The sequence below is a fragment of the Ahaetulla prasina genome, chromosome 1, assembly GCF_028640845.1.
Source record: "Ahaetulla prasina isolate Xishuangbanna chromosome 1, ASM2864084v1, whole genome shotgun sequence".
Classification (NCBI taxonomy): Eukaryota; Metazoa; Chordata; class Lepidosauria; order Squamata; family Colubridae; genus Ahaetulla; species Ahaetulla prasina.
This window is the reverse complement of record NC_080539.1, coordinates 197,949,762-198,162,924: the sequence shown is the minus strand read 5'-3', so window position 1 is coordinate 198,162,924 and position 213,163 is coordinate 197,949,762. Positions and strand designations below refer to the sequence as shown.

General features: G+C 38.6%; 3 protein-coding genes across 7 annotated transcripts; 2 read left to right on the top strand and 1 right to left on the bottom strand.

The window, feature by feature from the left end:
• Positions 1-2,508: 2,508 nt before the first annotated feature.
• On the top strand, positions 2,509-115,342 carry NBEAL1 (neurobeachin like 1). Of its 4 annotated transcripts, none has more exons than XM_058186949.1 (56): positions 2,509-2,631; positions 3,366-3,891; positions 21,609-21,700; positions 26,547-26,708; positions 27,535-27,616; positions 28,666-28,793; positions 29,819-29,901; positions 37,883-37,968; positions 39,508-39,814; positions 42,088-42,194; positions 45,516-45,602; positions 47,900-47,983; positions 49,855-49,953; positions 50,703-51,283; positions 53,255-53,387; positions 56,000-56,119; positions 58,369-58,672; positions 59,563-59,648; positions 60,910-60,999; positions 61,840-62,008; positions 62,429-62,562; positions 63,196-63,355; positions 64,654-64,756; positions 66,131-66,287; positions 68,654-68,812; positions 69,446-69,605; positions 69,795-69,883; positions 72,065-72,619; positions 73,372-73,547; positions 77,080-77,233; positions 78,659-78,787; positions 79,951-80,256; positions 80,336-80,485; positions 82,277-82,434; positions 83,035-83,159; positions 84,438-84,564; positions 85,442-85,590; positions 86,747-86,880; positions 87,468-87,569; positions 88,107-88,202; positions 88,301-88,425; positions 89,214-89,354; positions 90,162-90,292; positions 90,890-90,999; positions 92,092-92,209; positions 94,282-94,379; positions 94,620-94,736; positions 97,846-97,935; positions 98,715-98,824; positions 99,787-99,959; positions 101,878-101,972; positions 103,395-103,511; positions 104,170-104,331; positions 105,583-105,731; positions 108,113-108,248; positions 110,045-115,342. In XM_058186949.1, the coding sequence occupies exons 2-56, from the start codon at positions 3,841-3,843 to the stop codon at positions 110,144-110,146; spliced, it is 8,148 nt and encodes a 2,715-aa protein (XP_058042932.1). In that variant the 5' UTR covers positions 2,509-2,631; positions 3,366-3,840; the 3' UTR covers positions 110,147-115,342. The 4 variants fall into 4 exon arrangements, with proteins under 4 accessions (XP_058042932.1, XP_058042915.1, XP_058042906.1 ...); XM_058186932.1 differs by lacking the exon at positions 45,516-45,602 and adding an exon at positions 7,388-7,564; XM_058186923.1 differs by lacking the exon at positions 45,516-45,602.
• A 4,075-nt stretch (positions 115,343-119,417) lies between these two features.
• On the bottom strand, positions 119,418-132,493 carry LOC131200318 (alpha-aspartyl dipeptidase-like). The gene is made up of 8 exons (XM_058186962.1): positions 132,260-132,493; positions 130,125-130,213; positions 127,902-127,976; positions 126,147-126,226; positions 122,464-122,637; positions 121,831-121,890; positions 120,366-120,448; positions 119,418-119,685 (listed from the first exon to the last, which is right to left on the bottom strand). The coding sequence occupies exons 1-8, from the start codon at positions 132,358-132,360 to the stop codon at positions 119,610-119,612; spliced, it is 738 nt and encodes a 245-aa protein (XP_058042945.1). The 5' UTR covers positions 132,361-132,493; the 3' UTR covers positions 119,418-119,609.
• Positions 132,494-132,622: 129 nt separating this feature from the next.
• On the top strand, positions 132,623-169,662 carry LOC131200295 (cytochrome P450 20A1). 2 transcript variants are annotated; one of them, XM_058186959.1, is made up of 13 exons: positions 132,623-132,838; positions 135,178-135,227; positions 136,255-136,421; positions 153,191-153,336; positions 156,495-156,662; positions 158,309-158,387; positions 158,896-159,011; positions 160,957-161,011; positions 162,556-162,676; positions 163,847-163,958; positions 165,484-165,548; positions 166,955-167,044; positions 167,454-169,662. In XM_058186959.1, exons 1-13 carry the CDS (start codon positions 132,767-132,769, stop codon positions 167,614-167,616), a joined length of 1,404 nt encoding a protein of 467 aa, XP_058042942.1. In that variant the 5' UTR covers positions 132,623-132,766; the 3' UTR covers positions 167,617-169,662. The 2 variants fall into 2 exon arrangements, with proteins under 2 accessions (XP_058042942.1, XP_058042943.1); XM_058186960.1 differs by lacking the exon at positions 166,955-167,044.
• The last annotated feature ends 43,501 nt before the right edge of the window (positions 169,663-213,163 follow it).

Sequence of the window (213,163 nt, the reverse complement as noted above, 5' to 3'; positions counted from 1 at the left end):
TTGCATTTGTCGATGACCTTTGGAGGACTTGGGATGGGGGTGGCATATCCATCCTGGCATCTGTGAATCTCCCAGCAGCTTTTGATACCATTGACCTGGAAGTTTGCTGATCACCTCTGAGGAGTGGGAGTGGGGGCATTGTTTTGTTATGGTTCTCCCCCTTTTTTCCTGATTGATGTTGATCAGAGTTAGTGGGGAATAAGAGCTGCCTCAGGACTCAAATCTCTCTTCCCTTCTATATAATAGCTATTTGAAACTACTGGGAGAGGTCAGTCACTGGTATTGTTCTTGGTGTCATCAGTGTTGAAAGGAAAATCCATCTGGTTCAGTTCCAAGCTGGGAGAAAGATGCTGGAAACAACATAGAGACTGATTGGAAAGAAGGTCCATTTATTGATGAACAGAACCACCAAGGTTTGTGGTTCTGGTGGAGCTGACAAAATGTAGTTGAGAGTGGGTGGGTTTTTATACCTTTGGGCTTTGTATTTGAGCTTCCTGTTCCTGTGCAAGAACATGTCCTTTAATATTCTATTGGCTGTTATCAGATTCCTATGGGGTCATGGCTGAAAATTTGCAAATTCTAGGTGCTTGTCTGAGCTAATCCTCTCAACCTTTTTAGCTTGCCTAATTGCTTATTTGGAGTTTCCTGTCTGACCCAGTTTTTCTGAGCAGATTCCCAAATTTGCATTTCTAAAAGCTGGCCTCCTCAGTTTCTGCTTGGGGGCAGGGAAACTAGGGCTGGTTTCTGCCTCCCTTAAGATTTGTTTCCATTTCTCCTTTAGGGGAAATATTCCCCTAAATATTTCATTCTTCGGGGGGGGGGGGGTGAAGGGCTTTCCACAATTGTATGATAGGCTGTTGGGGAGCAGGTCTATGTGAACTCACAGCTCCTGCTGGAAAATAGGTAGCAGTCATGGCCAGAGGACCTTTTGCACAAATCCATCTTGTGTGCCAAGTGCATCCATGACAAAGCAATAAAAATATCAAATAATAATTACATTACACATAGTTTATATTGTTTTCCAAGTAAATGTTTTTAGAAACTACAGATAGTTTTAGAAGTAATAAAAGCTAGTTAACTATTACATATTGTCACACTGAGTCACAAAGAACTACCTTGTGTTGGTACTTTATCTCCACTTGGCAAAGGGCAATAAATGGTAACTGAAAATAGAAGACATATTCTTGAGTTTTTTTCCCATGTTAACAGTTTTTTGTAACATAACATAAAATGAGAAGTGTAGTGGCGACTCGTATAAGTAGAGACGACTCCTATAAAGGGGTTATGGTAGTTTAGGATCCCCACCCTAACTCTGAAAGGTATAGTATATTGCATAGGTTTGTCATTATTTTGAATTTGAATTCAAATCTGACCAATATAAGCAGGGATGTGGTATCATTAATTTTTATTGGATTCATTTAAGCATTGCTTGGGAAAGCAATTAAAACATCTCAATGTATTTACTTAGATCAAAAATTATCTGGAGGTATAAAACAGTAAGGTGGCCAAGTCTGCAAGGCATTCCTTAGTTATTTGGTACAGTATAGTGCTAACAGGAGAGCTTACTAGTATTTAAATAGGATTTCTCCATTCTGCATAATTATAAGTAAAGATAATCCTTGAGTAATGTGTAAAATAATAAAGGCGGGATACTAAATAATAAAACAAGCACCTATAATTACTATATCTCTATGTATGTCTAGCCAACTGTCCCACTACCCAAAATAACTTATTGAAAAAAATAATCTTGCTTTGCAGCTGATCAGCTGTAGGACACCACTTCAGCTAGAACAGGAGTCTCCAGCCTTGACAACTTTAAGACTTGTGGACTTCAACTTCACTTCACTTCACTTCAATCTTGATTGCAGAAAATATGACTTTTGTAACAGAGTTGTTAACGCTTGGAACACACTACCTGACTCTGGTCTCTTCTCAAACTCCCAAAAGCTTTAACCAAAAACTGTCTACCATTGACCTCACCCCATTCCTAAGAGGACTATAAGGGCGTGCATAAGTGCACAAAAGTGCATGCTGTTCCTGTCCTATTGTTTTCTTTCATTATATATATATGTGCTTGTATATAATGTTGTGACAAAAAAAAAAGTTGCCAAGGTTGGAGACCCCTGAGCTATGCCACTCAGCGCTGAATAAACTAAGCAAATGTGAATAGGGCGGCGTCCGTAGGGCGCTGCTCCTCCTTGCTCCTCCCTCCGTGCTCATTCAGATCCTAAGATCCAAGACATTTAAATAGTTGTTCATTTCCTCTCGTCTTCCATTCTGGGAAAATAGGAAGGCTAGAACACGAACGCCCCTGCAGCAAGAAAAAGTTCCTGCGAACTCGGAAGCGCTGGGGTGGGGGAAAGTGGGGAAACTCAAATGCCAGGAAGGAAGATGGCTACCGGCTCTTCCGATGACACCATCATCCTGCGCCTGCAAAGGGAGTGGGCGGGTGTGGTGAGGAGCAAAGCGGGCGGGGCAGCCAAGGAAGCGCTGGAATGTGGGCGGGGCGGCGAAGCGGGCGATGTGGCTTCCTATTTGCCAGCAGCCGCAGCAGCCGACTCCTCCGTCGGGGCTGAATCGGACTGTGGCAGGCGAAGCCTCTCTCCGGGGAATCTCCTCCCGAGGTCCCCGGTAAGTTACTTCGGGGGCTCGCCGAGGAGGCTAGTGCGGAGCGATGGGGACGGGGAGGCAAAGCATGGAAATGGGTCCCGGAGGCTGGGAGGGTCGAGGAACCGGGAAGGAGGGAATCTCGCTCTTGATGCTGCACCGCAGGGTTGGCGGTGGGGCTCGCCTGGGCGGGGAGGAGCCGAGGGCTCGGAGCGAGAAGGGAACACGAAGGAGAGGAAAATCTATCGCCGACCCTGGAGTAAAACTTGCCAGGGCAAATGAAAAAAGCGGTGGCGAGGGTGGGTTGGGTCGAGAGGAGGCATTTTTAGTAAGAGGGGGTGAAAATCCGGAGGGTAAACATTGGAAACCGGAACGCTAGATTGGCTTTCCGATTATTTACTTTTGGAAGAGTGTGAGGAATTACATTTGTGTCTACAGAGGAGGGTACCCTATTTGCAATCAGGGTACCATCTCATTTTGTTCATCAATGCTTGATGCTTAAAGGGGAGACCCTTTCTTTGAAGTTTAGTATTCAGCATTAAAAAGAAAGCATTAGAGACACGGTGTGGAAGTACTGAGCCTTACGTGGGAAAAAAAGATTATTGCAAGGTGTTTTTGATTTGCATCTTTCCTGAAAGAAATAAAGCAAGTCAACACTCATATAATTTAATTAGGATAGCAGTTTGAGTGATTGAAATTGGGTTTATATTTCCAAATGCATGATTTTTTAATGACAGTCTTTCTTTTCTTTTTGGCAGGTATCCCATCATGCTGTTTGCCTTATTGGAGAATTAAAAAGACATCTTCTGTTATTGCTAACATCTACTAAGTATCCCAGGATATCACAATTGAAAAGATGATGAGGACCTAAAATTAAATGGGATTATACTGACATTTAATCAAGCCACAAGAACATTCCTTGGAGTCTCTTGGAGTCATGGTTCTTATAATATATTTATGAGTTGAAGAATTTTCCTTTATTTTTTTGCATATTCTGTATCCATCAACAAGCTTAATTTCATTTGGAAAAGGACAGATTTTCCAAAGTGCCATTAATGAAAAGGAAAGGGGAAATTGTCACACTTTATTATTTAAACTGTGCAGTGGCATCAGAAACTAATTCTGTTCTTCTTTGATTGAGTCCATGAACTAAAGCCAATAGTTTAAACTGAAACAGAGAATGTTTGGATCCTGATTAGAGGATACTTCCAACCAAATAAGAGGGAGTGTAGGATGGCATCCAGGGAGAGGCTTTATGAACTTTGGATGCTCTACTGTAATAAGGTAACTTTTTTTAAAAAAATGTACATTTGTTGCAGTTGTTTTCTAGATGCTGAATAGCTAAGGCTACAATAGAGATGCTGCATAATATAATGATAAAATATTTTCAGAGTGTATTTTCCAGTATCATGAATTAACCACCAATAATTCAGTTCTGTTTCACAGATTATAATTGTTTCTGTTTATTCAGATTGTAAAGTGTGAAGGTAATAAATATGCAGGCCATACCATCATGCTTGCCATAGGCCTTGTATTAGTAATTTCTTGTAGATGCGTTGGCAAACTTAGACATGTTTTTGCACAAATAATTCTTAGGCTTGTGTAAATTTGATGGGTGATGTTGAAAAAGATTTAAACTGAAGAAATAGCTGCCTACTAACAAAATAATATATGAACATCAACATAATTTTATGCACCATCACATCTTTCTAGAAATTATCCTTAGTTTTGTTATGTAGTACATTTATTTTATCTTCCTTGACTTTAGTTTTGTAACTATTGCAATTTCTTCAACAGCTTTATTGTACAGAACTTATGACATTTGTGTGCTCATTATTATGTAGCAAAAAGAAAGCTGCAGAAATGCTTCTTTGAACAAAGATTTATTGTTGAATTTTTAGTTTTTGGTGCCTAAGCTGGCAAGCTTTTCAAATATAAATACCCTGTTGTTTGACAAAGCTTATGAGCAGGTACTTATTAACATCATGTTAAAAAAAATTCTGATAAAATAGAAGCAATTTCTAACTTTTTTACCCTAAGAATTTTAATCACTTCTGTTTTCAAGTGGTGCATTATTTTTACATATAAATATTTTCTGATAATAATTTACTGGCTTTCAAATAGGAAAGTTTAATTAAATACATATTTTATCCTTTTTTAAGATAGCTGTTTTATGGAAAAAGTATCTGAAAAAGTTTATCTGGGATCTAAACATGGTAACTGAGATTATCTGCTCTGTGATGGGAGAAGAATAGCCCATTGCAGAAGACAACCTTGAAGGATTCCTAAATTTCATAACTAAAACTCAGGATGGATAACTCTTCATGATCAATGCTCAGAGTCACCTGAACTGCAAGATAGGTGGCAAGTAAATTTGATAAATAAACAAGGTGGTAATTCTAGTGACAAAAAGCATCCAGTTTTTTTCAGAAATTACTTCTTTTGAGATGCACCAAAATATTGTGTGGTTCATCCTATCTGCTTTTACAAAGCTAGTTACAGTGATTATGTATGTGGTATATAGATCTAAGAGAATGACAGTGAACTGTATATAGCTTTTTTAATGCAAGAATGGACACGAGCCAGTTCCTTCTTACTGTACCTTTGTAGGTTGCAATATGTTCCAAGATTATTTTAAGATATCAGAAAGACAATTACTCTCTATCTACTATTACTGACTTCATATATTGATGTGGTTATTTGATTTGAAGCAATGTGTATATTTGCTCATTGTAGCTTATTAGCTTGGTTTAAGGTTTAGTATATCTTTCTATATCTTTAGTATAACTTTCATGGTTTATTCAGTTAATGATAGCTTTGCAATGATGCATGACATTCTTTGGTTCCTTTTCCACTTAGTACTGGCATCTCCCTATATGATTATTAATTTAATTTTAGTTTTAAATAATAGTTAAATTCATAACTATTGCTGACAAGTATTGCTAAATCAGCCTCTGAATTTTCTTATTGGAATGGTCTCTTGTTTTGGATCTACAAGTTTCACATTTTCTAACAATGCAAGGAATGTGAGAGCAGTTACTTGAGGAAGGCTAAGTAAGTACAAAGCTGATATTGAAGATATGTTTACAGCATTAGAGAAACAATTGTATGAGTTTTTGTCATAAATAGTAGAAATAATTTATTTATTTATTTATTTATTATTTTATTTATTTTTCAGATTTATATACCGCCCTATCTCCCTAGGGACTCAGGGCGGTTCACAGGCAATTAAAAACAAACATATAAATACAATTTAAAATCGGACATAAAAAACTTATTCAATAGCCAGATTGATAAAAACAATATAAATACTAAGAACCCCATTAAAACCAATAAATTGTTTTTATCTGTTTTTCATTTTTAATCTGTTTTTCATATCAAAGCCTAATATAAAATGCTTTCAAATCACATGACTACCTTCCCCATCTTGATAAACCAGCATTCTGAAGAATTCAGGCTTGCATGAATTTCTGTTGCCAGCAAGTATTGATTGAACAAATCAGAGCTCTTTCTGTTGGTTATTTACTGTGATATGTAAACTAATTTCCCAGCTTGTCTCTCAGATAAACTAGGAATTGGAAGCCAAGAACAAATCTTGAATTTCTGTCTTTCAGCCAGTAACGTGTTGAAATAAATCAATGATAGAGCTTTAATGGTTTGTTCCACTGCCCTCATTGTAGGAGAGGCCAGATAGGTATACCAGTAGACCTTGATGAACAGTAGCTATAACTGGAAGAATCTGGCTTACCGTGACATGCTACTGCATTCCATGGATTGTATAATAACTAAGTTAATAATGGCTGCTAGATCTCAGTTGCAGACTGTTAGATGGCAACAAAGAGATATGGAAAATTATGGCACTTTGCTCCTGTTTTGTAATCATGCAGAGTTTTATATCCTAAAGCTATGGGCTGTGAATCTAAGACTTATAGATTTATTTTAAATATAGTAAACTATGAAACCAAACAAAAATTTTAAGTACCCAAGTCAATATAAAGGCTTTTTCCTAGTGCTAAAATTACCATGTCCCACAGACTAAATACCAGTATATAGCAGTTAAAATTTGAGAGGTTTGCAAAATCCGTCTCCACATTTTTTCAACTTCAAACTATTAGAACTTTGACCAGAGTGAATTTTGGATTTCTGTAGAAAATTTAAATATTTTTTTTTCTTCTTTATATCAAATTGGTAATTTGGCACATTACATGAATACTTTATTCCTTTTCAAGATGTTTCTTTAAATATCTTCCTATAATATCTTCCTGTTAAAAAGTAGTTGAAGAAAAAATTGGTCTGTCAAGAAAATATCCTGCAGAAAGGAGGAAAAAAATCTTTTAAAGGTTGGCAGAAGTTCCTCTAGCCCAGTGTATTTTCCTATTGGCAACTTCAAAAGTCTTCTAATTCTTCAATTCAGTCATTGTTGTGCCAAAAAAACAGTAATGAGAACATACTTTCTCTCACTTCAGCATGTTTTTGGGTGATGCTATGAAAATAATATAAATCACTTATTGGAAAAAGGCTCTAGAATCAATATATGTTGCTGATAACAGTTAAAAGTTTTTGATTGAGAAAATACTTGACTAGTTATGGATTTATAAACAAAAGCCATTGATTGGTCTATATTGTAATTATCAGTTTAAAGATCCTGAAAAATTTTAGTTCCTCATAGTCATTTCCATTTATTGAATATCTGCCAAATTCAGTGGTCCCTGTCCTGTGTCACTATAAGTTATTAGCTGAAGCATCAATGGAACAGAGTCACCTTTCCGTTCCCTCTCAGATTTTTACTCCACTCTTCGTGTGCATTTCAAGACTTGGATCCATGATTATGGAATTGTCTCCAGCTCTCTATACCTTTGGATACATTTAAGAAAGCATTGAAAACTTGCTTATTAAATAAAGCCGGCTGATTGATGGAAGTCGTTGTGAGCAGATCCTGAGAATGGCAATGAGAAAAGTTAAGTGACAGGACTGTTTTGTTGTAAATCTGATTAGTAAATATAGATTTCAAGGATAAAATGCTTTCAAATCACATGACGATCTTCCCCATCATGATAAACAGCATGATAAACCACGTTAAGATTATATAGTTGTATAAATGTTCTTTTTTACTCTATCTATAAATATGGAACAGTGTTTGTTGATTTCATTTCTTTTATGTAATTTTAAGGTTTGCTAATTTTTATTTGTAAAATTTAGTGTTCTTGAAACCAAGATGTTTGTGTTTGGGTATAAATCAAATCTCAGGTTCTTATTTTGCACCCAAGTACACCCGTAGGATGTTTGCTTTCTATTGTTGAGAGCCTCATTTAGTTCTCCATGTGAGCTAGTGAAGTTATTGGATTTTTATGTATTTGGAAAAACCATATGACAGCTGTGTGATAATTTTAGAAAGCTATTTTTTTTCCCTTAGAAATGGTTTAATAAAATCTATACTAGGTAAAGGGTTGTTTTTCAGAAAATGTTTAAAAGACTGATATATTACAACATATTAAAACATTTTTAGAATTTAAAATTTCAAAACACTTTCCTTGAAAGTATTTAAAGAATACTTTAAATACATAGATCTCTCTCCTTAAAAGCTATTGAACCAGCAACTTTAATGTCCTGAAATGTTCCCAGAGTAATTTAAAAGCCTTTGTAGGCATAGGTCAATAGACAGCTGTTGTGCTACAAATACTTTTGTCAGTGAAATTGTGGTTAGAGCTTTGGAATGGAAGCAAATAAGGTTCTTTGGCAAAGAAATTACTAGATATAATTCATCCTAATTGCATTTTAGGTCAGTGTATCTGGCAGAGAAGGGAGAGAACAACTCTTTGGGAAAGACTTATGGGTGCTGCTGAATGCCATGGGTGTAGAGCCATTGGCACAATTTGCTGTACAACAACATAAAAACATTTTTTACCAAAAATTTCATAAACTGATCTCTGCTTTAATTGCATTTTATTTTATTTTTTGCAGTATTTAGTGTCATTTCTTTCTGCCGTATCTAATCCTTTTGCAAAGGCAGGATGGGGAGAGGGAAATGGGTTATATTTTAATCTGAAATCAAAACTATGTAGTCTAGTCATTCTACTCTGAAACTTATGATGGATTTGAAGCCTTAACTGTTGTGGAAAATGGAGTGTGTTGTTTATTTTGATTCCAGAATTGACCTTGTCACAACCATATGCCAAATTTCTATAATTGATCATCCATTCATCCTTATAATTCTACTAAAATGAAATATTTGGTTCTCCCAATAGTCAGAAGAGCTATTCACTTTTCAGTATTTTGGAATTATTCTTATTGTAAAGAATAAAAGTAAAAGCTCTAGTGATGGCAATTATTTGACACTTTGACTTGATTTCCTAGGTCTGGGCTATGTAAATGCTTTTTCATTGATTGATGAGCTGAGTCTTTGTTTTATGACACTTGTTGTGAAAAACTAGAAAGATATTTGCCTCTGTAAAGATTACTGTTTAGTAGAAACCTATTATTTTGAAGTTTGAATAATTTTTTTCTCATATTTTGGGTGAACTCTTACTCAGAAAAGTTTATATTTGAATATCTGGATTTAAATATTTAAAAAATGGTAAACATTCTACTTAGAATCATGTACTGTATATACTTCTGAATTAATTAATACTATTATACAACTCCCTTAAATAGTATTATTATTATAGTATTATTATTATTATTATTATAGTATTATTAATAGTATTAATAGTATTATTAAAAGCCAAGAAATTTGGATGAAGCCAAATTTGTGGTTTTTGTTATAACCAAACAATGGTTACAAAAAAATCAGGATTGAACTAAGTGGGGAGTACCCAACAGATGAAGAATTCTTAATTACTAAATATTATTTGGCATTCTGTCTGCACAAATATATAGGAACATTATCAGATAGGTCAAGTGTTTTCACATTTTTTTCTTAGTTATACAATCCATAGTTTTCATTGTAACAAGGGACAGTAAGGGACAATCCATGTGTTACACAAAGCCAGAAAGCTGATTTTTCAACAGATGTGATAAACTGAGAGCCATCTGTTGCTTGATTAGTTCTTAACATGATGTCTAAAAAGGGGATTCTACCATTGTCTGCCTGGAGAAAGCTGGAGCTCAAAACCAAAAAATAATAATTTTTTCTTCTTCTTTGCAATATTCTATGTTTGCACATTAGGCTAAGTTTTGAATTCTCATAGGTGTGTTTTCACAAAATCATTCTGCTTGCTTAGTTTATGATTTTTTTTTTGTCAGGGTTCCAAAATACCCCCAACGAAAAAAAACCTCCAAGGCTTGAAGTTCCTCAAAGTTCCGTTTTATTAGAGATGTCATATTGGCAAATCTGGGAAAACCTGAATCTGAAAGCTTCCATATTTTCCCCAAAGCAAAGTCCAAGTCCCTTCCTACATACATTTAATATCAGCCCCATTATAAGCCTTGCCATTTTTTTATAGTGGTCAAGTGTCTGTCACCAAGTAGTCTGTGGTTCTGGTAATGGATTTCTTGTAGAACAACTGCAACAGTCACCCGATTGTTTAGGAATTTTCCTCCCACCAAAATTCCTTCAGAAAGTGAAAGAGATATGCTCAGTCATGTCATCCACAACCCTTCTCACCCATTTGCTGTAGCAAAGAGAGCTGTCCAAAGGTAGAAGAGGTAAGAGGAAGATGCAGGGATTCAGACGCAGATGATTGGAAAAGTCTGTCCTTGTAATTGAATCCTCAGAATAATTGATCCCAGCTGATGCTTCACTTGGGTACTCCTCAGTATTCTTTCTTAGGAATTCTATAAACATTAAATCACTTCAACATTCTTCTGTTGTTGTTTGATGATCTTTGTCAGGCATGACTATGAGCTCTCATGACAAAGACATGCATTCATCGCCATGAAAATTTAATGTATAACAGTTGGCCTTGCACAATTAATTGATTAGGGTTTTTTTTCCCCTTTGGTTCAGTCATGTCTGATTCTTCAAGACTGCTTGGAAAGTCAATTAGTTTTCTTGGCAAAGTTATTCTGAAATGTCTATGGAGATTGTCAATCATCCGGGTCATGGTTGTCCCAAAGGTGCTTTTTCCAAAAGGCAACTGGACTTTCTTGGTTTTTTCTTTGAAAAGGTTTTGCTTCTCATCCAAGAAGCTTCTTCAGTTCTGACTGACTGGTGGGGAATGAAAGGTTTTATATTATTTGCAGTCATCTGATCATTAGCAGTATGAGGGTTAGCACTCTGAGAATTGTTGAGGCCACTCGGGTTTATCTGTATTCTCAGGGTCACCTGAATCAGAGTGTAAATGATTGGGACTGCTGAAACAACTGCATTGTAAACAGGAGATAGGTGGTGTCTTATCCCTCCTCCAATTTTAATATAGATGGCCTCTTTGACTCCTCTTTCAAACCAGTGGTTCTCTCTGTCCAGAATATGAACTTTGCTATGTTCAAAAGAGTGAGTCTTGTTTTCCAGATGCAGATGAACTGCTGAATCCTGTCCTCATGAGTTTGTTCTGTGTTGTGCCATGTGTTTGCGTGGTGGTTGTTTTGGTCTGCACAATGTGGTATATGCATTGCATATACCACATTGCTCTGTTTGTGCCTGGGTATTTGTATTTCTGGGCTTAAAAGTGTGCATGTATGTTGTGTTGGTTAAAAATCCATTATTCAAAAGTGCCACTGCCTCCTGCCTAGGGCTAGTGAAGTGATTGGCCTAAGGCAGTGCTTCTCAATTATTTTCTGTCATGCCCCCCTAGGAAGAAGAAAACATTTTTCGCGCCCCCCGCGCGACTGTAAATACAGGGCTTAGCTTGTTATGACAGTGTTTGCCGAGGTCAAACGCGCCCCCCTTTACGGAGCCTCGCGCCCCCCCTGGGGGGCGCGCCCCACTATTTGAGAAGCACTGGCCTAAGGTCACCCAACTGGCTGTGTGGCTAAGCCAGGACTAGACCTCATGGTCTCCCGGTTTATACAAAATAATACATTGAGGATGGGGAAAATTGTACTTAAGAAGGTATAAATTTAAATTAAAAAGCTTCAGGATAACTGAGAGCTTTTTAAAAAAGATAATCTAAAGTGAAATTATACATACTTAGATACCTTAGATAGATATAGATACTTAGTCAGGATAAAGTTAAGTACTTTTCTAAGTAAATAAATACAAAATATCTTTGAAGATATGTTTTAAAGTTTCCATTAGCTGAAAACTAATTCTTCTGTAATAGCATAAGAGCTGCTACTTCTTGGAAGGTAGAATTGCTTCATATTGCTTTTAGCAAATTGTACAGTCTTAATTTTCCCTCATCCTAATCTCGGGAGCCACTTGCTAGTGATACTTTCATGAGGCTGTAATTTTTGTATAGATAGCTCAAAGGGGAAAAAACCCTTAAAAACATGGATAGTTGTTTTTGAGAAGAGGGAGACCAAGTTGTCTTAGACTCAAGTTACTATGAAATTACAGAAATAATATCTGCATGAACTACAAGAAATCTACACTTGACTATAGAAAACAAACTTTCTTTCTCTTGGTAGAGAAAGTAGATTCAGTACATTGGATGTAAACTACATCTATTGCACATAATTATCTATAAGCAGAAACAAATGAGGTCTAATTCATAATTAATTTTTCCTCTTTCAATGAATGGGGCGTATGCTGAGTACGCTTAAACAGAGTTGATCCTTTCTTTATCTCTGGAGAAGCCTATACCAGCAGCCTGATACTTTAGTGTCTCATACTAAAATACATTTCTTTAGAAAGCTTTAGAACAATTTAATTGGATTGAAATGTCTGGGAAAGTATTCTTAAAATTACTTCTTCATTACATAATATCTGAGAACTGAGTTGGAACTTAAACTTGATTCTCCTCTGCTGTTGCTAATCACATAGGTTCAAGTGAAACATGAGAATTTAATGTGGGGATTATCAAAGATGGAAACTTTTACATGCTGAATCAAGAACTACATGGAATGCAACTCTGTCCAATATATTGGAATAGGGTTACAGTTCCAATACATGAAATATATAAATTTTTGAATAAACACTGACTTTTGAAACAGTGATTAGAAATTATTATCTACTATTTTAAAACATGGCTAGAATATGATTAGTGACTAATGTAATGATTGGTGGAGTTACGATGCAAAATGGTTTATTTCTGATTTGAGAAGTGACAGATCTTTCCTCTTAGAGAGTGGAATGTTGTACTGAAAATAGCCACCGGCTGATCCAGTTTTTGTTTATAGCAGCCAGCACTTCCTGATAGGAAAATAAACTGTGCTGAACTTCGCTCTTCAAATTGTATCATCAAGTCTGGTTGAAGCTCAATTGATACTATGGGTGATTCTTCAAAATTTTGGGAAATATAGATCTTAAAAGCCAGTTAAAGTAACTGGTGGTCTTCCCCATCCTTCTTTGGTATGGCAAGGGAGATGAATTACTTTATCTGGCAGATTTCACAAGATCATCCAAATTAATGACAGGAATCAGTTTTTTAAAGCGTCAGACAAATTAAAGGCAGGAATTTGTATTTCTACCGTAGTAGAGGGGAGAAGAGAGAACCATTAGGACAACTTTGGGATTTGGCTTTGGATAACCAAAAATCTTGGTTAGCATGGCATATTGTTCATGCAAAATAAATCTCTTGCTAAGGCCATTGAAGGCACCTTTTTCTCACATTTAACTTTTGCTTTCTAAAACTTTTGTTTCTGATGGAAAACAAATTGTCTAGAGATCATTAATTGTATTGCAGATATCTCGTTTGCACATTTTGTTTCCTTTTCAAGTCAGAATAAAACTAGGAGTTGTGGTTTCCTGTTTTGGGTAATTTCCAGATATAGCTAGTTGCCTTTATCTCTGAAATCCAAAAAGACAGTAAGTTGGATATAAGTAAGACCAAGACTCCATTAAAATCTCTCAGCAGAATCTATGTCTTATATGGGACATGACATGATTGGCTTGAATTGCTTGAGGAGAGTGTTGAGTGAGTTGTCAGACTAGAGTTTTGTCTGTTTAGTGCTAGCAAATCATACAAATATATTAAGAGCAGTAGATATCAGGCAGTAGAAGATGCTTCTCATGTATGTATTCTCCTAGGAAATTTTATATTCAAAATTAGTTTCACTGTCACAAAATGGTTGCTTAGTGACAAGTCACTTCAATAAATCACAGAACAGAGAACAAAGAAGCAGATTGGTTTGCTCATATCTTACCTTTGGTCTTTCCTTAACTCACTCACTGGCAATCCTCCAGGCTACCCAAGATGTCAATATAAAAATTATAAGGAAGTGTTTTTTATTTTCATCTTATTTCATTTTTGTTCTGTTCAAGTATTTTACATTTTACGCAATGGATTCTCATATTAGTACTGGGGAGACAGGTTACTGGGGAGGTTGAATGCCACCACATGTTTACTGGACACGTGCCCCTCCTGGTTGGTACTGGCCACGCAGGAGGTGACACGAGGCTGGCTCCAGGGGATTACGAATGCTTCTTTGTTGGAGGGGATCTTTCCGGCTGCCTTGAAAGAGGCGGTGGTGAGGCCTCTCCTCAAGAAGCCTTCCCTGGACCCAGCTGTATTAGGTAAATATCGTCCGGTCTCCAAACTTCGCTTTGTGGTGAAGGTTGTAGAGAGTGTGGTGGCATGTCAGTTACCCTGGTACCTGGATGAAACTGTCTATCTAGACCCGTTCCAGTCTGGCTTTCGGCCCGGATACAGCACAGAGACGGCTTTGGTCGCGTTGGTTGATGATCTCTGGAGGGCCAGGGATAGGGGTTATTCCTCTGCCCTGGTCCTATTAGACCTCTCAGTGGCTTTTGATACCATCGACCATGGTATCCTGCTGCACCAATTGGAGGGATTGGGAGTGGGAGGCACTGTTTATCGGTGGTTCTCCTCCTATCTCTCTGATCGGTCGCAAACGGTGTTGACGGGAGGGCAGAGGTCGACCCCGAGGCGCCTCACTTGTGGGGTACCGCAGGGGTCGATTCTCTCGCCCCTCCTGTTCAACATCTATATGAAGCCGCTGGGTGAGATCATCAGTGGTTTCGGTGTGAGGTACCAACTGTACGCTGATGATACTCAGCTGTACTTTTCCACACTGGGCCACCCCAACGAAGCTATGGAAGTGCTGTCCCGGTGTCTGGAGGTCGTAAGGGTCTGGATGGGGAGAAACAGACTCAAGCTCAATCCCTCCAAGACAGAGTGGCTGTGGATGCCGGCACCCCGGTACAGACAGCCGCAGCTGCGGCTGACTGTTGGGGGCGAGTCATTGGCCCCAATGGAGAGGGTGCGCAACTTGGGCGTTCTCCTGGATGGACGGCTGTCTTTTGAAGACCATTTGACGGCCGTCTCCAGGAGAGCTTTTTACCAGGTTCGCCTGGTTCACAAGTTGCGCCCCTTTCTAGACTGGGATGGCCTATGCACGGTCACTTATGCTCTCGTGACATCTCGTTTGGATTACTGCAATGCTCTCTACATGGGGCTCCCCTTGAAGAGCACCCGGAGGCTCCAGTTGGTCCAGAATGCGGCTGCACGGGTGATAGAGGGAGCCCCTAGTGGCTCCCATGTGACACCTCTCCTGCGCAGACTGCACTGGCTACCTGTGGCCTTTCGGGTGCGCTTCAAGGTTTTGGTAACTATCTTCAAAGCGCTCCATGGCATAGGGCCGGGTTACCTACGGGACCGTCTGCTGCCACCGATTGCCTCCCACCGACCCGTGCGCTCTCACAGGGAGGGACTCCTCAGGGTGCCGTCAGCCAGGCAGTGCCGACTGGCAACACCCAGGGGAAGGGCCTTCTCTGTGGGGGCTCCCACCCTCTGGAACGAACTTCCCCCAGGACTTCGCCAACTTCCTGACGTTCGAACCTTTCGCCGCGAGCTTAAGACACATCTATTTATTTGCGCAGGACTGGACTAGAATTTTAAATTTTAAATTTGCTTTTAACGGGGTTTTATTATTTTTATCGCAATTTTTTAATATTCGGCCTTATTTAATAAGTTTTTTAATTGGTGTTTTATTTTGTATTTATATGTATGTTTTTATTAGGCTGTAAACCGCCCTGAGTCCCCTGGGAGATAGGGCGGTATAAAAATGCGATTAAATAAATAAATAAATAAATAATAAATACTTTGTGGTAAAGCTCTTCTAGGATTTTATTTCTGGCTAAAGCCGTGTGGAAATGCCTTAAATAAATTGTATGTAGTTAGAATTGTGGGCTAAGATCATTTTTAAAAGCAACTAGATAAATTCATGATCATAACATCTGATAGAAACCACAACCATATTTCACAAATCATGATGCCATCATCCAAGCCACATGGATTATGCATCTTGCTATTTGTCGTTTGTTATCATGACACAAACTATATACATATAGTATATATGCATAATCCATATCATTTGTGCAATAAAGTCATGTTGGGTGTGACACAGCTTCTCTCACCAGCATCCATGTTCATGGGCCATGTATTTGTCTCCTTATAATTAAATATATACAGGAAACCAGTGAACTGAATGTTGGAATAATCCAACATTGTCTTGGTTTCTTGCTGTGTATGTGTGCTAAAAATTCATTTGGGCACCATTGATCAAAGAATGATGAATGACAAATGCTTTTGGTTTGATTTAGTAGGATAACTTTTTCCTAGTATTTCTGAAATTGTTTCAAGTATTAGAAAACTCTCTTGAAAACCAGAACATTGAAGAAGTCATTCTGACTCCAGAGACAAGCTTCTACAAGATTACTCCAAATCCAAAGGCAAAGCTAGATTTTAAGTCCATTTAAAATAACCTCATAAAAATACAGGTAGTCCTTGACTTACAACAGTTCATTTAGTGACTGTTTGAAGTTACAGTGGCACGGAAAAAAGTGACTTATCACCATTTTTCACACAACCATTACAGCATCCCCATGGTCACATGATCAAAATTTGGCCACTTGGCAAATGACTCATATTTATGATGGTTGCAACATTGGGAGGGGTCATATGATCCCCTTTTGTGACTCAAAAGTGCTTTTTCAAAAGGCAACTGGACTTTTTCCTTATGGAAGAACAAATTTCATCTGATGAAGTTTCTTGGATAAGAAACAAAACATTTTGTTTTTCCTCGAGGAAAAAAGTCTAGTTGTCTCTTGAAAAAGCACCTTTGAGACAAGTATGACCTGGATGACTGAGAATCTCTGCAGACATCCCTTTTTGGGACCTTCTGACAAGCAAAGTCAATGGGAAAGCCAGATTCACATAACAGTTGTGTTGACTTAACATTGTTTCATTCAACAACTGTGGCAAGAAATGTCGTATAAAATGGGATAAACCCATTTAATAAATGTTTCACTTAGCAACAGAAATTTTGTGTTCCATTGTGGTCATAACTCAAGGACTATCTATATACTTTTTCTTTAGATATGATAAGCCTACTTTTGAAAAGTTATTTTTGCTGGTCTATGATCATAATAAAGACCTGATTGATGGATTAGTCATTGACAAAATGAGACTCTCTGGTGACACTCCCTGGGCGGGCCCTGACATTAGGCAAAGAAAAAAAATGCTTACCTCATTTGGCTGTGATCATTGATACGGCTGTGTTTGCCAGAGAGTATGCTCTAGATTCCCTAAATTACAGTAGTTGTCTCTTCTGATGTGGTAGGGGTTGATTTACTCGGCCTGCCACTCTGTTTCTTTACAAGGAAAGTGGAAGTGTTTTCAGTTCAGTGGCAAAATGGCTTATCCCTAGAGCAGGGGTGTAAAACTCGTGATGTCACAGTGGTGTCGTGTGACGTATTGGGACTCCCTCCCTTTGCGAAACCGGGCATGGGCGTGGCCTGCACAAGGTGCATTTGGCCCATGGGCTGTGAGTTCCCATGAACTATTTTTACTGAGTTTTCCTTGTTTCTTGACTTCCAGTATTCAACTTTTGTGGAGTTTCTGAAAACTAGCAAGAGTTTTACAACTATCAAAGATGCAGTTAATTCAGTGGCAGTATTAATGGCCGCCTAGCGACTCTCTTCCTTTTCTACCTGGCATTGCTTGTGTCATAAAACCAACAGTTTTAATCAATACAAAACTAAACAAAGACCACTTGTACTAGTAGGTCATTTTGGGGGCATTGAAATAGGAGCCCCAATCATCTTGCCTGCAACTTATTCTGTATAGGAATTTATGTGGGCAGCCTAGAGACTATTCTGTTCAGCTAATAAATGAAGCCCTGCATGGAAGTATGTATGTATTTATTTGTCCATTTGTTAGATTTATACACTATTTTTCTCCAAAGAGTACAAGGCAGTGTAGATGCAACTCCCTCCTACAATGTTTCTCCACAGCAACTCCACAACCTGTGTTCTTCTGTATTCCCAATTCTACAGGAACATTTGCCACAAGTTGATTACATCTCTTTTATTTAAATTTCTGAGGCACTATCTGTTAAGATGAATCTATTTCTGTGTATTAAAATTAAAATTAAAATAGCACTTAGACTTATATACCGCTTCATAGTGCTTTACAGCCCTCTTTAAGCGGTCTACAGAGTCAGCATATTGCACCCCTCAATCTGGTACCTCATTTTACCAACCTCAGAAGGATGGAAGGCTGAGTCAATCTTGAGCCTGGTGAGATTCGATTTTACCAAACTGCTGGCAGCTGGTGATCAGCAGAAGTAATCTGCAGTACTGCACTCTAACCAATGAGCCACCATGGCTCATAAAATAAAAAATAAATAAATATATTTATGTGTAAGCTTTGCTAATGGTTGCTAATTTTGTTATGAGATTGTTTTGTGTTGTTCATTTATTGATTGTATTTTTATTAGTCAATGATTGAAATAAAATTCTGTCTCTCTGTCTTTAGCAACTTCTTTGGGTGGGGGGTGCAGGTTGAATGGAAAAATAATCCTCCAGTCAGGTGAGAACTGGAATCTGAGTCTCCTTGTTATGAAACAAATGTCCTACCTTTAAGGTGATTTCAACAATAAAAACATACAGAGCGTTCCACATTATATCTGTGGAAAAGTATATTTACAGTAAGTAATAAAACACAGAAGGGATTTACAGGTAGCTTCCCTCTCTATTTATGCTCATCAAATTCCTTCCTGTTTTTAGCTGTCCATATATGCCCCAGAGACATATCTGAAACAGTTGTTTCTGAATGTGCTTTTGAGACACAAATTGTAGTTTGCTCAAAGTTTAATTCAGTTTAAAGATAAAGGTGAACTGTGGTTTCCTTGAGTCCTCAGCCTTTGAATTACCTCTTTTTTGGCTCAAAGGGAAGACTGAGCAATACGATTTCATGCTACTATGGTTTAATTTGTTGTTGGAAAGCAGAGCTGTATTTCTCTTTTAAACATGATTGTTGTATTGATTCAATTATTATTTGAGGGATTTTGTTTTTATTTTACTGACATGCCCTGTTTTTCATATGATGCTATTATATTTTGGGATTGTAATGAATTGTTTTAACTTGTGTTTTACTTGTTTTTGATTGTTGTAAAGAATGATGGTGATGATTATATATTTTTAAATTTGTTTGGCTACTGAATTAGGAGGTTTTACTTTATGAAAGGTGATATACCTTGATTATAGTTGGTACTAGCAAATCTGTTTAAAACCCTGCATATTGAATAATTCTAAGAAAAGCATCAAGGAAAAAAAATCCACCTATCAATTGATTGTTAAAATATTTTGAAATGATTGATAATTTTTTTACATTTGTTCCGTCGAGTTTGTTTCTGCTTTACCTAAACAAGGTCTTTTAGCATTATATCTTGTTAAGTTTGCTCAAAGTTAACCAAACATTTGTACTTGTCATGCTTGTCATTGCTTCTTCAACATTAATTTGTTGATAATAGTAACCAGAAGATTTAATGACAAATACTTGCATTTTAGATTGTAAATTTCTTGGGGCATCTATCATTTTGCGTTTTATAAAGTGCCCTTGTATACAGATGGCACTATATAAATAGATGTGGGTGTGTTCTGCCTGAATGAAAAAAAACCCTGTAGTAGTAAAATATGATGCCAATTATTCCCTGCCTTCTGGTAAATTAGAAGTAAATAGATTGTTGCAAAAACAGCACTTATTCATTGCCTTTCAATAGAGAATAGAACAATTTAAAAAATGGTCTTGCCTACTTTTTTTCCTTCTGTTCACTTGTGTCTGGAGCTGCTTGGACAAGTCCCTGCAGTTTTCTTGGCAAGCTTTTTCAGAAATGGTTTGCCATTGTCTGTTTTCTAGGGCTAAGAGAGAGTGACTGACCCAAGGTCACTGGCATTGTGCCTAAGGCGGGACTAGAACTCAATCCTTGATTTCTAGGTTGACTCAGCCTTCTATCCTTCTGAGGACGGTAAAATGAGGACCCAAATAGTTGGAGGTAATATGCTGACTCTGTAAACTGCTTAGAGATGCTGTAAAAGCACTATGAAGCAGTATTTGAGTCTAAGTGATACTGCTACTGTTATTGCTATTCTAGCTTGATGTCTTAATCAGTAGCCCAAACTGGCTTTCTCCTGACTGCTTACTATGATGTTAAAATAATTCAATGCCCTTTTAACTGGAGCAACATAAATAATTTTGGAGCTACATAATAAAGAATCGAACAACTAAACCTCCTAGTTGTTTCCTTTAAATGGAGAGGTTTGTGATGTCAAAGCCAAGAAAACTTATAGCAAAAATAAGACAGCAGCGTAATCACTTGCATCATTGGCTTTTCTTGTGAGAGGACATTGTAATCTAGGCAACTTTCTAGCTCTCTGAGTTGGCATGTTCTTTATTGCCACGTTTGTGTATATACTGATTTGTCATCTGGGAAAGACAGAAATGTTTTAAAAATATCACACGAGTCTTGTGATGGATGCCTATTTACTCTGGAACTGAATCACCCTCCTAGTCTGATTTTTCAAGATATATTTTTGCCTTGGAATGAAGCTTTAATGGCTTCTCATGTTCCTGATTTTGGGAAAGATTCTTTATTTCCATGGATACTGAAAGTGTGTCCACTTTTTATCACTAGTTAAATTCCCCAACAGGAAAAAAAATCACTGTGTTACCATGTTTAAGGAATGTTTTTTTCCTTTCATGTTGTAAGATGTTTAGATGCTGGTGCCAAGGTGTGCAGAAGAAGGATTTTATAGCAAGTGACTCTCAGAAGCTCTCTAGAAAAGATAAATGTGGTTATATTTACAAAATATATCTGATATTGAAAGTTGGAATTGCAAAATCTGTATTGATTTTCATGAACTGCTTATCCAGTTAATTGCAATAATAAGCAGAAGAAAATTATTGTAGAGATGAAACCCAATGGCTTAAGAATGTGCTGTAATTTTTTAATAAACTAGTTGTGTAATGCCTTGATAAGCATGATCCAATATTGAAGGATATCTTAAACCTATAGTTATTTACACTTATTTGATTTAGATTTCACACTACAAGGTTTGATCATAATTTATTAGGCAAACTACAGTTCGCTCTTCACACTAGCTACTGACTTAGTGCAGACTGCAGAAGCTAAGTTTGTATAACATATAAAGCCGGATTGAAACACATCACATTGTTGCTGGATTTATTTTATGAAGCAGATCAAATCATTAATCCATCTCACTCAGTATGTTGCTGGCTGTAGCTCTCTGATATCCAAGTCTTTTCCAATTACCTTTTTGTAAGCTGCTTTAAGTGATAGGTATAAAACCTGTGTCTTTTTAATGTACACACCCTACCACTGATACCTGTGTCTTTCTCTTTACTCTTCATGTCTTGTTTAAATGATTGGTTGGACCAGGTTTTTCTCAATTTAGTAAATAGCTTCTCCTTTTCCATTCAGTTGGGTAAAACATAAAGTTTCTTTTAAATTGAGCTGGATTTATGAGTTCATGAACATATACTATCTGAATTGATGATTAAATGAGAAACATCTAAATTAGTCATGTCAGAAGTACGGAAAGAATATACCGGAGCAAGTAAGGTACAAAAACATGTTCAAATATTTCTGGGATTAAAAAAAAATTTCAATATATTAAACCAGTCTGTTTTTCTTCACAGAAAGATCCAGACTACTTGAAGCTATGGTTGGACAGTTTTGTTTCTAGCTATGAGCAGTTTCTGGATGTGGACTTTGAAAAACTGCCCACTCGGTAGGTTGAAATAGATCTTATTTGATCTGATCTATAACATGGCTAAATAGATATAAAAATATTTGTGATAATACTTTTATCAAGTATTGTATGCATACTGTAATGAAAGCACAAATCAGAGTGAAGAATTCAGCACATCTTTTTATCTGATGGTCAACTCTTAAATCCTGATAAAATGTATAAAATCTATAATGTCTCCACATTTTGTGCTTCTTTAATTTTTCCCTCACCATTTAATGCTCATACTGGAAAATGCAAGCTATTCTAATCTTAACTCTATTATCTCTTTAAATCATATTTTATATTAACTTCTCTTGAAGAACTCAAAATGTGCCTCCACACACATACACATATAAACACACCATGATATAAATGGATTAGATTTGCAAGGTGGTGGATTAGTATCATGATTGAATTGTACATAGATACATTGCCATATGTACAAAAGGGGTAGAGCTTTTACCATGACCATGAGCACACCATCTTGTGGATATTGACTCCTCCCTTCATGGACGGTCATGCACACATGCAAATCTAAAATGTAAAGCAGCAGTAAATGGAACAATGCTGCCAAAATTTAAATCTTAGCTGCTGATTTTTCTGTGCAGAAGACCTGCAGGAGAGCAAGGCTTTCTGTTGGTTGCCAAATTTAGTTGGGGGAGGGGTTGCACATGTGCATCAATATACTATCCCCAGATTTGAATATACAAATGATAGCTCATGGCCCCCTGTGTGTTGATCCTGATACACACAAAATGCACAAACATCACATAGCCTGAAGACCTAAGCTGTTATTCTCCTCCAAAATATATTTGGAACTTGACACACAAAAGTTCCAGTCCGTTTCATCTCATACCTTACAGGTCAACAGAAGGCAAAATGATCAAAATCAGCAATGCCCCAAGGTAAAGTTGTGGTATTAATCAACTTTATTTTACATTAGGATATTCTTCCTTTGTTCCACACTGGTATTTCTTGTCCTAGCTTACATTTTTCAAAAAATGGGCTTTGAGTTGTTAAATTATAGAGTCAAGTAAACATTCTTGTTTGCTCTAAACCAGGAAATGACCTTGGAATGTGCTTTTTGAATGTACTTACTTAGCCTTAGATAATGCATTCTCTTAGCAGAATGAATTCTTTGTGTGCTTGTTCAAAGGTCAGTCCCTGTGGTCTCTAGTGGAGCTTATTCATTGGTAAAGACATGGAGTTGTATGGCAGTTTGGACAGAAGTCTGGTCCCTAGTAGAGTGATCAGGAATGTCCTCAAATGATCACAACAGTAGTCCAGCTACACAAGGAGTGTCTTAGACCATGAAGTCTCAATTCTAAAATTACCAGTTTACATCACTGAATATCAGGGTGTAGAATAATAGCCTGATAATCATGGATGGATTTTCATTGTTTGACTCAAGTTTGACTCAAGTGAAAACAGGATATTGAATGTAGAGTGAAGATTAGTAACATTTTGCTGAGGGAACTCCCTCTAGCAGCGCAACCAAAAGAAGGTAAATTCTTTGAATCAACTTTAGATATTTTTTATTTATTTATTTATTTTTCAAATTTATATACCGCCCTATCTCCCTAAGGACTCAGGGCGGTTCACAGGCAGTTAAAATACATATAAATACAGATTAAAAAACAACAATTAAAAAACTTATTCTATTGCCGAATTTAAAAAACAATATAAATAATAAAAAAACCCTTAAAACCAATAACTTTAAAATCTAATCCAGTCCCGCGCAGATGAATAAGTGCGTTTTAAGCTCGCGACGAAAGGTTCGGAGGTCCGGAAGTTGACGAAGTCCTGGAGGGAGTTCGTTCCAGAGGGTGGGAGCCCCCACAGAGAAGGCCCTTCCCCTGGGTGTCGCCAGACGGCACTGCCTAGCTGACGGCACCCTGAGGAGTCCCTCTCTGTGAGAGCGCACGGGTCGGTGAGAGGTATTCGGTAGCAGTAGGCGGTCCCGTAAATAGCCCGGCCCTATGCCATGGAGCGCTTTAAAGATTGAACTGAACAGAACATTTAGTGGATCCTTACTTACAATCTCCTAGTCACAGAATTCTTCAGTTGAACCACAATACTAATTTTAACATATTCTTAAAGCAATAGTAATTTTGAAGACCTAAAAATCAGTTTGGATGTTTACTGTATGGTTGAAATATTTTTGAATAAGCTTGCATCGTTTTGTCATTTTTTAACTAATAACTGATACCTAGTTTTTAGGTATCAGCATAACAAAATATTAAAAGGGAGAATATATGCAAGGTGTAGATCTGATTAGCAGCAGTGTTGTTAAGTGTTCAGTATAAAATCTAGAGTTTTTCTGTGATGTTATTGACAGGATTGAATTTACTGATCTATAAGAGAAAATATCTAGGGAGGTAAAGGTGACGATGGTTATGATATAAAATTGCTTCTCTCAAATACTGTATTTTATGGGATGTATGTTTTCAATTAATATGCTACCATTTTAGTATTCAATTATACTGACAATGATATATTTTGGAATATACCACCCCGTATCGGTGATGCATTTTATAATAGTGGTAAAATACTGAATTTAAAAATAGATTTGAAATGGAAGATGTGGATTGCTAAAAATGGTTGTGTATTTTTTAAAAATAATACTAGGTGCCTGGTAAGCTTTTTTTTTGTGTGTGTATAATAGGTGCAATTTTTTATAAAGGCAAATGGAGTGTTATCAAATAAATAAGTTGCATAGAAGAGAATTACTGGACTTGGGTAATAATATGTGTATGAAGGATTTAGAAATTATAGTTGACCACATAATGGATGATAATGGGTGAGCTGTGTGAATGAATTGGGTAAAGGCAATTTTAGGCTTCATCAATAGAAGTAGAGTTCCCAAAATATGGAAAGCAATGGTTCCAGTATATTCTTCATTGGTCAGACCTCCACCTTAAGTCACTATGTCTAATTTAAAGCACCACACTTTAATATTTAAAGAAACTGAAACAAGTGGAAGGAAAAACAAGGAGGTACAGAAGGAACTGTTGATCCTTGAGAAAAGATGACTGGGAGGATATTGCAGCACTTGTTAAGCAACTGAAAGAATGTAACAGAGAAGAAGATCCTGTTCCGTTTTCATCCTGGAATGCAGGATGTGGAACAATCTTAAATTACAGAAGATTCCAGTTGAAGAAACTTTCTAATACCGGTAGTAAGAGTAATTCAACAGGGGAACCAGCTATTAAAGGAGACAATGAACAGTAGGCAAGGTTAAGTAGGGGCTAGACAGCTGCCCATCAAAAATATTTTGAGTTGGGAGACTGTCCTAGGAAGGGACAGGACTGAGTGGCTCAATGGTTCCCTTGTAGTTCTAGGATTCTGTGAGATTTTTCTTGGCCGTTACATTTGAAAAGCATAGGATGAAGCCGGTTGACTTAAGGGCACTCTGTCTTCTAGACATTCTCCTAATATCTTTTTCTCGCCCAATTTTTTTCTCAAGGTAGCTCAACAAACAAGGTTGTGTTATATAACAGGAAAAATGTTATTCACTGGGAAGGTGCAGGCTTATAAGAATGTATAGACTAAAATCGTTCATGGTGCTTTGCTTCTCTTTTGAGGAAAAGCCAAGCTCTCTATATTACAATCAGTCTTTTGGCAGCTGTGCTGGTGCAACATGAAAGATTAATCTCCTCTCCTCCTTTGTATGTTCCAAAGTTCCTTTGGCATGTTGTTTTATTTATATCTGAAAAGGTAAAACCTTCCTATCTGGTGCAAATCTGTTTGCTTTACTGCAGGGGAGAGTTTTTATATTGGGAAGTAAATAAGAATATGTCAAGTTCTTTTTTCTAATTACTATGTTAAACAGTAGCGTGCCAGCTATTAAGGTTACTCTAATAATAGAGATGTTTTATCTCAATTTCGGAATCTGATTCCATATAAAATGATCATAGAAAAGCAGTAATCCACAGCAAGCTTTTTGTTTAGAGGTTAGCTAATCACGAGGAATCTAGTGTTATACTTTAATTGCTCTGAATTACCATGTAGGTGTGGAGTCATTCGGGAAAACATTGAGGAAAATCTTGAGAGGAATAATAGAAGATCTATGCAATAGTGGAAGAATTTCTGTAATTATTTTCTGTAATTATTTATTTATCTGCAATCCTCAATGTATTTCTAGTCATCAAATGTGCTTAAGTATTATTATTATTATTATTATTATTATTATTATTATTATTATTATTATTATTATTATTATTATTATTATTATTATTATTATGTATACCACTGTTAGGAATATGACAGGTGGTTTAGATTGAGAAACTGGAACTTTTTGTCAAGGAATATTAAAATAAATATCTACAATACTGTTAAAAAAATCAAGCACCTGGTCTGGAGGAATAAACTGGAATTCTGACAAAAAATCCCCCCTCTATCCCCTGCTAAGTTGTACAAGTTCTCTGCTTTTCTCTTTGATTGGATTTCCAAAACCAGAATATGACGTTTAAAAACATACCATTGTTAACACCAGCCTGAATTCACAGTTCTTCAGAGTCTCAGCTTAATTCTAGGGGGTCAATCAAGTCTTTACTTTGAATGAGGTTGGACTTGGGTTCTATGCTTTACTTTGGTTTGGCTTTGGTTTTAGCTTTTCTCATAAAGCATAGAAAGGTGGGAACCATCTTCCCTTCAGCGGGAAAGCTGTTGCTTGATGAGGAGGTTGCCACTAAGGTCATATTCTGAACCCCAACTTTTTTTAAGCTCTTGAGAGACCTTGTCATGCAAGGAAGATTGTACCTGGAGAAAATAGTGTCATAGCTAAGAAGGTCCAAAGCTACAATTATGTCAATGACTGCTGTTTTTTGCCTTGGCTTTATTTTAGGGTGGATGACATTCCCCCTGGAATATCTCTGCTTCCTGATAACATTCTTCAGGTTTTGAGACTCCAGCTGCTGCACTGTGTCCAGAAATTATCAGAAGGGTTGGAGGAGCCACAACAAGCACTGACACTTCTCCTAGTCAAGTTTTTCATCATTCTTTGCCGGTATCTTTTTTCACCTAATTATCTTTTCAAAATACAAGGAGTGTCAAGAAAGAGAACTCTGAGATATCCTATTTCCATTACTTTTCCTTTGATTTTTTGCTTACTGATTCCGAGTGTACCTGCTCAATCTCCTCTTTTTCTGTATTCTTTCCATTTTTTTTTTCCTCCTGTCTATCTTTTTTTCTCTCTTGGAAGTATAACATCAAATTAGTCTGGGAGTTACAACTTTGGCTATACCTATGGTAACTGAATTTACATTATCAAAATTGCTATGCTTTTATCTGGTTTGTATATTTGTTGTTTTGTTTTTATATTGTGAACTCCCCACGTTGATGAGAGCCTGGCTGTGTCCAATCAAAATAAATATTTTAAAAATCATGTTCAGTCATGATTTGATTTATCTGTGGGTTGTTGAAAAGGCATAATTGGAACCATCTCATATTAACTCATGTTTAGCCATAAGTTGCTTTCAAAGCTAGGATGATATATCATTCTAAGCCAGAAGTAACCATATTATAGTTTGCATAATATGTGGCTTCAGCTATTGAAAATATAACTGGTCATTCTGATATTTGCTATATCAAGTCTAAGCTTACATATTATCATTGTCCAGATCTATATACTTTGCTACTCTAGATTTTTTGAGACTATACTACAAAAAAAAAAAAGTGAGATTTTAAAACATGTTGCACCTCATACTTGGCATTTTGGGATATTTAAACGTTTGTGTAAGAATAATTTTGGAAATCTCTGTAGATATTCCTCTCCATCAGTCCTCTTCAATCATACAGTTGCTTCACCTCTTACGTGTTTCGTTCTGTTTCAGAAATTTAGATAATGTGGAAGAGATTGGGACTTGTTCCTATATTAACCATGTGATTACAATGACCACACTCTACATTCAGCAGGTAAGTGAATATGCAATGGCCAGAAGGATGACCACAATCTTTATTAGAACTCTAAAGGGGTTAAGCAGTGGTAGCAAACTGAGGCTAAAGTTGATCCTCAGAATAGTCTGTTCACTTGGAAACCAAATATTAAAACTGAAGGCAGCAATGATGTATATTTAGATATAGACAGGATATGTGTTTCTACAATCATTGCTATGTTTCCTTTTTGTTCTAATTTTGTGCTTTCCTTTTTCACTACCTTCAGGGTTGGGATTTTGGAAAGGGAAGAGAGAAGTATGTTTACTATTCTAAACTAAGCCAAAAAGCATTATTTCAGCATTTTATTTTTTATTTTTGTTGAGGGGCATGATGTCAGGGAGTCATTGGGACTTCATTATGCAATGTCTGTATTTTGGTTATGATTTGTTAGATTAATTCTTGTTAGAACTTCAGGGAAAAAAGGTGAAATATGAATCAAATAATAATGATTATTTGGCCAGCACATTGTGTGTGAGGACTGTAGAACTTGAACATATTTTTATAACTGCCACAGATGTTGTTCTTATACTTTGGTATGCCAGTTAGTTAATTGATGAGCTCTTGGAGTTTATTGTTAGACTGAAAAGAGCCTTTGCAGCCACATACATCTCAACAGCCTGTGAATCAACTGACTGGCTGGCTGGCAGGGAACTCAGTGAGGTGGAGGTAGCCTAAATGTGTCATTATCCTCCTTTTGGTGTGTGCTCCACCGGGTCATGACTAATGCAGCCCTTAGGATCAAAACATTTGTCTGATTGTGTTATACCTAAAAACAGAAAAGCAAAACAAGTAGGATTAAAAACCTCTTAATTCTTATATATGTTCATAGTCATCATATGCCATGGGTTGGTTTACATATAATTTGTGGTTTGTTTGAACTAGGTTTGCTAAACAAGCAACACGTATACATTTATTCAAAGGTAGCAAACTGAGAAAGTACAAAATGTTTTTAATTCAAGCCATTAAAATGTTTGTAAAACATAAAGTGTTTTACACTACGATGAAAAACTTATTTGTTACTTCTTTAGCTAAAGACTAAAACAAAAGAGAAAGAAGTGGCAGATCAAACATCTATAGAAGAGTTTGTGCGACATGCGCTGGCTTTTTGTGAAAGTCTTTATGATCCCTATAGGAATTGGAGGCAAAGAATTGCAGGGTATGTGAGAATATTATATTAACACTCTGTTCTTGTTATTTTAATCTCTTTAAAGTAAAGATGCAAAATCTGTAATCCCACAAAATGTAATGCTAAATAACAAATATATTGATTAGACAAGAGGATTGGGGCCTCATGTAATCCTGCCTGTCAAATTGTCTACACTTGTGATATGCTACCTTAAGCCTTAAGTATAAGCCTGCCAGTCAGATGCATTAGGACCCTTCTGTATCACCCACCTTAGGAGAGACTGAATGAGAGGTTTATGCTATTAAGTTAATAGTTTATGCTATTAAGGAGATTAGATGGACCTCATCTTTCTTTAAATTTGAACAGATTATATCATAAAATACTCAAATTTCTATCTGATGCTATACTCAGATATTCAGACTGGAAAATAATTGTTACCTGTTTTGGAATAAGACAGTATGTTAAAACAATAAATTAGAACAATGTTTTAATTCTGGCTTCTTTTAAAATGTTTAAAATGGCAAAAGGGAGTACTAATCATAAAATTGCAGCAAAAGGCAGAGTATAAATCAAATCAAAGAAATCAACTAAAAAAATCCTTGTATGTATTGCTCACATCCTGAAGATTCCATAGGAAAAGACTTCTTTTGGATCTGGGCTTTTTAAACGGAGATGTACTCATACAGGTATCATTCGTAGCTATAGGACTTTGTGTAATAATTTTTTATCATCCGGAAGAAGCCATCACTTCTAGAAGATGGAAAGATCAGTCAAGCCCATTGTTTTTGTAAACAATGTTTCTCTTCAGACCATATAAATCTTTATGTAAATAAGATCAGATATATTTATAAAAGTTGCACATTTCCTTAAAGTTTATGTTTTTTGGCTTGATGCAGAAATAAAAACAACCCAAGGGGTATTTTAAGAATGTCATTTGAAATAAACGTTATACAGTATCAATGTATTATTAATGAACCTATGTTTTGGTATAACTAAAATGTGTTTTGAAGCTTTATTATAAATTAATATGATTTCTCTCTCTCAATATATTGAAGGCGTATTCTGAGCACAGTTGAAAAAAGTAGACAAAAATACAAACCAGCTTTACTCACAGTGGAATTTGTCCCTTTCTTTTACCGTGAGTACTTTATTATAATTTCCTACCATTCAGAATTGTTTTAAAGTGAGAATCTTTCAGAAATAAGATTTGTTCCATAGTTTTCCATTTGCAGGTGTAGGGTCCTGGCGCTCTTTGAGCTTGGTTTACCTCAGAGAGCACCAAGGACCCTGCTGTTCAACCCTGAGCTACAAGTATTCTCTTCTATCAGTAATTTATAAATGATAAGTAATTAAGCAATTTATTATTGACCCAGGTGCATTCTGGATAATAAAGATGCATTTTCAATGCTACAGCATTGTCCTGGGATGTGTGTGATAGAAAGTGACTTGCCCAAGCCTCCTCCACTCCTGGTGGGTCCTGGGATACATCACAGCACCCATCCATCTGTATGTGATATCATTTTTTGAGAGCTCACAAGAGGTGTCCCAGAAACCTATCTGCATATGAATCATAAATGTCGTGTGTCTTTTATTTTCCCTCTTAATGGATCTGTCATGAGTCACAGATTTGCAATTGGCTTAATTGCTCTTTTTTTAATTAAAACACCTTAGATCTGAAATAGGTTCTACCAGGAACAGTGGTTTTTTATGAAGTGTGAAGACGACTCATCATCTAAAACTCAGAACCCAGTGTAGTGGTCCTTTAAACATTGTGGAAAATGTTGCAAAAATGACTGTCACAAGTTATTGGCACAGTAATAACAGCACTTTTTGAAAGTAATTGAGTATGCTACATTTCTTCCTTTGAAATCAAGTCTGAAATGTAAGATCCATACATTTCTGGGGGCAAAACCTGTAATCCCTGTTGAAATTGGGATGTAGTTTACAAAAGGCAAAAAAATATGATTTTTATTTTTATTATTTATGAGTTAAATCCCTTTTCAGTGTTAATGTGGATCTCCCTATGCTGTTTAACTTGCACAGTTAAGCTCTTGAATGCTCTTTTTGTTTCAAAACTTGTTTGCATTCGATTACACCTTTCTCTTGAAGATTAAATAGTGACTTTTTAATAGTGCAGGCTTCTGCCATTACTGGGAACTTCTCAGGATGCTAATTCCAAAAAAAATAATCTGTAGTAGTTTTGGCAGCAGTTAGGTTATGGGTCAAGCTATTGCTATGGAAACAATTCCCAGGTTAATGTTTATTACTAAGCAAAAATTCTTTAGGTCAGTTGTAATTGCCTTCTATGAGGTAAGGTTTAAGTTTAGATACATTATAATGATTTTTTCAGTGGCAATTTAAGTCAACATCCAGTTTGGCCATTAAACATTAGCCTTCCCAAAAATAATATGGGCAGCTATCTATGACAACTTAGACATTTCATTATGTTAAACATATTTTATTTAAATATCTAAAAGCTGTGTAACCCTTTGAATGGTTTTATCCCTTTGTTTGACACCCTGCTGATTTTGAACCACAACTTCCACAATCCCTGGCCATTGAGCAGGGTGGCCGGGTCTGTTGGGATTCCAAAGCATGTGAATGATACCATTTTGAATTAAGCATGTGGAGTCTTTTGCTTTGGTTCCAGACTAACTGAACCTTTCAGTGTGAATTTAAAACTAGACAGTCTTAGCTACAATTAGGAGAGAAAGACCTCTCTAATTTATAATGGTGGCCTGGTAAACACGATTTAGTTACATTTTACTAAACTATGGTTAAAAGTGACTTCTTGTGTGAGAGAGTAGACCTGAAGCTCACGGCACCTCATTTTTATATTTCATTTAGCATTGAGAAAAGTGGGCCAATATCTTACAAGATTAATCTGAATATTAGTTAGTTAAAGTACTTTTAATATTTAACACAATCTTATTTTTCAAACTTATTTATATTTTATTTATTTATTTATAGTTTAATTTCTATACCGCCCTTCTCCCGAAGGACTCAGGGCGGTTTACAGCCTTTTTAAAAACACAAATAGTACATAATATAAATAACAAATTTAAAACAAATTTAAAACAAAATATTAAATAGGCCTAATTTAACTAAAACAGTCATAGACCGACATAAAAACCCTTAAAATTTAAAATTTTAATTAAAATGCACTCAGGCTAGTCCCGCACGATTAAATAGTAAGGTCTTCAGTTACCGCTTGAAGGTTCGGAGATCGGGGAGTTGGCGTAACCCTGGAGGTAACTCGTTCCAAAGGGCCGGTGCTGCCACAGAGAAGGCTCTCCCCCTGGGGGCCGCCAACAGACATTGTTTGGTCGACGGCACCCTGAGCAGGCCCGCTCTGTGGGAGCGCACAGGTCGTTGGGAGGCCAGACGGTCTCGTAAATAGCCCGGTCCTAAGCCATGGAGCGCTTTGAAGGTGGTCACTAACACCTTGAATTGCACCCGGAAGGCTACCGGCAGCCAGTGCAGGCCACACAGGATAGGTGTTATATGGGAGCAACGTGGTGCTCCCTCTATTACCCACGCAGCCGCATTCTGGACTAGCTGGAGCCTCCTGGTGCTCTTCAAGGGGAGCCCCATGTAGAGAGCATAGCAATAGTCCAGGCGAGAAGTAATGAGGGCGTGAGTGACCGTGTGCAAGGAGTCCCGGTCAAGGAAGGGGCGCAACTGGCGGATCAGGCAAACCTGATAAAATGCTCCCCTGGCGACGGCCGTCAAATGTTCTTCTAAAGACAGCCGATCGTCCAGGAGAACGCCTAAGTTGCGCACTCTTCCCCTGGGGGCCAATACTTCACCCCCAACAGTCAGCGAAGGTGTAAGCTGACTGTACCGGGACGCCGGAACCCACAGCCACTCTGTCTTGGTGGGGTTGAGTTGGAGCCTCTTCCTCCCCATCCAGACCTGCACGGCTCCAAGACACCGGGCCAGTACCTCGACCGCTTCGTTGGGGTGGTTCGGTGTGGAAATGTACAGCTGAGTATCGTCAGCATACAGATGATAATCCACCCCGAAACCACGGATAACCTCACCCAGCGGCTTCATGTAGATGTTGAACAGGAGAGGCGAGAGAACCTACCCCTGAGGCACCCCACAAGTGAGGCACCTAGGAGTCGATCTCTGCCCCCCTGCCAACACCGTCTGCGAACGGTCAGAGAGATAGGATGAGAACCACCGATAAATGGTGCCCCCCACCCCCAATCCCTCCAACCGCCACAGCAGGATACCATGGTCGATGGTATCAAAAGCCGCCGAGAGGTCTAACAGGACCAGGACAGAGGAACATCCCCTATCCCGAGCCCTCCAGAGGTCATCCACCAAATCGACCAAAGCCGTCTCAGTACTGTATCCAGGTCTGAAGCCGGACTGGAACGGATCTAGAAAGACAGATTCCTCCAGGTGCTGGGGAAGCTGATATGCCACCACACTCTCAACAACCTTCGCCAAAAAGCGAAGGTTGGAGACTGGACGATAGTTCGCCAAGATCTGAGGAACAGTGGCCTCCCTCGGCTCTAGATCTTCCTTAATTACAACCGCCACCCCTCCACCCCTACCCTGGGCCCTCGGCTGATGGAATGCTCGGAAACCTGGGGGGCACAGTTCAACGAGGGGCACCCCCCCCTCTGGCCCCAACCAGGTCTCCGTAATGCCCATAAGGTCCGCGGACTCCCCTTGAATAAGATCGCAGATCAAGGGGGCCTTATTTGCCACGGACCGGGCATTACATAACATCAACCGAAGATCCAGGCTCTGAGGATCACGGCCGCCCGAGGAACGGGTAGGGACTAGGGGGCCGGAGCACGTGATCGCTTTCAAACATCGCGCACGTGCTCCCCAAACTCGATATTTGCCACTGTGGCAGTTGAGACCCCCAGACTTATAGTTATGGGGGATTTCAACTTACCATCAGCTGGCTTATCATCGACTGCAGCTCGGGAGTTCCAGGCTTCCATGACGGCCTTGGACCTGATTCGAGTAAATGATGGCCCTACGCACATGGGGGGAGGCACGCTGGATCTGATTTATATCTCTGGTCAGTGGTTAAATGATCTGATACTAGACGATTTAGTAACAGAACCAATGTCATGGTCCGATCATTTTCTCCTTCGCCTAGACTTCCGAACCGCCACCCACCATCGCAGGGAGACGGAGCCTATACGTTGGTTCCGTCCCAGGCGCCTGATGGACCCGGAGAGGTTCCTGACGGAGCTTGGGCCATTCCCTGAGGATCTGGCCCACGGCACGACTGAGGAACTAGTTGCGGCCTGGGAACAGGCCGCGGCCGGGGCCTTGGACCGTGTCGTGCCTTTGCGGCCTCTGACCCGCGAGATCTCGTCCGGCCCTTGGTTCTCCGAGGGGCTGAGGGAGATGAAACGCCGGAGAAGACGCCTAGAGAGCACTTGGAGGTCCAGTCGTTCCGAAGCTGATCGGACACTAGTTAGGTCCTATTCTAGGACCTACCTAGTGGCAATGAGGGAGGCGAGGCGTTCCTACGCCTCCACCCTCATTGCGTCGGCAGATAACCGCCCGGCCGCCCTGTTTCGGGTGACCCGCTCCCTCCTTTATCAGGAGTGCGGGATGACCCTTTACAGGGACGTGCCGAGGAGTTTAGTGGTTATCTATACGACAAAATCGCTCAGCTCCGGGATGGTCTGGACCGAAATTGGGATGATCCAAGCGAGGGAGAGGAGGCACGTCTTGTCGACTCTGTTTGGGATGAGTTTGACCTTGTGGCTCCCGAGGACGTGGACAGGTTGTTGGGGAGGCTCCGCGCCACTACATGTTTATTGGATCCGTGTCCTTCCTGGCTGGTGCTGGCCACTCAGGAGGTGACACGAGGCTGGCTCCAGAGGATCATAAATGCTTCTTTGTTGGAAGGGGTTTTCCCTGCCGTCTTGAAAGAGGCGGTGGTGAGACCCCTCCTTAAGAAGCCCTCTTTGGACCCAGCTATTTTGGGAAATTATCGGCCAGTCTCCAACCTTCGCTTTGTTGCAAAGGTTGTAGAGAGTGCTGTGGCGCGTCAGTTACCCCAATACCTGGAAGAATCCGTCTATCTGGACCCGTTCCAGTCCGGCTTCCGACCCGGCTACAGCACGGAGACAGCTTTGGTCGCATTGGTGGATGATCTCTGGAGGGCCAGGGACAGGGGTTATTCCTCTGCCCTGGTCCTATTAGACCTCTCAGCGGCTTTTGATACCATCGACCATGGTATCTGCTGCGCCGGCTGGGGGATTGGGAGTGGAGGCACCGCTTATCGGTGGTTTTCCTCCTATCTCTCCGACCTGTCGCAGACGGTGTTGACAGGGGGGCAGAGGTCGACCGCGAGGGCCCTCACTTGTGGGGTGCCGCAGGGGTCGATTCTCTCGCCCCTTCTGTTCAACATCTACATGAAGCCGTTGGGTGAGATCATCAGTGGCTTTGGGGTGAAGTACCATCACGCTGATGACACTCAGCTGTACTTCTCCACCCCAGGTCACCCCAATGAAGTTGTTGAAGTGCTGTCCCGGTGTTTGGAAGCCGTACGGGTCTGGATGGGGAGAAACAGGCTCAAGCTCAATCCCTCCAAGACGGAGTGGCTGTGGATGCCGGCATCTCGATTCAGTCAGCTGCAGTTGCAGCTGACTGTTGGAGGCGAGTTATTGGCCCCAAAGGATAGGGTGCGCAACTTAGGTGTCCTCCTGGATGAGCGGCTGTCGTTTGAAGACCATTTGACGGCCGTCTCCAGGGGGGCCTTCCACCAGGTCCGCCTGGTTCGGCAGTTGCGCCCCTTCCTTGATCGGGATGCCTTGTGCACAGTCACTCATGCACTCGTTACCTCTCGCTTGGATTATTGTAATGCTCTCTACATGGGGCTCTCCTTAAGGTGCACTCGAAGGCTTCAGCTAGTCCAGAATGCAGCTGCGCGGGTGATAGAGGGAGAGTCGCGTACCTCCCACATAACACCTCTCCTGCGCAGACTGCACTGGCTACCTGTGGCTTTTCGGGTGCACTTTAAGGTTTTGGTTATGACCTTTAAAGCGCTCCATGGCTTAGGGCCTGGGTATTTACGGGACCGCCTACTGTTACCATATGCCTCCCACCGACCCGTACGCTCTCACAGAGAGGGACTTCTCAGGGTGCCGTCCGCCAAGCAATGTCGGCTGGCGGCCCCCAGGGGAAGGTCCTTCTCTGTGGGGGCTCCCACACTCTGGAACGAACTTCCCCCGGGTTTACGCCAAATACCTGACCTTTGGACCTTTCGCCGCGAACTGAAGACGCATCTTTTTATTCGCGCGGGGCTGGCTTAAATTTTATGGATTTTATAGTTTTTATTATTAATTTTAAACGGGGTTTTAATTTCTATATATTTTAAATTTTTAGGCAAATTATAATAAGGTTTTTAATGTTGTATTTTATAGAATATTGTCTTGTCTGTTTTTATTTGCCTGTACACCGCCCTGAGTCCTTCGGGAGAAGGGCGGTATAAAAATCAAATAAATGAAATGAAATGAAAATATAGCTGGATCCAGGGAAGGCTTCTTGAGGAGGGGCCTCACCACCGCCTCTTTCAAGGCGGTGGGGAAAAAGCCCCCCAACAAAGAAGCGTTGGTAACTCCCAGGAGCCAGCCTCGTGTCACCTCCCGTGTGGCCAGTACCAACCAGGAGGGACACGGGTCCAATAAACATGTGGTGGGATTCAGCCTGCTCAACAACCTGTCCATGTCATCAGGAGTCACAGGATCAAACTCAGCCCAGGTAATATCCACAAGACTCGTCCCCGCCATCTCGCCCGGATCTATCCAATCAGCATCCAGTCCATCCTGGATCCGAGCGATTTTATCGGACAGATACTGTACAAAATCCTCAGCACGTCCCTGCAAGGGGTCCTCCCGAGCTTCCTGCAAGAGCAGGGAGCGGGTTGCCCTAAACAGGGTAGCTGGGCGATTATCTGCCGATGCAATAAGAGCAGAGAAATAATTATGTTTCGCCGTTCTTAAATCCACTAGATAGGTCTGAATATGTGACCTAACTAATGTTCGGTGGGATTCGGTGCGGCTCCAGACACTCTCTAGGCGTCTTTTCCGGTGCTTCATCTCTCTCAGCTCCTCATTATACCAAGGAGCTGGTCGAGTTCGGCACCGGGTCAGAGGCTGCAAAGGCACGACGCGGTCCAAAGCCCCGGCGGTCGCCTCCTCCCAGGCGGCCACCAGTTCTTTGGCCGAGCCGTGGGCTAATTCCCCAGGAAACAGCCCAAGCTCCGTCAGAAACCTCTCTGGGTCCATCAGGCGCCTGGGACAGAACCAACAATAGGCTCCGTCTCCCTGCGGTGGGGTGCAGTGGTTCGAAAGTCTAGCTGAAAGAGTAAATGATCTGACTATGACAAGGGTTTAACAGTTAATTCCCCTAAATTCAAATCATTAAGCCACTGTCCCGAGACAAAAATCAGGTCCAGAGTGTTACCCCTAGTGTGGGTGGGACCATTAACTACCTGGGTCAGGTCCAAGGCCGCCATGTAAGCCATGAACTCCCGAAATGTCGTTGATGATTCGCCCACTGATGGTAGGTTGAAATCCCCCATAACCATGAGTCTGGGGGTCTCAACCGCCGTCCCGGCTATCATCTCCAACAGCTCGGGCAGGGCTGCTGCCACGCAGCAAGGAGCCAGGTACGTAACCAGCATGCCCACCTGTATCCCACGGCCCCACTTTACCAGAAGGGTTTCACAACCGGCTATCTGCGGGACAGTGACCTCCCTCGGTTCTAGGTCCTCGTGTATAACAACCGCTACCCCCCCACCCCTACCCTGGGCCCTCGGCTGATGGAATGCCCGGAAACCTGGTGGGCACATTATTTGGTATAGTCAAGGTGCATTTCACTGTTTGATTAAAAAAACCATATTTTGTGTAAAGCTGCCACTAGAATGAGCAGGAATCTCTCTTGCAGGACGAGATAGCCAAGCTCAACCTTCTTTCTTAGGTTTTCGGTTGTGCCTGCTTTGCCCAGTTAGGGAGGATTGGATTCCCCTGGCTGCAGTGTAGGATGAAAGACTGCAATCTGTAATTCCTTCTCTGGTAGTGATTTTTGTGAGCTGAAAGTTCATACACAAGGAATTTGTTCTTTGTTTTCAGAGTGTTTTCAAGAAAGTGAACATCTCAAAGAGAGCCTCAAATGTTGTCTGTTACATCTCTTTGGAGCTATTGTGGCTGGTGGGCAGGTGAGAAGATGTTAATATCCTTTTCTTAATCATTGGGATGTGGGATTTATATCTTTATTGCATCATCACTTTGTGGCTTGTGTTTTATGACACTTTCTAAAAGTGAAGAACTTGGAGTAGAAAAAAGCTAGTTATGACAAGGTGGAGTGTAATTGTTGTTTTATGGGACAGGCTGTAGTTCAGAGGTAAAATGCACTCATGCTCCTTTAATATCTTGAGAAAAATCCTTTCCAATGGAGTCAGAACTGAGCAAAGAAGGTGAACAAAATGTTCGAACATGCTGTGATTGAACTCTGTGGTCAAAATCCCATTTGCTAATTGCTTAAAATAATAAAAGAGATTCTGTATCAGTCTGTCATTCAATACTTGAGCACTACATTTTTGTTTCCTGCTGCCTGAATTTATGACAGAGCAGCTGAAACTATTCTAAAAGAAAAGTAAGAAAAATCATAGATATATTGTATGTATGCTAGAATTCAAAGATGTTTTGGTTTAAAATCATATTTTTAATCTTATTTTCTCATCAGGACTCAGTTTAACATTAAAGCAATGCTAAAGATGTTCTAGTAGTGAAACTGACTCTTTTCCATTTTTCTTATGCAATCTGATTCCATCCAGTTGCAAAGATGTATAATTAATGAAAATCCGTTATAAATAGCTTGTCCTAAAAGATGGTTAGGCTGAGACAATCTCTTAAATAAATAAAATAGTTTTATTTTAAATAAAATAAAATAAAAGAGACAATCTCTTAAGTAAATAAAAAGAGAAAGAACATATTGCTTTTTCCTGAGATTGGTGAGCATAATATACTGAAAGTAGCAAAGTAGTGTAAAGATATGTGCAATTTTATTCTAAGAATTTTTCTACAAGAATAGACTGAAAATGTAACATTTCTGGACAATACTTATTATAGTGGAAAGCATTTCAGCTATGGGAACATGGGAAACTGACTTTATATTGGGCTACACTAGTTAGGCAGTCTACGTGTGTTTTATTTTCTTTAACTATCTGAATTTCCAAGATGTCTCATGAGAAAGCTTTCTTCTGACCCTTAGTGCTTGTGTGTGTGAGAGAGAGAGAGGGAGAGAGGGAGGGAGGGAGAATGTGAGCTATGGTACCACATGGCTCAGTAGGTACATGGAACTTTGGGAGTCTTTTGTGAGTTTTTTCTTTCTTTTGTGATTGTATTTTTTTTTTAACAGTTAAGATACTATGCAATTTTTGCTTCATTTCCTACCCACAAGTAGCAAAACATTGCCTCTGCTTGGCAGTTATTACCAAATTTTGATGCCATTGAAATTCTAGGCAATCTGAGCATGTTGAATGGTTAGGGTGAAACACGAAACACATCTTCAGTAAGTTGTTATGTGATTCCACTATCAAAGGAAAAAGGACTTTCGTATCCAAGCACAGGATTAACTTGTTCTTTTTGTCCAAGTCACATTATTTCAAACTTGTTTCATGTGCCTACCTATACTTCTTAAAAAGGAATTGTTCCTGATTATTTTGATAGTGAAGAAGTTTTATTATTAACTTTAGAGAAATGCTCTTCAAGCCATCTCTCCTGCCACCATGGAAGTCTTGATGCGTGTCCTGGCAGATTGTGATATGTGGGATAACAGAGACCCAGATGAAGTGAGCAGGAAGGCCGAGCTGACGTTGAAGTGCCTGACAGAAGTGGTACACATTCTTCTCACTAGTAGTTCGGACCAGCGGCAAGTGGAAACCAGCACCATACTGGAGAACTATTTCAAGCTGCTGAACTCGGATCATGAGGCTTTGCCGAACTCAAGAAGGTCCCGTCAGTGGGAAAGCAGGTTCATTGCACTGCAGATTCAAATGCTGAGTGAGTAACAGGATCCTTTGGGGAAGAGAAAGGCAGGAAAGCTTTTGAAATAAAAGTGCTTTGAATATAAATAAAACAAGCAACATTTAGCAGCTGAAATGTCCATAGCTACAATAGAATGACAGTTCTTCAGTAATCAGTGCAGTAAATTATTTCTCTGATTTTCAGGGGGCATGCCGTCTACAAGGACATGTAGACCTTTGCACACAGTTTTCTTTTTTTTTAACTAGGTGAACAATTAAAGTAGAAACTTCTTAAAATTATTTTGTCTGGGCAGGAATTAGAAGCTAGGATTATAAACTAGGGTTTGTCCTTGCTTTATGATTTCTGGCTTATTAGGGAATATCAACCCAGGGTCCTGTTTTAAATGACATACTAGAAAAATTGGTCCTGGGTTGTTAAGAGAAATCACTAGTGAGAGGAAACAAGTGGTGTGTTCAAGGATGTTAGCACACTACAGTGCTGACTGACCATGCCAATGTAGCAAGTATCTCTTTCATGAGCTTCAGCTAATGCTCCTGACTGAAGAGTGAGTGCAATTTCTATCTGTTTAAATAATTTCAGTGTGGACTAAATATCCCTAGAGCGGCTTATTAGAATTGCAAGAATTGTAATCAGCTAAGTATTCCACATTCTTTGTCCAGTTCACTCAGAAGAGGCAGATAGAACACCTATTCCCTAGGCCAGGGATGTCAAACTGGATTTCTTTGAGGACCGAATCACATCGTAGTTCTCCTCTGTAGGCCAGCTGGGGGGTAGATGGGACGGACGCCTCCTGCAGCACTCTGCCGGCCAAAATGGGGGGAGTGGGGGGGGCTGTGGGAGGCCTCCCGCGGCCCGTTTTTGGCCAGCAGAATGCTGCTGGAGGCTGGGAAGGCCTAAAATGGGGGCTGTGGGAGGCCTCCACGCAGCCCGTTTTTGGCTGCCAGAGTGGTGCAGGAGGCCATGGAAGCCAAAAATGAGCTGTGGGGGAGGGCTGCATGCAGCCCATTTTGGATGGTAGAGGCACCGGTCCTTTGATATTTCCAGGCCAGCCCCGTGGGCCGGATTTATGCACCCCGCTGGCCGGATCTGGCCTGCGGGCCTTGAGTTTGACACCCATTCTCTAGGCAGAAAGATTTCCCACAGGCATTTAACAATTATTTGACAGGCTGGCTTAAGGATTTCAACGAATTGTATTCTTGCACTTCTTTAAAGCAGTGATATTGAGAAGGCAGCTTCAGTTGATGGCTATTTCCTTTTCCTTGGCGTGATTTTCTGGATAAAGAAAGTTCAGGAGAATGAGTGTCCTTCAACTACATCTTTCTGGCTTCTCTTCTATTTGTATTGGCCCGAAATTGCATTACATCTGTTGTTAGAGCATTAACAAGGAATCCCAGATACTTAACAGTTTCCTTCTACTTCTTCTGGACTTGTCCCTAATAAGCTTTAGTCTGGTTCTGCTGTTTATCCAGACTGACTTTCTAGAGATCTCAAAGGAGAGAGATACAAGCTTCTATCATACATATTGTTGTTTAGATTTCTGGCCTTGAAATCTAAAAAATGTACAATATACATAAGGACGTCACTGCGTGTGTGAGGTAATTTGACATGAGAGAAAATGACATGTCCAGAATCATCCAATGAACTTCAGGTTCAAGTATAAGACTGTCATTTCTAGGCTACAAAATCTGTATTACTATAGATTGATACAGAAACTGGAAAAAAAATTATTTGCATAATAATTTTCTTTCATTAACCCTAAGGAGGTTTGAAATTGACTTTCCCTGTGACCAGTTTAACTCTATACTACTACTTCTAAATAATAAAAAATAGATAAATGTTTTTTTTAAAAAGGCAGATGGTTTGACGCTGTATGCTGTTGTGAATCAGTTATATTTTTTTTAATTAATTGCATTGTTAGTAAACCTGTTTTAAAAGTACAATTCCATACTGGGGGTAGGAAGAATTGTATCTTCCTTCCTTCCTTTCATATAAATTCATATGCTTACATATGAAATATTACTCCTACATAAATTAGCTATTGCCTTTATGTCCCAATTTGGCTTCTTTGAGCCATCTAATTGTCCAATGTAAGAGATGAAGATATATCTTTCTGATCCATTAGAGTTTTTTCTAAATAGTAACATAATTTTAATGGTAAAAAAGTATTTCCTCCTGTTTCTTTTTTATTTTGATAACAAATTATTTTGGGAAGGAGGGAGACTAAAGCAATGTAATTATTTTAAGATATGATTCTTTCCTCTTTGATTTTTAGTTTTTCTCTTTTTAAGATGCAATCACTGCTATGTTGGACTGCGCAGATCGGCCAGTTCTACAAGCCATTTTCCTTAATAGTAACTGCTTTGAGCATCTTATTCGACTGCTGCAGAATTGCAAGGTAAACGAAAGATTGTAAGAAATTTATTCATAATCTTTTGGGCATGAATTTGATTACAGTTTTAACAGAACCATTTCAGTTATATTCTAGGAGAAAACCTGATTTTTTATTAAGTTTCGTTCAAAGAGTGGAGCCAGCTTACTTCTATGGTGACCTAGTTTTTAATAGTTTTTCAGAGGAGTGTCTTGTCCTTATAGCACCAGTAGCAGGGAAGAGTATGAATAGTAAAGTCTTCTCACAAAGGATTCCTTCCTTATATATCCTTTTTATTTAACTGCAGCACTATATGAATTGAGAAAACCTTAGAATTGCACAAGTTGTAGTGGGAATTATATAGGTTGAAGGCCAATTCATCTAGAAGTCATCCAGTTGGACAAAACATGGATAATGGTGACATGGGTATTAATATTGAAGAAAAGAAGAAAGAAGAAGAGTACTAATAGGATTTCCTGTCTGAAAACCTGGAGCAGCACTGATGGATAATGAAGGCCATTCAAATATCTTACAATTAGAGGACTAGGGTTGTGCAGTATTTCAGATTTGAAGAGGAAAAAGTGCTAAGTGCCCTGGCGCCCACGTTGCTCTATAGGCAGCTCCTTAAATGAAGTGCAACTTTTCCTGGAATCATACTATAGCCATGGAAGATAGCTATGCAATTCCAGGAAAAGATCCAGCCGCTTTATGGAATTACGGACAAATGCTGCAGAAGCACATTCAAATACATGCTAATGGTTGACACAGGGAGGGAAAAGTGACTTGTATCAAGAGATTGTTAATTTGTCCCCCACATTATGTGGAAAGATTGATGATCAAGTACCATACCTATTTCTGCATAGTTCAGACAAATGGCATCATTTTTGTGGAAATTGGGACCAAATTTTCAACCCATTAGGGGAGCAATATGTTTGTTGAACTTAAATTCCAGAGGATCTTCTGAAATGGAGAGTTGAAGATGCAATTTGGTCTTTCTAATAAATTAGGAATTTCAGCTCTTTTGTCATCTTAAATTGTTCTCATTCAATAGGACTTCTGGGCAGACATGAAAAACTCTGGACTTAGTTCTATTTTGTGAAGGCAAAAATTCTGTTTGCCTTCACAATATAGTCACTCCTGATATGCAATCCATTATCTATCATGAAATGAAAACCATAATTTATTTCAGCATTTTATTAACAATATTATTTTTGCAGTGTTTATGAACTTGTTCAATCTAATGCAGCGAACTGAATTTAACATTAGAAATAATCAGATAATGCACCCCTATAATTAGCTCCCTTGTGGTTTAGGATTTTACTTCAAAAGTCTTTGTTAGATATGTGTTTTGCTGCACAATTGCGTATACCATATATAGGGGACTGGGTGAGCATCTTATAGGTTAGTCATGTCCATGTTCATATCCATGTTGCATTCTGCACATGAGTAAGGGAATGGGGTGATTAATCAATCTTCATAACCAATGTTGCGTGGCAGCCTGGTACTAGGTTTTTGTGTATAGTGCCTATTGATTACATCCGTCCAAACCTGACCCATACCAGTGCACCTAATTTCTCAGTCATTCCAGAGAATCTAAATATGTCATAAAAATCATGCAGGTCATTTTACCAAAGCTTGCTGGTTTTGAGACAAAATTACCTAACACCCTTCCCTTTTCATCTATGGCTAGTACTTACCTAATATCTTCCCTTAACTAGGTTATGAAATTAAAAAGTAACAAGGAATTGCAAATTTTCAGCAGGAGGAAACTTTAAATATGTATTAGCTGTAAGTACACTGTAAACCTTAATTATGGTTAAGATCGCTAGAGGTGTAAAAATAATCTGTCAGAAAGAAAAGCTGTTGGAGAAAACCATTCTATCGACCATCTTTGCTGAAAACAATGACAATATTTTCTATTGACCTACTGAATTTAGATACAGGACTTACCGTATATACTCGAATATAAGCCGATCCGAGTATAAGCCGAGGTCCCCAATTTTACCCCAAAAAACTGGGGTAAACTGGGGACTCGAGTATAAGCCGAGGGAGGGAAATGAGGCAGCTACCGGTCAGGGAAAGCCTCCCTCCCTCAGCCGAGAAGGCTGGCGGCTCCCCCGCCCCGCCCTCTCACTGCACCGGCAGGGCTTCCCCGCGCTAATGCAAAAGCCCGCCAAGTTTGCACCATCTGGTATAATGTGAAAAAAAGAAGAAAAAAAAAACCTCGAGTATAAGCCGTATATACTCGAGTATAAGCCGAGGGGACGTTTTTCAGCACAAAAAACGTGCTGAAAAACTCGGCTTATACTCGAGTATATACGGTACTTGCAAGTTTGTTATTAATAACGTATATTGCTTGGAGGAGAAATGCCAGATTTTGGCACTTTTCTTTTCTATCTCAATGGATCCTTTAGGACTGCCATCTCACATTTGATTTTGCTGTGAGCTCATTTGGAAAAGAGCAACAATCCTAGAATTATTTGTTTTGTGCAAAGAGAACCCTTACAGTACTTGCTATAAGTATTCTGGTAATTTGTAGGGGTGCACACAACATGTAAGTTATGTTTTGTTTTAAGATTATGTTAAACATGCATTTTGAAATATATTTCAAGTTGGCTGGATTCTGACAAAAGAAAACTGGAAGGGATTGATATATTTCAACCACGGGGACAGTAGGAACTTGGAACAAACTTTCTCCTCCATTAATTTTCATCCTGGTGCCATAAAAGTGTTGGACCGATCTAGGGTTTTATTTCAATGAAGATTTCTTTTACTTGTTTTTAAAAAATGCTGAGCTAATCTCACTAACATTCTTTCAGGTAGCAACTAATCTCTCCTTAAGGTTAAAAAAAAGTCAGCCAGGCAGGCAAAATCAGTTAACAGATTTGCTGTGCCTTCAGTTCATAGCCTACCTCTCAGGCACAGTGCCATTAAGTCAGCAACCCTTTGTCCCCTGGCAACTGTGTTTTCCATATACCATTAATTTGATGTGGAGAGAAGTCCCTGGCATTTATTCTCCAATTTTGGATTGTCTAGATGTGTTAGACTACATCTCCCCTTTCTCATTACATGCTGATTGGGGATGATGAAGTTTGTTGCCCAATGCATCTAGGCCATTGCATTTCAAATCTGGCAACTTTAAGATACATGGATTTCAACTCTCAAAATTCCTCAGCCACCACACTGCCTGGAGAATTCTGGGAACTGAAGTCCATACAACTTAAAGTTGCCAAATTCGAAATACACAGATATTGAGGTTAAGGAAAGCTATGAACTTATTACACTGGCTGTGGTGAGCTAACTAACACTTCTGTTACCATTATTCTTATCTCCCATTTTATCTCCCAGCTATTTTTAAATGCTAACAATAAGGTGGCAGACAAGAATGAGAAAGACCATGCCAACAAATTGCTGGCAGAAATGAATCAGGAACAGGTATCTCCTGCAAGTTCCATTCTGTTCTTAGCTGAAGTCAAGGTTCCCATGGCAGGTGGTTATGAACTGTTTCCTGGACTTCACTTTGAAAGAACTAGATGAGTTTTGACTTATTCACATGCAGTATTCACATGATATTTATTATTTTAGTTAACCCAAAACCCATGTTTTAAATCTAAATTAATTGTGCTTCGAGATAAGAGGTATCTAATCCATGTAATAATCCATGTCTTTTTTCTAAAACTGAGAAAAGTGAAGTCCAAGAATGGAATTCAAATTTGAAAACAATCAACTGGGTGATTCTTGTTTTTATTTTTTTACCTGTCCCTGCTTTCTTGACTCTCCCCTCCCCCCTTCCTTTTCATCTGTCTGTCTGTGCACTCTGGTGTAACAAGCTTGTGGGGCTTTCTGGTATCTCTGGAATTTGATTTGAAATCTTTATTCTATTGCCAAAAGATCAGAATTCATATTTCAATGGACAGTCTGAATCTGAGAGGGGAGATGTAATTGATGGATTTATTTTTTAATGTTTCCTTTATGAAGAACTGAACAATGTCAGTTATTTCTTTTTTTTTTTTTTGCTTCTTTTAAAAAAAGTTCTAGAGGCCTTAATATAAGAAGTTTGCATATAGTTAAAAGTTAATGTAAACTATGCAACTATCCAATTCTTTTAAATGTAATAGCAGTCAAGCATAATAGCCACAGTAGTTAGAATGCAGTATTGCAGGCTACTTCTGTTGCCTGCTGGCTGCCTGCAATTTGGCAGTTCAAATCTCACCAGGCTCAAGGCTGACAGCCTTCGGAGGTGAGGATCCAAATTGTTGAGGGCAATATGCTGACTCTGTAAACCGCTTAGAGAGGGCTGTAAAAGCACAGTATTTATTTATTTATTTATTTATTTATTACATTTTTATACCGCCCTTCTCCCGAAGGACTCAGGGCAGTGTACAGCCAGAATAAAAACAAAATATATACAATTTAAAACAACATTTAAAAAGAGCAAATTTTAAAGGCTGATTATTAAAATTTAGATTTAAAAATTTGAAAATATTAAGAATACCCAATTAAAATTCAACACTAATTATGCCAGTCCCACTTTAATAAATAAATATGTTTTGAGCTCACGACGGAAGGTCCGAAGATCAGGCACTTGACGCAGGCCAGGGGGAAGTTCGTTCCAGAGCGTCATTGCCCCCACAGAGAAGGCCCTACTCCTGGGGGCCGCCAGCCAACACTGTTTGGCGGACGGCACCCTGAGGAGACCCTCTCTGTGAGAGCGTACGGGTCGGTGGGAGGCAAAGGGTAATAGCAGGCGGTCTTGTAAGTACCCGGGTCCTAAGCCATGGAGCGCTTTAAAGATAGTTACCAAAATCTTGAAGCGCACCCGAAAGACCACAGGAAGCCAGTGCAAGCTACGGAGCAGCGATGTCACGTGGGAGCCACGAACGGCTCCTGTTACTACTCGCGCAGCCGCATTCTGGACTAACTGCAGCCTCCGGGTGCACCTCAAGGGCAGCCCCATGTAGAGAGCATTGCAATAATCCAGCCAAGACGTAACCAGAGCGTGAGTGACCGTGCATAAGGCATCCCGGTCAAGGAAGGGAGTAAAGCGGTATATAAGTCTTATTGCTGTTGCTATAATATATTTTTGCATAAAAGTTAATTTTAATGTATTATATATATATAATTTATTTATTGTTCAGGCTCACAAATTAACCAACTGATTTGAATGGCAATATACTTTATTTTAAATATATTTTAAATAGTAAAACTGTCCACCAATAAGATAAAGAAATCAAAAGACTTATGGTTCTTTTGAAAGGAAAGTACTGTGATATCTCTTGTGAGGCATGGGCTATGAAGTGAAGATACAATTGAAGTAAGGAATTAATTTATGCACACTTTAATACTACCCCAACTATCCACTAAGACCAAATTGTTTCTCACCAACATGTGTGACAAAATTTGCTTGATAAGAAGCTCCAAAGATTTTTATTTTTCATACCACCCTTCTGAGGTTGTCCATTTAAAACATGAGGAAAAACTGTCAGTCAGATTGTCTTAAATGAGTACATGTGAAGGGTTTTCTTCTCCTTGAAATGGCTTCCCTTCTCTTATCTCTTCTTGCTTACAGGTTGTGGTGTTATAAAATCCAATTCTTTTTCTGGGTTGTTGATTGGGAAGCATGCCAAGGAACATTTTTTCTTCATTGTGGCACAAGAAGGGTGGGGTGTGCCCATTGGAGTGTCAAATTTGTCCTTATATGCCTAATACATGGTATCTTTTTTGGTTTTTAGGTATTCCAGGGACAGCTGGACTGTTTGGCAGTATCAGCTATTCAGGCTCTCACAGCAGTGATGCACAGCTCTCCAGCTGCCAAGGTCAGCATGGCTTCCTCAGAGCAGTTGGAATTCTTGTCTTTGGATAGCTCTTTTATTGTACTTGCTGAAATGATGAGGACTAACAGTAGTCATATTATAGTTTGAAACAAATTACAGAAAGTGCAGCCAGTACAGTGAGGCAATGCTACTCAGGCAGATTTCACCATTTAGCAAAATGAAGAGGACTAGACTGGATGGTGGGTGTGGTAATTTTTAAATTACCCAAGAAGTATTTTAAGAAATCCAGCCCCTCAAGAAAATATCTAGGTTATAACTTTTCATCTTAATATAATAATATACAAATGTCAGGCTCTGATTTGTTTTATTCTTATATGGTAGCCGAGCATCTAAAAATTATGTTCTTCGCCTGTTCTTCACCTGTGGTGTCACTGTATGTCAGTGTTTTGCTTCACTGTCTTATTCTGCCACAGGATATTTACAATTCAACTGATTGTCACTAGATCTTTTCTGGCAGTCTCCCATCTTTCAGATAGCTTTTGCCTATCACAGCCTTCATCTTGGCTAGATAGAATGTGCTATTTACTGTTCTAAAAAGTCAACTCAATGGCATTTTTCTGCAGAATATCTCTGTTTTTGCCCACTGAAAAAAGCTGAATCAATTGCCCATATCTATCTATCTTTCTTTTTTATTTATTTATTTATTTATTTATTTATTTATTTATTTATTTTGTCACAACATCATATAAAAAGATTATATAGTATATAAACATATATATGAGTAAATATTAGGAGGTATAAGCATATATATATATAGGAAGAAGAAAAGAAAAACAATAGGACAGGAACGGTAGGCACGTTTGTGCGCTTATGCACACCCCTTATACTACTCTTTTATACTCTCTTTTATACTACTCTTTTATACTCTCTTTTATACTACTCTTTTATACTCTCTTGAGAACAAAGACCTGATCTCTCTTTTCTTGGCAATATGTGGTGGAAACTAGGAACATAACATCCTTGCTTACCATCACTTAGTGGATAACTCAGCAACAACTGAGTTGACTCAGCCTTCCATCCTTTATAAGGTAGGTAAAATGAGGACCCAGATTGTTGGGGGGGCAATAAGTTGACTTTGTAAAAATATACAAATAGAATGAGACTATTGCCTTATACACTGTAAGCCGCCCTGAGTCTTCGGAGAAGGGCGGGGTATAAATGTAAACAAAAAAAAAAAAAAAAACCAACTTTCAGAGACCTAGTAAAAATGTTCCCAACTCCAATTGTACTGCAGCTCAGCTTTCCAACCCCTATATAGAATCTGATTATTTTACTGTATTTATCTGGGGGTAATTCTTGACTATGTCAGCCCTTTAGTTATTATAATGAGTGTTTGAATATCTCAATAGCTTTTTTATATAGCAAAGCACAATCATATTCATTTAACAAGTAAATATTTTTGCCATTTGTATTCTTTTGAACCTCTACTCCTGTAATCTGGTTTTTAAACTTTTTCCTTTGTTCCATGCAACTTGCTTAGTCATTTTCTATCCTATTTGTATTTTTCATCTCTGAAAACATTTGTCAAGAAAATACATTCGACTTTGGCTATTGACCATAGTAAAAGTACTACTGTACTAACATATTAACTACTGGGGCTAAATTTGATTTTATATTGATTACTAAGAAAAAGCAAGTTGATTGAATTTTTATTCCAAATATATTAGAATTCACTTAAAATTATGATAGGCTGACAAAGTTGCAAAAAGGCATATATGGGAGCACATATATAAAGTATGCCTGGTTATGCTAGTAGAATTTGAATTGATCTTTATAAATCTTTATTATTTGTTATGATAAACATTGCCTTTCTTCGCTATATGCTGCTAATATATACTGATTTTACTCTTTAGGAAGTGTTCAAGGAACGAATTGGTTACGCCCATATATTTGAAGTTCTAAAATCTATGGGTCAGCCTTCACAAGAACTGCTTGAAGAACTTCTGAATATGGTGTGGTATTTTTCTTGTTTTGAATATCATTTAAGTATCATTTAACTAATATCTATGTTAAATTATTGCAGTCAAAACAACAGAGAATCTTCTGCCTCTTTAAAGGTTAACAAGATTTATTTTTTATACCCTCCAAATCATGTTGAAAAGTTGCTTGAGATATAACCTACGGTTTGCATACACACACACAGAGGAGTAAATTAAAACGATAACATTAGTTTGCTTTGCTGACTCATAATGCATACAAGATAGAAAAAGGACTTAGTTGTGTCTCTTATCTTAGTTACAGTTTGGATTTGCATAAGAGTGTCCCTAATCTGTATTTAATTTCAGTTCTTTTTTTCTGTTTGATGACTTTTATGAATTCATAAAAGTATGTACTTATGTGTAAACATCCGTACTTTACAGTATATGCTTAGGCATGCGTAAGTGTTCTGCTCATTCAGGGCTCTTGTTAACAGTCCAATATTCCATATTATCTAAATCTCTCTTTATTGCAGCAGATAAAAAAATTAAAAGGTATCATTTTAAAGGCTTACCAATACTTACCAATAGTCTGCTTTGGCAGACTAATTCCAGAGAGCTGGACAATCCAATAATAGAGATCTGACAAAGCTCAGCAAAAATTATTGAGAAAAATCAGTATATCTTTGAGGGGCCACAAGATTCCTTATTGTAGTCTGTCTTAAAAAATATTGTTCCTACGTATATCAAGTGCTTGCAGTAATCTTTAATTTGCTTTTCACCAGGCGGTTGAAGGTGACCATGCATCAGTTGGGATGTTGGGCATAAACAATGTTCAGCCTTTGTTGCTGCTAATCCAATGGCTTCCAGAGCTGGAATCGCATGATCTCCAAATCTTCATTTCAAATTTGCTGAAGCGGATTTGCTGCATTAACAGGCAGAGTCGTGCAATTTGCGTCAACACAAACATGGTCATCCGTATCATTGAAACACTCCACAAGCACCCTCAACTTCATGGAGCTTGTGCTGAGAACCTGATTGCTCTCTTGGGTTCTTTGGGGAGCCTGTCAATGAGCTCTGAAGAACTGCATCAGCTGATTCAGCTGTTAAGGACTGAAGACTCAAAGCTGGCTCATCCTTATGTCGTTCCTGTAATGCGTGCAATTCTTACAATGGCTCGAAAACAAAGCTTGGACAACGCCTTGCAGTATTTTGACTTGTCCCATAGCATGGCAGGCATAGCAGTGCCGGCTATTCACAAGTGGCCAGGTTCTGCATTTGCTTTCAATGCATGGCTTTGCCTGGATCAACATCAAATGATTCCAGATGCTACCAGCAAGGGTGGCAAGAGGAAGCAACTTTACAGGTATGGCTTCCTAAGTGGCCTGAATGATGAGTATATTTTTTGATCTTACTAATTTTCTACGTGTATTCTACACTGCATTGCCCTGATCAAATATTATTGTTGTTCGAAACAAAGAAAGCTAGCATGTTTCAAAGGATGTCCCAAATAGCATACTCTGTAGTTACCAAAATCAGGAGTTTCTAATGAATTCTTAATTAGTTTTCTAAGACCCCAAAAGTATAATGGTAATTGCACGGGCTCAGGGGCTAGGACTTTGAGCTTGTTGATCGAAAGGTCGGCAGCTTAGCGGTTCGAATCCCTAGTGCTGCTGTGTAACGGGGCGAGCTCCCGTTACTTATCCCAGCTTCTGCCAACCTAGCAGTTTCGAAAGCACATAAAAATGCAAGTAGAAAAAATAGGGACCACCTTTGGTGGGAAGGTAACAGCATTCCATGCGCCTTTGGCGTTGAGTCGTGACGGCCACATGACCATGGAGACGTCTTTGGACAGCGCTGGCTTTTCGGCTTTGAAACGGAGATGAGCACTGCCCCCTAGAGTCGGCAATGACTAGCACGTATGTGCAAGGGGAACCTTTACCTTTACCTTTTAATAATAAAAGTAAAAATAAGGGCAACTTCAATATATAAAAATGACTTGCCCATACAGTGGATTAAAAGCATAATAAAAAAACTAAACAACTCTAAATATGGAAATAATAGTGCATTGAGGAAACACATAGAAAAATACAATCCCAAAAACCATTCAAATGGAATAAAAAAATTGGCCTGGGGTAATTAAAAAAATAATACAGGAACATTGGCTAGGAGAAGAAATTGAGTTTTCATTTGTATTTTTTAACAGTTGTATCAATAAACAATTGGGGGTGACATTACTTAGAAAATATTTCTGAGTTATTTAAACCTACATTATATACAAAGATATGAGGATATATACGAATATATACAGATATATGTACTTCTACATATATACGTATGTACTGTCCAGTTTTGATTAAATTGTCAAGAGGACATATTTATGTTCAGTGGAATATTGTTTATAATAGAATGTTTGGAATTTAATATAGCATTACTGGAGATGAGTACCACCTACTAAAGTGGGTTCATAATTTACTATATATTTATGTATTTTAAAGGTGCTTTAAAGCCGGGGTCTCTAACCTTGGCAACTTCAAGCCTGGAGGACTTCAACTCCAGTAAAGCTTTGCTGGCTGGAGTATTTTGGGAGTTGAAGTCCTCCAGCTTAAACTGCCAAGGTTAAAGACCCCTGCTTTAAACCCACTCAGTTTCTGTGCCTAAAAATAAAATATTTTATAAAGAGAAATTATAGTGGCACCTAAGGATGGAATTATAAAAATGTTGCCTGCAGGAAATTTAGAGGAAGCAGACAGTGGGGTCACTTTCAGAAGAAGCTGGGTGTGTAGTAAGGTAGGAGCTCTGACAAACTGTTCCATAGCATGGTATCAGTGATGTGAATAGTTGTGACAGAACCTCCCTCCACCCCCAAATGTTAAGTGTGACTATCTGAGCATAAAGATGCCCTATTCGCTAAATCAGGCTTAAAGAATTGTTGATCATTGGACTTAGATTTGGTTATAGGGTGCGGAGGGCTGTGAGAGGGATGTTCAGAGCTCTCCTTCCTTGCCAACACCATTATTGCTTTGTTAAGTGAGTTATGAATCTATGCATTTGTTTCTGAATCTGTGGATGATTGCCTTTCCACATTTTGCCTCTGGTGCTGCTGGTGTTCTGCCTTCAGCTCCAGAAGAATCTGGTTTCTGAGAGCTTGCCTGCTCAAAAATTTAATTCTCGGGCTCAAAAAAGGTTCCACCCCTGATGTTAATTAGTAAGTGTTTTTTTACTGTACCAAAGATCCAGGATGGGTCTGGAAATTATGTGTGTATGCGTACATTAATAGGTTTTGTGTGTATAGTTCACAACATTCCATGTCTTAAATCTTGTTTTTTCTCTATAGCTTTTTTACAACTAGTGGGATGGGATTTGAAGCATTCATTACATATTCTGGAATGCTAGTAATTGCTGTATGTACAAAGAAGGAGTATGCTACTGTGATGCTATCAGACCATTGCTTCTATGATTCTCTTTGGGTAAGAGCGGATGTTTTGAGTTTTGTTCAGCTATAAAAGAGGGACTCAATGGATGGGTTAGGTCAGGGGTGTCAAACTGGGGCCCCACGGGCCAGATGCATCACACACTGGCCATACCCACCTGTGTTTTAGCAAAGGGGGAAAATGTCGTGATACGTCATATGAGGACAAGGTGACAATGCAGATTTGACACCCCTGGGTTAGGTGCTATTAGCATGGTTTAGACCAGGTTGTCAAACTCTATTTCATTGAAAGCTGCATCAGGGTTGTATTTGACCTTGGGCTGGATGGGCATAGCCAGGGTGGGTGTGGCCAGCTCAACATTGCTCGTGTCAGGGGCCCTCGTGGTGGCTCGAGCACTCGCATCCCTCCTGAGCTCTGTTTTTGCTGGCAGAGGGTTGCAGGAGACCGTCAGAGCTGAAAACTGAGCTTGAGAAGGCCTGTTTTAACTGGCATCGGCACTGCAGGCTGGTCCTTCATTTCCAAGGCAGCCCTGCGGGCCAGATCTAAGCACCCTATGGGCCAGATCTGGTCCCTGGACCTTGAGTTTGACACCCCTGATTTAGACTATTTCTCTAAAATGAAATGCAGATAATCATTTTTCCTGCCCTCTTAATTCCTGTTTTGTCTTTTCCCCCTCTTCTTTTCTTGGATCATTGTACTAAGCTTAGAAGTCTTCATTTAAGAATAACTTCCCTTAGCATCCAGACTGTCATACCTTCCCAGTTTAGATGCAATAAAAATGCACTATCTGAAATGCAAATTGAATGAGACTAGGATTGACTGATTAGTTAATTACTTAATTAATGGGTCATTTCTCAAGGAAGAGAAGGGTGGCATGCACAGATGCAGTGCTCCTGACTGTTTTTGCTTATTAAACCAAAATATGATGATCTACATGCAACCTTTTCATTGTCTTCTCTGCCTATCACACGTCTAGCCCAAATAATCATAGTACATGATTCATAAATCATTATTCTGACTGGCATTAATCTTGATTTAAATGAGCCTGGGAAACATTTTTTGCAGAACATAGCTTTAATCTGAAATGTGCAGTGGTTCTTTGTGGTGGCTCATGTTCATTTAACCTAAGATTATCAATATAAACAACCAGGAGAAAGAGATGCTTAAGGGATTTTGTGCAGGGCAAGGATGCAAGATGAGTGCAATGAGGGTTAAGTTACAGAATTCCTGCCCAGTCAGCTTAGCCTGGGAAATGATGCATCTTTACAATAGCTCAGAATAAAATAAGGGACTATCTGGCAGTCTGTTTTTTGCCCTCGAGTATTTGTTCTGCAGTTTTGCAGAATACTCTTATGTACTCTCAAAATTTTCTCTCCTGCCAGTTTCAATTTTAGCCATTTTTACCAATCTAAACAACAATGTTCCCATTGCTGACACTTTTACCTTCCTTCTTTCCTCCCAGTTCCCATCTTCATTGTCAACTCTATGATTGGGGTATTCCCCAACATGCTGGGGATTTGAAAATCAGAGTAGTAGCATGATTACTGAATTTCCTTTGTGAAGTTTGGCAGTGATTGAGTAAATGTTCCTTGATATAAAACAGTGATAGTCAACCAGGTCCCTACCGCCCACTAGTAGGCGTTCCAGCTTTCATGGTGGGTGGTAGGGGTTTTGTCCGGTACTGAAACACTTTCCTTTTTTTTAATTTAATTGACTTTTTAAATAATTTTCATAGCATTATTTAAAAACATTTTCATTAGATTTTCATAAAATTCCCCATGACAGTTTAAATTTCTGCTATTTACGGGACCGCCTACTGCTACCAAATACCTCCCACCGACCCGTGCGCTCTCACAGAGAGGGACTCCTCAGGGTGCCATCAGCTAGGCAGTGCCGTCTGGCGACACCCAGGGGAAGGGCCTTCTCTGTGGGGGCTCCCACCCTCTGGAACGAACTCCCTCCAGGACTTCGTCAACTTCCGGACCTCCGAACCTTTCGTCGCGAGCTTAAAACATACTTATTCATCTGCGCGGGACTGGATTAGATTTTAAAGTTATGGGTTTTAAGGGATTTTTATTATTTATACTATTTTAAATTTGGGCAATAGAATAAGTTTTTTAATTGTTGTTTTTAATCTGTACTTATATGTATTTTAACTGCCTGTGAACCGCCCTGAGTCCTTAGGGAGATAGGGCGGTATATAAATTTGAAAAAATAAATAAATAAATAAATAAATAAATTTCTGAAAATATACTATTGCCCACGTATAAGTTTAGTTCACATTACGTAAGTGAAACTAAATGGCGCTGTAGTGCGACTGCAAACAAAAGAGCCTCATCCCAGAATAGCTTGCGCATTCCCCCCCCACACCACCCAGCTGTAACAGACAAGCAGAGCTGGAAGCCAGTGGGGCCCCCCCCCAAACCCAATTCATGATGCGTGAGAGGCATGCGCAGACGATGATACATGGCACATTACTGTGGAACCGGTGGGCGGTTAGAAAATTTTACTACTAACAGAGATACAAAAGTGGGCGGTAGGTATAAAAAGGTTGACTACCCCTGATGTAAAAGAACAACATCAATTAGCCACTTGTAACTGTTCCATAGACATGATGATGATTCTTTGCTTAAATAATTTTTCAACAGCACAATATATGCATTGTTCACATGCCTGGGAAAAGGCCCTTTGGTCAAAGCCTTGTCTATATTTATGTAAATGGACAACAGAAAGTCTCAGCACCACTTAGATTTCCTGCCCTGAATGAAGTAAGTCTCTTTTTTGTTATTATTTGTATTTCTCCATTTCCTTAGAGCAGTGCTTCTCAAATAGTGGGGCGCGCCCCCCGGGGGGGCGCGAGGCTCCGTAAAGGGGGGCGCGTTTGACCTTGGCAAACACTGTCATAACAAGCTAAGCCCCGTATTTACAGTCGCGCGAGGGGCGCGAAAAATGTTTTTTTCTTCTTAGGGGGGCATGACAGAAAATAATTGAGAAGCACTGCCTTAGAGGCTTTTGCTGATGTATCACCATCTATCTGAACTTGCCACCTAGTCTTTGTCCAGCTAACAAAATGAGCTAATTTGACATGTGCATGTCACCTCAAAGTAGGATGACCTCCTACATTCCAGAATGATCACCAGTTTCTATGTGAACTGAACAGGGACAAGCTCTGTATGCCACAATGTCAGTCCTTCAGTATTTCTAGCCTCAGTGAAGGTAGAATCTTAATGTTTGAGACCCTGCATTGTTGTCTGCTAAGGCAGTATGTTACCTTCTCTTAAGTTTCTTAAACTTATGAATTTGCCAGGTTTGGTTTGCCAAGTTAATTTTTTCCCCATGCTTTAAGTTTTCATTGAAATACATATGCATGATTCTCCAAATTGTTTATATTCTTTTCAGTTTTGTCTACCAGAGAAATATATTTTATAATTTTTTGAAATATAATATGTTTCATGAAATATTTCACGAACATGGGGGGTTTGTATAGGTTTATCAATAATATACTTTTTCTTGGTAATATATATTGCAAATTTGGAAAAGTAAGTGTCAAATGATAAATTTTATTTTTTGTTTTGTTCAAAACTCCAAAATTGAGTAAAATCTCATTCAAAGGTAAATTCTATCTTTTTATGGTAGAGTTCTCTGTGTATGTGAATATCCTTGGTAGAAACTCCTATTTTCAGCTATTTTATCATCTGAGAAGTGACAGAAGGCAACTGAACCCAGGAACCTGTTGGTCAAAGCCTGTTGGCTAAGGTAGCTTCACTGAAATCCCCTTGATAGATCTGGGTATATAGGCTAATCTTTTCTTCTTTTTAAAAATTATTGACCAATTTATATTTTCAAATTAGCAGTAACCTCAGCAAACATCTCTTCTAGACACTGAGCCAAATTTCTTAATGTTTTCTCTAGAATTCTTGATAGACATTTATTTGGGGATATACAACTCATGTTTAAGTTGGGTAATATTTTTCTCCATGATCAGTTCTTCCCTTCTTCTGTGACCTATTTCCATATTAATGAGAAACAAATAAACAAACAAACAACTCATTTTCCAAATAAAATGACCCAAATTTTAAATTTAGCAGCAGACATCTAAAATGTAATATGGCAGAAATGTAGTTTGCAACCAAAACAGCTGTTTTTAAACACTGCCAGAAGGAAACAGATGGGATCAAACAGCTGTTTTGGACTGAAATGAAATACGTTATACTAATGTTTTGAAGAAATATCTGGGACAGTGTATCTATAAGTATAATGAATTCTTCTCTGCTTCCCCATCCACTTCACATACAGTGTTTACGTCAGTGTGGTCCTAATAAAGGATGAAGTATAAAAAGTGATGAGACTTTACAGTAAATGAGCATATTTATCAGAGAAAAGGTGTCATATGTAGCATAAAATGAGGGGGAAATTAATTTCCAAAACAGTGAAAATATCCATCCATCCATCCTATTTATGTAGCTCTCACAAAATGTGATTCTGGGTAGCATAAAATTAAAAACAAATCATAAAATGAACAAATTAAAAACATCCCACAATTTAAAGACATCAATATTATTATTAAAAGTCTAGAAGAGAGCATATTCAGTATAGCTGACATTGTAGCCACCTCAATAATTCACCATTTCTTGAGATTACCAAACCTATTGACACAACCATGTTTTGAGGGACATCAGAATGGGGCAAGTCTCATCTCAGGAGGAATGATATCCCACAGAGTGGGACATTTAAAGAAGCACCTTAAAATTACAGCTATCTCCCAATCAGGGGCAGGCATATTGTGGCTCCTAGAGTCCTTTTTTAGGTACCTAAAACCCTGTTGCCCATATTGTATATATGTGTGCTTATACAGACAACCCTTTTGCCAGTGAGACAAAAAGACTCTGGGTACATACGTATATTATCTTCTTTTAAACTCATTCTCTAGATTATATTGGCCACGTTAAATCTGAATGTGTCTAATCTGATTTTAATTGTTCATCTCTTTTTTTCCACTGGGGAAAAAATTCTCTAGCCGTTTACTTCTTGCTGCATTGGTTCAGCTGGTCAGAGAACAACTCTTCCTCCACCATCGCAAATCCCGGACCCACCTTTTTCATCCCCAATTATACCCCCGCGGACCTCATTTGGGGGGATCCTTGGACCAGGCAGCTGGAGTGGCCTGCTGGGGAAACCAGAACTTATCACCAAGCTGATCTCCGCAGGAACTCAAGATAGTGAGTGGGGCTGCCCCACTTCTCTGGAAGGCCAGCTTGGCTCTGTTATTATATTCCATGAAGCCTTACAGCTATCTCACATCAAAGCCTTATATTTGACAGGTGAGCAATTTCAGTGGGAGATTACTTTTTCCATGCTGTTGTTTATCTCTTTGTTTCTCTGATCTGACCATTGCATTTCATAACTATTTCACATACAGTTGTTGGGTTTGTTTGCTTTTTGCCTTTTATGAAAAAAAACTTGACTTGATCCTCCTGTGTTGTGTTCTGCTTTCTCACTACTTTATGGACTTAACCACCCACACAATATAATGCGTATGTTCTAGTGTTCATTTTACAAATCCTCCTTCAATTTCTTGTTAAAAGGGAACCCTGGATAATACTACCAATCCGTATCTGACTCACATCTGTGAAAATATTGGGCTTAAACACAGTAAAAGCTTGCAAAGAATATTCATGTGTCTCAGGCTGAATTGTAGAAGCATGAAGTATATGTTGTATTGTTGAGTATTATGACTGCAATAATTCTATTTTATTCCAAAAATAAGTATAAAGTAGTGATGAAGTTCCCCTCCCTTGGGGGATGTTTTTAATTTTTTTTGAAGATTAAAATGAGTGATTGCTAAAAATATTACGTGTTGATCTAATCTACCACTGATTTTCTCTGTTCGGCTGAGAATTATGGGAGTTCAGTACAGCTACAAAATTCCAGGTTATGAAATGCTAAATCTAAGCAACATGTAACTTGTCTTTTAAGATAAGTATGACCTTAGAAAGAAATGAAATTCCCCATTTAGGTCAGAAAACAAATTTGAAATGTTACCTAGAAATAGAAGCATTCACTCACCTTTCTGTTGCCTGTGTGAATTGGTCTGCTGCTTTTAGTGTGGAGAGACAGGTTCAAACTTAATTTATTTGAAACAAGAGGGAATGTAATTAAAAATGTGACTACAAATGTAAATTCTTCAGTGTCTGTTTTCTGTATGTTGAAGGTCCAAATTGTTTAACTCCTTGGAAGTCCCAAGAATCTGAACTGGCAGATTTGCCCAGCAAAATACTTCTTCACTATGCTCCTAAGGTAGCATTTAACATATTTTTCATCTATCTCGTAAATGTGATTTAGCATTAGAAGTAGGGAAACTGGAGGAAGGTCATTTAACCTCCAGCTATTTGCCGTGCTAACCAAGCAAAAAGTCCTCTCTTCTGAAGTAGAATGCCAGTTGCCAAGAATGAATGAAGGTTCTTTCCTACTTTGTGGCATTTCAAATACTTTCAAATTTTTTTCAAATACTTCGAATTTTAAGCCTATTCATCCGCTATAAAAATATTGTGAAAAGCTTCATGCAGATCATCAACTACAGTATATTTTTCAGATTTAGTTAAGTACCCTGTTGCTTTTAAATAGAATATGTACAATGAACACTGCCTTTTAAGCATAAAAAAACAAAGGCATTCTTCAAAAGGAGTAGTAGGCGCGGTGAACATGGGGTGGAGATTGCTTAACAATGTCTTCTAGCAGATTTGAAGCAAGTCAATCAGTTTGGGATTGAATGTACTAGGGCATTACTCTGTACTCCCTCTTTACTGGGATAAGTATCTACCTAGCAGTCACAGATGTGTAAATGCCTGGCAAGTGTATAATTGCTGAATTAGGAGCAAAACTTTTCTTTCTTTCTTTCTTTCTTTCTTTCTTTCTTTCTTTCTTTCTTTCTTCCTTCCTTCCTTCCTTCCTTCCTTCCTTCCTTCCTTCCTTCCTTCCTTCCTTTCTTTTTTTCTTTCTCAGTCACCTATCACACAGGATGTGACTCTGGGTAGCCTACAATTAAAACAAACCATAAAGTGAGCAATCTTAACATCATCCACAATTAAAAAACAATATTATTATTCAAAGATTATAAGAGAGTGTATTCAATGTTGCAGACAGAGTAACTACCTCATCAGTTCCCTGTTCCTTGAGATCCCCAACCCTGTCGACAACCACCACTTTTTGAGGAAAGGCTACAAAGGATGAGATCGGTGTCACTTCAGGAGGAAAGATATTCCACAGGGCAGGCACCAGGGCAGAAAAGACCTATCTCCTGTCCCTCATCAGATGGAACTTTTTAATAGATGGGAACTGCAACATACCTCTTCTGCCAGATCTTATGGGACAGGCAGATAAAATCAGAAATAATAACTCATGGTTATGGTAGCACATAGAAAGTATTGCTGGTTCATGAGGTTTTTTGGGGAGGAGTTGTTTTTCATTGGGTTTCATATAAAAAAGAGTGCAAAAGATAAGCTCTGGTCTGCTTTATGAATGTGTTATAGCCCATTTCTTTTTCTTTTTCAATGGATAGGCCTGCAGAAGCCCTATCTGTCTTGACCTTTCTGCAAATCTTTTACATGGGAGGTTAACAGGGAACAAAATAGTGAACTGGGACATCAAGGTGAGCATTTCCAGTGATTTAATGCTAAAAGCTGTGTTGCTTTATATGACCTGGATGAAAGCAATGTTATGAGAAATTTCCATATCATACCGTGACAATGCATGGCATTAGGAACTGATTTCTCATTTCATTTTTATTTGGAGGTGAGGGGAATTATATATAAAAAAAGGGTTGAACATGACAAAAGCTAAATATAAAGTTGCATATGTTCCAGAATGATTTGATAGGGGTAGATTTCTGCTTAATAGTGATAGTTCCAGATGATAAAAGAAGTTCCTTCTGCAGACAGATGGACTTTAGATTCATCTCTGTAGTTCTGTAGAATGTTAGTCATGGCTGATATCTTTGGCTAAATCACTGAAAAGTGAGTTCAGACCCCCTTTTCTTAAAGTATTTGTACAGAACTGGGATTTTTGTTCCATATCTTGAAAAAAAATTAAAAATTGGATCTTTCTAGCTGAAACTTGAGAATCTGGATTAGCTAACTGCTCCCCTGAGAAGTTGAGCTAAATGCAGCAGCTCGTTATTGATTGATCTGGAACCATTTGTAGTCTTTTGTGGATCTTTATTTTCTCCTATGAAAATGCATTAAAAGGTGTGTTTATCTGCGTTGATGCCATGCATTGATTTTTTTTCCTGAAAAAATGGCTCATTTTTTCCCCTAAAATCCAAACTTCTCTAGGACCTACTACAGATATTTCTGACACATCAATTGTTCCGTGGTGTTCTAATACTTTTATGCAGTATAACATGTCTTTAAAAAGCCTTTCCTGTTGTTGGTTTCAGACTGGTGATTATTTCTTCTCCCTTTGTTTCCCTCACCCTGTTGTATTTCTAAAGGATATGATCAACTGCATAGGTGGATTAAATATTCTGTTCCCATTATTGGAGCAGATCAGTTACCTTGATGGACAGTTTTCTGAGAGGCCAGAGGTAGAAGCTCTGCCCCATGAATTGTTGACACCTGTTGAAGGAGATTGGGTTGTATTAACCTCCACCAAAGCTTCAGGTAAATCAGGGGTGAAATCCAGAAGGTTCGGACAGGTTCTGGAGAACGAGTAGCAGAAATTTTGAGCAGTTCGGAGAACCGGCAAATACCACCTCTGGCTGGCCCCAGAGTGGGGTGGGAATGGAGATTTTGCAATATTCTTCCCCCAGAAGTGGGGAGGGAATGAGGATTTTGCCGTATCCTTCCCCTGCCATGCCCACCAAGCCATAACATGCCCACTAAGCCACGCCCACAGAACCGGTAATAAAAAAATTTTGGATTTCACCACTGAGGTAAAGGACATAATTAGCCTTTTCCATCATTTCAAAGAGAGCAGTAGACCAAGCAGAGATGCATTCCCTGGTTTTAATATCTTTTTTCATTAGGTGATAGCTCTACTTTTTTTGCCCTTGAGCTAAAGTCTGCATTCCATTTTTACAGAGGCTCGTTTGGAGAAGAACATCATTGCAACCTTCATCTTGATGCTAAAGCATTTTATTCAAAGGCATCCAATCAACCAAGATAATCTTATTCACACTCATGGGGTTGCAACGTTAGGAGTCCTTTTGCAAAAGGTATCCCAAGCTGCAAAATAATTTGAATACTGTATATTGTGAGCTTTTGTTTGAATATCAAGCCCAAGTTTCCATCTGTGAGATTGGAAAGTTATAATTGCTTTAAATTACCATTTTGTGGGGCAAATTTTGATCTGAAGTTTGAAATACTTTTAGAGGTTCATCTAGTTTTTTGTAAGCCTTTTGTTTTAGGAATAACAAAAATGCTCAGAGAAAAAAAAAAAGATAATGAAGATACTTTGTTTCAGGCTATATTGGATGGACCTTCCAAATATCTTATTTGGGTAATTTGTCTATTCTTCATTGTGTTACAAATGTATCTACAGTACATAGATAGTTTGGGGCTGGATGATAATCTCTTTTTGCTTACTTTACTCCCACTCAGGTTGTGCATAACATTGTTAGATTGATGCTTGAAGGCCAGCAGGGGAAGGTGGGAGGTTGTCAGGAAGAACTTTGCTGGGGGAGGACAACTATTACAAACATTTCTGCTGAAAACTCGGCAGACTTTTCTCACAAATGAACAAGCAAACAATAAAAAATCTTTGACAACAGCCTATTGTTTGAAATATAGAAATCACTCCATTTGGTTGTTTTCTTCTTAATAAACAATGTAGTCCCTCCTTTTTAAAGGTGCCCAGCAGATTCATGGATGTGAATGTACTAATGGCAGTCCAGTTATTGATAGAACAGGTCTCTGTGGCAAAAAATGTCCAGCTTTTGCAGCAAATGCATCAGCACCTACTTTTTGACTTCAGCATATGGAACCGTGGGGACTTCCCATTCCGAATTGGTGAGCTTGTAAATGTTGTAACGGTTATGATTTTACTTAGTGTTATATCCTGTTTATTGATTATATAAGCACTCAAGGAAACACAACACAACAATACCATCAGTACAATTGAAATCAAAAGGAATATAGTTTTACTAGACAACCCATGGCCCATTGGGTCATCTTTCAGAAGTATTTTCTTACCTAAACAAAACAAACAAACAAACGAACAAACCAGAATGAGCATCGCTGGGTAAAAAAAGTAGTGGGTGTAAGAGTGACTTCTGATTTCCTGCCAGCTTCCCCATTGACTTTGGTAGCAGGGAGTATCAGAAATTACAATCAGCTAAACATTGTGATAGTGCAGTGGCCACAACTTTGTGAGTACAACTGAGATCAAGATCCTTGAAATTTCAGTTACAGGGGAGTAATGAGTCTTGAATTTTGTATGCACTCTTTAAGTTAGCCAATTTGAGGCACCTTATTCAAAACCTTTTGTGCAATGATGTACTTTTTGGCTAATTGAAAATTACAAGCAGACAAACAGGAGATTTATAGTAGTATATGGATAGATATTCTTAAAGTGGACACTGAAACATAAAATGCTTTGATTGTAATGGCCTCTACCTAGTTCTAAAGTAATATAATTAGACTGGCATGTTACAGACTGAATCCAATGAAAAGGGGATGAAGGCAAGATTTTTTATTTCACCCCATTGCTGCTGAGCTACAAATAGGGAGCTACATATCATTTAACCCTTGAGTATTTTGCCTTCCTTTTCTTGAACAAGAGTAAAGCAATAGAATCTGTGCCATCTCCCACTGGATTATATGGAATGAAAAGGCCTTTTCTGGATTTAGATCAGGCTTCCTTGGGCAGCAAGTAGGAAGAAAATAAAAGCTGATAATTGCCTCTAAAAGATGTCATGCTCTGTGAACACAACTCATGCTTTTAGGCTCTTAGCTGTACTTACTTTAAACCATGGCTTAAACTGTTCTTCTAACCAGCTTTCACTTTGACTTTGCTTGTTGGAAGTCCCCTGGGGACGTCACAAATGGTGATCACGTGACCCTGGAATGCTGCAACTGTTGTAAATACATATAGGTTGCCAAGTGTCCAAATTTTAGTTGTATGACGTGAGGGCGCTATGATGGTTATAAGTGCAAGGGCTGGTCATATGTTGCTTTTTTAAGCACCATTATAACTATGAATGGTTGTTAAACAAGCGGTTCTAAGTTGAGAACTATCTGTATCTAATCAATGATCCATACAATTTACAAGTGTAGCTAATATAACTCTGTTCTAATTTCCTTTTTAGGCCATATCCAATACCTTTCCACAATTATCAAAGATAGCAGAAGGCTCTTCCGGAAAAAATATGGTGTGCAGTTTTTGTTGGATACTCTGAGAATTTATTATGGGTATGGAATCTTGTATTCCTTTTTTGACTTGGGCTTTGCTTTTCAAAGTCTTTTTCTACATGCTGGAAACTCTTTGAATATTTGAAAGACACCATATAAATATTGAGTTGCTGTAATAGTTGCATATTATGATTAGTAATATTGTGATTTTTGCATCCTTTCACTGTCCATTTACTCTGTGGGACTTTTCCAAAGAAAATTGCAAAGAGTACAGGACACTGTTTGTATCTTTTCAGGGAGGAGCCTAATCTTTTTCTAATTCCTTATTCTGCATTCATAATTGATGCAACTCATTATGATATTATATGGGGGAACAAAGTGCCTTCAAGTGCATAAATGCATACCAATTCCAAATTGTCTGAGGATGTATCTAGTTAGTAGGTGTCCAGAATTTCTTGCTTTTGTGTAAAATTGAAATTCTGATATAAATAGAATTTAAAATAGTTGATATCTGCTGCTCTCATCTGGGAACTGCAGCTGGCAAGTATCTGTAACATTACAGCAGTTGTGTTCTTCTGTAATTGGATATAGGATGGATGTACTGGAATGTCGTATATTGAATTCACACGTTGCACTAAGCTATGATTTACTTCATTGTGGTTTTAACTGTAGTTTATTGAATAAACCACAATTATCTAGGTTCAGTTGCATAAGCAATGGCTTAAAAATGCCTTAAGAGATCCACACAGTAAACTAGGTTGAAACTATGTAAACTGCATTGTAGCTTAACCATTATGAATGCCCCCTCCCAACTGATTGGATATCCTGGCATATGTTAAATCTTGTCACGTGTTCTAAATGATCGCCAGTTAAGAAAACACTGACATCTAGCATTTCTTCAAGGAGCAACAAACCTGTGAGGTAGGTGCAGCCAGAGCAGCATTGGCCTAAATTCTTCCAGCAAGTTCATGGCTTAGTATGAACTAGTTTACCTAAGGTTTCATAATAATCTTTTCTTGGAAGAGTATCCCATTTAGGATTTTTTGTTTTGTTGAACTGTATTTTATTTTGAAAATAAAATAAACAACCTCTCTCCAAATGCTGACAATAAACAAATGTTCAATTTAAAATCATACTATAGCATTCATATTAAAAATATGTTTAAATGGAAAAAGTAAAATACATCCAAGCAAGGGCTTTATAAAAGATTACTTTCCCCCATGTCTTTATTTTTATGCCTTTTAAAGCTCTTACATTTGAAATCCATGTATTTACTCATTTTGCTGTCAGTCTGGAAATCAACCCTGAAATTCTGTCCTGACGACATCAGTGTAATGGATACAAGTACTTAAGGAACAAGAGAGAATGGCTTGTGAAAAGAAGTACATTAGAACTGATTTCTGTGTTTCAATTGACAATCCTTGTTTCTGTTAGAAACCACTCCAGGGACAGTGACTTGCTTCCAGATGATCTTAGAACAATCAGGACATCTCTGTATGGTTTAATCAAATACTTCTTGACCAAAGGTGGGACACACGTGGAAGTCCAAAGCGTCATGGGATACATAGCAGCCACTGGTGATGAGGAGCAGGTAACTTTCTATGTCTCTGCTCTTCATCCCATCTTCCCTCTTTTGCTGTAATTGTCCATAACGATGGAAGGAGGCATCACCATCGATAAAACAGGTGCAATGAATAAGGGGATAGCCAGAATCATTGAAGGTGCATGTATTTCACAGATTAACCAACCTCCCTCAATTCCTCTCTCCACTGCACAGGGATAGTATTGTGAGGGTGCAGTGTTTGCACATATTTGTCTGGTATGCCAATTGTACCCTTTCCTGGACCACGAGGCCTTGATCACAATCACTCATACCTTGGTCATTTCCCATTTGCATCTATTTATTTATTTGTCAAATTTTGGAACCGCCGATCTCATTCTCTGAGTGACTATAACTTCCAGTGGGATGCACAATAATAATAATAATAATAATAATAATAATAATAATAATAATAATAATAATAATAATAATAATAATAATAATAATATAATTTTTATACCGCCCTTCTCCCGAAGGACTCAGGGCGGTGAACAGGCAAAATAAAAACAACAATCAAATATATACAATAGAATAAAATATTAATTAAAAAACTTATTTAAGTTAGCCCAATCTAAAAATACTTTTAAAATCCCAAAACTTAATTTAAAAATTTAAAACCCTAAAAACACCTAAAATTCTATGCCAGTACAATGCAGCGGAGTGTATAATGATGGGTAAACCCTTAGGTTTACCCAGGTTAGATGTCTGTTGCATGAGCTGCAGTGGCTTCTGGTTTCCTTCTGAGAGAAATTCAAGGGGCTGTTTGTTGTTTTTGAGGCTTTATATGGCACAGGGCCAGATGATCTGTGGGACTGCATCTCCTTAAGAACATCAACCCTCCTACCAGTTTTGATAGGGCGGGCACACTCCTGATCCCTTCCCTTAAATATTGCCGTTTTGTGGAATCTAGGAAGCATGCCTTTTCCATAGAAGCTCCTGCCCTAAGGGTCACCCTTTCCCCTGAAGTTTGGAAGACACCAGCCTTCTAGCCTTTCCCAAAAACTCTTTAAGACCTGGCTTTTCCCCCAGGCATTGAGATAGAGTGAGATTGATGAGAGCATGGTAGGTGCACTGTTTGTAAAAGTTTATTATGTTCCCAGGTTTTTATTATTTGTGGTTTTAATCGATAGGTGCATATATTAATTGTATAATGATGCTATTTTAGATGTTGCTCTGGAGCTACCCAAATTTTGGTTTAAGATGGGTGACTATATAAACGTGATAAATAAATAAATAAATGCATAAATAAATACTGCAGCACATAACATAGTGAAGGTGTGATGTTTGCTGTTCATAAGTTCTTAAATGTAGATCCAAAACTCATTTTGCTCAATTCTTTTCTCAGCATCCAGAGTTCTGTTGTTCCTTTCTTGCGGTAATTTAAAGAATTAGACTAAGGTCACCTCTAAAACCAACATTTGTTAACAAATTACTTACTATCTCCACAAACTAGATCCATGGCTGCTGTGTCTAGTCTGGATCTTTCCTTTTCCTTCACAGAAGTTGCCCTGTTGGGAGAAGCAATAAGATTGCTTGGTGAGGATGTCTTGCTGTGGCTGGAATGCTCAAATATCAGAAACTCCTACCAAAAAAGTTGAAATCTATCCTGTATCATCATCATCAGTTTTCTGGGTGTATTGTAGTCATTTCTTGAAGGTTGCGTAATCTGTTTATTTTGTGGAAATCCACTAAGATTTCAGGAGCCCATTTCTTATACGCCAGGTGGTTGTTAGAAAGTTGCAAGAATAAGTTGGTTTTGGGCGTGGGTGTGGGTGTGCGCGTATGTCTGTCTTCTTTTCTCCATCTCTTTTTCTTTTATGCTTCAGTTTTTAGGCTGTGAGTCTAAGGAGAGGTCTTTTCTTTTTATTGATTGATTTAAAAACTGCTCTGAAAACCTTTCCAGATAATAATGTAATAGGTTACAACAGAATAGAAGTTTTCACGCAAAACATTGTTGGGAAGGCTATGGGGTTATGCGAGGCTCCTCAAACGTTAACAAAATCCATCACTTTTTCTTGTGCTTTTTAAAATCATTTGACCAGTCATGTATTTCCTTACCTCCTGTTCTTGCAGATCTCTTTATCTCTGCTACAAGCATCTGTATAGATGAGATTCAAAGTTCAGTTATATTCTGAAAAAATGACTTGTGTCTGAATAACTGGGGCAACTTGTAACAGGAGTTGTTTCTGTTTGCATTTTTAAACATACCTGTATTTTCAGGTATGTTTAAAAATGCAGCTATTGTTGCATTTCAGGTGACTAACGTTGTTTGAATGATACTGAATGTCAGGAATGACTTGCATTCTAGATTCATAGATGATGATCTGTACGTGCCTTTTTTCTCTTTTCCCCCCAAGCTCTGTGGGATTCTAGATATGCTCTTCAGCCTGCTTAACACCTGCCCAACCAGAGACCAGCTTTTCTTATTGCTTTTTGAGCCAGGAAATGCAGACATCCTTTATGCTCTTCTACTGAATCAGAGGTATTCTGATAGACTACGAGAACTTGTGTTCAAGGTAATTTTGTTTTACATGTCTCCTAAAGTAATTGATAATATTAGCAAGGTTGTGCATTTTTATATAAAACATGGGTTTTTTAAAAGAAGAAACAAGGCATAACTCCTCTTTCAAATTACTTTGCATTAAGTTTAGGGAATTGACAAAACCTTTTTCTTCTGGGACATATTTGGAAGGTGGATACAATATAGAGAGATGTCGATGTGTCTTAAGTAGCTGAGGTCCATGAGGTCAGGCAAGAAAGCTTAATCTGACTTCCATATGAGATTTGTGTTTCTTCATCTCATTTTCTGACAAAATCACACACAAATCTAGTTCAGTTTTGTAATTTGCAGGTTCTTTTTCCTACGTAGACATCATTTGTTATAATGATGAGCATCTTTTGGGCTATAATTATGGAAACTATTATTTTGTGCTGTGTGATGTAACTTCTAGAAATCAGCAGGCAAATAATTAAAAAAAAAGTTAAAGAACAGAGTTGCTTTTTCTATGAAAAGTCCATTTGAATTCTGTTTTTTCACTGAGGTCTTGCTTGCAGGTGGACCTTGCTTGAGGTATACAAGCTACATAGGGACTGCAGAATTTTTAATTTGTCTGCAGCTGAGAAGTTCATGTTTTTTGTTGTTGTTGCAGATTGCAGAGCAAATGCTGAAATGTACTAAAGTTTATGAACGGAGCAAACAACGTATGAAGCTCAGAGAAGTTGGCTATTCTGGACTGGGTCTGCTCCTGAATGAATCTCCACTTAGCACTTCTCTTATGAAGAACCTTTTCAACCAAATTCTGCATGCTGGTACTCAAATGTTTATTAGCTTTTCCACACAGCATATGTCCAGTATAAGTGCCTTAAACTGCAAATAGCACAAATGTGGTTAGCTAGCAAAATAGCAAACGTATATTGATAGCCATATTTTTGTACTTTTATGGCATTTTGATAGAAATGAATTTCTTTATTGTTGTAACATGTTTCTTTACTCTACAGATCCATTTGTGAATTGCAAGGACTTTTTAGCTGTGGTGCACCTGGCTCACCGAGCAGATCTCAACGTAAGAGTGGCTGCCTGTCGAAAGGTTAGTCTCCTTGTGGGGAGGGCACATTAATACTAAATAGTGGTTAGCCTATTAATAGTCTGGAAAATAATTGTGGACATTAGGATTTCTTCAGAACATTGCTCTTGTGGAGGTAGCTGCAGAGGATAAGATGCAAGTTCATCCATCTCTCTTAAATAATATGTCTATCTTCAATAATATTCCTAATGATGGCGCACCCTGAGAGAAATTGGCATCTAATGGCTAGTGAGACAGCTAGTACTATCAAAGTCAGAAGAAGACAGTTTGCAAACCTATTATCAGAACATGGGATAGATGGGAACTCTTCTTCCTGTCTAAAATCAGGCCAGCCTTGGCAGTCACTGGCTTTCTTTCTTAACAATTTTCATAGTTGTTGCAGTAAGATCTGCGCTGTTGAATGCTAATCCTACCTTTATATCTGTAGAGAGGGAGATGGCTTTGAGGAAATAGGTAAGAACTGCTGTTATATAAACAAAGAGGGCTGAAACAGTCCTTAAATCCTGGGAAACATATTGAGGCAGACTGGTTCAGACTGAATCTCTGGATTCACAGGGATATAAGAGGGATGGTAGGAAAACCACAATCTGGCATGCAAGAGTCTGTTACCAGAGCTTCTGTCAATAAAATATAGTTTTAGTTTTCTTGTGCAGTTGGTTTTTCTGGTGTGGCCTGTTCATAGGGCTGACAACATCTGGTTCCCTTCATCTATTTTTCACAGCACAATAAAGGTAGTCTGAGATGAGCATTTTTCAGTGGGTTTCTCTGTTGGTTTTGTATCTTTGGCATTCAATGCTTTCATTTTTATGATGTCTGTGCAGCCAGTATACAATAACATATACCGTATATACTCGAATATAAGCCGATCCGAGTATAAGCCGAGGTCCCCAATTTTACCCCAAAAACTGGGGTAAACTGGGGACTCGAGTATAAGCCGAGGGTGGGAAATGAGGCACCTACCGGTTGGGGAAACCCTCCCTCCCTCAGCTGAGAAGGCTGGCGGCTCCCCCGCCCCGCCCTCTCACTGCACCGGCAGGGCTTCAGTCCGGTAAAATGTGAAAAAAAGAAAAAAAAAAAAACTCGAGTATAAGCCGTATATACTCGAGTATAAGCCGAGGGGCTTAAAAAAAAAACAAACTTGAGTATAAGCCGTATAGACCCGAGTATAAGCCGAGGGGACGTTTTTCAGCACAAAAAATGTGCTGAAAAACTCGGCTTATACTCGAGTATATACGGTATTGAAATTAAATTTACTACTTTCAAAAGGACAAATGTGGGCATTGCTTAGGACTTAAATAATATTGGGATGGATCCTATAATTGGACCTCTTCTTCATGCCTCTCTGATCCCCTAATCTTTTGCTAAGGACATATCTTCATAAAGCAGCCTCCATCTTGGTCTTATTCTGATCCAAACTCTGATTCACCTGGAGAAGGAGGTCTCTAATTATCCTGCTACAAGACCTCACCCTCCCTTCTGGCCATGGGGCTCTGTGCTTCTATGGCCATTTCTGCTTTGACTGCTGGAGAAAAAGCCATACTAGCAACCAGAGTTCTTCCTTTCTTCCTTCCGTCCTTCCTTCCTTCCTTCCTTCCTTCCTTCCTTCCTTCCTTCCTCCCTCCCTCCCTCCCTCCCTCCCTCCCTCTCTCCCTCCCTGAGGGAGGAATAGCAACTTAGAAAGCATTCTATGGTTTTGCTCTTCGTACTGGTAGCATTTGCTTCTCCCTTCACCCTCACCAGGCAATCCCTATGTCCTTCTCCAACAGATGCAGGTCCTAGCTACCCTGGTTCATCTTCCTTTTATTGCGCTTTCCTTAATTTCTGGAGATCCTTTTCTTAAGAAGCTGTAGAAAGCATGCTGCTGGGAATATGGGGAAAAGCTCTGCAAAGAGCTCTAACCAAACTGATATAAAGTTAATAACAATCCATGCCCTATTCATCTAAATGGGGCTTTTCTAAAATGGTTGTCTTTAGCTTAGTGCTTACAATGTAAATTATATGCTTATTTAACGCTTCCCTGGCTAATAAGTTAGCCTTAGTTTATAAGTCTTTAACCGAAAGAATGAAAGTAGGTCTATAAGAAACTGAGAAAGTTATTTTATTTTATTTCATTCAGGAAACAAAAATAAATCTAAAACACAAAGCTTTTACTATGTATTGTATTTGAATCCATGTTTTCGGTAGCTTTTGCAAATCCTACATTCCCAACAAGATTCAGCACAACAGATTTCTCAGCAACTTGGATGGCAGGAGACATTGACTCGACTGTTCCTGAAAGAGCACGCTGATGTCAAGAATGGTGTGAGGGATACCAAAAGCGACTCTACTAAAGGAGATGACAAGCGTGCTTCTGCCAAAGACCATCAGCAGTGTCGTACTTCCAAGGCCGATGGGGAAGATGGTGCCAGTTTTGCGTCTGTCAATGGTTCTTGTGATCAGTGGAGCTTAGAAGATGGCAAATCTGTGACAGTGATTGAGGATACATCTGTGGAGGAGATGTCCTTTAGGCCTGAGGACCAGGAGGACTTGTGGCAGAAGAATCCGCATTTAAGCTTAGACCTCTCAAGTGTTGATTCTTATGAACTAGGTGACAGTGGGAGCCAGATGGCTGATAGTCTTCCCAGCACCCCTTCTCCCATTGAGAATACAAAGACATTTTCTGGACAGCTTGACAAGGAGCCAAATGCTGCAGAGGACCTGGTATTCGCTGCTGATCTTTCCTTATTTGAAATTCATGAGGTACATGGCTAAAGTTACCCTTGCTGGGTTGTTCTGATTTTTTTTAAAAATAACATGAAACAGTAAGAATTCAGTGAGACATCCCCAGCATATGTAAATACACACTTGATGCTACTGCTTTTTCCCCAAGTCTGACTGTTATCTCCATCTCGATTGCTTGAGAGTGTAAGCAGACTAGTTGTTAACCATTTTCCAGATGTGCATCTCTTGGAAGAGCCATAAATCCTCTTTTCTCCTGATACTTCAGAAATGCTTTGGTTGGAGCATTATGGTTTTTAATTTTAATTATATTTGATTGATAGATGCCATCCAAGGTTACTTTGTATAAGGTGACATATACATTTTCAGCAAATCAATATGAATGAGCGAGCGAATGAATGAATGAATGAATGAGATGCATCTTTCTTAGAACTGTCCATGCAAATTGCTCTGGGTTATTTATTTTCTTATTTTTATTTTCTTGCACTTTTGCACCTATTTTTAGGCCGCCTTTTTCAGTGTGTTTCCTTTTCTTCCTTTTAAAAAATAGTGTAAGATACGATTATATAGTTTTCTATAGTTTTCATCAGTCAAAAAAGCTGCCTATTTTCATTTTAGAAGCTGTAATACCAGCAGTTTTTAATATAAATTGTGAATCTTTTTTATGAAGTGGAATTGATCTGCTCTTTCTCAGTAAAATTACTTAGAAATGCTTACTAAAATGCTTTTCAAAAATACTGTAATCTTCTAAAATGGATGTCTGCTTTTACTAGGCATGCGAAGAAGATCTCCTTCAGCTTCTGACAGATATTTTGCTCTGTGTGATGTGGAAAGGCATCGAGAGATCAGATGATGCAGCTTGGATTGAGAAGGGTCAGGTTTTTTCTGCGCTTACCAAATTGGGCATCTCTAATGAATTACTACGACCATCAGATGAGATTAAACTCAAGTAGGTCAAATTTTTAGCTTTTCAAAATTTGTTTTTTGGAAAGAAAAAAGTGATAATGGAAAGCAGGAAAGAGGAATGATACATTGGACCTGAAGTTCATTAATGTGATCTGAATTAATAGTGTAAACACCACATACAGTATAAAGTTATTATTATTTTTTTAATAAAAAGTTTTATTTTAACATTCATATCCAATAACATATTTAATGTACCATCATATACAATTAATCGGACCTGCCCGGTCACCACCCCCTTCCTTTAACTCTCTTCCCTTCTCTACCTTCTTCTACTTTCCATGACCCTCCTCCCCTTCTCTTATCTACAACCTCTCCTCCTTCCTCCCTACTCCTTTCTTCTCCCTCTTTTATCCCTCTTCCTTTCCTCTTCCTCCTCTTCTCTTTCCTACCTCCTTCTCTCTTCTACTTCCTTCCTTCCCATCATACTGAAATGGTAGCCAGGCAGCTCCGATCTTACATTGATTATACATCTTCAATCATCTCTGTACATTAACCATCAATCCATTTTCTACCTCATCCCCCTCCCTCCTTCCCTCCTCCCCCACCCCCGGGACTTCCCAGAACCAAATACAAGGTATAAAACTAACAGTCAAAAATTAAAATACAACACAAATCATAATCCATAGTCACTCCTTAAAACCTCGACTCCCCCATCTCAGAAATTTCCAATTGAGTTCGTATTTCTTCTTCATTAAAGTACATAGTTTTTAATATCCAACCTTCATCAATCAGTACCAAAACAACGTTCCATCTTCCAATATTCACCAAGGATTCTTCTGAAATGTCTTTCTTCCTTAAGCAGTCTCTCAAGAATAGTTCATATTTCCAACTTCATTTCTTAAATTTTACTGTCCAACCTCCAAAGATAAACAATAATCCATCTTTTCATATCTTTGGTATCATTTACATACATCAAATCAGATTACAAATATTATTGTTAATCCTATATTATCCCCACAATATATCAATTGTAATAATTAAAATTTTCACTTTACCTTACTAATTATAACATTATTAAAATTACACCTATAACTTATCCAAAATATATCAGTTATAACAATTAAATTCTAGTTAACCATATAACAACTTTACATCCATCTCTCAAATATAATATTTAATCCAAATTAAATTTTACTATCTATCCTCCAAAATTAAACAATATTCCATCTTCCTATTCCTTTATACCTCAAATATATCAAATAGTACCCCTAAAATTACACATTTATATCCAAAATAAATCATTTACAAAAATTAACCATAATCATATATAATAAAATTAAACATTCTCACTCCCCTTATCTTCTATCTTACACATTTTCCACCATCTATTCACCATTCAACTTAACATCTATCGATAAATGGTTCCCAATCTTTAATACATTAGTGTAGAAATCTTATGCTTTAAAAACTGTATTAAGAAAATACTTTCTTCCTTTATAATTCACTGTTAAGCCAGCTGGAATCTCCCATCTAAAATATATCTGATGTTTCTTAAGCTCATCCACTAAAAAGGCAAATTCTTTTCTCTTTCTTAACATTTTAGGAGGAATTTCCTTCATCATTATTATATCTTGTCCTAGTATTTGAAATTTATTTTTATAAAATGCTTGCAAAATTCCATACCTAATCTTCTTATTTGTAAAATAAATAACCACATCTCTCGGTAAACACTTCTGCCTTGCCAACCAAGAATTAACACGATAAATTTTTTCAATATTAACTTCAAAATCTTCTGGTTCCACTCCATCTATCTGAGCAAAGGCCTGAATAAAAATCTCTTTCAAATTTTCTTCCTTACATTCTTTTAATCCTCTCACCCTTATAGCATATTCCATTAATTTATATTGTAATATAACCCTTTCTTCATCTGCCCTATCTACCTTAACCTGAATATCGTCTATTTTATTTTCTAAATTCAAATTAATTTGAACTTCATCTATTTTCCTTTGCAAATCTAAATTAATTTGGTTAATTTCTTCCAGTCTTTCCTCTGTTTGAATACTAGATAGCAATAATGGGTTAATTGATTCCTTTAATTTTTTCATCTCCCTCCTCTGTTCTTCCACCATATCTTTAAAATCCAATATTTCTTTCTCCATTTCATCAAATTTTTGATCTATTTCTGAAAGATGAACCTCCATAGCAAAGGTAAGTGGAACCCACCCCTGCCTCAAATGACATTTTGAGCCCTGAGTCCTCTACAAGATGGTCCAAATATTCAGAGATTGAATATTTTCCCCTTTGTGAGAAGAGTCCAATGTACGTGTGCAAAATAATTATACGTATACTAACTGCATTTAAGTTCATCAGAAACTAGCTTCTTGTGTTTTCACAAATCAGACATTTTAGACCCAGAAACTGAGTGAATATTTATTTTGCTTGCTTCCTCCCATTTCCTATTTAAAGGCATGCTAACACAAAAGCTTCTTTAATTTTTGTGTTATATTTAACAAATACAGAATTTCAGACATGGCAATAATATCAGGAGCAAAATGTACAAATAGGCATTTATATAACTTAAAGATCAGACTGCCAGTAAGCATTTTGAGGTAATCAAACTCAGTTTATAGTTCTACAGAAGTTTCAAAAAGTTTAAAGAGTTCCACCCCTTTTCTGATTTATCATCAGAAATAGATGTTTGAATCTAAAGCTGTCAAAGGGCTTCAGAGCAACTGTGGGCATACATTCCAGGAATGTCTGCTAGGCCTTCTCTCCCTAAAGGAGCTACACATTTTTCTTCTAGAAAACAGGCATTTGAGTTAAGGAGGTGCTGACAGGAGAGGAGAGGCAGCTTCTGTAAACAGTTTAGTTTTGCTGGACCCCCTTTCCTCTATCAGCCCATGCCAGTTCTTCTCATTTGGAGATTCACCAGAATATGATAATTCACTTTTTAGGGTGTGCAAGGCAAAAATGGAATGGGTAAAAATCGATTTATGTATTTATTTTTGTATTAAATTTATTGGTCATCCACCTTACTGTGTAGCTACTCTGGGCGGCTTAGAACAATAGAATAAAAATTATAAAACATGTAAATATAACAATAAAACATAATGAAAGTTCAGCAATATGAATTAAAAGATGGGCAGGGAAGGAGCCGGAGGCATGGGGTGAGATGGGGGTCTGCTGTTTGTCTAATAGCCACCTCCAGTGTGGTATTCTCGTATTGGGTCACAAGGGCAACTGGCAGAGCCAGGTCTTTCAGGCTCGTATAAAAAGGCAGGAGGATAGGGGCTTTTTGGCTCGACAAAAGCAGTCCATTAAAACAATTGGACTTTCCTCTGGGAACTCTTCTGTTTGACAATCCAGAGTGATTGATTTGAAAATTAAGATAGAACATAACTTTGTGTAACAACAAATAACTAGACTATTTCACAGAATATAATTTGTTGGTTGCTGTGACAAAAGCTAGATAATAACATTGTTGGGTTTAGCTCTGTTTTCCTGCTGCCTTTCCATCAGTAATTAAAATTCACAAAAGTTGCTTATTTTGTGCCACCTCTTTCTCTATAACTTAGTTTGCTAGAGAAGATGCTGGAGTGGGCAGTCACTGACACAAGAGAAGCCAAATCCCTCCCAGTGCATGCTGAAAATGCTTTCCGGCTCTTGTTCATCGTTCAGGATTTCCTGCAAGCAGAAGGTCTCGTGAATTCAAGACTCTGGACAGAAAAGGTCAGTATGAAACTATAGAAAAAGCTTTGGAAAGATGCCAATTATCAGGGGCCATTGCTTAGTACGTTTTCATCCTCTTTGAAAATACAAGAAATTGATTTGAAAGGCTACGTTTAAATCTACATGGATTTATCTTCAAATATTATTGGAGTATTTAGTAAATTTTCTAAGAATAATTTTTCCAAATTTAATTTTTAAGTGTAAGTTTTAAAAACTTAAGGATTCATCAAGAAATACATTTTAAGGTTGAATCAAAGATTTTGTGAGGAAGAAATTATACACCGATAACAAATGTTGCTGTTTGGCAATTTCTATTCTCAGCTTGACATTTACCTTAAAATTACAAAGCTTCTGTGAAATGAACAGTTGAATTATTTCACCAATATACTTTTCCCAGTTTTCCCCACTCCCTCCTTTTAGGTGACAGGGTTGTTCATAAGTAGACCTGACTATACTAGTTACGATCTGTGTCTGCAAGTCAGTCTTGATTTGTTGCGATTATCCAGACAAATCCATGCCACTTTCTTGGCAACATTTTTGGAAGTGATTTTACTGTTGCCTCCTTCTTAGTGGTAAGAGCTATTGACCCCAAAGTCACCCAATGATTTTCCATTATGGATAGCGGGGATTATTGGCCATCTCAGTCCCTGCCCAACAATACTGTACTCACTGCTTTATCACATTGGCTTCAGACACGACACCATGTGACTCTTCACCTTCAAAAGTTTATCCAGATGTGGAAAAAAATAAGGATCACTTTTCTGTAAGGTAAAGGTAAAGGTTCCCCTCGCACATACGTGCTAGTCGTTGCCGATTCTAGGGGGCGGTGCTCATCTCCATTTCAAAACCGAAGAGCCAGTGCCATCCGAAGACATCTCTGTGGTCATGTGGCCGGCATGACTCAACGCCAAAGGCGCACGGAACGCTGTTACCTTCCCACCAAAGGTGGTCCCTATTTTTTCTACTTGCATTTTTATGTGCTTTCGAAACTGTAGGTTGGCAGAAGCTGGAACAAGTAACGGGAGCTCACCCCGTTATACGGCAGCACTAGGGATTTGAACCGCTGAGCTGCCGACCTTTCGATCGACAAGCTCAACATCCTAGCCCCTGAGCCACCGTGTCCCCTCACTTTTCTCTAGCAAGGGTTTAACCAAAAAAAAAAATTGCTAACTCTTCTAAACATCAACAAATGATAGTAAAATCTATCAAAATACTCCCATTGTCAAATAATCAAACTCAGGTCATTCTAATTCTATAGTAGTTTTCCTCAATCATTAGATAGTTTTAATAGTGAGAGAATAGAAACATTTTAAAATAACATAATTGAACATTATACCTTCTTGTGTCATGGGCCGTGCATACAATGTTCCTCAGTTGACATTCTGAACTTTTTTTGGTCTTAATTCTGGATTTAATTCTGCGTAGCTTTTGGAAGAACTGGTGACGCTCATGGATACTTTGTCAATCTGGTACTCTTCTGCCCCAGAAAATGTGAAGCTGTATCAAGTACAGATCCAGCTGCTTCTTGGATTCATTGGACAAGATAATTTACAGGTGTGTTACATTATTGAAGGTTTCTGTGCACAAATATGGTAAAAATTGATTTTCTTTTGGAAAAAAATATGTTCTGGCAAATTTGGCGCTTGAACATCCTTACTTTACTTCTCTCCCCTCCCCCCACTTAATACACAAATAAAAGAGAACTTTGGTATTTGGATGGATTTAAAGTATAATTGATCAATATATAAATGTATGAGAATGTCTAAATACAATCTAGGAAAAAAATATCAGCTTCTGCTTTTTCTGATTAGAATATGTCATTGTACAAACCATGGTCCCCTTCTTTTGTTTAGGCCACTGATTTATTTCAAATGATAAATGTCCTTTATATTAATTCTAACAACCCGGGGAGAAATTGTGAACCCAAGCTTCATCATAGTATTTTCTTCATAGTAAATCATAGTTTATCATTAGTTTAAAATGTCTTTTTTTAGCCTAACTTCCTCATAGAGATATTGAAAGGATTCAGGAAGAAGCTGTATATATTTCCGAGACTTTTCGGAAGAAGGCTTGAATATAAATATTAATAAACAATCAATGCATTGTATGTTGAGAATATGCTAATAATGAATATATAATTAGGATGCACTAATAAATGCTTTTGATATATCTTAATTTTATTGAGTTGTGCTTTCATGGTTATCATAACAACAATTAATAAGACCTGAACCAACTAAAAGTCCAACTAAATATTTGGGAGCCCTGTGTGCAGTGCCTTGAGTTATAAAGAGGAAAGGCAAATGTAGGTTTTCCCCTTATGGAATAATATGCTTCCTGCTCTACTTAATTTATCTTGGGACAATGATATCAAATGAGAACCAGCAAACTGCAAAACAAAGCATCAGCTTGAAATACTACCTGAAGTTTCAGTAATACCTCTAGAGCACAGTAATGCTTTTGGAAAGCCTTCAACACAGTGCCTGGTATGTTTTCTATTAAGTGAGTGTTTTGGGATTGGCTATGGCTATCATCAAAAGCACTTCATGATAGTCCCTATAGTATGCTCTCAAAATTTCAAATGTGCCCCTGGACCCCAAAGTGTATGGGATTTGAAGAGATGCAAGTAGAGAATTGAAATACCTTTTGGGGAAAAAGTATAACTTAAATTATCTGTATTGGTCGAGTATTATTTTTCTTCCCGTTTGCCCCTGCTCCAGGTTTGTGCAATGGCTGCAGCCAAGCTTAACACCCTCCTTCAGACCAAAGTACTTGACCACCAAGCAGAATCCTGTTACCTGCTGGGAAAACTGGAAGGCATCCTGAGCAGATCAATCCAAGAAAAGACTGAAACTTACTCCTTCTTGATCCCTCTAGTTCGAACTCTTATTTCCAAAATATATGACCTTCTGTTCATGAACTTGCACTTGCCTTCCTTGCCTTCTACTAATGGAAGCCCTTCCTTTTTTGAGGATTTCCAGGACTATTGCAGAACTGATGAATGGAAAGCTTACATTGCTAAATATGTAAGTTATGATTTCTTAAAATGTTTTTTCTCTCCAAAAAGAAGAGCGTGTGTTAATCTTCTTATCCTTCATGAACTAGATTATCCCTAATATGAAGCAGTACGAGCTCAGCATTTTCAGTGATGGCCATGAACATATGGCACTGTATTGGAAGGATTGCTTTGAGGCACTAATGGTCAACATCCATAAACGGGAACGAGAAAGAGGAGAAAGCAAGCTCAGATTTCAGGTAAAATCTGAGTGACTGTCTCAGGAGTTTGCCTGAGCAAGAAAATCATGCGAGGATTAACATGACCAAAATTGAGTCTAGAACATATGTTACTAAGTGGTAAATTTTTAAATTGAGTTTTGCCCCGTTTTATGATTTTTCTTGCCACATTTGTTAAGTGAATCATTGTAGTTTTAAATTAATAACATGGTTGTTAAGTGAATGAGGCTTCTTCATTGTCTTTGCTTGTTAGAAAGTCACAATATATGATCACATGACCCTGGGACACGGTAATTGTCATATATATGAAGCAGTTGTCAAGCATCTGAATGTAAATCACATGACCATGGGGATGTAGCCGTCAGCAGTGAAAAAATGGTCATAAGTATTTTTTTGTGTGCCGTTGTAACTTCAAACAGACACTAAATGAACTGTTTTAAGTCAAGGACTACCTGTATTTTGAGACTGGGTTCTGTAGGACATAATAATAATAATAATAATAATAATAATAATAATAATAATAATAATAATAATAATAATAATAATAATAATAATAATTATTATTATTATTATTATTATTATTATTATTATTATTATTATTATTATTATTATTATTATTTAATTTTTACACCACCCTTCTCCCGAAGGACTCAGGGCAGTGAACAGGCAGATAAAATAATACAATACCAACCTGCCTTCCATTGAGGACCTGTATACTGCACGAATCAAGAAGAGGGCCGTGAAAATATTTGCAGATCCCTCGCATCCTGGACATAAACTGTTTCAACTCCTACCCTCAAAACGACGCTATAGAGCACTGCACACCAGAACAACTAGACACAAGAACAGTTTTTTCCCGAAGGCCATCACTCTGCTAAACAAATAATTCCCTCAACACTGTCAGACTATTTACTGAATCTGCACTACTATTAATCGTCTCATAGTTCCCATCACCAATCTCTTTCCACTTATGACTGTATGACTATAACTTGTTGCTGGCAATCCTTATGATTTATATTGATATATTGATCATCAATTGTGTTGTAAATGTTGTACCTTGATGAACGTATCTTTTCTTTTATGTACACTGAGAGCATATGCACCAAGACAAATTCCTTGTGTGTCCAATCACACTTGGCCAATAAAATTCTATTCTATTCTATTCTATTCTATTCTATTCTATTCTATTCTATTCTATTCTATTCTATTCTATTCTATTCTATTCTATTCTAATATATTACAATAAAAATACTCTTTAAAAAACTTATTCAATATGGCCTAAATTTAAAATACAATACAAAATATAAAATAAACCCCAATAAAATCCATATTTAAAAACCCTATTTAAGCCAGTCCTGCTCGGAAGAATAGATACGTCTTCAGCTCACGGCGAAAGGTCCGGAGGTCAGGAAGTTGTCAAAGTCCTGGGGGAAGCTCATTCCAGAGGGTAGGTGCCCCCACAGAGAAGGACATGGTGTCAACCATTTCTCTTTCATCAATATTGTATCTTTGACAGTGAAGGGAAGGAAATCTAACACTAATTCTCCTTTGGCTGATGTTGGAATCAATTTTTCATATAAAGGTTTGCCTGGGGTACGTTTGTTTTTTTGACTGGTGAGTGGTGATGCACAAAGTTATATTTTTTTATCCGGCTAATGACTCAAAAAAAAAACAACCACTTGCTTCTATATATTATATGCAATTTGGATTATTTTTGTTATTACAATAAGCTCTCATGCAACAGGTTTTTCAAGTCCTTTGTTCTAGCCTTCCTAAACACTTCTTTAAGATTTATTATGTTTCTGTCTCTAGGAATTTTTTGTAGAGCCATTTAACCGGAGGGCACGGCAGGAGAACATGCGTTACAATGGAATGCTAAAACAGTTAAATAATCAGCACACAACAACTCTGAGACAGTGGAGAGTTGCCAAACTTTACCTTTCCTGTGAACAAGGCCCCTGGGCTGAAAGGTATGGGAAATCAGCATGTTTTCTTTCTCCTAGAAGCATATTTTACCTTTTATGGAGCAAGACCTGTGGCTGAAGAATAAAGAGAAAGAAAATCCTGGACTTTTTTATGGCGCATTTTGGGATCTGATGGCAGCATAGTTAGTTTTCCAGAGTGGGCAGAAGTTGGAGTGCTTGTTGACTTGCAATAATTTGGCGATAGTTCATTCCCTGTTACTCACCCACAGTAGAAGCAAAATAACTCTCCTCTTCCTACTTAAATGATATTGCTTGTGATAGCACACAATAAATTCTCAACTTCTGATACCTGGAACAAATTCCTGGGCTCAAGTTATAATTTATATATTATAACTTGCCATTTAATTTATTCATGTCTCCCTCTCTCTCTTTCTCCAGTTGATTAAACTTAGCATTTCCCCAACTAGATGGATCTTCATGATTCTCCTGGAACAGTATGGAGACAAAAATTGTGAAAAAGAAAATCTAATTGCTGCAATTTTTTTAAAAAAATCTTGTATTCATGCTTCTCATTCTTTTCAGTACGAACAGTAACATCGCATGTCTAATCTTGTTCAATTTCTTTTGGTATATTCCTTTCATCAGGAAGCCGAATCTCACTCACTGGAAACTTTCAAATGTGGAAAATTATTCACGAATGAGGCTAAAATTAATACAAAATTACAATTTCAACTCTCACCAGGAGGCTAGTGCCCTGAGGGATAATCTAGGTGAGGCAAATTGGCTATGATGCTTGTTAGCTATTGATTTAGCTCTTTAAATATTCAATCCTGATTTCTCACTGACCTTTTAATTTCTTTCAATTGTAGAAAATTCTATTTTCTGTTCGTGTTAAAAGTGTTCCTTTTCTGATCAAATCACCTTTTTCTTATATATTAAAATTACAATATAATATAAATAGAATCAGGTGACTTATAGGATTTTTTCTATTGTATTGGTAGCCCAGTAGACAAACAGAAACCAATTTTTTGGTGCGGTTTTTTTTCGGACTTGAAGGAAATAGGCTCAAGCCTGTATGAAATAACCCAGAATGATTTTATTGAATGAAATTAGAATTAATTAAGAGAGTTAACAGAGAAGAGTATGCTAATCTACATCCTTTCAGTATGTCAGAAACCTTAAGAATGGCAGTAGTTGGACCCCAAAGCCAGTAATTGTCGGTGTCTTCCCAGAACTTTGGGTCTAACATCAACATTCTTAAAAGAGAGGGGTTATAAAGATCACGCATGAAGATGCCTTGGTAGCCTACTTTATCAGGGATTTAATGTAACTTTAGATAGTGGAATCTTTGCCAAAGATTTATCCGGTAGCTTTTGCCAATTACTTATACTTTTATCTCTAGAGAAAACAGAATCTCTAGCAGGCAGCATCTGCCAATATTAAGTGAACCTTCTTTTGTGTGAAGATTCTTCTTAGGTAGTTATTGTTCTCCCTCCTCTTGGAGGATGTTAGATTAGGGAGCCCATGTTGTCTTTATCTTAATGGCTACGAGTAAGAATGTAGATGAGCAAGCATTGATAATACGATATTGTAGTTCACAAAGCTCTGCTAAGTAACTTCTCTTAAAGACACATATGTGGAGGAATACATAAAGCACTTCAGCTAGTACAGTAATCCTTTCTGCATGTGCAGAGAGAGCATTGCATTGATGCCAATGTTATAGACTAATAGACTTGGAAGAGACTTTGGAGGTCTTCTAGTCCAACCCCCTACTCAAGCAGGAGACCCTATACCATTTCAGTCTCTTCTTAAAATCCTCCAGTGTTGGAGCACCCACAACCTCTGGAGGTAAATTGTTCCATTGATTAATTGTTCTAATTGTCAGGAAATTTCTCCTTAGTTCTATGAGTTTTTCATGTTTATTTTACCCATTTATTTATGTAATTCAATGTTCTTCATGTTTATTTTATTCATTGAGATAGAGGCTTGATTAGCGTGTAAAGTGAAGTTGATTTGTTTAATTGAAAATTCTCAATTCATATTTCAAGGAGTATTACAGATGCCACCATCAAGGGAAGCTTTGCTTCTGGAGGCAGTGAAGCAAGTAAAAGTCAATGATATGGAAGATGATATACTTGAACTGCCAGATGAAGATCCAACATCCAGTACAAATATGTATGTAGAAGAGTATGTGAATTCAGAACCAAGTTCCAAAGAGTATGGCTGCAACATATTGTGGGCATGCTTTTCAGGATTTTTTTTTAAACCTGTCTCCACATTCAAATTCAGACATGAATATACATGAAATGGAAATATCTTTCTTTTTAAACTTGGAATGAAACAGTCCACCTAATTTGATGGTTAGAATGTTTAAAGTTAGCTGCATTCTGATAGATCAAAATTTGTTTCATTCCAAAAAAAATCTTTCAAAATATTTTAAAACTACTAATAAGAAAACAGATTGTCAAGGAAACAAATACTTTTAATGTTTCATATCATGAGTTTTAAAAATATAATTAAAAAATTAAATATAATATCCTTTGTCATTTTTTTACATTCAAACACATTTATTTATTTATTTATTTGCAACTTGCCTACTCTTTTACTTTATTCTTATATGCAGATATTTTATTTCAAGAACCACATGCTCAAACTTCTTCTAATTATATAAAAGATCTAAATAAAATATATTTTTCGAATTATGTTTAGCATCTCTCGTGCTGGTAATCTGATAAATAAGTTCTCACTGTTCGTAACTTAGAAATGAGAAATTCGTTACGGGATCAAACTTTCCTTTATTCATGGTTTTCTCTTCTTAAGAAGTGTTTTCTCTCTGTTGTCATATGTTTAAGGTATAGATCAAAAACATTGCTAATCCTACTTGAGACTAATCAGGCTTCTTATTAATTAGTACTTGGTGGTGGATAATTTATATAAGATATCTTTAAGAGGTTCAAATACTAATTATTTTGTAAGAAATGCTGATGCCCTTTTTTGGTAATTTTTGTATTATCCAGCTAATCAAGCCGATCATTTGATATTTCTGCTTCAGGGATGAAAAAGAAGAACAGGGTCAAAAAGAAAAACTTGTGCTCGCGGAAGACTGTGAACTTATTACAATAACAAATATAATATCTGGCAGGCTGGAGGTCACTACACAACACATTTACTTCTATGATGGCAGCATTGAAAAAGAAGAAGGTAAGATCTTTGGACTTCTGTTGCATCACTCTCTGTTATACATAGGTAATCCTTATTAATCACATTTTAATAATACTTGAGTTATAACAGTTCATTTAGTGACTGTTCAAAGTTACAATGGCACTGAAAAAATGCAGTTTTTCACAGTTACAACTATTGCAAAATCCCCATGGCCATGGAATCAAAATTCAGGTGCTTGGCAACTGACTCATATTTATGACGGTGGCAGTGTCCTAGGGTCATGTGATCTCCTTTTGTGACCTCCTGACAAACAAAGTCAATGGGGAAGCCAGATTCATTTAACAAGCTGGTTACTAACTGAACAACTGCAGTGATTCACCTAATGTGTGGCAATAAAGGTCAAAAAACGGGGCAAAATTCACTTAACAAATGTTTCACTTAGCAACAAAAATTTGGGCTCAATTGTGCTCATAAGTCAAGTACTACCTGTAGTTAATTGGCTACATATACTCCTTCATACTGGAATGAATTTCTGGAAGAAAGATTTCAAATGCTTGATAATCTAGAATTCTCCATTTGCATGTGGAGAAAAATATTGCTGATTGCCCAACCTTCCCCTAGGTTCTGGGGATCATTAATCTTTTGTGGTTGATGATTTGGGGGATATAACATGAGTACTTTCTCAAAATGGCTGCCATGGTAAACATTCATTTATAAGAAAGCAGTTTGAAAGTGCTCCCCACCCCTTTTCCAGCCTCTCACAATGCAGTCTCACACTTCAGCTTACCTTTATCTGCTTTATGGGTGTATAAATTCTTTGGAGGGGATGGGGGGGGAGGCAGATTTATTTTTCGTTTGTTCTTTTTTTTATGGATTACAACTATTTTAGAATTTATGCTACAGTTCTTGTTCGTTTCATATCTTGTTTCATAACTGAATTGTTGATCAATATTACTATTGATTTTCAGTGACAGGGAACTACTATATAAAACGGTAGTTTGAAATGACATGATCCTGACGCCTCTGGTTGCTCAGTCCTGCTACGATTTTAGCAAGGTTTCTATTTTGGCTCATTCCAATTGGCATTTTTTACTTTTCCAACCATGTTACCAGATCTTCTTGATTTTCATAATTATCATATACCTTCTCTTTGAATATAGTTAAGAATAAACTGAAATTCTTCTTCTATATCCAGGTATAGGTTTTGATTTTAAATGGCCTCTTTCTCAAATTCGAGAGATTCACTTACGCCGTTATAATCTGAGGAGGTCGGCTTTGGAGATCTTCTTTATTGACCAGACTAATTATTTCCTTAACTTTAAAAAGGAGGTATGCAATTTTACATGTTTCTTGTGCAGAATACCTTGAGAGAAATCCCTAAAACGTCATTTTCATCACTGGATGACTTTGGCCAGTGATCTGCGAACAGATGAATGGGTTCAATTCAATAATATTCCTGACTGTGCTAAAAATGAACCCAGCTTGGATGGTGAAGTAATTGAAACGTTTTGTTTCATATTAGGATTTTAGGTGCATATTTAACTTATTTTTGTGATCAGCTGACATGTTTAATAATGAAAGCCAAACTATCTAATTTAAATACCATGTTTTATGCAGGTATGCTTAAAAGAAAACGAACATTGGTTTTAACGTCTTCCTTGAGCATATACCCTTCTTCAACACTTAATGTAGTGGGCCATCAGTGCTGGAGATGACAAATGTTGAGGCAAAACTCCCTTAAATAATGTAGTAGCATTTATTGAAATGCATGAGAATTTATTACAGTAAAATGATAAATTGAATTGCATGGATTAGCCCCACAATCAGATTGCCAAAATAAGCAAGCCCAAATGTGAAAATAGGGAAATTCTGATAATGTTATTCAATAAATTAACCTATGTACTTCTTCGTTGTAGACAAGAAACAGAGTATATAGCCGAATTCTGTCTCTGTGTTCTCAAAATATTAGTGGGACCAGATCTCCCCAAGAATTATTCAAAACTTCTGGATTGACTCAGGTAGGATAATAAACTGAATGGTGGGAACATTAAAAATAATTCATGTCTCTTTTTGCTTGGAATAATAGCTCCCTCAGCTGGTGTCTGAGGTAATTTTAAAAATACAGATAAATGTAATATTTAAACGATAACTTCTATTTCTGCTTCTATTCTCTATTAAAAACAATTTGTCTCTTGAAGAGTACAATAAACTTTAACTTGTGATGTATATAGGATGAAATCTATTTCCGTCCTCACGATGACTAAACTAATATTAGTTTTATTTTACACAACCTCATCCTACATAGAGCATTCTGCTGCAAATCCCATTTGTTGGATTATATAGGAAAGCAACAATAATATGAATTAAAAAATAATAATTTTCCTGGTTATATGGCTCTAGTTCTATATGGGCTGTAGGAGGAGGGTGACATAAAAATATGAATAAACATGAATGCTGCTTTAAGTTTACTGTTTTGTTTGCTTGAATTATATTAAAATCCATCACTAACTCTTTTTACACAATATTAGCTTCAACGTTGGGTTTTCTTTATTTAGAAATGGGTGAACAGGGAAATATCCAATTTTGATTACCTCATTCAGTTAAATACTATGGCAGGACGAACCTACAATGATCTTGCACAATATCCTGTTGTAAGTATTATTTATGTCCATTGTTTCTGACTAGACAATATTATATTTTATCAAAAAACAAATGTGAGATTTGAAGAATGTTCTCCTTTTTGTTCCAGTTTCCATGGATCCTGCAGGATTATACTTCAGAAGAATTGGATTTGAATAATCCTGCAGTGTTTCGGGATTTGTCTAAACCTATTGGTGTAGCGAATGAAAAGAATGTGAGAGCTGTAAAGGAAAGGTATTTCTTTTGAAATAATCATTTAATTGATGTCCTTATAATGGATCTGCTTCTTCTTAATGTTCACAGTTAATGTTCACGCTTCCATCTAGTAAGTGGAATTTATTGTTCAGATGGTAGTGAAGAATTAAAGAAAGCTGTTCAAGTATTCATTGATAGGCAGATTTAGAATAAGAGCATTTTAAATTGTCACAGCCTTTTCAGATGTGTAAAACTGAGGCATAGTTATTGGATGTGGAGGGAAATAAGCCATAATAAAACTCTGACAAAAAAAGAGGTTGATAGCTATATTGCAATAATAGTGGTTGTTTATCATTGAGAATTTGGGGCTGCATGTTGCCTTAGAAAAGCCCAGTGGAAGAAGCATTGTGAAGTTGGTGTATATGAATGCTTAAAAAAAATTGAATTGAAAGAAATTCTTTGGACGATAAGCAGAATCTTTGCGTTCTTTATTAGTATAGAAAATGTAAAATTGTTGTATAAAATATTTTCGATGCAAACATTTTATTTTTCCATCACTTATTGTTTTTCTTGCTTTTCAACTCACCCATATGATGCTTATTCGCTATATAGTCATACTGATTTATACTGATTTACTTTAGTGTTTCAAGCTCATCCTAGTTAAAAAAAGAAAAATTTGATTGATCAGCTCCCAGATTCTTTTTGTCTATTATGAATGAAGAACTCCGAGTACTGTTCATTCTCAGATGGTAAATGATACTTCTCAGAGTAAATAAAGCAATAAATACCAAAATATTCACAGTTATTTTTCTGTTTTGCTTTTTAAGATATGATAACTTTGAAGACCCCCTTGGAATTATTGACAAATTTCACTATGGGACTCACTACTCCAATGCAGCTGGGGTCATGCATTACCTTATTCGGGTTGAACCTTTTACCACTTTGCATATCCAGCTTCAGAGTGGGAGGTATGATATTAAGCGATGTACCAATTTCTGTTGTTGGCCTAATGGCTGAATTGCAGCATGCATTGTTTTCCTTGAAAGTGAACAAGGTATCATTTCTTCACATACTTCGGGTAGAGATGTTTATTTCTCAGAAGAGAAGCCCCTTTGCATATAATTCAGAGGAGCTACAAATGCAATAGATCCTTTGAGTAAAGGAAGCAAAAAAAAAAGCTTCTTTCCAATAAAACAAAAATATTATTTATTTATAAATAATAAATTTTTATAAATAATAAATATTATTATTTTATAAATAATAAAAATATTATTATTTATAAAATTTATTGATCGCTCATCTTACCACAGGATAACTCTGGGCGGCTTACAATATTAAAAAGTGTATTTATAAGATGTTTAATTTATGAACCGATAGTGACTTTCTGATACTTTACCGTGTAATCTTAGCATCTTGGAGATGTCCAGATTTCCCACCAAGTTTTGTAATGGCCAAACGTGGTCTTCCTCCATGCAATTTGTTGCTGTCCAGAGCTTCATTTATATGCTAATAGCTAAGTAGAGTTCTTGAACGAACAAGTTTTGTGTTTTAGTTCAAATGTGATGCAGGAATGTGTGCAAATGATGTGTAGCTCCAAATATGCATTGTTATCCCAATAAGTAGGTATATTACTTTTTAAAAAATTGCAGCTATATTTGATTTTATAGGAAGAGCACTGAGCTAAAGTTAAGTGCAATTCCATTATTTAAATGGAATTTCAGTGGAAATACTGATGTGTAATTTGGGGCGTTTGCCTTTGTATTTTTTCTCTGCAGATTTGACTGTGCGGATCGACAGTTCCATTCCATTCATGCTACTTGGCAAGCTCTCATGGAGAATCCAAATGATGTGAATGAGCTAATCCCAGAATTTTTCTACTTGCCAGAGTTCTTAGAGAATCAAAATCGTAAGAAGTTAAACCAATAATAAACTGCACAGAACAATGGAATCTCTTTTGAGGTTTAAGTAACGCTATGTCAGGTGCAAATAATCAGGATCATTCATGTGGACTGCAGCGTAAATGATTTATTGAAGCCTATATACAAGAATCTAGTTAACTAACACCAGCACTAAATTGGCACTAGATAAGAATCAACATAATTCAGGAGGGGGAGGGGCTAGACTTAGATCTCTTGTGGCAACGCACCATATAAACTGATGGTGCATTTTACTCTGCTTCCCCCCCTCCCCCCCAGTTTTGCCTGCTCTTCTCCTGCAACGCATTGGCTAATGTTCTGATCCTGTGATTACAGAATGAATAGAAAATCTGATTTATCATACAAAAATTCCTAAATTACACTTTTGCCATATTATTACAAATACTGTTATTCTATTACATAATTTGGTTCTATTTAAAATAAATATGTGAGACATTGATTTTCCTGTTAAACTGCTTTTCTTCAGTCATCTTCTCCTTCAGTGGTATCTGGCTTAGAAAACAGTAACTTCTGATAAGCATTTTATCATCTTAATTGCACCTGAAATCCTTTTGTATTATCTGCAGATTTCAATTTTGGTCAGCTCCAGATTTCAAAAGAAGAGGTAAATGATGTTGTCCTACCAAAATGGGCACGTTCTCCAGAAGACTTCATTTTCAAACATAGGAAAGCATTGGTGAGTTATAATCCCTCTGGAGAGATAATGTAAGATTTTAAAATGTGTGTTTAGCACAAAGGACCATCAGAGTATATGTGTAAGTTGAGAGGAAAGGAAAGGAAGGTGTGCTGAATATGTTTCTGCCTTTAGTAATTTGTAAAAATAATAAATGTGGGATACAAATAAATAAGTTTTAAAAATTTAAAAGGTATGGCATTCACTAATGAATAATATTCATAATCATGTAAAATGATTCTTAGTGGCCTTTCTTCATTCTTCTTGATACAATATGATATAATATATTAATCAGCCATATCAAACATAAATATCAACCACAGTAAAATACAATAAAATGAGATATGATATAGTGAAGTGAGATAAAACAGAATAAAATATAGGAGGCATGATAAATTGGAGATAAATAAGTAAGATAAAATAATAGAAGGTAAAATAGAAGAAGTTTCTAACTGGGTGACTGATTTGTGTTAAGCCAGCTGCTTCAGACATTTGACACATTTAAGTGCTGCAATATCATCTTAAGTAGTCACATTAATAACTGTTTGAAAGCCTTTAGATCTGATTGGACTGAGAATTGGATAGAGAATCCATACTGAGAAATGACACTTGAAAGTTGGATGGCCCAAGCACAATGTTGCTTATTGTGTAATTGCTCTTCAAAGCACAGCTACCCATCCGGGTCCATGGATAGCACCTTCAGCTAGTAATTAAATATTTAATTACTAAAATTCTGTAGATAGTATCTGGTAATCTGGCCAAGTGTTTTGGAAAAAATCTTTCTATAGTTTTTTTGCGATATAAGTTGTTAAGCTTATCCTTAGAGGTTTTACTACAGCTGAATTAAATTGTACTTTTCTGCTACCTATTTTTTTCTCCTGAATGGTTGCAGAAACTTGGATTTATTTTCTAATATTTCACAGTTCCTATGTGTGCAAACATTATCATAAAACTAGGATGATATTTTTCAATGAATGTAAATATGGAGAGCAAAGTGTATTTGGAAAAAGCCTTTTTTTTCCAAAAAATAAAATGGGCTAGAAGTTTTTTTTAAAGAACTCAGTTACTGAACTTAATTTTTTCTTGCTGTCTTAGGAATCAGAATATGTCTCTGCTCATCTCCATGAATGGATAGATCTGATTTTTGGCTATAAACAAAGGGGTCCAGCTGCAGTGGAAGCTCTGAATGTTTTCTACTACTGTACCTATGAAGGTATAAGTCCCATCTTTTCTTGGTTCATAATTGGATCATGTGTGTTGAAAAGCTTAATAGTAGCTTTAAAAGCTAAACCTGGGAAGGGCAGGAGAGAGCATAATAGCCTTTGATTATGCCATGAATAAAATGTTGCACTCTACCAAATATTTGCTATCTTATAGTTGTATGATTGGTTAGTGCTACATAGTATTAAATGGATTATCTATTATTCTTTTGCATTAGCATTTGTACATGGTTAATTAGGGTTAGGAAGAATGATTAACAATGTATCAGTGGCCAACTATTTGGTGACAATATGTATGTCTTACATCATGTTTGTGATGTCTTATAACAGTGATAGGTGGCAGTATCTAACATTTGGACGCTCCAGAAAAAAGCTAAGCAAGATCAGACCTTGTTAATACAGATAGTCCTCAACTTCTGACCGCAGTTGAGCCCAAATTTTCTGTTGCTGAGAAATTTGTTAAGTGAGTTTTGCCCCATTTTATGATTTTTTTTTGCCACATTTGTTAAATGAATCACAGCAGTTGTTAAATTAGTAACACAATTGTTAGGTAAATCTGGCTTCCCTGTTGACTGTGCTTGTCAGAAAGTAACAAAAGGAAATCACATGACCCTGGGACACTTCAGCTGTCATAAATGTGTTAGTTGTCAACCATTCGAATGTAAATCACATTACCAAGGGCACGCTGCAATGGTCGTAAGTGTGAAAAATGATCAGAAGTCACATTTATGCTGGTGTAACTTTGAATGGTCACTAAGTGAACTGTTGTAAGTCAAGGACTACCTGTAGTTCAATGGAAGGCTACTACAAAATCCCAGAATTATAAACTAAATTGAAAGTTGTAAATACATCAGGGCAAACAATCTTTATGTAGTTTTGTGGACATGTCCATAGCATCACCATTTCACCAGCACCATGAATCAAGTGCTTAGTTTTACCTACATCGTATCTATATATGAATCATTTAAGATTTCGGGAGTTGATTTTAAGTGACAAAGTTGATGTGATAAAAGTTCAGTTTTTATTTGAAATGTTCTCCTTGTCCTCATACAGAGTGTTCCACTCAGTCAGCTCTTATTGGACACTGCAGGAGGAGACTGTTGAGTCTAGGGTGGCAAAAAAAATGTCAGTAAGAGTCTAGTAGCACCTTTTCTGACTAGGAAATTGTATTAACAGACATGAGCATTGTCAGATTCAAAGAGTGGCTAGACTACATGAAGTTTCCAGGCATCTGATGACATTAAATGCAGCTCATGGAAATTTATGTTGTTAATGACATCTTTTAGTCTGAAAAGATGCTACTAGACTCCATGTGATTGCCACAGAAATTCTAAGGTTAAAATTCATCAACTTTTAGAAGTCTGTGCCTCTCATGATAAAATGATTCTTCACAGCAGAAACTTCTTTGGGAGGTGGTCCATGTGTAACATCAATCTCCAAATGTACCTTGAGCCTTAAATGCTTTTCTTCAGCTCCATTATAAATATGGGGGGATTGGAAACGTCTGCTTTTATTTGGTCACAATTTAGCACGTCATCTAAACTAATATGAAGTTGAAGAATAATCCGAGTTGCAGAATAACCAGAATTTCTTAGGGCTGAATAATTTTTTTAAAATGAAAGGAAATGCTTTGTAAACTATGCTGGAGTGAATGGGATCACACAGGTCCAAGGGTCAGTCATTTTCATCATGCTAAACTAGGTTTATTCTTCTTCTTCGTGTTGCACCCAAATAGATAGGGCAGATTGGTCATAGACCTTGGCCTTAGTTAGCATTTAGGCCCTCATGAAATCTGCTCTTTCACTACCAGAGTTTGGTTTTCCTTAACCTGATGGTTTTTGGAATTTGTAGTCTGAGTAGATCTGAAGGACACCAGATAGAAATCAAGGCTACTGTACATTTACGGTACATAGAGAAACATTACAATAACTGGGAGGGAGCAAGCGTACACCTCTTTCATAACAACTTCAGGTGATGAAATATTAAGTAATATATACTTGTGAAACCATGTACAGAAAGGTATATTATTTTCATTATTTTGTTTGCCATTTGACTATCATTGCAGGAGCTGTAGACCTGGATGCCTTAACTGATGAGAAAGAAAGGAAAGCCTTAGAAGGGATGATTAACAACTTTGGACAAACACCTTGCCAGTTATTGAAGGTAAATCCTTTGGAAGCACTAAGAATCCCAAGTACCATCTCCAAATGAATAGCCTGTCTTTGTCCGTGTATCATGGTTCTCATGCTTCAGAGGTTTCTCCTCAGGCCTTGTGACAACTTCCTGTTATACTTCACAGTCACATGCTGTGCCAAATCATACGATCTTTATTCCTCTTATTTCAATAATTTGTTGAAGAATCATTGTGTAATTGTGGTTCCCACTTCTCTGGACTTATTCTAGGAGCCCCATTCAGCAAGATTGTCTGTGGAGGAAGTGCTGCAGAAGCAGACCAAAAATGAAAATTCCACCCTCAATCTGTTCCAGCATCTCCCTGAACTAAAATCATTCTTCATTGAGGTAAAGATATTTGTTATCAGGTTGCAGCTGATAATGTTTCACGTTATTTATATTTAATGTTTTAAAAAACAGCTTCTAGGGTGTTTGAAAATAAAAATAATAATTTCCCACATGATTGGATGAACTCAGAATGGATTCAAAGTCCAAAAAGCTAAATGCCTATAGAGACAGAAGACTATGCATTAAACATTTTCTACAATGATGGTGGAAACAGATCTACTCATTTTTTTTTAGTTTCTGCAAATGCAAAAAAGCTACAGCAGTCTTTAACATTGTTTAAATCTCTCTAAACAGAGCAAAGCAGAGAAGTAAAAATCACTCAGAGGAGTAATATAGCAATAGCACTTAGACTTACCGTATATACTCGAGTATAAGCCGAGTTTTTCAGCACGTTTTTTGTGCTGAAAAACGTCCCCTCGGCTTATACTCGAGTATATACGGCTTATACTCGAGTTTTTTTTCTTCTTCTTTTTTTCACATTATACCGGATGGCGCAAACTTGGCGGGCTTTTGCATTAGCGCGGGGAAGCCCTGCCGGTGCAGTGAGAGGGCGGGGCGGGGGAGCCGCCAGCCTTCTCGGCTGAGGGAGGGAGGGTTTCCCCGACCGATAGCTGCCTCATTTCCCACCCTCGGCTTATACTCGAGTCCCCAGTTTACCCCAGTTTTTTGGGGTAAAATTGGGGACCTCGGCTTATACTCGGATCGGCTTATATTCGAGTATATACGGTATATATCGCTTCCCTGTGCTTTACACCCCTTTCTAAGTGGTTTGCAGAGTTAGCATGTTGCCCCCAACAATCTGGGTCCTCATTTTACCAACCTTGGATGGCTGAATCAACCTTGAGCTAATAAGAATCTTACTCCTGACAGTCAGCAGAATTAGCCTGCAATACTGCATTCTCTTCCCAAATACTGCAATCTCTTCCCAAAATCCCCAAAGCTTTAACCAGAAACTATCTACTATTGACCTCACCCCATTCCTAAGAGGTCTGTAAGGGGCGTGCATAAGAGCACCAACGTGCCTACCGTTCCTGTCCTAATGTTCCCTTTGATTGTATCCAATTTCATATAGTTATTACATACTTATGCTTATATATATGCTTATATATCGTATAGTTATTTCATGCTTATGCCTATATATACTGTTGTGACAAATAAATAAAAAATAAAAATAAATAAATTCTAGCCACTGTGCCATGGTAACAGAGCTTGATGTTGTGAGTGGCTCTCTTTTCTTTCTTTTAAGATTCTTCTGTAGATATATTATGTGCATGAGGGCTTCGATTTCAGCATTGTGGCAGACAAAGTGTTAAGCCACAAGAAAATATTCTTAACATTTTTAAATATATTTTTTTATGATGATGGAGGGTTTTTTTTGTCAGTCATAGCACAAGCCATAATTGCATGAAAGTCCCAGGACATTTTTGCAGCCACTTAACAATGATTGGATAGGAGGATTATATTTTCCCAGCAGATCATAAAATGCCCAGGATCACATTTCTGAGTATGCTTGAAAGTAACCTCTCTACAATCTCATGTGGACCTCGTTACAGCTTATTCTCTAGAAGATGCTCATTCACTTCAATGCTGGTCTACTTTCATTGAAGCCAAGATTGTTGATACTTTGGGAATTATTATTGCTCTTCTTATTTATTTATTAGCATGTTTCTGAACATTCCAGTGGTTTGTCTTTGTTACTAATAAATTGAGATGACTAGTTGTGCTGTACATCAGTCAAAGATGAAATACATAATAGTTTGAGAATTACAGGATACTGTACTGATTTTGCAGTACAGCCACAGAAAAGCAAGTACTTTCATATTGATTGTTATGGCCCTGTCGGAGCCTGAGTCTGAGGACAAGACAGAGCTAGGGCCAATGGAGGAACAACCAGAGGAGCAGGACGAGGCAGTCCCAGGTCCTTCGGGCCTGGGAAGGGTTGCCAGCGAGGGAGAGGGGGTGCAGGAGGACCAGGCGAAGGGGAGGACAGGGCAGGCAGTGGAGCAGAGGAGCAATGGAGCTCTGGCGATGAGCAATTGCCTCCATCCCCGAGCACCAAGAATGAAGCGGAGGTGGGATCAGGGCAGGGCAACCTGATGACTTAGGAGGAAGGCGCCCCGTCCCTCTTCACAAGGCTTACCTGGGGAATGAAATTTAAAGATGCTATTGGGAGGGATGTTTGTCGGGCACAAGCATTGAATCCATGGAGCCTCACGTGCAGTTGCCGATGTCTGGATTTTATTATGCTTTGTCTTGTGTGCTTTGCCCGGTTTGCCTGCCTCCCTGGACTTCTTGCCTTGGCTGCTGTCTTGCTGACTTTGTTTACTGGGCTACTCGCAGCCAGAGACTGTCGGAGGTGCATGTGAGAGCTTTGCTCCAAGACTTGCAGTAAACGTGGGGACATTTGGGGAAAGTTGGAGCAATAAAGGGGAGTTAGAACTGTTCTCTGGCTGTGTTACGTCCGTGCCTTACCCCAGGTCATCACACTGATGTAGATTTGTAGGTTTCAGAATAGCTGCAGTTGCCTTTTAAAGTTTTTTAAAAAAAACAATTCTAACGTATCGATGGATATTCAATGTAATTATAAAAATACCTAATGTAGTTAGAAAAATGTTGCCCCATCTCCTATTCCTCATTGTCTTTAGAGATACTCTGACTTTTTACCGTCCCATTTACACTTTTATTTCTTTATATGCTTTATTCCCCACACATTTGTATTATACAAATACTGTAGGAAAATATTGACCATGATAAATATGGCAACTGAGAGAAGGTAAAGGTAGCAACGAAGAAGCAATCATTATATAAATAGTTGCACATTTTTTTTCTTATTTAAGAGGCTGTTCTGACTAGCTGACACAATGAATCTTCAAGTCTTCAGCATAATTTTGTTTCCGCCTATTCCAGCAAAAACTGGGCAAGTGATTTAGATCCAGGAGTTCCTTCTGCTATTACACTTCAGAACTAGAAACACTTATTCTAGAAACTCCATTTAATATTAGCATCCCCACTGGCTGTAAGTTTGAATATCACCTACATGCTAGCATATGTCACATCAGATTAATTTGCCTTACTTACTATCACCAACTAGCATCTGTTTTCCCCTTAGGGAATCAGTGATGGAATCCCCATTGTTAAGGCCATTGTTCCCAGGAACCAATACCGGTCTTTCATGTCACAGGGAAGTCCAGAACTTTTGGTGAGTGACATTTGTGAAAAATGCTGGAAGAAGGTCTGATATGAAATTATCAAAATGACTTGTTATTAATTATTAACTTGTTACCTGTTGTTAATTCTTTATTAATCTTTAACTTGTTTCCATCCAAAGGTGGAAAGTTTATTATAATGTACTGTATGTTGAGGTTTCTTTGATCACGGTTGGTGTGATTGTTGTGTTTAATGTTTCCTGAGTAGACGTAGTATCTTTTTTAAAAAAGTTTTTTTTAAATTTAATTTAATTTTATTTTATAGACAAACATACATCAGCAATTCCTTCCGTGTGACATCTCGGTGTTTTCTTCCTGCAGGAGCTCCTTCATTTTGTTGTTTCTTCTTTCTTCACTTCAATTTAAACTATTACAATTTTTCCACAAATACATTATTATTATTTTCTTACATAATTATTCATTGCTTATCTGTACCTTTCTTCTACCCAATAGTAAAATTTATCCCATATCTTAAAATATTCTGAATCTTGTCTTTCTTTAATCATCAAAGTTAATCTGTTCATTTTTGCACAATCTAAAATTTTTCTAATAATTTCTCCTTCCAGGGGTATTTTCTCTGCTTTCTAGATGTAGTATCTTAATGCAATAAATACATAAAAATCAATAGATCTCTACTTTCAGAACTATAATTCAAAGATTCACAAAAGAGCAGCTGGATATAAAGGCAGGGAGGAAAGGCAAATTGTATTTATATTTGATGTTAAGGAAGTTTATATTTCATTTTCAAAAAATTAAACATTCTTTTCTGAAGGTAACAGTAAACCTCAACTTTATTATTGGGACCCATGGATGGCTACCTTATGATCGAAATATTTCCAATTATTTCACTTTCCTTAAGGACCAAACAGTGACAAATCCCAAGTGAGTAAAAAAAACATAATTTTCTGGGAAATATTTTGGCATGTGTTTTACAAACTAGAGCCCACCTTATAAAATGTATTGGTATGATCCTTCATTGGGGATATTCATAGAGAGAAAGAATATTTTCATAGCTCTTTGTGTGTCTTTAATCTGTTTATCCAGAGCAAGGTACAAATACGTTTTATCTGAATCAAACTACCAATATGCATACAGGCAGAGAAGTTTGTATGTTTGCATTGCATGCATACATTCAATGTGCATGTTGTCTATTTTGAACTGCAAAATAGGCTGCTGGGTAGGTGATGAAAGCTTCTGCTCAGAGCTGGATGCTATGGGAAATTATCTGAAGAAATCAGCAGACTTTACCGACGGATGAGAATGTTGATGAAGGAGTCCATGGGCTCATGGTTAATTTTGGCTTAATAAACTGGCTCATTGAATTATGTCCTATTTGCTATTTAATCAGCTTTATACTGTCCTCTAGACATTTTCCCAAGAATAGGTACATCCCAATTAAACAAAGCTCAGATATGAGCCTGGAGATTCCTATAATGCAAGAGCAAGAGAATGGATGTCTGCAGTTCAGATCTCAGAAACTTGCAGAGTTACTGATAAGAATTGGGAGTTTGGTTATAATAGTATACCACAATCAGTCATTATATGAATGAGCAGGATAAACCCTCTACCTGACCTCTGACTTGCCCTCTCCCTTCTCCCATCCTAACTGGAAGAAAAAAAAATTTGTTATGCTGGAAGTTGAAACTTGTGCTTTATTCTCACTAAATTTTTTATTTTACTTTATTCTCATTAAATCTGCTTGCACTGCTCGTTGCAAGTGTGTTTAATATTATTAAGTAATTATATTGCATTTTTATTTGCACCGAAACTTGCTTCATGATTTTGGGCAACAATATACTTTAATAAATGGAAAATCTAGACCTAATTTAAGTATTTGTTTCCAGAACACAACGAAACATCAGTGGTCCTTTTGCACCAGGACTGGAAATTACTTCAAAGTTGTTTGTGATGTCCCATGATGCAAAGTTGCTTTTCAGTGGAGGGCATTGGGACAATAGCATTCGTGTGACATCTCTCACCAAGGGAAAAGTGATGGCGCAGCATATTCGACACATGGGTAAGGGATTGGGCTTTCTTTCTTTCTTTCTTTCTTTCTTTCTTTCTTTCTTTCTTTCTTTCTTTCTTTCTTTCATCATTCATTTATTCATTCATCATTCCTTCCTTCCTTCCTTCCTTCATTCATTCATTTAGAGTGGATTAGACAATGGGCCTATTTAGAATGTTGAGATGCTCTCACAAGATAGGTGCCACAAAATAGGTGGGGTTGCTTATAAATTTCTGCTCCAGGGAGCAGGCCAGTCACAAAGTTCCTGTTTATTGGGCAAGCAAACTGTAGAGAGCCACAGAGATGTACCATGCAGAAATTATTTGGAAAACACACAAGCCTGCATTAAGTTTGGGAAACAGTGAAAGCTGAGACAGAAGTTGAGCCTGGCTGGACCCTAAATCATTGGGCTATAAGAGGAAAGAAAGGGAAAACTCAGACTCAGACTTTGAAGCGCCTGTTACTATATTCTATTTGAATAACATCCTCCAAAACAAAGCACTGGGCTGCAACCATCTACTAACTAACTCTATATGCAAAAATGCTTAACAATTGAGAAATGTTCATGAGCATACAGAAGATGTCTGTGCTTAGCTTTGCAGAATGCCTACATCCCGTTCATTTATGTAATTAAAGTAAGGAGACTGCCAGGCAAGATATCCATGGAAACATTGATGTTTATAACAATTGTGTTGTCTACCCAGCAGTAAAGAGATCCTGGCTTTATAGCAGAAAGAAGCCCTAGAAATACAAAAGGATGCAGCAACACATTACTTGGATCTACTAATAGATCAAAGACAATGCTTAAACTACAAACAGGAGTGGTGCCTTCTTGTTGACCCTTCTTTCTTAATTCTGGATACAGAGAATAGATACAAATGCACTATATTCTTCCATTGTGATATATAAAAAAAATCATGCTGTGAATCTGTAAACTATGGAGACCATTTGATGGATGTTACTGCTTATTGCATCTCAGGAAATGATAAACGTATTGTAAATAACAATATTTATATTACTGCTGTGCTGATTAGTATTATTTTTTAGTAAGAAGGAAAGAGGTTACCTTCCAGATTTTCAAGATGTTAATTGTAGCTTGTTTTCTCATTTTATCCTCATGAGATTGAGAATAGGGATTGGACCAAAGTCTACTTTTGATTTTCAAGGACCAAGTGAAGTTTTAAAGTAATGTCACTCTAGGCCTAGTCTAAAGTGTAGTCTAAATATTAGATTGCATTGGCTCAGAAGCCTCTTCCATTCCACCCTCTGTCCACAAGGATCCATTAGAACTTTTGCGAACTCTATAGATAGGCTAAAAAGACAATGGATCACCAATTAATCTAACGAGATATTCTTCCACTGACATCAGAATTTCTCTTTTTTAATCCTCCATAGCTTGGGGCAAACAAGGCTCCTCCTTTGTTTTTTGCTACCACAAACTATTCTTAGAATAGCATAAATCATGTTGGATTTGATCCATTTAAAATGTCTCCTTCCTGACAAACCCCATCGAAATGAATAGAATTTAGCTTGAAAGAAGGTAAGTAAATGTGCACGAAGAGCTCTGGTGAGCCTTTACTGGCCCCACATCCATATCCTATGAGAGTTGGCTCTTGAATGATAATATCTGATGGAGGAAAAAGTATTTTTACATAACCGTTTATGTTTAATGCCTCTTTTTCCTGGGAGCACAAATATTCTCTTTAGGAATCCTTATTAATATAATTAGGTGTTCCACATGATACATACAATGTTTGCTAGTTCATATTCTTCAAAATCTAATGGTCATGAATTTACATTCATTTTGCAATGTAGAATAGTTGTTTCATTTTGGGCAAAGCCAGCACATCTATGTTTAAACTCTCACTTTTTTATCTGGTTATTTCAATTTCTAAAAATTGAGTCTTCCTCTGTTTGTTTGTGTTTATAGATATTGTGACATGCTTAGCCATGGATTTCTGTGGGATCCATTTAATTTCAGGCTCAAGGGACACCACTTGTATGGTGTGGCAAATAGTTCAGCAGGTAAGTTGGCTTTTGTGGAACTCTGCAAGCTATTTGTGCGGTGGGATGCCATGTTTTCTGATTGCATTAACTTACAGATGGGGCAGAAAGATCAGAATGTGAGGTACAAAACATTCGTTCAATTTTTATAAAATATAAAGGGTTACTTGAGTCTCACACACTTGGGAATTTGTATAGGGCTTACAGAGCCCTGAGAGATACATTCTGGCATATCTGATAGAAGTTTTAGTGCATGAAAACTTACCTGAACATGTCAAAAATACTGGGGTGAGGTGAGATAAGACTGGAGTCCAGCGATGGCGTTTGCATTGCTAATGGGTTGGAGAGGATTTGTTTTGGGCTGTTGGTTTTGTCTGGTTTCATTATGACTTTGTGCTACTCAGAGTTGTGATGGGTAGCTATGCAAGTCTTTTTAAATAAATCAATAAAAATAAATTTATAAAAAGGTTGTTCTTGTACTGATTGTTCTTGCAACTCCTTGGAAAATAACACTGTGCAATTAAAAGCCCCAGTCCTTTGTTCACTGTTTAGTGCTTTCTTTAGTGTAAATGTAAATATAAATGTAAAATGGAACTATTGCTGTATCGGTTAGTTTCTGAGGCACAAGTGAAGAAAGAAATCCTTTTTTATTTTTTTATACATCCTGAGATTTTTTGATTTTTTGAGCTAAAGTTTCGTTTGTGACTCCTAAGAATAAACTGAATCGATATGTTTTCCTCCTGTTTTATCTGTTTTGTATACTTATTTTGGTAGCAAAATAAATCTTTCAGAAGATCCAGTTTTGTTTTCACCGTGGCCAATAAAGTGGCAGCTCAGCCCTTACTAGCTGCCATTTTATTGACAACTATGAGCTGCATTTTATTTTACCTTGGATGAAATAAATCTACTGTTATAACTTTATCTTACCTTTATTAGCTGTATTTTATTTTACCTTTGATGACTTTCTAAACTTGCAGTCATCATAATAAACTGAAACCAAGTTTGAAGCAAAGTTAAGTGGATCTAAATAGTAGGCTAATGACAATCATGATGGTAGTGAGCAGGGAGAGGTAGCTAAGCCTTCCTTTTCTTGGCTGCAGAAGTTGTTTAGTCTCTGTGTTAGCCTATAATAAGAAGTTTAATATATTAAGAAGCATTATACTTCCTTACCACTTCATGGATTACTGCCTTGTCGTGGTGAAGGGGCTTGTGTAGCTCAATGAAGCTATGAGCGGAGAGTTCTGACAAAACGTCATCCACTGGAGAAGAAAATGGCAACCCACTCTAGTATCTTTGCCATGAAAACCCCATGGACAGTACAACAAATACTTCCTTAAAGTAGAAAGTTGGAACAAAATGATGTCAGGTTTTGGGCAGATGTGGTGCTCTGAAAATATCTTGTCTTTTAATATAACTGTGCTTCTTTCCAATCTTTAATTGCAGGGAGGAGCGCCAATAGGACTGGCTCCTAAACCTTTGCAGATTCTCTATGGACATACCAATGAAGTGTCTTCAGTTGGCATCAGTACAGAACTGGACATGGCAGTGTCAGGTGCCAGGGTATGCTTGCTTGTTGTTTCCTAAGTCTTCATTCAAAGTAAGGAAAACTGCTTCCCTGGCTTAAAGTACCTCATCAGTCTCAAGTGAACCTTGAATATGCAATTCATTCTTGCCAGGCCATTTACATTTCTAAATTGTTCCCTTGTGGTAAATGATGCCTGCAAAGCTATGCCTGCTTCTTTGGAAGTATTTCCCTTTTTGAACATCTGCTTCCAGGCAAATACATGCATGATAGTTTGATGGCAAATGTTCAACACAGGACAATTTTAGAGTTTGGTTTTAAAAAAGGTCTTCCATTTTTAAATGTATTTCCAAAACATTCTTCCTTCCTGTATTCTGCAGAAAGAATGGAATGCATTCAACAAAATATATAGAATGTTTTTAAAACTACAGTGTGGATGCATAATGAACATTTGAGGCTGAGAGGAGCTGCATTATTTAAAAGTCATTAATATAAAGTGCTGTTATAAATACGTGCTGTTAAAAGTCTTATTTGCCTCATAAAACATTGCTTAGATAGGATAATCCACTGAAAAACCACTGCCTGGGTAGATCTTTTCTGGGCATGCTGACTGTTGTATTAAAAGCACAGAGGCTACACTATGAATTGGTTCTCACATTCTTCCAGTTTTGAGATATCTCTGTTTGGTTTTAATAGGATGGAACTGTGATTGTCCACACAATTCAGAAGGGGCAATATATGAGGACTCTGAGACCACCTTGTGAGAGTTCTCTCCCGATCACTGTTCCTAATCTGGCTGTTTCTTGGGAAGGACACTTAGTCGTTCATACCAGCATAGAAGGAAAGACAACTCTCAAGGTATTAAGACAGCAGAATGAACAGGGGCTGCATTGGTTTTGCTTCTAGAGGTGGGGATAAATTAACTGTGTGATTGGAATAGTAATGGGAGTTTCTTATTGTTATTCAGCATTCTCAAGGCTAGTCCCTCCCTCCATCAAACCATGGAATGGTACATATAATTGTATGTCTAGATAAATACAAATATATACCTGCAATCTGGGGCCAATAGGTGTATATTTATGTTTACATAAACCATATATTCATGGTTTGTTGTCCAGAAAAATAGGCAAAGAGAGCATGGGAAAGACCCAGCAGTGAAATCCAGCCAGATTTATCCAGCTCACATGAACCAGTAGGGCCGGTGGCAGGAGGCTCCACCAGGGGTGAAATGCTCCCAGTTCACATCGGATCAGCTGATCTGGTAGCCATGGCGGCCAGTGGTTCAGAGAACCAATAGCAAAAATCCCTGCCCCCACCCGCCCATGCCCCCCCAGTCGCCTGCTTGCCCGCTTACCGTTTCTTTCTGGCTTGCTCGCTTTTCCCACCCGAATGGTAGGAATAGGTTGTAAAAAATGCTTTTAAAAAGCTCTGATGATCACAGCTCAGCCGCATGATCGTCAGTCTTTTTTTTTTTACTTTTAAAAGCATTTTTTACAACCTATTCAGCCGAATAGGTTGTAAAAAATGCTTTTAAAAGTAAAAAAAGGTCATGCGCTATTATTATTATTAATTAATAATATAATATAATAATATAACAACAGAGTTGGAAGGGACCTTGGAGGCCTTCTAGTCCAACCCCCTGCCCAGGCAGGAAACCCTACACCATCTCAGTCAGATGGTTATCCAACATTTTCTTAAAAATTTCCAGTGTTGGAGCATTCACAACTTCTGCAGGCAAGTCGTTCCACTTATTAATTGTTCTAACTGTCAGGAAATTTCTCCTTAGTTCTAAGTTGCTTCTTTCTTTGATCAGTTAATTCATTAGTAACAACCCCTAACTCACATCCTATCTACAGAAATTGATACAAAATCATGCAGATCAGGTTTACTAACCTAGACAGGTTCCTAATCAGGCTCCCACATCAGTATATGTAAATATTATATGAATTCACAACCCTGAACATTATGTAGAGATTACATGCCACGGTATCTTCTTTTTGTAATGGTGCCTGCAAACAATACTGTTACAGAATTTAAAATTTCTATGGGAAAATGTTGTTGCTCAAGGCTCTTCTCTCTCTTTTATTGTTTCTTTGGCTTTCTGCCCAGGATAAGAATGCATTGCATCTCTACTCTGTGAATGGGAAGTATTTGGGCTCTGAGAGCTTGAAGGAAGAAGTGTCGGATCTTTGTGTGACGGGAGAGTATATTGTAATAGGGAGTCTACAGGGATTTCTCTCCATAAGAGATCTCTACAGGTAAGGGGAAGCTTGGAAAGGAAGGCTGTTTCCAATGACTTGCAATGTTGACAACTTCAATCCTTGGGGGCCTATGATCAATCAGCAGTTCTCAGTTTACAGCCTATGATCCTTCTCCACCAACTACTATTGTTTACATGGAAGGAATCTCATATGCTGAATACTAAGTAGTAAATTAATTCCTTGCTAGTTAGTTACGTGCTGTTTATGATTTTGAGCTCTCTTATGATGCCTTTGACTACTAATCATGCTTCAAACTACCAGGAAACAATCTTTCTGGATCTCAGCCAACTTCCTGATTGGTGTTTTATTGCTGGTTGCTACTGTTTTCTCCTTTTTCTTTTTTACTCTAAATGTTTAGACAGAGCTGTAGTGAATACAGGTAGTCCTCAACTTATGATCACAGTTGAATCCAAAATTTCTGTTGCTGAGCAAGAAAGTTGTTAAGTGAGTTTTGCCCCATTTTACGACCTTTCTTGCCACAGTTGTTAAGTGAACCGCTGCTGTGGTTAAGTTAATAACATACTTGTTAAGTTAACCTGGTTTCTCCATTGACTTCATATGTCAATGGACTTAGGCGTCCTCCTGGATGAACGGCTGTCTCTAGAAGATCATTTGACGGCCGTCTCCAGGAGAGCGTTCTACCAGGTTCGCCTGGTACGCCAGTTGCGCCCCTTTCTGGACCGGGATGCCCTATGCACGGTCACTCACGCACTCGTGACGTCTCGCCTGGATTACTGCAATGCTCTCTACATGGGGCTCCCCTTGAAGGGCATCCGGAGGCTACAGTTAGTCCAGAATGCAGCTGCGCGGGTGATAGATGGAGCCCCCCGTGGCTCCCGCATAACACCTATCCTGCGCAGACTGCACTGGCTACCTGTGGCCTTCCGGGTGCGCTTCAAGGTTTTGGTGACCACCTTTAAAGCGCTCCATGGCATAGGGCCGGGTTATTTACGGGACCGCCTACTGCTACCGAATACCTCTCACCGACCTGTGCGCTCTCATGAGAGGGACTCCTCAGGGTGCCGTCAGCGAGGCAATGTCGTCTGGCGACGCCCAGGGGAAGGGCCTTCTCTGTGGGGGCTCCCACCCTCTGGAACGAACTACCCCCCGGACTTCGTCAGCTTGCGGACCTTCGGACCTTCCGCCGCGGGCTTAAAACACACTTATTTAATTGCGCAGGACTGTGCTAGATTTTAAATTTATGGGTTTTAAATTGGGTTTTATTTTATATTTTAATTTTTGGGGCTTTAGAATAAGTTTTTTAATTGTTTTTATATTGTATTTATGTGTTCATGTGTTTTTTAAGTGCCTGTAAACCGCCCTGAGTCCTTCGAGAGATAGGACGGTATATAAATACGATTAAATAAATAAATAAATAAATACATAAATAAATAATAAATGTCAAAAGGTCACAAAAGATGAACACAAGATCCTGGGACACTGCAGCTGTCATAAATACATACCAGTTGCCAAGCATCCGAATTTTGATCACCTGATGACAGGGATGCTTCTCAGTGGTCATAAGTGTGAAAAATTGTCATAAGTCACTTTTTTTCAGTGCCATTGTAATTTTGAATGGCCAGTAAATGAATGGTTGTAAGTTGAAGAGTTCATTATTTCATGTTATAATATGGTAATTGCTGTTGCTACTTCTCTAGTTCTGCTGGGTACTTCTGGTTAATTGTTGATTATTTTCCATTCCAAATTTCCTTTTGTAGTTCATACAAAACACACTACACCAAAACACAATTTTGGGGGAGAATTCTGAGAAATTGGGTGGGGGAAGAGATACAAGTGCAGTCAAGAGCAGATAGATGCTCACGAGTGGCTTTATTTAGCATGAATCTGAATCCAACTCAGTAACAGTCATTCGATTTTCAGTGAATTCCCTTGTATGAGCCAATTGGAAACAGAAGCAAGTTATATTTTTGTTTGAATAATGAATATGCTTAGAGCTATAATTTAATTTGAGATTGTTTATAGATTTGGAATTGCTCTTATGTTTGGATTTGCATCTTAAAATGATATCCTTTTTTGTATCAATTCATTCTAATAAATTATAGACGTTTAATCTATGCTGAAATTGACTAGTAAGTTTGATGTTCTGAACCGGCCCAGAAGAAAAGGTTTAAAAATGGTGGTTCTGTCAGTCTTGGTCACAACCAGTCAGTGCCTTTGAGGAAATCTTTGAGGAGTACTGTTCTTTTTCCATTACTGACCATGTCCTAGATACAGATGTCAAATCAGAGACTTGGTACATAATGCTTTATAAGACTTGCTGGTAGATGTCCGCAATTTCTATCTTTTAATATAAATTGCCCATCGAGTGCTTTTTGGTCTGCTGTAAATAATAGATGTTTGTTATTTCTTTATTTCAGCCTGAGCCTTAGCTCCTCCCCTTTAGCCATGCGGCTGCCAATTCACAGTGTCTCTGTTACCAAAGAATTCAGCCACATTCTGGTGGGCCTTGATGATGGCAAGTTGATTATCATTGGCGTTGGAAAGCCAGCAGAGGTAAAACCTACCATCAAGAACTTTATCTACCGAACAATGGGAAGCTCATTTATTTCTGCTTTCCGGCTGAGCAAGCGATCGCTTCTGTGGCAGGGCAAACTTCAAGGCAAATTTGACCTTTCAAAGGGGAAGAAATAATTCCCAAGACATCCTTAGAGATTTTTTAACACGTCCTTCTCTGCTTGGAAAAAAAAAAAAGAGAGAATGTAGAGGGGCACCATAGAGGAAAGGAGGTGTGCTGAACTAACATACAGATTTTATTGACTTAGCCTGAATGCGTTAATAGTGCTTTCTAACTGGACTGAACTTGCTTAGTGCCACCTGCCATTTAATTCTTAATTCTCAACATTAACCTGTCACCACTGTTTACGATGAATGACATTAGCTTCCAGAAGAGCACTGAATAGACAACAGTGGGCTACTTTGGAACCATTGTGGCTTTGCTTAGCTCCATTCATGCTCCATTTTTTTTTAAAAATGCCATTAAGGATCCATCTTTTTGTTGCTAATTAGATTAATGCAAAGGGCAGTGCTTCTCGTTCTCAGAGTGGATGCAAACTACTTGGATGCCAACTACAATTATGCAGTGTTTATTGGGCATGTCCTTTAGTCTACCGCACAAAAGGGATGTCACCAAAATATTTCCTAGAGCAAGTGAACCAAAGCCCTTCAGTGACACCCTGGGCTTTCTGAACTGATGGGATACTGCATTATGGCGTCTGTGAAAATGATTCTCCTAATTTCGGAGAGATGCCCACTAGTATTTTCTTAACTCAAGCTAACCTCTTCAGAAGAAGCCAGGAAATGACTGATGCTTATTAATTACTGAGGACAATATAAAATCTTTGCAGGCTGTCTCTCAAATGTCACATTGGGGGAAGTGTCTAAGCCCTTTTCAAATTTCTGGAATATCCAGGTTATAACTGATATCAAAGCCATTCACTCTGTTAGTTCCAGTTATCAAGCTGAAGTCAGGCTTTGACTTCATTCAAAGTCAGACATAGTCAAATGTTGCACTATTATCTTGATTAGATAAATTATTTATTTGCCAAAAAGATGTGTGTTGTTTACACCACAAACTAGTATGCCTTTAATTGCACAACCCAGCCAGATCATTTGATTGTTGACCTAGGTTTTGAGTCTTTCTTATTTATTTACTTGTTTATTGCATTATAAATTGCATCATTGAACACTAATTGTTTGCACTGATTAAGATTAATGTAAATGTGTATAGGTTTCCCACCATAATAATTTTCTTCTTCCATTCCTTGTTTTTTGTCAACATTGTCAAGTTTACCTCTAAACACTCTTTATGGTATAAAGATTATGTGTTCATTTACCATTTGGTCCAAAGCATATTTAGAAGACTACCTAATTAGGTTGTTCAATTTGCAACCTTAATCAAAATTGATTGTTTTATGGAGGTTCTTTTCTGTTTTATATTTCAAAACCAAATAACGATAGAAGGCACCATAATCTTGATATCCAAATTCTGTTTTCTTCAGAATTTCTACAAAGCTTTTTAGGGCATTCAAAGATGCCTCTTTAAAGTCTCTTGACAATATGATCCTTTAACAATGTATTTGAGATAATTCCACTTTGTGCCTTTTATTTGTTTTCCCTAGGATTGTCCAAACACTGAAATACTTTAGAAATAAATTGCCATTGTGTTGTGTATATGTGCTCTATCTTTTGCTTGTCTGCGCTTCTGTAGAATCATCTGAAGTTTTTATTTAATTTATCCCCCTTATCCCACTTTCCCCTTCCTTTTTGTGTCTCTGGCTTACTTTAAACAGATGCGTGCTGGCCAACTGTCCCGAAAATTGTGGGGTTCAAGCAAACGGATCAGTCAGATTTCATCTGGAGAAACAGAATATAATACTCAAGATTCCATGTGATATCTGCTCCTATCATCTCTTGGGATTCATACATTTTTGTTTAATCTTCCAATCATACCTCTCAATTTTCTCAGTTATGTTGCAACTACAGCACAATTTCCACAGGCACATATGCATATTATTATACAACATCTATTGTTTTTTGTGCTAAGTAGAAGCAATAAGCTAATTCAGAACATTTTAAACACATTGCGAGATTAGAGATAGATAGATAGATAGATAGATAGATAGATAGATAGACAGATAGATAGATAATATGGATGTATATGTGTATGTGTTTTAAAGTGAATGTTGAAAATTTAACTGACACATAAGAAAGCCAAGAAATTGGGGTAAAATTAATGACTATCAGCAAAGTAAAGTATTTTGACAGTCACTAAATTTGTCTATAATTACTGACAGTTGGACATAAATGTCAAAATCATAATTTTTTGGCTATCCATTATACCATTATTCTGTAAAAAAAAAAAAACCTTTACATTACCTGCTGCTGTTTTGGCATAATAGAACTCACAGTTTGTATTCAAAGTGGCCTTGGCCACCAGAGAGGTAGTTGCTGTCATGCCAAAAAAAAATTAGAGATCTAGTTTTTCAGTCCTCCTTGACAAAGGAGTCTTCTGGATCTTAGTTAATGTCTCTCTAAATTATTTAACTATATAAATCAACAAAATAATTATTTAAAAAAATTCCAATGCCTTTTTAGTTCTTGGAAACTGAATGAGAAATTTATTTAAACTCACCTATTTAAGGGGGGAAATGGATGGCTGTCAGTGCAAGTTGCTCTACTCACAAGTCAGCTTTCTGAAATCTTTTGAACAGGCTGAGGTGCAAGTTGAATGGTTAATATATGAACATAAATGACAAAAAAAATAGAGGACCAATGCATGAGTTCTTAATTTTGTGGGATTCAGCACAGAAATTTCAACCTTCAGGGTATCTGATTCAGCATCATTAAATGGTAACTGAAACCATTTTTTGCTGCTAAATATTAAATCTGAGCATCAAAACATTAATATACTCCATGCATAAAAACATTGGGATAGTCTTCCTATTTACATTTGCAATAGCGGGGAGAGGGAGATGCCATAAATAAGGCTAGATAGTTCTTTCCATCAGAAGATGGTAGCTTAGCAGTTTTGCTTGGTTCTTTAAGGGCCAGTGTATATGCACATGATTGAATCTCATCTCATAAATCTGAAAAAGCTACCGGTACTATGCTGTTAATGGCAGTCATTTCTGTAATGGGAAGAAATCTTCATCTGCAGAGTTATGGTATAACATTTCTTAACTGTAAGAATTATTTCAATGCTGGGAAATGTAAATGAGAGACTCTAGAAATATAACATACCTTCTCTATATTTCTCCAGGTTTTATTTTGCACAGTGTGAATTGTAAACCTGAGGGTTTATTTTTTAAACAAATTGGATGTTAAATATAGGCAATTGTGTAATGGGAAAATGATGCAATTTTAGCCTTGGTTGCAAAGTCTTTGAGTGAGAATGTTCTGATTCCCCAAGCAAAGAACATCTTTTTGTTATAATACCTTTTTATGATTTTGTGTTCACTGTTGTAAGAAAAATTGCAGGCTTATTAAGAGCAGGGTACATGAATATTCCAGTGTGCCATATACACCTTATGGAGGTGGATTTATAACTTTCTCCTGGTTCCTTTGAGGCTCAGAAGTTGAAGAACTGCAAGAGAAATACAAGAAAATATGAAGTTAATCCTTAATTTTGGGTTGAAATTTTGTAGACTTTATCACTGATACAAAATTCATTCATTTTTATTATTATTTCTTCAAAGACTGTTGTCTTTTATTCTGCTTAGATACATACATGTTTAAATATCTTTCTGTAGTCTAAGCTTCAATCTTTTCCTTGGATAAGACTAATTGAAGTTAATGGGACTAATATTTAAGGAGACATATGTAGAATGTTCTGGAAAAATGTTATATTTTACTAATCTTGAGTGTAAAATAATTGTGGGGGGAAAAAACACAGATTTGGGGTTAATCTTAAAGTCAAGCAGAATATGGACTGTTTAGCACATAGATGGAAGAGCTTGTGGGAATTCCAGAGTTGTGAGGTAGATAAGGAGGTTGAAAGCTCAGCCCAGAAGAAGGGAACTGCAAGCTTATTTCTGTATTGTTGCGAAGAAGGTGATATGGATGTATCTATGAAGTCACCAGGAGTTCTACTGAAAGATGACCTGACTTTTTCGACAATCTTATAGATTGGATAGAAGGGTTTAAAGAAAGGTTACACAAGACTGAACTTCAAAATATGTTAAAAGATGTATGAGAAAGTTGGAATAGAAAACAATAGCATTACCAAAGATAATCACAAAGTGTTTGATGTTTTTGACGTGAAGTTGGGTTATGAGAATTTAAAAACTGAAGAATTGTTAATCAGTGTTGCAGACTGGACCATTTCTGTAAAAGCATGTATATGCTATACTTAAATATGGGACTGCATGTAAAGGATATTCTAGGGCATTATATTAATGGTTTTGCAATTGTATATTTGATATGTGTATATTTTGAAATGTGTTTAAAATTTCAGAGAGATTTCAAGTGAGCCAATTCAAAGACCTCCATTCCAGGAAAATAATGGATATTTTCTATATAAAGCCTCTCTTCAAAAAGCCTCTTTGCTAGAAATTTTCCCGTTATTTACCAGAGCCTACAGAACGTTTTAATTTCTTGGAGATAATTTATAATTTTAAAAAATGAAATGTTAGGGTATATCCAAAAAGGGTAGGGTAACGACATTTTTAAAATGGTTTTTTATTGAAATCAGGTAGCAGAAACCATCCAAATGTCCTTTCTATATGCGCTATGATTATTTATTTATTTAAGATGTGCAAAAAGTCGACTTGAAAGATTTCTGGGCTCTTTCCTATGTAAGGCTAAGAGTAGCTTTGACAATTAGTTTAGTAATTTTAATTACTGTTTTAATAACTGTATTTTATGTATTTATTCCTGTACTTCTTTTAGGATGTAGAAAGTGGCTCAAAATGGATTTAGTATCTGTTGTAATAAAAATATATGAGATGAAATATCAGATGTTATTCCCTCAAACAACATTTTACAAAAAAGCAAATATTAATTTGCATTATGGAGAATGACCACCAAAAATAATGCAAATTAATATTTGCTTTTTGTAAAATGTTGTTTGAGGGAATCAGTGCTAAAATAGATTCAATGGAAAACTGAAACACTATAATACAAATTCAAATTTTGCGTCCAAAGATACTGCAGAATTAATGGTGTTCCATAGCATATGAGTGAGGGCCCCAGAATCAATCAATCAATCAATCAATCAATCAATCAATCGATCTCCCATCTATGTTATCGTGGCCCAAGTACTCTGTTGGGAGCAGGTGTCTGCAACACTCTCTAGCTGTCTTCCTACTTCCAAGGAGATATGCCTAGGACCACAGCATAGTGGGAATGGTTGATTTATGGACTTAAATCTGAAAAGTATACATTTCCTTTCTGTGGTATTCGTCTGACTGGTGTTCCCACTGGTGCCTTTGAATTGGGTTTCATTCCTGGTGAGTGTATGGACGGATGCTTGCTACCTTGGCTGTCTTTAGAAAAAAGACCCTTAATATATCGATTCTGAACTTTTAATGTCTTCTTACCTGTGTCGTACATTTGAATATCAGAAAAGTGCAGGAACACTATAAGGTGAAAAGATGGCATGGAAAATTCACATTAAGAATGTAAAGTAAAGTTGTGCTTTGTTTAAAATTTTGCACAGAGATTTACTTTTCAGAAAGTGAAATTGTCATGCTTGATATTGCTTTCTCTGCATTACTCAGAGAACAAATACTGTTTTATCTTCTTTGAATGGGCTTTTGCAAAAAGAAAAAAGAAAAAATTGTTCAGCATCTTTACTCAGTCATTTAAGAACAGTATTTCTAAAGGCTACACTGAAAGCATTAGGCTCAGGCTAACGGAATTATGATATATCTCACTGAAATCAATCAGACTTCGATAGTGACCAGAATAGATGATGGGAGTGGTCTGAAAAGAAAATGGGTTGGTTATTTGGGAGTTTTCTGAAGTCCAGATTATAAACAAGCATCAAGGAAGAGACTGATTGACGGTGCCTATTGCACAAAGCATCAAGTTAATATTTCTCAGTATTTAAATCAGGCTTTTTTAAAAACAACAACAACCCAATCTCAATATTTGTTCAGTTTTTCCAGGACTGTGATTTTCTTCAAATCAGTCAGATAAGGATAGCACCTCTCAGTGCTCCATGTTATTCCGGTGGCAGTGTTTCTGCATAGCTATCTATGCACATCTATGATATTCATGATATTTGTAATATTTACATGCCAGTGAAATTCACCATCACAGGTTGCTAACCCTAACCTGAAGCAGAATGAACCACTTTAGGAAAATGTCTGCTGTTTTCAGTGTTGTGCTGTCATGAATTGTAGAGAAACAACTTCCATTTTTAAAGCTTCCAACACCACTTTGCTATCAAAAATGCATACATTAGTAGGCATGAAGTTTTGCCTGCTACATGCTATAAGAGAGAGAGAAAGTGCCACAAAGACCTGGGTTTTAGACTCTCCATTAATTAAGAACTGGCTTTGGAAATTGTGCTGGCACCAAACAAATTTTCTTTTATGAAGTTCAGCATTACACCTAACCTGTGCCTCTGCATTTGCTTAAAACATCACACTTAAAAGTAAAAAGAGCACGAAGCCGCCTGTACACAAGGGCAAATGATAATCTAATGCTGATTATTCTAATAGTGCAATCTTGACTTCAAATGCCAAAAATGCCTTCAAATTTTAGATGGAAGTGTTTTGATATAATTAAATTTCACCTAGCCATCATGGAATGTTAAAAACTCTCTCTCAATCTTTTGTGCAATATCTTTTCTTTATTTCTGGTGCTTCTAAGGTTAAATAATATTCTATTTGTATTAATGTTCCAATGATAACATTTAATAATTTTAAGCTTGTATGTATGTATGTATATTAGCTAACAGTGAACTGTTTCTGTACAGCATGGTGAGAAATATTTTAAAAATTGCACTTTGTAGGATTTACAGATTTGTAAGTTAAATCTTTTTAAAATGCTTGCATACTTTGTACATAAAATGATTGTCAAATTAGCTTTGTATATAACAAGGTTTGAAGCCAATTAAATTAAAAAAATGGACCTACGACTAGTCTTCTAATGAATGAGAGAATTGTTTCCTATTTCCCAAAATACAGTGCCACAAGCCATCGGTGGAATTCAGATGTCCATATGGACTTTATAGCCAGTATCACTCATTCTCCTGGAGAAAATAAATTCAAAGAGTTGCAGTTCTGAGGATGTTCGGAGATGAGATTGGAGCATGTCTGGCTGGGTGCAGCCGTTCCCTTGCCTGAAAAGACGATTAATTTGTATCTTTTTACTGTGCTTGGTGGACTCCTTTAGAGTAAAGCACTGCAATTTACAGAAAATACTAATTTTAGGCAGGAAATCAAATTGTGCCTTCCTAAAGCACATTCTGATCCTATAGTTAGCTTTTTTTAAAAACAACAACAACCCAATCTCAATATTTGTTCAGTTTTTCCAGGACTGTGATTTTCTTCAAATCAGTCAGATAAGGATAGCACCTCTCAGTGCTCCATGTTATTCCGGTGGCAGTGTTTCTGCATAGCTATCTATGCACATCTATGATATTCATGATATTTGTAATATTTACATGCCAGTGAAATTCACCATCACAGGTTGCTAACCCTAACCTGAAGCAGAATGAACCACTTTAGGAAAATGTCTGCTGTTTTCAGTGTTGTGCTGTCATGAATTGTAGAGAAACAACTTCCATTTTTAAAGCTTCCAACACCACTTTGCTATCAAAAATGCATACATTAGTAGGCATGAAGTTTTGCCTGCTACATGCTATAAGAGAGAGAAAGTGCCACAAAGACCTGGGTTTTAGACTCTCCATTAATTAAGAACTGGCTTTGGAAATTGTGCTGGCACCAAACAAATTTTCTTTTATGAAGTTCAGCATTACACCTAACCTGTGCCTCTGCATTTGCTTAAAACATCACACTTAAAAGTAAAAAGAGCACGAAGCCGCCTGTACACAAGGGCAAATGATAATCTAATGCTGATTATTCTAATAGTGCAATCTTGACTTCAAATGCCAAAAATGCCTTCAAATTTTAGATGGAAGTGTTTTGATATAATTAAATTTCACCTAGCCATCATGGAATGTTAAAAACTCTCTCTCAATCTTTTGTGCAATATCTTTTCTTTATTTCTGGTGCTTCTAAGGTTAAATAATATTCTATTTGTATTAATGTTCCAATGATAACATTTAATAATTTTAAGCTTGTATGTATGTATGTATATTAGCTAACAGTGAACTGTTTCTGTACAGCATGGTGAGAAATATTTTAAAAATTGCACTTTGTAGGATTTACAGATTTGTAAGTTAAATCTTTTTAAAATGCTTGCATACTTTGTACATAAAATGATTGTCAAATTAGCTTTGTATATAACAAGGTTTGAAGCCAATTAAATTAAAAAAATGGACCTACGACTAGTCTTCTAATGAATGAGAGAATTGTTTCCTATTTCCCAAAATACAGTGCCACAAGCCATCGGTGGAATTCAGATGTCCATATGGACTTTATAGCCAGTATCACTCATTCTCCTGGAGAAAATAAATTCAAAGAGTTGCAGTTCTGAGGATGTTCGGAGATGAGATTGGAGCATGTCTGGCTGGGTGCAGCCGTTCCCTTGCCTGAAAAGACGATTAATTTGTATCTTTTTACTGTGCTTGGTGGACTCCTTTAGAGTAAAGCACTGCAATTTACAGAAAATACTAATTTTAGGCAGGAAATCAAATTGTGCCTTCCTAAAGCACATTCTGATCCTATAGTTAGCTTTTTTTTTTAAAAAAAACTTGGAATATTTTCATCTGGGAGGGAGGAGCCAGATCATTGTGCAGGCGGTGGTGGCCAGATGTTTTTATTCAACAGGTTTGGAAGTCATTGCCTCTCCTCCCATTCCTTCATGGAATAATAGGTGCGCAATAGCAGAGAGCATGGTTTTTGCAAGGTATGAGCAACCCTTATGGATCCCTTACAGCACCTCAATTGTAAGCCGTAGTCCTTTGCCACCAACTCACACCGTGGAAACTCTCAAGAACACTGGAGGGAAAATAAATCTAGTGCTCATTGCTGGATAGGTTTAAGAAATGTTCATTTCAGCATTTTGTTGAATTCGAATAGAATAGAATTTTATTGGCCAAGTGTGATTGGACACACAAGGAATTTGTCTTGGTGCATATGCTCTCAATGTACATAAAAGAAAAGATACGTTCATCAAGGTTTACAACACCAATGATGGTCATAGGGTACAATTTAACACTTAATGATACAACACTTAATGATAAGCATAGGGTAAAAATAAGCAATCAGGAACAATCAATATCAATATTGATATTGAGTTTATGTCCAGGATGTGAGGGATCTGTAAATATTTTCACGGGCCTCTTCTTGATTCGTGCAGTATACAGGTCCTCAATGGAAGGCAGGTTGGTAGCAATTATTTTTTCTGCAGTTCTGATTATCCTCTAAAGTCTGTGTCTTTCTTGTTGAGTTGCAGAACCGAACCAGACAGTTATAGAGGTGCAAATGACAGACTCAATAATTCCTCTGTAAAACTGAATCAGCAGCTCCTTGGGCAGTTTGAGCTTCCTGAGTTGGCGCAGAAAGAACATTCTTTGTTGTGCTTTTTTGATGATGTTTTTGATGTTGGGTGTCCATTTTAGATCTTGCGATACGATAGAACCTAGAAATTGGAAGGTTTCTACTGTTGTTACTGTGTTGTCTAGTATTGTGAGAGGTGGAAGTATGGAAGGGTTTCTCCTAAAGTCTACCACCATTTCTATCGTTTTGAGTGTGTTCAGTTCCAAATTGTTTTGGTTGCACCACAAGGCTAGTCGTTTGACCTCTCGTCTATATGCGAATTCGTTATTGTCTCGAATGAGACCAATCACTGTTGTGTCATCTGCGAACTTCAGTAGTTTAACAGAATTTGCTGTGAATAACTTCAAAAAGTTAGGACACCTTTTACATTTAAACAAAAAAATGAAGTACATCATTAAACAATAGCTCATGGATTTCATTAAAAAAAATCAGCAGTTGGCATGGGGGAGGGGACAGCCCACCCATCATGGCAACTCTGCAAAGAATTCTATTTTATTTACAAAGGGACAAAAGCCACCCAGAGTTAAGAGGTAGACATCATACAAATTTAATAAATTACTATATAACCCAACAATGTGAAATCACAGCTGCCAGTTCCTTAACTGGTATTGGTCTTCAAATGCCTTAATTATGGAATAAATCCAGATTTATGTATCTAAAGAGGCTTCAAACAGGATGAATTAGCTTTATACAATATTCCCATAAAACTCTGATTTAAAAAAACTTTTATCCCAGTTGTTCTTGAGTATACATCTTTGGTAAGAAAATCAGAAAGATTTAGGTAATGGGTTTTATTAGTCACACCACAACACGTATGTTCTTGAACTCTTCCAGAGCCTTTATATAATTTTTATCATTCTACTTACTCTGTACTTTTCTCTTGTTCCATTCCCATTTATGTGCCTATCTCTAAGGAACTCCAGGACTGCAACATAAGCTTGGTGTTTGCACATTACCATTACATAGTAACCCAAATATGATTCTGCATTGGCATTTTTATTTTTTATTTTTTTGTTTTGTTTTTGATAGCCGTTGACATTTATCTTGGACCTGAAATTTCTCTATTGCTTCTTAGCAAATGAATTCTTTGAACAATGATCCCAAAATCTTATCTTGCAATCTGTTAAACAAGGAGACAATTTAGTCCCTGACAATACAATTTTTTTCTTCGCATATCAGAATTACTACTTAGACTGCTGCAATTCAGAGATGAATTTAAGCTCTTTAAAATCCTTGAAGTTACAACAGCCAAGAAACCAAGCTGGAGTCGAAAGATGGCTGAAATGTTGCTGTTATTAAGTGGCTTTAGGAAAACAACCCTCTCAGATCCTCAGATGTAGGCTTGAAAGTAAGTCCCTTGTAGTCTGAACTATTTATTTATCAAGTCTACCCTTTAGCCAATCTGTTAATGTCTTAAGCTATGCTTGGGAAGCACTAGACTTGAGGCTCAACAACACTATAACCTCAGATTGGGGAACCTGCCCATCCATAAATACAGTATTTGCTTAATAAAACAAAAATATTGCAGCTCTTCATTTATAATTAACTTTTTATTAGTATTTTCCAGAACTCAATTTTTCCATTGCAAAAGACTGCCATTAAGCTGTGGAAAGAGGCAATCAGTATGACAGCCTATTCCCAGGCCTTCTAATACATGACATTTTTTTCCCTAGCCATTTTGAGGAGCACAATCCTGCATAGGAGACGACTCTTGGAAAAATAATTACACTATCTTGAAGCACTGGGTTAACAGGAAACTGAAATCTGTTCCATGCTCATGTTCCGTTGGGGCACTTCCTCTGCACAGAGAGACAATATTTCAATAATTACTGACAAGTTTAAGAATAAGTGTTGGAAATCAGTACTAGTTTCATAGACATTTCTGACAATTCACCTGTTTATACTACTGGAGAATGTTTAATGAGCACAAAACCTCTATCACTTGTACACATACATTCCTATCACAAGTCCTCTTAACAGCAGTCGGTATCACGTTAGAATTAAGTGGCATGTGAATATTGCTGATTAAGAAAAAATCTCAACTGCTATTGAAGTCTTATGCAGTGACTTCACTTGACAGGTTTCTGGGTCTTCCTCAAATACTGTATGTACATGGAAAGCAAACAGTTAAGACTGGACAGTAAGGATAAGAAATACTGATCTAAATGGTTCAGTGAAAAGATGAGGAGGGGGCATATCCTCTTATTAACATCTACCAACCTAAGTGGAATGCCTTTAGGCAGAGATAACAATGAACAAGATGCAGTTTAGTCTTGTCTGAAAAGGTAAAGCATTAAGAGGGCTACTTCTTGGAAAGATAAGTGCCAGAGAATTTATATGAGTTTCACTAACAAGAAAATCACAAATAAAGCCAGTTTCAGATTACACATAAAAGCAAAATGTGTTGGACTGCCTTTTTTCAGATCATGCTTTACTTCAATCCCGGGATTTGAAGTAAAGGTACAGAACAGCTTTTTACCTCACAAATAGCCGAGCTCCAGTTTTCCCTTGCAGGGTAGCTTTGTTTTCTTCCACGAGCAGCAACGATCCTTCACGTAAGCCCTTGATGGGTAAGGACCAAAATGTGTGTTGTTTAATACAGGGGAGCAACAGGCAAACTCACCTTGAAAAGTACAGGCAGGGTCAATCGAGTCTGAGACTACCATTGACTGAGCGAGTGTGGTGTGAACAAAGAGAAATGTGTGTCACATATCAGGAACTTTATGACACAGGTTGAATATCTGCTCAGAATCAGTCCTCTTGTATTTTCAATACACTTAACTACGTGAACTGAAATGTTTAATTCTTCTCAGGAAGGAATGTGAAAGATCAGCCGCACAGTAGTTACTTGGAATGTAGTGTATCTCAGTCTGAATCACTTGCATACTCTTGATAAGACTGTGGAATGCCTTTGTTGAAAACATTGGGAAGCCACTGGCCATCCTTGAATTAATTCACACACATTCTGTTAAGCTGTAGTTTGCTTTCCCAAACACAACACATTGCTATCAATAAAGAATAATATTTGTAGTTTAGGATTGAAATAAGGGGTCCTTGGTGCTCTCATTACCCAAATTAGTTAACATCATCAGGACTAGCACTGATTACCTAGTCTGGGTAACCATTTCTTGAAATCTCTGCAAGAAAACAACCAAGCTTAAAGTTTTCCAAAGACCTCTGACAACATATTGAGCCATAAATCCTTATTTGCAAACCGGAATGGTTAGATTAATACAAAATATTAAAGAAATAAATTATGGCTTTGATGGAATAGGTAGCTCATGGAAGGATAAAGTTTAGCATGTAGTATGAAGCCATACACCTCAAGTCATATTCAAATTTCTACATTCTTAAATATTTATGTTTTTGGACAAGGACTTGTTTGAAGCGTTGTAGACAAGTTCTATTTTGGTAGCAAGAGCCGTGGTGGCACAGTGATTAGAATGCAATATTGCAGGCTAATTCTGCTGACTGCCAGCAGTTCGATTCTCATCGGCTCAAGGTTGACTTAACCTTTAATCCTTCCAAAGTCGGTAAAATGAGGATTCAGATTGTTGGGGGCAATATGCTGACTCTGTAAACCGCTTAGAGAGGGCTGCAAAGCACTGTGAAGCACTATATAAGTCTAAGTGCAATTGCTATTTAAATTTGGAGAAGTAAAATTCCACATATCTGCAGGTTAGCAGATTGAAGGCGGCTTGTGAACCTAGATTCAGAGTTGCAACTAAAGAGATGATTGGTTCATGATTCACTTCATATTTTCGGTCAATATTTACCCAAACCCAGAATTTAGGGATCAGCAATTTTAGCACTTTTTAAGTGCTTCTAGCTTTAGCATATATTCTTTAGAATGATCAAATTAATCAAGATGGGAGGGGGGGAAGGGGGGAGGGGGAGGGGGGAGGGGGAGGGGGGAGGGACCCCCCCGCCAAAGAATTACTCACTAACACTGGAGGTGTATCTGGTTCTTCATGGTACTGCATAATCCTTTTTTCACGAGTTTCCTAGAATAATAATACAGCACTTTCAGGTGTTAGATCACAAAACTCTAAAGCAAGTGTGATGTCAAAAGGATGGTGTAAAAAAAAAAGCCCATCCCTTATGTAAACTTGCATGGGCTCCAGTTTGGCTCTCAAAAATCCCTAATCAGTTTTGTCTCCTTGTACTAACAGTATTACTAAGATGCCATCCACAGATTCCTTCTAAAGCTACAGTTAGTTTTTTAAATAGATATATTACTTTAAATTAAAACTTAGATTATAGTTTGTATACTTAAAAGAGGAAGGGGAAACCTTTGTTTTCCTAGACTTTTTTAAGCACTCAACTAACTTCTCCTTCCACCTCAGATATGAAGTACCTTCATATACTCACTCCCACGTCCATGGGAAATGTCCTTCTGGATGTCCTCAGGTTTCCTACAACTGGCTATACTCTGGCTAAGCCAAAATTAGACAAAGTATGCTACAACTTAGTATATTCAGGCCCATCCAAAGAACATGGGGATAATATAGTTCCATCATGCTTTGCTAAGCATTGCCAATAAGTGCTAGAGAGATGTTAATAGACTGGATATTTACCCCCATATGAGTGCTATTAACATCTGGGTCCAAGTAATGTGGGTTGATATTGAAAGGAACCAATTGGAGAGCTGTCAAAGAAGGTGGATACACAATGGGCATATCATTAGTTGTGTTGATGCTGATGGTTGCTACGTTGGTTCCTGCACTGGATCCAATGTATGGGATACCATCCTGTAAAAAACATGGAATACAATAATAGGGCAACATTTGGTGCTTATAAAAATTGACTAGAATTCAAAAATTTGAAGATGATTTGAATATTCTACCTCTCTCTTAAATTGAGCATGTAGTGTGAATTATTACAAGTACAGAAGACTTTCCCAAAACAGTGGGCTCCAGATGTGTGGTATTACAACATATTAATACTATCCACCATCCTACTAGAAATACTGAAATATTGAGTAGATATTAAGGGAGTAGGTAAGAGGACAGTAGGGAAGGCAGCTATACTTTCTGTCAACATTCCAACTGATGAACCCAATCAAAGCAGGCACGGTCAAGATGATCCAATCTCTGAATGCTAAACTTTATTGAGTACATCATTTCGGCACTGATGAGAGCAAAACCAAATCCAGCTAATTCCCACACAAACCCACATAATTGAAGTACAGGATTCTCCTTCCCCCTGTTACTGCAGGTCACATTGTCCAATTGAATGTCATTGTATTGTTATGAGAAAAAGTCTTTGGCAAACACCTGCTGAAGTGTCCTTGTTTTCTTGATGTCTGGAGTCTACATTCCATCTCACCCTTCCCTGCCCCCTGGTTCATTGGCAAGCTGAGAAGCTATAATGGTTGCAACAGCAAAAGCGCACTTTGAACTTGACACTCTCATGTAGATACAGATTTTTCCATTTTAAGATACTGGCATAAAAATTAAAGTCCAGTTTTTTCTTAATCTGAAAAGCTATTGTAATCATAGGAAGTGCATTCTGCCTGCAAATTTCTCTTTTCACCATACTGAAAACTTAAAATCACAAGGAAACTGTCAACTCTATACTAAAAGCTTTTGAAATGCAATTCTGAAATGAGACAATTATAATTGACCATCCTCTATACAAAGCAGAATATAAGATCTGAAGCTTTATTGAACTTAAATCATGTTTACATCCAAAGTGTAAAAATATTAAAGAATAAAAACATATATTGCACTTTCATAAAAGTCCAGGGCAGCAACGACTTGCAAAGTTGCATGATTTATACTCCATGTTACTCTGAAGTTACAATTCGGGTTGCTAACTGAACTCCATGGCCTGCAGAGAGATCCTATCATATGTTATGGAAAATCTAAGACAGATTTTTGGGAATGAAATCTGACTCCAGAGGATGTGGATGAAAAAAATTACCCTATGACTGGATATTCTTCGACTAATTTTTTCCTTTGGAAGTATGATCCAACCAGAATATTTAAATATATCAAGAATTGTCCAAGATATTGCTAATAGTAGTGCTATTTTATCATTTAAAACTTCAGCTTGTCCTTTCCAGGGAAGGCCAGACCCAGGTGACTTTTGGAGGCTGATCCACAAAATTCCACATAAAGACTTACTGGCCATCAAGTCCACAAAAGTTGTATAATCCTAAACCCCAGAAAGACCACAGTGGCAAGCAAGGTTTCAGCTTTAGTGGCTGAAGTCTTGTTCTGTTGAATCTAGGGCTTGAGGGACAGCACTTACGCAAGATAGAAAGCTATGTGTCAGCTTTGGAAGCCATACTAGGCTTCCAAAGTTAAAATTCGGATTTCAACCAACTGTGCCAGATTATCTATGCTAGTAAAAGAACTTTGAAAGATGGTTGCTTCGGAGTCTTTTCTGCAAGAAGGGTTTTCTGGAACTCTGATATTATGCAGAAATAAGCACATTCTGTGCATTGTACTAACATTCCCTTTCCCTAAAACAGGGCTGTCAAACTCCTGACCCAAAAAGACAGCTGCGTCATGTGCTGGCCATGCCCACACCCAATTTAGTGAAGAGGGGAAAGTCCCAATACGTCACGTGATGCTGCTGTGACGACGTGAGTTTGACACTCCTGCCCTAAAAAATGCTCTGTTTTGAAAGGTGAAACAAAGTTATCACAAAAGGATACAGTATTATTATAATGGTGGAAAGCTAGTGTGATAGGCCAGCTTTGATTCTCTGCATCTTTGCCTAACCCCTTTTGACTTAGGTATGGCATACATGGGCTGCAACAGTCCAAGTGACCACTATATCTTAGCAAAGAGTAAGTCTTCTGTATCTCTCTGTAGACCTCTAGTCTTTGCAGCCAAGGTCTGGTGAACATATTTGGATGACAAACAGTTGCCACAGGAATTGTCTGAGGGACAATGGAAATGTACCAAGAATGGAAAGGGACCCCAGGGGTATCAGTAAAAAGCACCAGATTTCTTCTTCAGATTATGGAGAAGATAAATGCATATTTACTGTTTAATAAACCACAATGCAATTAAAGCCACAATTTGCTCTCCATGCTTTATCAGTACAAACTGCAGGGGAGAAGATTTCAGTAAACAGTTGTAGACCTTTTTATTATGATCTAGAAGAGCTGACTCAAAACATGGCTCCCAAAGTTACTGAAACCTCCTCAAATTGTTAAAATTTCACAGGAATGCCAAAACCTTTTTAGATTTCTGTGTTTCTTTGTGGTGGGAGCTTTTTATGAAAGGGAAGTTTCTTGTATATGATCTTGGCTCTTTATTTTATTATAATTTTAAGAGTTGGTCTTCCTTTCAATGTCTGGTGGATGACCTAATACTAATGCTGACTGTGCTGTGCCATACATGCACTCAATCTAATGCAGGGGTGTCAAACTTGCGTCATGATGTTGTTGTCACGTGACATATCATGACTTTCTCCCCCCCTAAAGCGGGGCGTGTGTTTGTGGCCAGCACATGATGCATCCGGCCTGCAGGCTGTGAGTTTGACACCCCTGATCTAATGCATGCTGTTATTACAAGGTTTAATTCTGGGTTTAAAGAGGAGGACTCCGTTCTCCTACTTCATCTTTGTTTTAGAAATGCTCTACCAAAAACTCATTAGCATTTTGCAGAGCATTTTCTCTATAGAGCTATCAAAAGACAAACATTCCATGTAGTGAGTGTTTGAAGTCAGGGACTGGCTTTCAAGACAGAAACTGTATAAAAACTATAAAAGCCATGGTCTGCTTTTACTATATGAATCAGGATTCTGCAAGCCCTATGGGGCTCTAACCATTACAAAGCATCAGGGACTATCATTGTTTCATAATGCCCTTTCCATATAAGGAGTCACCAGATTAGAACAGAAACTCTATATTCCATGCTTCTGAGACTCTGAAGGACAGCAACAGCATAGATTGGTCCTTCCTTATTCAGTTCCATGCCCTTATTTCAATGTTAATACCCAGTGTCATTCAAGATACTTGGCCTAGCAAAACATGATCTCCACGTAAGCACTAAGAGAGCAGAATCTTGTCAGCATACAGCTTGGATAAGCCATCTTGAATATTCCCTGGCAAATTGAGGAATACATGGAATAATCACCTCTGGATGCTTAACTCAGAAAAAACCATAATATTTACAAAGAATAAGAGACTCAGAATGGACTCCTTAGAAAGCTTAACACAGCATCTTTTTAATATAGCTACAATTTCTGAGCAAGTACCAAAAGTTTGTTTCAGAATTACTTAACTACTGATTTATACTACCTCAAGAACTCGTTTTCTGATTGGCCGTATCAAATCATTGTCGTAAAGTGCTTTCAAAAGACGAAAAGTATTGCCACCACCTACAGAAAGAGAAAGTACTGTTTAATCAAGTTTATTCCTTTTGTTATTTGGGTCCACAATATACAGTACAACCTATACATATTCTTCTACTCAGAAGTAAATCCCACTAAGTACATACACGGCGTTTTGATCACTGCAAGACAAAAATGATGTTGAAACTAGAAAGAGTGCAGAGAGAAGCAAATATGATTAAGGGACTGGAGGCTAATGAAAAGAAGGACAAGGGATGATATGACAGTAATGTTCCAATATCTCAGGAGCTGCCACAAAGAAGAGGGGGTCAGCCTATTCTCCAAAGCACTTGAGGGCAGGACAAAAATTTAACAGATGGAAGCTTATCAAAGAACGTTCCAAATTAGAACTGAGGAGAAATTTCTTCTCAGTGAAAATAATTAATTAACAATTAATCAATGGAATGGCTTGCCTCCAGATGTGATGCTCCATCTCCAGTGGGTTTTATTTGGGCATGAAATCTGACTCCACATCCTGTGGAGTCCACTGAATTAGAAGCTTTTGTGATAGCCCTATTACCCCCACCATACCAAATCCACTGAAACAGGCAATTGGGCTTAAGGGGGTTATACTGGCTGCATCAGAAATACAAGTAGTCCTCGATTTATTACTGTTCAAAGTTACAACAGCCTTAGAAAAAATGACTAACAATCTGTTCTCGAAGTTATGACCATTGCGCTACCTGTAATTATGTTATTGTGATTTGGGTGCTTGGTAACCAGCTCACATTTACAATGGTCTTGTGTTCACATGATTGTGATATGTAAACTTCCCAGCTAGTTTTCAACAAGCAGTCAGCTGGGAAAGTCGGATTCTCTTAAGAAACATGTGATTCACTTAATGGCCATGTGATTTTTTTAAAATTTTATTTTGTCACAACATTATATATAAGCACATACAATGAAAGGAAACAATAGGACAGGAACGGTAGGCACTTTTGTGCACTTATGCACGCCCCTTATAGTCCTCTTAGGAATGGGGTGAGGTCAATAGTAGACAGTTTTTGGTTAAAGCTTTTGGGATTTATTTAAAGACTATAGTGATTTGCTTAATGGTTGTAAAGTTGGGTCTAGTTATCTGATGACTCAATCACCACATTACTTAGCAACCAAAATTCGGGTCCCAATTGTGGTCATAAGTCAAGGACTACCTGTACTTCACATCTTAACGGAAGGATCTGTAATGTTATTTCTGATCATTTCTGGAATAAAATCAAAAGTCCAGAATGTGAAGATTACCAGTGTGAAAGAAGGAACATGTGTGAGTTGATTCTGCCCACCACTACCATATGATCATTAATATATGTTCAGAATCAGGTAGCCAAAATAAGTTTCTTTTTCCTGACGTAGATTCATCTATGCTAAAAAGACCAGAGTCTGGTTCAGTATAACACCCTTGCCCAAATGTAAGGCTATAACCTAAATACAACTTTTAATTGTTAAAGCACTAAAGCACTGTCTTGCAGATACACATGAACTAAAAACCAATGTTAAGGACTCCCGAAACATTCTGAAAAGCCTATGTTTCTGCCATAACACTTAAAAAGCAGCAGTAGAGTTAAGAAGTCTCTTTACTACCCTACTACCTTTGCCTTTTTGTACCTTAGCAAAGGCTTATCAAGAAGACAATCTGTGCAAATTCTTTCAAGAGGTTAATATTTACCAATGAATATTGCCTCAGCTTTTTTTACAGCTTCTCTTGGATCGCTTGATTCATGGATACTGTCTAGTCCATAGCCTAAGAAGAAGACAAGAAATTACATACAGTATAAATCAGTAAGCAACAATGTGCACTGTAACAGAATTTGAAAGCAAGATATTCTTAGAGACACAGTCCTGGCTAAGTACTAAAGTACTATAATGAATTCATGATCAAAATATCTATTAGGAAATAGTGGTCTTTGAAGCAAGTTTCATCCCTATGCAGAAAAAAGGAAGCTGAAGAAAGGATGCTAAATAGCCTGGAATATTGTTGCTATGACCATCTAGAACACGGGTGTCAAACTTGATCGCATCACGTATCACGGCGTATCGTGACATTTTTTGACTTTGCAGAACCCGGATGGGCGTGGCCTGCATGTGATGCATCTGGCCCATGGGCCACCAGTTTGACACCTCTGATCTAGAACTTCCTTGCTAGCTCCATCATCAACTAAAAAATTAGATCAAGCCCTGTAATATTAACGATGCTATGCTGGTTAAATTACAGTGGATGTAAAAAGTGTACACATTTCTGTTAAAATACCAGGTTTCTGAGATGTAAAAAAAATCAGATCAAGATAAATAACTTCAGTTTTTTTCTACCATTAATATAACATGTCAGATGTACAATTCAATTAAGTGATTTATCTTAGTTTGTTTTTTACATGTCAAAAACCTTACATTTTAACAGGAATGTGTAGACTTTTTAGTATCCATTATATACTGAAAACAGTGCAAGAGTTTTTTTAAAAAAGGCCCGGTCAAGGACAATTGTGGTGATTGTGAGAAGGAAAGCCCAGTTTGGAATAGCAAGAGAGCCTGATTTCAGGGGAAGAGAATACCCTAAATGTTTTCAGGAGGAGCCGACTGTTTCGCTGCAACTCCTCCACATGTGTTTTTCACTCAGCCTATATCAGTTAAGTAAAACATAGACAAGTAGATAAAATTTGCACTTTGGTGCTATAGCCTTATCTACTGAGAAGAATTTAGTTCTTCAGCCAGCACTTAAGCATTTTTGTTTTAACTTCTGTCTGGTTTTACAAACTGTATAGAATTATTAGGCGTTTTGCAAGCCATACTATATGGCTTAAGGGCTACATAAACTGTATACTTCTGTAGAAAAAGTAGCAAAACATTTTTTTCCAAATGCCACAGCAGTTTTTTTCATTGAAAAAAAAATGGTGTTGATGTAGGATAACTTTTTTAGTGTCTTCACTTATGCTCAACTATTATTCAGAAATTCTGTGTAATTTCTTCCGACCAGGAATGGCCCCCGGCAACCCTGTGAGTACCCTACAGTCTGCAGAGAATGCCCCAGTCAGTTGCCTACCCAAATCCCCTCCATCTTTGCCCACAGAGAGGAAGATGGGCCGGGAAATCACCCTTGGCAGCTTCTTTCCCTGCAAATCATTCTCCTTCCCACTTTCCTGGTGCATTTAGATGTGTGGTAAGAATCAACCCAAGCGGCTTCTTTCTTATGGAAATCATAGTTTGACAGGCTGAGGAGACCACCATCTCATTTTGCTGTGGCAGAAAGAGAAAAGCAAAGATCTCTCCTTTATTTTCAAAAACACTTGAGCCCATACAATGAAAGAGGAGGCTTACAATTCCCCATCCCGTGATGTCAAGATGGAGAAGAAAAAGACTAAGTGTACCTTTGGGCATAGGTGAAAGCCAGGCTTGTTGCCAGAGAGGAAAATGAAAAGAAAGTCATGTTGGGTATTATATTATAATCATATGTTATATTAACACAGGGAAATATATTATAAACAATCATTAAAAATATTGGATACCCTCCAGTGGTGGGATTCAAATAATTGAACAACCGGTACTCTGCCCTAATGACCGGCTGGGTGGGTGTGGCTATGGTGGGCATGGCTCGGGGGTATGACTCAGCCTCTGGGAGCAAAAAATGAGTCGGGTGTGTGTGTGTGTGCCGGCCCCCTGTGCCCTGTTTTGGGCCTAGTAGGCCTCCCTGCAGCCTCCTGGGAGCAAAAATGGGCTGTGGGGTGACTTCTGGAAGAAGCGGGAAGGGGAGGGGTGGGGCCAGCCAGCAATTTAACAACCGGTTCTACCGAAGTGCGAACCGGTTGAATCCCACCACTGATACCCTCCAATTTAGTGCCTTGGAACAAAAAGATCACCCATCCATCTTCTATGTGAATCAAGGACAGGTCTGACTTACCTAAACTTTCCAGCTTCTCCCTCGCCAGTGTAGCATATGCCGTTTGGTCATGAAGAGCATAGGGGACAAACAGAATTTTCTTCACCTGCCTAGGAGAAAAATTTTTATGACAAACAAGCACAAGTTTGGGATTGGGCAATATTTCATTTTACCCTAAAAAGGAAAACAATATGAAAGTGTCTTCCCCCTATCATTCTGATGTTTACTTAGTATTTTAAAGCAAGAACCCAGCGAAGCACTTTTGTGGGTCACTGATGGAATACCTACTAAAGGCAGGCTGAAGACAGATTATTTTTAAATAAATAGACCGTGAAAAAGCAATCGATTTATCTATTTCCCAGCAAGAACCCTACAAATTTGTGGATCCAGTTTTCAAGAAACACTCTCTGATGTCACCAGGCTGTTTGCTATTTATAATTTACACGCCAATTGTATATAAATAGTATTATCCAATGTTGAAGAGTTTTCTGATTACAGAGCTTCTCCTTTATTGGCTTCATTTTTGTAACAATAACAATAACAACTGGCGACTTGATTCCTGTTCGGGGTAGCATAGAAATAGTCTGACAATTCTTCTTTCTTTCTTCTTTCACTTTGAAAAGGAGGCAGTGTGTACAACCAGCAAGTTAAAAGCAGAAGTCGAGGAACTACGCCCTCGTCACTTCCCGCCTGGACTATTGCAATGCTCTCTACCTGGGGCTCCCCTTGAAGAGCACCCGGAGGCTCCAGTTAGTCCAGAATGCGGCCGCGCGGGTGATAGAGGGAGCACCGCGTTGCTCCCATATAACACCTATCCTGCACGGCCTGCACTGGCTACCGGTAGTCTTCCGGGTGCAATTCAAGGTTTTGGTTACCATCTTTAAAGCGCTCCATGGCTTAGGACCGGGATACCTTCGAGACCGCCTTCTGCCACCGATTGCCTCCCAACGACCTGTGCGCTCCCACAGAGTGGCCCTCCTCAGGGTGCCGTCGACCAAACAATGTAGGTTGGCGACCCCCAGGGGGAGGGCCTTCTCTGTGGCGGCACCAACCCTGTGGAATGAGCTTCCTCCAGGATTACGACAACTCCCTGACCTCCGGACCTTCAGACGTGAACTGAAGACTTTATTATTTCAGCGTGCGGGACTAGCCTAAGAACAAAATGTTTTAGCCAAATTTTAATGGGGGTTTTATTGGTTCTTATTGTTTTAGTGATCAGGCTTTGATAATATTTAGTTTTAATCTGGGTTTTAAATGTTTATTTATTATATTGTTCTATATTGTTTTAATATGCCTGTGAACCGCCCTGAGTCCTATGGGAGATGGTGCGGTATATAAGTTTAATAAATAAAAATAAATAAATAAAAACTACTAACTACTACTACACTACTACTACTACACTACTAACCAGAGCATATAAAACATTTGCTAGACCAATTCTTGAATACAGCTCGACTGTTTGGAACCCATACCTCATTTCTGACATCAATACAATCGAACGTGTCCAGAAATATTTTACAAGACGAGTTCTCCACTCCTCTGAATACAACAAAATACCTTATGCCACCAGACTTGAAATCTTGAATTTAGAAAATTTAGAACGCCGCCGCCTTCGACATGACCTGAGTTTAACTCATAGAATCATCTATTACAATGTCCTTCCTGTTGAAGACTACTTCAGCTTCAATTACAACAATACACGAGCACACAATAGATTTAAGCTTAATGTTTAACCGCTCCAATCTTGATTGCAGAAAATATGACTTCAGTAACAGAGTTGTTAATGCTTGGAATACACTACCTGACTCTGTGGTCTCTTCCCAAAATCCCAAAAGCTTTAACAAAAAACTGTCTATTATTGACCTCACCCCATTTCTAAGAGGTCTGTAAGGGGCGTGCATAAGAGCACAAGCGTGCCTACCGTTCCTGTCATATTGTTTCCTTTCGTTATATCCAATTAATATAGTTATTACGTACTCATAATTATATATATGCTTATATATTGTATAGTTATTTCATGCTTATGCTTATATATACTGTGTGACAAAATAAATAAACAAATAAACAGTTTGGGGAGGCAAAGCGACCCTAGGATGGTCAACCTGGAGTTGCAGCGCCTCTTTTTTTGCCGGCCGCTGCCTCCCGTGTAAACTTACGCCCCCAAAAAGGTCTTGATCTGTTCCTGACAGTGGTCTAGATAGCCTCCTCCGTAGCGGGTGGAGTTGGAAATCAGCAACAGCCGGCGACGATTTCCCATCTTGTTAGAAAAGCGCGACGGTGCCTCTTCCAGGAAGCCGTGGAAAAGCCACCTCGCGCTGGAAGAGAAGAGGCGAGCAGGAGGCTCCGTTTGGAGAGGTGTGTCTGCCTGGCAATCGGCGGAGGGGGGGAAGAGGCTGCCTAGGAGAAGAGCGGAGCGCGGATTAGAGCCAGCCACGGAACTGGGGCCTCAGCCAGGCGAGCTCAGCCAGGCGAGCTCAGCTCGCGCAGCTAAAGACTCGATTGCTTTCGCCTCCCTCCTCGGATCTCCGCCTCTTTCTTGCCCCTCCGCTCTGCGTTGGAGCTGCGGAGACCGGCGTGGACGTGGACGGGTTTTCTTTCGGAAGGAAGGAAGGAGGGAGAGAGGGAGGGAGGGCAGGCGGTCGGTCGGCCGGGGGTGATCCATCATGCTGGACTTTGTCATTTTCGCCGTCACCTTCCTGCTGATCCTGGTGGGAGCTGTGCTTTATCTCTGCCCGGTAAATAAGCGGGGCGTGAGCCGGGTGGGGTGGGGTGCGGTGGGGAATGTGTGCAAAGCAAACCAAAGGGAACTTTCGCCGCCACGCACTCCTTGCAGTGCAATCTTAGGCAACTTTACTCGGAAGTAAGAACTCGGGGCTTTACTGGCAGACAAGTGAGCCAGGACATTCGCTTTGCAACACCCAGTTCGTATCTGGGACTGAGTTTCTTGTGACGAAGAAGTCTGAAATGGGATAGGGTTTCCTGCCTAAGCAGGGGGTTGGACTAGAAGACCTTCAATGTCCCTTCCAACCCTGTTATTCATGGTTTTGCGGCAGCGGTTTAATACAGCTCCTCTTTCGTTTCTTGCAGTTTTACTGTGACGACCGAAGAGGAGACAGAAATCATTTTCTGACACCCCCCCCCCACTCTCTGGGCTTTCCAGAGACCATTCACCTTGCTTCTAGTGAGACCTTCCCATTCTGTCAGTCCTCCCCTTTCCCGGGTATTTAATATATTTCTGAAAGCACTGGAAGAGGCTCCCCAAAGTTTTCCCAGCAGCACCCATCTTGCTCTCTTCTACTCGTGAAAATCTGAGAAAAGTGCAAGGGATGCAGGCAAACAAAATGGAAACTTAACCAGATAAAGCAGAGAAGCCCTTGGTCAGTTGATTTCGTCAGTCACTGTATTCCCCCCCCCCACACACACACACAACTGTAGAGGAAAAAGCAAATTGGAGAAAGAGAGTTCAGTCTGTGTTCAATGTAAACAGCAAGTGGCAGCATTTAGCCAACTCTGAAGAAATATGGACAGGATAGGGTAATATTTGGGTGGCAAACCACTAGGAATAGTGAAGATAAAACTGGGAAGCAAAGGTGGCATTCTGGAAGAAAGTAACAATTAACTACTTCCACATTGTTGCCAAAATATTTCTGTTAAACCAAGAATCGAGCTCAATTTCTTCCAAGGAGTGTTTATGTTTCATTTATGAGAACACTAATCCAAAGAGCAGAATTGGTGTAGGTAGGTCACCCACCAGTAGGATTCGGTTATCTTCTTTTTCTTCACTTTTCTTTCGCTTCATGTATTCTGTTATTCAGATGTATCCACACTTTCAATTTAGGATGAGAGCCGGGATCCTGATAATCTCAAATTGTGATCATTGCCCACTCAGAGGCACCCCTTAAAAGGGATGTGAAGGCCCCTTTTTTTGCCTTAAAGGGTGGACAGCTCAGGTGTTAGTAGCCAAGATGGGCTAACATGGGCCTGTGATCTGCCCCAAGGAAGGAAGGAAGCTTCCTGTGGTGGGAGGGGCTTTAGGTCAGAAAGAGAAGTAGAGAAGAAAATAGTTGGCATACCCAGAGGTGGGAAGTCCAGTCCCTAGCAAGGATGGGAAATGTTTTTCTCTGAAACATTGGAGATGGGGGTTTATCAAGGGCTTGCTGAACTATTCCAGATTCTGGAAATTAGCATAATATCATGGTTCTTCTAATGCAATTATTCATTTTAAAATTTTCTGCCTTGGCTTTTTAAAATAACTGCTTCTGAATAACTTAGAAAGCCTATAATATGAATTAAGATGAATAAAAATGTAAACTTTACAGTCTGGAAGATTCAGCACAAAAAGAAATAGGATGAGGAGGAAGGAGGAAAAGTAGTGTTAGATCAGGGGTGTCAAACTCAAGGCCTGGGGGCTGGATCCCTGGAAGCAGCGAAGGACCTCCCCGCGGTGCTTCTGCCAGTGAAAACATGCTCCCGAGCTCCGTTTTCAGCTGCCACAGCCTCCTGCAACCCTCTGCCAGTGAAAATGGAGCTTGTGAGGGCTGCATGCATGACCCCCTGACAGGAGTAACATCGAGCTGGCCATGCCCACCCCGGCCCCTTGAGGTCAAACACAACCCTGATGCGGCCCTCAATGAAATCGAGTTTGACTCCCCTGTGTTAGATAGTTATATAGATCAATATCTAAAAGCGTAGAGGAATTAAAACTCAGCTCTCCAATATCATTTGTTTTGTTAGACTGCATCTGTAATCCAGTTTTGAATGGGAAACTGCCTAAAATATGTTCCTTTGAACTCCATAATGGATCATAATGGATCAGCAACACAAGCAATTTATAAATTAACAGTTCTGAATAGCTGAGTTTGAATGCAAAATATATGTATTTAGGATTAAAATAAACTACAGTCTCATACATGTTTAGTCCCATAGAAATTATGATGCCTTGTAGTCCTATATTTGGTAAAATCATAAGCATCTAGATTTAAGGAAAGAGTTGGCTAAGTAATGTATTTTGTTTTGTGTTGACTTGATAATATTAACATCTTAATCTTTCCAATTATCTTACTTTCTTTTTTAGTCTTCCCGACAAGCTTCAGGAATCCCAGGCATCACTCCAACTGATGAAAAGTAAGTTACTCCTTTCTATTTAATTTCCCTTTTCTACACAGAAGTTCCCTTAATCTTTCTGGGTCACTGGACATGTTGCAAATTTTAAGACAATGTTTAGAACTACCACACTTTATTTGAGGGAGGATGTACTTGGCATGGGAAACTCCTTTCCTGTTTCTTATGTACATTATTGTCTTTCTGCTTTTTTTCTTCTGATCTCAATAATTGCTCTCTTTTTTGTTGAAGACAGTTCCCTTGCCAGTTCCATCCTTTTCCTAACTGATTTTAGGTTTTTTCCTCTCACTTTCCCCCCCATCTTTCAAACAATGAAGCTGTAGTCTGGAGCAACCTCTGCGAAGTTTCTGAGATTGTTTGGGGCTGTCTGGTTCAGTAGGGTAAAAATATTCTTTGAACATGTTATCCATCTCACCAAAGATAGTAATGCCTGATTGGAAATGAATACTTCTAAACTCTCTGGTCTGGGTTAAAAACGGGCCTCTTTTTCGCAAAAACAGGATGCGCAGAAGGTTTGGGAGGCCTGCAGAATGCTCCTGGGGGCTGGAGAGGCCAAAAACAGGCCCACATGTCACATTTTTGCCTCCCCAGCCCCAGGAGACTCTGCAAGCCTCCCAAACCCTTTGCAGGCCCCGTTTTTGCGAAAAATGAGCCTGATTTTGGCAAAACGGGACGCACGACGTGAGGTTTCGGAAGGCCAAAAATTGTTATATTTGGTATATAAGACGCACCAACATTTCCACCCTCTTTTAGGAGGGGGAAAAGTACGTCTTATACTCTGAAAAGTACAGTAATTAGTAGGAACTAGGTTTCAAGTCATAAACTATGCTTTAAATCCAGCTGTTTTGGTCTACAAACTGTAGTTTGTGGCTTATTTGTTTGTGCCCAATTTACTGTGATTTATGGTAGTTAATGAAATAGTTGAACGAACTATGGCTCAGCTTAATGTTGTGATTCTATGTTAAGTTCTTCATTTCTTCTTTGGAGATTGCAATGAATTTGCCCTATTCTCATCCTTCTTTCATTCCAGAGATGGGAATCTCCCCGACATCATAACTAGTGGCAGCTTGCATGAATTTCTGGTCAATCTCCATGAGAAATATGGCCCAATTGTCTCTTTCTGGTTTGGACAACGTCTTGTGATCAGTCTGGGGTCCATTGACCTCCTGAAGCAGCACATTAACCCTAACAGGACAAGTAAGTACTTTCCTCATGTCTACAATAATCTGAATCAGTGCATGGTATGAAATAAACTCTTTTAGGGGAACATGAGTTTTTATGAATTTCATGAATTCCACTGAACGTTATCCTCAGCTGAGTGATATTTAGACAGATGAATTCAGCCAGAAGAATTGTAAGGTGGAAAATCATTTGTGAAGCTGAGAAATAAGCAAAGATCTGTTCATATAAATAGATCCATTTAGAAAATGGGTAACCTATTTCCAGCAAACGTGAATTGGCAAAGCAACATTCCCATTAACTCTAGATAATAGAAGTAACTAAATGCATCTAAAATACCTCAATTTCAGTACTTCATTATCTAAAGCAATGTTAACAAGCTATTGCCCAGTATGATAGTGCTAAACTTAAAAATCTAAAAGAATCTTAACGGCAAAGAAAATAATGATGAAACAGTTAAAGCAAACCTCTTTAACACATTCTTCGGCTCAGTCTTTGTTAACAGTAATGGCTCATACCCAACATTCCCCAACTGCACCAACAACGACCTAACACATATAGATTTCACTGCAGAAAATGTTGAAAAAGCTCTTCGCAAACTGAAACCATCCCTATCTATAGGACCTGATGGACTATGTGCATACTTCTTAAAAAAGCTTTCCACTAATATAGCAGAACCCCTAAGCATAATCTTTGGAAAAGCCTTCACGACTAGTTCCCTTCCCAAACTTTGGTCACTAGCCACGGTCATCCCAGTCTTCAAAAAAGGAGACCCCAGCTTAGTTGAAAATTACAGACCAATCTCTCTATGCTGTGTCACCTGTAAAGTTATGGAATCTATCATCAACCAATCCATTATCCTCTACCTAGAAACAAACAACCTACTCTCTAATAAACAATTTGGTTTCAGAAAAAAAATTATCATGTAACTTACAACTTCTTCACTGCAAAAACATATGGACTACAAATCTTGATCAACGCAAAGCAATAGATGCAATCTACATAGACTTCTGTAAAGCTTTTGACTCAGTGGTACATGACAAACTTCTCCTAAAACTAAAATCCTATGGCATCTCCGGACCCCTCCACAATTGGATATCAGCGTTTCTGTCAAACAGACAACAAGTGGTCAAAATAGGCAGTGCCCTATCAAATCCTGTTTCTGTCAATAGCGGCGTTCCCCAAGGCAGTGTTCTTGGACCAACACTCTTCATATTATACATTAATGATCTCTGTGACCATATTAAAAGTAATTGTGTTCTTTTCGCTGATGATGTCAAACTATTTAACACTACCAACAATACAGCTACCCTTCAAAAAGACCTTGACTTTGTGTCAGAATGGTCAAAAACCTGGCAGCTCCAAATCTCAACCAGCAAATGCTCTGTCTTACACATTGGAAAAAAGAATCCAAACACTAAATACAAACTCGATGGACATTACCTTACAGATGACCCCCACCCTATTAAAGACCTTGGAGTTTTCATATCCAATGATCTAAGTGCCAAAGCCCACTGCAACCACATCACAAAAAAGGCTTTAAGAGTTGTAAACCTAATCTTACGTAGCTTCTTCTCCAGAAACACTACACTACTTACCAGAGCTTATAAAACATTTGCTAGACCAATTCTTGAATACAGCTCGCCAGTCTGGAACCCATACCACATTTCAGACATCAATACAATTGAACGTGTCCAGAAATATTTTACAAGAAGAGTTCTCCACTCCTCTGAATACAACAAAATACCTTATGCCACCAGACTTGAAATCTTGGGTTTAGAAAACTTAGAACTCCACTGCCTTCGACAGGACCTGTGTTTAACTCATAGAATCATCTATTGCAATGTCCTTCCTGTTAAAGACTACTTCAGCTTCAATCACAACAATACAAGAGCAAACAATAGATTTAAACTTAATGTTAACCGCTTCAATCTTGATTGCAGAAAATATGACTTCTGTAACAGAGTTGTTAATGCTTGGAACACACTATCTGACTCTGTGGTCTCTTCTCAAAAACCCCAAAGCTTTAACCAAAAACTGTCTACTATTGACCTCACCCCATTACTAAGGGGTCCGTAAGGGGCGTGCATAAGAGCACAAACGTGCCTACCGTTCCTGTCCTATTGTTTTCTTTCATTATATCCAATCAATATAGTTATATTGCATACTTATGCTTATATATATATGCTTATATATTATATAGTTACTTTCATGCTTATGCTTATATATAGTTGTGACAAAATAAATAAATAAATAAATAAATAAAATAAATTTGTAAGTTAATACATGGTTTTTTAAAATATTTTTTTTAAAACTACAGCAAAGTTGTTCGTGTTTGTTTGTAAATAGTGAAATACTGGTTTCTGTACTGCTTTTTAGTTAATAACTTTAAAATAATCCCTCCTACTAATTATTGTGGGACATCAATCCAGTTCGGTCAATGAAGTGCCATAAAATACTACTGACACCTAATGTCAAGAATCACTTTAGAGCAAGGGTCCCTAACCTGTGCGCCATGGTCCACTACCAAGCTGCGGGCTGCATGAATGGCTGGCCGGTGCGCATGCGCACCTCTGCACATGGCCCCACTTGCGCTATTGCGGGCATTCGTGGCTCTACTCACACTTGTGTCATCGCGGCTCCATTCATGCGAGCCTCGTGGGCGTTCGCGGCCTCATTCACGCAAGCGTTGCCAGAAAAATCACAGGTGTTTGTGCACGCACGCACACATGCACTTGCCCCTCCCACAAAATCATCCCCTCTTTCTCCCCTCCCCTATTCTGGGTCACCAACCAAGAAAGGTTGGGGAGTTCTGCTTTAGAGAATTGTCCAGGTCACGGGTGTCAAACTCACTGTGTCACGTTGCCATTGTGACGTTTCGCAATTTTTTACCCATTGACAGAGCTGGAGTGGGCATGGCCTGCATGTGAGGCATCCAGCTCGCAGGCCACCAGTTTAACACCCCTGGTCCAGGTGAACAAAACCTGAATAATGTTGCTGTTCTTCTGAATATGTCATTTGAACAGATTTGAAAATATAATAGACATAATAATGGTATAGCAGGGGTGTCAAACTGGATTTCTTCGAGGGCCAGATCAGCATTGTAGGCCAGCTGGGTGGGGAGACAGGACGGATGCCTCCTGCAGCACTTTGCCGGCCAAAACGGGGTGCGGGAGGGGGTGGCCTCCAGGCTGAAAAAAGGGCTTGGGGAGGTGCCTGCAGCTTCCCTGGTGCCCCTTTTTGGCTGCCAGAGGCACAGTGGACTGATCCTTTGCTATCTTTAGGCCAACCCTGCGGGTCAGATATAAGCAACCTGCGGGCTGCATCTGGGCCACAGGCCTTGAATTTAACACCCCTGGTCTATAGCATTTAGCTTAATCCTAAATTTTGTCACATTATTATGACAAACTCCTCTTTATTCATTACACGTTATTCATTATAGGTAGTCCCTGATTTAGGACCACAGTTGAGTGAGCAAATTTCTATTGCTAAGCAAGATAGCTGTTAAGTGAGTTTTGCCTCTTTTTATCAGTTTTTTTTAACCAGTAGTTAGCAGTCCTTAAATGAATCTGGCTTCCCCCATTGATTTTGCTTGTTGGAAACCAGCTGGGAAGGTTACAAATGGTAATCTCATAACCTTAGGATAGTACAGCTGTCATAAATATATGCCAGCTGCTAAGCGCCTGAATTTTGGTCACAGGACCATAACAATATACATAGTCCTCAACTTATAACCAAAATTGAGCCCAAAATTTATGTTGCTAAGTGAGAAATTTATGTTGCTAAGTGAGAAATTTGTTGAGTTTTGCCCCATCTTACTTTTTTTGCCACATTTGCTAAGTGAATCTCTGCAGTTGTTAAATTAGCAGTTAATTTGCGATGTTAAGTGTGATGACTCCCCCCCACGTTTTCCCAGATAACTCTCTAGATGTTAGCTAGAGAGGATGAACCTATTCCTGTCATGTCAGGAGCTGAGTTGATTGATGGCTCTGAGCAGCAGTCTGTGAGGGATTTGGCTGAGGCTCCAGGTGGAGAAAGCATGCAGCTGCAGCTGGTCAGTGAGGAGGAGGAGGAGGAAGAGGAGGAGGAAGAGGAGGAGGAGGAGGAACTGCCTTCTGCACCTGATCCAAGAACACATAGGGCATAAAAAAGACAGGCGATCAGCCAGATTACTCATGAGGAGAAAGCCTCGCCTTTCTCAATGGGCTGTACCGGAAGCTGGCTGTTTAGCAAGCAGACAGATGGAGGCGATGCTGGGAACAACTTGTTTGTTTGCTACCTGTCTGTTTCTGGTCATTGTGATTCCTGCCTCACTTTGGATTGACACTATCTTGACTTGGAAACTCTGGACTTTTCTTGCCTCATGAACTCTCTTGTGTTGTGGATTTAAGTTTGCCTGGTGGATTTATTTTGATTGAGAAACTTTCAAGTGCCTTGTGGACTTTTTGGCCATTGCTCTGTGGACTAGCATTGGTCTTCTTATAACTTAATTTGGAGAGTTCTGGGTTTTTAGGTGAATGGAATTGCTGGGGAATATTAATAAACTCACTAAATCACAGTTACATGTGAGTGAGCAGGACAGTGCATCAAGTGAATCTTATGAGCTTCCCCATTGACTTTGCTTGTCAGAAGGTCACAAAAGGAGATCACATGACCCCAGGACACTGCAACCATCATAAACATGAACCAGTTATCAAGCATCTGAATGTAATTGGGGATGTTGCAATGGTCATAAGTATCAAAAATAATCACAAGTCACCTTTTTCAGTGCAGTTGTAACTTTGAACAGTCACTAAATGAACTGTCAAGGATTACCTGTACTGCAATGGATGTAAGTGTGAAAACCAGTCTTAAGTCACTTTTTCCAGTATTGTTGTAACTTTGGTCACTAAATGAATGAGTGTAAGTCAAGGACTACCTGTATTTCAGTCATTGCGCTTGCTTTTTTTTCTCCTGCAGCCTGTAATAGGTTAAATATGATTGTCCTGTAGTGTTGTGTGTAGAAGGAATTTCTTCATATGGTTCTTTCATGATGGGGTTTAAATGCAACCTCATGAAAACACACTTTGTTTCTTAAAGTACCAGAGGCTGGGATGCAACCCCTGTAGTGTTCTGCAAATTACAGTGTACATGTGATTAGATACACTGCAGAGTATGTGAATGGCTGTAATAGCACATTGCTGGGTGAGGAAGGCAGAAGTCAGAGGTAATAAAGATAGTAAGAGATGTATATTTGAGAAAACAAGGGTTTCATGGATATAGTTTTATTTCTAAAGAGTTACTTCTATGGGTTTATCTTATGCCTTGCTTCCCAGAGCCTTTGCTTGCCTCTTAGCTCTGTCAATATTTTTTGACCTTTTTAGTGTTTTATGGCTGAGCTGACAGTTTATTTAATACTGAGTGAATTTAAGGTCCTATGTTCAGTGAAGAATGACAAGATCAACATTTATTTTACTTTACTGACATTATTATTAATAATAGATTTTTATCCTGGACACACACACACACAGCAGTGAACATACTTAATACTTCTGCATTCTATTTCCCCCACAACAGCAATTATATGAGGTGAGTTGGGCTGGGTATTGTTCCATTAAATTCTGTTGACTCTTATGAATTAAAGCTCTCCCAGCTGTCCCTTCACTCACTTGGCAGGTTATGAAAGTTTGTGGGCTAGCAGCCCTATAGTTTTTTGCAGCTGAGAGGTGCTAATCTAAACAAATAGCAGTTAAATTTCTCATGATGCTTTTCAACAGATTCTTGCCTTTAACAAAAGAGTGTGACATTTAACAAGTCTGTTCTTTCAGTTCTTCCTTTCAAATGCAAATAAAGCTTAAAAATTTTCTTGGGCAAGCCTGTTTCTTAAAGTTGTTGCACATATTTTTAATTAGCAGTTCTTAAAAACATTTTCTAGACTACCTTTGAGACTTAGGTGAAGCATTATGTGAGAAGTGAGTTAGGAAGCCATTTTTTCCCCCCAGACAAACAAGCATTGTGAATGTGTGAGTGTTCCTTTTTGCTGTCCTCTGAACTAATAGATTTGTTTGGAGCGATATTGTGCAGATCCCCTCTGAAATTGGAACTCCTCTCCTCCCCACTCTCATGCCCGAAAGACTTTTTGTTGTATTTCTTCTCTCACCTCTTCTATGGATTGTACAGAACGCATCACATAATTTGTTCCCCTTTTTCTATAACTTTGGAACAACAGAATATTAAGGTTGACATTATCCTTTGGCCAAAAAAAGTTGGCTGGTAAGCAGTTTTGCAGAGTTCAAGAAGCAAAAGATAACAGGTGGCTGTCCCAAAGGAGCTTACCATCTGGGAAAAAATGAAGAAATGAGATAGAAAGGCAAAATCGAAAAATGATGTCATTATTTGTGCTTCCTCTTGTGTTTTCAATTTCCATCAGCATGAAAGCTTGAGCAATATGGATGCCCAAGGCTAATGGCTCTGTAGAATTTTGAGAAAGAAGGAAGTTTTCAAATAGTTATCTTGGAAAAGGGTACCTATCATAGGTATTTTTCCTCTCTTGTACAAGTATGTGCACATGCGTTTGTCTTGTCTTTCATGCTGTTTTATCTCTAAAAACAATAATATTGATTGGAGAATAATTGAGTTTAAAAGATAAATTCTTCCATGCACAAAGCTGCAGGAGGAGAGCAGTTCTGGCACTTGCCCTTTCCTTGGTCTAACCTTGACTACATCCTCATAGGGGAGGAAAGGAATCGATTCAAAAGCAGCAGAATTTTATTCCAGCTGAATGTGACATAGAGCAACATTGGAAGAAGTCTATGAAACTAATCTACTGAAAGAAAGATGTTATAAAACTTAAATTGGAATAATATTAGTCTTTTCATAAGTCATGATGAAAGTAACCTGTATTCCTTGAATGAGATCAATACTAAAAGCCGGGACTTTTCCAAATGCAAAGGCTGCACTCAAGTGAAGCTAGGGCCACTCTTGTATGTCTCCACAGCATCAGGATGTGTTGTGTCTCGCTCGCTCCCCCTGCCGCAGCTGGGCCCCTCTTATCTCCTGCCGGACGCTGATAGTTCGGAAGAATGTCCTGGCATGCCTCCAGCCCCCAGCCCTGGCACCATGCCCGGACAGGCCGAGCAAGACAAAGGGCCTGATGTGCCTTCAGCCCCCAGTCCTGGCACCATGCCCAGGCAAACGGAGCAACTAAACCCCTCCCCCACAGCATGTGAGCCTGAAGAATGTGAAGCCAGTCATGAGCGCAGATTACCAACAGCTGGAGGCTGGAGAGATCCTCGCTTCCGGAGAATTGAGAGGCGACGTCAGCAAAAAGAAGGGAGGAGCAGGCCTGGATAAGTGCTGAGTCATGGAGCCACACCCCATGGCCTATATAAAGGATCTGCTTTCTGGCATTCTCTGAGTCAGGCAAAGTCTAACTTGGATTGCTGAAGTCACTTCCTGGTGTCCTGCCTGCCTTGAGAACTCTGATAGGACTTTGGCAGAGCTGCAGAGGCACGCTTGATATGGACTTCCCCGACCCGGCCGTCAGCGGAGGAGTGGGACACGACAGGATGCTTCAAGGGGTTGTATGGCTGGTTCCTCATTTGTTTTGCTTTCCTTTCTTGGTGTCTCCTCCCCCAACTGGAAGTGAACACACTATGGTCCCTAGATGCCATTCCAGGGGTGAAATGCTACCGGTTCAGACCAGTTCAGCTGAACCGGTAGTGGCAGCGGCGGGTGGTTCAGAGAACTGGTAGTGGCGGCAGCGCAAGGCTCCATCCACCCACCTGGTGTTGTTACTTTCTGGCTTTAACAGGAAGTACTCTGTTTTTTACCCTCTGCGCATGCGCAGAAGGCTTTGTGCATGCGCAGAGGGTCCAAAATCATGCGCGGCGCACGCACTTCCAAACCGATAGGAAAGATAAGTAGATTTCATCCCATGCCATTCCCTGTTGCTTACTGGCCTCCCTAAGGGATGGCAAACATAATGATTCTTGGTTTTATGCCTGGCTATGTTTACAGTTTTTCAAATTGTGCTCTGTGTAACTTCACCTTAGTGTTCCATGAGAACCAGATGGGGCTCTGTAAGAGATTAAAAGTAAAGAAAAAAGGTTCAGGAAATACAGGAAACTTTCTGCTGCTATAGCTTTGCCTCTAGATCAGGGATTTTTGGGATTTTTTATAATGAAAAATAGTTTTTCATCGTATAGGCTTTTTAATAGGTTCCGCAGCCTAAAACAACCTTAAAGCTTCCTGATTTACATTTTTCCTTTCTCTGAAAAATACATGCAAAAAGAGAGCATGAGATGTGTCCATTTTTAATCTTTCTCATTTAGCCAGCTGGAAGGGCACTGACCTGCCTAAGAAGAAAAAAGTCCAATTTGGCATTGTGATGAGTAATTTAATAGTACAAATATGCTGCATAACTGAGGAGTAAAGCTTGAAACAGTTTGGAAGGGACATCCGTTTATAGCAACTATTATATGGACAGGGATTACATGAAGGGACAACTGGTGGGATAAATTCTTATTAAGAAAATTGAAACTTCCTCTTCCTCTCATGTTTTCAATCCTGCAAGTCAGATCAGTTCAAGAAACAGGCACAGGAAGGTCACCAGGAATGCTGTGGCTTGTGATAGTATAGAATAAAAAATATTGAAAACCTGTCCAAGTTCTTCTCTGACTGATCCCATAAAAAACTATTAAGTGTATAGTGAGTCACTAAGTTGGTAATCAAGCAAAATCAAGGTAAGGTTATTTTGAGTTTCTTTCTCATGTTTCCTTCCATCTCATCTGCAATCTCTACTCCAAGTTCTAATCCAGGGGTGTCAAACTTGATTTCATTGAGGGCCACATCAGGGTTGTGTTTGACCATGGGGAGGTGCGGAGGGGGGGGGGAGGACAGACAGAGGGCGTGGTCAGCTCAACGTCACTCATATCAGGGATGCTTGAGGTGGCCAAGTGTTAAGGCAGGACTTCCCTCAGACCCTCCCTCCCTCCCTCTCTTTCCTTCCTTCCTGCCTCCCTCCCTCCTTCCCTCCCTCAAATTCAACTGTAAATTGCTTTTCGTATCTTGTCCATCTTTCCAAACTCAATCCATACACCAGAATAAATGTGGTTCTCTTTTTTAAAAGAGAAAACATGTTTTTCTTCCTTCTCGGAATACACAAATGTAAAGGTATGCACCATATCTTTGCGTTTCATCCATTATGGAGGTTTTTTTAACCTCTACTAATTCAGTGTCCTTTTGTTGATAGCTGTTTCGCTACTGTGCTTTTGTGGCTTTTTATTGTTCTCTCTCTATTGATGCAGATGAAAATCCTCAATTGTAACTCTGTTATTTGTATAGTGGGCTTCAAGCAAAGAAGAGAATTGGACAAAGATTAAGCAGTAGAAATAATAGAAGCACAAATTGTTTTGAGTAGTTTAGAACTGATTTCAGGCTCCAGAGATTGCAGCATGTGCTCTGCAGGATATCTTTCCTGGATTTTGTGTGATTTTTAGGTTCATATTACTCAGGGCATGTTTGCCTTCTGTTGCCAACTGCTTGCCAAGCTCCCTTGTTTAATGCATGCTTTTATTTTGTACCATGCTGCTTTTGTTATCCTTGGCTTGAGAGTGGGTGGAAGTCAACAGCACCTAGAGAATAGAGGGTTCCCCCCTTTCTTTCTTTCTTTGAGTCACACATTTAAAGAACACTTGCGCGTTTGCACAGCAAACTGCCAAGAAAGGAGAATAAAACAGCTCTATAGTGCAGTGCTACATTTTTATACTAAGATGTAAATCATACAAAATTCTGCAGAGGTTTCTACTGCTGCTGCATCTTATTGAATAGATTGGGTATCTAGCTCATGTTATAGAAGCAGGGACAAAGTAATTTTCTAATGGAATTCATCTATTTTATTAATTGCTGGACTCACACCCTGCCTTTCCTAATGGAGCTTGTAATGTATCTTTAAAAGTTTTGGCGGGAAAATAGCACGTTGCTGATTGGTTGAAGCCTCCGGCTTAACTGTATATAAAGAGAGGTTTTTCCCAGCACTGGCTGCTGGGTTCACCATATAGTAAAGAGCTGTTGTCACTATCCTGGTCTCCTGCCTCGTTATTGCCCGAATCTAACACTGGCGACGAAGGTGGGATCTCGAGGCTAAGAGCGCCAGGAAAAGAGCTGAACTCACCAGGAAGACGCGAACCCAGCAAACAAGGGCGGAAAGCAGCGATGTCCGGCTACACACCGCCAGCGCCATTCGACCCAGCCAAAGAAAAATGGGGGTCATACATGGCTCGTTTCGAGTGTTTCCTCGAGGCGAACGAACTTCAAGGAGTTTCAGACAACAGGAAACGAGCGTATTTCCTGAACCACTGTGGTCCAGAGGTTTTCGACACCGCAGAATCCCTGGCGGAGCCAACGCCGGTACAGTCGGTACCGTGGCAAACTCTGCAGACCTTATTGAAAGCCCATTATGCACCAACGCCGTCCAAGTATGTGCAACGGTTCGAATTCGGGGAGCGCAGACAGCAAGAGGGCGAGTCCATCAGTGCATACATGGCCGCCCTGAGGAAAGCCTCAAAACATTGCGAGTACCGAGACTTGGATGAGGCATTGCTGGAGCAACTCATCCGCGGGGTCAGGGACATCAGGTTTGCGGAGGCGGCTGCTGTCTAAAAGCAACCTAACGCTGGCAAACGCCTTGGACGAAGCCAGGGCTCACGAGATGTCTACCCAAGCGGCGGAAACCCTACAAAAGCCGCTCGCACCAACGGCTGGTGCGAAATCAACCCCGGTCCACAACGAGGAGATCCAGGCTGAGTCGGACGGTGAGGAAGAGGAAGGAGTCTTCCACACCGGGAGGCCGGAGAAAGAAGACCGGGGTGACTGCGCAAGTTGCGGAGGGCAACACCAACGACAACAATGCAAATTTAAAGATGCGGTGTGTCGGCGATGCGAAAGGAAGGGGCACATAGCACAGGCCTGTCGAGCACCCCAACCTTCCCGCCAAAAATTCAAACCGGCCAATCAGAGCGCGGGAACGGCGAAGCGGCCCGCGAGTGGTCAGTTTAAAAAAGGCGCGAAGTTGAATCAGACTGTGGTGAGAGTGGGTCACGCATCAACACGCCTAGAGAAGAAAATCTTTACAAAGGCAAAGATTGAGGGGGTGCCGTGCTGATTGGAGGTGGACACCGGCTCATCGATCACGATCATGTCCTGGGACAATCTCGTGAGAGCCTTACCCGCCATCGCAAAGTGCAAGCTGCAACCACAGAAATTAAGGGTACAAGACTACCAAGGGAATCGCATCCCTGTTCGAGGGGTAACGTACGTCCACGTCGAGTATGGACAGTACAAGAAAACTCTGCCCATCACCATCGTCGATGGGACCCTGCCAAGCTTGTTGGGACTGGACTGGTTCCGAGCATTGGGCATGGGAGTGACTGGAATCTTCAGAAACGAAGTCGACCTCAAAGACGCACTCGTGAAAGAATTTGGGGACGTTTTCAGAGACTGCCTGGGCAAGTACACGGGGACCCCTATCTCTTTTAACTTAGACCCCCAAGTTGCCCCTATCCGTCTAAAGGCTAGGAGGGTCCCGTTCGCCCTAAAGCCCAGGATTGACCGGGAACTGGACAAGCTAGTAAACCAGGGAATCCTAGTGCCAGTTGACCATGCTAAGTGGGAGACCCCTATAGTCACCCCAGTCAAACCGGACGGGTCGGTCCGGATTTGCGCTGACTACAAGGCAACGCTTAACAAAGCGTTGCAAAAGAGTGCTTACCCGTCCGGTGGTACAGCACTTACTGCACTCAATGGGGCAAGGGCAAGTTTTTGCCAAGCTAGACTTGGCCCAAGCCTATCAACAGCTGCCCGTAGATAGCAGCACAGCCGAAGCGCAGACAATCGTGACTCACAGAGGGGCTTTTAAGTGTACCCGGTTACAGTTTGGGGTTAGTGTGGCTCCAGGGTTATTTCAGAACCTAATGGAACGGCTATTGTAGGGCCTACCAGGGGTGGTACCATACTTTGACGATGTACTGGTATCCGCTGAGAATCTAGAGGAATTAGGGGTAAGGCTGCGAAAAGTTTTGGGCATTTTCCGGTCTGCCGGTCTCACGGTTAAACTGAACAAATGCCAGATCGGGGTTGAGTCTGTGGAATTCCTGGGCTACCGGATAGACAGGGAAGGATTCACCCACTGAGAGCAAGGTACGGGCCATCGGGAAGGCCCCGGTTCCAAAGAACAAAACGGAGTTACAGGCATTCTTAGGTCTGGTCAACTTCTACGCGGTATTCTTAAGGAATAAGGCAACAGTAGCCGAGCCGCTGCATAAATTACTAGCAAAGACGGCTGCATGGTCTTGGGGAAAGGCGGAAGCTAGGGCATTCGAAGGGGTAAAGAATCTCCTATCGAGTGATAGCCTCCTTATCCAATACAATGGCACGCTGCCATTAGTGTTAAGCTGCGATGCATCTCCCTATGGGGTGGGGGCTGTGCTCAGCCACAGGTTACCAAATGGCACAGAAGCCCCTATTGCATATTACTCCCGAACCATGTCATCAACTGAAAGGAATTATAGCCAGCTTGATAAGGAAGCCTTGGCTATAGTCTCTGGAGTAAAGAAATTCCATGAATATGTATTTGGTCGTGATTTTGAAATCATCACGGACCATAGACCTTTGCTAGGTCTGTTGGCAGGCGACCGCCCAACGCCCGTGGCACTTTCGCCAAGACTGACCCGATGGACTATCTTCCTGGCAGCGTATTCTTACAAATTACTACACCGGCCAGGAAAGGAATTAGGGCATGCAGACGCCCTGAGCAGATGCCCGTTACCAGAGACTATCGAAGACCCCACTCCGGGGATACCAGTTCTGCTAATTGACTCTTTGGACTCTGGCCCAGAGTCCAAGAGGTGGCTCGGGCTTCGTATAAGGACATTACAATAAGAACTGTAATTGGTTGGGTACAAAGGGGTTGGCCCGCTGTGCCGGGCGAGCGTTTTAAAGAGTTTGTAAAAAAACGTGGGGAACTCTCAGCTCAAGGGGGGTGCCTGCTATGGGGGGATCGAGTGGTGATCCCGGAGAAATTGAGGAAAAAGGTATTGGATCTCCTTCACGAAGGTCACCCAGGGATCGTGAGAATGAAGGGTCTAGCGCGAAGCTATGTGTGGTGGCCCTTAATGGACTCGGAAATTGCTGAAAGGGTAGGGAAATGCCAGGCCTGCCAGGAGTCCAGACCGCTACCCCCAACGGCCCCGATTCGGGAATGGGAGAGAGCCCAGGGCCCCTGGTCTAGGATCCATATCGATTTTGCCGGCCCCTTCCACGGCCAAACCTTTCTGGTAGTAGTCGATGCCTACTCCAAATGGCTGGAAATCATTCTCATGAGATCCATGACAGCCGATGCCGTGATTTCAGTCCTACGGCACCTATTGTAACCCACGGGTTGCCCGACACTTTAGTCTCCGATAACGGCCCGCAATTCACGGCAACCCAGTTTGAGGGATACTTGGCAGAGGAGGGCATCCGACATGTCCTCTCGGCGCCTTTCCACCCTGCGACGAACGGCCTTGCAGAACGTTTCGTTCGGAGCGCAAAGGAAGCATTGTCCAGAATCAGGCCAGGCGATTGGCAAAAATTGATACATATCTACCAGTCCAATACAGAACCCCCTGTGTAACAACTGGCTGCAGCCCGGCCGAGCTATTAATGGGTCGGAAGCTTAGGTGCCCACTAGACCGTTTAAACCCAAACTACATAACAGACGGTTACAAAGGGGCACACGGTAAAACAAGAGAGATGGCAGTAGGCGACCTAGTGTGGGCACACAACTACAGCGAGGGCCCGACCTGGTTAGCAGGAAAAATCCTAGAAATAACAGGACCAAAATCATATCTAATAGAGATAGAGGATGGCCGGGTATGGAAACGCCACATAGATCAAATAAGGAAACGCATAACCGGTAAAGCAGAATCAGACGAAACAGACCCTGACTATTCAATGCATAAATCCACAGCTGACTCAAACCCGGGGCAAACGCAGGACTTATCTGAGTTCCAGGAGGTCCAGCGACGCCAACCGGTTCTTCCCGAAAACAGCAGGGACGACTCTGCAAATAATCCAGGGCCGGATGGCCTAGAGGAGGAGCTGAGAGGAACAAACAGTCCCTCCGGTCAGCTCGACCCACTCCCAGAAAATGCATTGCGCAGGTCCGAAAGAGTCAGGAGACGCCCAGTCTACTTGCGTGATTACGTTGACAAATAAGATGTTAATTTCATGTAAATATTGGTAAAGTGTTTTCTGGGAGGGAAGGAGTGTAATGTATCTTTAAAAGTTTTGGCGGGAAAATAGCACGTTGCTGATTGGTTGAAGCCTCCGGCTTAACTGTATATAAAGAGAGGTTTTTCCCAGCACTGGCTGCTGGGTTCACCATATAGTAAAGAGCTGTTGTCACTATCCTGGTCTCCTGCCTCGTTATTGCCCGAATCTAACAGAGCTCAGTTTACAAGAAAATCTCTTTTCATTTTATTGCCACAATAATAACCCTGTGTGAAAGAGAAATTGGCTCCAAATCACCCAGTAAGATCCAGTGGTTGAGAGGAGACTTGAACCCAAGTCTTCCTATTCCTGATTTAGTACTTTGACTACTATGCCTTGCTTACACTTGTGCAGTAGGTGATTCAGTTGATTGTTTTTGTCAATCCTACTCATCAGGAGCTTTATCAGATGGCCTTGGTTTTGTCCCTCTTTTCCAAACATATTCAGAGGGAAAAAATCATCAAGATTATGAGTCTTCGGAGAAGGGCGGGATATAAACGTAAATTTAAAAAAAATTATGATTGCAAGATATTCTGTTAAATAGAGATTATGTTGAGTAATAATGGTGGATGGTAGACCAGAATATTTGATAAGGCAGAGCTGCGTCACACAATGACCCCTTTTGGATTCCTCTAGTTCTGGCTGCAGTAACACTTTGTTGTAATTTAGTGTTACATAATTTGTTCTCAGTTAAAATAAGAATGTCTTTAAATTAATTAGGATTAGCATCACATACCCTGTAATTAATGCAGCAGGAAACTCAAGCATTTCTGTCAAATATATACAGTGTGATTGCACATACATTTTGAAATAGCTTGTATGCAACCATTATTGATGTAGTGCTCCAAGCTGTGAGCCACCAGTGTCTCTGATACACCCAGAGTTAGTCTCGTAGCGGAGGTATTGTCAGGCCTTCTGGGTAAACCAGACAGGAAACACAACTAGATGAGCTAAGTCTATTTTATTGTAATTCTGTTACACACTAACAGAACCTTGCAAATCTGAAGGTACAAATGTCTTGCTGCCACTTTTAACTGTCTGATCAATAAGGGTGATCCTTCCAAAGTTTCTTCCTCTGTCTGTTAAGCAACAGCCTGCAAGGTCTCCCCTCTCTTGTCTGATTGTTCCCTAGCCAGCATCTCTTTCGTTCATTCCCCCAAGATCATCTACCACATTCCATTAGAGGTATTTCCACCTAGGCTTGTAATGTATTTGGGGTCTGTGAAAATCTTTTCTTTTAGTAAGAGATAATAAAGGATCTGAATTCTGAAACCTAAGGCTGGCCTGAGACCATGTGTGCCTTTTGATACATCCACTGGTGCTTTGCGACCTCTGTGATCCTCAGGAGAGAGGTTCACCTGTGGTTAAACTTCTCTACCACTGCTTTTCATGAGAGACAGATTATCTCGAGCTTTATGAACTTGTAGCATTTTTGGAAATTGCCTTGGACAACAGATGGTTGAGAATCCCTGAGCCTCCGATAGTACTGGGCAAAGGATATTGTCAGAAGGCAAAGTGAGCTACATAATCACTATAACCTGGAGCTGGTCCAGTTGGCATGAAGCACTGGTTGTTCGGCTTCTGCTTTGTTCAATATGGATGAAAAACGTACTTTAAGGAAGACTCCCTTAGCGATCTGGTAATAGTTATATTATGTCATTGAAGCAAGGGATAGGGTTATTAAAATAAAAATGAACTTCTGCGGGTCTTGCCAAGTTCTTACTGATTCTTAGAGGAGAGACTATTCTACATGAACTACATGCTTGAGGCTATCTTGACTGCCTGATTAGAGCACTTTCTTACTCTGAGGCTACAAATTGTACTTCTCCCTTTCTTCTGCTGAGGGGTTAGAAGAAGCAGTAAGCATGTGTGACTTGACAAAAATGGTTATTTGGAGATTTGGACAATACAGACATTCAAGACAAAGATATTTGTTCTGCATAGACAGTTTTGCATCTTCTTCTGTTATTGCTCTTGAAGAAAAATTGATATTTTAAGTACCAATACTTAGCACCCACCCATGTAACTAACTGCAAACCTCTGAACTAATTTGACAGATTTATAGCAGACTTTCCTAACCTCCTCCTTTCCAGCATAAGCAGTGGCTGGGAACCATTGGAACTAAAGTAGTGGAACTTCTTAGAGCCTTGTAGCAGAGGTGGGTTTCAGCAGGTTCTGACCAGTTCTGGAGAACCGGTAGTGAAAAATTTGGGTAGTTTGGAGAACCGGTAGTAAAAATTCTGACTGGCCCCACCCCCATCTATTCTCTGCCTCCCAAATCCCAGCTGATCAGGAGGAAATGTGGATTTTACAGTAACTCCCTTGGAGTGGGGTGGGAATGGAGATTTTACAGTATCCTTTCCCTGCCACGCCAACCAAGCCACGCCCGCCAAGTAATGCCACACCCACCAAGCCCCACCCACAGAATCGGTAATAAAATTTTTTGAAAGCCACGACTGCCTTGTAGGGATTGATTGCGTTTTCACTCTCTCTTTCAGCGGACCCCTTTGAAACGATGTTAAAGTCCTTGTTGCAGTATCAGTCTGGCCTGGGTGGAGACATAGCTGAGAGCTGCTTGAGGAAAAAACTGTATGAAAATGGTGTCACCAAGCTGCTGCCGAGTAACTTTCCTGTCATCCAGAAGGTGAACAGCTTCATCTGAGGGCAGAGTTTTGCTCAGGTGTATGGGAGGGTTTTTTCTAGGAAGATAAATGATTCAGAATAATCTCTTTAAAAGGCCGTGATGCGTGGAGCAGAATCAGATGTTTTAAGATTTTTGACAGTTGCTTATCTTGTGTAAGCATTCAGCTTTCTCAGAAGTGATTCCCCAGTATTATGGTAAATCTTATCTGTGCATTTCCATTTTATATCTTTCCTGTGTTTTCAAGGCATGTTAAATTAAAACCGGAATGAAGATGCCTGCTACTGTTTTACTCCTCACCCTCACTCTGTCACACAATGGATTTTAGCAGCGCTTATATTTTCCAAACTAAAAACAATTGGCTTTTTATCTTTATTTTTTATGTCATATTGATTATATTGTAATTTTTTGTTGTGAATCATCCAGAGATGCTGAGAATTAGTCGGCATAATCATTTAATATTGTGGGTGGTCACACAATCAAACAGATGTTTAGACTAGATTTAGCATTTTTATTCACTTATCAAATCCTTCCCAAGGATCTGCAAAAGATCCTTCACAGATCACAAATGTGTGATGGTGTTAAAGGTGTCATTGGGATGTAAACTGTTCCAAGTAAAGCTGCCTTTTGCAAATGACTGATGGTGATTTTCTCAGTGCCAATGGTATGCAAGTAATGCTTGAGATGTTTTGGGAGTACACCCAAGGCACTACCTCTATTAATATTAAACATGTTTTAAACATGATCAGGCATGCACAGGCAAACAGAGAGTGCTGCTGAAAAATAGGATGAACTTTTGTTGAAGAACCTTTGGACAGGCTCATAGTGAGAAGTTGAAAACCTTCACAGTCTGTCCCTGAAAATTTAATTTTTGAAAATAAATAGTATCTCTAGACTTGTGCCAGTTGGGTTTCATATCAGGGCATGGTACAGAGCAGTGCAAGTTACTCTTGTCATGACCCTTGACAGAGCAGAATTTGAGATCTCTTAGTGCAGCGGTTCTCAACCTGTGGGTCGCGACCCCGTTGGGGGGCGAATGACGATTTGCCAGGGGTCGCCTAAGACCATCGGAAATATGGGAAGTATACTTGCGAGTTGAAGAATCGCGCTCCAGTGGTTGACTCCACAAGCCAGCTGCAGGGTCTTCAAATCGCTAGCCGAATTCGGCTTCAGGCTCGATGAATTAAAAAAGAGAGAAATCTTTGCTCTGATGTCTCCCTCTCAATCCAGCTGCAATCACTCCCAATCGCTAGCCTAATCTGGCTTCAGGCGCCATAAACTTAATAGGGGAGGAGTCTCCGCTTTAATGCCTCCGTCCTCAAGGTAATCGCAAGCAGTTCAGATTGGTAGCCAATACGGCTTCAGGCGCGATAAATTAAAAAAACCAGTTTGACGCTTTTCCCCCCCGTTCTGCGGTTGGGGTCGCCACATCGTGGGGAATTGTATTAAAGGGGTCGCAGCACTATAAAGGTTGAGAACCACTGTCTTTCTGGACTGGCTATAGAGGTTAGGAGTGGATGGCAGTGTGCTGTAGTGATTCCCCTTTTTCCTCAGTGGTTGGTTTCAGTCAGTGTTACTAGGGAAAGAGAAGTTGCACCCCAGCCTCTTATTGGTGGGATACCGCAGGGCTTGATGCTCTCCCTTGTCCTGTTCAATATCTACATGAAACACTTGGGTGAGGTCATCCATCAGTTTGGGGCTCAGTGTTATCACTAAACTGAAATTACTCAGCTTTATATCTCAAGGCTGGGCTGTGCAGGTGAAGCTGTTGATATATTACTGATCCAGTGTCTGGAGACTGTTTGGGTCTAGAGGCATGGAAAAGATTCCAGCTCAATCCTGAAAAAATTGAGTGGGTATGGCTGTCTGGCCGCTTGGGATATGGGACGAGGGGCCCCATAAGGACAATGATTTTCATCATTGGCCTTATGGGGGCAGCACTTCCCCATTTCAGAGTAGTGCACAACTTGGCAAGGGGGTCCTTCTGGATTTGCAGCTATTGCTCAAAGAGCAGGTAGCAGCTGTGGCCAGGAGAGCCCTTGTACTCTTCATCTCCCAGTTGCATCTTTTCTTGACCTAAGACTGTTTAGACAGTTACTCATACACTGGTCATGTTATGATTGGATTATTGCAACACACTCTACATAGGGCTACTCTTGAAGACTATCTGGAAACTACATCTGGAACAAAATACAGCAATGTGAATAATAATTGCCAAATCCCAATATGTCTATGTCACCATTGCTACTTGAGCTGCATTATTGGCAAGTCCAGGTGTAAGTCAGGGTGTTGGTTGTTATGTATGAAGTTGTTTATGGCACAGGTTCCGGATGCCTGAGGGACTATGCATCATTTTTTCTGCCTGGCTGGTACATTATGATAAAGTGGCATGCCTTCTCTGTCATAGACCCCATCTTTGGGAACAACATTCTCCCCCCACCCCCCGAGATACATACAATACCTCCTCTCCTGGGCTTCCTAAACAAAGACTTGGCTTTGTTCCTAGACTGTAGTTGATGTGGTTGTGGGGCCCCTGATTTGAAACTGTTGGATTGTTTTAGTCCAGGTTGCCTATGGACTTGTATGTTTTTACCTGCTTTTATTGTTTTTTATTGTAATTGTAAACCATCAAGAGTCTATGAGAATAGGTGGCAATAATATATTTAAATAAATAACAATAACAATCTATTACTTGCCCATCCCCAGTCCCAGTCAAGTCAGTTTTATTCATGCCATGTGGGTCACCAAGTTCTTTTTTATAAGTTGTGGCATATCACAAAGATTCAGAACCTCTGCAGTTGGCATTTCCATTTACTTTTCTTGGAGAAATGTCTCCATGCCCCTCATCTTTTTGATCATACAGATCAAATGTCCAGCTATGTCCAGTACAGTTACTAGAGATCTGTAATATCACATGCTCTCAGCGTGCCTTAAGAATCATTGCACCTTTCCCAAAGCACCACTAGATGGGAGACATTATAACAAGTAGCTCAATACTAAGCAGGCATTATGAGTAAAGATGGATTTCATCAGGAAGTTTAAAAGGAATTGACCTGCTTTTCTATTCAACAGGCCATGTAATAATATTTAATTTGTGTTTTTCAGTTTCATGGGAATGTGTAGGGATAAAGAGATTGACACATTTATTTCTTTTGTTGAAGCTGTCAGAAGAATTGCTAACAAAATGGCTAACCTTCCCCGAGTCTCAACATGTGCCCCTCAGTCAGCATATGTTAGGTTTTGCAATGAAGACTGTTACACAGACTGCTATGGGCAGCAGGTTTGAAGATGACCAGGAAGTCATCCGATTTCGTAGGAACCATGATGTGGTAAGTCTGCAAAAAGAAGAGGCAGGAATGTTCTCTTCACTTCCATTTTCTAACACGGGGAGACAAAGCACATAGCTGTGCATAGAAAGGCATGGGCTCAAAGATTTGCTAATCTCCTTCAGTTATTGAATAAGTAGGTAACACTGCTTAGTAGGTATCACTACCGGATCAGGCTGACCTTGGCTGATCTTGAAAAATCTAAGCTGAATTAGATCTTGGATGGAAACCACAAGGAAATTCCCAGGCTGCAGACTAGGCTGAGAAATTTTTAAAAATGGAAAATAACTTCTATATTGTTGCCAAGAAAACCAACATGGGATGTGCATGTTCACCAGAAGCTAAATTCACCTTAAGGGAAATTTAGATTTTAGTTCTTAAAATAGGCTTAGATAATCTGACTTGTGGACCATTGCTGCATACCTTGCTTGCAGTGGAATATCTGCATTGTTGTTGTTAGTTGCTAAGTCGTGTCCGACCCATTGCGACCCCATGGACAACATTCCTCCAGGCCTTCCTGTCTGTACCATCCTCTGGAGTCCATTTAAACTCATGCCTACTGCTTCAGTGACTCCATCCAGCCACCTCATTCTCTTAATATCTTAATATCTGCATTAAGAACTTTTAAATGAGGATCCTTAATCTACTGAGCTGAGAGATATTTTCTTAAAGTCTGATCACACAGAGCAAACCAAGTGCAGATTTAAAATGCAAGTAAAAACAAACACAAGCCTTCGTCTAAAACTAAAATGGTAGACAATGTGCAGTTTCACTACCTTCTTCCTGAATCAGCCTGCTCTATACCTATTTTATCTTCAGTTTCATCTCAGACTTTAACTGTAATATCTACAGTAGTTATAATTAATATATTTAATTGCCATATAGTATTTTGAAACTCATCTAGATACTTTCTAAAAATTGGAATAAGTACTGTACTATTTCATGTGTGAGGAAGTCCCTCTGTTCTTCTAATTAACAGAATAGGCAGCCTATGAACCCATCATAGTACAGGTAGTTCTTGACTTAGGACCACAAGTGAACCCAAAATTGCTGTTGTTAAGTGAGACAGTTATTAATCACTTCCCTTTTAGCCAGGGGTGAAATGCTCCTGGTTCAGATTGGATCGCCTGATCCAGTAGCGATGGCGGCGGGTGGTTCGGAGAACCAGTAGCAAAAATCCCTCCCCCCCCGCCCCAGCTGAGCCACACGATCATTAGAGGTTGGGGTTTTTTTTACTTTTAAAAGCATTTTTTCTTCTGCCGAAAAAATGCTTTAAAAAGTAAAAAAAAAGCCTCTGATGATCATGTGGCTCAGCTGGGATCGTCAGAACTCTTTAAAAGCTTTTTTTTCTCTGGTGATTCCAGCTGCTTGATCATCACAGGCTTTTAAGAGCATTTTTTTACAACCTCTTCGGCCAAAGAAGTTGTAGAAAAAATGTTTTTAAAAGTAAAAAAAAGGGTTGGCCACGCCCACCCAATCACATTATCCCCAAGCCACACCCACAGAACCAGTAGTAACAAATTTTACATTTCACCCCTGCTTTTAGCAGCAGTCTTACCTTAGTACAGAAACCATATTTAATATTCTGGTAAGACTGAAATAAATACTTAGCAATAAACTACGAAAGATTGTTATTATTTCTATTTCAGATCTGGGCAGAAATTGGAAAGGGTTTCTTAGATGGTTCACTTGATAAAAGCACGACCAGAAAAAAGCAGTATGAAGATGGTGAGTAGACACATATTCCTGGCAAGATGATCTAATTGAACATTTCTGCATAGCATCATGTTTTATTGAATGTTTCAGAAATGCTACTGTTTTATCTAGCATGTATACATATATACATACACAATACACACACAACACACACATATCATGAGCATTATTTGTTCATCTATTTTCTAAATGTAGGATAGTGTAATAAATCAATCCCATCTGCCCCTCCTTCAACACTCTGCGATACCTGTTTGCAGTATAAATTTTCCTTAATTGCTGGAGGCTGACAGATGACATTTTGTTTCTCCATTCATACTTGCACGTGCATACAGACACATGTCTGTGGAACCAATGGATAGGGCTATGATGAAAATAAATGTGTTTCAAATCATTTTTCATCCACCACGAGGGAAGCAGCCTTCAGAAGCCAAAGACCAGCTGCCTGACATGATATGATGTGTTTCTAGGACACCCCACTGTGCTAGCTAGGAAATGACCTCATTATTCTTTGTGCTTAAAGCCCTGATGGAAATGGAGCTGGTCTTGAAGAAAGTCATAAAAGAACGACAAGGAAAGAGCTTCAGCCGACACATCTTCATAGATTCTTTACTACAGGGGAATCTGAGTGACAAGCAGGTATCTGCATCTTTTGTGTAATTAACTATTAATGGAGTTCCCTCTAGATCAGCTGCTAATTATGTATTGGTAGTGTTTGATTAATATAGTAGCCTCCATTGTATCTCATTTGAGTACTTTTTTTTCCCTTGCTAGAATCTAATGTATGCGGCTATTTTGGACCTTTAGGCTTGAAGCTTTTTTTTAAAATATAGCAATACAGTAATACCTTAAGGTATGCACTTAACTACTAAGGTGACATGGATAGGGTTGTTGTTAAAATGGGAGAAGCTGTTCTTAATGTATTATTTTAGCTAATTCCAAAATGGCAGGAAATCCTGTCTACCAGATCTAGGACTAGAGAAAATTTTTATTTTTGATGGGACAAGGCCGTGAATTGGCATATCTGAGGTGTTAATCTGGCAGATACACCATGGCAATCACATGAGTGGTCTACCAACATACTGGACATCTGTTGCTTTTATAGAAGCTGCATTGCCTTGGCGAAAACTATAGAAGTCCACATCTCATGGTGGTGAAGAGTGGAGCTATTGCCATTCACACACATTCTCTGATATTTGATATCTAAGGCAACAGTCTTTCAAACAATGTCCCATTAAATACAGTGGTATTTATGTCTGAAAAATGCATATAATTATGAAATTGTATATGGAGGTGGAACAATTGGGTTTGAGCCTACAGAAGGAAGGGCTGGATCAAATCTTCTCTCTGAGAAGTCCTGAATGTCGACACACTTTGGATCTCCCTTCCTGCTTTAGTATGGCTGCTTAGGTGCCACTACTTGTTTTCTAGGGAAATAACTTTACTTGACATCCCTCCTCAACCTCAGTGTATCAGATAGATGGGGATCCCATAATCTGTGCATTTTATTGTCAAGTAAAAGACGCTTTGAACCTTATTTTATTTTTACAGCTATGTCCTGGCTCTGGGGTATGGAGGCATGTGACAAAAGAAATCAGCACCCCTCCTTTGGGAGATCATTCACATGATGCAGTATAACAGAATTAACTTAATTTTTTTAAAAAAACAAGAATGCTAAAAAATCATTTTAAGTGGTCACATGCAATACAGCAAAGAAAAGTGTAAAAATAGAGAGCTCTGAAAGCCAATCATAGCATCTCAAGCAAATCCCCAAAGTCAAAACTACATGCAAAAAGTGAAATTGTTCTATTAATTAGGAAATATAACCACTGAACATTTGAAAAAGGAAAATATAAATCAGAAAGGAACCATATTAGGCACCATAAAGCTCCATGCATTCCAAAATAAACGTAATTTTATGCAACATTTCCAGTTACCTAATTTGCTATTATTTCATAGAGGCAAACTGAGGACTAAAACAAAGTTTTCTATTTCTCCTTTAGTTCTTCCAAATTCTATAAGATTCTCCCCTTTAATCGGATGCTCATGAGGTTTAGATCCTTTTGTAACCCTGGTACCTTGCTTATCGCTAGAAATTTTTAAAATATATTTTTTCTTCAGAAGAGGAAGGGGCAGGAAAACTCCTTTTGCTAAGCCTATTTATGCTGATCTATAGCTATAATAAAGATTTGATTGATGGATCCTTTTGCTACATGCGGTCTTTCTCAGGAGGATTTTGTTTGACACAGAGAAGATGTTTTGATTTGAATAATCTCCATGACATGCAGCTGACAGTCAGAGTTCTCTGAAGGCCAGTTGGTTTCATAAGAGGAGGCTTCTAAATGTACTTGGAACTGACAGACTTTTCCATGCATATTTTTTCTGGGCAGAGAGAAGATGTATTGTTAACAATTAATCATTTTCTTTCTTTTTGGAGCTATTCCTTCTGGAGCTACAATTAATTTGGAATTCATTTCAGATAAATCTGCTTTGACATATATATGATTAAATTTTCAATATTAGACTTGGCACTAACTCTCACTGTCTTTTTTCCTTCCTTCATGAAACTCTCTTCAATTTCTAGATTTTGGAGGACACTATGATCTTCTCTCTGGCAGGATCCATAATCACTGCAAAATGTAAGTATATAAAACAGCATAGTGCAAATCATTGAGAGAGGTGGGGGAGCCCTATGAAAATGTTGTTATGGTACTTGTTATTCCATAATACTATAGATAATTTGATTTAGTTTGTATGCTTTTGAGAGGCTCCAGGCCTTTATAATGTTCACACTGTTTTCTTTCTTGGACATGAAAAGTTAAAATAGGGCAGGTGGAGGGAACTAGGACTTATGCCTGAAATAGCAAAATAAATGATAAATATCTTGAATTTTTTATTCTAATTTCTCATCATGTAGAGAAATAAAATGGTAACAAACTTTTTGGCAAATTGGGATTGGGAGAAGCAAAATCTTAGTATCCCAGGATAAACAAAAAAATTCAGGATATAGGGAGAAAAGGTCTTTATCTCCTTTTGCTTGGCCATGAGATGTGCTTGTCTTTGGGTTATGTTAGAGGCAGATCTGAAAATAGCATTACATGGTTTCCTCATATTTTAAGGCAGTTGCCTTCCTGGCTGATTATGATATACTTTGAAATAACTCTATAACCTTTTGTTGGAAGAGACTAATATTTGAGAATAAAATGAAAAGAATATAGAGAAATACCATATAGTAGCCATGTCAGTATCCAAGATACCCTGGCAGATGGTCCCTAGTACTAGACAATGTCCAGTCACTAAGGAACGAGAATATTTGTAGCTCAGGGTTGAAATGAGGGGTCCTAGGTGCTCTCTGAGCTTGGTTGTTTTTTGCAGATGTTTCTTTACCAAAACTAGGTAACATCAGTGCTAGTAGGACTATTTCAAAGCCCAGGTGCCATTATATAGCTTCCCATTATGCTTACTTTCTAAAAAAGCTTATCAGGATCTGACGAACCAAGCTGATGCCAGAGGCTGACACTTTGCTTTGCTGCATGTAAGCTTCCAGTGAAACTTTAGCTTTTAATTAGGAAATATTAAGTGAAGCAGAGAGCCTATTAAATGGTGCCAAAGGAGGTGCTGCCAGCGCGTGGAACATTTGGATGGGGGTGAGCGGTTTGTGTAGCTATAGAAGAGTTTGGAATGAATGAATGAATGGTGTGGGAGAAAAAAAGGATGGAGGATGGGTGAATAGATGTTTGCATGCTTGGGTATATCTGAAATTATAAATTGGACGTCTTGACTCTGAACTCACTGGCTAGCTTTAGTCAAGCCGTTGTCTTTCAAGCCTCTATGTGGGGATAATTAAAAACCTTATTTTAGAGAGCAAAGATAATGATGACTAAAATAATAACTATGGTACAAATTGTACACTTCACAAAAGGTTCTCTGATTGTTAAACTGTAGATTACATCAAAAGTCTGCTCAGCCTTTAAATGGTTTAATAACCTGTGCATTTTCTCACAGGCCACCTAATACTTATTTCTTCCTACAGACTGCTTTATCTGGCCTGAGTTTTCTATTGAGTCACTCAGTGGGGGTTCTTTTTTCCTAATTTCAGTACATGAACTGTGAATTGTATACATGTGTTGACCACCTAAAGACTTTTATCCTCTGATACGTCTTTTTTCTCCCCTTCCATTAGTGTGTACGTGGGCGGTCTATTTGTTAACTACCTCAAAAGAAGTTCAGCAAAAGCTTTACAAGGAGTTGGATCAGGTTCTTGGGAAGAGCCCTGTTACACACGTGAAAATTGAACAACTTAGGTGTGGGTCTGTTTTTATACTCATTTTTTAGTGTCGGCAAATGTCATACTCCTGATCTCTTAACAGGGTGTGAGAAGAGGACTCTTCTTTTTCTTCTTCTTGCCCTATCAATTTCTCACCACTTTTTAAAATCGATTTGAACTCTAGTATGGTACTATATTGCTAATGTGCTTAACTTAAGACAGAGTTTGCCATGTGAGCTAGCCGACCCATTCCATTCCAGTAAATGGGTAGTCCTCAACTTATGACGACAATTGAGCGCAACATTTCTGTTGTTAAGTGAGACATTTATTAAGAGAATTTTGCCCCATTTTATGACCTTTCTTGCCACAGTTGTTAAGTGAATTACTGCAGTTGACCTGGCTGTTAAGTGAATCTGATTTCCCCATTGACTTTGCTTGTCAGAACGTTGCAAAAGGTGATCACATGACCTTGGGATACAGCAGTGGTCATGAGTATGAACCAATTGCCAAACATCTGAATTTTGATCACATGATCATGGGGTGCTGCAAAGGTTGTAACTGTGAAAAACGGTCATAAGTCACTTTTTCCAGTGCCATTGTAGAGTCACTAAATGAACTGTTGTAAATTGAGGACTACCTTTATCTTATATCCTGTACCCAGCGGATGGGGCAATACTTAGTGGGGTGTTTGAGGGCAACAATAGGCAGAGCAGTGATGCAAAATGGGTGAGGGCAAGGCACATTCATGAAAGACTGGAATTTTATGGGATATTCTCCCCTTCCCCCAATTATGGGTTTTCTTTATTTGTAAAACTATGCTAAGCATTTTAAAACAGAGGAAAATTGAAGTAGTTAAAAGGGGTGCTGAGATCTAAGTGACCCATGGGTGGCACTGCACTTTGATTTAGAACAGAGATAGGAGAGAAGTGTAATTTGCTAGGGGTGGAGAAGGAGTGCCTCAGCCAACAAGCCGCCATTTGAGCTTCAAGAAACAGAATAAAATTGGGAATATTAAAGTGGATACCTCTAGCCAAGTTACATGTAATTCATCCAAGAACTGATTATTGCAACACAAGTTGTGCCGTGACTGGATTAATGTTCATTAATCTGATTCTTGTTTGAATGCGGTCTCTGGAAGTTGTAGAATGTGTATGTTTTAAGTTTTTTTTTTAATCAACTGAAAACCTTGGGAATGTTGTGCTTGCAGGTATTGCCGGCAGGTTTTGAATGAGACAGTGAGGACAGCAAAACTAACCCCAATTGCTGCCCGGCTTCAAGAGCTGGAAGGCAGAGTTGATCAGCATCTGATTCCCAAGGAGGTAGGATTGGAAGCTGGTGCTCTGATCTTCAATTTCAGTTCCATTTTAACTGGGAGGCTTCCTAGAAAGAGAATATACAAAGACAGAATGTTACTTTGGTTTTTTTTAAGAGAGGCATATTAGTAGCTGTGTAAATCAGAACACTGCATTCTTTTTTCAGTGAACTGATTCAAAGAACATTGATAAGGCTGCCCATCTCAAGCAATGTGACACCAGATGGTGTACAGCAAAAAAATAAAATAAAAATAAATCTCCCAAATAACCATGTAATATTTTTAAAAACCCTATCCAACATATAAAATGGCAACTAACCACAATAATTAAACAAGCAAAATGAGACTCTACTGAAATGAACTCAAATGCATTTTTGGTTTAATAAACCATTATATGACTGAGAGTTTTGTTTATTCATTCAGATGCTTTGTGTGTCTGTGTGTTTGTGAACCTAATTTAGCCAGGAAAGATCCAATTAAGCAAAGTTTTCCTTTTCCTCTAAGTAGAACACCAATAACATTCTTAATTGAGAATAATTGGATCATGATCATGAGAGCCAGTTCAGTCTAGTGGTTAAGGCATCGGGCTTAAAAGCCTATGAGTTTTAGTCCTGCCTTAGCCATGAAATCCACTTGGGTCCCCTTGGTCCAGTTACTCTCTCTTAGCCCAACCCACCTCACAGGATTGTTGTTATGGGCAAACAGGAAGAGGAAGATGTACTGGATATGTTCACTGCCTTGTGTTATTTGCAAACATAATAAAGGCAGGATACAAATAAATAGATTTGAGTATACATGAAGACGAAGGATTTATTCATAGCTGTTAAACTGAGCAACTTAGTAGGAATGTTATTAATAGTTAGTAAAATTTATGGTGCTCTGTGCTGAGTTATAGTAACACAGTTATATCATTAGAATGAGGAGAGATGGATGTTTTAGCTGTTCATAAAGTACTTGAGAGAGATGCTTAGGGAACAGAATAAATGCATGAAATCTTACTGAGGCTTGCTATAATCTTGGGCCCATAAAATGGGTCCTGAAGGAGCCACATTCAGCTTGAAGTTTTCCATCCCTGTTAAGAGGGAGAGAGATAGTACATGAATATTGCTGTTATATCTTTTGTTCCAAATTAGTAGGAGTTTTGATCAACAAAATATAAATAGACGATCCTTGCTTGTGCCATTGCCAACAAAAATATAACCATTGTAACTGATCCATTTAGTGCCATATTTACTTGTACATCAATTCCAGAATATCTTCACCATCCTTATAAACACAATTATGACTTAGTTCCTTAAGATGAGATTATCAAACATCAGACCTGGAAAAGTAGTGAAAGAAGCTGATTTCAAGCACAAAGCTAGAAAAAAAATTCGGTTTCTATCACTTCTGTCATTGTCTTTTTCCTCTTATAAAATGCAATGATTGCTATAGATGATTACACACATAATAGACTACTAGCTTGTGTATGCAATGTGATATTGTTGTGCATGTCAGTGGGCTAATACGATGCTTTTTAAATTCTCTTACAGACTCTTGTCTTATATGCACTTGGTGTGGTCTTGCAGGACAGCTCAGTCTGGCCGTTGCCTTACAAGTAGGGAACACAGAAAACTTATGTTTCTTAATGTAAATTCATTTTTTCCCTGCTAAATTCTGTCTCTTGGTACTATATGAATAGTGGACCTATATCATGACACATGGTTTCTGGGCTCCTCCATTTAAAATGTAGGTGTAGAATTTCATGTTTGTTTCAAAAACAACAACAAAGTGCATGTTACAAAAAAGTAGAATTAATCCAGATGCATTATTTTCTTAGCAAAAGATTTTAAGAGGTACATGATTTTATTGTGCATTTGTCAATTTTAGAAAATATTGACATTGCAATTTACAAGGATGGAGATCACCAGTCAAAAGCTTTACATCATTATTTTCAGATATGGCCACAGAAGAATAATTTTGGCCTCAAAATTTGAATTCCACAGACTAGATGAAAACACTGTAATGCCTCCAAATGGCAACCTTTAATCTCGTTCAGCCAAGTAGAGGCAGGACTGGGGAGCTGAAATGAAGACATTGATTTTGAATCCAAGGGGAAAATACTATAGAATTAACTGAAATAAAATTAACCAAACAGCTTAATTTTTTTTTAAAAAAAAACTTGGCTCTGGAAACTGTACAAATGCATTCTTCATTCCACATCAAAGACATTTTTGGGGGTTAGGAGATGAGTTCAGAGAGCTCTGATTGCCCCCCCCCCAAATTGCTATATGAGCATCAGCCAGGCATTGCCATTTCCCAAGCTTACAATCCAACTCTTTTAACTCTGCTAATTAAAACAAAATAAGGGATACATCAAACAAAACAGCTTTTCCAGACTTTGCTGTTTCCCTGCAGAATATGGTTGGCCTTTTAAAGGGAACATGATGAGGTACAACCAACAGACAGCTGAAGGGTTGAACAATAGAAGATTTATTGCCCAATGAAATATCAAGTTAATGAAAAACACACATGTGCTCCACTGCAGATTTTAATAAACATTGCAGCGGGGTGGGGGGATGGGGTGGAGTTGTGAGAAAGTAAATAACCAGGCATCCCTTTGATTGCTTTGTCCATCCTTTCATTATGAAAACCCTACTGTTAGTTTTAGGCGAGGCTGAATAATTGCTTGTTTGCCCCTCCTTCCCAACAGTGACGGTGAAACATGCCTTTTCTTTCTAATGAATCATCCGCTGCTGAGCACACATTTGCTTGCAGGCCAGCTGGATTGAGAAAAAATGGAGGCGGCCTGGTGCAAGCAGCAGGGAAAGAAGGGGGGAAAGGGGAAAGAGATAGCAGCTCTGTCTCTCACCAAATTGTGCCAAATCAGAAAATGTACATTGGGTGGATGCAGGCGGCCTTGGGTGTTCTCTGCTGAAGAGCTTCTTAATTGCCAATTCACATTTCTTGTAGCTCATTTCAAGGAGTGGGTGGCTTTTGATCTTTTCCTTTCCTTTTTGATAGATTTGATCCAGATAGATTCAGTGATGAAGCTGCTATAAAAAACTTCTCTCTCCTGGGTTTTTCAGGAAGTCAGGAATGCCCTGAACTGAGGTGAGAGAAAATTAATAATTTTTTTTAAAAAAAAGTGGGGGGGAGGAGGGATGTGCTCTAAATGGAAGGGAGAAAAATACTATCTTCTTCTTGTAGCTCGCTGAGATCTGTAAAAAGCCTTTTATGTACTTAGAAGATAGAACACAGAATAATAGGGTTGGAAGGAATCTTGGAGATCTTCTAGAAAAGCATCCAGAGGTGGTTGTGGCCGGAGGAAAATCTCCCAAATGAGTAAAAAACACCCATCCCTTCTTCCTTAACCTCTCATTCCATACTGTCCAAAGGGTGACTGATTTATCAGAGATTCAGATGCCTGTGGTAGCAAGAAGTGGGTGCCTTCCGTGGGTATTTTTTCTCTTTCTGTAACTATGAATTCCAATTATTTGGCTGATCTTTTTTTCATGGCTAGGTTTGCCTGTACAGTTGCTACAGTTCTTCTGAGCGTGATTGTGAGGAAACTCCACCTGCAGCCTGTGGAAGGCCAAGTCATTGACACGAAGTATGAGCTGGTTACATCACCCAAGGAAGAAGCATGGATAACCATATCCAGGAGGAACAAAGGAGAGGAGTGAAATTGTTGCGGGAGAAGAACCCTTTTGCACAACTGACCACTTTCCAATGCTTCCTTTGAATCATCCTTGGGCATTCTTGACTCAAAATATTTCCCTCCTTTCCTAAATATTTCCTTGGATCCTATAAACAAATCTGTAGGATTAATGGGAAAACTGGACCTTGTGAGGCAGTGATTAATTTGCTCCTCATTTCCCATTAACCAGAGAAGCAAGAAGTCATATATTCTAACTTAGAAGGCCTCAGCCATAAAAACCAGGTGTAAGCAGTCACATTGTGGAAAGGCACTGTGCATTTGGATAGAGGAGCTTTTTAAATAATCTACTTTTAAATGACGTACAACTCAAGTTTCGAGTTATAGCACAGAGAAACCTAAAGGAACCCTTGCTCTAAATCAGGAGTGTCAAACTCATGGCCCAGGGGCCTGATGCGTCAAGTGCTGGCCCCGCCCCCACCGGTTTAGCGAAGGGGGGGAAAGTCCTGATGCGTCACGTGACACCGCCGTGACAATGCAAGTTTGACATCCCTGCTCTAAATTAAGTTCCAATATGAGTAATGGGTTCATGCAATTCAATAAAAATAGTGGAAGCACACTTCCAATAAGAAACATTCCTGTGTCAGTTGATTATTTCTCTTTCTATCAGGACTTGGGTGGAAATGCTAGTCATAACCGCAACCCAATACAATTAACAGGAGCAGTTCATTGGCAATGCAACTTAATATATGTTCCATTGCTTTTAATGGGATGTAGTCGCAGTTAATTTTGAGGCCAAAGTAATATTGGGTGGGGAGCGGGAAGAAAATTGGTATCAGTCATTCTGGACTCTCTTAGCATCTGATGCATAATGCATCTCTTTTTTAAAAAATCTGGGCTTCCTTGTCTTGAGAAATGGGAAAGATGAAATGCTATTTTTTTGTTCTTTCTTTCCTTTGCTACATAATTGTTGAAGCAATTGCACTGCCAGTGCAGTATGCTTTTTTTTAGCAACAGTTTTGATCAAAATGACTCTAAAGCAGTCTTTATGTGTAATTAAGCTATTATTTGTCAGTTGTTCCAAGGGGAGTTTCATATTCATCTATGCCTTTTTTTATAGAACAGTGCTGTCACTCTGCCTTTCCCATTGCTGAATTTAATAGCAATCTTTCCTACTATTTAAATAGTAAACTATAATATAGAAAAACCAAAATCAGAAAATTGACTATACAGGGCAATAGCTTGGAATAGCAACCTGGGGGTTTTGTTTTCTCTTAGAATGTGTGACTCAACTTACGTTTAATGGTGAGTCATATTTGTTATTTTACCAAACCATTCTTTAAATTTATAGGTATTTTTTCCCAGATGGAAGGGGAGGGCTTGTTTCTATCTTGACAGACTGTATGTATAAAAAGTGAAGCTGTGTGTGGATGAGTGCTTGGATAGATCTTCCTTTTTTGTATGGGTGTAAAATGAGAGAAGTTAATCTTCAGGTACCTTCCAGAATAGCCATGCCATTCCCCAATAGTCTAAAGTCCACATTTAAATAGATTGCTTTGCAGAATGATAAAAGTTATTAGCATCAGAACTGTATGAGCCATGGAACGGTCCGAAGAAACCGCTGATGCCGGTGATTATTGCTGCTTGTTACCCTTTGGTATCCATATATTTCAACTTTTTTCTGGAAGGAATTCATGGGGTGAGGGCAGGGGCTGGTTTTGAAAGTTTTTTCTCTTGCCAAGGAGATCTTATTGTATAACAGAACAGCTCAAGTAAATACATCGAAATTGTCTTAGACATCTTGTTTAGTAAAATCCTGTTCTTATTTACCATCATTCAAAGCTCATGAAGTAGAAATGTACGACTACCTGAAAGTTGGGGATGAAATAGTTTTACTTTCTGTTTTACCCATCAGTATTAAATTACACTGCCCTGTGTATTCTTTTTATTAAATTGTTAATCAGAATTCTGACTTACTATCTTGCTATTCTAACTTGATCCTAGATTTGTTTGGGTTTGCTATTCTGATTGGGTTTATTTTTACCTTCTTTAAAATAAACTTATTTTTGACATAGTTTGCTTATTCAAATTAGCACACTCAGAGGACTCAAGGGTAACTCAGTGGGCTTTTTCTATAAATAGTAATACTATTATTACATTGTTCAGTAATTGTATTTTACTAAATATTTTACTATAGTTACTTATGTGGTCGTATCTTAAGAAAAAGAAAGCTCCCTCAACTAATGATTTCCAATTTCAGTTGTCCAGATATTAGTCACAACTTGCCTGTGCCTCTGGATCATCTGGAGATCCAAAATTGAGAATTCTTCATTAAACTATCCTCAAAACTTCTTGCTGCACTGAATGTGGTGCTCTTAAAAGAATAAAGTTAAAACAAGGCTCACTGAGAAACCAATTATTTGGATGTTCATGTAGGTATGAAATTGGAAGCAGGCATGGGATGGAAGAAGGGAAATAAAAGCTCTTGCTTGCTAAAGAATGCCAGTGAGAATTAGACACTAAACTATAGATCATCTACTGCTCTCTAATTAGCACAGTTGGTTTTAAAGCAACTTTTGTAAAATTTTTACATAATTACCAAAAATAAATTTTCTCTTAACTTCTGATTTATAGTTTTTCAACCAAGTGTCCATAAAATATTTGGCGTTATGCTTAATAGAGGTAGTTCTCTACTTACAACAATTCAATTAGTGACCCTTCAAAGTTACGACACTGAAAAAAAAGTGACCTATGACCATTGTTCACAGTCATTCTCAGCCTGTCTGGGCAGGCCTGGCTGGAACGAAAACAAAGCCAACATGAAGCGACCACAAAAGCAGCTGGAACTGTCTGTATTTCTTCCGTAACAGGCTAGCCACAGAAAGCGGTGAAAATGCAATGGGCAATACTTATGACCATTGCAGCATCCCCATGGTCAAGTGATTTACATTTGGATGCATGGCAACTGGTTCATATTTATGACAGATGCAGTGCACCAGGGTCATGTGGTCATCTTTTGAAAACTTCTGAGAAGGAAAGTCAATGAGGAAGCCAGATTTACTTAACAACAGTGTTACTAATTTAACAACAAAGCAGTGATTCAAATGCGGCAAGAAAAGTTGTAAAATTGGGCAAAACTCACTTAACAAATTTCTCACTTAGCAACAAATTCTGGGCTCAATTGTCATAAGTTGAGGACTACCTATTATAAGCTTGCTTTCAAAATGCTGTAACTGTGGAGACTAGATTCTACTGGAAATATAGTATCGTGTATTTCTGGAAATAGGATCAATAGAAGAATGCTGCCCGAGTTCCTTGCTCAGTACCAAGAAGATGGTCTAAGTATTGGTAATAGAGTCAATTCATGGAAAGAGAATGGGGATTAATCCAATCTCCATTGCCCCACCCATTAACGTGCATTTAGGTGTAATACTAGATAATGCCAAGGGCCATTCGACATACAGGTTTATCCACAAAAGGAATGATGGGAAATGAAAACAAGTTGTAGACTAAACAGGACCAAAATACTACTTTGCATTTCTGGAGTGTGAAATGACATGTTGAGCAGTCTGCAGGCAAGCAAATCATGTTCTGCTCAATGATCTACTCCTTTCAAAATAAAAAGGTACTGAGATTTGGGGAAATGTGTACCTTTGCAACAGAAGTGCTTGCCTTAAGGAAGATGCTTCAAATGTGCAGTGCTATAACCCCTTAATGAAAGCTAATTTGGTGCAATGGTTAAAGCATTAGGGTAGAAATTGGAAGAATGATCTGGCCACTGGACCTGGGTGACCTTGGGTCAGTGAGACACATTTAACCTTGGGAAAGAGACCCATCTCCAAAATCTTGTCAAGAAAACTGCAGGGACTAGTACAGGCAGTCACTAGGAGTCAAAAGCTGTCTCAAAGCTGCTCTCTCTCTCCTTAAAATGATAAATGAACTACTGCAGCCTCTTTCCATGAATAAATTGTTTAAAGGGTGAGCTATGCAACTCAATGAGCTTCCATGGCTAAGGATAGTCCACAACCTGAATTTCTCCAGTCTCTACCAACACTCTCTAACTTCCCCCTTACATCCAATGTAGGCTCTCATTTCACTGCATATTCCAAAATAATTTTCCTTGGGTTCACACATCTTTTCAAAATGATTGAAAACCAAACCAGTTAAAAGTTCTGCGTAAGAGAGAGAGAGAAAAGAAACATTGACTTTGGGTTTTAACCATTAAATGGGTTATTTTTATAGTGGTTATAGTGGCTAGTGATTACTATTTGACATAATTAAAAAGTTGATATTATAACTTTACTATGTATTTTACCGCACCGAAAAAAGTCAGAAATCATTGCTTTTTGTTTCTTAATTATTTTTCTCCTTCCCTCACTTTATCCCCTCTATTCCCTTTTCTTTTCCATTTTTCCATCATCTTTTTTTTCTATTACATTTTGTCTGGGTATACCTAATGTCTGTTCAGAATTCAAATAATGTTACTGGCTATAGCAGGAAGGTGTTTAGAGGCATTTCAGAAATAATTCTTTCAAATTGTTCATATAATTTAGGAATAAATCATGTGATACATGCAGATACTTCCACGCCTGTTATTTCTTTTGGATATTTAATTTATATACAAATATACATGTGTGTGCTTGTGCAGCAATGCGTATTGCAAACTGCACTGTTGTAAGCACAAGCTTTTGGCCTTATCTTGATTTACAAGAGTGCCTCTGGGCTCATAAGTGTTCTCCAAAAATATAACTGGCTGATAGCTTCAATCAAGTGCAGCAAAATTATTACTTACTTGCTCAAGACATTTTTTGAAAAAGCTTAGCTTAAAAAGAGGTAGTGTAGAGAGAGGGGGGCACTCTAAGAAGAATGATGGGGAAGGGGAGCAATCTCACCAGTTTGCCCGCAGGGAAACCTCAGAGGGTATTTTGTAGCAACTATTCTGTGAAAGCAACTGCCACATGTCCCCAACATTCCAAATGTGTCTACCAGCATTTCTACTTACTGAGTCAAAAGATGATCTCAAAAGAAATACAATTGTCACACATGCTTTCTGACTGTGTTTACATTGTAGTGATTTCAGAAAGGCTTACTCTGGGGAAACAGGGAACAAAAGTATGAATGCTCATCTCAGATGAAGCATTTCAGCAATCTCAGAAAATATGTTTAAGAGACTCCACCTTAATTGACAAGTTAGAGCTAAGGCTACTAATGGAGACATAACCTATGTTGAATAGGACTTAGAACATGGGATAGACTAGAGCAGGGGTCTCCAACCTTCGCAACTTTAAGCCTGGAGGACTTCAACTCCCAGAATTCCCAGCCAGCTTTGCTGGCTGGGGGGTTCTGGGAGTTGAAGTCCACCAGGCTTAAAGTTGCGAAGGTTGGAGACCCCTGGACTAGAGATCCTCTTATGTACCTATCATTACAATGCTGGGCCGAGTTGACTGTGGTTGACACTGGAGTATTTTAGATTATTCCTGGTGGATTATTTCAATCCATTTTGGATATGGCTTGTTTGGGGTGGCTCAAGAGTTTAGAGCAGCCATGATAACTGATCACAAAACCAACACACAATAGTAGTCACATACTCAATTTGGCCTCTTCCTTTGGCTGGGATAGTGTTTCATGGGTGATCCCATTGACATAAATGAGCCACTGTCTGGTTAAAATTCGATATATAGCCATTCTCATGTAGGATTATGATAGCCAAAAAAGGCTGTCTACAGGAGGGTTCTTATAAGAGCTTCTGTTGATGTTTCGATTAGAATAGGGAACTCATTAGAATTGTATACGCATTTGCCTCCAGCACTCTCTCAGAACCACCACAGAGACAGCCCTACGGTACCTGGAAGGGTTTAATGAGCTGAAGCAGCAAAGGAAGACACTACAGCTCAGGTAGAGAAAATTTGTCTCACATCTGATAATGTAGAGCAGGGGTGGTCCAGTATCAGTCTGTGGCCTATTGGGAATTGGGCCATGCAAAGTATGAAACCATCTCCTCTCCCCGCACCCTGTCACCGGTGCTGGTACCCAGAGTCGGAGAGGTTGGGGACTGCTGATGTAAAGAGTAAGGAAGATGATCCTGACAGAAATAGGCCAGATCCATTATCAAAACAACAAGGGGAAAACATGACTTAAACCCCAAGCAAAAGGTTTTGAGCAAAGTGATGCTCAAAAGATTCAGGCAAACTCCTTCCTAATTCCTATGAATGTAAAGTAGGGGTGGGCAAGTAAAACATAGACAGATTTGGAAGATTTTGTTAATGTAGCCATTGTTGATAAAAATAGTTTTAGTCTTCATATGGAGTTGATTACTTGGTTTGGTCTACATACTGGGGCTAACAATCTTGTAATTCATAAAGATGGGAATAGGCTGTTTGGGGCAGTGTCATGTACCCACTTCATCCTTGTCCACCCTGTCTCATATCTGCATGCCATGAAGATCTGGGAACGAAGCTACCAAATATTATTAATCGCCCCCTGAGGAAGGGGGGAAAGTTGCCTTTCTGTTTAACAGAGGCATTTGCAAAACAAGGAGATCCACTAGTCTCCCAAGAGATCTTTCAGAGGTAATCCCACTGCTTTCAAGGCTAACAGCCACTAATCTCCATGGCTCCATGAATTGGTCCAACCCTTTTTTTGAAGTCAGCCAGGCTGGTTACCAGCACATCTCATGGTAGCAAATTCTAAAGCTTAATTATATGTTGTTAAATATTTTTTTTAAAAAAAGAATCTTGTTTTGTCTGTCCTCCAAGATTAAATGGGTAATCTTTGCTTCTAGTATTTTGGGGAGGGGAAATAGTCTACTGTATTTAGGTCACGCATAATTTTGCAAACCTATTCCCTATTTTTATCAATTTTGGCTACTTAACAGAATCTTCCAGCTCTGTCTGTGCTTTGTAGATTAAAAAGGGTCCGATATTGCAACCTTTCCTTCAACTCCTTGATTATTTTAGTTGCTCTCCTCTGAAACTGCACTATTCTAGATGCAGTCATACCATTGATTTGTAAGAGTATTATCATATTGACACCTCCATTTTCATTAACATTTCTTCTTATCCCTAACATGCTGGTGTTTTTTTTCCAGCAGATGAACACTAGATGGGCATTTTCATTGAACAATTAACCATTACTCCAAGATCTCTCATTGGTCTCTACTAGCTCTGATACTCTTTGTTTGTAGTACTTACGATTTTTTTTTGCATCAATATGTACTGCATTATACGTATTGGCTCATGTCAGATGACATCTGTCTTTTTCATGCCCACTCCCATAATGCAGATATTCCCCCAGCCATACTTAGTTCCTGATAATATATCAATTCACTAAAAAGGACCATTTTTAGGACAGGTGGAGTCTGAGCCCAGAGTACTTTTTATCAGCTTTGGCTGTTGGACCATTTGTGTCTTTCCTAGACAATAATAACCTCAAATTTTCATGTTTGATTTCCCTAGTAAGCACTATGTATGACTTTCTTGTGTATCTCTTGGAAGCTTCAGGTAGTATAAAATTAATCTCTGGAGTATCCTGCAGAAACCATTTTATACCAATTTTGAAATCTTTATACTGGTTGCCAATTTGTTTCCATTTAATATAAGATTTTACTATTTTGGAAGCCCTAAATGGCTTTTTCCGAAGACTCCTGATCGGGGTGAAATCCTTCCGGTTCGGACCGGATCATGCGATCCGGTAGCGATGGCAACAGGTGGTTCAGAGAACCGGTAGCAAAAATCCCTACACCACCACCCCATGCCCAGCTGAGCCATGCGATCATCAGAGGTGGTTGGTTTTTTTTTACTTTTAAAAGCATTTTTTCTTCGGCCGAAAAAATGCTTTTAAAAGTAAAAAAAAACAAACCTCTGATGAATGCACTGCTCAGCTGGGATCATCAGAGGCTTTTAAAAGCATTTTTTTACAACCTCAACAAGCCGAAGAGATTGTAGAAAAAATGCTTTTAAAAAGCTCCTCTGGCAATCCCAGCTGAGTTGCCTGATCATCAGAGGCATTTTTTTTCTTTTAAAGGCAAAAAAATGCTTTTTAAAAGAAAAGAAAAGCCTCTGATGATCAGGCAACTCAGCTGGGATCGTCAGAGGAGCCTTTTAAAAGCATTTTTTCTACAATCTCTTCGGCTTGTTGAGGTTGTAGAAAAAATGCTTTTAAAAGAAAAAAAAAGTTGGCCATGCCCATCCAGTCACATTACCCCCCCCAAGCCACGCCCACAGAACCGGTAGTAACAAATTTTACATTTCACCACTGCTCCTGATAGAAAGCCTCCTCACAGGAGATTGGGAAGACCCTTCCTATAACAGCCATTGCTTTCTCTATGGTTGCCCTTTGGTTGTGGAACTCATTTCTCAAGATCATACGGTGATTGCCATCCACACAGACCTTTGACAACTTTTAAAACACTCTTTTTCAATTGGCCTACATAGAAAAGGAAAAAAAAAAGATCTTATAAACAGGGGTTAGCAATGCAGCACAGTGTCCATGAATGCCAGGGCATCTGTAATCCACCAATAATGCCTGCGCCTCTCCCCGATTCATTCAAATTGGTGTAGACAAAGTCTTGAAGGATCACATTATACAAGACTTGGACAGTTTGGGTGGGTGGGTAAGGGGGAGATTGCAAGTTATTCTCAATTCCCTGTGGTTTTTTTTTTTTAAATTGTGCTCAGGAGAAGCTTCTGCTGGGATATGTAAAAGATCCCAGCTAATTCCAGAAAAATATTGATTAATATAAGCACACTCTTGTACTGCAGTGAGTCTTGGACCCTTTATGCACAGCAGGAGAGAAAGTTGAACACCTTTCATATGCGCTGTCTCTGATGTATTTTTGGCATCACCTGGCAGGACAGTTCAGCAGGCTGAGGCAAAGAGGCAGTCCCGGAACCAGTGAAATCTGGGGGGCTGGGCAGGGGACAGAATGTATCTGCCCTCAGTGTGGAAGGGATTGCCACTCTCGAATTGGTGTGACTATGGTGGTTTTCTTGAAAGGGATGTGGTTTTCTTGAAAGGGATGAACCATTGTTTTCATTCAAAGTGGGTTTTTTTTTTTCAATCTCCTAAATCTAACCTGGTGTTCCCTGGGGGTGTACTATCAAACTATTTACTAGGCTCAATCCTGATTAGCTTCCAAGCCCTGACAAGGTCAGCCAGCCAGCCTATAGATAATCTTTTAAATACAGGAAGATCTCATGTGAGTGTTGCAGGTTGAGTTAAGCACAGATATGCTAGGCATTTGTGCATTTTTTTTCTTAGTACAAATATCCCACTGACCCTGGAAACTGATAGCAATCTGTGAGACGCTGATAGTAACTGAAGGTGTAAATGCAAAGTTTCTCTCCAGTGCTGCAGCATTCAATTATTCCGGCACTGCATGGAGTGTTTCCGAAATTTATGACTCATCATTTGCTTAGCAAGCATCCATTTTTCAGTGCTGAATAATCCAGTTCCAATGCCAGTGTTCTTTATTTAAAAATATGTGATATGCTAGCAGTGCTTTCTGATTTTTCAAAATTAAAAAAAACCCTATGTTTCTGTTGCTGGAACAAAAATTTGTAATCAGCAATACAAATGCACATTCTTTCTTCATTAGTGTGATAGACCCTGTTCTATACAAGAGCCGTTTAAAATTAGCTGTATATCAAGCCTGATCAGACTTTTGCTATAAGGAAAAGATGGGGACTGCCAGTCCATGCAATGCATCTCCACTTGTAGGTTAAAATCTTCATATGCTGCACTAGGGTGCCACAAAGAAGAAAACTAGAGTAGGGGCCGTCGCAAACAGAAATACAAAATAGTTTTTACTCATAAGGAGGGGGTGTGGGGAAAGGATAAAAGCTAAGTGTTGCCATGGCAATTTTTGCGTGAAGGCACTTGTTTAAATCTATTTGATTCCAACCCTTCTTGTCTCTCTTTTGAAATGGTGTTCTCAAAATTTCCTTCACACCACAGCTCTTCAGTGAATAATCCCTGCATAAAATGAAGATGAAGGCTGGAATGTTATCTCCTCTGTTAACACTTACTGAAAATGAGAGCTTCAGAGGAAGCTGGCATTCCTATTGCTTTTTTCTTTAAGGCTCACAGATGGCCTTGCTCTCAAGAAATCAGAGCTGGGAGGGGCTTCTGATCTCATTTAACCCAACTTCCCCCACGGAAAGAAATTCCACTGCTACAAGATTCTTGACTGGGGGCATCCAGTCTCTACTTTGAAATTTCTATAAAAATAAGATATTTTTAAAATCTGTTTATCGATTTAACAATATGAGGAACTCGTATCCTGGGTACCCAAAGCATAATTTATAATCTGATTAAATATCTCAGTTGCATGCATGAGAAAGAAATACAATCATTCAATGTAAAGATATATGAAATCTTAGAAATACAATATAAACTTTCCTTTTTCTGCTGGGTTTAAGCCTGCTTCCTTATCATTATGCACTATAGTAAATAGAATTAACTCATCATTATTTCAATTGCAGAGAAGAACAAATTATTATTCATTGGGCATGCTCCTATAACATATTTAACTAGTTGAGTATTACTATGTTATGGGAAAACTAACAGTGGATCAGGCCACCCAATCCGGTGGTGAAATCCAGATTTTTTTACTACCGGTTCTGTGGGCGTGGCTTGGTGGGCATGGCAGGGGAAGGATACTGCAAAATCCCCATTCCCTCCCTACTCCTGGGGGAAGGATATTGCAAAATCTCCATTTCCACCCCACTCTGGGGCCAGCCAGAGGTAGTATTTGCGGGTTCTCTGAACTACTCAAAATTTCCGCTACTGGTTCTCCAGAACCTGTCAGAACCTGCTGGATTTCACTCCTGAACCAATCAACCATTTTCAGGAGTTTTGGTTTAACCCAAAATAGTCTAAGTAATACATAGGGAATGCAATCCTACATCTACTAAGTCACTTGTATGGTGGAAACATCTCTTTACATTTTTCTTTCATTCAGTCACATCCAATTCACAGAGACTGCCTGAACAGGTTTCTGCACTTTTCTTGGCAAGGTTTTTCAAAAGTGGTTTGCCATTCATTGGCTTCTTCCTAGGTAATTGGCTCAAGGTCACTCAACTGGCTTTTTGCCTGAGGCAGGACTAGAACTCATGGTCCCCTGGTTTCCAACCTGGTATCTTAACTACTACACCAAACTGGATCAGTTTGAAAATTTAAAAAAACAATTAAAACCACATTTGCACCATTATTGCTCATTTTAGCACTAGAAGTATTCACTAGGGACAAAAGACAGGATGATAGAAATATAGGAGTGCAAGTGAAAAAGGAGACATATAAATTAAGAACATTTGCAGATGATCTAATTTCGATACTAGAAAATTTCCTGGAAGGAATAGAAATACTAATGGATAAATTAAAAGAATTTGGTGAGTTAGCTGCATTTAAAATTATTGTTTTTTTAAATTAGAAAGATTAGCTACAGATGAAGCCAAAACAAAAAGATAAAACTGGCTTTCAAATTGAGAAGTAGGTAAAATATTTAGGTATTACTAATATGCTGTAATATGAATTGTATGTGTTACCAGCATAATTTAAAGTGTGGAATGAAATTAAGAAAAATATCTTAAACAGGGAAAACTTAAAACTCTCATTGCTTGGTAGAATAGCAGTGATAAAAATAAATGTACTATCCGGAATGATGTTTTTATTCCAGGTAATATCAATATTGAAATCATGTAACTTTTAAACAATGGCAAAAAGACTTTTCAAGGTTTATCTGGTAGGAGTAAAAAAAGAATAAAATAAGTTTTTACAAAATGCAAAAGAATGAGGATTAGTGTTACCCAGTCTTAAATTGTATTTTACTGCATGTCGTTTAGTATGGATGAAGGAGTGAATATTGATAGGAAATAAAAGAATGTTGGAGTTGGAAGATTACAATTTGAGATTTGGATGACAATGTGAAAGTGAATATAATTTTTTTTATCTGAGAACTATTTTAGTAAGAATATGGCATAAATCTAAATCTGGCTAAAGATGGTTAAGATACGAGGATCTATTAATACAACACAAGGGAGAAATTAAGATGAAGAGAACAATTAGGTACAAAAGGATATTCTTTTCAGTGTTCTATTCTTTTCAATATTTTTGATGAAATAGAGATTTATTATGCACAAAAGGACAATAGGAATTGAGAAGAAAACAGAATTTGAAGTAGAGCCATGTACAAATGACAATCAAAGCTAAAAATATATAAATTATTAAGATTTGAAACAAGATGAACAGGTTAAGGACTGTAGGGTGAAATGGGATGCAAATTTTGGTTATAATGTAACTATGGTATATGGGTGAAAATATGGGAAAATAAATTGATAAGCCAGGTGGTTACTGAGCATGGAAGCAATGGCATTGTGACACCACTGTGAAAGGTTGCACTTATGTTGTGATGCCACAATGTATGTTTCATTATGGTTAGGAATGGATGTTTATTCATATAGACCTTTAAAGGTTAAAACCAGTACTTTGAATTGCACCTGGAAACCTATTAGAAGCCACAGAAGTCCCTGTAACACAGGTTTAATGGCTGTCTCACCACCAGCATGTGTGTGGCTGTATTTTGTATCAATTACAGTTCCTGAATAGTCATTAAAGGCAGCCCAAAACACATTACAGTGAGCAAGTTGTGGGTGCTGAAATGGTTGCAATAAGGGGACTTGTTCATTTATAAAACAGATGCCATATTGAAGCTCTTTTTCCCGTTACACATTTAAGCCAATGAGTCACTAATGTAGTCAGAAGTGGCAACATATTATACTAAATGAATAAAAAGTCACCACCTTGGGTATATAAAGTCTCATCCACTTTCTCTTCGATGTGCCTTCAGTGAGTTCTTTTGAGTTTAATAAAGGAAATAAATCTATGTAATCTATCTATCTATATATATCATCTTAAGCATTCCGCACAAAATGTTAAAATGTGTCTGCAAATAAAATCATAGTCTCTTGATATATTAAAAACTAACATATTTGTTTTGATCTAGGCCTTAAAAACCAATTACTAAGTGAGAAATAGTTATTCTCACTGTTCCGAGCCTAGCCAGTAAGAAACGAGGACACACCATTTGTTGATAGAGCAATTCCCCTTTACTTGTCTCTCAACTTGGCCTGAAGTGAAATTTAGAATATAGCCACCATTACCGGCTGCCACCTGCCAGCTGATAATGAGAGCTAGACAAGGATTGCTCCAGGATTGCTCCAGCAAAGGAGCTCCAGGTTTGCTCCGGGGTTGCTGGGACAAGCAAAGACTCTCCGGCCGCTGCTGCTTTTTTCTACCGGGACCCCTCCATGAGTCTGTCGCAACACCCAGCACCCGACACCCAGCAGTGCACCCCATGCAATCCCCCTTCCCCCTCACTTGTGGCAACTCTGAAATGGTGCGCAGAGGCATAGCTACGATGTCGCTGTCTTAGATGTTGACAGGTATGCTACAAAAAGGCGTGTTCTCCTGTTACTAGGACAATGCATATACAGAGAAAAGTGCTTAGTGAAACGGATTCACCTTAAGGGCACAGTCCAAGAACTCTTTTTGAAATCTCTCCATCCATATCTTAATAAAGATGACATTCCTAATAACAGTAGCAGCTGTTTTAGTCCTTAGACCTGGTTTTCCCTCTGTTATGGAACCCAAGCAAATCCATTCTCTCAGAAGTCAGAAGATGAAAGACTAATTCCAGTTCAACCTGTTGACTGTTTTCTAATTAACCGTGACTCACTGATTGCAGCAAGGTTAATATCAACCACACCTCTTGAACTGAAATGCAGAACTTAATAAATTTTCTCGTAGATGTTTTACTGTATGGATTGAAAGATCAATAACCTTCATAAATACAGGTTCTGATGCATATATTTTACTGAATCTTGAATCAATGGCAAAATATCAGGGGTATTAAATTATTACTCCATTTCACCTCTGTGAGAATCAGTTTATCAACTGTCAAACTTTCTGTTCCCATATCTAAGGTCCAATATGCCCTATACATATTGATGAGTTTAATAGTCAAGCATCAGTTCCCACACAAAGTCTCATATTGACAGCTCCAGCTTTATTTTAAACTAAATGCTTTCAGTTCTTTTTATATGTACATTTCTGTCAAGATGTACTTTCTAAAAAAGAGAACATATGAAGACAAGGAAAATTTATTTTAAAAAATGAAAAAACTCCTAAATATTGTAGCATTTTAATGTCCTGTTCATATTACGATATACGCCACCACCTTTCTAGGTAACTTTGCCATTAGGTACTCCAGTCCTATGATATAGGGTTTTGGGCTACAATAAAAAACTGGTAGTACTCATCTGATTTTGGTAATAAAGGGAAAAATCGAAGTCTACCTGTCTCATGTAACAGAGATTTGGTGGAGAGACAGAGATGGGCTGCTGTCTAATTTATACCCCAATCTTAACCCTAAACAACTAATTAGGAGAGAGTATTTTCCTGCTCCAATAGAGGACCAGATTGAGAACTTCAACTGACAATTATACACCATACACAATACATAACACTGTTGGTTCTTCTTGATGTCTCAGTGGCTTTTAATACCATCAATCATAGTAGCCTTCTAGATTGCCCGATAGATCTGGGAACAGGAAGCATTGCTTTGCAATAGTTCTATTCCTATCTCTCAAATGGATTTCAAGTAATGTTGCTTAGAGACGGTTTGCTCCTTGAAATGAAAATTATTTTCCTCTGGGCTCTACTTTGTCTCCCAATGCTTTTCAGTATTTTCATTAAATCTTTAGGAGATTTGGACTGGGGGCTGCCAGTAGGGTGAGGACTTGACTACCAGGATTGGTATGATTTCCTTGAATGTCTACTTATAATCAGAAATAGGCTGATAAGGGAGAATGGAACTAAATGGAATGGAGTTGGAACTAAATTCAGACAAAGGTAAATTTCTCTTTCTGAAAGGTCATCATTTCAAAGAGATGGTAGATCTGGCTTTCTGAATGGGATTATGTTCTTCTAAAATAATCAGTTTGGGGTACTTTTACATCTGACTCTGCTTCTCTAGATTAAGACAATATCAGGATTACCTTTGATAAGCTTTAGTGGATAACCTAACTGCTTCCCTTTCTGGAAGAAAATAGCCTTAAAACTATAGCGTATGTGCTGGTAACCTTCAAGTTTGATTACACTAAGACACTCTATATTTATTTATTTATTTATTTTGTCAAAACAATATATGTAGGTATCATACAAAAAGATTATATAGTATATAAACAATTTATGAGTAAATATAAGGAGGTATAAGCATATATATATATATAGGAAGAAGAAAAGAAAAACAATAGGACAGGAACGGTAGGCACGTTTGTGCGCTTATGCACGCCCCTTATGGTCCTCTTAGAAATGGGGTGAGGTCAATAGTAGAAAGTTTTTGGTTAAAGCTTTTAGGATTATGAGAAGAGACCACAGAGTCAGGTAAAGTATTCCAAGCACTGATGATTCTGTTACAGAAGTCATATTTTCTGCAATCTAGATTAAAGCGGTTGACATTAACTTTAAATCTATTAGTTGCTCTAGTATTATTGCAATTAAAGCTTAAGTAGTCTTTAACAGGAAGGACATTACAATAGATGATTCTGTGAGTTAAACTTAGGTCTTGTCTTGTGTGTTGTCAGGAAACTCAACTGGTATACAACTCAGCAACCAGACCAGTCACAGACTGCATTATTCCTGTGCTACAAACACTGCAACTGCTGGCAATTTGTTTCTAGAAGGAACACAAAGCACTAGATATTATCTTTAAAGTCCATAACCTGGCCGCAAAGTAGTTGGGAAGACACCCCTTTCTAGTTTCCATTGCCTGCTTACTGGGAGAAGTTTTTATCTAATTAAAATAATAAACACCCCTTATATGATTATATTTTTCAAGCCTATAAAACTGTTCAATCATCACAACATGTGCGAGGAGATGTTTCCTTCTGCAAATCCCTGTAAATAAGAAAAAAAGTTATCAATGATATTTTACGTTGATTTTCATTTCTGCGATTAACAGACTCATCTGAGATAATCATCTTCATTCTAAAAGGTGATGACAATACCTTGGGTGTTTGTGTATTTAGTTTTACATTTTTTCAGCATTGCTCTTTCTCCCAATTCAGCCCAGAGAAGTTTACAAAAGAGCAATAAAAACATCCTTAAAAAGAATAATCAAAGTAAAACAACAATGCTTAGAAACAAGAAATACAAAAATTAAATTAAAAGGTCCAAATGAAATTTAAAAAGGAAAAAAAATGACAAGATTACTACAGGAAATGTAACAGACAGAAAAGAGCTGAAACAAAGTAATTTTTTTTTTGTCCTATGAGCTTCCTATAATACTGGCTTCCCTCTGTTTTATCAACTGGAATATACTGCTGAATAAAATTGACATGCATGACATTTTCAGTAAACGTTCTCTCAACTTGTCTGAGTCTGGGGGAATCCCCAAATGTACTGTCTTGTTCTATAAGAACCACCTGTCATTTCCAATCCCTGATCTACAATTGAATGCCCCAGGGCTATTTGCCTGCCTTTAAAAATCAGGCACCCAATTATATGGGAACCATTTATCTATTGCCTACGTCTATTTCAACGACATTATTTTGGTTTTGAGGCTTTTAATTTCCTTTCTTCATCAGGTGAGCAAATATGGGAGAAATCCTTCTGAACAACTTCCTTTGCCTTCATAATTATAGCTGAAGAATGAGGAAAGCAAACTAAATGATTAACATAACTATTCTGTTTGAGGTTGGTCACAACAAGAAATGAACTACTCAGCCCTCTGTGTATCATAAACTACCTAAAACTATTTCCTGAGGGAAGGAGCCCTTTGCTGTTTCTTAGAGATTAAGTGGTTGAAGGACTCTCCCCAAATCAGTCTTGCTGCTCACTGTGGGAAGTCAAAAGAGTAGGGGATAGTTTTGAATTTGGGACCATTGTTATTATTAGACCTTTATCCCTTCTTATATACACCTAACAGTTTATTTATTTATTTATTTTGTCACAACATCATACAAAAAGATTATATAGTATATACACATATAAACATATATAGGAAGAAGAAAAGAAAAACAATAGGACAGGAACGGTAGGCACGTTTGTGCGCTTATGCACGCCCCTTATGGTCCTCTTAGGAATGGGGTGAGGTCAATAGTAGAAAGTTTTTGGTTAAAGCTGTTAGGATTATGGGAAGAGACCACAGAGTCAGGTAAAGTATTCCAAGCACTGATGATTCTGTTGCAGAAGTCATATTTTCTGCAATCTAGATTAAAGCGGTTTACATTAAGTTTAAATCTATTGGTTGCCCTTGTATTATTGCAATTAAAGCTGAAGTAGTCTTTGACAGGAAGGACATTACAATAGATGATTCTGTGGGTTAAACTTAGGTCTTGTCGGCGGAGTTCCAAGTTTTCTAAGCCTAGGATTTCAAGTCTGGTGGGATAAGGTATTTTGTTGTTTTCAGAGGAATGGAGAACTCTTCTTGTAAAATATTTCTGGACACGTTCAATTGTATTGATGTCAGAGATGTGGTGAGGGTTCCAAACAGGTGAGCTGTATTCTAGAATTGGTCTAGCAAATGTTTTATATGCTCTGGTTAGTAGTGTGGTGTTTTGGAAAAGAAGCTCAAAATTAGGTTTACAACTCTTAGAGCTTTTTGCTATGTAGTTGCAGTGGGCTTTGGCACTTAGATCATTTGACATGAAAACTCCAAGGTCTTTAACGGGATGGGGTCGTCTGTAAGGTAATGTCCATCTAGTATGTACTTAGTTTTAGAGTTCTTTTTCCTATATGTAAGACTGAGCATTTGCTGGTTGAAATTTGGAGCTGCCAATTTTAGACCAAGCGGTTAGATGGTCAAGGTCGTTTTGAATGATAGAAGTGTTGTCTGTGGTGTTAAATAGTTTGACATCGTCAGCAAAGAGAACACAATTACTTGAGATATGGTCACAAAGATCATTAATGTATAGAATAAAGAGTGTTGGTCCAAGGCGCTGCCTTGAGGAACGCCACTCTTGACAGGAACAGGATTTGATAAAGCATTGCCAATTTTGACCACTTGTTGTCTGTTAGACAGAAAAGCAGATATCCATTTGTGGAGGGGTCCTGAGATGCCATAGGATGTTAGTTTAAGGAGAAGTTTATCGTGTACTACTGAGTCAAAAGCTTTGCAGAAGTCTATGTAGATTGCATCTATTGATTTGCCTTGATCTAGATTTGAAGTCCATATGTTTTTGCAGTGGAGAAGTTGTAAGTTACATGATAACTTTTCCTGAAACCAAATTGTTTGTTGGAGAGTAGGTTGTTAGTTTCTAAGTGTGAGGTAATGGATTGATTGATGATAGATTCCATGACTTTGCAGGTGACGAGCAAAGGGAGATCGGTCTGTAGTTTTCGACTAAGCTGGGGTCTCCTTTTTGTAGATGGGGATGACTGTGGCTAGTGACCAAAGTTTGGGAAGAGAACTGGTAGTGAAAGCTTTATCAAAGATAATACTTAGGGGTTCAGCTATATTAATGGAAAGTTTTTAAGAAATATGCACATAGACCATCAGGTCCAATAGAAAGCGATGGTTTTAAGTTGTGAAGAGCTTTACCAACGTTGTCTTCTGTGAAATCTATATGAGTTAAATCATCATAGTCATTGCTGGTTCGTTTGTGGAATGTTGGATATGTGTTATCGGAGTTAACAAAAACTGAGCCAAAGAAAATGTTGAAGAGGTTTGCTTTGACTGTTTCGTCATTGCATTCTTTGTTGTTAGAATCTTTTAGTGGTGGGATGGATCTTGAATCTTTAAGTTTACTGTTGACAAAATTATAAAAACACGATTGGAATTTGTGCGTAAAGGTTTTCTTCTTGCTTGGTGTGGTAATTTGTGCATTCAGTTTTATTTGGTTGCATATGTTTCTGTAACGGTTTCTGAAGTTTGTAACATAGCCTTTTTGTTTCTTTTCAGAGGATTTTTTTGATTGAAGCTTTTTATTGATATGGGTAGTTTGTTTTCTTGGACATGGTAGTCATTCGTGGTACATATAATTTAATGACTCTATTGATTTCAAGTAGGAAGATTCTATAGAGGTCATCAGCGGTTATGCAGGTTGCAAACAGATTTTGCCAGTTCAGAAGTGAAAGATCGTTGTTTATAAGGTCGTAATTGGCTTTCTTGAAGTTGTAGTTGGGAGTTCTGGTGTTATGACGATTTAAGTATGGACGTATATTGAGACGAAAATCAATCATGCAGTGGTCACTGTTTGAAAAAGGTTCTTTAATTTGTATCCGTAAATTGAGTTTGGATTGTTGCAGAGGATGAGGTCAAGGCAGTTGTTGAGTCTTGTATTGTTAGTTACAAGTTGTTCAAGACCTAGGTTTGTAACAGCGTTGTATAGTGTAGTATGGATTGGGTCAGTTGAACATTCATTGGTTGTCCAGTTAATGAGAGGTAGATTTAAGTCACCAAGGAAGATAAGAGGGTATGGGCAAGAGGTAGTCCATGTTAGCATTGAGGTTAGCATATTTGCGTGGGTAATGTCATAGTCGGGGCTCTGTAGCATAGTAAGAATCAAGAGTAGTGTCAAGGGATAGGTCGCATACTATGGTTTCAGGAAGAGAGAGTTTATGTGCTACTTGGATATTTTTAGATTCAGTGTCTTTTGTAAAGATAGCCACTCCACCACCTCTTCGGTTTTCCGATCTGATCGATAGACTTGATATTCTTTGTTTGAGATAATGGAGTCAGGAAGGGATGAATTCAGCCATGTTTCACAAACAAAATGATATCAAATGTGCCACTGTTTAATAAGAGGATAAATTCAGGTAATTTGTTGACTATGCTTCTTGCATTTATCAATTTGCATTTGAGATCTGATATGATTGGTGTTGAAGAGGTAAGGCGTGCATACCTAGTTTTGGGTGTTAGTAGGTTGGGGTTGTGGACAATAGATGGTTGTATAGATGGTTGGATGGTAGTTTTGGGTGTTTGGATGGATGGTTGTTTGGATGGCTGGTTGGGTGGATTGTTGGGTGGCTGTTTGGATGGCTGGTTGGATGGCTGTTTGGATGGCTGCTTGGATGGCTGCTTGGATGGCTGTTTGGATGGTTGGTTGGATGGTTGGTTGGATGGCTGGTTGGATTGTTGATTGGATGGCTGTTGGTTGGATAGTTGGTAAGATGGTTGGTTGAATGGGAGGTAGGGGGATGGGTACTTGGTTGAATACTGGGATGGCTGGTTGATTGTTATGGGTGATGGGGGGTTTGGAGGTGATTTTTTGATTGCAGGTTTTATTTTTTATGCAATCAGCATGGTAGTCGATGTATAGGTTGGATTCACCATTGTCTTGTCTTCTTTTAAGTTCTGTGCTAAGTTCACGAGCGTATCCTTTGTAGAAAGGATAGGTCAGGACGTGATCTAAGTTTACTGTAGGTAGGGTTGGATTTAGCAATTGAGTTTATAGTCTTTATGAATTTGCGTTTGCTGTCCTCATTAGTGCATATAACTCTACAAAATCTTGGTGCTGTTGTCCCATCGCTGTTTTTATATTCTGGTCCATCTCTGGAGACAGCAATTATTTCATTTGGGGAGATGGTTGATGAATTATAATTTCCAATGATGTTGTGAATCTTATTGATATCTGGTTCATTTGTGTTTTCAAGTCCAAATAATATTGCATTATTTATTTTTTGTCCTCTCTCCATTGCATCTCTGATTAGTTGATTAGTAGTTGTTTGTTGATTGGGTTGTGTTGTATTAATTTGATGTCTAGGTTGAGTTGTAAGTTGTATATTTTGTGGTGATAGATGAGTTGTATGGCAGGAATTGGCAAGTATATCTCCCTGCACAAAGCCCACTGATGAACTGCAACAAAAGGAAGTTATAAATCAACAGCATCTGGAGAATGACAGGTTTCCCACCTCATTAAAGGGGGATGTTCCTTCTTTTCTTCCATTGTATTTCAAACTGCTATCAAAACAAAACAAGATTTCACTAAAATAACCCTAAGTCTTTGCACAAAGTTATTGGGGCATTAAAGCAAATACTTTGCCCTCTTATTAAAGTGACCACAAGTATAACCTCTAGATCTCTCTAAGCAAATCCCTTCTTTTTGTCTCATGAGAACTCAGCCAAAGGACAACCTGTCAAAGTTGACTTTAATATTTTTATTTATTTATTTATTTTGTCAATCATATATAAGATAACAGGTAAAAGTATAAACATAATTTGGATACACGAAAAGAATAAGTAAAAAGGAATATTAGGACAGGGATGGTAGGCACGCAGGTAAACTTATGCATGCCCCTTACAGACCTCTTAGGAATGGGGTGAGGTCAACAGTAGACAGTTTAAGCTTAAAGTTTTGGGGGTTTGGGGAAGAAACCACAGAGTCAGGTAGTGCATTCCAGGCATTGACCACTCTGTTACTGAAGTCATATTTTCTGCAGTCTAGTTTGGATCGGTTTACCATGAGTTTGTATCTATTGTTTGCTAGTGTATTGCTGTGGTTGAAGCTGAAGTAGTCATGGACAGGCAGGACATTGTGGTAGATAATTTTATGTATTATGCTTAGGTCAGACTGAAGTCGGCATAGTTCTCAGTTGTATACACTGAATTTGAATTGAATTTCAGCCACCTGAGTAGCTATTCCTCAGTTTTGGAACTCTAATTGAGCAGCGCCTACCTTTCTGCAAGGCAAAGTAAGAAAGATATTGAAAAGTTTCCTTGTTAAGTTAGCCTTCTTATGATGAAATGGAGGTATTATGTTCATTGGCAGCAAAACATCTTCAGTCTGCTCTTGTTTCAAGCATGGCATGTCTTTATTATGAACATGATCATTTAAAAACAAAGAGTTCATTTATGCAATAGTGATTTCAGTACTTTGTTACAATTTAAGAAAGACTGGATAGGCAGTATTAAATATGCAGTAGTAATGCTGTTTTATAAAATTGGCTTTTCCATTAGAAACAATAGAGACAGTAGGCAGCAAAAGCCATGTAAAGGAAGACATATATTTTATACATAGAAAAACATATCTTTTCTATCTTTGGATAAAGAGACATTTGTTTAAATAAGGAGGCATCTGTTTTCACTTTAAGGTAAGGGAACTCCATTGCTATATATTATCATTTTTTGATAATAACTCAAGCATTCCGTTCCATTGATCATGACTGGTTAAATTAAATTAAATTAAATTAAATTAGACTGCATAAAAAGAAAATCCTTCAGTCAAAACCCCATCACCAAACCCATCACCAAACCCATCACACAATCTCACTCCAATCAAAACATTCAATCATCCACCAAACAAGACATCCATCCATCTATAAATCAAAACACACATTCACCCGTTGATCAACCTGCAAATCCTCAATCAACTACCAATCAAAACTAGGTATGAACGCCCCTTACCTCTCCTACACTTAATTCTGCAGGTCTCAAATGTAAATTATTAAATGCAAGAAGTATTGTAAACAAATTACCTGAATTTATCCTCTTATTAAACAATGGTACATTTGACATCATATTTGTTTGTGAAACATGGCTAAACTCATCCTTCACTGACTCCATTATTTCAAACAAAGAATACCAAGTCCTTCGATCAGATCGTGATCACCGCAGAGGTGGTGGAGTAGCTATTTTTTACAAAAAATCACTAAACTTAAAAAATATTCAAGTTGCACATAAACTCTCTCTACCTGAAACTATTGTATGTGACCTGTCCACCAATACCACACTAAGATTCATACTATGCTACAGAGCTCCTGACTACGACATTGCTCATGCAAATATGTTAACCTCACTACTAACATGGGCTACCTCTTGCCCATATCCTCTCATCTTTCTGGGAGACCTAAATCTACCTTTTATAAACTGGATAACAAATGAATGTACAACCGAACCAATCCATACTACTCTATACAATGCAGTTACAAACCTAGGCCTTGAACAATTAGTAACTAACAATACTAGACTCAAGAACTGCCTCGACCTCATCTTTTGTGATAACGCAAACTCTATTTATGGACTACAAGTAAAAGAACCCTTTTCCAACAGCGACCACTGCATGATAGACTTTTATTTAAACATACGCCCTCGCATAAATCATCTCAACAATAGTACTCCAAACTACAATTTTAAAAAAGCCAACTATGACCTTATAAACAATGATCTCTCATTTCTTGACTGGCATAATCTATTCTCAACCTGTATCACTACAGAAGACCACTATAAAGTGCTCCTACTTGAAATTAATAAAATCATCAAACTATATGTACCACAAATCATCACCAAAATCAATAGGAAAAGCAAATTTCCCGTATCAATAAAAAAGCTGCAATCCAAAAAAAAATCCCTCTGGAAAAAAAACAAAAAAGGTTATGTAGCAAACGTCAAAAACTGCTACAAAAATATTTGCAACCAAATAAAAACAGAATGTAACACTTACCACACTAAACAAGAAGAAAATCTATGCACCAATTCCAGTCTGAATGTTCTGACGAAACAATTAAAGCAAACCTGTTTAACACATTCTTCGGCTCAGTCTTTGTAAACAGTGATGGCTCATATCCAACATTCCTCAATTGTATAAAAAATGTTAACAACGACTCAACACATATAGACTCCACAGAAGAAAACAACGACCTAACACACGTAGACTTTACAGAAGATAATGTTGAAAAAGCCCTTCGCAACCTGAAACCATCATTATCTATTGGACCAGATAGACTATGTTCATACTTTTTAAAAAAACTTTCAATTAATATAGCTGAACCCCTAAGCATAATCTTTAATAAAGCCTTCAAAACTAGTTCCCTTCCAAAACTCTGGTCTCTAGCCACAGTCATCCCTATCTTCAAAAAAGGAGATCCATGCCTTGCTGAAAATTACAGACCTATCTCTCTATGTTGTGTCTCATGAAAAGTAATGGAATCCATCATAAACCATAAACCAATCCATTACACTCCACCTCGAAACAAACAACTTTCTCTCTAATAAACAATTTGGTTTCAGAAAAAAAATGTCTTGTAATCTACAACTTCTCCACTGCAAAAACATATGGACTACCAACCTTGATCAAGGAAAAGCAATAGATGCAATCTACATAGACTTCTGCAAAGCTTTTGAATCAGTAGTACATGATAAACTACTCCTCAAACTAAAATCCTACGGCATTTCGGGACCTCTTCACAATTGGATAAATGCCTTCCTGTCAAACAGACAACGTGGTCAAAATTGGCAACGCTATATCTAATTCTGTTCCTGTCAAAAGTGACGTTCCCCAAGGTAGTGTTCTTGGACCAACACTCTTCATACTATACATAAATGATCTCTGCGACCTCATCTCAAGTTATTGTGTTCTCTTTGCTGACGATGTCAAACTATTTAATACCACTAATAATACTTCTACCCTTCAAGAAGACCTCGACTTAATTTCCGATTGGTCTAAAACTTGGCAACTCCAAATGCTCAGTCTTACATATTTGAAAAAAGAACCCTAACATCAAGTACAAACTTGATGGACATTACCTAACTGATGACCCCCACCCTGTCAAAGATCTTGGAGTTCTCATATCAAATGACCTAAATGCTAAAGCCACTGCAACTACATAGCAAAAAAGGCCCTAAGAGTTGTAAACCTAATTTTACGCAGCTTCTTTTCTAAAAACTCTACACTACTAACTAGAGCATACAAAACATTTGCCAGACCTATTCTTGAATACAGCTCATCCGTCTGGAACCCATACCACATCTCTGACATAAATACAATAGAAAGAGTCCAGAAATATTTTACTAGAAGAGTTCTTCACTCCTCCGAAAACAACAAAATACCTTATACCAACAGACTTGAAATCCTGGGATTAGAAAACTTACAACTCCGTCGACTTCGACATGACCTGTGTTTAACACACAAAATCATCTATTGCAATATCCTTCCTATAAAAGACTACTTCAGCTTCAATCGCAATATTACAAGAGCAAAAAATAGATTCAAGCTAAGTGTCAACTGCTTCAAACTTGATTGCAGAAAATATGACTTCTGTAACAGAGTTGTTAATGCTTGGAACTCATTACCTGACTCCATAGTCTCTACTCAAAATCCCAAAATCTTCAACCAAAAACTGTCTACTATTGACCTCACCCCATTCCTAAGAGCACTATAAGGGGCATGCATAAGAGCACAAAAGTGCCTACCGTTCCTGTCCTATTGTTCCCTTCATCATATCAAATTGCTATAGTTGATGCATATTTTTTTTTACATATATGTATATATTTTCTTCAAAATATGTTGTTTTATCTATGACAATTGTTTGTGTATACTGTTGTGACAAAAAAAAAATCAAAAAAAAATCTCTCAACTACAAAACTTTACAAAAATAAAAGGAGATGGGGAGCAGTTCTCTGCAACTGCTTTTCCAAAGCTACTTGACAACTTTGTGTGAATAAATATATGTTCTTTGACCTCCACTGATCGTCTGGTGATTTTCACTCAGTTCCCAGCTTGGGAAATGAACCAAGAGAAAAATAAATGTTTGATCCTCCTGACAGTACATTTTATATAATGTTGTACATTAAAAATACTGATATTATCTTACGGAGCTTCAACTTTGCCATTTTTTTTCCAAGTAAGACTCTGGCACTGGGGACAGTGAAGTGACAGGCACAAATGTAACTGCAATTGAGAGGCAAAAAAGCTTCAGTTCTTAAATTCACAGTCAACATACCCTCAGTTAGGGCACAGAAATGCTATTTTTTAAATACAAGAGAAGAAACATTCCTGTAATGTAAGCTCATAACAATGCATTTTTATGTTAGTTAGACATGGAATTTTTAATTATGTAAAACTAAACTTTTGAATCCTACAGCTGTTTTTTGAAACAAGCTCTGCTGGGGGCATGGATGGGAGAAAACCAGATACAGTATATTCTCCTCCATTACCCATCTTCCCTGTAGCTAAAGCTTTGCATTCTGTAAGATAAAGATAGTCTTTTGTGACTAATTCAGGTGGGCTTGCTCATGTCGGCACAGAATTTAGATAATATAAGCAATTGACAAGATGTGTGCTGATTTGTCTGGAAGAAAAGTAGGATTGCCTGCATTTTGTCAAAGATACCTTTATATAGGAAGGTGTGTCAATGCTTTAAAATATACTATTTAGTTTGTCTGAAAAAAAACCAGGGATAAAGCTGGCAAATAAGAGCATGCATTATACACTTCTAATATATCTTCTAATCAGTCAAGGTGCTATGTTGGAGGTGGGAGCCCCCTTTTTTTGCACAGGTTGCCTAAATGATCATATGGAACTCAAGCAAATCTGAAAAACTACTCTACATTAGTTGCTGTTCTCTAATGTGAGCAGCAAGCAAGTGTCCTAATTAACGTTTGTTAAAAATTCCAAGGAGTACTGACATGAAACAGATTGGTGGAAAATAAATAGTCCTTTGAAAATGTGCACATGCTGCAAGTCAACCACTCTAATTAAAATTCAAACTCCAAAGGAGCTATTCCAAATTACTTAGGTTTAAACAAGGTTGTGCAGTTCCACTTCTCTGCAAAAGGATCTCTAATAAGCAAACATTTCAAAACACAGAGTAAACTGCATATTTTGAATTTTCTGTATAGGGCTGATAGGCTTTCTTAAAGACAAAAGTGTAAAATGAATCTTAAGAAAACCTAGTATCCAGCTATTAGCAATAGATGATAATCACACTTGCAGAAGTTGAAAAGTTGGGATAATTGTGTGCCAGAATTTATTCAAGTCCCATATAGTATAGTATTAAGACATGAAGCAATGGAGTTTTGTTCCTCTAGAATCAGTAGTATATTTCGGGGTTGGAAGGGTTCCTTTTGGACTCTCCATTAGCATTTTGAGAAATGTAGAGGTGAAGATTTGGGGGTGCATATTTGAATGACCGAGGAGTGGAAACAGTAGCAGTGTGAAACCCCTCAAACTCACTCCATTAGCAACACTGTCTGGGCCCTCCATGTCCTCCCTGGATAGGCCACAGGAATCGAAAAGAAGTGTGAAACATGTGGGAGAGGTTATAATATCCTGTCCTCCTGGCCAGATGAGGTTTTGGTTAAACCTCCACTAACACAATAAATGGTGAGTGCTTGTGAAAAGATTAATACGAAAATTGCTTGGCTACACACATAGCAATAATGACCATGGGAGCTGTTAGACAGGCAGCCAAAATCAATGTTACATTTCGTTGTGCGAATTGGTCCTCAAGGCCTACAGTTCATATGCTGCCAACTGCCAGAAGCATTTACAATCTCTATTTTAAATCCAGGTTTTTTTTCAGCTCCACTTTGGGGCCGACCCCAGCAGACTTTTATGTTTGGCTTGAATGAGAGTTTGGCAAAATTGACTGATGCAAAGCTGAGCTGTCCTCTGGAAACAGGAAACCTACCACATGCGTGTGGAGGAGGGAGCTCTGCTCTCTGATGATTCATCCCAAGAGTTTCATGCTTCTAATGTCTATATCAGAAGAGAATGAGTGGAAAATGGCAATTATCCTTATGCTTTTTGACTGAGAAAGATCTGCTGGTTCTGCTTGTCAAGTGAAAAGGTATCTGACTAGTCATTGCTATGATTGGTATACATAAAACACATTTTTATTCAGACTAGTGCAAGAGGTCTAATTAAAAATATTCATGAACGTATTGTTGCCAAAGAGATATTTGTTAGAAACAAGCTATTTTTAAAAAAAAGCTGTTGAGAAGAGGTCCTATTGTAAGGAGCCGGATCTTCTGTCTGGATAAATCTGTCCTCCAAGCCACATTTAATCCTTATGGAATTTGATTCCTCTATCATATTCAAATCCACATCAGAAACCCTGACACATCTGTTGATGCCAGTACTAATGACCAATAAGTGTCTATTCCTTACAGTTCACTTTCTGGGCAATAAAAACTTTTCATTAATTTATCTCAATTAGGTCCACCTGTCCCATGATCTTCCAGGTCTTTATTGTTGTAGTGTGGTCCCCTCTTTCTTTATCTTCAAGTGGCATCGATTGCTTTCTTCCATCAATCATAAAGCAGACTCTTAACCTAGGGAGAGATGACAGAACATATTGATCACTCCCAATAACCACAAAGAACATTGGCATTGGCAACCACAAAGAACATTGGCCAAAACTTGCAAAATGGCCCCAGTGAAGACAGCATGAAGATATTCAGTTTCTTGGAACTGTAAGTTTCAAGAAACTTGGTACCTGGGCTTCAATGGTTTTAACGTGATACTTTTTCTATCTAATATATTCATATTGTATATGAATCCTCTCTGATATCCAGGGCTTTGAATACATATTGTAATTTATGTACCTGGAACATATAACTGATTTATCCAATCACCGAACAAGGACTAAGAAGTCAGCACAATTTGAAGTGAAATCTAAAGAGCAGAAATTCTGATCTTCATAAAAGTCTCATGCAGCTAAATCATAATAACCATAATTCTTTGTTTTAGCTCAGGAGGTTGGTGGTAACAAGGGAAGAATTATTCCTACTCATGACCCAAACTGAAACTGCAAAAGATATTCTCAATAATTCCCCATGTCAGGTCTTTGGTGCCTTTCTATTAAATCACAAAGTGATTTAAGAAATGAATTAAGAAATGAACCTCAACTTTTTGGAACAAATTGATTTATTAGAAATTTTGCCCAATATTCAATACAACTGAATAACAGAGCTGGGACCTTGGGGGGTCTTCTAGTCCAACCCCCTGCTCAGGCAGGAAAACCCTAAACCATTTCAGACAAATGATTGTCCAATCTTCTTCTTAAAAACTTCCAGTGTTGGAAAATTCACAACTTCTGGAGGCAAGTTGTTCCACTGGTTAATTGAAATTAGAATCCATTCAGCTTGCAAACTCTGCCAAAATTAAAAATTGAGCCAATATCATATAATAAAGAAAAAACAGAAAACAGAAAACATCTGCATGTGGACCAATGGTGGGTTGCTACCGATTCTACCCGGATCGGCGAACCGGTAGCGGCAGCAGTGGGAGGCTCCGCCCATCACCCTGGATGCTTCTGCACATGCGCAGGAACATTGTGTGTGAGTGCGCGCACACGAGTGCACGAGCAAACCAGTACCGATGGGTTTTGTAACCCACTACTGATGTGCACAGGCCCATGCTTACATGCGCACTCACCCACATGACTAATACCCTCATTGGCTGCTTGTATATACATATCTTAGATTAGTCTTTCTAAGATTATTTTTAGATGACGTGCTTATTTTCCTGAACATGTACCTCTGTTATGCAAAAACCATTTTAATATTAGAGGTTCTTCAAAAATGTTTATTATGATTTTAAAGACTGTCAGAGTAAAATTTTATCCACTTTAGCACAGCATCTAATTTTACATATGGAAACTAATTTAATGGAAATAGTGAAATTAAATGGGATTCAATTACAGCCTTCTGAATTTGAACACTGTACTTCATCATCATCATCACCCTAATGCATAGTCACGGAAGTTGGTTATGAGAAACCACTGACAATGACAAGTAGAATTTTTCATATTTAAATGAAATACGTTGTAGTCTTTTGTTAGAGGCTTACAAATAATTGCCTCAGTTCACAAGAGAGGATGAAAAGCATCACAAATGTTCTGCTCATTCCTGCCACCAATAAAACAATTCTAGCAGTGAAGCTTAAAATAAAACTGACAAGAGATTTATCTGTTTCCTCCTTCCCTTTCAGACTTGCTTTATTGGTAGCTCTGCAGTGCAGAAACTGTATTCAGCACATTACTGGATGCAGGAAAATCCTTCCTTCCTGTCAGCACAATCTTTCCTATGTGTTTGAGGGAAGGAAGTATATAGAAATCTTTTCCTGTGTATGTTTTAATTACCTTGTTAAGCAATAGCCATTTTATTCAAATTTTGCAAATGCTGTATGTCAGCATTTGGCCCCTTGAAGAGCGGTGGACTTCACCTCCCAGAATTCCCCAGCCAGCAACTTGCTCATATTTATAGCTCATGCTGGTTGGGGAATTCTGGGAGTTGAAGTCCACCGCTCTTCAAGGGGCCAAGTTTGGGCACCCCTGCTGTATGTGGTCAGAGAATGATTATATATAACTGCAGAATCTTTCAGACTGGTGGTCTTTTCTTGAAATTTGCAAATGTATCAGTATGGTGGGAAAAAAAAACTTCCTTGGGAGAGCTTGCCCTTTGCAAAATGGCTGCCATGGAGATCTAAATTTTAATCTCTTCACCCAGGGATTCTCACTTTGTCTTTTTTTCTGAGCAGCTGGATACATTTGCAAACTATGTTCTGTACTTCAGTTAACCATGCTTTCTTTTTTACTTTCCACAAAAACTGACGAAGCACCTTTGGGGCTCAAGTGCATTCTTGGAAGTAAAAGTGGAGCTGAAGGTTGGCAGCTGGAAATTTAAAATACTAACTTTTCAGATGCAAAATGAAAATTAATTTCTTAAATGTATACATTTTGGAGGGAATGAAGGAGCCTGGACAATGCCAAGGGAGAAATTTGAAGCACATTGGTACCTTGGAATTGATTTTCATCTCTACAAAGATAAAGGAAGACCTTGTGTAGTAGTTTTACAATATTAAATTTCATATATCTGAAACAAGATCAACACAAATTCTGAAATGAGCTTTTGGAAATATCTTTCTTCCCCAAATTGAATTCTAATGATTCCAGTAGTAGAAAAAAATTCAAAGAATCCACATATAATCCATCCAAGAATGATCTTGGTTTTTGGAAAACTGTATGAGTTCCCCCCCTCTTTTCTGTTATCCCAATAAGTTCACATTGGGTGTTACATATCATAACATAACATAATAACAGAGTTGGAAGGAACCTTGGAGGTCTTCTAGTCCAACCCCCTGCCCAGGCAGGAAACCCTACACCATTTCAGACAAATGTCTCTCCAACATTTTCTTAAAAATTTCCAGTGTTGGTGCATTCACAACTTCTGCAGGCAAGTTGTTCCACTTATTGATTGTTCTAACTGTCAGGAAATTTCTCCTTAGTTCTAAGTTGCTTCTCTCCTTGATTAGTCCATTGCTTCTTGTTCTACCCTCAGGTGCTTTGGAGAATAATTTGACTCCCTCTTCTTTGTGGCAACCCCTGAGATATTGGAACACTGCTATCATGTCTCCCCTAGTCCTTTTCATTAAACTAGACATATCGAGTTCCTGCAACCGTTCTTCATATGTTTTAGCCTCCAGTCCCCTAATCATCTTTGTTGCTCTTCTCTGCACTTTTTCTAGAGTCTCAACATCTTTTTTACATCGTGGCGACCAAAACTGAATGCAATATTCCAAGTGTGGCCTTACCAAGACATTATAAAGTGGTATTAACACTTCACGTGATCTTGATTCTATCCCTCTGTTTATGCAGCCCAGAACTGTGTTGGCTTTTTTGGCAGTTGCTGCACACTGCTGGCTCATATCTAAATGGTTGTCCACTAGGACTCAAAGATCCCTCTCATAGTTACTACTATTGAGCAAGGTACCACATATACGGTACCTGTGCATTTTTTTTTTTGCCTAAATGTAGAAATGTAGGGCCGTGGTGGCTCAGGCTGTAAGATAGCCTGTTATTAAAACACAGCAGCCTGCAATTACTGCAGGCTCGAATCCCACCAGGCCCAAGGTTGACTCAGCCTTCCATCCTTTATAAGGTAGGTAAAATGAGGACCCAGATTGTTGGGGAGGCAATAAGTTGACTTTGTAAATATACAAATAGAATGAGACTATTGCCTTACACACTGTAAGCCGCCCTGAGTCTTCGGAGAAAGGCGGGATATAAATGTAAATAAATAAATAAAAAAACGCCTTACTTTTTTCACTGTTGAATTTCATTTTGTTAGTTACCGCCCAATGTTCAAGTCTGTCAAGATCCTTCTGTATCTTGAGCCTATCTTCTGGAGTGTTGGTTATTCCTGCCAGCTTGGTGTCATCTGCAAAATTGATGAGTTCCCCATCTATCCCCTCGTCCAAGTCATTGACGAAGATGTTGAAGAGTACTGGGCCTAAAACAGAGCCTTGGGGTACTCCACTGCATATTTCCCTCTATGTGGATATAGTTCCATTGAGGACTACACATTGAGTGCGGTTGGTTAGCCAGTTACGAATCCATCTGGTGGTGGTGCTGTCTAACCCACATTTTTCTACTTTATCTAGTAGTAGGTTACGGTCTACTTTATCAAATGCTTTACTGAAGTCCAAGTAAATTATATCAACAGCATTCCTCTGGTCCACTAATTTTGTCATTTTGTCAAAGAATGCAAAGAGATTAGTCTGGCATGTTCTGTTTTTGACGAACCCATGTTGGCTTTTGGTTATTACTTTGTTTGCTTCTAGGTGTTCAATGATTCGTTGCTTGATTATCTTTTCCAGAATCTTCCCTGGTATTGAGGTCAGGCTGATAGGTCTGTAGTTTCCTGGATCTGTTTTTTTTTATTCCTTTTTTGAAGATGGGAACTACATCAGCTCTTTTCCAGTCCTCTGGCAGTTCCCCTGTGCTCCAGGATCTTTGAAAGATATAGTTCAGTGGTTCTGAGATCTTGTCTGCCAGTTCCTTCAGAACCTTGGGGTGTAATCCATCTGGTCCTGATGATTTGAACTCGTCTAGGGTAGATAGGTGTTCACTTACCATTTTTTCCCCTATTTTAACTTGTGTTCCTAATCTGTTCTTTGTGGTGCTGTTTTTGATAGGTTGGATGGTTTTTCTTTTTGTGTAAAGACAGATGCAAAAAAGTGAGTTAAGTAGATCTGCTTTCTCCCTGTTGCTTGTCACCTTCTTGCCACTTTCTCCCAGCAATGGGCCAATTGTTTCCTTGACTTTTTTCTTGTTTTAACATGTTGGAAGAAGCTTCTTTTGTTATTTTTTACTTTTGTTGCTAGCCTTTGTTCGTTGTGAGCCTTAGCTTTCCTCACTTCATCTTTATAGGCTCGGGCTATTTGCTGATATTCTGCTTTAGTTATTTGCCCCTCTTTCCACTTTTTATACTTGTCCTTTTGTCTTTCAATTTGTCAGATAGTTCTTTATGCAGCCCAGAACTGTGTTGGCTTTTTTGGCAGTTGCTGCACACTGCTGGCTCATATCTAAATGGTTGTCCACTAGGACTCAAAGATCCCTCTCATAGTTACTACTATTGAGCAAGGTACCACATATACGGTACCTGTGCATTTTTTTTTTTGCCTAAATGTAGAAATGTAGGGCCGTGGTGGCTCAGGCTGTAAGATAGCCTGTTATTAAAACACAGCAGCCTGCAATTACTGCAGGCTCGAATCCCACCAGGCCCAAGGTTGACTCAGCCTTCCATCCTTTATAAGGTAGGTAAAATGAGGACCCAGATTGTTGGGGAGGCAATAAGTTGACTTTGTAAATATACAAATAGAATGAGACTATTGCCTTACACACTGTAAGCCGCCCTGAGTCTTCGGAGAAGGGCGGGATATAAATGTAAATAAATAAATAAAAAAACGCCTTACTTTTTTCACTGTTGAATTTCATTTTGTTAGTTACCGCCCAATGTTCAAGTCTGTCAAGATCCTTCTGTATCTTGAGCCTATCTTCTGGAGTGTTGGCTATTCCTGCCAGCTTGGTGTCATCTGCAAATTTGATGAGTTCCCCATCTATCCCCTTGTCCAAGTCATTGATGAAGATGTTGAAGAGTACTGGGCCTAAAACAGAGCCTTGGAGTACTCCACTGCATACTTCCCTCCATGTGGATGTAGTTCCATTGAGGACAACACATTGAGTGCGGTTGGTCAGCCAGTTACGAATCCATCTGGCGGGGGTGCTGTCTAACCCACATTTTTCTACTTTATCTAGTAGTAGGTTATGGTCTACTTTATCAAATGCTTTACTGAAGTCCAAGTAAATTATATCAACAGCATTCCTCTGGTCCACTAATTTTGTCATTTTGTCAAAGAATGCAATGAGATTAGTCTGGCATGATCTGTTTTTGACAAACCCATGTTGGCTTTTGGTTATTACTTTGTTTGCTTCTAGGTGTTCAATGATTCGTTGCTTGATTATCTTTTCCAGAATCTTCCCTGGTATTGAGGTCAGGCTGATAGGTCTGTAGTTTCCTGGATCTGTTTTTTTTTATTCCTTTTTTGAAGATGGGAACTACATCAGCTCTTTTCCAGTCCTCTGGCAGTTCCCCTGTGCTCCAGGATCTTTGAAAGATATAGTTCAGTGGTTCTGAGATCTTGTCTGCCAGTTCCTTCAGAACCTTGGGGTGTAATCCATCTGGTCCTGATGATTTGAACTCGTCTAGGGTAGATAGGTGTTCACTTACCATTTTTTCCCCTATTTTAACTTGTGTTCCTAATCTGTTTTTTGTGGTGCTGTTTTTGATAGGTTGGATGGTTTTTCCTTTTGTGTAAAGACAGATGCAAAAAATGAGTTAAGTAGATCTGCTTTCTCCCTGTTGCTTGTCACCTTCTTGCCACTTTCTCCCAGCAATGGGCCAATTGTTTCCTTGACTTTTTTCTTGTTTTAACATGTTGGAAGAAGCTTCTTTTGTTATTTTTTACTTTTGTTGCTAGCCTTTGTTCGTTGTGAGCCTTAGCTTTCCTCACTTCATCTTTATAGGCTCGGGCTATTTGCTGATATTCTGCTTTAGTTATTTGCCCCTCTTTCCACTTTTTATACTTGTCCTTTTTGTCTTTCAATTTGTCAGATAATTCTTTATGCATCCATGCTGGTTTCTTTTGAGATTTATTATTTTTCTTCTTCATTGGTATTGTTCTAGACTGGGCTTTTATAATCTCACTTTTCAAAATTTCCCAAGCTTCTTGAGTTGTTTTCCCCTTGAAGATTCTCATCCATGGAATCCTTCTCAAGCTCTCTCTAAGTTTATTTAAATTAGCTCTCTTAAAGTCCAAGACTCTAGTTTGACTTTGTTCTACTACTTGGCATAATGTTTGCATAATGTTGAATTCCAGTATTGCATGATCACTTGCCCCCAAGGTTCCTGTAGCTTCAACACCATCTATCATTTCATCTCTGTTAGTGAGAATTAAGTCCAATATGGCTGATCCCCTTGTTTCCTTCTCTACTTTTTGGGAAATGAAGTTGTCTGCTAGGTTTGTTAGAAACCTGTTGGATCTTCCACTTGGTGCAGAGTTTCTCTCCCAGTTGATGTCAAGGTACTTAAAATCCCCCATTACTACTGTGATGTGCTTCCTATATACCTTAGTTAGCTGACTAGCAAAAAGTTCATCTACTTCCTCTGTTTGGTTGGATGGCCTATAGTATAGATCTATGGCAATATCATTCCCCCCTCCCCCGCTTTAATATTGACCCAAATGCATTCAAGATAATTTTCATCATTGTTGTGCTCTATTTCTATAGAGATGTAGTTATTTCTTATAGAATAGAATAGAATAGAATAGAATTTTTTTAGAATAGAATAGAATAGAATAGAATAGAATAGAATAGAATTTTTTATTGGCCAAGTGTGATTGGACACACAAGGAATTTGTCTTGATGCATATGCTCTCAGTGTACATAAAAGAAAGATCGTTCATCAAGGTACAACATTTACAACACAATTGATGATCAATATATCAATATAAATCATAAGGATTGCCAGCAACAAGTTATAGTCATACAGTCATAAGTGGAAAGAGATTGGTGATGGGAACTATGAAACGATTAATAGTAGTGCAGATTCAGTAAATAGTCTGACAGTGTTGAGGGAATTATTTGTTTAGCAGAGTGATGGCCTTCGGGGAAAAACTGTTCTTGTGTCTAGTTGTTCTGGTGTGCAGTGCTCTATAGCATCGTTTTGAGGGTAGGAGTTGAAACAGTTTATGTCCAGGATGCGAGGGATCTGCAAATATTTTCACGGCCCTCTTCTTGATTCGTGCAGTATACAGGTCCTCAATGGAAGGCAGGTTGGTAGCAATTATTTTTTCTGCAGTTCTAATTATCCTCTGAAGTCTGTGTTTTTCTTGTTGGGTTGCAGAACCGAACCAGACAGTTATAGAGGTGCAAATGACAGACTCAATAATTCCTCTGTAGAATTGGATCAGCAGCTCCTTGGGCAGTTTGAGCTTACTGAGTTGGCGCAGAAAGAACATTCTTTGTTGTCCTTTTTAATGATGTTTTTGATGTTAGCTGTCCATTTGAGATCTTGCGATATGATAGAACCCAGAAATTTGAAGGTTTCTACTGTTGATACTGTGTTGTCAAGTATTGTGAGAGGTGGAAGTATGGAAGGGTTTTTCCTAAAGTCTACCACCATTTCTACGGTTTTGAGTGTGTTCAGTTCCAGATTGTTTTGGTTGCACCACAAGGCTAGTCGTTTGACCTCTCGTCTATATGCGGATTCGTCATTGTCTTGAATGAGACCAATCACTGTTGTGTCATCTGCGAACTTCAGTAGCTTAACTGATGGATCATTGGAGATGCAGTCATTGGTATACAGAGAGAAGAGAAGTGGGGAGAGCACACAGCCTTGGGGGGCCCCTGTGCTAATTGTACAGGTATTTGATGTGATCTTGCTTAGCTTCACCTGCTGCTTCCTGTTTGTTAGGAAGCTTGTGATCCACTTACAAGCCTGTAGCTGGTTTAGCTTAGTTAGGAGAATGTCTGGAATGATGGTATTGAATGCTGAACTAAAGTCTACAAAAAGGACCCTTGCATAGGTCTTTGGAGACTCAAGATGTTGTAGGATGTAGTGCAGAGCCATATTAACAGCATCATCTGTTGATCTATTTGCTCGGTATGCAAATTGCAAGGGGTCTAACAGCGGATCCGTGATGGTTTTCAGGTAGGAAAGCACTAGCCTTTCAAAGGTTTTCATGACTACAGATGTTAAAGCAACTGGTCTGTAGTCATTCAGTTCCTTGATGGTGGGCTTCTTCGGCACTGGGATGATGGTAGAGCGTTTGAAGCAAGAAGGAACATAACACATCTCTAGTGATTTATTGAAAATATGGGTGAAGATGGGGGCCAATTGGTCAGCACAGACTTTTAAGCAAGAAGGAGTTATATTGTCTGGGCCTGGAGCTTTTCCTGGCTTTTGTCTGTGAAATAGGTCCTGCACTTCCTTTTCTGTGATCACTAGGGGTTGTGAACCCAATGAAATGGGGTCAGTTGTAGGAGGCTTGGCTGTTGTTGGTGTGTCTGAGATGGGGGTTGTGGAGATAGGTGGCTGTAGTTTCCTTTCAAACCTGCAATATAGTGCAATTCCACCTCCTCTTTTATTTGGTCTATTTCTTTTAAATAATTTATATTAGGTTGTTTTACAATGAACAACCTAATGTTGTTTTACAATGAACAACCTAATGCCCCCAGCCCCATATTGCTCTGGATTATTTTTTGGGGGGTGGGGAGGACAACATACAAAGAAATCTGTAGATCCATTGCTATGTACATTTTGCACAATGGATTTTGCCTTATATCTGCTATTGAAAACTTTAGTAAAGCCACTAATATTCAAAGATATGGGTGAAGACAAGAGGAAGTACAGCAGACAAGCACCAGGAGCCAAGATATTCTTCCATATAGAGATTTCTATTGAAAGCAGTGGTCATTATCATAACAGCCTAGTTTTTCATCTGGCTGGTTTTTTCCAAAAGCTGCAGCCATAGTTATAGGTTGCCATGTAAAGCCACTGAATGTGCTTTCTCAAGTGATGGCTCTTGAACAAAAAAATGAGAAAGCAGGGTCAGAAAAGATGCATATAACTCTGTACAACCTGTACAGTCCCTGCCCTATGGAACACCTCATCCCTAAAGTTCTATCCTTTAAGCCTTCTGTAACGCTTTAAAGACCTGGCTTTCCCCACAAGCATTGGGAGATTAGATGATGGCACATTAGCACAGATTGGCACCAGGTTCTTCTCCATTTCAATCTATGAGATAAGGGAAACTTTTTAAAGAGAAAAAAATATTGAGAATATTGTATAGATCAGTAGTGGAATTCAAATCATGTTGCTACTGATTCGCTTGTGGGCACACGCATGCGCAGAGATTTCTGGGCGGGTGGATGGAGCCTCCTGCCACCGCTACTGGTTTGCCTGACCCAGGGCAAACTGGTAGCAACCCACCACTGATATAGATGAAGTCATAAGGATCTCTATATAATCTAGTCAAAATATATTTTGAATTCTTATTTAATGAGAAGAATATGAAGTGTTTATCCCTCCTAAGGTCGCTGAAAACTGATGGCCCAAAGATTGTATAAGGTCCCCCAGAAATTGTTGAATTGTGTCTTCAAGGATCCCTTCATATCGACCATGTTAGCTGAGGGCTGCTGAGAATTGTTATGCAACAGATCTAGAGGACTGTATCCAAGCTTGAATTCAGCAAGGGTTATATAGTATAATTATATTTAGAACTGCCGAAATGGGTGAAATATCAAGACACATTATGCTCCCAGAATGAAACTAGTATTCTGGAATTATCCCACCTTATTCATAGAATGTAAATTCTAATTTGGCCATCATTTTCTCAATCTCCTATCTTTTCCCAGTACTTATTGTATCATTTTTTTTTCAGATAAAATTTGTTAAATTTGCTAAGAAGAAAAAGACAAAAATTATGTGCAATACAGTACCTTTTAAGTGATAGTGGAAGCATTTGTGGTTTGAAATATTTACTCTACATGAATTATCTTTTATTCTAAATCTCAAGGTTACACTTGTATGTAACATCTTGGAAAACAACATCATTTATACATGTTACATTTTTTAATAATATTTGAATTATTTAATTGTTTTTTAATAACAAAGCAGAAACAAATAGGCTTTTCTAGGCTTCCCCAATTTTTAAAAAAATTTGTTCCCTTGGGTCTGAAATAGATTCAGAATTGTCCCTGGTCGGAAATATGAGCTAATATCTCTCTTTTTTTTTAGATAATTCAGATAATTTAGATATCTGTCTGCTGCCAAAAATCAAAACCACCGTTCTTCTATTTTGTACTATCTCCATGGTTACTTTTTCAACAACTTGAAACTGGCCTGCAATTGTCATCAAAAAGAAGAAAAAGGGTTTATTAAAGAAATCTAAGAAAATAACTGAGAAATACCTTTCAGTTAAATTACTGAAAAAATGAGATACAGTATGATTGAATGATTAATGTGTTTGACTAAGATCCAGGAAACCCAGGAAATACAGGTTTTAAAGTTAATTGACAAATAATAAACATCTGGAAAATGCAAGTAAATAAATTTCACTCCTTTTGATCTTGAGCAAAATGGCAATATTTTATTCAATGTGCCTTTTGCCTGTGGATATCTGATTAATAAAATGTTACATTCTACAGGTTTTATTTTTATTCATTTAAAACATTTGTATAGCTACCCATCTTTCAACCAACTCCCTCTCCTTCTCAAATGTTAGAAGATACATAAAATAATTTTACAAAATATAAAACTCAACCAGTTAAAGCATAAAACATCAGAAACAATAAAAACCTGATGCCAGTCTGTGCTAATGTGCCATCATCTAATCTCCCAATGCTTGGGGAAAAGATCAGGTCTTACAGAAGGCTAAAAGGCCTGCTGAACTTTGGGGACGAGGTGTTCCCTAGGGCTGAGCAGGTTCTACACAGTTATATACATCTTGTCTGACCCTGCTTTCTCATTTTTTTGTTCAAGAGCCATCACTTGAGAAAGCACATTCAGTGGCTTTACATTGCAACCTATAACTATGGCTGCAGCTCTTGGAACAAAACAGTCAGATGAAAAACTAGGCTGTTATGATATGACCACTGCTTTCAATAGAAATCTATATATGGAAGAATGTCTCGACAACCTCCTTATTAACACTCAGCTTTGCTGCAGAATATTCACATGCATAGAGTATGTACTATATAGACAAGAGCGAGGCAATTAAACAGTTTATGTTTCTGCCGAGCTGCGTGGAGTGCATGGGGATTTAAGTTATTCATAGAGCTGCTGTATTTCAAAAGGCTGCATAATGACTGATGATTTTTAACCCCCTCTGTTGCCTAGCCAGAGAAGACTGGTTAGAGATTGTGTTTCCAATTTCTTTTCAATATTCCAGGGTTTCACAGCTGAGTCGAAATGCCCCCTGTACAGAATTTCTATGCATGCTAAAGGATCAAGTTCCCACACAGGGAAAAATTCCATTTGGATGTTTTCAGATACTGGCTTCCTCCACATAGGAAACTGGTTTAACCTTCGCAAGCGTCTAGTTGTCTGCAGAATGGTGGGGAAGACTTTCAAAACAAGTTTCTGTCACAGATGGGACTCTGCAACATGTGAGAAAGGCAGTTAGAATTGTCACCAGGTTCTTGTGGGAAGTTAATATTTCAGGCTAAGAAAATAATATTGAAAGATAATCCTTTTCTGAATAAAACTCTTAAATATCTAAGTTATGCTGGGGAATATCTGCTATTTTTAAAACTAATGCATATTTGAATGTAGATAAGTATTATTTTAGTGATAGGTGTGTAATTCATTTGCAAGCCATTTAAATACTCTAACAACTTTCCAATACTCTTGTCAGATTCAAGACTAGTAGGAACATTACTATATGGGTTTCTCATTTGAGTCTGTTCTCACTATTGGCTTGAAATATAGGAATGTGAACAGTATTCCATACTTATATTCCTGCAGTATTCCTGCAATCCACAGAACAGCCAGTTTTAGATGGTCAGTGTGTGAACTGAAATGCACATCAGTGGACAGGCTGGTAGGATATGCTGTGTCAGGCTATTAGCAGTGGCAGCAGAGAGGTTAAAAAGAACAGAAGGTCCTGGAAAAAGTGGGGAGGCCAGCTGGGAGATGCAGAAGGTGGGAATGACAAGCAACAGCCTTGCCCTACTCAATTTTGTTTCATCTAAAATATAGAGTAACTAAAATGTTCCAGGTTTTGCTTTTGTGACTTTGGTTGATCTGCTGAGTTGAACCAAACAAACCTCTAAAATGTGATGATTTCTCATTGTTTCATACTCCTACCTCCACCCATCACTGTCTGAAATCTGTTTTCTTCTGCTGCTAATCCATATCCTACCTCTGTTGTCGGATTCTGCTGACCTGGGAATTGAATGTATTCTTAATTTCCTGAAATGTTTACAGTACTGAGGTCTGATGCCATATTTTATAGCTGAAAATATACTGCTGAGTGCTATGCAATTTTGTCTGTTTTTTAATTATCATAAATATTTTGGTTCTTAAGCACACGAAATCCAGTGAACTTCACTTTCATGGTAACTAGTGTTTTTTTTTGTAATTGGCTAGGTTATATTGAAACAGTTTTTTAAAAAATGGAATGGAAGCGTCTCATATTTTTAATCAGTTAACTTTTTATCTCTTTCAAAAATATGCATTCTTAGATAGTTAATAGCTTTTTAAAAAATAAACTCATGTTGGATTTGAAGAGTGAAGAACATTTTTCTGCTACACTGTGTGTGTCCATTCATATTGCATAAGGCAAATAAAGCTAATTTATTTTTTTAATATAAAAAAGTATTTATTGAAGATTTGGAAAACATTTCCCAAACACTTGAATGTGCATACATAATGTTGCCATTTTCAATAAGTCCAGGAAGTTTAACCTGCAATCAGAAATTAACTTTTTAACAGAGTTCTATTTTTCTTTATAAAGTTTATGAAGAGTGGAGAATATCTATGGAAAAATGCCATTTATCTGACTGTAAAATAACTATCTTATAAATTAATTGTATACACAGCTTCTCTGTCTGACTATCAACTTATGTAATAGTTACCTGTACATAGATGAATTAATTAATTTTGTCCTATTTCAGATCTGACTCTACATATTTAATAAATAAGACACAGTAATATACACAAGCTATAATAGGGCCAGTTTGGTCTATGGTTAAGGCACCAGGCTAGAAAAGAAGGAGACTGTGACTTCAAGTTTCACTTTTGCTGTGAAAGCCAGTTGGGTGATTTTGGGCCAGTCACACTCTTACTGCTCAACCCACCTCACAGGGTTGTTGTGGGGAAAATAGGAGGAAGCATGTCGGATATGTAAACCTGGGATACAAATAAATAAACAAAGCAACAAATAAACACATGCAATATGTTAGTCCAACACTTATGGTGCAATGTTTTTCTTACAACTGTCCTCTAAAATCCAAAGGTTTTAAGTTTTTGGAAGACCATAAGAGAAAGAGTCATTTTCACCTCTGGCAACAGCTATTTTATAAGAAAGGAAACTCTACAAGAATCCTGTTGTGACAGTAACTCTTCATACTGATACATCCAACAGTTATCAAAACAGTGAATACAAACTGGTCCTCCTTCCCAAAAGAGGTAAGCTTCTAATTTACTACAGCTAGTCCTCGACTTACAACCACAACTGGGCCCAAAATGTATGTTGTCAAGTGAGAAATTTGTTGAGTTTTGCCCCATTTTACAACTTTTCTTGTTAAATGAGTCACTGCAGTTAAGTTAGTAACATGGTTGTTAAGTGAATCTGGCTTCCCCATTGACTTTGCTTGTCAGAAGGTTGCAAAAGGGGATCACATAACCCTGGAACACTGCAACGGTCATAAATATGAACCAGTGGACAAGCATCAGAATGAAAAATCACATGACCATAGGGATCCTGAAAACGGTCGTAAGTGTGAAAAATGTACAGAAGTCGCTTTTTTTCAGTGCTGTTGTAACTTCAAATGGTCACTAAATGAACTGATGTAATTCAAGGTCTACCTTTACATTGAAAAAGCAGGACAATTGTTTCTTCCTTCAGTTGCTTAGATACAGGAGTATCATTTGAAGGTGGAGGGCTTGCTAGAATTCTTATATTATAATCTCAACATTAATTCCTTGGATTAATGATTTCATCCTAGAATCAGGGTTCTGTTTTGGCTTCTTAGGATACCCTACCAGCTGATAAAGCCTCCTACCACCAAATCTGATCTGCGTCTGATTTCCTGGCTGAACTGATGAGGTCTGCAAATACCATATACTGTCAATCCAAGATGCCCTCTTCTACTGAGTATGTTCTTAGATGAGGTTCATTTGCTGGTAGATGTACAAGATGAAACCTTCACTTTTTCCTGCAATATATGTGGCACCATTACTGCAACTCAGTCCACAGTAAAGTGCTGCCGGAGTTGAATGCCAGAAAGCAGAAGCACTTTATGAATATTTCTTGCCCCCACTTTGCTCAAGAGTCATCATTCCATGACCACTGGTTATATGTGTCACTGGGCTCTAAAATTTTGCAAATTTTAGAAGTTGTTCTGCTTTTTCTTTTATCATGTGGTTGAGTGCAAGTGGTGCAACTTTAGCTACATAAGCAGGAATATTCTTTGTGAAACCACTGGTGTAGGATGCTTCTCTCTTTTTACTATTTTTAAACATTTTCTTTCTTTCTGCTTCCCCTCCTACACAGTAAGCTACTGAAGATTGGATTGATTGCAGTTTCCTCTGGATTGCCTGTTCTCAATTCTAGACAGCCAGATTGTTCATTCTTGGTATATACCACAGAAGGCAGACATTGATCTAACTGAATTTCACAAAATAATGCAATATATTTTTGGTACCCAGTTTGCTTACCACTGGTTATATTTTGCACCACAGATGGGTTAGTTTTAATTTTGTACAAAATTTACAACGGTCCACCTCTATGTTTACCTCTAGAAATGTTTTCAGTCTCCGAAAACTGAAACCAAATTGACAGTTTTGAAAACTATGAAGGTATGAGACTGACACCAGGGAGATCCAGATTCTAGTCCATTCTCAACCAATGGAAGCTCACTGGATTACTTTGGCTCAGCCATCCTCTCAACTCAACTATAAAGTTGTTGATGTGTGGGAAAAGGAAGAGGCTGAACTCCTGAACAAACATCAAAGTACAAATCTAGCTGCACCTCCTCCAAAAATATTTCTTGTTGTTGTTAGATGTGAAGTCGTGTCCGACTCACTGCGACCCCATGGACAATGTTCCTTCAGGCCTTCCTGTCCTCTACCATCCTCTGGAGTCCATTTAAGTTCACGCCTACTGCTTCAGTGACTCCATCCAGCATCTCATTCTTTGTCATCCCTTTCTTTTGCTCTCTGTCTTTTCCAGCATTAAGCTCTTATGCAGTGAGTCCTTCCTTCTCATTAGGTGGCCAAAGTATTTGAGTTTCATCTTCAGGATCTGGCCTTCTGAAAAGAAGTTAGGTTTGATCTCCTCTAAGATTGACCGGTTTGATCATCTTGCAGTCCAAGGGACTTGCAGGAGTCTTCTCCAGCATTATAGTTCAAAGCAGGGGTGAAATGCTCCTGGTTTGGACAGGCTCGCCCGATCTGGTAGCGATGGCAGCTGGTGGTTTGGAGAACCGGTAGCAAAAATCCCTGGCCCTGCCCCCTGCTGAGCCGCGCAATCATCAGTTGTTGTTGTTTTTACTTTTAAAAGCAGTTTTTCTTCAGCCGCAAACATGCCTTTAAAAGTAAAAAAAAAAGCCTTTGATGATTCCCGCGACTCAGCTGAGATCGTCAGAACCCTTTGAAAGTTTTTTTTTAACAACCTATGGCGATCCCAGCTGAGTTCCTCATCACCAGAAACTTAAAAAACATGTTTTCTACAAGCTCTTCAGCTGAAGAGCTTGAAGAAAACCTCCTTTTAAGAGATTCTGGTAAGGTAAGGCACTTACCTAATTAACTGCTCGTTTCGGGCTGGGAAAGCCATGCTTTACATCATTTGCATCACCTAGCAACTGAATTTTCCTGCTTGAAATCCATCTCCTCAATCAGCAACTGAATCTGCCTGCTTTGCTGGCTGAGGAACTCTGGGAATTGAAGTCCATAAACCTTAAAGTTACTAAGATTGGAGACCCCTGATCTAAAAAATATAAATAAAATAAAATAATAAAATAAAATATTTGTGCAACTTTCTGAGATTTGGTGTATTTCTGTAGTGTTTCACTCTTAACTACACAAACACACAAAATCTCACATAGCTGTATGTGGCATTTTGTGTGTGTGTGTGTGTGAGTCAGTTATGTTGTGTTGTGTTGTGTGTGTGTAAAGTGTGAAAGTTGGTTTTTGAGCTTTTTGTGGCTGTGTGAGGTTCCTGCTTGTTGCAGGGGCCATTCTGGGTGAAGTGCAGTGCTTTTACATTGTGTGTGAGTCAGTTGTGTTGTATTGTGTATGTGTAAAGTGTGAAAGTTGGTTTTTGGTATCTCTTATTATTTTGTATACTTTATTATTTTTATTATTTGTTATTGGCCACGCCCATCCAATCATCTGACCACCAAGCCACACCCACCAATTAAGCCACGCCCACAGAACCGGTAGGGAAAATTTTTAATTTCAACCCTGATTCAAAGGTCTCAATTCTTTGGTGGTCAGCCTTCCTCATGGGCTAACTTTCACAGCCATACATTGCAACTAGGAAAACCATAGCCTTGACTATATGCACCTTTGTTGGCAGCGTGATGTCTCTGCTTTTTAGTACGCTGTCTAGATTTGCCATAGCCTTCCTCCCTAGGAGCAAGCGTCTTTCAATTTCTTGGCTGCAGTCCCTATCTGCGGTGATCTTGGAGCCCAGGAAAATAAATTTATTTTTTTATTTTTTATTTGAGTTTATATCCCGCCCTTCTCCAAAGACTCAGAGCGGCTTACACTGTGTTAAGCAATAGTCTTC

What these genes read in the sequence shown, in the direction of transcription:
- NBEAL1 (XM_058186949.1), top strand. Translation starts at nt 3,841, where the DNA reads ATGGCATCCAGGGAGAGGCTTTATGAACTTTGGATGCTCTACTGTAAT. An exon ending in GCTTCTATGATTCTCTTTGG is followed by an intron (nt 53,388 to 55,999) that starts GTAAGAGCGGAT and finishes ATTTTTCAACAG; the next exon opens with CACAATATATGCATTGTTCA. An exon ending in TCAAACATAGGAAAGCATTG is followed by an intron (nt 91,000 to 92,091) that starts GTGAGTTATAAT and finishes TTGCTGTCTTAG; the next exon opens with GAATCAGAATATGTCTCTGC.
- LOC131200318 (XM_058186962.1), bottom strand. Translation starts at nt 132,360, where the DNA reads ATGGGAAATCGTCGCCGGCTGTTGCTGATTTCCAACTCCACCCGCTAC. An exon ending in GGAGAAGCTGGAAAGTTTAG is followed by an intron (nt 127,977 to 130,124) that starts GTAAGTCAGACC and finishes TCTTCTTCTTAG; the next exon opens with GCTATGGACTAGACAGTATC. An exon ending in CAGATACACCTCCAGTGTTA is followed by an intron (nt 120,449 to 121,830) that starts GTGAGTAATTCT and finishes TTACCCATCAAG; the next exon opens with GGCTTACGTGAAGGATCGTT.
- LOC131200295 (XM_058186959.1), top strand. Translation starts at nt 132,767, where the DNA reads ATGCTGGACTTTGTCATTTTCGCCGTCACCTTCCTGCTGATCCTGGTG. An exon ending in GGAATCTGAGTGACAAGCAG is followed by an intron (nt 159,012 to 160,956) that starts GTATCTGCATCT and finishes TTCAATTTCTAG; the next exon opens with ATTTTGGAGGACACTATGAT. An exon ending in GTCTGGCCGTTGCCTTACAA is followed by an intron (nt 165,549 to 166,954) that starts GTAGGGAACACA and finishes CCTTTTTGATAG; the next exon opens with ATTTGATCCAGATAGATTCA.